This window comes from Melospiza melodia, chromosome 4 (genome assembly GCF_035770615.1).
Source record: "Melospiza melodia melodia isolate bMelMel2 chromosome 4, bMelMel2.pri, whole genome shotgun sequence".
NCBI lineage: Eukaryota > Metazoa > Chordata > Aves > Passeriformes > Passerellidae > Melospiza > Melospiza melodia.
Genome location: NC_086197.1, coordinates 60,492,634 through 60,780,991, shown reverse-complemented (window position 1 = coordinate 60,780,991; position 288,358 = coordinate 60,492,634). Strand labels below are relative to the sequence as shown.

The following is a 288,358-nucleotide window of genomic DNA, read 5'->3' as shown; positions in this document are numbered from 1 at the left end:
TGCACACGGGATCTATTCTATGTTAGTCCCCAGTCTCAGGGGACTCTCATTGACTCTATACACAAGGGAAATGTGCAAAACACCTTAAAAATATAATCGGGAGAGCTCAAACTCACAGCTTTACTGCATACTAAAAATGTTGGTGTGGGTTTTCGAGCACAGTCCCATCCATTTTCCCCCTACTAACTTCTGAGTATTTACATTAATAATCATGAGCTGACCCTCCATTCTCTGGGAAGGGAAGAGCTGCCATCCTGGCCTGGGCTCCTCAGGTGCCAGCCATCCTTTCTTCTCAGTGCTTCTGTGGTACATGTGAGGTATGTCCAGAGCTGCCATTTCTGCTCTGTTCATAGGTTGGAAAGTACTGTGTTCTTTAAACCTTGAATAGCAGATGCTTCTCTCCCCCTTCACAGCAAGGGCCACCATCCTACTGGAAACTGCCACTTACCTTGGGCAAAAGTGATGTTTGAGCATCACAATTACAATAAAATAATTACTTCAAAATACAACAAAATACTTCAAAAAACAGCAAAAAATAATACAATGTGTGCCACCTTTGCCTGGACCTGAGCTTTTTTTATTTGGGCCACTTTCTCATCTCTTCTACATAATTCCATCCAGAATCAAATGCTCAGAAGGAGTTTTAGAAACTCTCAAGTAAGTAAGTGGTCACATATAGTAGCACCCCACAACATTTTAAAAAGGTTTAAAAAGCTGTTCCCACCATAACTGCCACAGACAGCAAGCCTGCTCCAATTTGAATCATCCCCTTTGACTGATGCTTCTAAGAACATCATGTGGCAACATGTACTTCATGTCACACTGAGAGGGGGAGAAATTTAAAATGTCCTTTTTAAACTTTTTTCTATCTTAAAAAAAAAGAAAAAAAATTTCTGTACCATCAAGGAGTTCCTCTCAAATCTCTTGTAAAGTCAATACATTCAGGACTCTTCAGCAATCAGTTTTCATAGCTCCTATTGATTCCAAATAGTAGCAGCATGTGTCAAAGTTTTCTGTGTGGGAAGGGTAAAATGCTGTGCATACAGATCCAGTCCACTGGTAAGGAATGAACTGCCTTGGTGTTCATTGCTTGCAGCCAGCAAGCTGCTCAAGTGTAACTTCAAGGCCAAGGCTTGAGCTGCCTGCCAGGAGGATCTCATCCCTATCCACGGGTGTGAACAAGGTGACTGGAGCTGCTGATGCTGTTTTCCCAGTCCAGGCAAGTCCATTTCCATCTCTGTGCTAGGCAGGACAGCAAAGGAGCTGCTGCCATTTCTGGCCTGTGAAATTCTCCCAAAGATCCTCATCTTTACAGCCTGCAGGCCCTTAATTGATGGGAAGACTTTGGCCTGCGGCTCGTGGCATGAAGCAAAGTCAGCTTTTCTTGACTGGACTGTGATGGAGAGCATCAAGCAGGCTAGCACACCACAGCCTGTTGCTGCTTTGTAGCTTAGCTGTCTGCCAGCTGCCAGCACATTTCACTGATCTATCATGCCACTCTGAACGTTTCCAGTGCTTCCACATTTTGGGATGTACTAAGTGGTTCTTTTTTCTCTGGCCAGCTCCCAGCTGTACTCCTGTCTCTGCAGCTCCAGACCCAGAGGAGGCAGTTTCCCTGCTTAATAGTGCAAGATGCTCGCTGATACATTAATGGCAGGGTGCTGAAGAAGATAAATGTAAACACTTAAGAACTGCTTTATTCAGCCCATCTAATACTTGAAATGAAGCAGAGAGACCCTAGGGAGGAAAAATAAAGAAAAAGGGTATGTGATCATGTAATTAAAGACTGGGTCATAAGGCACATGCACAGAAGGGTTGAATTAAGGTTCTACTGGTATCCCAGCTTCTGATATTTCCTAACTTTTAAGGAATACAATGCAACCTTTACAACATTTCTTTTGTGTTGTTTTGGCAGAATCTGTTTTTTGACACTGGTTTGGAGAGAGCCTGGCCCTTTGTTGAGTTCTGTCATAATGGAAATAAGCAATAGAAATACACTTTTATCTGTGCCACACACACACATACACACCCTACAACTATTGCAACATGCTCTTTTCACAGCTTTTCTGAAGCTGCTGAGTGTTCTTTATGGTAGGTAGAAAGATTCAAGAGTTCAAAGGAGGAGAATTAGAGTTGCTTGATTTTTAAAAAATTTGTTCTAGTCTTAGGGTCTGAATTAGTATACATTTGCTTATGAAAATAAATACACTACATATTCAGCATGGATATTTTTTCCTGTTTGAGAGAGCTACAGGCTTTTTGTGTGGTATCTTATTAAAGCCTTTTAGTGTAGAAAAGTGTTAGGTCTCTTCCTGTTTCACTGTCAAGTCTAGATAATTTTTTGCATTGTTTGGCATTGACCTAATGGAGAAATAACAGTTGAGAAATAATTGGTGTTTGTTTCCAAAAAGGATTATGTATGCCTTAATTTGGCATAAGCTTTCTCTCACCTGTAAGCTGAAGGGTGCTGGTTGCAATACATAAAATACAACAACAATCCATTCTGTGTAGAGTTTAGTTTTAGTGTAGGTTGATGTTACTAAAATGCCTCAGTATTTTTGTCATTTACCAAGTATTTGAAAATGTATAGGAAGAGGTTTCCTCTTTTATCTTTATGCAGCAGAAAGCTTTCCATGGGATGCTTAAAACATTTTTCAATGTTTTAGCCCGTTTCATTCTTTGAATATGCAGTGGCAGCTCTAGTGATATTAAGTTGCTGCTCCAGGAGGCAGACATAACCCAGAGTCTATAACCAACCCTGCATGCCATGCTGCTCCTCAGGAGACCCCATGGCCTGGCTGTGAATTCCCACCTTGTTTTGTAAAGTTTTCAAGCAGACACTCCTCAAGCTACAGTGGCGATATGGGACTCCTCCCTGGAAAAACTTTGGCTCCACGGCTTGGTTGTAGACAGAGATAGCAGTAGCCAGCCCCTCTCACTGCAGGCGAGCGCCCTTACCTGGCCTTCTAAGGGGGATGTTGACACTAAGGCTTTTTTCCCCTGGAGCCTTGAGAGCAGGCTGTCATTCCTGTTCTGATGCTGCTAGAAATGTGTGGACTTGAGCTCAGGCACAGACCTGGGCTCAGAATCGTGGTATGGACCCAGCCCACTGCCAAAGCAGCACTCTGCAATGAGTAGGGGGTAGGGGCTTTTCAGCTCCAAATGTAAGCCTGCCTCTCAACCCAGCATTGCAACCCCGCACCTAACTGCAGCGTTGGAGCAGTGAGTGTTTCATCCTGAAAGTGTGGGGGTGAAGAAGTCAGTCACATATTCTTCCAAAGTGGAGAAGTCTCGCCTCCGAGAAGATAGACTGGTAGGAGTCAGAGAAAGGGCAAAAGTCTGATTTGTGACCCCACTGGGAACTTCCCTTTCTGTTCAACGTGCTCATGCTTACACGCAAACCCACACGCCTGCAGTCTGCATTTCTGAATTAGCCTATCAGACAATGAATTCCTCCAACCACTTCTCACAGAAGCAGAGTCCTGCTTAAGCAAGTGGGACTAGTCCCATAAGCCAGAGTCCCATTCTGTAGTCTGGCAGTTGTTTAACAAACATTTCTGCCACTGCAGGAAGACCAGGAGGGGATGGAAAGACTCAGAGGGGCAAGGGCAGGCTGTCAGCATTGGTCATAACTATGGCATGTTCATTTTAGGAAGTCCATCTCATGACATCCTAAAATGTCATGAGGTGGATTTCCTGAAACTTTGCTGCGCTTACTCCATACAGAAAAAGGTTTGCTCTGTGGGGCAAGGTTTCAAAGGGGCCACTTTGCTTGATTTAAGCTTGATTTCAAAGGGGCCACTCACTGAGAAGATATTCCTTGTGGCATGAGCATCAGGTCTGGCCAGGACAGATTCAACAGAAGGCTTTTCCTATTCTATTTCTTTTACTTCGGCAAACAACATGCACATGTAGCAAATAAAAAGCAAATCCAGAACATAGTATTCTGTTTTGCTTATAAAGTTGATTTTTTTCCCTATGTGGGATAGTTGCAGTATGGCAGCACTTGCAACCCTTGTTTTTAATAAAGCAATCATAGTTTGCATCCAGTAAAAACAAAAATTTAAGAAAACAATAGAAACACATAATTTGAAAGCTTGTCAATTGAAAGAACTCACAACATAGCCATACATAACTATTATTACATAGTCAGGTTTTCATTTTTATGAATTTAGGAATTAAACAGGGTAGAAGAATGTACATGACATAAACAGTCATTCATTGCCATCGTGAATGGAAGTTGTTAACAGTAATATTAAAGTGAAAGTAGCTTGTAAATGAAAAGAATGATTCAACTGTTTGTTGCTGTGCTCTGCAATCAGATGATGTCATCTCAAATTCCAAAATTTTACCTTTCCTGTAGTTTTTCATAGTAAAGCTGGGATGAAAGGGATCATAAAGATTCTGCTTTTCAGGGTTTTCTTTTTTCTGGCCTGCCATATAATTTTAGGAAGACCTGAAATACTTTCAAACACCCTTGCCTGTAGTGGCTGCATTATGGGCTCTTGCACTGCCTGGTGGGCTGCCAGAGCAGCCTGTGTTGGTCAGCACGGGGCTCTCAGTGGTCAGGCAAAGGAAAAACCAGGATTTTTTTATGATACTTTTATAACAGTATTCCCTGACTTTTAGAATTAAAACTGTGACTATCTGCAGATTTTGAGTGCAAATTCCATTAAAATACTTAAAGATTTTAATAAACCAATATGTTGGTCCTGCAAGTATTTTTTTCTTAGTATTTGCACTTTACATACTTTAATTTATGGCGCAGTTTAGAATCAAGACATCATGTTTAAAATCTTTTAGTAAACATCTGAGAAAAACCCCTTTCATTTATTTTCTGATTATGTCATAAAAAGTTCTTAAGCAGCTTTATTAAGATTTGTGATTTGGAAATCAAATACACTTTTAAATAGATGGCGCCTTTGGAGCTGCTATTAAGTAGTAGCCACCAAACCTCGACCAAATCTTCCTGTCTCAAAAATGCATCAAAACAGAAAACATGGAGACATTGTAGTGGTAACACTGGATATTTTAGGGGAGGTCTGCACAGACTACAAAGGATATTACCTAATATGCCCTTACTAAAACAGAAAAAAACAGGTAAACAGTGATTGCAATGTTTAGCTAGACATAAGCACCTGCCTCACTGTACTCCAAACATCTCTCCACCAAAGCTGAACATGTGGATTTTTTGGCTTGTGAATTATCTGTCTGCATGTGTTTCATTTTGTGCAGGGTCTGGCTTTGGAGGTCAAATTATTTCATTTTAGCTGGGGTTTTTTGTCCTTTTATTGTGGTCTGTCTATCTAAATCCAGCATATCAATGCAGTGAATACTTTGCTGCAAGAAGAGGCACTTATCTTTTTCCCCTTATTTTTTTCTAGCCAATACTTGCCACAACTTATTCTTTTTACCACTGTCATTTGTAGTCATGGCACTTCTCCTGTTACAGCTTTTTTTCTCCTTGCAATGGTATTAACTCAGGCATTTTAATCAGTCTCAGACAGAATTCTCAAGACAAAATTAATATAATTAGTTCTCTAGGACAGATTTGGCAGAGTGAAGGAACATCACATAGACAGTCTGTGTTATTACCTTCCTTTGAGTACTGAGAGATTTTCTGGATATTAGCAGGTGGGGACAAAAATTAAAATCACAGCTACATGGTTCTTTCTTGATTGTGTAGCTTTATATACAGTGCTGCTCAACTGCATTTAGGGGTGAACACTTCAGTCTTGCTGGTGTGAACGTGTAGTCACTCATCCCTTTAACGGGATTGTGGTGCATGTCGCATGCCCAACATTAAGCTACTCAGCCACTCCTCATGAGACTGGAATTCTTTCCCCACATGTGATGAAGAATCCTCACTAACTTACTTTCCTGTATTCAGTCATGTGAGTAATGTCCCTGACAACAATGAGATTATCCTTATAATTGCAAATGAACAGGGTTGTGGTTTTAGGGCCCGTAGCACAAGAGACAGAATATCAGAGCTCCCGCTGGTTTTGCTTCTTTCTTAGACATGTGCCATAAACTGGGAAACTTACTTGGTCCTACACTGCCTATAAATTACCTATTCCTAACAAGAAAAACCACAAAAACAAAAAGAGCCACGCCCCCTAAAAAACCAACCAACCAACCAAAAAAAAAAAAAAAAAAGAAAAAGTTCTTGTTTTTTAATGGTACTATTTTACAGGAAACAAGAGCTATCTGATCATTTATATCAGATATAATAAAGTATCTTTTATGAGCATGCTTGATAACACTAGGAAAGCAGAGAGAGGGAGAGAGGGGCCTGAATATAAGCAGAGGCAGTAATCTATAGTTATTTCACCAAAAAAAGAAAGGGTTTTTTTCCTCTTTGTTAAAGGAAATCAGAAAAGATTAACTAAAATAGAAACTGAAATCTTGACAGCAGAAACATACACCTCTATAAAATTAGCCCATCAGTTCTGACTTAGATTAACCAGATGTCTTAAACAGGCATGTGATGAAAAACAAGAAAATCACAGATTTTTAAATAAAAAAAAAAGGAAAAAAATAGAGATCCATACATCTGTGAATCAAAAAAATTCCAGCCTTTTGATCTATGTCTTTTCATTTTCTGCTTTCTACAGCACCTTCAGTGACCATTTCCCCCGCCATGTTTGTCTCTGATGCATTTTCAGAGACAGAGGAACAAAAGCTGCTGGATACCCCTCTTACAATAGCAAGGAGATGTGCCTGGCTGTGTGGGAGGAGCCGCTCAATTCTTCCGTGTATGGCTGGGTACACATGCTTCCAGCAGCATTAAGTGTTCCTGGGAGCACGGAACAGAGTGTTCCAGCAGGATCTAACATACAGGCAAAGATAGAAAGCCATTTTCTTCACAACTATGCACTGCATTAATACATGATCCCAAGCTTGCAAGGGATGAACCTACTGTTTCAGAACTTTTTCTTTCTTTTCTTTTTCACATCTTAATTCCCTTCTAAATTATTTAAGAGGACTCTCTGGGTTGTTGTTTTCGGGTTTTTTTTTTGAAACATGATTTTTTTAAAAATTTACTGCTTTATGAAAGCTTGCTTATAAAAAATTGCATAAGAGACATAGCAGTTGCATAACACATCCCTTGAGGAAGTTCATAAAATGTCTTTACAGCCAGATTTTCCTCCCTTTGGGTTTTTGTGCCCCACAACTCAGCTAGCAGCCAGTGGAGAGAGAACAAGTAGAAATTCATTTGAGATAACAGGGGAGAAGGGAGACCTAAAGTCATGTACATCTACACTATGGAACAAGAACACAGGGCTGAGCTGCAGCAGAAGCAGGTGGAGTCCCAGCAGCTGTCCCAGTCCTCTCTGGTGCCAAGTCACTGCAGCCAGCTCAGGCCCCAAAATGGTGCTACTTCATACCAAGAAACCAACATGTGCAAAGCCAAGGTGGGGAATTTGTGCCGCACATTCCTTTCCTCCGTGTAGACATGTCTTCATTGTTTCCACTCAGTTTTGTTACCCTGGAGCTGTAGGATGTTTCCTGCAGAGTCATCTCCTCCCACCGACTCAGAGCTTCAGTCTCATCTACCAGGCAGCATGGTTTCAGTAGAGCCGTGCCAGGGCTGATGATGCCACCACCCAAACACTTCTGTTTCGCATAAGATTCAAAAAACCAAACCAAACCAAAACAGCAAAATTTCCCAATTGTCCCACTTGTGCTGAAATTTTCGGATCTGTTCAAAGCTACCTCCAAATGTGGGTGCAGGCCCCTGGATTTTTTATGACAGTATAAAGAGAATTATTAGGGTTGTCCTGGAGTGATCGTAAGAAAACTCCTTCAATTGATACAGTCCTAGAGAAAATTACCTGTCCATGAGTTATGCAATTTTCTACTTTGCATCAAAAGTAGATTCAATAGTTTCTATAAGGAAAGCTTAGTAATAGCAGATATTTCCTGACGACTGTTCACATTTTTTTGTTCTTAAGGTAGTAGAATGTACAGTAAGAAACAGAGATTGAAACCTGAGTTTTTCATGTGCCTGTTTTCAATTGCTGGACTAATGCAGTGATTTCTAAACAAAACAGCCTTAGAAGGATGAACTGAGCCATACTTCACTGCTTTGTTGATCTAAACTCAACATTTCACCCAATGGGCAAAAGTACAACAAGGATGAATTTCAGTTGCTCAGGATTTGAAGGGAACAGTAGTTACAACCCTCAGCCTAACACGACACCAATGAGGGTTCAATGCATTGAGAAGTTTTGATGATATGAAGAATCCCACTTTCTTTGGGTACAGGTGGAAATTTCATCTTTTTTCCAAGATGGGTTACATTAGATAACTGTTGCAGTGTGTTGTAATAGCCTGTTTCAGCTATCCCAGTTCTTTTCCCAGGTGTGCCAATACCCTCTCCCTTCCCCTCCCTTGCCCCCTGCTGAGTGCTGTCTGTCTGTCTTGGCATTCCAGCAAGGCCATTGTGTGATTGGCAGAGTTCAGAAGATGCCTCTCAGCCCTGGAGACATTGGGCCATCCAGGTGCCGTTTGTCTCCTCTCCCCCCTTACCTGGTCGGTGGGGTCCCTACCCCTTCCCTCCCCTCTCCCCGGGGTTAAAGGACACGGCAACCACGCGGTTTGTGGTTCTGTGGGAGCTGTTGCTGCATTCAGAGGCCTGTGGGCCAGGAATAAAGCCCTGGATCGAAACCCTCCAGCAGAACCCGACTCCTTTCCTTCACCTCACCTTAAAGCTCCTCTGCCAGAGGTAAACCTGAGCTCCTGCATGCCTGGACTTGTCCCAAGCACCAGCTGCAGCATCCAGCCAGGCAAAGGTGTCTCTGAGGTGAAACCACCACAGCTGCTGCCTCTGGTCGAGCAGCAAGGCCAGACGAGCCCAGGCACGTTCCATTCGGCTATATTGGTATTTCATTCCAATAGATAACTGTGAATCTCATTTCATTATTGATTTAATAATCTCAAGTATTTTTGACCCTGTGTTTATAAATACCCAAAACTTGCTTTAGATTCCTCACTCCAGCCATAAAGCAGTTATAATGACCACAGAAATGACAATTTCATCAGTGGAGGGTTTAGAACAAAGGCAACAGCAGTTTTACTACTCCTGATGAAGGTTAACACCCTTCTTTGTGAAGACAGATAAATAAAAGATTACCTGTAGTAAATAAAGTTATGAATGGTCACATAAAAATGAAGTAATGTTGCTCATTAACTCCAAAGATTGGAGACCAAACAGTTGTTTAATGGAGGGTGGAGGAGAATTTTATGTGCACTCATTTCTGAAGCAAATGAAGCAAATGTAGTGGCATATTTTTGTTTTATAACTGCTGTGAGTTCTCTCCAAGTATTTTTATAGTATGGTTACTGGCTTCTTCATTGATTATGTATCAGTCACGCTAAGTCCTTGAAAAGAAGCTGACCAGCCTATTTATCCACACCTTCCTCTTCTGGAAACATAAGGTCACCATGTTGGTGTGCACAAATATCAGCTGTTCACTGGTACATACGCATCCCAAATCCAACGTGTGTTCTGGCATCAGAGGAGCTTAGCCATGAAATTCTGTAGAAAGACTTTTCACTGTGTTCAATGATGTAGGAATCTTGCCTTTAAAATTTACTGAGTCTATTTTCCTTTCTTTCACTTTGTTGTTTTTAACCTGTTGACTGACTTTCATGCTTGTTTTTGGTTTGTTTGGCTTTTTCCCCCTCGGTTTTAACTGACAAAACATTCAAATTCTGGGAGACAGATGAGTTCCTTCTTGCCAATAGCAGAGTATGAGATCAGGACATGTGGAGAGACAGAGTCCAGAGGATGCTTGTTTGGAACTGTATCTTCTCAGTGTTCCTTTAACCAGTAGCTCTAAGGCCTGTGAATTGAGAACACTTATTACCCTTTGCACATGATGAATGGGTTTAAAGGCTATCAGATATATTGGAATACTGAAGGGTCACTTCAAAGGTACTTAGACACATACATTATTGAAAATGAAATTATTTTTGTTTCTAGGATGGCTGAATGACCTATTTTTACCTTGGAGATCAAGTAACACAAACAGCAATGAATATCATCCCTGTGCTGATTGGAATTACTTGAACCTCGCTACTAATACTAAAAGAACTAAGATCCACTTTTAAAAATTGATCACAGAATAGTTAAAGTTTTTAATGGTCTATTTTGTTACAAAATCCAATAAATTTTAATTTTTAAAAACCTGCAGATTACCATATGGATTACAGCACTCATAAAACACACTACAACAAACGCTTTCTTCAACAGTTCATTTGCAATTTAGATGCAAACAGAGTATTATGTGCTAAAGAAGTTTGGAAATGTTTTCAGTTATCAGAATGTGAAGTTTTTCTGTTAAATTGGGACAATTCTATTAACACAAATAATCCCACTCCTTAAGAGCACTAAATACATTCCTACTTTTCATTTTATACACACAAGTACTACTTTCAAGAGAATCAAGTATATTCCCTGATATGAAAAAATTATTAACCTGCCAAGACCAAAAGCGAGGACAATGTATAACTGCAGATAATGAGCCATTTCAAATTTGTTTACATATGTCATTTGTACATCCCAGAGCTCATAAAACATGGGTAATTGTTTTCACATGCACTAATCGAAGCCCTTTCCAAAAAGAAAAGAAAATAGAAGTCAGCCTCCTTTCAGATTCATGCATGCTCTCCCCTGAACCTTCTGCTTGGCCCCAGTTCTGTCTCCCCTCCAGACATGAGGGGACATTGGGCTGATAACCACATCCCCTGACCCCCTCTGGGAGAGCTGCAGAGGATTTAGATAATGCAAACATCATCCAAGACATGTACAGAGAAAAAAACGGGCCAGGAGAGTGTTTTTGTTCCTGTATGATGCCTGTTTTACTGCTGGGTAACTAACGCTCCTTTAGCCTGTTGTGCATCTCCTCAGCCTGAATGACAACCCGTGGCTCTGTCCACAGGGTTACTGTGTCTGTGTGCTGTGACCCCAGAGAATAAAATCTGCAGAGCAAAATTTCTGCTGCTGAGGGCCCAAAACCCACAAGATACAGTTTCTGGTGCCTGGTGCTGTGGGCTGTGTGTGACCCTTGGGCTCTCTGTGCAGCAGTGGATGGAGCACACTTGGACAGTGCATGGGGCTGCCCTGTGCCTGTGTGTGACCCCTGTATTGTGTCCCTTGGGCTGCCTGTGCAGCAGTGGATGAGCACACTGTGTGCATGGTGCTCGCTTGGACAGTGCATGGGGCTGCCCTATGCCTGTGTGACCCCTGTATTGTGACCGTGACCCCTGTATTGTGACCCTTGGGCTGCCTGTGCAGCCGTGGATGAGCACACTGTGTGCATGGTGCTCGCTTGGACAGTGCATGGGGCTGCCCTATGCCTGTGTGACCCCTGTATTGTGACCGTGACCCCTGTATTGTGACCCTTGGGCTGCCTGTGCAGCAGTGGATGAGCACACTGTGTGTGTGGTGCTCCCTTGGATGGGTGCATAGGGCTGCCCTATACCTGTGTGACCCCTGTATTGTGACCCCTGTATTGTGTCCCTTGGGCTGCCTGTGCAGCAGTGGATGAGCACACTGTGTGCATGGTGCTCCCTTGGATGGGTGCATGGGGCTGCCCTGTGCCTGTGTGACCCCTGTATTGTGACCAGGACCCCTTTATTGTGACCCTTGGGCTGCCTGTGCAGCCGTGGATGAGCACACTGTGTGCGTGGTGCTGCCTTGGATAGGTTCATGGGGCTGCCCTGTGCCTGTGTGAGCACAAAGGCATCCCTGCAGTGCTCCATTGAGGCCAAGCATGGGGAGCACTCTGCAGAGCCCCGTGGCTGACCCCACACAGGGACGTCAGCCCCCTCAGAATGTTTTTGCTGCTTCTTGTGGCAGCTACACCTGCCAGGGCACTGCTGCTGCAGAGGATCTGGGCCCCCAGCAGCAATCAGGTCCCCCTTGCAGCTGATAATGTGGCTGTCTAAATATATCCATGATTAGGGCTACCCTGCACAGATTAAAGTCACAGCTCTGTATCTCCCAGCTGAGGCACAACAGTTGGCCTGATGACAGCACAAACATGAACTTTATGACCTGTTTTTCTCAAACTGTTTTTTAGAGCATGCTTTAAATATACTGGGTCACTGTCTGTAAGAGTGGATCGCAACAAATGTAATCCCTTCTCCAAGGATGGCTTCTTATAATTCTGTAAATTGAATTGGTGTGGAGCAGGCAACATGATTAGGAGGTCATCTCTTTAATGTTTCAGATGCCTTTAAGTGTGCCACCTTGTATTTTTAACAGAAAAAAACAAAATAAAAAAAACAAACCAAAACAAAAAATACAATAAAACTCACCAAAAAAAAACCAAAAAAACCCTACATTTTTGCATAAAGTATCATCAAAAGCTTTAAGCAAAAGCTCACATTCAAGCATTTCATTTTTATCACCACTACAGTAATGATGCATAAGATACCCTGTTTATAATTCCTCTCCTCTTATACAAGGCCCTCTTTTATCTGTCTTACACATTTCAGGGGACAGAAATTGATCTGTGATCCTGAACAAGCCTTTCTAATTGCTTGTCTGTCCAGAGCTGAATTTAAGGCACTGCTGCCTTGATAAACAGGAATCCCTTAGCTCTCCCTCAGAAATCCCCAATATAATTATGGAAGATTCAATTCTTCATTCATTTTTCCCTAGGCAATGACCTGCTTTGCTAGTATGTCAAAATCAACTGCAATTTTTTCATCCAGAGGATAGCAAAGTTGCCTTATCTTTTCCAAATAAATGCAACTGGGAATTGGGAAACAAGAAAAAAAAAGACCTTATTCCTTTAATTGTTCGCTATTTTAGCATGAAGTTGCACACAGGGGAGCCTTGAAACTTCTTCCATGTTCATACCCTTTAATTCAGTTAAGGCCCTAAGCTAAAGCAAAGAGCTAGCAAGAATCAGATACTATTGCTACTGATAATATAACTGCCAAAAATTAATGGCATATAAACAATTTAAGGAGCCCTTTTGTTATGAGATTCCCCTTCTGAAGCAGGTTAGTTTGCCTAGGAGATGACAAAATTATTTATGAATTCCTGACTGACTTTCTTCAGTCCTTGATTTAAAATAGGCCACTGGATTTAGGCACTTGAGGTGCAGAGGAGTACTTGTATTTTCTAAATGGCCTTCTGTAGTCTGAAGAGATCAATGGCATACATTTTACTTGTATTGCCTGCATTTGGAGCCTAGGGGGAAAACAAAAGCAGAAATAATGGATTGATTTAGATGGAATTTGGGATTATAGTCTGAGGATTTCAGACATGTTTGGAGGATGTGTGAGAGGTCATGTAAACATCCAGCGATATGCAGGGTTTCTTGTATGGTTGAAGTATTGGCTGCCAAATGTGGAACTTCAGATAAAATGGAATTTTGGCTTAAAATCATTAGTGTGTTCAAAACGAAGAATTATCATCCTGATCCCAAGACTTAAGGAGTAAATAAAAAATAGACAATAGGACACTAAAACAATATTTTATTGACAAATAAAAGACATGCATGTTACTTTTATACTGATACACATTCATGTACTATTGAATAAAGAACTCTGCAATACCTGTTCTAACCCAGAGGAGGAAAAACTCACTTAAGATGAAAAAATACTGAGAAAAATGTCTAACAAATCCTATCCCCTGAAACCCATGAAAATACCTAAATCTGCTGAAAATATGTGAAGAGGTGGATTTCATGATCAAGAAAGATGTTGAAATATTTGACACAGTGTATTGAAAGACCCCTATTTTTCTCAGGCTTGTTGTTTAGTTAAATAATAACCATTAAAAAATAAAAGGAAACCTTGATAATATTGTCTGGACACATTTTAGATTATTGGACTAAAAAAGGTGCAGATTCTCACCTTTATCAGGGGAAGTCAGGTAGCAGCTGTCACTCATGTATCTACCTACAGATCCTCTCTCTCAACAGGGATTTTAAAAAGCAGATAGCTTTATCTTCTCCCACTTTTTACTCTCCAGCATTGATTAGGATCAAATACAGAACACTCCCAGGGAAGATTTCTGAGTGGACTTGAAAGCAATGACACATCGGCAAGATGGTTTATTCATCATCTTCTCCCAGAAACCGCTGAGTCACAGAATATCTCAAAGTGTGAAGTGGGAAGAACCTTCTCATGCAAATGTCCAACCTCCTTCTTAGGACAGCAGTGAGGGTCCTATAGCTCATACAAGTTTCTTCTGCAGGAGCATTGTATGAAAAGTTATTCACTTCTAGTGAAAAAGCTGGCTCCTGGATTTTACTGCACCTCCTTAGTGTGTCTATGCTGCCTGACCTCATTAATCTTGTTTTTCATGATCACTGTACTGTGCAGTTATTCCATTAACATATTGTAGTGCTGCCTGAGGCTTCTTTAATGTATGTTCTATTTTATATTTCCCTAATTTATTTAGGCATTTGTAGTGCATTGACCACTGTAGGGTTTCCCTTTCCATGGGCAAATGAGGAAAGCATATGGCATGGAACAGCGAGTTATTGACTGTATTCATGGGAAGCCCGGTAAAAGGGCATGGATGCTTCAGCACAGAAATTCAACACATCACCTCAATTAAAAAAAAAAAAAAAGAATTAACGATTTTCCAAATGGGGAGCCCTTTAAATGCATTTAGGCCTATGCATATCCTGTGCTGAAGGAAGGGAAGAGAGAAGGTGCTTACAGCCTATAATAGGTATTTAAACTCCCAACAAATTTGGGATCCAACTCAAGGAGTAGATGTTGCAGAGCTCAGAAGCAGATCATGTTATGTAATGCATGGAGCCATGCACAATTCAATCACTATACATTCTGGTTTCTATTATTTTTACGGGGAACAATAGAACTGGACAGATTCAGCAAACAAGATAAAGGTGCTAACAGACTTTTTCCATGAGATCATCTCTTCTGTATTCTTCTGTATTTTACGTAGATGCATACATTTCCTTCCTTGGAAGTAAAAGTCCTAATTTTTTTATCCTTTTTTGCTGAATAAATGTACATGCTCTCTTTCTTTAGGAACACAAAAAAGCTCAAGATGTCAACTGACAACATAAAAAACAAGACAGCTCTTTCTAAACTACACTTAGGTTTAATACATGTTGGAGAAAGTTGAGAATCACATGTAAATTATTTTGATTTGCAAGGGTACATAATCATAATCTATTATTAAAAATATTTTTAATATTGAATTGTTTCATATCCAGTCCTTAACAGCATCTTAGTTTTATTATTAACTGTACTTAGTTGAACAAAAGGGGAGAGAAAATCTGATGTGTTACTGTTTCAATCTCTCATCATCAGTGTTTAAATTATATTCCATATTTAATAGATAATCATCAAACAGTACCTGTAGTACATTCTGAGTTGTTTTTCCTGTTTGAAGAAAAATATTATGGACTTTTGATGACAATTTTTAAAAAAGGCTGGTGTCTCTGGGTGCCAAATTCAAGACCCTTTCTTTAACAGCTCTTCCCATTGTTACTGTGAGTAGAGTTTATGCACTAAAGAATCAGCAGGACAGTAACACTAAGATCCCTCGCTCTGAGCCTAGGAAAAGTAAAGATCAGGCAGTGCCTTTTGCTTAAGCATTAAAACACCCACTCATCTCCAAAGTAAGCCAGGACAGCACTGCTCAAAACAATGAAAATCCAGGCCAGGCTTGCTCTAAGCTGGACCTGTCACCTCTTTGTTGCTGTCATTACATGTTCAGTTGCTGCAGGCACAGAGAGGACACGATTTCAAACAAGGGAGCAGCTACCCCCTCACAGCCCTGCCTTGACCATTTGTCCCTCATTAATGACATGAGACAGGGCAATTGTGAAAACAGGGCTTCATACTGCTAGAAGGGTAAGAATACCCTGAAAGGCTCAAAAGCTTGTTCAAATTGTTTTACGGTAACAAAGTAGGCTTTGGAAGCATTTGCATTACAAAGAGTGAAGGTTTATTGTAAAACCAGTTATTGTTTCTGAGCCATGGGGGATTTCTGAACAGGGAGAGAAGGGCTGGAGCCAGATGGAGGAGGGAGTTGCTTACTAGCATGTTGCCTTCATGGCATCTTAGGCAACACAAAGATCAGATATTTGCTGGGGAGAGGAGAGGAGAGCCCTCAGTCTTCAAGACTTATTTAGTTACAAGTGCTGCTCAGCCTGGTGCTGAGCACAGGCTGCAAGGGAAAGGGAACGCTATGGAAATATGAGAGGGGGGTGTAGAAGTATTTACTTTCCTCCCCAGATGCATTTTCATCTACAGTATCACACATAACTTCATCCTCCCACGTGATTCTGACTTCAGTTCTAGGTGGAACTTCTGGAGATGAGGAAATACTGAGAAAGTGTTGAAAGACAGAAAGTAGTGTTTACACCACGGTTGTCCTGAGGGAACTGAGTTCATCTTCTCATGGCTGTAAAACCTGGGTGCACGACACTGTGCTGTGAGGCACCTACGTCACAGGATCATATGGACATAGTTTTGCTGGAGAACTCATCCTTTCCACTGATTCAGGTTGAGAGAGAGCACATCTTCTTGGGAAGAAACTCCAGAAAGAATATAAAAACTAGTCTTGTGTAATGCACAGAGAAAGGACGTTTAAAAACTGCTGTAGCTCCCCTAACATGAATGACCTGGTCTCCAGAGCAAATCAGCCAGTCCATCATGCCTTCTGTACTTCCAGTCTGAGAAAGATTCTGAATCATCAGAGAATCCAAATGCAGTCACTTGTCCCACTGATAGGAACAGATCAGCCTTAAGTCCCTGACTATAAGTGTACAAGTGCATTCTTGTAACAGAGGAATGTTATTTATTCAGAAACTGATGTCCAGAAATTACATGAGCAGACTGATCATGTGAAAAACTGCTGTTTGCAAGTAGGAATAATTGCCATACACTTCTGCTGAGAGGACACGTCATGAATAAAATTACTTCTTATTCCAGCAAAATTATGTCTTATTCCTGCTTCCAAACAAGCTGAAAGCACCTTATTAGGGCAACAAGTAACAACAGCAGCTCCAGATAGGATGTAGAGAAACCAACTCTGTGATGAAACACAGGAAAACCTGTATAACTGCAAACACTGCACAAAGTAAATTAAGAATTTACACCTCATTCACATAATGCAGTTGCTCATAGTAGGAAGAAGAGAACAATACTGTATTCACTGAAGCTTTAGGAAGACATTATTTTCACTCTGCTCACAACAGACAGTTGCTATCAATGGCCTAAAGGAAATTGTAGGTGTTAGTAAGCCTCACCATTGTGGATTGAACTGCCAGTTTTGTATCATAATAAGGTTGTACATGCTTGCCTGCACATCTAAATGTCAAACTCCTTGCATGCATTGCTACTCAACTGGGTCATGCTAATGAGATCTTCAGAAGTGTGTCTTTAGGTATTCTCCCAGCCATACCAGCTTTAATCTAAGCCTTTTTTTCAGCTGCATTCTCAGTAACAATACATCTGTACTTTCCTCTTACCCTCAGCGTTGTCAGAGCTCTGGCTTGATGGTCTGAGATAAAATGTGTACACGTACATTCACATGCAAAACAATACCAGCTCTTGCTTCATGAATGTCAGAGCATTTCTTTGGAAATTTGAGTTGCTTATTTCCTGTCTGAGCTTTGTGGAGGTGTTTCACAGTGTGACTTGAGGTGAGTGAGTGATACTGCATGCAACAAATATATGCCCAGGTCATTGGTATATTTGCAGACACCAACATGCCTGTGCCCAAAATGAAAGAACTTAGAACAAGTTCTATCTCTATTTACATGGACTTTTTTTAAATTCTCTTTCACCTGAAGTCAAGAGGTACCAAAGTAAGAGCTGTGTCCACAGTGAAACTTAATTCAGAAACAAAGCGTGACTACTTTCATGACATGCTATTATTTTGATCTTTTGATCTTCAAGTTACTGAATGATTGTGTAAGAATTTAGGCATTCATACAGTATTTGCCAAAATGATTTTCATATTGTTTTCTCTCTCTTACATCCAGTACATAAATAATTTTTGACCTATATAAATGGCATACAAAAATATTCTTTCCTGCCTTTTACAAAGTTTAATCCAACAATCAAAGATGACAACAGCACAGATAAGCACAAATGTCAGCCAGCTGCACACTAGCACAGGCATGTCTCATGGAGAAGATGTAAGTAACACTGTTTTAGGAAGAAAAGCTTATATTGAGTAATATTTGCTTTCGAGCATATGTGTTCATAACAGTTTTGTATTGCTCAGCTTAAAACAAAATAAAACAACTGCTGATAACATGAAGACAAGCTTCAAGTGACCCTTTGTTTTTTTCTAGGTCACAGTTTGCTATCTTGACATAACACATGCACACATATCTTCTCTCACATGCAGAGGTAAACTTTCTAAATACTAGCAGATTTACTTAGTGCTCAAATGCTGTTGCTACAAAGACTGTTTTCCAAGACAGAAGGAATATTTCAAGACAAATGTAATGATTTTTTTTAAACTACACTGAAATCCTTCCCTCAGAGGCCAAGCACAGGGAAAGCATAGAAAGAGAAAAAATAAGGACTGCTCTTTGGGAAGGAGTGGCTGTCTTCCAAGGGCATAAAGGAATACATGTCAGAGCAGCTGCAAATGCTTGAACTGGGATTCAAACACATCAACCACAACCCTCATGGTGATTAAGGAATAAGTTAACTCTGTAGAAAGATCTATTATTTATAATGTGCAGCGCTCAGCACTGTACAACCAAGGAGAGAAGCACCAACTCAGCTCCTTTTCTCCACTCTGACATTTATCAGTAGCTCTTAGATCGTTCCAAGTCACACTGCACTTGAGGCTTAGACACCTGGTTATACCAGCTTTCTTAATCATGCATTTTAAATGTATTCCTCCTCTGATTTTATACTTTCAAACCAGTTCAGCTATCACCTGATTGCAGTTTACACACAACCCTAATCAACATATTACAGCCTGGGAACTGCTGTGCCATGTCATTCCATTTAAAGGAAGTGAGCTGTTCCCGTAATGCATCCGATTGCCTGATCACACAAAAAAGTTAAACTCTTAAAAAAAAAATTAAACACTTTTTGAGCTATGCAGCCATATGAGGTTAAGCCTTTCCCATCCCTTGCATAATGCTGCTCACATTGTGCCTCCCACTACCTGGAATCCCTGGGTTGGTGAGACAGGATCTTGAAGCCACTGACATTGGCTTTCAGTACACTCCTTATTTCCAAGTAAATATTCTGCAAGCGTGTGATTTTTTGGCACTGCCTTAACTATTGTGGCATTGCCCTGAAGGACAGACTAACCCAGTTTATAATAAATGTATTTAATAGTGTAGAGCTCTATAGCTTGTCTAGTAGGACTTGTAAATTATTTCAAAATCAAGTTGCAAACCAAAGGGAATTTATTTGTTGGCTATTTTTTTTAGTAATAATTTGCATGTTGCTTTGCAGGTTGTTTTTTTTCTTCTTGTGAAGTACACAAGTTTATTTAAATGTAAACATATTTGTGAAGGCATCAGATTTAATTTTTGGTTTTGAATCAGAACGTAAGTTCCTGTTTAAATAAAGATTTTTATATTGAGCTTGTTAAAAATATGTATAGCCACGCAGAAACCCCATATACTATGGCAAAATCATAAATGTTGCTTAAGAGGGAGGTAATTTCAACTTCTGTAGTCTATGTCCAGTGCATTTGTTGTATTTTATGTCAATGGCAATACACAACAGAAGGGAGATTCAAATGCTTAATGTCAAATACTTAGTTGTGGTTTTAGTAAAGGACTTCAGTTTCAGTTTGTGTACTAATAATGGAACATGCTTTAAATACATCTGGTACTGTGTCAGTGTTTTAACACAGTAAGATTACTGTCTTCAGGAAGAAACTAGCCCTGAAAATATTCAACATGGACAAAAATTACCCAAACCGTTCAAAGGGTTTCATAACATAACCCAAACCATGCCCACTTTTCTTCTATAATAATTTTTTTTGACTGGGCATGCTGTAAAGTCTATATGCTGCTTTCAAAGATTCCACGCTGGATTTTTGCTGTGTTTCTTGTCAGGCATTGCATAAAAAAATGATGGGAAAACTGTGGTTTACATTTTATGCAAAATCTAGGGACTTTGAAAAAGTAGGAGACCAAGACTCCAAAAATTGGCCCAGGGTCGGTCTCCAAGTGCAGAGTATTAAACACCAGCACACTGCCTTTTGCTGAATACAAATTTCCCTCCCTTCCTATTCCTGCTGAATGACAGATAGTGATTTTGGAATCCAAGTTAAAGCCATTAAATATTATGTTTGTCACAGTAATCTTTTTTTCCAACCATTTTGTTCTGGTGGTAATGCTGTTCTAATTCCCACAATAATCCTCTATTTTTGTGTCACTTCTGGAGCATGGACAATGAGCTAACCCCAAAGAACATGAACAAGTTTTGATATGCACATCACTCTCTACTTTTGGACATTGATATTCTTTAAAACTGTAAAGAATAATTTTTTAGCATATTCATCTACAAAAACAAAAAAATGAAACTTTTATTTAGGTTGCATAAAGTCCAAAAGATATATTAAATTGTCCTAATGTATGCAATTCTGTGTTGTGTATGCAAGACTTTGAATGGGATTTCTAAGGACTATTGGAAAACTGCTGAAAGACACTACAAATCCAGAATGGATGAGGCCAGTAAATCCAGGGAAAATAGATGTTTTCCTCGCAGATTCACCTTTGATGAACTAACATATAACTTTGATGTAATTATATTGGCCCAAGTATGGTCCTAAAAATTGAAAGTGTTCCTCTTGTTAAGTGAGCATGGAGACTTCGCCTCTTTCTGCAAACACAACCATGTGGCAATTGCAGTATCAGAGCTCTGAGGCTCAAAACCTTGGTAACATTATGGAAACAGTAAATTAGATGAGAATTTGTTTACCCAGTATAATTGGATTTTTAAGGAAGAACTAGTGCTCAGGAAACAGGTGTCTGGACCGTGGCAACAGTGCTAAGTGGCCCACCATCTGACAAAGCTGATAACACCAGCATAGCCCTGCTCGGGTCAGCCAGACAAAGCTTCACAAAATCCTCATTTCGCCTCATCAGCAAGATATTATTTATGTCAGGACACAGAGAGAAGAAAGGTGTCACACAGGTGGAAAGTGGGTGAATCAAAGTTGAGGAGATACAAGAGGAAGTGTTTAGTCACTCCTGCTTCTTGAGGTTAAGATTATCTGGAGTAATGAATTTTCAGTTGTTTATAGATGCATATTACTATTTGGTTCAAATATTTACGAGACCCCATCAAATAATCAAGCAAGTAAAAATTGTTGCTGTTGTTTTCAAAGCTGATTACAGAGGACAGATATTGCTTGTTAATCTTTCCCATTCCTTGATTATACATTTAGAATATATACTCCTGTATCTCTTTTCAGAGCAGATGCTGAAACCACAGGATGTCATTTTAATCCTCATTTACTGTCACAGCTATGGATCCAACTGGTTTTATTCCAGGCAAAGCACAGCCAACTGCAGTATGTCTACTTGGGGTAGCTGTCATCTAAGCAAATAATGTTTTACCTGACCCATGCACAAAATAAATCTCTCTCCTCTAGATATTAAGTTGGTTGTCTCTTATTACCTTACACTTTGACCTGGCCAGCAGGGAAACACAGCTATTGCCAGAGTTGCAGATGACTCTAGCGCTTTAACTGTGAACCTAGTATTGAAAAAATAGTAAAAAAGAAAAAAAAAAAAGAAAAATAGAAAGCTCCCGAATTTGACAGAAAGTTTCAGCCCCCAAACTGCAGTAAGATTCAAGTGTGCTGAAACAGCATTTTATGCAGTTGATAGAGAGAAACTTGTATGATGGAAAGTAAGAGTGCAAGCACATTTAAAGTGTTTGCTTCCGTTTGTAAAGGAAACCTAAAAAATTTACTTCTTGGGTTCAAGCCTTTAAATAAAATATTTCTGGCATATGGCTACAAATGGGTAGCATATTTAAAAGTATTTCTTGAAATAACAAGAAGGAAGCAACAGTTCAATTTATTGTTCATTAAGTAACAGGGCCCTGGAAATAAAAAAGTGTTTGCCAACAAGTAATTAAAAACATGTAAGCTAAACTCTTTTTTTGAGCTTCAAGTGTTTCTTCAGTTTAAAACTATCAGATTAAAGAGATGACAAGCTGTATTAGAGCATCCCAGCTAAAATTGAGAGATTCACAGAAAGAAATCTTTACTCTGTTGAGCACTGGAGAATGTCTATCAGCCAGCAGCACGTGTGAGATCTTTCTGTTCCTACAGGTGTTCACAGAGTATGTTTCCCACAACAGCTGGCCCAAAGGGCTGAAAGCACCCCAAACCTCCTGTGAGCCCATATTTCTGCATAAACACGAGCTGCGCTTGGGCAGGTGCACACCTGCCCGCATGCACCGCGCTGTTTGGCCCTTGTGTGGTTTATCATCACAAACCAGCTCAGGGTGGGGGCAGCGAGCTGTGGAAGCACCAGCTGAGCTCCCCAAACAAGGGGCTCCTTTCTGCATAGTCTGCCAGGCAACAGAGCTGGCAGCTGCCACTTCAAGGGCAGTAGCCCAGTGCAAACACCCACTTACCAACACCACATTCCCTGGGCGTTAGTCACAGCGTGCCCTGGGCTAGCATGTGTTCACATAAGCAGCATAAAAGTCAACAAATGCATAAAAACCCTGCCCTTGGTCTCCAGGGAATGCATCCCAACAGGAAGATCCATTTACCACGGGAGAGGAGGGACTGCAGGACAGCTGCCAGGCTCCCTTTGGTCTTCCAGGGTGGCACTGGCTGCCACTGCCAAGCCCTCCCTGCTGCACAGACCTGCAGAAGGGCTGGTTCTGAAGCCACCCATGCCCCCAGCTCCCTGACTCCTTTGGGGTAGAGTCGTGGGCCACAGACAGAGCACTGCCTCAAAAAATTCCCAAGGGCCAAATCAGAGAAGAAAGGGATATTTCTGTTCAATTTTCCCCATACTGTTCATTGTTCAGAGGCAGCATGGTATTACACATGCTCCATGAAATCACCACCTACACCCTGAGCCTTTTTCCTCATCTCATCTCAGTCCCATCAGCATTGCTTTTTTTCCTTTCTATTGTGGACCACTTAACATTTCATGGATCAATCCGTAGCAAAAAAAGAAATGTGAATTTCTTCTAAGATCAATGCAGTCTCCCAGATTTATTTCTTCTATTGTAAATCAATGATAACTGAAGACCCTCAAGCAAAAAATGTCTAAGAGGTACTTTGCAATCTTCCACTGGTGCAGGGTATTTCCTAGATAAGGTTTTTCCTGAGAAAAAAAGATACAAACCAGGAACATAAATTAATTTACAACAGACAATTTATTAAAACAACAATAAGCCATTGGAACCCTTTCATGAGCCTCCATGACTCATGTCTAAACAGGCTGATAAAGTGATTCATCCTATGGGAGAGTTGTGCTCAAATATGCTGCTGCTATCACACTTCCAGAACAGCCACTCCGATGGCTTTTGTCATCCTGGGAGACACCAGTCATCCAGACAAGGAGCAATACCAGTTCCTTTGCACTTGCAAGCTTGACAGTAAGCAGACTGACACTACAAGGCTGATGGATAAAACCCAATCAAAAGGGTTAGGATTGTTTTACTTTACAACTGCTCTAGGTGATGGCAGGGGGGAGGAGGAAGAGGGCAGAGGTAGCTGGGCTCACTCCTGTGCTTGTATTTAGATGAGCCTTCTGTCTTTCAACTTCACGCATCCCTGTGAAATCATTCCACACAAACCTAGGAGAACATCATCCAACAGATTTTATTTAGTCATGGAGACATTTAATAATTAGTAACAATAACACAGTTGAAAACATATATCCAAAACATGAATTTTTTAGACGTATGTATAATTTTCAAGAGTTGGAGAGATTATATCTATTTTATCTCTTTTGATAAAAAAAAAGGAAAAAAGAAAAAGAAAAAGAAAAAGAAAAAGAAAAAGAAAAAGAAAAAGAAAAAGAAAAAGAAAAAGAAAAAGAAAAAGAAAAAGAAAAAGAAAAAGAAAAAGAAAAAGAAAAAGAAAGGTAAAAATACTTAAATTAGTACCAGCACTGATTTAATATATTTTTTAAATATTCCTATGTTTTATTAAGCATCAGCAGAGAGACACAATTCCTGTAACTTTTCTGAGTATATTACTTTAGAGCAGGAGCAGGGAAGAACGACTGCATGCTCAACAGTACCAAAACAATGTTGTTTCAGCATAACATTAATTAATTTTTTGACCCTTCAGTCTCTCTGACCCAGTTCTGAGAAGCTTATTGCTGTTGTCAGGTCAGAACTTGCTTCAAAAAGCCAAGAGTTAACTTCCCACTTATAGATTATGCTGGCAGGAATCTGTCTGCTTACGTAGCACATGTCTTTGTCCTTGGTCTGCATTGCTTTTATAGTTCTCTAGTGCAGAAAATGACAAGAAATTACCTTACAATACAATTTATAGATGACATGATCAGTGGAATACAAATTCATAGCTGATCAGTTCGGCCTTCTTTAGGAATTAAGGAGAAAAAAAACTTTCCCTTCAATGGATTGAGAACAGAAAAAAATGTTTTCTGAGAAATAAATAAAGTGATCTATTGCAAAAACAATATACAGAAGTACAGAATCCATAGAAATTATAAGATTTGGTAAATAGGATGGATAAGCAGAGGCCCCTGGAATTCTAATATATACTGGGTAAGCTTAACCTACACACAAGCTTATTTGTTAAAGAAACTAAAACAGCACTGGAGATGGTAAAATAAACTCTGTTCAGTGTTGTGGTGTGGTGTAGAAATTGAACCTTTAGCCTGTGTGCAATATTATGAAGGAAAAACACATTTGTAGAGTTTGCCTTATAAATGGGAGCATCAACTGTAAATACTTGAAGCTTATCTCAAAAGCCAAGAGAGTGAGTGATGCAGGCACAGGTAAAGGCATAAGCCAAGTAGCTGTATTTTAGAGATAACAGATACAGTTTTGTGTTATATGGAGTAACAACACCCATACCACCACCCCCAAAAACCCACATCTAAGAAGCGTGGTGCCAGTAAACAGTAAAGCCATTGCTTTCCAGAGGGAGATCTCTGCATTCTCAGATACACAAAGCCCTCTTTAGAAATGCCTCAATTTGGATCCCAGAAACTGAGGCACTTATCAAGTTACAACTGTTATTGAAACACAGACTGTGTTTAGCTCCATGTTTTGCATATGCTTTTTTTTTTTACTTGCAGGCCCAAGAGATTTCTGTAGATATGTTGCCATTAAAATAGTTACAGTGTGGTTTGGAAGACTAGATTGTTTAATACAAAACAATTCCCTATTAGAGATTTATCTATCAAAGTCTATATGAATGCTACTGATAAGTAAAATACAACACTACTCAGTTTAGCTTGTAATTCCATATTCAGCTTTACTTTTATCTATTTTCTTTATCAATTCAAGTAAAACAGTGTTGCCTTTAGGAATTTGTACTTTCTTCAAGCCTCAAACTGAAGGAACTGGTTTTTTGCAATTCCTTCAGAGGAAAATCTAAAAATTAAGCTGCTGTACAGGGAGTTGCATAGCAAAATAGAATTTCAGGGAGCACAGACCAGAAAAAAAGGCCAATGAAATTACCTGAGATTCAACAGTACATCCCTCTGTACCATAGTAGTCTTACTAAAGGATTTAATGAGCTCCTTGGACGTAGGAGTGAGATCATGCCAGATACATAGTAAAAGCTGTTATTCTCTTCCAGAATTGCAATCTGTTCTGCCACTATTTTGCTTTCTGCTCCCCTGTGTCCCTTTTCCCTCCTATGTACAGTTTTTTATTGTTAGGCTAAAGTGCAGGTTCTGCTTATCCTGATCTCACTGAGAAAGTTGTGCCAAGCCAGCCCTTTCAGCTTTCATGTCTTTGGCCAAGCTCATGAGCAGATCTGTTTGCCTGTATTTCCCCCCGCCAGGGATTTTGCTTACAATGGAAATCTGAAGATCTCATTTCTGAGGGGCATCCTTGCAAAGACAGTTGCTGCCTGACACAGATGTTACAGGACACCAAGGAAATCACACCATGAAAATAATACTGCCACTTCTGGGTATGTAACATATATATCATCCATGCAGCATTACAGGCATGATGGAATGGCACAGAGGGGTCATTTTAAAGTCCACCTAGGCTGTAAAAACATGCCCTCTCCAGAAAGCAGGGCAGAGCTGCATCTGTGTGTCTTGTGGCAGGGTAGGATGGGAAAGGCAGAAAACAATAAAATGGAAAAAATAATAGCCCTCTTTTAAAAAAATGAAATTTATACCCCATATGGAAGGGGATCATTGCACTGCCCTCACTGGGGCCTCTCTATGCTCTGTTTGTTCTGAAGTCATCTACAGAGAGCAGGGGAAGGACTGGGTTAGCTGTGTGGCATGCTCCACGCCGTCTTGGGAGCATTACTAATCTCATAATACCAACTGCAAGGCATCCCTCAGTGTAAGAGGGCAGAGCTAAAACAGACAAAGGGAAGAAGGATTACTAGCACAAGATTGAGACAACAAAACAAGAAATGCAAGAGGATCAAGAGGCAGAAAAGCCAAAAAAATAGAGAAATAGTAGAAGATGAGAAAGGGTGCAAAAATAGACATGACCAAACAAAATTTTACACCAGATTAAAAAGCTCATGATATGCCAAAGGGCCCCCTGATCTTTTGGCACCTTTTTGGTGACAGTAGGACTAGACCCCAGTTCTTCTGGCACCTTTTGGATGACAGTAGGACTAACTACTGTGTCACATCAGTGCTGAGCTGCAAACAGTCATCTCACACCGACTTTTAATCACTGACACCTCAGATTCAGAATGGCACAGCCAGAGAGCACCAAGAGGTCTGCATATCATACAGTGGCCGTGCTTAATCACCTTGCTCTGGTGGATTTACAGAGCAGCTGCTCTGTAAGGCCCCAGTGCTTCAGTGTGGATAACACGGTTTTAGCAATACTGCTCAGTGTTGAGGAAGATTGCCATGCGTGTCCTTAGCTGTGAACTCTGGGAGGTGAAAGAGCTGTTCTGCTTGACCTTTAATGCAGAGAAGAGAGAATTTTGGAAAGTAAAGTGTGATTATTTGTACATCCCATTTTATAGCCTACACAATGCTTTTCCAGCTCATGCAGCGGTGTTTGACTGTCAGAGAGAGAAGCTCTCAGACTTTGCTCTAGCACTTTTTATACCTAAGGGAATGCAGTGTTGGCCTCCATGTTGCAAATAAATGTCTGAGAAAGAAATTACCAAAGATTGCTTCCTCTTCCTTTGTTTCCTCTGAAGTGAAACATTTAAAAAAATATTAGGCAATATATATACTTTCTCCCTGTTCTGGTTATCATCACTTAGGATCCTGCAGAAATTTTGGCAATTTAGGAAAGAAGAAAAAGTCTAACATGTAAGAACCAGCCTGTAAGGAAATAAACTTTTTCCCACTTATGTGCTGGTCTTTGCATTTACCCAGAAAGATATTGGCACCTCCTTTGGGCAGAAAGAAGTGAGTTTCTGGCCTGGGAGATCATTCCTTTATGGTCTTGTAGATCATTCCTTTAGGTGGCAAGAAATAAACTCTATCTAAATGTTTATGAGCATTGAATTTTGTTGGAAAAACTACAGGAAAGAAACACACTGAGAATTCTTCTCTCAGTTTGTTTTACTGCACTTCATAGCATGAGTTTCATAAATGCCATGTGGGAAAACAAACCAGCAACTTTTTAATTTTGTGCTTAGTGAAAATCCTGCTATGGCCTGCAGAAAACCAGACAAACAGATGAATGGAAGTCTAAAACATAGCATACATCAAAATTATATCCTTTCATGATTTGAGATTTGGAACGCTCAGTACCACCCAAACTCAAACCCCAGAGACAGAGTTCCCAAAATGCTCTAGCAGCTTTAGTAGCAATGTTACTAATTGATAAAACACGGCACTGAGAAACAAGGTCAATTTACCATTTAGAACAGCAGACTAGAAAGGGGGTAAACCATTGGTAATGCCAAATCTTAAATTTCTATAAACCAATGATTTTGAAACTCATTTTATTGACAAATTAATTGAGCCTGCTTTTTAGAAAATGTTGGTCAATGAAAATAAGTCCTTTTGAATGATTCATAATGGAACAATAATTTTAAGAGTTAAAGCTGTCCTTTCTGTGTCTAAACTCTGTAATGCTATAAAGACCTTCATAATTTAGTTTCCAAATAAGCACTGAATCAAGCCTTGCAGTGTCTTAGTCACAAGTTGTCTCCAATTTCCAAAAGAAATTAAGGTAATGAAACTATTTGCAGGGGGACGAGTAGCAGGAGAAGGTTTGAAATTAGAAGAGTCAGAAACATCTTAACAATTTTTATGCTACATTAAGCCAGAAAATTATTTCTATGCCTGTCACACTTAACTTATAGGGAAAGCTTCAATGCATATCTAACATAACTATAGATTTTAAAACAGCCTTAAAAACAGAAGTAAAATGAGAGAGCTCATGACCAGTCATTATTAATAATTTTACTAAATGATAAATATATAATTTTATTTCAAGGCTGATATTTTCCATACTGATCCCAGCACAAATGGGAAATAGGACATATAATATTTTGAAATTGCAAAAAAATTAATATATCTAGATTTTTTACCTATGGATATTGCTCAGGAGAGCCAAGATTTGATCTTCATTTTTGCATGAAGAAAATGAGGAATTATATCTGCGAACAGGCATGCCTCTATATATGCATATATATGAATATTGTCAATTTAATAAATTCATTCTCATGACTAAGAATTTCTGGTTTCAGCATCGTGAGATATACCTGCCATAAACAGCTTATAACAAGAACTGTTTGACCTAGATAGGAGAGAAAAAGAAGATGAGATACCAGACACTGATAATGTGTTTTAAACCTCAAGAGACCTTAGCACATTAGACATGACTTAGTCAGAATGCCTACAACTAACAGTCCTATTCTAAATGAAGATGCCCTGGTGTTTCTAATATCTCCCCTTCTGGGTCATCCAAATGACTTTATCTATAGTGCCACATCGTTGGGTGAAAAGGAAGAGTATTATTTTATTAACTTAGTCATCTACATGATGTGTCAGTTCCCTGTAGAAACTTCCCTGCATAATTTCCCTGACCAATTATTAGTCAGAGCTGAACAAAACATCTTGTAAACAGCTATGGTTCAAGTGAAAACCTGCTTCTGTTGTCAGCTGTCTGGATGAAGTGAAGGCCATAATATCTGCTGTCCTTGCTTGCTTGCTCGCAGAAGAAAGAGGACGGCACTACGTGTGAGCTGGCTTCTGTCAGTGCAGCTGTGTGCCAGAGGGTCATGGCAAACATCACCTCCAGCCTGTTGAAAACACTGTAACTTTGTATTATGGATTAAATATATGACTGGGGCTATCTTGCCATAATTTCACTGATTTCAACAGAGCTATGATGATTTATGCCATGAAAAATCAAACTTTTTGGACTGTCATAGCCAAAATGGTGTGCATGTACACAAAGGAAATAAAAAAAAAAGTTTAAAAAATTTAAAAAAACACATGAAACTTCACATGATTTAATTTGGATTAAATTCAGAAATACTTTTCTCCACTTTGAGGTGCATATGGAGGATATTTTCTTGGTCTCCATGTGTTTTCTGATGAGGAGCAGCCTCATCTCACATTTAAGCTTGCACGGGTGACAGTCTTACCATGATTGATTACCTGGGGGTCAGCTTGAAACACAAGACACAGAGGCATTTGTTCATGCAATGACGCAGATCCATGGGTTTTTTGTTATTATTTTTCAACCCCTTAAGTGGTCTCAGTTCCTTCATTGGGAACCTTTATCTTTCACTTATTTCATAGTGACATTTTTCCCTCTATTATGTTAGTTATCCTTTGTCATCTACTATTACTCAGAAAGTATAAAAATAAAAATCACAGTCCACAAATAATACACAACAAAGAAAAATAACAGACTTCTCACTTAATCACTGAATTATTTGCCTTCCTCAAACTGTCAACAACTTCTTGATGGAAATATTCTGTGATTCATTTCTTCCTTGGTGTCATCTTAGGAAATAATTTATCGGCTCTCATCTTAGGATACAAAGCTGTCTCGTTTGATAAGGGGCTAGTTGTCTGGTTTGGTATTGGACACCATTCCACTGAAATATATTTATAAGCAGATGATGTGATCAGTTCTGTAAGAGAAGAAACATGAAGTTCGATGATTTAAAGTATTCCACTTGGGGTCAGCCAGGGCTTGCAGAGCGTCACGGTGGATTTCAGTGAGCCCCCCTGAGCTGGACCTTGGTGCAAATGCATCCCTGAATTTTCAGTAGTTATGCCAAGCATTCAAGCTTAAAAATCCCTCTTTTTGCATATATGTGTGAACAACTCCAACCATTTCAGTGGAGCTTTATTCACCTTTAATAATGTTTTGAACGATGTGAATTTTAAAATGTTTTATATGCTTCATTTGAAGAACCAGCAAGCACTTGAATTAACTAATTGGCACTGAGCTCTTTGGTGATGACTAGATCATCACATATTTTTACATACTGCCATTTATCTGTGGTTGGTTAGTTTCAATAACACTAAGGATAAATTATTTACCTGTAAATATTCTTATGTCTACTTATATGTAACTCCTGTAGATTGATTGTTCTGAACACATTGCAAATATTTGCTTTGGAATGGAGAAGTCTATGTCTGCCCTTAATAACTCTTATGAGTAGCAATCCCAAAATTTCCCTTAGATATAACCAGACAGATATTTCTCTGTGAAAAAGACTCATTAGAGATTTTTTTGATAAAAGAAGATATACACAAATCCCCTTAATAACAAATAGACTTTTCTGTTATTTTCTACTGAACAAAAAGCCCATTTCCTATTATCAGGTGAAAATGCAATCTAATTTTCCTAAGCGTGACTTCGTTTCTTGTTGATTTTTTCAGTAGAAATGAGGAGAGCAGCAGCGTACAGCAGCACCACACCTAACAAAGGCTGCTGAAGTGCCACGATGCCTCTCCAGCTGCTGCTTTATTGAATCCTCTCTTTACAAGGCCCATTATCCATGCATCATACTACCCCTTTCCTCTCCTTCACCAGCATCTTCCTTACCGCAGGTGGCCACTGCTGGCCCTGAATTGAAATTTTCTTGTGCAATAGACCCTGTAACCTCTCCTTTAAACTGCACAACCTCCATTCAGTTTGCAATATACTGAGAAATACTGCTCCTCCTTTCAATTATTGTGCCTTCAGCATTATATCTGGTCATTATTTCTCTCCTTCTTTCTCTTTGTTACCTCTTTAAAATCAGAAAATAGTTTCTCTGATCATTGCGGACATGTAACCAGGACACTCAAAGGCAGTTCCTATAGGCTGCAAAGATAAATTTTAGAAAATAAGACCACCTAAACATAAAAGTCTAATATAAATAGGCTAATATAAATTTGATAGTTTTAAACATGTTAAGATAGATGGTTCAAAGCATGTATCCTTAAATGGTGTAAGTTTAGATTGCAATACAGCCTTCAGACCATGTGTTTTTAACACAAATTCTAAACCTGGTGGGACAGAAAACATAATATTTGCTTATAATGTCAAGCATTGGCAATGTCAAACATTTCAACCCCTTTGGGTTGAAAATCAGAAAATGTAATGCACATTCAAGAACAGCTTTTGCTACATTTTCATTTCACAAGAACTTACTGTGTTACAAAAATACAACTATCCTACAGCTAGAGAAATAATGTGATCTGGTAGTTGAAAAACATTGGGATTTGAATGAAAATTATGTTTCTTTACAGAGTTTTCTGGACCAGACCCCATTGCCTAAATAATCAGTATTAAAAAATAAGAGCATTTTTGCCTTTTGCAGTTTGCTTCATTTAAATATCTGTTGCATTTTGAAAGGATATAGGTTACAGTCACTAATTTTCTTACTTGAGAAAGAACATGCAGAACATATGTAACAACACATGAGTTGAATTCTTAGTTTAGTTTGAAATATATCGAATCTGATTTGTGAACTGTCCATACTAGGGATGGCTTCTCAACCATTTTTCATATGGGCCCTACCAAATTAAGTCCGGAATTAAAAGATTTTATTTAATACAGACACAAATGAGACAAACTCCTTAAATTTAGGACTTCTCTTGGCAAAGTTTAGAACACAGCTCTTGAGTGATTTTTCCAGCTATGGTCCAACTGTACAATGCTAAACTTGCAGCTTTGCAGGAATCAGACTGTAACTCTTGCAGAACACTCCTGCACTTGCGTTGACCAGACACAGGAATATTTGGATACATCTCTCTGACAGCTTCTTTTTTCCACCTTAACCATCACCAAAGAAAAAATAAAAAATAGAAAGTGGGATGATGGAGTTGCCCACCTGGCTGGAGACAGCAGTTCACAAATCCCTTTTTGCCATATTGTGCACAAATTCCATGCTGCAAGAGTCAGAGCCAAGAAGAATCTATTTCTCTGCCTTTGTTCTTGCCCACCATCGTCCAGTTCAAGATTAGCTAATGCATTTTCCTCAGAAATGTAAAATAAAATCATCTAAACTAAGACCAATAATTTCCAATCAGAAAGAGACAGCATGAATAGTCCAAATGCAAATCCAAGAATATATTCACACACATTCCCTCAGTGTCATGTCTGCTATGTCAACAACACTGTTTATTTAATAAAGATATTTTGACAGAATCTAGAATTCCCAGTTATGGCTCAGATCTCATTTTTCTGTGTTTTGTGCGCAGAAAATATAATTCTTTTATTCAGATGTTGCAAATCTCATACTTACACATAAATCCATGTATGAAATATAATACAAGAAGTGCTATATATGAAGACAGTTTTTGCCAAACTACTGTTTTCCATGATGTATGTGAGATTAATGTGTTAGACTGACACTTGAGCATGCTGAAGATCATAAGACATGTTTTATGGTGCATTAAAATCTCATAATAACAATTTCAGAGAGTTAGCATGATGTATTATTCAGAGTTAAGTACTGTCTTGAATGATAAGGGCTAACATGCCATCAGGCTATAATAAACTACGGCTTTGAAATATCAATTTTCATTTATCAGTAGGGTCATTTACATAGCTAAACCAAGAACATAATGATGTATTTTTTCATTATCTGGGAGCAAAAAAAATGGACTTCTTTTCCAACATCCACAAAATGAAAGAACATTCTGAGAAAGCTGTTATTAAGTCATTTAACCTTTCATACAAAATAAATTGTCATGGATTTGGTTATAAAACTACAAGTACATGCATTCTGGTTTCTGATATTGAATGTAAGTAAACTAATTTAAACTCTTGGGGAAACACTGTATTCAAGCGTAAATGTATTATTCTGACTGGGGGTTTGACAAATTGCATCTATTTATCTGTTATTTTTGTAAGCAACACAGAAAAGCCATGCAACCTTGCAGTATTCCTCTACAACTTGACCCCAAAGAGGAATTCATCAACATGGGTTACTTAATGCTGCATATTGTCCTTAATCCTCATACAAAATACTGTATTTTAAGGCCTTTAAGCTGATAAAAGGGTACGCTCATACAGTTAATGGGGTGGAAAAGAGGGCAGCTGATATAAGAGACGGTGAAAGGGGCACCAGATTAAAAAGCACAATTATCCTCAATCTCATTCTAACCTCCTCCTTCCTCATGTGCTTGAAGAGGCTCAGGAAGCACTGCTGTTCTGCCCGCTACTGGAGAGATTCAGGCTACCTTCAGCTGCTCTGATAGCCAAAATTTCCATGTTCAGTAGCCATTCCTTCAAAAACTCATGGCCAGGCAAGGCCACAGATCACCAGGAATACATCCAGACTGCAACATGCACGTGTGTCTTGGGTAAACCACAGCTTTTTTCACCCCATTTCCCATGCTGCCAATGTCTTTTTATTTGGCAATTAACTTTTGGCATGTAGCAGCTTATGCAATTCCTCCTCTGCCTTCAGCACAGAATCATAGCGAGGACATGGAAACCTCTGGACATGAGCCACAGCTCAGAAATGGCACATGGACTTGCACACAGGCACTGAAGCCATTGCTGTGGGAATGCAGCAGGGCAAAGATCTGTCTGGCACAAGGTGTACCAGACCAGCACCTCCCACACCATGCTGAGAGGAACACGGACCACTAGTCCAGGAACATTATTATCTTGCCCAGAAAAGATCAGAAGTTCTTCTCCACCTGGCTGGTGTGGTCATATGCTTATGTGGTCATAGGGGGCAGCCAGGGCAGAGCTGCTCCTGAAGATTCTGCTACAGAAGCTATGGAGAAACAAACACCTCCTGGGCACACCAGGTCTGCACCCTCAGAGAGAGAGTGATGAGGCTTCCCATCCACAACACCACTTGACCCACATGAAACCAGTCAGCCTGAGCCTCTTGTGCCTGGATGTGAACAAGTACAAACACTCCTTTATCCACCATCTGCAGTGATATCGTTTGTATTAGGACTAAACTGTTATTTACACAATAAACTTCAATTATAACAGCAGGCAGACCAGATCTAAAGCAGTGACCTGGCTCCAAGCTATCAGAGTTCAAGAATACCTGTATGACACTCATACCTCTATAATTTAGTTTTAGGTTGTCCTGCTAGGAATAAGGGTTGGACTTGATCCTTATGGATTTCTTCCAACTCAAGATTTCTGTGATTGTATGATTTAACTTGCTTCCAGGGCTTACTGCTTTTGACTTAAATGTAGGTGTTCACCCACTTAGTCAATCTCTCTGAAGTGTGCACCTGAAAGACAATATTGTGCTATTCTGTTTGTTCCACCATACAAGAAATTCAAGGTCTCTCACAGTCATTGTTGATTTTGTAATGTAATTTTACAAAGCTCTCAACTCCCAGGAAGCAGTCTATTGTGTGTGCACAAAGTCCAGTCATTTAAATAAGTAGGCCACTCCAGAAGCAGTGGGAGCCCAGAATGCAGCAGCTCCTGCATCCTGTTTTTGATAGGATATTAGCTTTAATTCAATGACAAAGATCAGCATATTTTGCACCAAGGAGAATTCTATTCTAGAGCCAGGATAATTTCTTGCCAGCTACTGTGCTTTATCCACAACATCCATTGTTACCACAAAAGTTTCTTCTCTGCTGTGGTTTCCTTGGAATGCCTCCTCTTTCACTCATGAATAAGATCAGTTCTCTGCTCTTTCCTCTTCCCTTTTTTTGTTTTCCTTTCTTTTCCTTTCTTTTTTTTTCCAGCAACTGTGATATAAAAGAGAGAGGAAAGGTAGATTTAATATTTCAGATAAAAGATATTGCTAGGCTTTTTAAATGTATTTTATCTCAAAATGTAATTGCAGGTGCCAGTCACTTTTTACATGCTTCTTTGGAGGTGACAAGCAGGCCTTCAATAATAGAGCAAGTTTAAATAGTATTTGAAAGGTACTTTCTTTCTGTACCTGTAAACCTTTAACCTCTTCTATTTCCCCCTTCCTTCATTCCCCTTATATACATTGACATTGCTGGGGGGGTTATTTTTATTTTTTGTTACTGGTCCTATTAACAATGTAGCAAAATGAGACAGTGATGCAGCTGTATAGAATAAAAGGATGTTGTTAGGCTGGTGTCAGGTCAGACTGGACTTTGAGGAAAGAATCAAATAGTATCCTTTCGAAATGATTGATGCCTTCTTCGGCTTTAGCTTAATAACTTTGTGTATTCTTATCAACAGCTTTGGGTCTGCTGCAGAGAAATTTCCAGCATAGCTCTTGTCATCCCTGCTGAAGTGGATTGTCAACATTTTCATTTGGCTTAGGCAAGTGCAGGGCACGGAGATTAAAACTCCTGTCAGCTCCTGCAAATTCCCTTCAGTGTTTCCAGCCTACAAGTGGAATATGCTGCAAGCAGGCAGAGGTAGTAACATCACCACTCTAAATCTAGTTCTGGGTAAAAATAAATATCCCTGCTTTTAAAATACAAAGTTATGACTCAAATGTACATTTAGTTAAGTGAATGTCCCAATTTTCAATAGGTTTTATAATTAGTGGGTAGGAAGTACACTGATGCAGAAAAGAAAGTAAAGAAGCCAGATGCAGAGATGCAGAATTAGGAGTCAAATTCTTGCCAGCACTGTCAGGTCAGAACTCCACCCCAGCTCCAGGACAACCCTTGATAAGGGTACCAGAAAAGTGACATCATGCTGTAGGGTTTGATTTCATCTCATTTGTTTTCAGACTCATTTGTCAACAACAAAAGACCAAAGTTCAAGCAAAATGCTAGGGTGTCATTTCTTTGGTAAGACTAGTGAGCAAGACTAAAGACACCTCCTGCAGATTAATGACTGGTTGGAACCAGCTAATCACCTCAAACCATTAACCCCAACTGTTATTAAACCAAGTCCTCAATCACTGTGGCTACTATTCTCCCCTCCTACTTACAGACCCATCCCCCAAATTCTTCCCTGAATCCCACTCCAAAAAATCAGCTCAAAATTTCATGTGGGAATTTGTGTTACATGTGTTCAGAGAGATAAAATCCAGCTGCTTAACAAAGTGGTCCATTTTTCACCTGTTTCAGAGTAATTTTGATTTCACATCACATATGTGTCAGCACATGGTACTTGTGGCCATTTAAAACCTGACACGTTAGTTAATCAGGGCTCATTGGTCTTTCCACAGGTAATTTAGTCTATAACATAGCAGGAAACATGAGGAAAAGGACAGAGAAAGGAGGTGAGGGGAAGGGAAGCAGAAAACTGGGGAAAAAATCCTGCAGGAGATAAATCTGACCATTTGGCATTCGGAAGAGGAACCGATTAAACAAGTTCATTCTTGATGTATTCTGATAGACTTTTGTTTTGGTTTATTTTATAACCCTATTGTACAGTAGGCAGCCTGTTGTTTGCTCTAATCATCTGTTTCCATGACCTTCACCTTTATTGATTTAGTTTCCTTCTAAGTTTAATGCAGTCTCTGAGATTAAAGCCATTTTTCTCCAGGATGAGTTAGTTAATAGTAGATTTGTTTTAAACAGCAGAAATCATTTGGATTAGTAAAAAAAAAAATTTTGCACAAAAGGTATGTTTCAAGTAAATAAAACCTCTTTACAAGGATAAGCAATAGAATGGGGGGATTCTAGCACATAAACATAGTATTATTTTTAAAGTTTGAAAAAGACTGAAATAAATTGAAGCAGCATTCTTTATAGTATATTTATTAGTGCTATCAAATACTGCAGGTTTAAAGAATAAGGTACATGGGATTTTATTCTCCATACTCAGATGTTATTTTAATCATGCCTTTAGTTACAGCATATAAAGAATTTTACAAGGTGAAGTAATTTTCCCCAACAAATATAGTAATTTAACTATATCTGTTTATACTTGTTTTGCAAGTATACCTGTAGAAATTATAAATCTAAACCAGAATTTATTGCAAAAGTATAATAAACCCATAATTAATAGTAAATAAATCCTCTACAATTTATGCTTCTGATTTGATTACAGAGCTGATTTTCTCTTCTTTATTACTGAACTAAACTGCCTCCTCCTTGGTGATATTTCATTCTCCAATGTCCACCCTCACCCTTCCATCACACATTTTGATAAGAGAAGCACCCAGCTGCCTCTTGCACACAGCATATTAAACACTGCAAGCTGCCATCCCATAGCCACATATACAGGAATCTGATTCTGCAGCTCCTTTACTTCACTCAAAATCACAATGAATTATCAGAGAAAAGCAGAATGAACCGAACCCACTGCAGTGAATGGAAAATCATCTGCTGACCTTGCAGGGCTTTGAACCATTCCCCCCTCCGACAGCAGACATTCATTTCCTGCTCTCAGCCTATGCCAGGGCAATACTAAATGTATTGCCCAACTCAGCTCTAGCACTTGGTAGCAGAAAAAATCAGAGAGCACATGCAGTACAAATTAATATACCTATATTTATTGTAACATACATAAAATACAGAAGGAAAAAATATTATTTAGAGTTATCCTAATTGAAAAAGAAATTTCAGATAAATCTTCTCTAACAATTTTTCTCAAATACATTTTTGCCATTATTTTTCCATTACCATAGTAAAATTTCTGTTCAAAAAAGAAAAGACTCTCATGAATTAATTATACATTTACCTTATAAATATTTGAACTACATATTGTTTTCTGTTAAAATGGTACAGATTTACTGGAAGAGAAATCAAATGGCAGCTAGAGAAACACTTCCTGTTGATAACAAAACCTGAGCTCTGCATGCTTACAAATTATCATCTGTTGTTTAGAGCTTCCCCTGTATAGCTTCAGCTGTGTCTTCCCCAACTATTGTTTTGTTTTCATCCATGGGAGTTTTCTAGATTCCTCTGAAATGGAACAATTGGGAGGGAAAAATTATTGAATGTTACTATGGTAACAAACAAAAGAAAAATAAAAAGTAATTTAAGCAGACTAGTGAATCAGGGCACAGACCAATGCACTGGTGCTTTGTCCCCAAGTAAAAGTAATCCAGGGCCTATTTAAAATTGTTGAACTCAGAGAATATATTGATAATGTACTCTTTTATTTAGAATTGAGAATTTTTCTCTACTCAGAAGCTGTAATGTATTATGTGTGGCATTAATTAGCACATATATCTTTGTGTAATATATATCCTCCTTGGAGACTATTTTAAGACAACATCAAGGTCACATCATTGCATGCTCAAAAATCAAAGTCAAATCTAAAAGAAATCAACAGAAAAACAATAACAATTGCATACGAACTTTTCCCCTCCTCACACACAAAAATAAAAGACTAATTAGTCAGTCAAATGCCATTTCTTGCACTTGGCAGCAGAAGAGGCCTTCTGAGTTAATGAGACTGATCTTCAGCTATTGCAAGCAACCACACTTGTATAAACAAAGATGTGAAAAAACTGGACTTCTTAAAACACCTATGAATTTTGCAATTATGATCCTGTCAAGAAGCTGTCTCAGAGCTTTAATCCTGTGACGTCTCTAAAACATCTTCCCATCTACATTGTTGCCAGGTCTTATCTACCTTTTTTCACAGAGCACATACTGTCTTTAGTTTGAAAGACTCCTCTCCCTCTTTGGTGCCTGAAGTACCATCACAAACTCATACAGAACCTTATTTTCCCTCTTCAATCTTTGTCCTATGAATCCAAATGGGCTTCTTTATTTCCAACACCTACTCTCCTTTCACTTATAGTCCTGTGGACTACAATCCTGTAGTCCTCTTCAGTTGTTCCCATGTAATTCTATTCTCACTGAGCAGCAACAGATTCCAGGTGTGGCTTACTTCAACCCTGTTTAATAGGATTAATGAGTCTTTGACATCATTAGGAATAATCCTCTGATACATTGTGGAAAACATCATCACACTATCCTTCTCTTAGGCTCTGTACCAAATTGTGTGTGTTTGAAAACGCCATGCTAAACTATGTTAAAAAAGAGTATGACAGCATTATATCTTTTCATGGAAATTAGATTTGAGACTTTTAATTTAAGTGGTTTTCACCTCTTCCCTTTACAGGGCAGTATATTTTATCAAAATATCTCTACCACGTCAAATGATCTTTGTGAAACCCAATGTTTACTAGCTATCAGAAGTCCTTTTTTATCCCACAATCAGAAACACAAAAGAGAAGGCATTTCTTTATTTAACATGATGGTCACAATATGGAATCCTTACAAAGATCAAAACAAATCAAATGAAAATATTTGATTCTAATTTTCAGATGCTTTGTTCAGTATATATTCCATATGTGATACTCGTGTCCATATGTGAATGATGATTTAGTCATTCTCAAACCCTGCTGTCCGTAGGAAACTCCCTGAGAAACAAGGGGACAAGAGAAACAGAAGAGAAAAAAAGGTTCTTTTGATGGTAAGACCTCATTTGAAGAGATAGCGGCAGACATTTGAATAGCTCAACTATTTCCATCATTTTACTTGCAAAGAAAGCAAGCAAATAAAGCCTTGGGAATAATGGTCTATAAACAGCTTGCTTTAAAAGTAATTGACAACCTCTATTGCTATGATACTTCAGTCTCAGGGGAAAGAAGCTGAAATGTTTTCAGCACAGTTTTGGAAGCCCTTTTTCCTTTTTCAGAGCAGGAAAGAGTCATAAGTATTTTATTTTTGTGTTACACATAATTATAAAGCAGGTGAAACACAAGCTACAACAGTGGGGTTTAGAAATGAAGAGTAAATTTGGTAGATTTTTTGCCACAAAAGCAAATTCTTTGAATCAAGTGTACATTTACATCCCTGCAATCATAGACACTTTGATAGGGATTTATTCTATGAATGTGCTCAGCACTTTTGCTGATACATTTCTCTTTCAGAGCTGCAATTTTAGAGTTGTGCTAAAGCTACAGAGTAAAGTATGGCCATTGACCAGGCTTTGGTTTAAAACCACAGAACAGTAGCTCAATGTCACCTTGAAATAACACAGGGCTATGTGGGATAATGGATCTGTATATTTGCAGTTTGGAGTTCCTGTGGGTGTGAAGCTAATGGCATTAGCACAACTGGGCCAGGCATCAGCAAGTGAGTTGTAAGCTTTCCTTGCCTCAGTCAGGGTCTGTTTCACCCCTATTACTGCAGGCCAGGGCAGAGGCTTCCAGATGAGTCACTGCTGTGACAAGAGTTTCTAATGATCAACAAAGAGAAAAAGACGAAGCCAAACCCATTGTCTCATGTTTTCCCAACTAGAATCTGGTTGCAGGTGTCTAGAGAAGAGTCTAAATGAATAATAGCAAAGCATTTCTTGGCTATAGGAAATAAAAGCTCAAAAATACAAACTATTACATCTCTGTATCACCACTATGATATGATTAAACAGATATAATAACTTTTTTTTTAATTAGTGTCCTAACTAAAAAAGAACATTACAAATCAACGAAAGTCACAAATATCAGCTCAAAGATGCACAGATGAGTCCAGTACCAGATCAAATAACACACTGGCACACAGCTGTCAGTAGAGGTGAACATGTTTATCCCAGCAGAAGAATTAATATATGAATACCAGAGCTGGCACAGCTTTGGATGATGAGCAGAAAAGCCAAGGAGCTGCTCTGCCAGCCCAACCTGGGAAAGCCACAGAGACAGCGGAGGAAGAACTGGTGGGGCATTGTGAAGGAGGTGCCCACAGCTCCCAGCAGTTCCCTGGGCCAGAGCGTGCTCCTGGCAGCAGCTCTGAGCACGGAGGAGCAGGGCTGTTGGCATTCTGTGCAGACACCCACCCTTCTGACTAATCAATAACGCCATAAGGATCTATAAAAGTGCGTCTTCAAAGACACCCTTGTGACTTTTCCACCTGTTTCTGAATTTAAGAGCTTGTAGGGCACGTGCTGACTCTCCTGTGCTGCTACTCCAGCCTACAAATAATAAGAAAAACCCTATTGCAATGTTTCATGATGACTTCAATGCTCTATTATTAGGAAGAGATGACTTTCCAAGGCTGAACTTGAAACCTTTTTCAAAAAAGGCAGTTCTTTAATTTGCCATCCAAACTCCTCCTAAAGCTAGGAAAAAAATCTGGCTATTGGGTGATTAGTGTTTTGAATATGCAAAATTTTAAAATTCTTCCACATCTACCAAGGGAGACAATTAAAGGAAGGCTAATTTTATTTTTTTGTTTTCTTTTGTTTTCTTTTGTCATCTGCTAATGAGCCTTGCACAGATTAATACAGAATCATACAGAGTAGTCCTGGGGTTGAATTGATATTACTTTGAAGCTGAATGCAATCTTAGTTACATTTACCCTATACTTGTTTGCATTGCAATATTTACCACAGAAATAGGATTTTAATTCAACTCAGACCTGCTTAATCTGTGTTGCTGATCCATATGTCTGGCAAGTTGAGAGTCTTAAGTGGTAACTAATCTAAACAACATATGTACCACTGATTTACTCATCTAATTTTATATTAATGCAAGTGGAAAATGACCTTAGCACATGTGTCCGATGAAGCAGGATCGATAAGCACTGTGTAAAAATCTAGAGCTAAGTTGTCTTAATTGATCTAATTTGTTGGGTCTTCTCATTGTTTAATACTTGGACTCCATCCATGAAAAAGCCTGGGTTTGTGTATATATATTTTTATATATAAATATATATATATATATATATATATAGAGAGAGAGAGAGAGAGAGAGAGAGAGAGTTCTATAGGAAGATGTAAAAAGCATTAATTAAATTATGGAAGGGATACAACACAACTCTACAGCTTCATAATTTAGTTATAATATTGAAGAAGGCTTTGCTAACATGAAAAAAGAAACCCTTAGTCAATCATTGATGTGTACTGAGCAAGAAAATGTTCTTGATCAGAGGAATGGCACACACTGAGACTTTCCTCCTGTAGCATGGGCAGCTGAATGCTAATCTATTCCCATAGAGATGAAAACTGAGGATGAAGGGCAAAGCTAATCCTGCCTAGATTTTTACTTATAGCTCTAGGAAGAATAGTGACTTTAGACAGGAAGAGCAAATAGTACTATTCAGTACAGGTTTTTTTCTGTGTTTATATGCAAAATCTTTTTTCACCTGGAATAAAATACTTATTCATCTCTTTGCCCCTGAAATTTTCCCCCTTTCCCCACAACTATTCTTTGTACATACTTCAGATAAGTGGTTCTCAGTTTTACCCAGCCTTAGCATGAAACAGTTAAATCCTCTTCCTATTACCCAGTTTTCTTATACCTACTCTATGCTATATCAATCCTATTGTTTTAAGACCAAGGTGTGAACAGAGAGGGGGATTCAATAATTTGTTCCGTCTTTCAGGTTATAAATATAATAATTGGATCATTTAGGTTGCAAAAGAACTCTAAGATCATCAAGTTCAACTCTAACCCCAGCAGCACCATGTTCACCACTAAACCATGTCCCTAAGTGTCACATCAACACTTTCTTTGAAGACCTCCAGAGGTGATGACCATTTCCCTGGGCAGCCTGCTCTAGGGCTTGAGAACTCTTTTGGTGAAGAATATTTCAATATCCAACCTAAAAATCTCCCCAGGCCATTTGAGGCCATTTCCTCTTGTCCTGTAACTTGTTACCTGGGAGAAGAGGTGGACCTCCACCTGTCTGCAATCTCCTTTCAGGTAATTGTAGATGTCTCCCCTCAACTATCTTTCCTCCAGGCTAAACAACCCCATCTCCCTCAGCTGATACAGATCTACAGCTGATTGTTGTGATGCACAGACAGGCACTTTTCTCTACCACTTTCCATACAGTCCTCCCTTCCCTTTTATCCAGTCCTTCTTGATAAAAAACTGACTCCAGAGCTATTTCTCTGTATTTAGAGAGGAATATGGACCTGCTGCTTTCATAAGGCAGGTGTGTGGACCTACTTACATTTAATGAGATGAATCTGTTTACCTGGACACAGAAACATACACTGGAGTGCTAACCTTCACTGCCCAAAATCCATCACTTCCAAGGTCATTTATCAGTAGAGGCAGAAGCAATTGAGCACTTTCACTGCTTCTTCTGCCTTGTTACAAGAATCTGGAAATATGGGTCAGATGGATGTACCACTGTCCTGCAAAATGCCACGCAGGGCAGCTGCCCCTGTTCAGCCTTGCTGAAGCCTGTGCCCAAACCTTAGTGATTTGTTTTTCTGAAGGCTCAGAGGGATGTTTTAAGGAGCTGGTAGCTACCTGCTGGAAAGTGCCCAAGTCATAACACAATATAATCTTATTTCAGTGAGAACCTCAGTTGTCCACAGCTCTGCCTCCCAAATCCTTGTCCTTGTAGTCTGCCAAAGATGTGAGATGCTGCTAAGGCAGAGAATAAATGCAGAGCTGTTCCAGGCAAAGCCACAACAGATTAGAGTGAGTTATGGAAGCGTTTTCTAATGTAAATCCTTCATATTTTTAACCCTACATTCTTGCAAATGCCTCCTTCATTTTGTCTCAAACTTCATGGAAAAAAATAGGATCAGGTCTGTGAAATTCAGACAGTTTTTGTTGGTTAGCTAGAAATGAAGGATGAGCCAAAATCAGGCATGAAATTAAAAACTGTTGTCTCTGTGATAAGGCACACTGTCAGAGGCCTTGGATGAAATACTTGACCTAACAGCCTTTCCATCTCCAATGTCATTGATTAAAGTGACCATTAGCAATTTTCTTAATTATGCATAATATTTCTCGTTATCTGGATATCTTGCTTTGTCCACATCATGTTCTTGCAGATCAATTTCATCTTTTCTTGGTTTATTGCTAGGTTTCAATACAAAAGATTAAATTATAATTACCTTCATTGCATGTCTGTAGAGCACCAGGCTCCAACTTTGCCTTCAATCCACATAAAAATAACTTCAATATTTTACAGTATCCCCAGCTTCACCTCCTTCAATTATTTAATTCAAAAACAACAACATAGCATTTGAAAAGAAACATAAATATAAGTAATAAATTATTGGCAAGTCCAGAGGATGAGAGAAATTATCATGCCAGGTTTTTCTAACCACAATAATCTGAAAGGATTTGACATGTACAGCCCATAAATGTCCCTTATGCACTCTTTGGTCAGGGAAGACAAGGGCTGAGCCAGTGTGGCCACCAAGATAAAGGAAACAGTGTGGTGCAGAGATTCCCAAGCCAACAGCAACCTGAGCCCCTTGGCTCACACACAGTGGCCACTGATATTGCAGGTTATTGCTCTTCCCGCAGACTGCAAGCCTCAAGCCAAAGCTGCACGGCCTCAGTGGCAAGAGTTTCTCCAGCCCCTTGTTTGTGCTGTGTGCTCTCTTCCAAAGTTGCAAGGACAGGTTGGACAGAGAATGGGAAGGAAGGACAACCAACTGGGGCCAAGCATTAAGGAGCAATGTGTCCTAAAGAAAAGATAAAATTAACAGCATTCTTTTTAATAAACTAATAAATTAATAAAATTCATTTATTCATAAACTCATAAACTAACATGTAGTGTGGGAAAGTTTGCTGTACCAAGTTGATAAATATCTGTGGGCTCAACCAACTTTTGCAGTATTGCCACCCTTTGTCAGCCTTGGTATTTGCCTAGAAAAAGTAATGGGATTTTGTCTGACCTACCTGTTCAGATAAACTCAACTTTAGATATGTTTCAGTATTCAATTCTCTATAGTCCTCAAAATCCCCACATGGCATGGATGCCATGTGCTATGCCTGTTTTACCTAGAACAGCTGGTCCCTGCTGGGTGGGGATATTCTCTGTAAGCAGGAGCTGACACTGCGCCACGTTGCTCTCACAATTAAGCAGCAGATACATGTCATCAGCCTGCTGCTCACAGTCCTTGCTGAGCTGTGGTGATTCCTTCAGGGACAGCTATATCCATCGGTGGATACAGTGATGCCTTAAATGGATGTTTCTCAGACATCTCTTTGCTCTTATCTCACTGTTTAGAAACAACACTAGCTGTTAGTCCCGATTTCATCAGCAGATAAACAAGTCATCATCCCAAGATTTTGTCACATGTTGACAAATAGGCATATATAAGTATTTGCCTTCAGTGGGTAGGCTGAGATGATGTACGACCAACTTTTTACTTCCCTTCACTGGCCAGAACCACTTCAGTTTTGTCCAGCTATTTTTCATCAAAATCTTGCATAACCATTTTCATCCTGTCGTTTTACAGATGTGAAGACATTGGTTTTAGCAAAATGCCTTCTCCATTCTCCAGGCAGCTACAATATGACATTGTTTTGTCCTGGATCATAAAAAATGACCATATTTTATCCTATGAGTTTTTCATTTTGATCTGATATTTAGTTGATGCTTTGAGCAACATTGTGAAAATATTAAACACAAAAATGAAGGGTGTGATTTCTGTTTCACGGCGTTACTCCCCTCTGAATATACTGCTACTGTACCTGCAGTGGAAAAGGACTTGTCACATTGTTAGTAAGGAAATAAGTGACGTGAAATTTAAGAAAAAGATTTAAAAGTGTTTTGGGGTAAATAGTAGGTAACTCAGAAAAAAACCCATTTTGGGTTTTTTCTAATTTCACCACACGTCAGGAATTTCAAAATAATTTTCTAAGGAAGGATCTCCTAGCCCCTCTCTTCACACAGTAAAACTGGACATCGTACTGTTCCACCAATACATTAAATTAGCAGAAGAAAATAATACATCTTCCCAGAAAAATCTGTATTTTGAAAGTCTATTTGCAGAGTGGTATTACCTTATCCAGCATATGTGAAACTGAGAAAGATTTTGTCTGAGGATTTCTCTCCCTCCTCTTTTTACAAGTGTAAAAAAGAGCTAAAGAAATTTTGTGCTAAATAAAATACCCTAGAACCTAGAGTTAAAGAAATGTCTGACACTTCTAATGATTGAAGGTCCTAAGGGCTTCAAGACTGGGATCTTAGAAGAAGAACTTTGGGGAATACCTTATTAACTTAATGTATCAGTATTTTATACTTGATCTGCAGGGTTTTGTACTTTCTTGATTTGGGTTGGGTTTTTTATTTTGTTTTCCCATTTTCTGTTACTAATGTTGATGAAAAATGTAGTTGATAATAAGGAGAATGGATGATATTATAATTAAAACTAGAAATGCTGCAAGAGTGATAGCTATAGCAAGCACTGTTTAAATGTACTTGTCATGCTGAAATTTTCTATATGCCTTTCTTTTAAACTGGTATTAAAAAGTACTAAATCATTCCATTCACTCCATCATGAAGCAGGAATTGGATATGACAAAGCAGATGAAAGTGAAAAACTATCTTGTCACTACTGAGTTAACCTCTTATAGAAATAAATGGGTGCATTCTCATGTTCAACAAAAAGGAAGGTAATGGACAAGTGAAAAACATTTCTTTTTCATTGTGCTTCTTGCCATCAAAGCCTAAGTTTCTTGTAAAAGAATAATAAAAGTAGAGATACCTAAGGGAGAAAATGGTAATCTCCCAGCATACTCAGTATGTTTCTACAATAACAGCCTCCCTACAAGCTGCCCTGCACAGACACCACTCTGCTCACAAACAGCCTGGAAGGTGCTGTTCATGCAGAAGTCTAACAAGGTGGAGACAAAGTTTGTGGTTTCCCTTGTCCTGGCCCACACAATCCTAGATGAAGTAAATCAATAGACAAAGATATTTTTTTCCTCACTTCAGAGAAAAAAAAATCAGAATAACATTTTTATCACTAGCTTACTTTATAAGACATCCCTGAAAACCATGACCTGTATTTTTCAATAGTTTATTTGGACCTGAGCCACATCAGTTTTCTGTATTTAAACCTTTTTTGGGTTGTTTGCCACTGAATCAAGCACATTAGTCAACATAGCTATCAGCTCAGATTTCAGAGGGTAATATCTATCAGAAAGTGTCAGCTGTAGAGTCATAGCTATGGTGCAAGAGGCCAGAGTAGCATTGCTCACCTCAACAAATGTGCCACTCACAATGTGTGTGTTAGTCTCATCACAATCATTTAGCCACTGAGTGGCCTTGACAACCAATTGTCTGCCTTTTTTAGGGTGTCTGTCCTTGAGGGAAATAGCAAACAACCAAACTTCTAAGTAAAAAGCTCAGCTCTATAAAACAAGAAAAAAATAAGCCAATTATTAAATGCTACTGTGTTCTACCGAGGCGCTGCTGTCTCCTTCTCAATCTGTTCTGAAATGCACTAATCACAATTATCTCCACAATCTGCCAGGTATTTCCTTAGTGATACTGCATTTTTATTACCATTTATAACTGTAACCTCTGGAAATGTTCCTGAGAACAAACCTAATTCCTCATTAATAGCAGCAAAAAAGGCAGATTACTTTTCAAGGCTTTATTTACGTTTTTTTGGGATTTACTGGTACTTTAAATGCCTATCTGCATTTAACCATCCAGTTTCCACACACATACAGCTGTGCAGTAGAAGAGGGAAGCTTTGACATTGCATCAGCTTGTTTGCTAAGAAGCAAAAATATCCAGGGACTTCAAATGGGAAAGAAACCTGTGACAGCCAGGAGAGACAGCTAGAGCAACAGCTCCCTGCCTCCCTCACTTCAGCAGCACTGCAATAGATTGAGCTGCCTTTGGGTGAGCCTGTGCTTTAAGATTGTCAGGAAAAAAAAAACCTCAGAAACTAAATGTACTCAGCTCTAAAAGAAATTTAGAGACTACTTGGCTATTTCAGAGTGGCACACGCCACCCTCTGCTCAATTTAATGGAGCCCCCCTACAAAAAGACAGGCTGGGAGATCTGCCAAGTGAGGCTTCAAGAAGACAGAGCTATTATTATAAAAGAAACCAAGAAAAGCTCTGTCATAAAAGGAATTCAAATTTTTCTTATCCGTAGTTCACTATTCACATATCACAAGTAAATTCCACAAATTATCTTATATGGAAAACAATCAAAGTCAGGATATTTTCTCAGCTTTTCAGACTAAAGGTTTTATACATTAGAAATGCATATTTTCAGATAATTCAGCACTTCTTTTTCCTTCCTTAGCTGTTTTTCTCTTGATGCTCTGTTCTTCAGGTACATGCAGCCTAATGTGGGCTTTGTCTGCAAGGATACACCGCATCAGAACTGGTCAAATCTGTTATGGAAGAGACAATTCTCCACAAAAGAGCAGGAGCACCAAGACAAGGAAACCTTTCAAAATTTAACAGTTTATTTCCATGAACCCATGAAATCATAATTTAAACAGATGATGAATCAAAATTTAAATTAGTAAAAACACCACATACGGAGTTTCATTGTTAGTGGGTATTGAAGAAATGTAGATGTTTACAATAAGAGTTTAAAAGTGTTTCTGGATCAAGGGGATGCCTGGGAGTGGGTTTAAAAGTAAGTGAAATTGCTGTCTTTTCAAAAACAAGGGGAAAAAAACAAGATTAGGCAGCTACCAAACCTAAACTGTATTAGAAGAAATGCTGTTTACATCTGGTTAATAAACACTTCAGAATTCACTGAAGGAACTGGCTGCAGCCTGTTGCTCTTCATCAATTGTTTTCCATTTACGTATGGATTTGATTGAAGAAATTCCTAATTTCCTGTAATTTTGGAAAAATCTTCTTTTGAAAGGATCATCTTCTTCATGGGAGGATATAATACATTATTTATTTTCCTTCCTACCCCATCACTATGATCTCAGGTCATCTACATAAGCATCTGAGAAGATAGTCTCCAGGCTTCCCTGTATCCAAGTTTTCCAATAATTGGGCTGTCAGTTGTACTATTTCCCAAAAAACAGGATAATTGCTATCCCTTTTACATTCATGTCATCTCAAAAATGCTTCCCTACTTTTGTCACACTGTTCTCCATGTTTTCATGACCCTTGTCCTATTTCAGTAGCAATTTCATACTTCCTGACCCGCCCTCCTTGTTAGTGCAGCCAAGATGCTGCCTTGACCCTGCCTGGCTTCTGTTTCCAGTCTACCCAGGTGACTCACGCAATCCACGATCTTTTCCTTGGAAATCAGCACAATGGCTTAATTCCTGTGGCATCACATACAGAATTGCTGCTTTCAAGGCACCACAGACTTTATGAGACCTACTGACATTCCCATGCTGAGACCCCTAGCTTGCTCATTCCTTTCATAGACCCTTCAGACCGTTCTTCCACCAACCCCGTGCTGACAAAGGTGTGCTTGAAATGAGACCCCAGTTCTGTGGCCAAGTCTGCTCCTTCTGTCCAGGTCTCATCTTAGAACCCATTCCTTTCAACTGTGTCACTATTCCTTCACCTCCATTTCTGCATTGTTTCATATTTATCTCATTAGATATTCAGTAGGTTTCTTTTTAAAAAGAGAGAATGCAAAATAAAAATTAGATTGTTTTGCAGAAGAATCAGATTAATTCATCAGTAAAATTTCTCAAAAAGTCCTGTAGAAGTTCTATCAGTCTTCAGTCAACAGAGGTGATACTCTCTTCAGCACAAAGTCTTGTTCTTTTATTATATTATACTATACTAGTAGAGTATATACAATATATAATATAGATATTATTCTATAGTGTATATATATTTATCTATTTATGTATTATATATACTATTTATTATATAGTATTTCTATATTATTATGTATATTTCTTATTCTATACCAAAAGAGCCTTAGCATCACTATAAATCTAAATTAACAGCATTATAGTACAGATAGGATAGATATTAGAGGAAGCAAAAGATGAAGCCCAAGTAGTGGCCTGAGATTCAGGGGCTTTCAAATTAATTCAGGTTCTACCTGTGTGTAAAACCATGGGTGTGCCCAGATAAGTGATTTATGTTTCTGTGGCTCCCTGTGGTAGAACAATACTGAGTTTCCCTAGCATCCCTGTTCTGCCATCTCTGCCATTAGCACTGTAAACTACTCAGGGCAGAGTGCCCCTCACTGCACATATGATGCCAGCAGCAAAGAAACTCCAAATTCTTCTGGGCTCCTGGGCTTTAACATATTATAAATGCTTCATTAAGAGTTTACTAGTAATATAGCAGTAACTGGTAATGCTGAAAAATGCTTTTCTTTCTTTTTTTCCTTTCTCACAGACATAGGCACACACACCCCATTCACACAGGCTTTCTTTGGCTGCTATCACCACCACACACTGACCTTTGAAATATGGAAATAAAAGTGCTCAGAAATAAAGCTGGCAGCAGCAGCAGCCTGACTGTCGTCATTTAAAATCCAAAACAAGTGGGGCCATAGTTTGCAAGCTGTCTTCATAATTACTTGAAGCAGTTGTCACTCTGGCTCTAGTTTGTTCATTACACCCCAAACAAACAGCTGATATTTGTTAAAGCACATAAGCCACTCTGTTGAGGCAGGGTTCTTTATTGTGAGGAGCCCTGCAGCTGCAAGTCACATGCAGTTCATAGTATTTCCTGATTTCCTTTGCTTTATTTGCTTCGCTGCCTTCCCTTTACAGCAATGTCTTTTTTACCAGAGAGAGAGAGAGTTAAAAAAGAAACACAATAAGGTAAACATTAACTGACATAAAGCTTGATAGGCTTAAGGTTTATGACCCAAATCTGGTTCCCATTAAACAAATACTTTTGCTGTCGTAAAGAATGCTTAGCAATAAGAAAGTCATGGGTGGAATTTGAGACTTCTGCACTCCAATGAAACAAATGCCACTTAGAGTTCAGCACCCTCCCTCTGCAGTTGCCTGAAAGGGAAGCAAATGGATGGCATCAACCTCAGCAGAATTGGGTGATTTTGGTGAACTTCCTTTCATTGCTGCTTTGCATCCTGAAAACTGAGACTGTGGATATTGTTCTCTGATATTGGTTTGCACTCAACTGGCTGATGGTTGTGATCTTCTCTGATGAGCTACTGGGTGAAATATTCCCTTTCAGTCTGCACTTGGCAGGTCACCGTGGCTGCTGGTGGAGATGAAGGAATGGAGAAGGTGTGCAGAAAGCAGAATTGGTTTCCTCTGTGCTGTATGAAGGAAAAAATCCTGTCTGATAAGACTGTTTTTGAGCTTATCCTGGCAACATGAGCTTGAAAGAATAAAAACAGTAAATGTGCTCCCGTAGGCCAAAGAACCTGACAGTGTTGTACAAGACTAAAGTTAAAATAAGCTCTAGATGTGTGAACAGACATCTCAGCCTAGTCATCCTCACAGCAACAGTCACTGGAAGAAATAAAAAAAAATTCTTTTAAAGTAGAGAAGAAAAAACCAAAATAATTAAAGATTTTAAATGTCACATATTTCATTTTGATAGCATCTCTTAATCCCTTTCTCATTAATTTCAGAGATTTTTTTATATGCAAAAGCCCTGTTTGGTGGTCTTTCAGATTATATGAAAGATGTTATTGGTTGTCCTTGTTGGAGGGGCAGAATAACTGAGATGTTGTTACTACAACACTTTAAATGTGCATAAGGCAGTCAAGGTAAGAAAATACGTGTAAAGGGAGAAACTGTGATTTATTTATTTCCTGTTGAGTTGTAGGTCCAAGCTCATTGGTGTGGAAGCACAAGTCCAGCACATGCCTAGTCTGACATCTGTGCATCCAGCACATATGTAGCAATGCTGAGCTATTTGGGATAATGCTTTATCTAGACAGAGAAAGGATACATTACTAGACGGCTGATCAATCTTTCCATTAATCATGAGACAAGGAGAAAGAAAGAAGGAAAGTGAGAGGCAGTTCAGGTGGTCTTGTAGGTAAGGTTGGTAAAGTCTTGTATTATCTAAGAACTTTGAGCAGGCCAGGGAAGGAGGTAAAGGTTCATGTGTTCTTCTCACAGGAAAGGGGTGAAAAAAGTAAAGCTCAATGGAGTAAAACTGGGTAGGAGGTGGAGCACATTACATGAAGTTTTCCATTCAGTCACTTCCAGTCTTCTGCTAAAAATCTATAAATATGCAGTATGTGGAACAAGTTAGCTTTTCATTATTCATGATTTAGGCCTTTAATTTCTCATTATCTTTCCTACATAATGGCATATATAGCTTGCTCTGGACAGAGCTTACTTTGTCCTTCTGCTCTCGTTTGAGTCTGACTTTTATACTTTGCATATAAGGGGTCAAGTTACACCTCTTTATTTTGACAAGCACTGGAAAAATCAAGAGTCTGAAACAAAAAGGGAATGAACAATCCATAATCCCAGCCTAGAGTAATTGCAATACAATTATTATTACTATTATTATTATTATTGTTATCGTTATTGCTATTGTTGTTGTTATTATTATTGTTATTATATACAATAAATACAATAAAGAATTTGGTAAGTGGAGCTATGTCTGCAATACTTCCTTAAGAAGGGGCTGGGAGACCTTCCCATATCATAGCTCTCAGCTCTGGTAGGCATTCTGGCCACTCCCTTACTCCACACTGAGATAAATGCCAAGGTATGGAATCCCATCCTTCCCTGCTTGCACTTTCTGGCAAAAAAAAGGGGAATCATGAGGCAAGAAAGGGAATTTCAAAGTGTACAACCAATTCCCAGTCTACAGTGTTAGGGACAGGACTGCAGGGAGTATCTGTGCCTTCCTGCTCTGCAGGCTGGCCATGAGCACTGTGACCTTGTCTCTGACAGCACCAAGCCAGTGCTGCAGTGGGTTGGTTATCTGCCAGTACAGTAAAATTCCTCATGTCCTGATGGCAATTTTCTGTAATTCTGCTCAACTAAAAGAATTTTTTCCCATTTCTACATAAGTTAAACCATGTCCAACACTAACCACACTGCAAGGACGCAGAAATAGCAAGCACATCATGGGTTAAACTTGCAAAGTTATTTTATTTGTTTAACAATTCCATCCCGAGTAACAGTGAATTGTTTGTGGGAAGGGTGAGGTAGAAACATGATGCTCCAGTAGATAACCCAAGCTGAGTAATTTATTACAAGGCATGAGCTTCCACTTGCATCCATCCTGTGCTTCCTGGTTTCCTTATGTGCATAAATAAAGCAAGTTTCATTGCAGCTTTGGCAAGTCTGCCAAATCTTTCCAGCAGAAGATTTTCAAATTATTTTCCTTAGCAGCTCTGCCAGTAAGTGCAGCCACTGAAAAGACAGCAGAATGTTTGTAAGGAAAGGGTGACAGCAGAGTAACAATTTCCTAATATCCTTCTCCAGACATGCCCTTCAATGACCAGAAAACATTTTATGCTGGGAAATTTTAAAAGCAGGGGATAGAGCTGATGAAGATCAAGGGGGACATGGCTGTGTAAAGGGCTGTCAGCAAAGAGAGGCACTGAGCATAGAACTGATGACCAAGCTGAATCTTCTATGGAAAGTTTAAGATTTATTGATTGAAAGACTGAAGCAGTACTATAATGATATAGAAATACATGTTAAAATATAGTGTTAAGCATTTTAAAAGCTCTATGTCTCAGCTGGGAAGCAATGTTTCTAGAAAAAAAAATCAAATTTATTTCCTTTCAGTAGGTGTTTCTTTTGTCTCACTAATTGAACTGTCTGCTCATACTGAGACAAACTCCATAAACTGTTGCTGCCTCTAGTTGGACTAAGGGCAGTCAAAAGCCAAAAGAAAAAGCATCTTAATAAAGCAGTACTGCAACCAGTCTGTATTGAACCCTTAATATTCATTTTATACTTGTATGAAATATGTTTTAAGAGGTGAAGATTGAAAAGCAAGTATCTAACAGGGAATTTTTTTTGTTTCCCCCTTTTCTCATTTTCTCTCTGTTTCCTGAATATATTGTATTATTTAAATACCTTACAGGACAGACAGTGTTGTCCCTGGCAAAATTTAAATTCTGGCAAAAGAGCATTAGAAAAAGTGACAAGACTATCATTCAAATGAAAGGGTCACACTAGTGGCTTGTTACTTCATTTTCATGAGAAAGATTGCATATGACATTTAATACCCAACATCTTTCAAGAAATATAGTGAAGTACTCCACCATTTTGACCTTTTCTTGGGTCTTTATTTCTGATTGGCTCATCCATCCCCCTCTTTCCCAGGCATTATGGCCCTATCAATCAAGGAAATAGAGATTACAGTCCACTCTGAAACAATGCATATTTAAAGGAGGAACCATTGGGCCCCTCATCTTCTGCAGCCTAAGGTTGTTATAAATAGGTCAATGGAAATTGTTTCCTTTTAATTATTCTTCTCCAGCCTATTGCAACAAATGGTTCAATTATATAAATAATAAAGTCTTCAGGATTGGCAGAGATACTGTGTCCACAGCACCTAACAACATCCCTAGGCAACGGCTCTGCAGGAGGAATGGATTTGGCACCACTAAACCAAGAATGCTCACTGAGGGGCAGCAGCTTTTGTTCATTTCCAGATCAACCTTTGTGCTGCAGCAGATTGCTTTCTCTTTTGTTCTCACTCCCTTTTCTGCCCCCTCTGTGTGTACTTTTGGGGGAGGGCAGGCAAAATTGAAATAACACTTTGAAAATACCCATCTGTAAAAAGTATTAATTAGTAACACCTAGTTCTTTGGTGGCAGCTTTCAACTGGAGATCTCAAAGCACTTCCCCAAAGTGGGAAGGGGTGTTTTTAGGAATTCCTTGTGTTTGATCCACGGCCCACTGTGGAGCCAACAGTGGAATACAATGTTCCCCATTTCCCATGCTGAGAGCTACTCCTAGGAACCAAAATCATGACTGAAATTGCACTGATAAAAACATGCATTTGGGTTTCTAGGAAGGTAACAGGAAACAATGAGGAACGCCAGAGAGGACCACCTGCTTCTCCTTTATTCACCGTTGCTGTATTTCGTCACAAAAGAAACAGTGGGTTGTAAACTGCAATTCACAGCAATGACAAATACATCAAGGGGTTTATGGTCACTAGTGACTGGCATCAGCTCTGAATTGTGCTCTGTGGTGACCAAATTCTCAGCCATGACACTGAAGATATAGTGAAGTACCATTGAGGCTGCCAGCAGACAGTGCTCTGTTCAAGCAGCTCAGCAAACAAACTGAATTACATTCATACAGAGGAGGAAAGGAGCATAAAGATAGGAACTGGACAAATAAGAATTTCAGGGAAAGGATTTTCAGAAATTCACAGACAGCTATAAAGAGAGCCTGACTGAAAAATGTCAATCTGAAATAGGGGAAAAAAAGGAAATGCCAGGTTTTTCATCATTGCCTATGCAGAGTCAGCAGCATGAACACTCCATGGATACAGCCCTGCATTGAGGGCTGCACTTGGTCTTAGGTGTGGTCATGCAGTACATGCTGGACTCAGCACCCAGAGAGGTGTGAGGAAGCACAGTAAGGTGCATGAGCAGAGTCTGGTGCTGCATGGGAGCCAGCCACAGCTACAACGAGGGAGTACCAGGTGAGGGAAGGGAGAGCTCTCTTCTGCTCTCCTCAGTTGCTCAGTCTTTGCCAGCATGAGAGCCATTGGCTCTTCCAAAAAATGCCAACACTGTTTGTTGTGACTTTGCTAGCACAAGAGTCATTGGCTCTTCCAGAAAATGCCAACACTTTATTGTGACTTCTTTCCGGCTGAGCTAGGGTGAAAGTTCTCTAAGAATTACTCTTAAAACTTGAACTTTACTAGAAATCTTGTTCTTCAAAACCAATCTCTTTCTGGGAACTTGTTAGCTTGGATTTCATTTTCAGCAGGAAAAATTTTTAGAGTTAAAATTGCTGAGGGTTCAAGAGTTTCAAGAGTTCAACAGTTAAAATACTCTGCATAGGGCACTCAGCTGAGATTTTGAAGGTTTTAGCTCAAGCATGTTAGCCTTGCTCCAAAAATAGAATCTTTAACTTAAATTATGGGGTACAGGCTAATCCTTGCTGATGTGTTGTCCTCCCCTTACCCTTCTCCACCAAAAAAAATAAACAGCCATAGCCCAAAAAGTCCAACCCAAAAATATTTATTCAAGATAATTATACTCCTTATTCTCCATTTGTTTCAGTGCTACCATGTGGCTGGTTTTGCTGCTGGATTTCCATGGCAGTTAAGGGAACGTTTTTGGGCACATTTCATGCACAGAAAAAAATGTTCTGGTTGCTTGCTCACTTCTCAAGTTGATGGCAAATATCATCTGAAGTTCCAAAAATTATCACAGCCTTCAACACTCAATATTTTTTGTCCTCTCTCTTTCTGATTTACATCCAAGAACTATCTTTTTATTAATATATTGCGTACTGTTCCCCAGGTAATAATATCTTAGCCCCTTCAAAAATGAAAAATTAATCAGAAGAGATGTTAAAACTTTTCTTGACCTTAGAAACAGCCTGTCCTTTTCTTTTTCCATTAAAATACTATTCAAGAAATGATTTAACTTTGTTTCCTGAGGAGTATTCATTTTTTTTTTTTGTTGTTGCTTTTATATTTTCTGTGTTTCTGTTTGGTTTAGTTGTTTACTGTAGGTGGTTTTCAGACTAATTTTTTCAGTGGGTAAACAAAGTAATCAATGTTGTGAGTGACAATCTTGTCATGAAAAGTTTTTTCTCTGAACAGGGTTTATGTGTCCTTCACCAAATAGGGGACTTAGTCTAACAGCGAGATGCAAGCTTAACCAAACTTTAGTTAAAAATTCAGATAACTATTGTGGGAAATCATTCAGTAACTGGACCCCCTCAGCCAAGTGTGTTGGCTACCAGCTCTCCTGTTTTGCACTATGTGCTTTTTGAACCCCAGCTGTAGCAATCTCCTGTATCCTGTGATTCACCCACCAGCAAAGTTCAAGTTCACGATTCAACTTTTTTGAGGCCTCATTCTCCCTGCATCTTGAGTGCCAGAGATCCTGAGAAGTGTCCTGGGCAGGGCAAAGGCTTGGCAGAGCAGCAGCGTGCCTGCCCACCCCTGGAGCAGGGACAGGGGCAGCCTTCCCCAAAACACCACGCACGAATAGATGCTGAACGTCTTCCCTGCAGCTCCAACAGCCAGGGATAGAGGCTGTCTGGGCTCTGGGGTGATGGCCTGTGTAAAGCACAGAACCTTGCAGTGTATTTTCTTTTTCTGAGTTTGGGGTTTGTTTTGGTTTTTTGAGTGTTTTTTGTTGTTTGTTTGCTTTTTTTTAAGTACAGCATAATTTATGTGGAACACTTTGGGACTTGATAGCACTCAGCCTGCAGGCTCATGCCTGAGAATGCACCTAAGCATAACTTATTGCACAATAATTCAAGCCCTGTCTGGTCTTATTGCTTAAAAAAAATAACTCTGTGATATGAACCAAAATGTCTTGAAATGAAAATGTGCTTTTCCAAGAGTTCAACTAAAAGAAAAATAACCCCAACCACTCAACAAAACAAAAAAAAAAAAATAAAAAGGTTTTACGACTGAGGTAAATATAACTCTCTTTCATCTCAAGACTTTCTTTTTCCTTTTTTTAGAAGCCAGCAACTTAGTTGCTTTTGTTCTGCAACTAATGTGAGAAGCCTTTTAATACATACTCTGGTTTCATCATTCAGAAGCAAAGCAAAACCAGAAAGTTGCATGTGTCCCTGGATTTTACCTTCGATGAAAAATACCTTTTCTACAGCATTTTGTAACACCAGCAGTAAAAGGAATAGTATAGTGTTCTGAAGAAAATACCTAGGAGACACTAACTTCTCTGCCATCCTCTTTTTTAAAAGTTCACAGAGTTAAAGCGGTGCAGGAGTTCCTCAGTGCTGTTGTGGTGAAAAACCAGGGGGTCTCTGCTCCTCTTAAATTAAAATGTGTACAAATACACACCAGCACATAAGGAAACTCTAAGATTGTGCTGACAAGGAGTGTGAGGAAGACTGAAGAAGCAGAGCCATACAATATCAGCTAGCTTGACAGGAAGGCTTGAGAATTAAAGGTAGTAAAGCACTTGTGACAAGCAGTTTATTTGCTCTTTTATGTCTGCAGGAATGTGGAAAATCTGGCCTTTAACTGGAGAAGTCAACCTCTCACAGGGTCCAAGTATACAGGCTTCTTCAGCTCAAGAAATTGTACTGGCTGCATGAAGACATAGATCAAGCAAACAGTTTCTCATTTGTATAACTTGAAACTAAAGTTACAGAAATTAATTTCTGTATCACTTCAACAGAAAAGATGCATTCAATTCCTAGGCTAAAGCTCCAAACCCATGTTCATAATTTTGGGTGTTTTTATTTCTTGACTGGAATGATCCTCTCTCTCACCAGATAAACAGTGATTACAGTGTTCATACCAATTCATGTCAAGACAGGAAGATTGTTTAAAACAATCTATGTCATGTTTAATACACTAAGCCTATGAGTGGTGCCACGGAGTTTATTTTGCAAATGCACAAAATCTGCTTACAATAAAAAGTCTGAGTCTCAAAGCAGATATTTATTAAGGTAGCCCTAAGGAACACAACATAGTAACTACTGAGAAACACAACACAAAATATAAATGGATGTCTAGAAATGCTACTGAATGAAACAAAAATAAAAAAAGCAAGGGTGTCCTTTTGTCAACCTCCTCTATGTGCTGGAATGAAAAAAGTGCATTTGAGTCAGAATCAAAGACAGGGAAACTGCTGGGTCTGCTCTCAACATGCCTTTGAACCAGCCTAAGCATGCCTCAGTCTAGCCGGGAGACGTGCACATACTAGCTTGAGGATTTCACAACTGGGAAAACGAAGGAGCCTTCAGTTTGTGTATTTTGTTTAGTTAAATATAACACCATACATAACTTCTGAAAAAGGATTTTGAACAAATCTTCATGTAGCTTTCAAAAGCAAGATAGACAAACACTGCCTGGTTCATCTTTCCAGTCAAGAGACTAGGAAAGCAAACAACTTTCTCTTAGGTGCTACTTTTTAAATCGCTTTTTTTCAAGGTAAATTCTATAAAATCTTCCTGTGGGGTTGCAATAATTCCCTAGTGGACAAGAACTATATCCACTAGGATGTCCTGGTCACCATTTTTGGGAGGTGCCATGATACAATTATTAGTATCCACCTTCAGGTCAGGAGACAGAGGAGCAATGGGGCAGTCAGTGCAACTACACAATGCAAAATAGAATTAATATGCTAATACAAAACAGAAATAAAGATACAGTTTCCACAGTGGAGAAGAGTCCAATGTGAGTAGCTTGGAAAAAATCAAAAACCTTGAACAGAATGAAGAAAAGAATTAGGTCACTGAGTCTGAGCCAGGAAAAAATACACACAAGAGGAAATTAGTACAGCAGAAGTATTTCATATTAGCTCATCCAAAGATTTAACATGCATGGGCAGCATTATGTTCTGTCTTCTGGAAAGCTATTATGGGCAGGAAAGATTGTTAGGAATTTTTATGCCATCTCCACAATGCAACCAGTCCTACCCAACAAATTACATATGTGGCAGTATACATATGATATGAGATAGCCTTTAAGCCTGAAAGCTGGATGCTGAATTCGCCCTAATGAGAAACAGCACAAAGCCTGCTTGTTAACCCTTTTAATACTGTACATTACACACAACCATCAAGACTGAAAATAAATACCCACTATTGTTATTCTCCTCATTGCACATGTGGAAATTTAATTACATTAAACTTTTAACGCAATAAAATCACCGCCTCTGATGCTGGAAACAAGTTGCTGTTGTTTCCAAGGAAGTTTGTTTGGGTTTTTTTTGCAGAAGGTGGATGTATGATAAGTAACAGCTTGTAGAAGCCTTTCCCTGGTGCATGAAGGGTAATAAATGATTGGAAACAATCTGCACAGAATTACCAAAGGAAAATTGTGTTTGTTCAGCCTGATTGCCACCTGTGATGAAAGACTTGATAAGGGGAGAACAGTAAATTTACCTTGATTTCCATAAGGCTTTGGACATATTCTTTCACAGTGTCCTCAGAGCTGAGAGATGTGAGGAGATGAATGGACACAGGGTTGGTGGGAAGAACTGCTGCACTGTTGTGCTTGGAGGGTTGTACTCAATGGTAAAACAAGTGCAGCTGTGGGCCAGTGATGAGTGGGTTCTGTGATTCAGCTCTGGGGCAGTTATCTAACAGCCACCTGAGGGGTGTGAAGAAAGGCATCCTTAGCTTCCATCACACCAAAGGGGAGGAAGCTGCTGACATGCTGGAAGGCAGGGTTATCATTCAAAAGGAACCAAAATCTGGAGAAAAGAACTGGGCAGAAGGTCATGATGCTGAGTAAAGGCAAGCAAAAAGTGCACCTGAGATGGAATAACCATGTTTATTTCCTTTTACTTATCACTCATGAGCTCGTATCTGGAATATTCTGTATGGTTTGGGACCCTTTCATACAAGGCAAACCAGAGAGAGTTCTCTGGAGGGCCAAAGAGACAATAATGGCTCAATGGCTCTAAAATGTAGAGGAGAGAAACTAAAGGAACAGGAATTATTTAGCTGGAGAAAAAGGCATAAAGAGAACTGTCCTCCACTGCCTAAAAGGGATCGTAGGGGGCATTTCTCAGAGGTGTACAATATAAGGACAAAATGCAGTGAATAATCACACACTTCAGAAAGGGACATTTCAATATGTGTAGTGAAGCACTGGATGAGGGGCCCTGAGAGTAGTAGGTTTTCCTTTCTTTGAGATCCAAAGTACTCACCTGTACAAGGCCCTGAGCAAGCTGACCTACCTTAGGAAGTTGGCCCTGCCCTAGTGGGGAGATGGACTAGGGGATTACCTTCTCACCTAAATTTTTCTGTGGTTCTACGACACAAAATACTATGTGCCTCAAAAGCCTAAAGCCTGTATCGCACACAACCTCAGCTTTGCTACCCTGGTGTATATTTTATGGCCCAGCAGAAAAACTCTTCTCACAACCAGTATCTGGTGATTATGGGAATGCCTGTGCTTTTGGAAAAAGCAACACCTATGAAATAGTTGTAGCACTTCAAAGGCACTTTGAATTCACAAATCTTATCTTGCAGGAAATATTATAACCCCTGAGCAACTCACCTCAGTTCAAAAGACAACTGCTCTGCAATTCGTTTTCTGAAGCCTCTGTTGAAATAAGCCAACATACAAGAAAAAATGTAAGAATTGTACAGGCAAGAGAACAAGCAAGTAGGGACTGACTCTATAGTCAATTGATTAAGGCACTGAAGTAAGTGAAAAAAGAACTGGTGACAATTAGAAAAGGGTAAGATGAGAAGGTCTCTGCTCCCCTGCACTTTCACGTGTTTTATTTGTGAGAATCATCAGTTAAATTATCCAGGGAGAACAGAAAAACACCTATGTCTGCTCTTCCAGCTGAGATAATTTTTGCATCTTCTCACCAGTCAATAATAAGGGAAAGAAATAGAAAGAAAGTGAGAATTTACACTGAAGAGGCGGGAGAGTTGAATTCAGTCCCTCTTTCAGCCATAGATTATCGATGTGATACAAGGTCTGTCCCTCAAACCAACATTTCACAGGCAGTGAGCCTTAACAGGACTCCTGTGCTTTCCACCCTGAGATCTAATGGAGAGAGCACTGGTCCATTTCCAAGCATAACTGGAGCCAGTTACAGTGAGCTGTGCTGTGAATACAGGCTACAGCTATTTAGTGCTCCCAGGACCCCTCGCTGACCAACTGCTCGGAGTGCATCTGTCCATTCTCAGCTTCCAAAAGAGCATGGACTTCTCCACGGCTTCTGCTGGGACTAGTTCCTGGCCTAGCTTGACTCCTGTGCTCAGGAATTGCCAGAGGAATTGGTATGAGCCAAAACCACGTCAGGAACTGTTTTAAGAATTCAGAACAGTGTTTGAGTGATCACCAGAGCATAAGGCTTACGGCTACACATGGAACAATAAGAAAAAAGTAAAATATTGAATAAAGGTTGTGACGCAAATGCTGTCCTCCTCAGTCAGTAAATATGCTTTTCCTCTGCTACCCTTCCAAGTTAGGCCTTCAAATCTTCCCTTTTTCCTTTCTTTTCTGAGCTGTTTAGTAGGTGTGTGAGATAAGATCTCTGTGCGTTACTGATCAAAATCAGTGAGACACCCCATTAATCCTCCTGCCTGTCTTTATCTGGTGCAGCATTTTAAACTTCTATTCCAAAGTCTTTGTGTAAGGACTCACTTATCTCATATTTTATAGCATAAAATCCAGTCAGGACCCAACCCAGGCTAGAACTGCTTTATACTGAAGATTGTCAAAAGTGATAACATTTTTGAACAACTGTGTGTGTTTTTAAGACAGATGTTTTGCTTTAAGTTATCCCATTCCTTAATTTACACTTGGCTTTGTTTCTCTGTTCATGGAGTCTGTCCTATACATTTTTAATGCTGATTTAGGTCATCAAAAGTGAAAAAAAATCTTGCAGTTCTCTAATTCAGGGGATCTGGGACTAGATAGTGATTGAAGTATTTCTGAGATGTCTCTAATTTGTACCATTTTAGTAACAATTCTTATGAAGTAAAAGGAGACATCCAGAAACACCAGCTGCTCAGCATCAGACTAACAGACCTCAAGCCTTTGTGCTGCTCCCTGGTTTTCCCAGACTGTATTTTTCTTGGGGCTGGCATTGGCGTGGTACAATGGACTGCTTCACGGTTGTGTCACGGCTCCTTTGTGCTAACCTGCAGTGAGAAAACTGATAGGGCACACACATGTTGAATAAAGGGCTATCATTTATTTCTCTGTAAAAGCCATATTTGACTGTAACTGTAGACCTGTCAAAACTCAGACACTGAGAATCCTTGCTTCAGCTCCACACTTACACATAGCAGCTAGGGGGCCTGAGAGACCCAGCACATGCTCCCAGTGCCCCATCCACCAAAATGGCAACCCATTCTTCCCTTAGCCAAAAATACCCCATTCTGAAAGAAGAAACTTGCATGTGGATGGCATAGTGGAAAACCCTTTTGTCATTAAAAAAATGCCAAATTTTTGACAAAAGGAATTTTCAAAAAATGGTTTGGGGAAAAAATCTCAATCATCCAGACTGCTAGCTGCTGTGAAATCAACAGAGGTGTGAGCCAAGTAGATGGGGAGCCATCAGTTCAGAGATCGGGCATGTGTCAGCCTCAGAAGTTGGGCATATCACGGAGCTTTGAGAAGTCAAAGCCAGGCAGCTCAGGAGACCTAGCTGGCAGAAAGCATAGGCTTCTTTATTTTCAACATTTTTTTAAGTAAAAAATACCTTACAGCATGTTTTTGACGCAATCTAATCCTCATAAACCCACTAGAGACACGAATAAGTCACCCCAACTGTGCCAGATGTGAACATCAGTTGGAAGATGGTGGGAGAGAGGAAGGCTGTGTCTCAAGGAAAGCAAAATATTGCCAATAGGTCTTGGGTGCTTTTTGCTATTTACAGTATTGCAGAGAAATCACTTCTCAGTAGCAGATCTTTTTTTCCCCAGGGACTAAAAGGACCACAGCAGAACAAAGTAGGATGACTTTCCATTTGGCAGCCCAGGCTAGATACAACTACACTGATATGGGAGGTGGCAGTTCAAGGCATTCACAGCTCAGGGCAGAGGTGAGTGAACGGATGTATAACAGCTGAGCATTTGTAATTCTGCTCCAGTTAATAAGCTTGTGAGTTTTTATGTCCATCTTTCTTCCACAGAAGTTCCCTTGCTCTGCATATTGACCCAGAGCTGCTACAAGGCCAAAGCACCCTTTAACCCCATGAACAGTGCGTGCCTGAAAAGTCTGACTGCAGGAGGATATTTTTTTCTAAGGCTGGACAGAAGCCAAACTGCTTTTGTTGGACTCTAAGAGTCTAAACTTTGTTGTTACTGTAAACTGGCAAGAAGGCAGATTGCTCATGGCACTGCTTCAGTGGGATAGGACACAGGCTTGCCATGTAAGGCCACAGCTTGAGCAAGTCCTTTAAGGCTTGGGCTCACATTCCTTCCTTCCTTCCTGCTTTCTCTTTTCTTCCTGGCCCCCAGTTCTCTCTTGACATCATCATCTCGACATACCCCAAGAACAGGTCTTCATCTCAGGCTGTCTTAGTTCTTTCTATGGTTGCAGACTCTATGAATTCACATTATCTCCCATTTTAAGCCAAGGGAAGGCCTGAAGCTCAAAAATCAATAGGGAAGTGCAAGAAAAGTAGCACAATCCAGACCTAGCCACAGGCAGCTCCTTTTATCTTGCTGAGATGAAATGTTATTTCTGTAGAGAGTACCTTTTCATTTGGAATCCATCTTTTCAGTGATGAAATAACACTTCTAAAAGCACTGCATCAGAGAGGATGGGTCTTTGGGGATACAGTGATAATAAGCAGCAAGTGACAGAGAATAATCTCAGCAAGCATTTAGTAAGGGAGGAAGCTCAATACCTATTCAGCCTTTGATTGGGAAGAAAACTCCTAACTGGGATTAAGCCGAATCTAGCATCCATGACATCTCTAAAAAAGGAAACCAGCTGCTGGGCCATAAAAGAGCTACCATTGCAAATTCAGAGACTCCAAAAGGCTCTGCACATTTTTCCTCCAGAAATACTAATCTTAGACAAAATATTAGCATGGAGTTAATTGTAGTTATTTTCCTCAGAGTTAGCAGTTTTCCATTTCCACGTCCAAAGCAAGAAGATGTATATTCTCTGAATCAATGAGCTCTCTCTCTTGGCCTTTCATACTTCTGAAAGATTCCACAACAATAGTGAGATCCACAGACTTAAATTCTCAGAATTCAAGTGGCTTCACCCCAAAGTGTGTGCAATCCCCCAGTTGTCATTAACATGATGAATCATAGTTAGAACCTAAAATTTTGGAATCCCAAAATTCCACCTTTTCCTCTTTCCTAAATAAATAAGAGGAGCACAGCTAAAATAAAAGGAATTTTAAAATGTTTTACCATAAATGAGCAGTTCTGCCATCAGCTGCCATCAAGCATTATGCTTCACTTTCAGAGTTGCAGCACACCTGGGTGACTTATATTTCCTTTTAATTTCCTTACAATTCCTGGAAAATAACATGTCTCATTATGTTCTGCAAAACAGAAGCATTTCTGTAAGATGACCCAAAGTCTCTAATCATCATAATACTTTCCTTTATTTTTTTCTTCACTAAAAGGAACAGACAGGCACAGAATATATTTAGCTTTTAAAAGAACAGTTGGCATTCAAAATTTAAAGTGCTTCTATTATTTCAGCTAAGATGATTAATAGAAAACAACAGTTGTCTGGCATATTACGTTTAAAACTGCACTATGGAACACATCCTCAATTACTGTGAAACAAACTGTAGACAAGGAATGGACCATTAAATACATTTCAGTCAGGGAAAAAGCTGGTAAAATTTAAGACAGGTAGTCATGTAAATTTCAGATAATACTGGCATCATGGGGGCATGCTGTGGGGCTGTGCTGTACATTATTATGTAAGAGAGGCCTTCAGCTTCAAATGCACAGCAAATTGGGTACATTTAAATGAGAAACTGATGAGAATTAGTTGCAGAAAATTAATGCCAGTTAAGCCCATTCTAAACACAACACGGCCAAATGCCTTTTCTGAAAAACAATAAAGCTGGGAGTAGATATTCATTCATAATGTTAAATTACATGGTTACATGTGTGATGTCTGCTCTCAGCCACCACACACAGCCCTACATGCACTCACACACGCACACACAAAGCCATGTAATTCAAATGCATGTGTACAAACATGCCCCTCACTTCTCCCTCACCACTCCTGGTAAATAGGTCAAAATAAGGAAAGCACAAACAGGAGAAAGTCCATGAACAGCTGTGCATGCCAGATATTGAACAAGCACAAGGATGTGGAGATAAAACACTAGTCTGCACTACCACAAAATCAAATGAAAAGGCAAAGAAATTACACTTAGGATTTCACAACTTATCATTTGCTATTCCAGTCTCATAAAGTCATTTGTGTGTATATGTGTGTGTATGGTTAGAGACATTTCTAGATACCCCAGATCATATTATCCCCATACATACCATATCTTTTACTCATCTGTATTTCAATTTATAGCAATACTCCTTTAACAAGAAAAACAATGTACACCCCTGCTAGCATTAGTAAAGTATCTGTGAAAAATCTAATAATAGCCTGTACATGAAAAAAAAAAATCTAACTAAAAAAGTTTCTGTTATTGTATTGCAAGGAAGATGAAAAATAATGCACTATCAGAGATATAAGAGTTACAACCAGAATCACTTGGTATGGAGACAGATTGATGAGAGAAGGCTAAGAAAAGCTGTGTATTGCATGGATTTATAGGGATTTTAAGGACTGGAATTTCAGTGTAGAAAATGGAAATTCTTAATTGCAGCAATTTGTGACAATTTTATGATCTCATATGTAATATTATAACATTAGAACTGATGGAGAAATAATCACCATATTCAGAAATAGTTGAATTTTCTTAGCTTTTCATGCTTGCATATCAGTTGTGAGTACACCTTCCTAGCTACTCAGCATCCAAATATATTGGAAATATACTATGGGAACACAAAGGGCAGATGCTGTGACTTAACACAGTATTGCATGTGGGGAAATAGGCTCCAAGTCTGAAGATGATTTCAAGGATTTTTGTGGGTAGAATACATGTACATGTATACCTCTTGATGTTAAAGTTCAGTATCTGCCATTAATGAGACAGAACGTGTGTTAAGTACACACTTTGATCAAACTGTGAAGACAGTTTCAGGGTTTTTAACACACTTTATTAAAAGACATGTGAAAGTACAAATAAACTAATGCTTTAAAATTTAAAAATAGCAATTTAATTTCAGGGGGTTTGCCATTTTGGCATGGGACAGAAGGAGAGGGTGAGATAGCATTTAATGACAGAATTATTAGACAGATCTACAGTTAAGATACATAAATAATTCATCCCCACACCAGAAATATCTTTCTGAAAATCTCCTGCATGTCTTCCCTCTGTGAGGAACATGTCCCACGCCTTATTTCAATGTTAATGGCAGTGGAGCCCAGAGTGAGGAGCTCAGAGTGCCACTGTGCAAGGGAAAAGTGCTTGCCCTATTCAAAATCGTTAGTGCTTGACGTGGTAAAGGCTTAATACCATGAAGAACAGTGAATGGCTTTCAGCCTTTAGTGCTGATAAACAAGTCCATTGTTTACTTTTGGAATTAAAGCTAACCCATTCCTGTTAATCCCAGATATGTGTCAATCCATTGCTATATATAAAGGAAGATGCTATGTCACTTAGGCCAACAGGAGAAAAAGACCAAAGAGCATTAAATCCATTTGGCCCTCAAAAGAAGTTCTTCACTGGATAAGAAAATTAGTGAGCCTGCGTAAGGAGCATTTCTGAGTTTTGTTGATTTTTTTTTCTCTGAGACAAAGAACGGATCTGAAATTATTTATTACACCAGAGGTTTGTTTGGGATTGCTCAAAGCAAAGTGGTGAGTAAGTGCTGGAGAGACAGGCCTCTTTTCATCCAGGTACAGATGAGACCTGGAGAGCAGCACTTCATGCTTCAGGTCAGCTGTGTAAGACAACAAACCAGGTCTGCAGGCTGGCTGAAATGAAAAGTTACAGTCTTTGGTTTGCCACAACCCAGGGCTGGAGATTTACACATAGCACAGCATCCACAGTGAATGAGAGTGGTGATCAGATGATGCACCTGCCTCTCTGAAGGAAACACATTACTCTAATGCCTAAGAACTGAGCAAGAAAAAAAAATTATCATCTAGATCTATCTGCTGTAGTCCAGTTAAAAAATTGAGTGGACATGAAATTTGTATAGCCTTGTTGGAAAGACACAAGAGAGATTTGAGATGTATAAAGCTAAATGAGTTCACCACTTGAAGATCAGAACTGCTGTTTAGCAAAACAATTCATTTTTAATCAACCCTTGCATTTTCCTGTGCCAGTGTCTCTGCCCCAGCTTCACCAATTCTTAAAGGAGTCCTAGAGCCTTTCCCTGTCCTTGCCCCTCTGCTCCTGATTTATGCTCTAGAACACTCAGGTCAATACACATGCACAGACATTCTCCTTTTCCAAATACTACTGAATAAAATCTAGTTCTTTCTGGTCACCCTAACAGACTACTAAGTACCGTTCCCCCCCCCACAAAAACTTTCCCTGTTTGTTTTCTGTGTGACAGCCTAATCAGCTCCATCACATGATCCAAGTCTTTTGTTCAGGAGCTCCTGTTGCTGGGGAGGCTGGTTAGGATGCTGCTCTGTATCCAGGTTGCCATCTCTGTACACATGGGCTGCCACGTGAGCTGGTGATCATCCCCCCTTTGAATTTCTGTCCCCTCTTACCATGTAATGCAGAGGAGGCAAATGATACTCAGGGCTGAAAGGGGGGGCTGCAGCTTGCAGCAGCTGCACACAATAGAGATCCTAATAGAAAATAGAAATGATAGAAAAACACCACCATCTCTTCATTGCTACAGTACAACAACAGAGAGCAATTCAGTTTGGGGTGCATTAACAGAATGTGAATAGCACTGCTACCGCACTCTGATGCACATGGTTCCTGCCTCAGCTACATCAGGGAAACGTTGTCATGCTTATGGAGCCCCTGCGAGGTGTTAGCTAATTTTATCAGTGCAAAGGAAGAGCTAATTGATACCAAGAGATGTATTTCAGGGTTATTATCCCCAGAAAAAATATATTAGAGGAAGAAGGTAATTTTTCAGTGTATTCATCAGGCATTATGAATCTGAAGACAAAACTAACCAACCTAACTGGATCCAGAACACAAAATCTGGATTTCAGAGGAACTGAAACTTTTACGTTCTAAAAATCTGGGAAATTCTGAATTCTGGGCAAGTTTCTTTTCAGTTCTTAGATATGGGGTTTTTACAGTAGCAGTAAAAAATTACCAGTTCTGTTATTTATGTCTACAGTTCACTCTGAGCTGGCTTGCTTCCTTCAATTTCATATTCTGGGGATTTTCCTAAATCACCACCAGCATGTGTATTCATAGGTGACTCCCACAAAGTCATTGCTTACTTTTAAATTACTTGCTGTGCTCAAGACTGCAATTGGAACATCATACTCCTTCCATTCCTCTCTTACAAGTCATTAAGAAGGTCTTTCACTCAGCCCCATACACTAGCTCCTGTGTTATAAATCTCATATTCTGCTACCTCTTACATACTAGATTTCAAATTCAAAAGGCCCCTTTAATACACAGTTTCTATTCCATAACATTACAGAAAATGTTACTTTTATTTTCCATCTGGAGAGTATTTTTCTATAGGATTGTTTGCAATTTTGTTTTCAGTTTGCGCATAACAAGACATCATGTCTGCCCTTCATAGTTCTCAGCAAGTGTTTTGATGGAAGTAAACATGATATCCTACAAAAAAAAAGTCCTAGGAAAATGAGAAAACAAAGGACAGCTGTGGCCTGGATTAAAAACTTCTTGTGAGAGAATTCCTCTTGCAGCTTTATGTCTCCCTTAATAGTCTTTGGACTGCTGTCCACAACTGGACTCCCATGCTTTGTCTCTCTGCTGCCTCAACTCTAATCCTAGGGGTGGATGGGGTATTACTGAAGGATCTCCAGCTCTGGCCAAGTGAACAAGGGGTCAGTGGAAAATTCTTTTCATAGCCCAAATCTCATCTCTGCAGGCCCTTTACAGCCCCACCACAACTGGATGCCTTGGCTTTGCATCCCTCTTAACCCTGTTGATAAATCTACCCCAAGGAGTGATCAGATTTCTCAGGGAAGTATACCTTTGGTGCACAAACTCTCTCTTGGAAGCCCCTTTTCAGTACTTCTTAACTGGATTAAGAGGCTTTGTTATTCCCCTAACTCCAAAACTTTGAGTATGGCTGCAAAAGGGGGGCCTAGAGAAATTGGTTTTTTTTGCTTGCTTTGGCTGCAGCTGGGTTTGTCTGCTGTTAGTTTTGTGATATAGCTGATGTGGAGTTGCAAGAAGCTGCTACGGGTAAGTCTGGGCATCACAAATAATTTTCCCCTTTTCATTCTGTTGATGGGATGAGAGATTTTGAGTAATGGATTCAGTCACTTTCAGGGTTACAGCTAAGGCAAGTTGTGAGACAAAGCCTAAGAATCCAGTTTGGGCAGGGATCTACAAAAGACATGTCTATGGAAATTTTGAGCAGAGAAAGGGCCAAGGCTGGAGGTCCTTATGTAAATCTCGGGTATTGGCTGCAGTTGGCATTAGGGTTAAGTTTAAGGTAAGGGGAAATACAAAGAATCAGGTCCCACTGTGGTCCCAAAGAGGTTGCCAATGTGAGAGCTGAGCAACAGGAAGAATTTCTGGGCCAGTCTTGAAGATCTTGTGGTAGATCTCATCCAACAGCAAGTTTTAGCTTTTATATTATACATTTAAAAGTGAGAAGGTTTAAAATATGAAAATATTACTAGAAGACTTAGTGGATCTTAACAAAAATACATGAAACAAAGTATCTATCTTCAGGAGAAATATAAACCATGTAACAACTTCCCTATGGTTATAAAACAAAAGCTAGGTGTAGAACATTCTACTGGATTGAACTGGCTTGCATGCAGTGAAACAAGAGATGAAGCTGAGGAGCAGAGTATTTGGTGATGTAGCTGTGATAGCAGGGAGGAAAGAGAAAGAAGGACACAGAGAAGGGCAGCATGGAAGAGCAGAGCTGTTGCCTTAGGATGCACCAAATAATTCCAGACACATTGTCTCTGATGGCATGTCAGGGGTGCCAGTCCAAGAACATCTCCCTGCTCCTCTTGACTCCAGTCCCCCTTGCCATGCCTCTCTCATTTCTGGGCCATTGCAGCCTCCTAACCCAACAAAGAGGGAGAGTTGTTCTCTACAGGTTACAGAGTGAGACAGTGCAAGGGCAGAGTGAAACCAGCATGTCCCATGGAGGAGGGGGCACAGTGAGGCCCAGGGTGCAGGAGGATGACTGCAGGCCAAGCTGCTCAGCACAGCAGCGTGTGGGACCCGGGCTCTCAATCCAGCAAACTGCCTGCTACTCTCACCATTTCTATCTCTCCAGTCTGTCAGCTGGAGAGATCACTGAATACTGGGTCTTTTTGGAGCTCTCTAGCACTGAGCTCTTCTTGGGCTGCACAGTGACTTCATAAGCCTCCATCTGATAGAACAGCCCAGAGCCTCAGCCAGAAGTAGCTGGAGCTATGGATGGAAAGAAGATGGCTGGAAAATGTGATTTCAATCTCCTGGCAAGGTCACGTTTGAGGAACATGACCGTCTGTCATCTCTATTTTCCTGGAGGAGAATAAGGTTTGCTCTTTCCCTTGAGGAAGCTGCCCCTTTCCCTTTTGCAGGGAGGGCAGCTCCTGTGGGTGAATGCTGCTGCAGGGGCCGTGCTGTGTCTGCCCTCAGTGGGGCCACCGTGGTGCACAGCTGTCCCTGGCCATGCCCTGCTGCTCTGCACCTGCTGCCCAGCCCTGGCTCCCTCTCTGCAGGGAGCAGATTGTGTAGGAGGAAATGGGAGAAGAGGGGAATGAGGAGAAGTATGAAAGCATGCCTGCCTCAGTTTTAACCTGGTACAGAAGGTTAAACACGGGGGTAGAAAGTTGTTTTGGATCCAGCTGTACAGACCTAGGCCAAAAGTGATGGTGAGATTCCCACATTGATAGACAGGGTGCCTCTTGAACTGTTCTCTGCCTCTCTTCACAGCTTCAGCACCTGATGATGTCAGCCTTGGCCCCTTTCATTTGAAATTGTTTACAGGTAGAAATGATATTTGGACAGTATTTATACTTCCGTAAACTACCTCAGCAACTGGCAATAGTGGCCATAGGATGTGACCAACGAACCCACAAATAAATACTCCCTTGGGCAAATGTTACAAAACTCTGGCTTATGGCACTGTAGAGGCAACCTTATTGAATACAAAAAATGTTAAAGGTGACTTAGAAAGCTTGCAGTTCTGGAACATCTGAGCTTGTAGTTATTTGTCACATAAACTATGAATAGGGACAAATGAACTTAAAGTCCTTTTGTTTCCTTTTCTTTTATATATAGCTTTCTTCACTGGAAGAATACACTTTGGGCTCCTAATCACTTCTCCAATATCACAGAGTGTCAGTTTTATTTAGCAAAGTGATACATATTTCAGCAACAAGACTTTGTGGACATATTTACATTTTATTTTTCTGTTTAGCTAGGTGGGTTTTTAATTCCCAAGGGTTTCTTGATGGATGAAGATATTTTTATTTGGAGACTAGTACTGATTGTTTGGATAAAAACCAACTAGCTCTGCTGGAATGCATTTTTAGACTTATCTCTTTGTTTTATTTGTTAACAGCTCGTATGCATCGTACTGATTCTGCTGTGCACTGAATCCTGTAGACAAAGACCACACTGCTATGCCACTGAAGAACTGTATCATAACACGAACATGCAAGGAAGGGATTGATTACAGCTTCAGAGGAAGTGATTGTTTTGACATTTCCTAGGTTCTCATTTCCTCTGTTTGCAATCTTGAATAAGTTCCCTGTTAACAGAACTGGCTTAATACAATTTCATAAATTTTTCTTTTCTGATCAGTTAAAAGAAGGAATAAACTGTACTGTATACAATAATCTCTTCTCAATGCATACAGCCTTCAGAGATACACTCATATTTTTCAACCCTAAAAACAGAGTCCTCCATCACTTCATCTATAGGACTAAGAGTGTCACTGGGTATCCCGGCCTCAGGGTGAACTCTGCCTTTCCCTTCCTTCTGTGCACATCCTTGAGAGATGACAGGCAGAGCTTCCTTCACATCTTTAACTGTGGCAACCAGTGCTTTAGACTGGATCTCTGGGTGAATATATTACAACCTCTGATGAAATCTTCCCCTTTTTTTCTGCCTGACTGATGTGGCAGGGCCAGCTGTGCTTGCCACAAATCACAAATTTTCCTTTCGCCATTCCAGACAGCAGCAGACTAGCACATGGAGAAAATATGGGAATTGGAGCCACTCCTCTGCCACACCAAAAACTCCCCAGACTCACAGACCCTCCTCCCTGGTCTCCACATGCACCACTGACTTGCTGGGACCTGCCCTGCTCACAAGCCAGATGGGATGGGCTCAGTCTCTCAACAGAAATCCCACCAACTAATCAAACCCTGCTTCCACCAGTGACCTGGGAATCTGCTGCACCTCCCCACATCACAGACCCTTTGCCCCTTTCAGAAAACACTGCCCATAGATGTGACCACAGGCTGCAGATTTAAACTCAGTTTCTTACAGGGAAACTCATTAATAATTCTGACTCAGGCCATAGTGAGCAGAAACAAAAAATTGTGCAGGCTTAACACTCCTCTTCATTTTGTAATTTCTCACTCCCCTTGGGGCAGCACAGTTGTGGACACACTGCTGTGTTTTGATCACCTGTACTGTATGAAGCTGCTGCTTCGCAAGCTCTACCTTTGTCTCACTTTATTTCAGACTTTCTAAACTACCGTGATAAATGCTTCAGTTTGATCCTTAGCCTTAGCAAATAGCCTATGCAGCTCTGCTTGGCACCCAGAATTAACATTCTCCCAGTCAATTGCTTGACCATTGTTTAACTTTTTGACGTTAAACCCAAAGATGCCTTATCTCTGTGCCATTGTCTCACTTCCTCCTTGACAGTACTTGCAGTTCCCTTTGGTTCAAGATAATCTTGGTAGGCACAATTACATCCCAAAAGTGAAATGAAGCATACCATCCAAGCCACCTTCAGGAAACTGGATCAAGTTCCATGTTCAGTCAGCAAAGAGGGCCTGCTGAAGGGTATTTGGTCCATCTTATTGAGGCATGTCTGAAGGCCAGCATTCACCAAATCATATGTGCCCTGGTAGGAAAGTGGCAAATACCTTATTTAGCTGCCTACTTCACTTCTGCAGAGGGACACTGAAAGTGCAGAGAAGGATGTGCTACTTACCCCTTACACCCGTGCCAGTGTTTAGTTTCATGAACACCATGATAAGGCAATTTTTCCACACCTCTGTGTAAAGAGATTTTCATTTCTTCTTTTCATCTGAGCCACCATGAAGCCAGACAGGCAGGAGTCCTGCAGGCAGCTGAAAAATACACAAAAGTTATCTTAGTTTTATGCCAGTAACTATTCATCACACAAAGACGTGGCCTGCCACCACTTCCTAAGGTGAGGTTTGTTATGCTGCTGAGCACACCTCGTCTCATTCAGGCTTCCTCTGGCGTCTGAGGAAGGCTTTGTGTGCCCATCCATATTTATAGAATCGTAGAATCACAGAATCACAGAATGAGGTTGGAAGAGACCTCTAAGATCATCGAGTCCAACCTATGCCCTAACACCTCAACTAGACTATAGCACCAAGTGCATATCCAGCCTTTTTTTAAACACATGCAGAGATGGTGATTCTACCACCTCCTTGGGAAGAGCCTTCCAGTACTTTATTATTCTTTCGGTGAAAAACTTTTTCCTAATATCCAACCTATACCTTCCCTGACGTAGCTTGAGATGGTGTTCTCTGGTTCTGTCACTTGCTGCCCGGTGGAAGAGACCCCACCTGTCTACAACCTCCCTTCAGGGAGCTGTAGAGAGCAATAAGGCCACCTCTAAGCCTCCTCTTCTCCAGGCTAAACAACCCCAGCTCCTTCAAAAGTTCCTCATAGGGCTTGTGTTCCCAGCCCCTCCTCTGGACACCAGGATCACAGCAGAGCACATGCAGGAAGGTGACTTCATTTCACAGCACGTGGGGACGGGCACAGTGAAGTACCAAAGGAAAGAGGCAGACACCTGGCAGTGGGCTGCCTACAGGGATAGGCAGTCCAGTGGAGCAGGCAAGCTGGATTACTGTCTAGACCCTGGCTGGGCTGCAGGTCACCATGAATACAAAATTCAGACAGACAGCATCACACCAGTGTAATCCATAAAACATTGCAGATATCTTCATTGTCCTATGCATTTGGCAAAAAAAGGGAAGTTATTGTCTCAAACTATAGGAACAGACTGTTATAGCCAATGCTGAATCATTTCAGCTGGGTTTCTGAGGGGCAGAAAAATTATTTTCATAAGCTGGTCTGTTTCTAGTTATCTTCCTGGAGCTGTCAGCTTTTGGCTTCCAGGCAGCTGTTGCTTCTGCTGCTTTTCCTTTGGTGGTATTTTTTAATCCAGCTACTTAAAATGTTTATGTGCACTTCTTTTGTGCAGGATACTAACATTTCTCTGAAGAACATAAGTGTGAGACAAGCAACAGTGATTTCTAGCAGCTCATAGCTCTGCTAAACTTCTCTGGAATTGCATGGGAGCAAGAAAAGACACATCTCTAGCCCAAGACCCTCTCCCTTCTGAATTCAAAGCCTGTCATAAACAATAAAAACATTAAAACTTTTTCTAATGAAAAGGTGAGTCTTCATAACTTAGAGTATAAGGCAATATGTGTATATATATATATATATATTACCACATATGCTCAGAGGTTGTCAATGTTCCCTATGAAGCTTCAGATTTATAAAATTTATTACCTAAGTGAATTCAACAAAGGTTTAGCAGGAAAGCAAGGAGTTACTAATTGGTCAGTAGTATTTTAGGAGCTAAATGGACTCCAAGAACAGTCAGAGATCAGTACAGTAGTGCAAGCAGACCTAAAAATAAACCATTAGGTCACAAATACAAAATTGCTGAGAGCCAATAGCCTGAGGTAGGCAGCAGGATGCAGAACACCAACCACTGCACATGAAGCACACTAAGACCTGCAGAGAAGCTGTCCAATAAAATAGACCAGTGACTCAGGGTCCAGCAGATTTAATCTGACACCATTCCAGGGATATCAGCATATGACTTCAAACACTGCATTAAGAGATAGAAAGCTTAATGGCTGCTTTCTAGTTTAGTACAATGCCTGGTGATAATATTCCTGAATTTAGAACTCATAAAATATCTGTCGCCTCCAGCGGCAATATCTCAGTGCTTTACAGAGATCAAATCCTTTACTGAAGTGTGTCAAATAGGTCAGAAGCAGATGACAGTACATGAGAAGGGGCACTGCCTCCGTGAAAGCATTTATAAGAAACAGAATATATAAGGTCCGAAGAGATATATGGGAGCACAGATATTCATGACTCTAAAAGACATTTTCAAGCCTCCTAAACCTCTGGTCATATATTCTATCCAATACTTTCAGAAACTAAAGTGAAAACCAGACTAGCAAACATAGGTAGATGAGGAAAGCTGAATAAAGCTACCAAGCATATCTGAGGAAATGGAATGCCACTGATTTGGACCTACTGCCTTTGTTCACTGAAATGGTCAGGCAGTGAAGAGGCCCTCACTGGCCAGCTCCTGGGAACTGACTCTTTTGAAGAGGACATTGTCCTAGTAGAGTAAGCAATCTCATTGCACATCCAGATCTCTTTTACCTTCAGGTGATGGTGCTATGCAGCAGCAAACAAGCAATTCAAGCAACACTACTCCTTAACCTTGGACACCAAACCTTTCTGTAAAAAAAGGTTGAGACTATTAACCTTTGGAGCCTGAGCTCCAGCTAGAAATTAATTTTCCTTTACTGCCCATCTTTGTATGAAAACTACTTAGGATTTGAATATTTACAACAGTAATGTCCTTTGAAGTTCAGTACTTAAAGGCATTAAGTTATGAAAAATGGTTACCCTGAAAACATGAGAACAATGGACCTTACTTATTCATTATGTATGTTTTGTCTAATAACTGTGGGATAAACCTCACCCAGCTGTGTTTGACTGAGATCAAATGTAATAAAAAACTGATCATAAATACTGAATTGCTATAGAAGAATCCGAGCTGAAGTTTTGCTTGCATGAATAAACTGAAATCAAGACTACACTTTACACTACACTTGTAGAATTTGGAAGTAGAAAGTTGAGAGATCCATGAAGATTAATCTGTTATAATTCAACAATCTTTTATACTTTTAAACAAGGCTCTACAAAACAAGGTCACAAAGGACATTCCTCATTGTTCATTAAAGCTGCTATTTCCTTGTATATGGCACTGCAGGGTGGAGTCCAACTGTTTTCTACAAACCAACTGAGCAAGCTATCACAGTACAATAAAATTCAAATGTGTATTCTTATCAGATCCTTCCCTAAGAGCAAAATATTTTTCATTTTTACTTCACTATGTCAGATAATTTAATTCCAAGGAAAAAGTTTTACTACTCAGTATTCACTATGGATTTTGTCTCTCAGTAGTCTGCTATTCTGCCATTTTTATACTGTATTCCATATTGAAGTGCTGGCATATGCAGCCAGTTTTTGTTCCACCCTGAGCTACATGTGACATGATGCCAGCTCACCTCTAGGTGAGCAGGCCATTCTAGATTTAGGACTATGTTATGGCCACAGCAGCAATAGGTTTAGGCCAAAGGAAAACAGAAGATTTCTTAGGGTAGCAAGCTTCCTTCTTTTGCCTCTCCAGCCAGAAGGCTGCTCTGAAAACTCTCACTGGCACTCTCCAGCCTGCTGCTCCTGAGGGACAGACAGAAGCAGAGTTCACTTTCCCCAGATCATTGGTTTCCTTTTCCTCCCTGGACACATCCCAAGCCCAGACTACTGGAAATATGTACACACTTTCCAGCTATTTTCAGGTCTCTTACCTTGCTGTAGCTTCCCTAGAGCAGCTCCCTTGGCCTCTGCTGGTTCTCCCAGTTCTTGTTCCACTAACTGCCCTCTCAGCCTGAGCTGGTCACCCCAGGCACAGGAAGAAGGAGAGAGCAAAATTCATTCCAAGCTGCTGAGAAAATTTAGGATAGCCTTGGCTAGACTGACCCCAGGTGATATGGTCTGTAAATGCAATCTGGACATTTTCTACCCCAACAGTCACCTGAATTCTGTAAACACAGAAAATTCTGAATGCAATTATTTAAACTTACACCTATCATATAATATAAACTGAATTAATTAAATTATCATGCTCTTCAGTACAGACATGTTTCAGCATATATTTCCCACTTCAACAAGCTGGCAGCACAGAAGCAGCAGTTAGTGGGTTATAACCTTACTCATTAGGGTCTGTGGGCCAGGGCATGCTCCTGGAAGCATGGAGTGAGGTATGTCTTATTTGAAAGAATGCATGGAAAATAATTACATAGATTCATGAAACTTCCAAGAAACCAATTTAATCCTCTTCTGTATTATTTTTATGAAAAATTTAGTGATAGAAAGATTTAAGGCATTCTTCAGTCCCTTTGTCTAAATTTTTCCTACAGTTTAACATTTAGTAACTTGTCCTGCTTCATTCTACATCTTCTTGCATCTTAAGCAATGAAGTTGCTACCACTTCCCTTAGAGAAATATTCCATAACTTGCAATTTCACACTTGTCAGGAAATTTTCTCACACCAGCTTGCATGCTTCCCGTATTAATTTTTTCTAGTTCTGCTATCAATATCCTCATCTACTACTTTTAGCAAGACCAGCAATGAAAATTGTTGTTACTACCCTTGTACTATTCCAATAGCTATGGGATGCCCCAGTACTGGTGCAATCTAACAAAGATCCCTGCCCTAAAGAAGTAAAACACATGAATAAAACACATTATGGCAATCTCATGAGAATTCATTACGCATGAAACATTTCCTCTCTTTTCAGTGACACATAGATGCAGCCAATGTTTGCATTTTGAAGTGCAGAAGAAGTGGGCCTTTTGGGTTTGACTAGAACTAGTGGGCCTACAGGTTTGTGTAAAGTGTGAAAACTTAACTGAGAAAATCACTTTACCAAAACACAACACGGCTGTTAATTGTAAGGCAATAGTTGCAGCTGGACTTGGGGGAATACAGCACCATCCACAACATCCATAAAAGGTAAGGTATTTCAAATGGTCAAAACGGAGCAATAGATTTCCATGAGGTTTACTGTGTTTCAGTTCTGAATTTTTAAAAATGAGAATTTTGAATTTTCTTTAAGGATAATGTTATAGAAAACTTGTCACATGTAATTGGAACATTTGCTAAAGCTATAACCTTTTGTTCTGTCATTATATCTGCTTTTTTCCTTGCTGTAATGTTATGATTCATAATGTGATGTACTGGTTTTAAAGTGTTATTTTAATTTAAAAAAAAATCTAAATTACTCCATTTTTTATTCTGCTTTGTACAAGTATGGACATGTCTTGATCCAAGATTTTGCTGTCATTATAACATCATTTCCCTACAGGAGAATATTCTATTGGAAAATTTTCAAATATCATTTTTTAATGCATAAGCCATTCTTCTTTATGCAATTAACATATCAAGATTAACAAGAGTAGAGAATTTTGTTGCTTTCCTGAAGTAGAAATTTTGCTTAAATTGCTCATTGCTCAGGTGTATGATTAAGTGCCTAGAACTGAATCAGGTAAGTTTTTACATAATTTGCACAGTTTGCCAATAACTTGGGTGTGAACAACTAAAGAAATCCATTAACTCCCTGTAAGTGCTGGACTCATTAATTCTTATGGGTGTGTACTCATCAAATATATGAGATGAAAAATCTTGATTCCTTAAGTAATATTTTTTAGATAGCTTGCTTTTGACCATACCTTCCATTGTGTCATTTAATCTTAAACGTTTGTACAATGTGATGTGGTTCAGAACTCAGAAAATAAATTCTTAAACAAAATATTGAGTGGTGCTGCCTTATCTGCTGCTCTTAATTGTTCAAAGCAAAACAATTGAACAGTGTGGGACAGAATCCAGAAGCTGGTCACAGAAATGTTCTATATGGAGATCCTCAAAGAATCTTCACTATAGTTTTGCATTAAACATTTACAAGGTTAGGTTTGGGGAATTTGCTAATCAAGCTTATACTGATCATCTGATATATATTTTTTTTCTGGTCCACATATATATGGTGTTTTGAAAGAGGGCTGTGGAACTACACCAAAGGGTAACTACTTATGTAACCTGCATCTAGAGGAGTGGCAGAGGCAAATGTCGAAGTGGAACCATTAGGGCTCAACAAAGGGACACGGTTGTCACAAGGATGTGATACTATCCTCACGTTAAACATTCCCAGCCATGGGAAAAAATCCTGTCAGTTCAGTGCAGCTTTGATCACTGCCTTTCTACCGAGGGCCTGCCCCAGCCCTGCACGCCGAGGACAAGCCTGACTGGGCTCCTTCAAAGAGATCCTAGTGTAGGATGTGCCTTCCTATGCTGGGTTAAAATCACCTTCTGAATTACCTTACTCTGAGAGCATTCATTGGAAATGGTATGATTACAGGAAAAGTTGCTTCAGGAATACTGGCTTGCCTGGGGTTTCCTAAGGGCAGATTTTTAAGATGAAACTGTAAAACAGTAAAAGGTTATTGAGCAGTAAAAGATTATGGAAATCTACACCCTCAAAAATAAACCAGTTTCAAAATACCTTACTAGTTCTTTTATTCAAAGACATAGTAGATAGGAGTCCTTTTATAGATCTTTTTCTCTGGGCAGCACATGCTTTGTAAACTTTCAGCTGGACTAGATTAATGGGAATAGAAATGAAGAACAAATCCTTGTCTCTGAGTCAGCAGAATCATCACATATATTTAATTCCAAACACCTGATTCCCTCTAATTCAAACCTTAAAGCATGAAGGATCAATAGTCCATTCATTACTGATTTTTGCTAGTAATACTGCAAAACAGACAGCTTTCATGTTGTTTAATATATCATATCAATATACATCTCTGAGATATACCAGAGATTTTAAGTGAAGATTTTGGAATTTTTTTATGCCCTTCTACTTCATGACACTAAAATGTGAGAGCATGGTATCCACAGAGTGTCCACAAGAAATAGAACTGCAGTATCAAATAGACACCGGCAGGTTTGCAGCCAAAAATTACAATGAAAAGACAGAATGTTACATTTCAAAATATTGTGGAAAACACAAATCAATAACTGTAACGTAAAAAAAAGGAGGGTGGATACACTGAAATCAGGGGAAAACCAGAGCCCTAAGTAAGAAGGTAAGAGGAAATAATTAAATTGTATAAGTGTATTTTTGCTAGAATTGTGTGTGTTTTAAATTATGTAAGTGTGTTTTTGCTAGAATATGTTAGAAAGTAAACTGTGGGTACTGGAGAAAATGTTGAGCCCGGTATTAATTGAACAATTTGAAATGAAAGAAGTTTGGAACATTCATGGGAAATGAAATGTATCAAAGAGGTAAAAAGAAAACTGTAAACACCTCCAAGAAATCAATAAGAGAGATCAAAATCTCACAAGGAAATATGGGAGCAATAACACTTCAGGCTAGGAGAAGGTGACGTGGTATAAAGATGACCTGGGAAGGAGACACTAACAGAAAACACCAAGTCCCATTATCCCACACCCATGAAGGCTCTAATGCACTGAGTCCAAGACCTCTCTAGACATATGACACAGAGCCAGACTGAATTGCTGGCACACCACACTCACAAAGCTGACGAAAACTTTGCCCCAATGCAGAAATCTGTCTTTGAGGTTAAAGTTCTCCTTAGCTCTGTATCCAGAAAAATACAAGATTGCTCCAGTTCCAGTCTTTAATTTCTTTGTGGATGTCCAGAACAACATCAGAAGTGGTGGCTGACTCAGACAAACTCTCAGTTGAGTGTGATATTCTAATTTTAAACATTCTATTATTCATTCCGTGATTACCTCATGAGATCACACATGAAATCTTGTTTATCACAATTTTATTACACTGAGAATTTTGGATCTGTGGCTTCATAGTGTGAAATTCATTCATCTGTATCAGATTGCCTGAAATGTTCTGTGTATGAAATGCTCTATAGAGTCCTCCTCGACCAGGGAGTAAAATAAGCAGTCCTAAAGAATCATTCATTTTATCTACTTCAGACATCTCTAGAAGAGACAAAACACATCCCACATGTGTCAGCAATGCTCCATTAACTGCAAACAGGGATACAGGTGAGTACCTCAGAGGGAGATTTCTGTGATGCAGGTGTCTCTCTCTTTGAATGGAAGTGTCAGCACTATATGAATTAAGTGAATTTTCTAACAAACAATTCATTACAAGAAAAGTAAATGTGAATTGCCTGTAGGTAACCTGGGGGTCAATCAGATTTCATTCCAATTGAAAGGGGAGCACAATTTAATTGAACTTATTGACTAACAGAGAGCTGAAAAGGCTGTTGCTAAGTCCATCTGTTAGGGATTGTTTATCAAGTTGAAACAAGTATGGAAATATTTTTCTTCAGATATTATTACTCTTTTTCACAGAGATAAGAAACAATTTGAATTGGAAAAAGGAGGTAAAACTGCTGGGACAGAAATTCTGGCCCAAGCAGTACCCCACAGACAACCAGGGTATGCAGCCAAATCCAGGCAGGTGGTAAGAGGTCTCCTTAGCCAGAAACTAACCAGAATCCATCATAAATATCATGATCATTTCCAATTTAATATTCAGTTTGCATTAATCTGTGTGTCTTCCCGGAGATGTTATTTCACTCTCCTGAATGCCTTCCCCCTGCTTGCCAGGCATCAAAATCCAGAATAGGAGATTTGCAGGACTGAACCTGATCCTTTCCAGAGTAGAGTAACTGTCAGAGAGTCTGCACAGTTACTGTTTCTGCAGCTACTGCTGTATTTGCCAAAATTAATAAAATTACTAGTCTGGATGTCTAACAAAAGGTACATCACAATTTGGTGCAATGGTACATCATACTGGAAGTTTCAGATCCCTGCAGGAGGTAGTGGTACCTAACAACAAGACAATTTCTAACCCACATGCCATGACCTGTGGGATGAGCTTCATCTAAAATAATAAAAAGGTTTAGAAGCATGCTTCAAAGAAATTTGGAAAGCAGCAGCGAAATATTTTGTATGATCACATCTGTGATGAGCAAGGTCCATGTTTTAATCCACTCCTCCCTCTCTCCACTCTCCTGCTAAAATGGAAAAAAAAAAAAGGACCTAATGCCAGAAAATCTTTTTGAAGTATTTCTTCTCTTGATTAAGAGTTCTCAGTTTGGCAAGACCTAAATCAAGATACATCAAAGAGGGTTCAAAATAAAGAGCAGCTGAATGAAAATGTATGAGATGACAGAAAGAATAAACAATAATAAGTGTGCATATGTTTAAGTCATCTGAAAGTGATTGCAACAATGTGTTAAATGTCCAGAAATACATATTAAAATAGCATCATAATTCCTTAAGGGGAAAAAATCTGCTTAAATCTTAAATAAATCTTGTTTAGACTAAACTGCATCCATTCTTCCCTTTGTGTTATGACTTCAGGAGTTTTCCCATCCTCTCTGTTTGGTTATGTATAATGGGAAAACCACTACTGTTCTTGCTCAGATTTTCTGTGGTGTCAGTGGGTTTCTGGAGGTAAATATACTGGCAACATAGCCAAAACAGGAAACTCTTCACCAGTTGTAACTCATATGGAGGAGATGAAGAAGCAAGGGATTATACATGCCTTCTGTATGCTGGCATTTGTTTTCCTCCAGTTGAAAAGCAGGCTTTTTTTAAAAAAAGTTTGGAGAATGTGATTAAATGTTTGAGGGAAATTATTCACAATTCACTGCATGATGCTTGGGGGTTGAAGGGAAGACCAAAGGAAATAGATGTAAAAGGGAAATACAGGACACAACTCAGGAAGTTAATAGGCAGAAGAAAGCACTATGAGAATAACAACATGATGGCATCAGTTTTGGTGTCCATTTTCAAATTCTCCACATTCTGATACCTATGGAAATAATCTAACAACGAGACCTCGCTAACAAAGTTACCACATATTTTAACTAGGAATATCTCACCTTCAAAATAACCATGTGTCCTATGTTCCACTTACTTTCTTTCAGATGAAAAACCTTGAAAATTAATTTTAAAACAATGCAACTCTTATAAAACTATTCTTGAAGGATGTTATTAAGATAGATGGCTCTCTTTAGTACTATGACTTTGCACTACTTGTGCTTCCATTGTGGCACTGTAACTTTTGAATAGCACCACCATAGCTGTATTTTAGCAAGGTGACAGAATAATGGCTTTCTCTCTGTTGAATTTTTTCAAGCATTCAAACTCTAGGAACTGTTGCAGTAAATGGTTAGCAGGTAGCTAAGCTGAGATTAGTTTTTGGCTCTGGTATTATCTAACAGGCTATCATTATCAGTCACTAATGCCTTTCATGAAATGGATAAAAGGTCCAGGATATCACTCATGTGGCTCTTCTAAAATGCCCTGAGGTTTTCTGTTTTGGTTTGGTCTTGTTTTATCTCTGAGTGTGACAAAATGTGGCAGACAGGAGGGCACCACAGAATACTTCTTAATCATTTCACATATGTTGAACACAGGGTGTTTAAAAGATAAGGTTGTGGAAATCAATGCATGTATAGATGCTTTTGTCTTACCCTGTGCCAGAAAGTGTAGCACACTTTCTAATGCTGCAACTCTACACAGGCAGCCAAGTGCAAGTTATTTGAATTCACACTGCTACAGTTTATAAGGAAGTATACTGGATATATTTGAAAACATGAAGTGCGAATTTTGAAATGAGTGCCAATTTTGCTTTCTGAACCCAAGCAAGCAACAGGGAGTTCCAAGTGTGGAATACAGCACTGTCTGTCGTGGTGCATGATGCTTCACAATGTACCCAGCTAAAAGGTACCCTCCTTGTTTACTCTCAAGCAATGAGAAGTCCACAAAGCAATGGAGGGGGTTCTGTAGGCTGGGTGAAATGAGATCATATCTCATGTTCTCTCTCCTCTTACTTTCTGATTCTTCTTACCTAGCAATTTTTATAAAATAGAGGTGGGATCAGGCATCTGTTGTCTCCAGTTATAAGCCATCTCTTCTGCTTACCTTGTACTGCTAGATGACCTTTAGTCATCTCCAGTCTAAAGCAAAAACATCAGTGGCCTGAGATCAGCTGAAGTAAGGAGTCCTAATTAAGTAACCACCTAATCCCTTCTCTCATCTTTCTGCACACCCACTGGAGACAAACCTAATGATATTGTAGGATAATGGGATCTGCTTTTAATTGTCTATTGTTAGTACAGCTTAGGCTGCCTACCATAATGTGAAGGTGCTCCTGTTGAGTAGCCCTGTAGACAGCCAAGCACATATCTCAGCAAACCAGGAATGCAGCCAAATGAAGAAGCATCCTCCCAGAGCAGGCAAATAACCTAATAGCCAAATAACTGCAACTCAGAGCTGCAAAAGCTCCAATCTGTGAGTCTACCCAACCCTAACTGGAACACATTGGCACTTATTTTTTTCTTAGTCTGCTACTCATCTGCCAATTCTGCAATGTCCTAATTCTACTTGCCATGTTCACAGGTGTGCTCTTGGCCCTTCTCAGCTTTACAAAGCTCCTTTTGCAGCTTCTCCTCCATTCTGCCTTTCCTTTCTCCCTGCCCTGCAATGAAGCCAGAAACTCCCAGTAGTGTCCCAAGACCTCTTGGATCAGTGTTCCAATAATTTTTGTCCTTCCTGGTACTGCCAACAATGGGGATGTATCTTTCTCTACCTGGTCAGTTCGAAGCTTATCTGAGAGAAAATACTTAGAAAATGTAGTTTCTTGTTTAAAAAACTCATCACAATATTTAGGAAAAGAAGATCCTGCTGCCTCTTTTCTGCCAGAACCTGATGTTTACTGATTTTCTGCCAGAGCCTGATGTTTACCCAAGGCACATTTGACTTATGGCTGCATTCTCTTCAGTTACATCCTTCATTGCTCTTCTCATTGCCTTCTCCCCACCCAGTGCCATCTCTGGTCCTCAGCGTCTTCAGGAGTTGCTTCTCACTAATTTATCAACCTTCTCAACCAAACCTCAACTTCTCTGATACTGATGAATCCAAACCTAAAAGTCTGTCCAACCCCACTGCAGCACAGAGATCCCATCCTCCTTTTGTGGTCATTCTGGTGTTACATCCCAGTCTTGCTCCACCAGCCAGCTCTGTCCCCATGATGGGCATGGCTGCAGAGGACCATGGCTCTGAGGACCATGGCTCAGAGGAACATGGCTCAGATGAACACTCCTCTGAGACAGGGCAGTCATGTATCCCCAGTTGAGCCACTCCAAGGACAGCAGCACAACCAACCTATTGTAGCTGTGCTGGGAATTTCACCATCTCCAGCAAACCCTTATCTGGTTAGACCTTCAGGGCACAGACTGCCTGCTCTGTTTGTCCTCTGCACAGAGGAGGCCCCAGGCCTTGTAGCATCAAAAGTAATTGGTATGGGTCACTCCTTTAGATGCACCAGTACAGGGCATTAAAAACACCTTTCAAGGTCTCTGAAAGCCTAAAGGGAGACAATTATCTAACAAAAGCCCTTCTCCTCTGGCTCAGCCTGTAAACACAGTAACTTCCCTATTATTCTGTTAAAGAAAAAGACCTCTACTCGTACATTTGTGAGTAGTTTTCTGCCTTCTGTGGGACTAATCACATTCATAAAGCTAAAATAGGTCTCTGAATGTCTCTTCGGAGTCAATATCCATGACTTCTGATACATTAACGTTTAAAGACTATATTAATATTCTCAGCACTGCTGGAAAATGCTAGGTCCTTCATATTTATATTAAATATTTGTTTTTATTGGCTGAGTTCTAATGAACGAGTTAAAATACCAGGAGATAAATGGATAATTTTTTTTTTCTTTAAATCTGGAAAAGTATTTTAGAAACATTCTCATATCATTATATTAATCCCAAAATGTATCTAGCAGGACATCAAAGGTGAACAATATTAATGAATATAAAGAAATCGTGAAGAAGGTTAGGTGTGTATAGCTGAGAATAGTTTTGGAAGAAAAACTAACTATCCAAGTTTGCATTCTGTCAGAAATAATTTTTTTTCAAAATAAATTGTGCTTCTCACTGCCAAGAGACCAACATTATGTGTGAAGAGGAATCCATCAAGTACAGTGCTCACAGCTGTGAATACTGATGCTGCATGAATGACCGTACACACAGCTGTAGGTCTCACTGGACCCATCACGTTGTTCCCTATTTGTAATAGTAAATCAAATTCTCTGTCCAAAAAGAGTCACCACTCACTGCTAAATGGAGTCATATGATTGTTTCTTAGCCACATGGTATTGACTTCTGTTCACTAAATGGCTGACCTACATTCAGGAGACACGCCTGAGAAAATCACTGTGCTTCCAATTCCACAATGAAAATCAACAAGAAAGCTTTTTAAGAACAGAATGTGAAAGAGCAAGCTTATTCATGAGAGAAATGCAAGACACTTGAGATATTTTTGTCCAAGTGCTACAACAACACTGTCATACATTTCATTAAATTGTTTTAGATGTCAATTTTTTAAGCTGTTGCCATCTTCTCCCTGTCTACAGAAACAGAGGGAGGGAATTGTCAGTTCTTCAATATTTTACATTCAGTTTTCTCTTATTGTGTAAGCAACTCACCAGTCTTCTTTTCCTGGGACTTCATGGATTCCTTTTCTTCCCTTTCTTATAATTGACCCACGGGACAAATACTTCTATTTCCTAGGCTTTTCCCCATGGCATCCTATTTATGTACCACAAGACTGTCTTCACATCACCAGCTCTGTACAGATTAGTTACAAGAGTGTGGTGGTCTTGGACTTGAAATATTTTTAAAACAATTCCAGATAAAAAGCAATTTCTTAACTGAAACATACTTTGTGCAATATGGTTCTCTGTAGGATTTACCACAAGGAAACCAAAATACTATTCAGCAATACATTATTGCAAGCATGCTTCACCTGGGAAAGATTTTCAGCTTTAATACTCTCCATAGTCTACAAATTATTATTTTCATACTCCTTTTTTAGTTCCCTGAATCTGTCAGCTCCCCAGAAAACAAAGGCCTTCCAAGCACCCATTCAGCCTCCCTTTTCAGCAGTGGCTTTAGTGGCTCACTGAGAATCTCTTCCTGCTAAATTTGCAGCCAATATTTTCTGAGGTCTTACTTTATCATTCCTGGAATAGAAAAATGGTAAGTAGGATGCACAGCTTCAAAACAGACCAAAAATCATCTTTTTTTTTCTGCAAGATTAACTGCTAAGAAAATAATCTATAACCTCTCACTTCTTGAGAGCTCCCAGCTGTAACAAATCAGATGAGCTCATTAGGTTAATATCAGAAATATTATTTTGCTTTAAAATATTTTTGAATATATGAGGATGATAGAAGTGAAGTGATCATTTAATGTTTTCTGACCAAGGAGGTTTTAAGAAGTTGTAATATCAATGTAAAACTGAAGTCTGTACCCTGGAATACCAGTTACAATGCAGCTCAAAGCCTGTATTTGTTATACAGAGAAAACCAGGAGCCAGGAAATGTCAGGATGGGAGCTTGTTAAACACACACATCTAGGAAAATACATCTTTGGATAGTGTCATAAATTGAAAGTGAAATGTATTTTTTTAGTAAACATAGCATTCAGCTAGAATTTGAAATTGTCATTCTCAAAATGTTGGTTTAAAATGCACCAAAAAATAACAATCAGAGTGCCAACCCATGTGTGGGAAACAGTTTGGGTACTCTGACATCAATAGTTTTCCTGAACTACAAAAGATCTCTGGAATTGTGAAAAACACCAACCCAAACAAAGCAAAACAAACAAAAGCATTCTTGTGGAGTTGCCTACAGAAGGAGGAAAACTGGGACTCTTGGAGAACACTCAAATAAATGGTGCTAAAATTCTTTAGGGGTTTGCTAATGGCTGATGGACAGAGAGATGGATAGAAAAGACCTGCCTGAGGCACCAGACCCATTTTGCTACCCTTCTGCATAATACTGTAAATCAGTTTTTCTGGTGCCCCCAGATTTAAATCTCAGACTGCCATGATATATGTTTACTGAAATAACTGAAATAATTATTAAAATACAAACCAGAGCAGCTTAGAAATTCAGGAGGGCTATAGCAGCTGTGAACATGCAACACTCTTTTGTAAACCCATCATTTGGTATTTGCCATTGTATGCAACGGCTTCCCTCTGCCTTCTATTATTGTAGTGCTCCCTGTATGATTAACTCCCACTTTTTCTGATTAATATATTATTTCCTGAAAGAGAATTTTTTTTTTTTTTTTTTTTTTGCTTTCCAAACATCTTTTTCAGTCAAAGTGCTTCCTGCATCTGCTCCCCAGCTCTGGCATTATAAAGGTGTCCCCTTGAAAGGCTGCATTTACTTCAATAATCCACTCCTTCTTCCCCTGAGGTGCTTCTACCCCTCTTGAAATATCCTCCAAAGTGATGTGCTATAAAACGAAACATTCCCAAAGAGATTTCAAAACCATTGTCAATCTATCCAAATATAATGCTTTTTTTCTGGTCTTTTGAGTTTGCGGTTTTTTTTTGGTATTGAGGTCTGCATTCAAACTTGGAGTGTAAGCAGAAAAAAAAAAGTTTGAAAACCACCTCCACCTCTTAGTTGTTTATAAGAGTAGTTTGTTTCCAAGAAGAAGATAAATGTGAATCTGTTCACTGTTCCACCTCTATTCACCAACCCAAGGCTCTGTCCCAGTTGTGTCCACAATTTAAGAAAGGCAAACTATATTGAACTGAAATTTAAATTCGCTTTCATATATATTTGTATATTTATTTTTATGCATTAAAGTAGAATGAGAAGGAAATATAACAAGTAAATTAATCTGTATCTTGTTTCTGATAGTCTTAGAGAGTACTATGGGTGGGGTACAATTTTAAATGCCTTGAATACTGAACTTTCAAGTCTTTTTCCTAAATTTCCATTCACAGTTCCACATTTTGAAGAACTCTGTCCCTTTCAAAAGCTTTCTTCTCCTAGGGTATTTCCTAGGAGAATTTGCATAATTAATTACACAGAAGTCCTGCAAAAAAGAAAAAAAATCCCTGGGCATTTCAGAAGGGTAAATGAATTTCAGAGAACTAAGACGAGGGAGTTTCAGCTTAACATCTTGCAGATCACTGTACTGAAAGGTGTAAATTTATAAGAAATTACAAGTGATTAATCTTCTTGTATATACTAATTTGCCTTAACTTTAGGAGAAATATTAAAATCATTTATTTATACATACACAATAGGTACTTGCTGTATATTTTACATTTGGATATAGTAGGAGGTAAAGCTGTAGCAGTGTGTGGACTGTTGGATGGGGATTTCAGTAACATGGTAGTGGAAGGTGTCCCTGACCACAGCAGGGGATTAGAACTAGATGACTTTTTGTGTCCCTTGCAACCCAAACCATTCTGTGATTCTATAATGTGTATTATATGTATACATAGAAACACTGAAAAATGTATTGTGCACTCTATTCAAAACATCTTCATACAGATTAGAGCTGCTGTTGCCATAATCTCAAAACCAAAATTTTTCATGATGTTTCATTTCCTTGAAATTTTATAAGCAGAAAAGCTTATAAGCAGGAAAGCTTATAAGCAAAAATGTGATAGATAATAGAAAATGAAAGTTAGTTTGGTTTTCACTGTAAGATAGTTCCTGTCATAAAATCTGTGTTAACCACCTTAAACACTACTAAAAATTTTAAATAGTCTTTATTGTAGACCATATGCTGGAAAAAGACTATAGACACATAAGAAATTCACTTCTTAATTGTACATCATCCTAATTCACCCATTTTCTGATAATTAGCAGCTGTTATCTGACAGACACCATTTCCTACACATGCTTTAGCTCAGGGTTAGTATGAGAAAAGTTTGCTGAAGGCAGGACTATTTTTGGCCCAGCAACACTTGTGTTGCTATGTGCTCTCAGATTACTGGGCAGATAGGCACACAATGAAGTCAAACAGCTGATCTGTAACACTGAGAACACTGTGTGGTTTCCTCCCCTGGTGCTTGTTTGTGTATAAATATGCACAAACTATGGGTAAGGAAAGGTTATTTTTCTCTAGATAGGCTTGTCAGAGAAAAGACCCACATCCTGCATCCTGTTGAAACCCTCTGTTAAAGTGCAGAACCCCTCAGCAAGTTCTGTGAAATCACTCCATAGAGTTGTGCCTGTAACAGTTTGTACCTTCTGCCACACTGAGTAATTTAAAGTTGATCTTGGTTAAGATAGGAGGAGCATGTGTCAGTGCTTTGATCCTTGCCGTCACAGCAAAGCTGTGGCTGCAAGTGCAGTATCACTTTCAGTTCAGGTCAGATGGGGGATTCTTCTAAAGCCTTTGCTAAAAACTAGACACTAGCTTCTGTGTAAGACTGGACTCAGTACTTTTCACCTGCCTTTTTCTTCTCTTGACCCAATGGACTGGTCACCCGCTGAAATACAAGCCAAGCTGTCTCTGCAGGTTTAACTAATGCAGTTAATAAAATTGGAAAATTGGTGTAGTTCACCCCTAAGGCAGTGAAACACACCAATGAGCCTGATGGGCTCTTGCAGGGAAGCTGTGATACTTAGGTGAGTTGGCCTACTCCATCAATATGGAGAACTGCAGCTTTTAGCACAGTAGGCAATATAAGAACCTTGATAAACAGCACACACAGAAAAGACAAAAGGAGGCCCTGTATTAAATATTGAGATAGGTTCATTTTCTCAACCATATGCTTGCCTTATGATGCATTTCCTGGCTTGGTTATGCACCACTAATGCAGATAAAAGTTCTACATCCTGTCTCAGTTACAGCTACACTTACAGAAATAAATATTTGTGTCATTACCTAACACAGGGATCCTATGGAAGCAGGTGCCTCTGGTCTCCATGCTGCACTCCCCAAGGACACTTCTGCAGAGAAGGCAGGAAAGCCATGCATGTGGGGGACACAGCCTACGGTGCTCTTGCACTAGAAGCAGAGCTGGAGGAGGCAGTCAGCTCTGGATTTCCTTGTTTGCCTTTTCCTGTTCTGCTGGGATTTTTGGGCACAAATAAGATGATTTTACAGTCCACTAGGTAGCTTTTTATAGTGTGCAAGTGAAGTTGTATGAAGACATGTCAGAAGGGCATCCAAGGTACACAAGACTGCAAGCCCAGCAGTCCTGTCTGTCCTAATGTACATGAGGGGGTGACCCTTTAGTGTCCACCTTTCTCCCATAGACACCCTCCAGCAGGAGCCTGCAGGGCACTAACATTGTCACTGAGCAACAGCTTTGTTGCTCAGTGCTTGGCTCCCCATCCACCATGCCACAGCCTCATGTGACAATAGAGGTGTCCTCTCCAGTCACAAGGAGGGGGAAGCATGGAAATCCACTCCACTCCTCTGGTAATGGCAGATTCTTCAGTCTGTAACACATATTCTGTCATTTACAAAACTCCATTAGATGAATGGAAAGAGCTGTGACCCCACTTTCTACATAACTCCTTTAGGATATGCAGTTTGATCATGTATGCATTCCTCCTCTGGATTAGACCACCCTATTTTGTAAATGCTGTAATTTGCTTCGTGATGGAATTTAAGACCTTTTTTTCAAAAATCTGACTAAAAAATTGATATGTGATGATAAACTTTGGTCCTGCTGCAATAAAGTGTTTCACTGTTTCTTCCTGCAGATAAATGAGGGCAAATAAAATCAGGGAAAGACCACAAGTTTCAGGTTCTTTCTCCCAAAGAATCTAATCCAAGCCATGATATATGACTTAATTCAGTGAAGCCCTTCATGTTATAACTGGATTGACCCTAGCAGGAGGGTCCCCCACAGATATCTTTTGCTGAAGATAAATAGATGTTGCTGAGGGAAGAAGGTATTGATCTTCATTTCAGAGGCATATTCCTTGGGTTTTGGTGGTGTTGAGATGTATTAGTTCTCTGAATGGGACATACCTTGTATGCCAGTTAAAAGAAGATTGGTAATGTTAAAATTTTATTGAGGGTGTGAAAGGGAAAATCCCAGCTTTTAAATTCTTCATTATTCAAACATATCTCTTGGGCATATTATAAAAACAAGCTTAGTTCAGACTTGAAACAGGAGGGGAAACCCCTGAGAAGACAGAAAAGGAGAACTTGACATTTACTTAGGACTCTGCAACTGGGTTATTTCTCAGGAAAATGGTACTCAAGCTGGAGAACCACACGGTTCAGTACCAGTTGCAGAAGACTATCAAGGACAGTTGTGTGGTCTATATCTGTCGGCAGGTGTCCCTAACTTCAGGAATCTTTTGGAAATTTGCTGATTAACCCTTGAAGCATACTCTTTTCCTCTCCCCATCCTTTCGAGACTTTTAAATCCTTTCTAGTGCTATTTGTAGAAACTAACAACTGAAAACAGCAAATCCACTCCAGAAAGCCACCTTTCCTTTCTACAATGTTAAACAAGACCAGTGGGAGAAAGCAATTATCAGGGACCTGCTCCTGCAGTACAAAAATATCAGTCAATAGAGAAAATGAAAATATTATACAATAAAAAGCAGATCACCAAAAGCAGATGAGCCTAAGGGAGAAAAATACCACTTTGATCTAAAATAGTTTTTAATGTCAGTCATATCCAATGTGATGGAAGAGTTTAATCTCTCACCATCACTTTATTATGTTTCAGTTAAAAGTATGCAAATAAAAGTTTATTCAAGTCCATGCTAAACAAGGATCTCACCTACATTAAAAAAGAAAAAATCCTAAAGAAAAGGAGAGCTGTATATTTCATTTTAATGATTACACTTTATGTACACTTTTTGATTGTTTGGTGTCAGGGAAACTAGTGATGGGCTAGAAAAATTGCCCTGATAATGTGAACCTCAGAAGTGCTGGAAATGTAGAAAGAATTTTGATATTATGCATGAAATTCTGGATAATTTTGGGGACTTACCTAGTAAAAAAAAAGAGAGATTCTTAGCAGTAGAATCTGTGTACAGCACAGTCAGCAGCTAGCCATAAACCAGCACTATCTGTTGACCATAATGAGGCAAATGAAGCTGCAAAAAGCAGTAGGGAAATTATGTTAGTTAGAACAGCATGGGGGAAATCAACCCACCTGGCTTTGAGAAGAGTTAGATTGTATGAAATGGATTACATGACATGATTGCCTGGAAGAGCAGGGGCTTGTGTTCCAAGAAACCTGGATCTGCTTTTGGGTATCAAAGTAAAAAAAGATTGAGAAGACAAGGGCTATTTAACTTATTGAAAATATACCTTGGAGCAAGATGTGAATTATTATGTTTGCAGTAGCCTGAAAGCTATTATTTATTGAGCTTTTTTGTGGAATCGAGAAGCAAGGACTCAGACAGTCCTTTGTCTTTACACAGCAGCTTTGCTTCGTTTTTAGTAATCACTGAGAATCTTTACTGACACTGAATTAAAAGGTTCAGGAACAGGGAGGAAAAAAAAATACTTGTGAGACAGGGTGGTAAAATGATGACCTCCAGGCCTGAAATTATTCAGGATCAGTGGGCATGGGCAAGGCAAATGCCACTCATTTATTGCAAAGCTGTGCACTTCCAAGCAGGATCTGGTGCTAAGCCCGTGCTGTCACAGCAGGTCTGTGTGTTATCTGCTGCAGTAGGGTGCTCCACTCTCCAGCCTAAGTGCTGCCTGGCAATACACAATGAAGTCTTGTGACAAATACTAGAAAAGGATATACCAATTGCCTTAATGGAAAGAAAACTGTTTCCATACATGATTGAGCTTTCATGCTATTTGTATACAGGGCCTGGGCAGTGTGAAATGAGTCATGGCTAGCTTCTTTTTTAGAAAACTATTGAATAAGTTATTAGACAGGCAGCTACTCTCAAGCCAGTGTATTGGCCTGAAGGAATAGGTAAACACAAAAAGAAAGAATGAAAGGATGAAGAGAGAGAGAGAGAAAGAGTTGCTCACACAATCCTGTCCTGCTTCCAGGCAAATAGACTTTCTAGCGTCTTAAATTTCTTCCTCTAGTAACAGGCTGAGGGCTGTACTGAACTTTGAAGGCCCTCATTAGTTGCTAAGTTATGCTGAGACCAACCACAGTGCAGCTATTCAATAGAGATATTTCATTATTTTGTTGCTAGACTGCTTAACATCTCAGTACCAGAAACAAAAAGCCCCAAAGACCAAGCACAAATTAGAGCTGTTAATCTTTAGGACAGCTGATCTTTCTAAATATTCTGGGGCAGACATCTTTCTTCCTGCTACTAGTAGAGATTGGTTCTTAGAGTCCCTCTTGTATCAATGAGAACTGTATGATTGTTTCCTTTCAATAAGCTTTTTTTTCATAACTGTATCAACCTCAGCCACATGGAATTAGCTGGCACTTGTTCATTCTTGAGGATTTGCCTCTCTTAGCAAAGATATTCTTGCCCAGGATTACTGACTAGCCAGCAATGCAGCCATTCAGAAGCATGTAGGAGTCTGTGCAGGGAAAGGGGAGATTTGGGTACATTGAAGTGCCTGTGGGCACCTGGGAGGTTACATCCATTTAAAAGGATGACATCTGCAGCAAGAGGAGATCTTTTCTTCAGTAGTTTTGTTCAAGCTGCCAAACAAAGTTATTTTAAATTAAATAGCATGACTCATGCTTGCACCATATCAAAACTGGTTTGATTTTAATGCAGTCTGTCTCCCAATCCGTGTATGCCTACTCCAGGAAAAGAAGCAGCAAACATAAGGGAGGTGATTATTTCTCTGTTCCACCATTTCCTGTCAGTCTTAATCAACATGAAAATTAAATTGTAACACTGCATAAATAAGGGAATATCAAAATATGGTCTTTACCACTGAAAGTGGTAAATTTTTGTTTTCAAGCTTATTTGTGGCAAGAGAAGGGACAGAGTATGAAATTGACTTCTGATTGAATTTCACCATGAGGAAGTATGCAAGGCTATAAAATAATGAAAAATGCCACATGCAATTCCCTCTGCACAATGAGTCTCAGCACTCCAACATGGAACGTGGCCACACAACTATTTCCCTGGGTAGATACTAGCTAAATATATCTATCCACCAGCCTCACAATCAGTGTTTTCTGGTCCAAAGCTGAGTGATCTGGTCTTCATCTCACTTTTTGGCAAGAAACGAGAATCAGGGAAGTAAGAGAGACTGGAAAGTAATATGAAATAATGAAATAGAGTGTACCTCATTGAAAATATCAATTTGTAATAATTATATCCAGTAGTTGCTTCTATTTTCTCTACAGGGTCTGTATTGGGACCAATCCTATTTAATATCTTTATCAACAACATAGACAGTGGGATTGAACCTTCAGCAAGTTTGAAGATGACACCAAAGCTGAGTGGTGCAGTCGATTCCCTGGAGGACAAGCATGCCACCCAGAAGACTTGGGAAAAGGACCCATGCAAAACTCCTGAACTCCAACAAAGCCAGTACAAGGTCCTGCATGTGGGCTGAGGCAATCCCCAGTTTCAGTGCAGACTGGTAGCTGATGGATTGAGAGCATCTCTACAGAGAAGGACTTGGGGGATGAAATATCCAACATGAGATGCTGATGCGCTCTCACAGCCCAGAAAGCCAAGCGTGGTGGCCTGGGCTGCATCCAAAGTAATGTGGCTACCAGGCTGAGAGAGGGGATTCTGCCCCTCTACTCTGGTCCCATAAAATCCTATCTGTAGTACTGTATCCAGCTCTGGCGGTCCCCAGGGTCAGAAAGATGTAGATCTCTTAGAAAGGGTCCAGAGAAGGGTCATGCAAGTTTTCAGTGGGAAACACCTCTCCTATAAAGTAAAGCAGAGAGAGGTGGGGTTGTTGATCCTAGAGAAGGGAAGGCTCTGAGGAGACCTTTTAGCAGCCTTCAACACACAAACCCTTATAGGAAAGATGGAGACATTTACCAAGGCCTGTAATGATAGCAAAAGGGAAAAGTTTTAAACAAAATGAGGGTAGATTTAGTTTGCATATAAGAAAGAAATTCTTTCACAATAACAGTGGTGAGACATTGGAACAGATTGCCCACAGACCTTGTGGATGCCCTTGTTCAAGGGCCAGTTCAAATGGGGCTTTGAGAAACCTGCTCTGGTAAAAGATAACCATGCCTATGGGGTTAGGCTAGATGAACTCTAAAGGTCTCTTCCAACCCAAACCATTCTCTGATTCTACAATCTTGTGATTCAATTGGTACAAATTGTTCCAGGATCTCAATTCCTGGTGTGACACTGACAGGCTACTATAGCTGATCAATTGTTCCACAAGAAGGAATTCTTAACCAAATAACACACTAGAAATTTGTCAAATATTACTAGTAAAATTCAGTTCATCTCTGCACCCAGTCATGCCTGACAAGACCTGCAGGGATTTTATTTCATTTATTATATTTATTCATTTTCCTATATCTATGTTAGAAATTCAAATAATGTCAGCCTGAGATGAAGAGTTCTTAAAAAAAGGACCACCTTTATTCACTATCTTACTCTACTCCATATTTCTACTGAAACATTTCTTTCTTCAAACATCAAAATTTATTTCTTTCTTATTCTTTCAGCACCTCCAATTTTATCAATAATTTCACTGGAAAAATTATTGCTGCAGAACTTCCTGTTGAGATCATAGTAGGAAGCAAAGGGAGTGTCACAGAGGAATAGGCTCTCATATTTTTGGTATCACCTTTCTCCTTTTAATTTCCTCTCTGTTTGTATAGGAGGAAGGGGAGAGTCCAGAATCCAGTGTCTGAAACACTTGCTAGATTATCTTCCTGTCATTCTCTGCTAATACAAGATTCTTCCCTTTGTGCCATCAGCTAGTGTTTTGACAAGCTATCAAAGACCCAAACAGGCAAACATTCTTCTCAGGAAGACTCATATCTCACTATTGCAAAGGCTTGTTTCATGCTTAGCCAAAACATTCCTTTTCAAGGCCTTCCATGCGGTTCTATCAAACACTAACACCCAAACTACTTTCCTTCCTTGAACTTTAGCAGCCTTCAGCCACACACAGATTTTTGTGAGAAAGTTTGTTCTGTGAGCATCATGTACAGTTGTTGCATTGTTTGGCCAGGTTGCAATAGTTTGTCCTGAAGCAGACTAAAGTTTTAGCACCAAAATGCCAAATCTTTGTAGCCAGCTAAAAAAGCCTTTAACAAAAATACCCAGACGGCCTCAGCTGCTGGCTTTGTTCTAAACTCCAGCTCCACAGGAGTAAATGGTTGTGAGAGCTTGTATTTGTGCAGACCTTTGAAGATAAAAGTGTTGAAAGTTATTTTCTGTAAAGATATGAGATGGCTAGGTAGATGAACACTGGGCAGGAGCCTCTAGAGCTGAACTGTCTGAACTTACAGTGCAACAGCTGTTTGCTGCCCAAGAGAGGATTTCAGAACATCCACTGGGCATTTTTGTTTGTGTTCCAATGCAAGTCTGTGTATGACATGTTTAAAAGCTCACAAACAAACGTGTATGCATGAATGGGCATTTCCTACTGTTATTTTCCAAATATATCTTTCCAAACAAAAGCAAGGGGAATAATATTGGGAGTCTATGGCATTTAGTAACTCAGATTGAACCATTTTCAAACAAGTTTTTAATTACTTTAAAACATTTCTTTTTAAATTAATAAATTCAAACTCAAATTCTACTCATAACATGGCAAGTAATGGAAATACACAATTACATTTTATAAAATGCATACTTCTAACCCTTTCTCACATAACTATAGGGAAGGTGAAAGTTTTTCAAAATCAGTATAGTTATATTTACTGTCACTAATTCCATAGTTCTTCATCATTAGTCTAATAAATATAATAATAATAATAATAATAATAATCATCATCATCATCATCATCATCATCATCATCATCATCATCATCATCATCATAACAATCTAGTCCTTGAAGTGTAACTTTCCAGCTTGTTTTCTAGGAACTTTATAGTAACCATGCTAAATATTTTGTGCAAAAAAACCCCATGTAGTGATTTTTCTTTTAGAGTTATGCTATTTTAATTCCTGTTAATATCATCTTTAGAAGATAAGAGCCAGTTCCTCATTGGAAGGTCTAGTGTTTCAGAAGTTAACTTCTAGCAAGGCTACTTCCCTTCTTCTCAGCTACCACATGGCCCAAAAAATTCCTTAATACATTTCTCATTTTATTTTCAAATCAACAAGTAGGTCTAATGTGGTTTTTCCAGTAAAAGGAATGGTTTTCTAATATTGTGAAATTTAATGTATGAGAGAAGAGTAAAAGCTCCTGGTTTGCATCCCTCCTACACATCTGATAGAAAATTCCCATCCATGAGTCACATGTGGTACCACACAGGCAATCAGCCCACATGATTATTGTGAATCCTAACGTGCAGCACCAAAGGAAGTATGGGGCTTTCCACATCCCTGCTGCAATGCAAGCAGCATTTTAGAGTGAGGAACCATTATTTCTGTCAATTCAGACAGCACAGAGATTGCAAACAGAAACCTCCTAAGGAACAAAATCTTCTGGTGGCTGACACAAAGCAATGCAATGCGCAGACAGGCTGAGCAAATAGAAAAGGTGTAAATATGTTAGGCCAAGGATAGGATAGATTGCAGAGAGTGAGTTTACAACTCCTTCAGTCCCCTGTCCACAATTCATTGATATATTTGAAACCATCACAGCTAAGTTTGTGTCCTCTTACACTTTCCCTGTTGTAACATTCGTCCCCTTAGAATTGTCCTCATCACTGTTCGGGTGAATTTTCACCCACATTTGTTTGTGAAAGTTAGAACAGATATTCAGTGAAATACCATCAGTGGTATCACAAATCTGGATGAAAATTTTATGATGAATTAATTTCATGGGAAAATGCCAATCCCCCAAAAGCAGAAGGTGTAGTGCAAGGCTGTTAGCCTGCCAGCCTCCTGGCAAGCTCTGTGTCACGATGACACCAGACTGGACTTTGAGCATCTGGGAGCCCAATGTTAGACCGGCCTCAGGGACCCGAGGACTTTCAGAGGTTGCCATGTGTGGCTTTCCAGACCTCTCTACCCTTTCCAATGGCAACAAATTCCTGGATATCAAACCCTCCTGAACCTTTTGCTTCTCCTGCTTGTGCAGGGGGGCTGGCAACCTTGAAAACCCTAGCTAATTCCAATGCTCAGAGGCCTGTCTCTCATGCTCATTGATCTTGGTTCTTACATGATGCGAGGACTCATAATCTCCTGGTTGTCTTATTGACTTTGTTTTTACAGCCAAGCCAAGAGTTTCACTGCTTGGCTTTCCGCTCTCACTGTCACTATAAACTTGCTAAGCCAGATTCTAGTTTTCCACATATAGGCATTTTCATTTTGTGTTTCAAAATGGATCACTCTTGGTCAACAGGTCTGCACTGCTGGAGTGAGGACAGCTTAGCTTTATCTTCAGATGTAAATGTCCAAGCTTCCAAGAGCAAAATCAGCTGCTCTGCTCACCTAATCAAACCATCTCCTTCTGTGTTCAAGGATCTGCTAGAAAAAGATGCTTTTGACAGAAAATACTACATCTATATTTTTTGCCAAGAGAACTTACAGCAATTATTTATCCTTGATTTCTCTGTCAGCCTTGCATTCTGATTTAATATGGTTTTCTCTTTGTACTGATATTTTAGTGTTGGAGGGCTTTTAGGTCTTAATGATGCTCTGCCAGCTCATCTTGGAATGCCACCTAATCTCAGTAGATACACGCTTTCTACACAGTGGTAAGACTTGAGTTACCCCTATCTTCCATTTCAATTTTGTGGGAAGAAAACCTCAATCTATGATGATTAACCAACCAAATAAAATGCCAGCTTTAGGCTTCACCACCAAGAAGTTCATATGACATGAATATCCCACACCTCATTCTCCCTGGCCCAAAGTTAACTTGCATCTGGAGCAAAGACTGCATCAGGGAAACAAAGGAGCAGCTGTATCCCAGTTATGTGACTGGGAGCACATGCTGCAGCAGGTAGTCATAAGAGCAATGTTGTATTTCATAATTCCAGTAAATTCACCTGTGAATAGATTACTACTGGTATATTTCCTTATCCCTGCTGGTACAGGGGAGACTGTGAGAGAAAAACATATAATTAGTAATCCTTTAAGATTAAAGTTTGCTGTTTCTCAATTGAAACTCGAACCAAAAGAGCTCTGAAAACTCCAGGAACCTGCACATCCCCAGCAACCTCATCTAGAACAAACCTCACAGCTCTGTTGCAAGGTAGCTGGGAGAATTCACCGTTACAACACTACTGCAGATCACTAAACAAAACCAGTTAGCTCCAAATTTCCCCCCTTTTTTTTTTGAGTGATTCTCTTTCAGTGCTTAAAATGACCTGGTCAGACATCGAAAGATTAGGAACTGAATTCAAAATAACTCTGAGAGAAGTCAATTTGATTATTGCTAAGGTTGGTTGCAGGTGCTAGTTCTGCATCAGCTCCCCTACTTATTGTGTTTATTAACTTTAAAATCTTACTTTCTATTTTTTTTTTTGTGTCTTCCCTTTTACTTAGTGAAGATCAAGTCAAAAAAGGAAGAACTGTATAAACTGTGGGCATGCAAATCACACTACCTTAAAACAGTTACAAAATTTCTTGCTGACAGAGATAAGACTTTATGCAAATTATATATTACACTAAACCGATTGTGTTTGCATGCAGATGATAAGCTGAAACACACCATTGAAATCTGTGCCTGCTTGCACACTCACAGCAAGGTCATTTTGATACCTGGGTACCTGCTGTGTCTTATGTGGACACACTGCACTTATTTGAATGAGCACAACATTTTCCTCTGACAGAGGAATGTCCCCTGGGTAGCATTCCCTGACTTCTGACAGTTTCCTTCTAATACTTGGTGTTATCATTGCAGAGAAAGCTCATGTGCACTCTAATATTATATCCAACACAAGTTCAGCTCTTTCTAGAATTGCAGCTTGCCTGGTCAGGACTGGACGCTTGTCCTCATTGAGGACGCTTGTCCTCAATTACAGCTTTGCCCAGACCTTGACTGGAACAATAACATCAGGGAAAGCACCACCCATGGGCTGTAACCCATGTTACATGATGGTTTAAGAATAATTGCAGACAATAAGAAGGTCCAGACAGTCCAATATGAACAGTAGCACTGTTAGCATCGGTAGTGTCAAGCAGCAGACAGGCCAAGTAGAGTGAGAGAGAACCAGGTCAACGCAGAAGTGCACGTCCCAAATTTCACCCTCATTTCCAGCAGTCAGAGGCTGAGTACCTCTTACAGCATGAGATGTATTACTCACTACTTTTGTTTGATAATTATAATAATTCTGAAAGATTGCATGGTCCAGCTTGCCGCTAAGAGCCTGGACTGCAGTCCTTAGGGCACTCCCATCCAACCTGCTTCTTCATCCCAGGGAGCAAGGGACAGGTTGCTCATGCAGCAAACTTGCCTCCTCCTGCTGTGCCTGTGACATCCCAGCACAGACCACCAAATTCTTCCAACTACCAGCCTGCTAGGAAAGAGAAAAGGTGAAGGGCAGTGGTTCCTGCTGACGGGGAAAGGAGTGGAAAAGGGAAAGGAAATGCTGATCTGACCTATAGGATTTAATCCACGCTAGAAAGTGTGAAGTTTGGAAAATAAGTATGGAACACATCACTAAGACAGAACACACAGTAATTAGTTCATCCAAACTAAAGCAAAATTCCCCATCTTCTCAGAGGGATCTTGCTTGAGACAGTCCTGACCTAACAAAAAGGTCACTTGTGAGACACATTCCTTACGCGGTAAAAATTTCAAGGTTCCTCATGCTGTCCAAATATAATCAAAAGAGATCAATATTGCAAATGCTGTTTTCCAAATCATTGCTTACACATAATTCTAGTATACTCTTGGGAATATAACAAGTTGAAAGAATATCTTTTTGATGCTAATGATTTCCCAGTTTGATATGAGATGTTATGCTGACACAAGTATCTGTCTTCCTGTTATGTACTAGTCAGAGAATCTTGGAAGAAAGGACACTGCAGCAGTGACAGTAGTTAATAATTCTTTTGGTTTATCAAAATCTATTAATTTCAAATTTCCAATAAGCAATACTTGGCACTTATGTCAGCTTTTGGTTAGCCATTTCAACTAACAGAGAGAATCCCTTAGATTTTAAAGATGTTATGAAACTCCTGCTGAATACACACATGCATTTTATAAGGCAAAATTGTTAGAGATGGTTAACCACAAAATACTGGTGCTTTTGAAAGCAATAATTTAATAACTGATCTGCTACTAAATTCCTTGACTTCTCCCAGTTGAATACTTCAGGTTGCAGTTGTTTTTGATGGGCTTTGGCACTATTTTTCATTTCCTATTTGTGGAAATATAAATACATTGTTTTCAATTTTATATACATGTGAACAATCTGATATAATTAAATGCTCTTGCATAGAATCCAATACAAGAAAAAAAATTATCAAACAAACATTGAGTTCTGCCTTGAGTTTTAACTATAACTAGATTATGCTTCCTACTGAGATGCATGTGATCTACTACTACTATACTTAGTCTTAAGCACACAGCTGCATACTTGACAGCGTGAGGATTTTGTTGCTAGTATGTTTTACCATTAGGACAGGAAAAGAATGGCTGATGCTCTCTGCTGAGCCCCAGAGTCTAAGGGAGGACATGGCTGAAGGAGCTACAAGATTACCTACAGGATGACCACCCATATTCAGAGATATGGACTGGATCCTGGCAGCAGAGGACAGAGGGTTTCTGCAGAAGCTTTGTAAGACAAAGATAATCTTTCTGTAGCAAGAGATCTAAAACTTTTTTATTGTGAAGTTGCTCTGTGCACATTGAAGACAAAAAAGACAAAAATGTTTTTTAGTGGTATGAGTCAAAGGCAAAGTATTTCCACAGCAAATGGGCAGAGGTAGAAAACATCACTTGGCATTTTCCAGCTCCATTTCTCCTGCACCATGAGCCTTAAATGAAGAAAATTCAGGGAAGGAATGGGTTACTGCACTCCCAGCTGTTCACACAAAAGGACACTTTGCACCTGTTCCCAGTGAATGAAAGTTTGCTTTGTGTGAAAGCAGTTCATCACCCCCGCCTTGGAGTCTGGGGGACTGGTGGAGCAGCAAAGCCCAGGCCTGTTCTGGCTGGAATCAGCCTTGCTACCGAGGAAGAGGAGGGCTGAGGGGCAGCTCTGCTGCAATCAAGATCCATTAGCTTTAACGTGTAAACATTCTGCCACCTGAGTTTGATGTCATAGCAAATGCAAACAGCAGGGATAGTCTGCTAAACGTAAGCAAGAGAATGTGTATTTTCCACTTTAATCCCAGCTCTATTTACTTTATTGTATTTGCTTAAGGCTGGAGTAATTTTCCTATCTTCCACTGAGGTACTATTCAGAAAAACCTGCACTACACTAACTGACCCTATATAATTATAAAGCAGTGTACTCCATGCTCCTTTGATGTTCTCTTAGATCTAGATCTTCTAAACTGTGATTTGTTTCAGACATTGCCATTAGGTTTGTGCCAGGGCAAATGAGTGTGGGTCTGTGAGATCTCAGGTGAGCCCCAGAAGTTCAGGCCAGTGGAGAGTATCTGGGCTGCCTTGGAAAAGTCAATTCTCAGGTGACGCAGGTGTGACAAAGGCATGGACTGTGGCTAGAGCTGAGAAAACATGAGGCTAGGCTAGTGTTTCTATATTAAAAATAAAGAAAAAAATAGAATTTAAACCAAAGTAATGTAATTAAAATAGCAGCCTCTCCTCATGTCAGCTGGTGACCCAGCAGTTTGACCACCTCTCCTCCACACAGGGGTCACAAACAGGGCACATGGGCCGTGCGTCTGGGCCAGCACACAGCAGCAGGATAGCTCTGGATTTCCTCTGCATCCTCACCCCTCTGACCTTCAGAATATCACCTCCCACCCCTCTTTAATCCTCGAGTCTTTACTTTAGAGCTTATAATAAATCAATAGACAGTAGAAGAAAATCCCTGTGGGAGCAGCAATTGTGGCCCTGTAATAAAAGCTTAAATTCCCCACCTGCCACTTGACCAACAAAAAGCTTGGATTCCCCACTCCAGCCCAGATTATGTAAAACTATTCAAATCCTGAGTGACAGTAGTTATGAAGACAGCTGTTGGATTCTCCAACTGGGGCAGGCCAGAACAAATGCTGTGTAGTCCAGTAAGAGCTGTCTTTCTATTCACCCTTCCTGCCAGAGATCCTTACAATGCCTTTGTTTTGTTTTTCTTTTTTTTATTTTCCTTTTTTTTTTTTTTTTTTTTGTTCCAGTAGGGGGAAACAAATAATCAGTCAAAGAAGTAAAAATACCCAGCCCCAAAGCCCTCAGAAATGTCATTTAAAAACAGACACTGAATCAGAGACAGTTCTCCTCACACTCACACTCACACACACCCTCCACCCCCAGCCTACCAATCCTCTTCCTCTCCCCACCATTTCTGAGTGGTGTTATTTGTCACAGAAAGTGGCAGAGGATGGTGGGGTGAGATGCCATGTGAACCAGTCATTTGTCAAAACCACACAGTTTCTGGGAGGAAGATTACACTAGAATGATGCTACCACGTTTTCAGTCAGTCAGATGCAGAGGCTCACTAAAACTTCAGCTCACTAAAACTCTGCCACTGCCAGTATTACCATTCCTGGTGGTGTTTCAAACTACTCTTTACCAGGGGGTTGAAATTCAGAAATGCAAGGCAGTTTCCCATGACAGTGCATTGGGGAAAGCTAGAGCAAGAATCCAGCCACTCAAAACCACAGTGAATTGTGAAAGCGCTTTTAACTTCCCTGTGTTCATTGGGTTCTGAATGCCCATACAATACTCCTGCCCATGCAGGAGTAGTTGGAGATGCCTCTCTGTTTACACCTCTTTCTTACAAAGCCTGGGCTTCTACAGAAGTCAATAAAGAATGTTTTATTACTGGGAGGTGGATCAGCCCGATGAAGCTTTGCTGAATGTGCAATGTTCATGTGACCTACATTGCATCTGAGATCTAACAATATGATGGATCAGCATTTGATAAAGCCTCCAAGAAGCATAACAAAAGCATACACCAAACACGCCTGTTGCACTATGACCACAACCTTTTAAACTTCCCTTTAGCTCTGATCAAGAGCTTGTTTCTTATCTTTGTTGCATTGGTACAGTTATATTTTTTCATGTGCAAATCCTGGCCTTTAATTCTTTTTGTTTGGCAGCACAGAATGCCATGAGATTGTATCGACAGGAAAACTGGAGATCCCCTTGCTGTCCTGCTGCAGTCAGATCAAGCTCAGACCCTTTCTTCCTTGCACCTTTCAGGCTGATGGGTAGCGCAGGCCTTTGCCATGGCCTTCATACCCCCACTCCTCCTAAACCAGGGTGAGGTTTGATTGTTGTAACACTTTTGTTATCATAAAAGAAGTGTCTAACCTGTCTTCTGACAGAGCTGGGATGAACTGCTCACTCCACTGCCCCATGCACAGGCTGCTAGCTGAGCCCAGCTGGCTTTTACATGGCTGAGAGTAAATAAAGCCACTACAGCCTAGAGGGGTCATAAACCTCCAAAGCTCACGCCAGAATTTCAATCTGCCACAGAACTCAAAAAAAAAGGAGAATTGATTTCCTTTAGTGTCTTTAATTTAGTCTTTTTTAGTCTTTAATTTAGTCTTTAGTCTCCTTTGGTGCCTTTAATTCTGCTAGCATCCAGAACATTAGCCAATGTGTTCTCAGTTGCAAATGTCTCTATCAAAAAGTTATATTTCTGAATGAAAATTTCACAGAAGAGCAAGAAAAAAAAAAAAAAAACAGTGGCAAACATGAGTTCTGAGGTAAAGAAGATTGCTCTGCAAAGTCTTTCATTTAATGAAATAAAGTTATATCATTAATTTTTAAACACCAGAATTTGTGCCACTGTATTATAATTTACATCACAATAAATACTTCTTTCTGACTGAATTTTGAGGTTGTGGTTGGACAAGCAGAACCCATATACCCCCTAAAATGAACAGAACACTCCTAATTTAGAGAGACAGTCAATTTCCTTTGCAGGAGTGAGGAGCATCCAGTGCAAGTTAAGTCAAAATGAGAATAGAAGACACATAATCCTTCACAGAAATAGTTTTGCTATACTGCATTTGGAGCTAATTATTTGGCCATGCAAACAGCTGTAGATGCAGGTTTCAATTGGAAATATTTATGCACATGGCAAGAAAAAAAGCACATTCAGAAAATTTTTATCCTTCCCTGATTTGCCTTGTGGAAACATATACTTCCATTTTTTCTGGGTTTTTTCCTGAGAAACATTACAGTAATGTATTTAAAAGCTTCATAGCAGAAAGAGCATGGGAGTCACTATCAGGTTCCAGCTCTGCACCCCTATTTTCCACCAAAGAATGTATTCTAAAAAGTCTGGGACAATGAGAGAGGAAAGGTGAAGTTTAATTTGAGAAAGGGATCTTTGAATGGGTAATTCCCTTATGAGTTCAAAGTACCCAGGTTTTTCTCTGCCTCAGAGAGAATTGGTAGCAGTTTCTGAGTGGTGCTGCCAATGGGTGGTGCCAATGGATAAACATTACAGTTTTCTTCCCACACACATTTGGGACACGGTGCCCCCCTGCCACTGGCATCAGGAGACTATCCCAGGCAACTGGCACGTCCTGGGATAGTGCTCAAACCACGTTTAACACAGCAGGTATGTTAAATGGAGTGAATTTGGCAGGTTAAGGTCAGTCTCCAGAGATAACATTATCATAATAGCCATTTGTCACCAGTGGGAGCAAACACAGGCATGTATGAACTCCTTCTTTCCACAGCTTTTGCCAGAACCCGATAGGGGATAAAAATACCAGAACCTAAGGAATCAGGGTTCTTGCTACCCTTATTTATTGACAGTGTTATGTTTGATTCCTCAGTATGTCCTGTTGTCTGGCCTGTAGCCCTAGCAAGGTAGCAACAGCTTTAACAAGAGGAACCTCAGGAAAGAAACAAATTCCTTTTGGTAAATTTTCCCATTCGTGCTACAATAGCATTCAGACCTGGCTGTGTGCATTACCCAGAACATGAAGCTATACAGTTTTAGTCTTTATCAAGTCTTTCGTTCTTTCCTCTTGAACTATTCCAGACTTCAACACACTGAGTTCAGAGAAAGTTCAAACTCACTACTTACATCAGGAGGGATGAAATCTTTGGTTTCCATTTCACAGGGATCATTGCAGGTTCACAGAGTGGGTAAAAGGCAACAACTAATATTTGTGTCAGCCTGGCACTCAATCCCTGCTGCTCAGCCTCCTTGCTGCACTCCTTGCAGAGTTGGGATGGAAATCATTTGCAGCTAGAAATGTTTGGCACATCAAAGCTATGCTGCCAAGCTGGTACGCCTAAAATGTTATCTGTCCTCTCTTGTCTACATTTATTTGCAAAATCCACATTATCTTTTCAATATAGAAGTGTTTTCTTTCCAGGTACAGATTGGAGTGAATACTTTACTAGGTCAGTATCAATGTCAAATTGTTACCAGTCCTAGTCCAGAGAGTATGCAAAGGGAAAACAAAACAAAATGCCAACAGACAAAAAAGGGGGAAAGGGTGAATATATCTTAGGGAAGGAATAATTCTGTTTGGACTTGCAGAACATTATCAGAAATTACAATGAGAAAAACAGATTTTTGAAAGTTAGGGAAATTATATAACATGTACATTCTCACATCGAAGCTTCATTTAAAAAAGGCTTAATATATTGACTTACTTTATTGATTTGTTTGTGGCCTGTGATAAACAATGCATTGAATAAAAGCCATCATCCATTATACTATGGAGTAAACAGGGGAGGGGAATAAAGAAGAAAATTCTGCGTATCTTCAGATGGAAATGTTCATAATAAGTGTAAGATGAGAGAATTTTCGTTGAGTAGTGTGTTCCCAATGTTAAAAAGTGCAACATTTTTGTGTTTAGTCTTCAAGTCCTGATGAGACATTTGCTTCAAAAAGAAACTGGCAGTAGCAACAACACCAAAGTACTTCTGCTGAATTAACACAATATTTAATGTGATGATTTAAAATATCTTGTACAATTGAAGGTTATGCCTTTGACTTTAGCAGATTAGGTGGAGAATTTTTATCCCACCAGTATAAATAGAAGCATGTCCCCTTCTGTTTGCTCAGAGAGAAGTTTCCAGCAGGGGCATGCAGAAGTGACGGCTGTTTGTGAGAGGGCTGGAGTGGCTTTCTCCCCTTGGATGGTGCAGCCCTTGTGCCTGGACCTGCAGGTGCTCCCAGCCCGACAGGGAGAAGGCCTGGCCCTTGCTGGGCACAGACAGTGCTGCAGGAGGGCAGCCAGCTGTACCTTCCGCTCACTCTCGTGGCCTCTAACCTGTGCAACAGCTTGCTTGCTCCATGCCATGGTACAAAGAGCAGTCAAAATCTGCCCTGAAATTCCTTCACCTCATCCCTCCCCTGCAAATCACCCTTCAAATCACATAGGTCTTGTAAATACATTAGGGTAGCAGGTTTGCAAAATATAGGCTCCCTAAGGCACAGCCAGTGGGATCTGATTTGCCTGTACAGGACCCAGCAGAATGAGGGCCTAAACCTAATTTGCAGCCTCTAGGTACTACAGTAATATCACTAATTTAATACAAATAACAATGAGAGGAAGGGACATGCTATTCACAAGAGTGACTTCCCATCCACAGATGCTTGGCAGGACTTCAGGTTTACATTTAGGGAGTGCATAGGCTGTGCTGAAATGGCCATTCTTTGTACAAATATGCCCCCAGGCAGCAATAAAAAGAAACAGATGCAGATTAACACTAACAACTCACATACCCATTGCACTGTACATGTAACCTAATGCATGAGAATAGTCCTACTGGGTTTACATCTGTTACAGACTCACAGCTTTGTCGAAGGCACGTGTAATCTCTCTCACAGCACCAGCTCTCCCCAAAAGCAAGGAGTCTGGCAGCAAAGGGAACAGTGCCCCCACAGAAACTGGGGGACACCAAAGAAAGACAAAGTAGAGTAGAGCCACCTTCACTTTACCTAACAAGCTCTCAGGATTGAGACATCCTGTGAAAAGTTGCTATCTCAGCTCCCTCTGCCTCCCATGGAGGGATTGAGGGGATGGGATGATTCATTCATCCCAATACCTAAGAGACCCGCCATAAATCAAGGGTGGCTGGAGCAGAGTAGGAGCCTGGATGACCTGCTTACACTGATCTACAAATTTTTAGATGACTGCAGTTGGGTAAAATAAATCTCCCTTCGGTGGCTGATTTATACCACCACAGCAGTGGTCCAAAGTGATGGTGGAGATGAGTAAGTACATCCCCCTGCTCCCTAGGGCAGCCAGAGCTCAGTCACAACAGGAGTTGTGACCTGTAGGTGAGCAGATCCCTACAGCAGGCATCTGCTCTTGGGGTCCTGTCTCTTCCCTCCACTGATGAAACAGACACACACTGCCAACTTCAGCTACATGAGGCTGCAAGCACTTATTGCTCTCATGATCTTAGACACTATCAGAGGTGTGACAACATAATCATTCACCCAGATGGGATGACCCAGGATCTCCAACAGTCCTCATAAGAGTTATGGACTAAGATGGCCCTATGTATTTTGGAGAAGGGATTCAAAATTGGAGAGAAAGCCAGCCAAAGGGTCTGCAAAACATAGCCCATAAATTTATTTTAGCTCCAAATTGATCAAATTTTATTTTTAAAAATGCTGTAAATAAATCTTTCCTTAAAAAATAAAAAGAGAGAGAGAAAGAGCAAAAATGAAAAGAAAACTGTTGTAGGTAGAGTGTGTTTGTTTGTCTGTATACCTATGGCTTTCAGTAGGAAGCGTCAGAATCTTGCTGCTTCCTCCTGTTTTTAAGCTGCCCTCTTGTGTCTTGTTATCAGGTGTCTTTGACTTGCATGAATTCACACCACCATTTGCCTGCATCCTCTTGGCATGTACAGAAACTGAGTCAATGACCTTCCACACCACCTCCACTGCTTCTCTCAAAGGATCTATTATGTGGCTCACTGGAAGAGAACAAGCACGGTTCTGTTTCAGTCAGCATGACTCTTACAGTATAAACACTGAAAAAAAACCCCACTCCACATAGCTAGCCTCATTTTGCATTAGTCAGGAAAGGTCAAGGCAAAATTGGAGTCAGGAAAAAATTGGTCAGTGTTTGGAATCAGTCTCACTTGAGCTTGACTTCCTGTTTCTGAAAAAAACCCAACCACAGTGCCTCACATTATCTGAATATGAAGTTTAGTGAATGTTGCTATGCATGCCACACAAACACACATTTTACACACAGGAATTCTTTGAGTGCCTTAAGAAACTCCAAGCATAAGTACAGAGACTCAGCAGTTACCAAGAACCAGAAGAAATGCAAAGTCTGGGGTTTCTATTCTTTCCATCTCTATTTATAATATAGACTTGATTTAGTAAGAAATTTACCTCTAAAATCAGTGTCAATTCCTTCTAGACATACATCCAGGACAACAGAAGAAACAAAACTTGCAGCTTCTCACTTAGGCTCACTGTTGTGCATTCAAGAGCAATTCAGACAGCCTGAATTTCAAACTGGGAAAAGGCAAACAAAGATGGTTTGATCTTTTGTTGTTTTGCTAAACAGGCTAGAAAAATGAAAATACAATGTACCTACTTTATTTAAACTAAAATAATTAAAATATCAGTCTTTCAAGATAATAAGTAGATGCATTATTGATTAAATAATGAAGAAGATGACAGTTTTTTAGCTGTCTGTTTTTAATAAAATATCTGTCAAAGTTAGGAATTTGATCTCCCCATTCATTTCAGCCATCTTCTTCCATCTGGCTGCAAATCCTCATGAGCAGACCAAATAACAACAGGAAAAAATGAAATAACAGCTAAGCTTTATGGATTTGAGGGTCCAGGGGGCATGAGAAGGCACTGCACATTAATGGTCCAGCACTGTGGGTGTTTAATGGGCACCCAGTAGGATCCTGTTGTCAGTGTCCCAGGGAAGAGACCTTCAGTAGCATTAACTGGCAATGATTTTCTTGCTCGTGTTATTCCAGTCTTGGTACTTTCTGTAAGCTCTCTGCATTCCCACCCTGACTACCCCAAACATAGTGTTTTCTGAAAGAAAAGAGAGAGGACAATTTAGGGTTTGGGATTTAGGTGGCTTTTTTCCTTTCCACAGCAACTGTACTCTCTTTTCTCTGAGATAATTAGTGAAGTGGAAAAAAATAATCTCTGCTCACCTACATAGATATGACCTTCTCAAGTTTCTTCTGAATACAAATTCTTCAGTGCACATTTAAAGGCAGTTTGCTGCCACAGCAACCTGCTTTTCTCTGTCTGAAATGAAGGGTCATCATGACTCACATCTCTTCAGTGATGCTGAAGGTGTGAAATGTGTCAAAAATAGAATGCATTACGAGCTCTACGCATCAGCCATTGACCTCTTCATCAGTGCCCTGTAAAAAGTGTTGTCTTCCTCTTCATAAGAGAACAGATGATGCAGGCAGCAAGAAGACTCAGAAAAATGAGCCATTTTATTCCAGCAAGTACCTTTGATACTCCCTGATTCACAGCCATATAACTTTTTGTCTTCAAATTCCTCAGTTCCCCACCGTCATTCTTGAATTCCTATTCCCAGATACCCAAATTATGATTCTAGATCTATTTCCCCCAACAACTCTGCACATATGTCAGTACAACTGATGTCTCTCCCACTCTCTACCATATGCTTTCTACTCCTTGTTGTCAGCCTCCTAAAGCTGTTCATCTTGTTTTCTCACCAGCCCTTTCTCTGGCACAGCTCGGTCACTGCTCAGAGCTTTGCGATCCCCAGCAGGGCAGACACAGCTTGTGTAGTAACACATTGCTGCATACAAGTGTGTCATTGCCTGTCAATGAGTTCTTACTCTAGAGCACCTGGGAAGGAGCTGGGGACAGAGCTAACAAGTCCAGAAGCCAATGTCTGTCTCAGGAGAGAAAAAACAATGCCTTTCCAGTCAATCCATTTCCAGGTCTTTGCTCCCAGCCTGAGCCGTTCTGCCCCTCCATGACTGTGCATGGTGCTCTCACAGCCTGGCTCAGCCCCAAGAATCATACAGCCATAGAATAGTTTGGGCTGGAAGGGGACCTCTAAAGTCATCTAATGCAACCCTCCTGCAATGAGCAAGGACATCTTCAACTAGACCAGATTGCTCCAAGCCCCATCCAGCTTGGCCTTGAACACTTCCAGGGATGAGACAGCCTCAACTTCTCTGAGCAATTCCAGTGTTTCACCCAGATAAGAAATTCTTTCTGTGTCCACTCTTGTACCTGCTTTTAGTTTAAAACCATTAGTCCATTGCCCTATCCCTACAGGCTCTGCTAAAATTTCTGTCTCCATCAACAAGGAGGGAATGACACTCAGCATGACAGAGGCCTTGAAGGGGAAACATGTCTGACAACTCACCCTTCTGCCTTGCTCAACCTTAACGTCTGGTGTTCTGAGTCATAGATTAAATGAAAGAGCAAACTCTGGGACTTCCTAGCAGAACTGCTGCCTCAGTTCCTGTATATCACTTACAACATCTAGCACAGACTGTTTGCACTTCGCAAACGAAGAGATCATTCCGAGGGAGGGCAGCTCACAGAGTGAAGCCAGCAAAAGTCTTACAATCGGTTTATTTGCTCTGGGCACTGCATATAGAGTGACAAAGCTGATGGTGTTCCTATGCTGCAATATCAGTGATGAGTATGAGAGCAGCTAGACAACCAACAGTGGTGCTCTGCTCCTCCTCAGGGCTGGTAATCCTTCCCAGCTCTGTAGAGTCCTCAGGGAAGCCAGTGCTGATCTCTGCCATGGGGTGTGAGAATAAGAGGCAAAGAATGTTCATTGTAGTCTTATACTTTTGACCTAGAATCAGCTTGCCAGCCTTTAATAATTAGACCATTATAAACCAAGGAGACAACTGAGGGATGGAGCAGCTCTCCTGTGAAAACAGGCTGAGAGAATCATGACTGCTCAATCTATAGAAGAGAAGGCACCAGGAAGACTTTATAGCCACCTTACAGTACCTAAAAGGGGCCTACAAATGTGCTGGAAAGGAACTTTTCCCAAGGGCATATAGGGATAGGACAAGGGGAAATGGCTTCTGACTGAAAAAGGGCAGGTTTAGATCAGATATAGAGAAAAAATTCTCTACTGTGAAAAAATGGAACAGGTTTCCCAGGGAAGTTGTGTGTCTCTGGATGTGCTCAAGGCCAGGTTGGATGGGGCTTTGAACAACCAGGTCTAGTGGAAGGTGTCCCTGTCCATGGCAGGGGAGTTGGAATGACATAATCTTTAAGGGAAATAACTCCAGCTCCAGGAGGATAACTTTCTGACCTCTGAACAAGAGTTCATTACTCAATAGGTGAGAAAAAGGGGAGAAAAACCACAACCACAAAACCTGTTGTAGGTAGAGTGTGTCTCAGCAAGCAATTAAATGCTACTTCTAAGAAGAGCTACACCATTTTTAGAAATTAAAAATAAGTAGGACAAACCAAATATTTCTGCCTATTTTATCAGGGATTTGTAAATATATCTTAGAGCACTCTAACACAGACTACTAAATATATGCCAAAACTATGGCTTTTTACAGAGAAAAGCTAATTCATTAAATTCCTTGCAGTGCATAACAGAATACTTTCTAGCAGTTTATTACCAGGAGCTTTGCTTTTATTGCTTCTTTTAATACAAGTTGCTGAGCTGTTTTAACAATCTATCTCACAATTTTTAAGGAGTTTAGCTCACAAACTCACGTAAAATTGTCCCACTAATGTAACATTTGACTTTAGAACACAACCTAAACTCATTAACTCTTCACTTTCTCTTTTTATTCTTTTTCTACATACATACAAGCAGTACTGTGTTCTTCCTAACAAGAAGTTCTACCTAGCAACCATTTTTAAAATCTTTTTTCATCATGTCCACATTAGCATATTATAATTACTTTGGACTATCTTGTTTGACAGCAGAAGATACTGTATTGTACTCCTAATACACACATATATAACAGCAATTTCATTGGCCAGAACAATGTTTTTAAAATGTAAATTCTTTCTCAGTACAGAGAAGAAACATGATGATAAGGACATGGCAGAGAGAATTTGGGTCAGGGAATCCAGATTTACCTCTAAACCATAAATACATATATATAAAAGTCAGTAGAGTCTAGTGGATAAATAAGACAGTCAAGTAGTATTTCCTTGTAAAGGCTACTTTAGCTCATAAATCTGTGTGCTTTAAAACACACAAAATCTTGCAGCATATTTAAAAGAAGATTTAAGACATTGTTGGTCTTGTTCTTTAGAGTTTGGATGCAAAAATACATATATACAATTCTGTTTCCAAATACTGCTGAGAAATGCCATACAAGGAATTTTAAAAGGTTAAGTAGAATAAACTTAATCCAAGGTACTGTACACTAAGGAGAGTAGATACACTGTGACTTTGCCATTTAGTTGGGTTCAAGGATTGCAAACCTGTTGTTTATGATGCAAAGAGTTAGGCTGATTTGTCGAGCACAAATAAAAACTGCAAGTTCAGCGAAGTTCTTCTGCAGCAAAGAGGAAGGAACATGAGAAATGAAGAAAGCACCCCAGTCATACATAATGGAGTCTGCACTGAAATCACTGTTATTCTCTTGTGCACAGGCAGTGTTTGAAGTTTCAGCAATATTCAGTTATAAACTCCTCTAAGTCTGGGTATCAATGACACAAGATAGTGTGATAAATTAATGAGTCTGGTAAGCACAGTCGGGCATTTAGACCCCAATATTTGAGTCTGCTGGCATTTGCTGATCCTCTAGGAGAATCATATTAGCCAAGGCAGGTGCTCATTTCCGTGGCTCACACATGACCTAGGACAGCCAAGGCATCCCCAGGAGGTGTGGGAGATGTGCCGATGTGGCACAGATCCTGCAGGAGGTGTGCCTCTGGCTGAGGCCCCATGGGTTATCCCAGGGCACCTCCAATGGTTGAGATGCTTGTGAGTGCAGGTAACTTGATTGAGTTTGAGGCAGCAGAGCCACCAAAGCTAAAGAGCTGCTCAGGACACAGCCAAGGGGGGCTCAGTTCTGCTCTGTGACACCATAACACAGGTCTGCAGCTGGAGGCTGTATGGGTTCCCTGCTCCGTTTCCAAAAACTCCAAAATTATGGTCAGGCATCCCAAATGAGCCTTATATCTATATCAGGCTGTGAACAATCACTTTCTAGACTTTTCTACCTACATTAAGGCAATTTCCATTGACTGTAGAGGAAGACCATACACCTACTATGCATGCAGACCTTTCCTCTCAGACAGCAAATTTTTCATTCTGAGCTGAATTTCATTTCTTAAAACTGGCAAGGAAGAGATACAGCAATCAAACTCTTTCATTGTCAACAACTCACTATTGTTAATACCTGGGAAAACACAGACTATTAAAATATCATTGAGAGAGAGAAAACAAATGTAAGGTATGAAGCTGGAAGTAATATATCCAGAATTTTGGATTAGATATAAGTGTGAGACAGTTACAAGGCTGAGGAGTAGAACATTTCCTGACACCCAGGCAAAACACTTATATTCCATCCTCTCATCTGTTGCAGAGGATGTGAACCTATATTTTTTACTACTGGAATACAACCCTAAGAATCAAGCTATCATATGTGCTGCTCTTCTTCCTTCCTCCCATGGTCACTGCTCTTTGTAGGGATGTGTTAAATGTTCACTCATCCTAGAAGTAAGAGAAGGATTACATTTAGCAGTGCCTGGGGCACTCAGCAAATGGAAGAACTCTGCTCCGGTTCCTGAGCTGTACCAAGTGGAAAACAACTTTGAACTAAACTCAGAAGACAGAGAGCAGACACTTTTGTTTTGATTTTTTTTAAAGTATAACAAATTTCTCGATAACACAAATCAGTATGACTGAAACTGCAGACAAGGGATTATATGGCCCATTTATCCTTACTTTGACTTGTTGTTTTTTTCAACTGCATTTGGTCTAACTCAGTTACCATGGAAAATTAAATTAGAAGAAAACTCAAATAAAATTCTCTGCTGCTGCTGAAAGCCAGGAATTCTATATCCTAGAGAGAATTCCCATACAAAGGCTCAATTCACATAAGTATAAAATATATTTTTAAAAGTTCCTTTTAAGCCAGCAGGAAAGTAGCTTCACCAATCTGGGCTTTTCTGAGAAAACAGTGGAAGCATCTATTTTCCAGGAAAACCATCAGATTTATTTATGATTAATCTGGCAACTGTGTTTCTTCTAAAGATAAGATCCTATTCGAGTTAGTGGGAATGTTTATCTGCAAGACTTATCAATACAATACCTGAAGGTAGTGACTTCTTTATATATATATATATATATATATATTTAGAGCAGCAAAGCCTTAGTAAATAATTTGTAAACCAAGGGAAATATATGGCTTTTGTGTGGAAGACCAGTATCTAATTTAAGACTTCACACACTAAATTATATGTTGTCCACAAAAATGAGATATTCTCAGGCAGGCAAGAGCCTTCCACCAGGAAACCATCCTTACCACTTCTATATTCAGCACATGCCAAGAGGAGCACACCTGTCCTTCTGAAGGAACTACTGAAACATACTGCACAGCTGCTGAAAAACTTTAGAAGGAGCTTTTGGAAAGCACTGCAAAAAAGATGTTTGCAGCATCACCAAAAACTTAGTTCTCATCTTTTTGTTCTACTGGCTGAACTATGAGTATTCAGCACAGACGTGTAATTTGCAGGGGAAAAGAGTAAAGGTGCAGATCAGGTGCTGGGTAGAAATCCAAGGAACAAATCTAAAATAAACATCTCCTGATGTTACAGTAATATTGACAAAGATACCCTCTCCAATATTTGTAATAAACATTTCCAGCACTTGTTTTGTCAGATACTGAAAAGAAATTAAAAAGCAAATACTTGCAGACTACTTGACAGCAGATAGGAATTTCATGGTTTTTTGGTTGGATGATGGGTGGATCTTTAGGAAAAAGTATGACTGGTCACGTTTCCCAAAAATGAACAAGGAACATTTGCTAAAATCCAGGGTTCTGTGCTAAAAAACCCTGAGGTCTCTCACTGAGTCCCATTAAGAGTTAGGTGTAATTTTCCTGAACACCATTGGATTGTTCTTGGACTTCATCAGTTCCTGATGAACATTTATATTTTGATGTATGAGAAGATGTCAAGAGTCTTTTTTTTTGCACAGCATCCTTGTAGATGAAATTGCTCATTACCTTGACTTGTTGATGAAGGCTTGCAGCACTGTTTGTGAGGGCTTTGTTCCCAATTTTACCAGACTACTATACAAGTAATTTCTCTAATTAGAATCCTGTCTCTTTAATTGAACTAAAGTGTGATGAAGGTTGCTGCCATGATCCACAGAGTTGTGCAAAGTTTAGAATACTGACTACAGTTTTGACTTTTCACCACAGAGTCCAGATGAAGTGGGGTGGTTTTACAGCAGAAAAGGAAGAAAAATGAAGAAATTCAGCCTTTGAAATAAGAAAGAAACATTCAGCATTTCAAGGTCAAGGCATACAATGTAAGCCAATGAAGGTTCTGCTTTTCATGCCTGTGGGCCCCTGCTAGGAAATTACTGCTTTGCATTTGCCTTCTCCTTTTGCTGTCTTCCCCTCCATGGTTTGGTTGAAAGCAGGAAGTAGAGCAGTGGGTGGAAGCTCACATATACACAGAATAAAAAAGTTAAAATATTTTCCATGGTCAGAAGGGGCTGGGTTTTTCACAGAGGACAGAAAAATGTTTGATTTAAAATGTGGTGAATCCAAAACTGGTGGTGCCCACCTTTAAGCATAACCAAAACACGGCAGGCACATTAAGTTCAGTTTCTCTGAAAACACAGAACAAGCAGAAAATGGAAAAGGTCAACACAGGATGGTGAGGGCCTCAAGTGATGCAGAGAGAAAATTCCCCAGGAAAGTATTATTGTGAACATAAGTCAGCTGTGTTATTTAATGATGGGAGGCAGACTCTCTGTGGCTCAACTTTTTATGTTTTCTTGTAATATCTGAGCATTCCACTATGGCAATATTCACAGTTTGCAGAATCACTCATAAGCCTGCAGGTTTTTAGTGCAAAGCCATTAAAACAACATGGTTCTCACTTTGCAATAAGCATGCCTGTTCTTCGTTTCTTGTTTGCTTGCACTGTACATCTCTGTTGCAGTTTCATGTTTTTAATTTTGATAGATTCTGATTAATTACAAAATTTAAGAAATACAGCTGGAACTGAGATTTAACTCTTTTTGATACCTCAAATCCCCTTGATGCTCAACAGGCATTCAGAAACTTCTAAAAGTCATCTTCTGAGTAAAAATACTGCCCAGCAGCCCACAGATACTGTCCAGACTGCTTCCTCCTCTCTCTTCCATTTACAACATTTAGCATGTACAAAGACCAGAAACTGGGCAAATCCCCCAGCTAGGATTGCCCTCTCCACAGAGAAATTGCTGGTTCTGATGACAGTGCCTTCAGCTGGCCTTCCACTTTCCTTTCCCTGCCTCATGATGAAGAGGTTCAGCTGTAGCCTGATAAACATGTGAGAACATGGAGAAATCCTGTAAATTGGGGATGTTGGGCCTTCAACTGCAGTGAATTAGTGCACGTGCTTGCTTCAGTCATGATCTGTCTGCTCACCAGCCGAGAGCCTGTGGTCCTACAGCTCACTTTGTGCTGTTCATGCAGGCAGAAAGAGGGTGACCTGTCCTAGTTTAGCTCAGCTGTGAACAGGACACTGTGTTTCCACACCAGGTGGATATCATGGTAATCATAGCTTGTGTAGGAAAAAACCAAACTCTGTGAGGCTGCAAACCTGCTTTCTTTTACAGTCTCTTGTTTTCAAGTGCTTGTATCTATAACAAACAGCAGTACAACAGGAGGCTGAGTTTTTCTAGACAAAGTCACTGTTCTAAAGGTAAGCAATTATTTTCAAAAGTAGGCACAAAAGCATCGCAGAACTATTATCTGAGAGGTGAGAGGAGTTGCAAACACCTCTTTCTCACAATAAAAAATTATCTGCTTTCCCATTGACTTATTGTATATCTGAGCTGACTGATTTTTGGCACTCAGCATGTTTAGCTTATACATACTTAACCTCCTAAAATGTACCACAGGAAGGCCAAGGTACATTTTGTAAAGAAGTATTTATGGGCTGTGTTCAGGCAACAGCAAGATCATAGATACCAAGGGAAGAGCTCTGATAAAGCAGCAGGCAGGGTACCTGATAAAAGTTGAGCTTGAGCTGTGGGGTATTGAACTGGCTGGGATGGATTTAACTTTCCCCATGGCAGCAGTGCTGTGCTGTGTGTCCATGCTGCAGACAGGCTGGTAAATCAGTGGCACAGCACCAAGGCTGTACCTCCAACATTCCCCTCCCACCAGTAGGCCAGGGGTGGTCAAGATTTCGGGAGTAAATGCAGCCAGGACAGGTGACCCAAGCTGAGTGAAGGGATATTCCATAAGGCAGCTGCTCAGCAATAACAGCTAAGGGAAAGGCAGGAGGTGAGGGAGAGGCCATTCATTATCCCTACGTGTACTGAAGCCCTGCTTCACAAAAAATGGGAAGTAGAGAATAAATCATTTTCTTTGCTTCCATTTGTGACTTTTGCCTTTGGTTTATTAAATTTCCTTTTAGTGGGGAGAACATCTCAAATATTTCCATCTTATTTCCTTATCCCAGTTATACTGCTCAGGAGGAAAGAGATACAGTGGCTTTGTGAGCACCTAATTATCTACAATACCACTCCAGTCCCTCCCTGCTCCTATTTTATTTCTTTCCCAAGGAGACACCACCTAGGGGAAAAGTACTCTGATCAGTAAGTTGTCCCAACTTCAGAGATACAGAGATTGTGTTTCCAGCTGAAAGCCTGAGTTACTAGGGAGGCTGGAATTGAAACGTGTTTCAGCCTGTAAATCAGAGGACTCTGTGCCATGGGCCAAGCTCTGTTTTGACTTGGTACAGCTTAAAGAGATTCCTATCAGAGTGCCCCACATAAACATCCAAAAAAAGATCACATTTCTAACCCCACAGCAAGAACCAGATGTTATTTTCCACGATTCACTTGCGGGTTAAAAAAGTCAACAGAAGCGTTACAAAATGTTCAGTTCTGTTCAAAAATACCTACCAGCTATACATTAAGCAATCCTCCAAATACATGATAACTTCTGGGAATGTCAACCAAAGGGTGTACAGGAGTGGTTGGTAAATTGCCTTTGAGTCAAAAATAGCCAGTGTGTTTGTAGAGCAAGGCCATTGCAGGAGCGCAGAGCTCGTGGTCGGCACCGCTGCATGCTGCTGAGTCTGCAGCTTCACAGCCATACAAATATCAACAGGCTGGCCAGGCAGCACACAGCCCACTTTTTGTAACTCAGCACTGCAGGACATATTCAAGACTGATTTATTAGAAACTCCAGCAGCAGCGGAGTTAGGATTTCCCCACTACAGCCTTTTGAAGTGCAAATGTGAACAAAATTACACCATATTGCAAAACCAATATGATTTATCCAAAGCTTTGCATATGATTTTGATTTTTAAATGCACAAGTCTGAACACATTCTTTGGAATGCTTGTTTGTTGGGGTTTTTTTCCAGCTGGAGATACACTCAGATCTAAGTACATCAAAAGATAAAGTAGCTTCACTAAAGTTTCTCCAGGAAAAAGACATAGCAATCTCAACTATTGAGAGAAACTGGCAATTTACATGAGATGAGGTGGATTTGGCAGCAGCAAAGTTTCTGACCCTCTGTCATATCTCTCTATCTCTATATCTCACAGTCATTGCTGAACTTTATTATTACATAGATCTTATGAAGAATGGCTTTATTTTTCTAGCACAGTGTGTATTTTATGTGTATAGGAACTGATAAAAAGATCTCAAAATTAGTTTTGAGGGTGATGAAGGAAATCAGCATCTTTCTTTGGTTAATTCCATGAACAGAAAAGAACAGAAACTGCTCAACTACTTATTGGAAGTATTCCCAACTGTAGCTAGATAGCTGTAAAGACCAAAAGCCTTACATCTAGTCAGGAATCACCCAAGGATCATCTTTTTACCATCCCCACCCTTTGCTTTCTTGATCCTCTGGAAATATCCCGAAGATTTTTTAACAAGATATAAAGTCAAAATGGTTTTTTTTCTGTAGTCTAGCTATAGCTATCTATAAAATTATTTTAAATGAAACAATGTACTATAGGTATATGTCATTTCTATTGTAGTCTTATGTTATTTCTATTGTAATCTTTCGAACTTTCTGTAGGATCCTATTATGATTCCCTTCTCTTTTTATATTACCACAGAAGCCCAAATACCAAACACTGCCATTTCCATAAAATGTACATTCCTGACACTCATTACCACAACATCATTGTCTCGTCCCAACAGCAGTCAAGTGACTAATATCTTTCCTTTCAGTTCCTCACTCCACTGCTGCCTGTTCCAGATTTCTTTACCACCTAGGCTTATTTTATTAGGTTCTCAAATTAACAGGTACCCTGTAAAGTGTTTTCTGCAAGTGAAAATCCAAGTGCAGTATGCCTTCCCATGTGCTCTTAAACATGAGCTTCTGAAGGCTTGAGGGGTGGCAGGGAAAGGATCAAAGAGTAGAGGGAGGCTCTGGGTGCTGGTGCTAGAGCTGGTGGGGCTCTCAGTCCTGCTGGTGGGATCTCCAAGCACAGCAGCCATGTACCATTCATTGTCTATCCAGCTCCTGTGATTCAGCTTACTAAGTAAAACGGCCAGACAAGATTTGCTGGGGGGGGAGGTCCTGCCAGCATTTAGAGGATAGCTCTGTCCTCACTGAACCACAAATTGTACCATCCAAGGACGATGCTGAGGAAATATGATATCCAGGAAATAAAAAACAGAATGCTTCAAGGATTTTAATTTGAGGCTGAGACAAGTTTCAGGAGTATGAATTGACATTTAGTTAAGAAGGCAGCAGGAAGCAAAAAGAAAGCAGTGGTTAAAACAAAAATGCCAATCAAAAATTTTTGTAAGTTGATGTTTTTAAGGTGTTGGGGCTGTTAGTTTTTTCCATTTTTAAAAGCTAAACATGAAAGTTCTTCTTCAAACAGCCAGCCATCTGGCTCTTCCTGGATTTTAATGCAGCTCCTGAAATCTGATCTGAATTAATCTAGGCAATAGTGTTCTTTGAAGTTAGCAAGCACATAAACACAAAAGCTTTATCAGTAGGGCCATTCATACAGCAGTAAGTGATTGTAGAGTAAATTTATCCAGCCACAGCCTGTCCCAGCACAAAAACCATTCCCAACAAAGCATCTAATTTTGAGGATGGGCTCCCACTCTCTGAGCACACACAGTCTCCAGTTACACATGTGATGTGGGGGGCACTAAATAGGAACAAGAGTGGAATTGACCCTGTGACCCCTAGGACAAGCTGCAGGGCTGTTCCGCAGGCATCTGCAGCGCCGCGATTGTACGGCAACAACAGCAGCATGCTGAAGCTTTAGAAAGAGCTGGAAACAAAGTTCTTCTTGTGTTCCTCAATAGCTACGCAGTGTCAAAGAGCCTGTCAGGGTCTCCTTCACAGGATGGCACAGGACAAACTGATCTGGGGTCTTTAATTTTGTCCCTCTGCCCAGCACAACATAGCAACAGACTCTCCTCGCTCTCGCTTGTGAGACACGTCCTACCCACAACTTCCTTCCTGCAGTCCAGATTAGCAACAATTTCTGTCAACATCAAAATAGCTCAGAAGGCGTGTTTAATAATATAGAGTAATGCTGAGGAACACAGAGCAGTATAGAATTTTATGAAGTGCCTGATTAATCCCTGGGGTATACTGCACCATCAGAAAACCCTGCAGGTTTCCCCAGAATCAGCAGGACATTGTTAGGCAGTAAGACCTCCACTTTCCTCATCTTCAGTTCCCATTTAGCCTGTCAGGATTGCTACCTGATAGAGACATTCTCAGATGAAGTAATGAGCTCAGCATCCTTATTTCCATCCCATTTCTCCTTTCTTCCAGCTATACCTCCACCTCTGGAGATGTCACAGTGTGAAGAACAATCACAACTTCATTAAACCACAAAGCTGGTTAGAGACCCCCCCATCTGAGAGCAATATTTTCTATCATGGCCAGGCAGGGCCCAATTTACATGAAACTGTGGCAGCTTCAGGACCACATGTTGGATTTTCATACAACTTTTTCTGTATAATTGCATTTTCCCAGCAATCTCAATATAAGTTTCTAATATGGCAGGCATTCTTCCCTTTAGCTTTGTCCTAAAATATTGTCATCAGGTAATATTTCATGATTTATTTCTATTGTTCTCCAGTTTTGCTGCTCCCATCCCAGATCACAATTGAATTCAGGAATCTTTTTCTATAAGGCACTTTATTATTTTGATATATTTCAACTGCTTGATGGCTGGAATAGATACTAGTAGTTAGAGATATAAATGTGTATTTTCCTCCAAATTACCTAAACTCAATCTCACATAATACATGCAGTTTTCCTGAAAATTCTGTCAAGCTACTTGAGTTTGAATATGCATGGTAAAGACTCCCCTAACTGAGCAACTGGTAACAGTTTAGAGCAACTCCAACACTCATTTTACCTCTAGCTAACCAATAAATTGGTAAGATTTTTATTTTAATAGATCAATGTTCCTCGGCCAAAAAAAAGGCTCCTAGAATTGTATGAACTATATTTCTGTCATAGAAAGCATACAAATAGTTTCCAGGCTCTTGCTGTAATTTTGAAACTGATATAAAATATTCCCAACCCTGCACATGGCTTTTTCCTATTATATTATTTTCATATGACATGTCAGCATATTTTTCTGTCGCATGTTTTCTTCTGTGGAAGATTGTTCCACTTTCAGCCCGGGCAGAGTTGGATTTTGCTGTAGACAGGAAGGGACATGGATAGCCCCTGGATGTTATTCTATACCACTTCACATCTTTTCTAGGGGTGGGCAAAGGGGTCTCTTCCAGGTGTGGCAGGGTGGAAGGAGCAGCTGGGTTTTGTCTTCCATTGAGGGAGCTCCATGTGAATTGCTTCCCTCTTTCTTGTACCCTCTGTCGTTAGCATTCTTGTTCTCATTGTTTATTTTCATATCTCATTGCTGTTTCTAGCAAGTTGTGCTTATCTCAATCCATGATCTTCACTTTTTCTGCTTGCAATTCCCCTCTCCATCCCACTCCACGGAAAAGGGGAGCAGGTGAGCGGCACATGGTTTGGAGATCTCTGTGGGAGCACTAAACTGGGGAATACCATTCCTAAACCGTAACAAAGACGAGCAGAATGAAAGTCACAACTAAGACCAGTGTGTCTGCCCCTAGCAACGTGACTCCACAGAGCTCCCGTGCCAGCCTCGGGCTGCAGTGAGTGGGGCAGGAGGGAGAGCTGCCTGCCAGCCCCACAGCTCATAGCCCAGTGGCAGCAGCTCTCACCCACTTTATTCACAAAAACTCCTGTGACATGGTAAACTTCTACCCAGGACCCGGCTCCTGGCTCCTTTCTTGCATTCACTAACACTGCAGGGAGCCAGACCCCAAGCTGTGGATTTGCACTGAGATAGAATCCTCTGTCTGAAGTTGCAAGATTGTTTACAGTATTTCTGAATCTGACAGCTCAAATGTTGTACAAATGCAGCCAATATTTCTCAGATGTTGGCCCTCTGGGTCATGCAATGTATCCTGAACCATGTTTGTGGCGCATTCAGCATGAGAAGGGTCTCTATGCATGAGAATTCAGGAAAGTACCATAAGAAATACAGAAACAGATAGTGAACAAGGTAGATTAAAGTGTTTTCCTCACCATTAAGAAATAGTAATGGTAAAAATCAATTTTATAATATTAGAAAAAGTAGAGTTGCCCATGGAGCTGGCTGAGATGTCAAGATGCAAGGGGTGAGCAGGAAGGAGCAATTGTCACTTCTTTTCCCAGTTAGGCAAAGGACTTTACATCCAGTCTGCCCCCGGTCATTTATAAATTATTAAATTAATGTTTTGTGTAAACAGAAGAACCAACAGATTTGTGGTTAATATCCACAAAATATTATTTCTTCCTTCTCCTCAATTGTTGTAAAGATGTATGCGTTCCCCTCAGCAATTCATGTAATTAAGAAATAAAAGCTCTTTATTTGATATGTAAAACTTTCCAAAGAATACCCATCAGGCCCAGGCACAGTCCTAGCCACTAGTATATGATGAATTTATCTCTTCTTCCATGAAAACCTTTCACAAGTGTGTGAATTTCCAAAGGCACGGCCAATGCTCACTCACTCCAGTGGCTCCCCCGAGAATGCCATACAAAAAGCACTTGCAGGACACAGCCCACAATGTTGGCAAACAATCAGAAATGAAACCAGACACCAGACACCACTATTTCATCTGCTTTGTCTTTTCTTCCAGTGAGTGCTTGAGGGGAGTGTGCACACATGCACATTTGCATGTGTGGGCATTTAGGGGATCCTGTGAGCAGGGGGACACAGGCAGCTGCTTTTGTGTGGGCTGATGGGATGTCCATGCCAGGAGCATCTCTCAGAGCAAGAGGGAGGAGAAGTTAGAGAGCCCCAACTTGGGCACTCCTATCCTGGGACCGGACCAGAGTGTGCCTCAAATGGGGCTAGGTTTGTGGGGAGGTTTCCTGTTTTGTAAACTCTGGCTTTTGTTTCCTGTGGTTCACAGGCCAGCAGTGCCCAGGACTGCCTTGGAGAAGGCAAGCCCGTGTGTAATCCACCAGCAATTAGTTCAGGGGGGGATTGACATCAGATACAAACACCACCATTTCTTAGCATGTATTATTATGGACTTAACAGCCTCAGTTCTTATGCCTGTGAGCAAAGCAGGGCTCAGCAGTCTAGCCTGGAACTGCTTTCTAAGGAGATTGCCTCAGTATTGCATTTGGAGAGTGTATTTGAGGATTTATGGTGGCCCTTGCTCTGGCACCAGACCCACTGGCACAGACCACCCAGGCCAGGCGGGAGGTTTGGGGGCAGCAGTGCAGCAAAGCAGAATCCAACACACCTTTCTTACTCAAAAGAATCAATATTAGACCCACACCAAAACGGCTGGGGATCTGCTTGGGCCCTTGCAGTCCTGCTCCTCTTGCAGACACTGTTTTCTTCGTAAGGGGAATCCACTAAGTCAATCATGCAACAAACAACAACTAATGGCAGAGACCTCATCATGTCTTCCTGAATAACTGATGGGAAGGTCCCAGTCACAATCCCTTTCACTAGGACTCAGAGGTGAGGGCTAAGGGAGGGCAGAGGCAGTCATGCCACAAAGCAGTGCAAATCTGTCAGGTGGTAGAGAAGACCATGAGGAAAATTTGGCCAGACCTTCCAACCTGAAGTCAAAACAAAAATATATACACTAATCTCAAAATGGAAATGCTTCAGATACTTATGTAGATGTTCTTATAGCTGCTACAGACATAAGGTCATAAGATTTTGATTGACATATTTAGGGATTGATCATGCCTTGTAAACAACCTACAATAGTGTCTTGAAATTCAGTCATCTGCAGGCCCATGAAGCTGTTTATAGTTTTTAAATGGCCCTCTGAAAAATCAGTGTTAATGAATGCTGTGATTCTTGTGACTGAAACAAAAGCAAAGCATTTCAAAGATTTTAGGAATGCCCTAATGTTGCCAGTATGTCATGTAGCTTCATTTTCTGAGACAATATTGATCTTTCAGTCTGTACTTATGGCACTAGAAATGGAATTTATATACAATAGAAAGGCTTTGCTGTTGATTTCACCTCTGGCTAAAAATCTAGTCAGCAGTACTTCAGGAAAATCCTGAACAAATGACAGAAAGAGTCTGCTTGATACTTATTGCCACTATTAATCAAGACTGAATTCTAGCTAAGTAGTACAAATGGGATGAGAGCAGACATGGCAGGGTAGAGGTATCTGTAAAAACTGTGTCTGATTGCAAAAGCAGGATAACTCCAAGCAATCTCTGTTCCCATCATACCTCCCAGAGTTAATCCAGCTTTGGACTCCAGTACCCAGGAATAACACACTCATTTTGGTCCTCTGATTGCACTTTTTCCCCCAGTGGCTGTGCTAGCCTATAATAGCTTCCTTTTCCTGTTTTAAAGGATATGTTTTCAGACTCCATTGTGAATTTATCAGTAGGAGTTCCTCATTTTCAATACTGCTTAAGGTGAACAGCTCTCCCTTCTCATGTCCTTTTAGCACAATTGTGCTTTTTTTCCAAACGAAGCACACCTATGATCCCATTTATATCCTGAGGCAGTTTTTGTGGCATTAGCAGCACTCTTCCAAGAGCACGTAGGTTCCTAAGTTTATAAGATACGTGTTTCCTAACATTAGCATGCAACTGTGTTGCTATAAAAACATCATTTCTGCACTTATTTTTTGTGCCTTCATGTTTACACTGGAGATGGTTCAAATTTCTCTGGCAAGGAGGTGTTTTCATCCTTCCTCCCCAGTCGTTCACTGACTGTACAGAGCTGTGAATGGAGCACGTCCAGTTGTGTAGGCTAATGTTGGATTTTTCAAAGTAGGTGCACTGTGACAAGAATGCTTCAGTATGTGATTTCAGACTAACAATATCTGTGGTGTATGTGTGGATGGCCTGGGTTTGAGTCTGTTCAATGAGAGTGTTAGCAGGTCATCATGTATTTTAAAGTCTGGTAAGCTGGACATGTGCAATAAGCAAACACAAATACTTACATTTTCTATTCTAAGGCATTTAGAATGGGTCAACATCTTTGATTCAGCCCAGTGCCCATTTCCTTGCATGGGCTGGTGTTTGTATCCCAAGGAAACTGTATTACAAGAGTCATAACTACTCCACTTTACATAAGGCCATTTACTGAACATGAAGTTCTAGAATGAGATGTGTTTGGGGTTCGTTGTGGGCTTTTTGCAATTCTTTTGTGATCCATCTTTTATTTAATAATGATGGAAGCCAGAGAACAGTGATCAAATCTAAACAACCAAAATGCTGGTTGAGGATATTGAAGCCCACAGGACCAGCAACTTAAAAATATATTCCCTCAAATGCCTATGTAAATCTTCATTAAACTGTGTCTTTTCCCATTCCTATACCACAGGAAAAATAAAATCAAGTATTGTCACACTGCTCTAATTCTGTTAGCTGTAAGAAGCTACTGCATGTTGGGTGCCTTCACAGGCCTGCTCTGAAAGATGCCTAACAGGTGAATTGATGATGCCTATTGCTCATATTGAAAGCTTAACTCTTGCTTTGCTTTGCCATGTGTTTATACCAACTCATCACAAAGTTGTAATTTACTTCTTTTGTTATTATCTTTTGCTATTATCTATTTGCTAGATTAGAGAATGATTTTGTCAGACAATCTAAATCTGATCCTTTCTAACCCAAGGACTTATATTAAGATGAAAAGATGCAGAATAGGGATCATTAGAGCTTCTCTTCACATCTTCAGCTCCTCACAAGTTGCCAAAAAGATGAGCCTTGTTTGGATTTCAGAAACCCAGCAAACTAACTGCCAGATATTTATGATCTATATGGATACAAATCTTTATGAATTATAGTCTGAGTTTGGAAGTTGCTCCTTTCATGGTTGATTTACAGTGCATAGTTAATGCCTAATTATTTCATTGTGCCTTTTGCCAGGGTATGAATAATTCATGATCCTTCTTAAACAAAACAAAGAACAGGTTGATGCATGATCTTGATCCAAAGCCAGAATTTAAAAAAACATATGAATATTGGAACAGTTCAGGACTTGGAAAGATGAGAGGAAGACCAGTTTTCACATTTTATCTAGATTATCCACATTAGCATCCAGAGGTTACGTGGTAAGGACTGTGCTTTGTAAGAGATAGAAAGAATATACAATTTATTACTTGCAAAACTCTGCTGAAACTTGGCCATTTAGTTATTCCATCAGCCTCACGAGCTGGCCATGAAATATCTTCATGGAGCCATTGCTCAGGTGTTGACTGTGGACTCATTTTTGTCGGTGAGCCAGAAAGCTGGCTGTGAGCAAAGGAGAGACAATGTCTGGAAGATAAATTTTTTGCTCACATTGCACCCTCTACTGTCTAACTCCTGTAACAGCTGTGGGCAAAGTCTGACTCCTTGTTGGTCTGTACTACAGGGGACAGAGAAGTAATTTAAGGGAAAAATGCCAAAGTAAAGGAAAAGGCCACATAGGTAACAAGTAAATCTGCAACATAGGTAACAAGTAAATCTGCATGAGATCAGAAATGAATGATTATATTTTTTGTCAAATGGCTGACTACTGAATTGTTGAGGCCAAACCCTTAATCCTGATTGCATTACTAGTCTGAGTTCAATGGGAGATCCTCTTTAATGAGGTCAGCAGGACATTGCCAGTAGAATGTGAGCCACAGGATTAGAAAGCACATCTGCCTTCCTAGACCATCGGATACATTTGAGGTTCAGACACTAAAAGTCCCTCAAGGTGTCTAAGCAGGTCTGTGGAGTACAAGGGCCTTTATTAGACATCACATCTCACTGACAATCACAGGCAAAACTCATCAAGGTGCCAGGTTAGGAGGATGGGTAAAAGCACTGAAATAGGTTGGAGAATGGGCAGTTTTTTACCTTAGGTTACACCCCAACCAGAAGCACCTTTTATCAGAGTATGTCATTGCCCACACTGTTCCATTAATCACCCTGATCCACCACTGCATGCCAACAGAACACAGCATCCAACATTAAAAGCTCAGTCTGTTACTAAATTCCTACCCAAAATAAGTTGCTGATGACTCAAGAACCAGAGGAGCTCCCACTTGCTCAGAGCTAGCTTACCTGGTAGAGCACAAATAGGGATCTAGAGAGTGACACTAGAATTTGGAGCCTGTTCTCAAACATATGAAAATGTGCTATGCAATGCAGAGAGAAACCCATCTCTAGAGAGGTGAGTCTGCCCACCCCCAGTGAGATGTGTAAAACAGCTGGGATGGCACATCTGTGCTGGTATCTGTCATTTCTCACTGTCTACAGAGGGAATCTAGGTAAAGAATGGAAGAACATATTTGTATACTTACAGATGTGGCTGATTGATAGGGAAAAAACAGATAAAATATGGGTATTCAGTCCACCGTAATTACTCATTATCACAAGAGAAAGAGGCATTTTCATTACTTCTATTAAAAGAATTAAAACTTTACCAAAGGTTCTTCTGATCTCACTTTGGTTAGTATAAATATGGCACTGCTCTGTACATGCCAAAAGAGACAAAGAGTCATTACTGGAGTGGGAGAACAGGGTTTCAAGTTCAGTCTCAGGACAGCATCACAGAGGACTCAGCACTCCCAGCACTTGCAGGGCAGTATGGAGGAGATTATCAGAAGACAGTGGGTGGCAGCCTACATAATCATGTTTGTGGCTGTGCCCTCAGATTCAGCTTTTCTCAGGGTAAGGTTTAAAAGAGGAGCTGATGCAGGCTTTCTTTTATTGCAGCCAGACATAGTAAAAAAAACCCAAAGCGTGGTCCTCTCAGAAACCAAGCAAATGAGCAGTTCTGCTGCAATTATTTCAGAAGTGTATCTCAGGAGACCTGTTACTTTTGCATCATGCTCTGCTGCTGCTCAGGGATACTGTGGTCATAGGAATCAGCAAAGCAAAAATTTACTCGAGTTGCACTGCAAGGGAGGAGACATAAAATTCCATTAAATACCAGGTCTTCAATAAAAGTTGCAACAATGGTGCCTGTTACTCTGTCAGGATCATTTTATCCCACTTTATTCTTAAACCTTCAACGTGATGAGCTTTCCCTCCAAGCATTTACAGCAGAAGAGAGGGGAAGTATTATAACAGCTGAGCAAGGAGTCATACTTCAGGAGGGTTGTCAGCTGAGGTCTTTAAAGCAAAGATTTGTCTCTCAAGAGACTTAGCAAGAGCCAGAGGCTTTAAAAAGCAGACAGCACAAAGCACCAGGCAGCATGGAGGGGGAGAGAACTCTGCAGTGTTTGGACTTGACAAGCAACCTTTTCCCTCTTTGACTTCTGTTATTTTAGGACAGTAATCTGCTGCTCTCAGACTGCTGTCCTTGGCAAAGACTGAAGCTCAGCTAGCACATGGATATCTTCCTTTATAGCTGAAACACAGGGCTGGAAACTCAGAGCCTAGATTAGGAGGAGCTCACCACAAAAAATATCCCCTGCACTCATTATCACCTCTGCTTCATAGCATTTGACATCAGCCTCAGCCTTTCTGGATTGTTTGTTAGAACTGAACACGTTAAAGATAAGGGAGAGCTCTTAGCTAGCTAATGCTTGGGAAAAGGTTAAACTTTGAATTAGAATGAGCTATGCAGAGTTCTTATCTTGGAAGAATATCTAAAGGTGGCTACAAATGGACCTTCTTTAGCATGTTTCATGCCAGTGGAAAGGTAGCACAAATAAACCCTTGACAGGAAAATCATGGACTGCAAATGTTGGGGAAATTAAATCCAAGTGTGGTAATTAATTAATTAATTACAAGTAATCTGTTCGCCTGGTTACCATGTCTAATGCAAACTAACATTGAATAAGAAGGAAAGCATTCACTCCACATGAATGGAAACTTTTTAGAAGTTGCTTCATGATAGGCACAAAATCAAATTTGCCAGCTGTTCCACTAGGAATGGACTTGATTCAAGGCATGGGGTTTCTGCAAATTTGTAATGACATCTCCTGTCTGAGCTTGTGCAGATTATATTTTCCAGGAGTCTAATTTCCACTACCCAAATGCCACAGGATCAAAAATTATTTGTACATAGCTTGAATCCATAAGGAAACAAAGATATTTGGGGCTGGTTTCAGGAACACATTTGCCATGCAAGGCAAATACAGGAAAGGCAATATCAAAAATCAGATTTAAACCGTGGCCATGTCACTGCATGCAAAGGACATGCTGATTTTACCAAGGTTGGCAATATAACTCTGTGTTAGGAAGGGTTCTGTATCAGGACATAAGTTGGTTTTTTATATAGGGAAAATTCAACTAGTAAGTAAGCAAAGCATAATAACAAAAAAGCATTAAAATAAACTAAAATTATCCTAAAACTGCATCTAGTAAATCAGGCCAGCAGAGCCCAGAAACAAAATGAGTGTTGTTTCAGTAGAGCAAAGTGACAGGGCCAACAGCAGATGCACTTCTTGGCACTGAGTTCTGCAAATTTTGTAAGCAGCAGGGATGAACCTGTTTCACCAAAGATTAAGTCTACACAAAAGCTTCACATTCAGCATTGGGAAAGAGGCTCCTCTATTGTGCTGGCAAGCAGCACCAAAGATAGAGTACCCAGGAGACAGAATGTGAGGCTACTTAGAAACACACTTGCCAGCCTGAAAAGAGAGACAGCACAATGGCAACTGGTGAAGAAACAGCTGGGCATGGTGGCACCAGGCTGTGTCTTTCAACCCACACTACAACACTTGTTCCTACAGCCAGTGTGTTGTGCAGAAGAATCCCTTTCCATTTGGTCCCAGAGACATGAAAGGGTCCAGTGTCAAAGGAGGCAGGTTAGGGGCTTGGGCTTGCTTTGCTCTAACTCACAACAAATTTGGCAAGGCTATAGTTACATGATAAGACTGGCCATGTGCAAATTTAGATGACAGTTGTGACTTGTTGTTGATATTAGAGAAGCACCAGGAAGACTTGAGGAGATTTTGGAAAAATACAGGCCATCATAAACACAGCTGGTAAGAAACACACTTCTAGCACTTTGCAATCATGCCAAATTCAACAGCAGAAAAGTGTGACTGTTGGCCAGTTCTAATGTAAGCATCCATAACATGGGTAGTAGACAATCCCATCCAGTTCAGTATTTTAACCTCTGGAAAAGCATCTATTCTGTCACCCACTTAAATGTCCTTCTCAGTTTTTATGTAAGAAGGTCACTTCTGCAGCTGTATTGAGAAAAACAAATCAGCTGTAAAAATTCCATTGTATGAACTATGTGCAGGTTTCAAGGTAAAAGAAAATGGAATACTTTTGTGTAAAATGTGTGTGCCTCTGCTCCAAGCTATTTGATTAAAAAATGCTCCTTCCTATTTGAATTCCCCTCAAAAAGAATCTAAGAAAGTCCTTTTAACAGCACTGGATGAAAAGTCATTTCAACAGGCAGTGGCTTTTAAAAACTTGTATTATTTGGTGTATAAAGTGTTCCAAAGCACATAGTACTTAATGACCACAGCAAATTTTAAGCTTTTTTAAATGCTTACTTGGACCTTTTCCTAGAAATAAATCAGGCACTGCTGCAAATGATCTGAGGATGATAATTCATTTGAGCAGAGCTGGCTGGTGGTATGGGTAGATGCATATCAATATTTTTGTTTCCCAAAGCTGAAATAAAGCCATGTCCCTGGAGCACATCAGCACTCTGGGATCAGTATCCTCAAACAGCAAATGCTGTGAGGTGGAATTTCTGACCAGCAGTGATCTTGGTTCATCATTTCAGATGAGGTGTATTCAAGAGTCACCAAAGATCTAACCCTCAAGAAAAGCACTTTCTACAACCTTTACTCAGGGAAACTGCTGCACTCTTCTTGAGCCACACTTCAGAGAAAACATGATGAGAGCAAACCACAGTAACTCTGTGCCAGTAACTCGTGAGCATGTATGGAGTTGGTCTATTCATACACAGATCTGACACAGCAACACTCAAGTACAACAGCCTCTTCTCCAGCCCAGAGGAGGCTGTGAAGGCAGAGAAAGCTTGCTCATACATAGAAGACAGTTAACTTTTTATTAGGCCTAAGCAGTTTTATCCTTACTATGCTGAACCAAAATAGTTGATTTCAGGGTATGCTGCAAGATTCAGTCCTTTTCCTAAAGTGTCAGAAGTTTTGAAATGAACAAATATTATTAGAGAAATTATGTAATTAGAATTCAGTTTACCTGTTTTGAAGCCACTGGAGAATAATGCTGCACATTCTCTGTTTTCTTATTTCTGAGACAATATTTTATCATGACCCACAAAAGCTACTGCAAGGCCATATCTCCTTTCTTACCCTTTGCTGTGGAAATGCACATTACTGAAATCTCCCAAGGCTAGAAGTAAATGACTCTAACTCACAAGACTGAAATGCCTCTGTCCAAACTTACATCTTATGAAAAACAAAGCAAGCCCACTTAAAAAATCCCCGTTCATCCTGAAGATAGATCTATACATAAACCTCTGAAAATTTTCTTGTCTGGTCTAAGAGGGAATTTTTTTCAGTGCCTATTCAGGGTAGTATCAGCAACTAGTTCTATTAAAATTAAAGTCAGCAAATGTTTCCAATATGGTCATTTTTCAGTGGTTTCAAGTCAGCCTTCACATATAGAGATAAATGCCTTTAAAACTCTTGCTTTTTACAGTAAGCCCATGAGATCATTGGTAGAAAGAGAGAAAAAAGTTTCTTCTTAAAATAAAAACAGAAAAGAAAAGAAAATTGAGAGAAGCCCTTAATGATGAGTTTTTAAATGAAAACTTTAGGTAAAAGAAAAGTTTCTTATGACATTTCTTCTGAATATAATGAAACTTGGCCCATAGTTTCAGAAAGAAGATTCCACATATATATTGCTTTCTCTTTAAACATCAAAAATACCTATGACAAGTAGATAAGGTAGGTTTCCTAACTATCTGACCCAACTACAAAATATTTGAGGGGTGTAAGAACCACAGCCCCTTCCAGCTGACTTTCTCCTGAATCAGGATCCAGCCTAGCCCTGATTTGTGGGTGCCAAGCCCTGAGCTGTGCCTCCAGCCAGAGGCCATCCCCAGAGATGCTGTGAGCTGGGAGCTGTGCCTTTAGCCAGGCTGTGCAGGGCCTCTGGCAGCTGCTCCCTGCACAACAGCCGGGGGCTCATGGGCCTGGCCCAGCTGAGGGAGCACACCCCGGCTCTCACACCTGCTCACTTTATTTCCTCTGCACTCTGCAGACGCCTGAGCAGTGCCACACATGACCAGCAAGCCTGCTGGAATCTCTGTGGCTGGGACACAAAGTGTGTGTCTGGTAAGTGAAGTGAATCTGCCAAGTGGAGACTTGCCTGCAGTCTGTGAGATGTCAGCACCCTGCAGCACAGTGGGCACACTGCCACAGCCCACCTCAGGAGCAGCTTCTGCTGCCCACTCCTGCTTCCAAGTGCTTCCAGAAAGTTTAACTAGTCTAAACAGTTGATCAATAGATGGCCACTTCACACTTCTGCCAAACTCAGTGTTGCACCCATAGCTTCATGTTCCTATGTGCTATCAATATGTATTTGCCACAGGTAGACTAAAACTTGTCCCATCTCCCAGCCCAGTGCTTGACAGGACCCCAGCTCATGGACAGTGCAATCCCAATGCTCCTTCATCTAAGATGTGTTCACTGTATTAAATACAGCAAGGTTGGTTAAAGACACTTTCTTTGGTGTCTCAGTGTCTGTGTCACACACCAGACAGCAGGAAAGTGAAGGAGCCACTTCATTCCCCAATGCATTGACATGCAATCCTCATCACAGAGTCCTCCTAGAATCCTGTGGGTGAGTTATCTACAGGCTTAAATGTAGGAAAACACTTGGAAATTTATTCTGCTGGCCTTTTATGGCAAAATGCTAGAATTATTGTTTTGTTAGTTCATAATATACTTTAGGTTAGAGTTAATTTCTAAGCACACATGATGCTGGTGTAAGACTAAGAGTTAGGGCATTAGACACACAAGAATAGCTACACTCACCCTCAGATATTTTTTACTCAGCCTCAGGAAGTCCTCCAATACAATGCCCACATCCTCCCCCACCCAGGGTGTCAGAGGTTGCACCTTTACCTTTCACTTGACTGACAGATACACATCAGACTTAGGAACAAACAGCAAAGAGAGTGGATTTTTAGTTTGCAATAAAGATTTCAACTTGGATACTGTTATTGTACTGAGACAGAAATTTTTCAGCCTAACTCACCAGACAAAATCTTCCTGTATGAAAGGCTCTCTAAGCTAATCCTTTTATAGGTGAAATACACCCATGTATCAAAGGCACACAGAGACCCAAGAAGGAAGAGATTGTACTTTGTGTTTCTTTACAAAAATTGGTTTCATTTATTTCTCTCTAATGCTTTTATTTTGAAGAATACTCTTTTCAATGTCATATTCATTTGAAGTGACTGATAACCAAATCTAATTGAAAAATTTTCTCACAGTCATTATTGGAAGGTTTTTATTTCCTCCTGAAGTATTGCCTATTTCTTTCATTTACTCAAATTTTTTCACACTGATAAATAGCAGGAAACTTCATCAGGAAAAAAAAAAAGGAAATATCTTACTATCTTAAGGCAAAGATGGAGATATTCTACTTCTTAATATCTTACAACAGATCAGACAAATAGCAAAAATTTTACTCAGTGTTATAAGTATTTCAGCCACACTTAAAGAAACAGTATATGAGATTTCATCAAGTAAAAATATTATCATTCATCTTCTTAATATTTTGTTTTTCTTGTTGAGGTTAGCAACTATGAATTAATACCAGCACTTGCTACTAATCAGCCTCTTATTCCTCAGTGATCCATATCCAATATTAAAAGTTATATATTTTGAGGCAAAGTGCTTAAAGGATTTCATAAAAGCAATAAAAATCTTTATCCTTGTTTTGCAGACAGTGCCACAGAGGTGATCTGATGGTGCAAAATAATTCCATAAATCTGTTGCAGAGTTAAGAGCAGAACCCACATCTCTCTGATCTCATTTCCCTCTCCCAGTCAGTTTTTGCATCTTGTAACAGGAGGAACAGAGATGATGTGCAAAGCTTCACTAAACAAACCCAAGATCACCTCAGCCACATTCTATGCATAACATTCTTGTCTTACCTAGAATGACAAAATCAAATGAGTTCACTTTATTAAAGACTAGAAAAGATGCCTCTGAGCATCACAGTGCTGAGGTTTTTGTACAGTTGCATATGCAAGGGCTGATCTTGGAGCTTACTGCCCAAGGCTGATCAGAACTGGAAGCCTTTATAATTATAGCATTCCCTAATTATAGAAAGGATAACACTTCCACTTATGAACAAATGTATGGTTAATTGTTCAGTGACAATGGGAAGAAAAATTAAGTACTGGGACTATTTAAAGAAGATTTTTAAAACATAATTAATAATTAAAAGCATTTTTAAGTACAAGTAAGTCTTCCTAAATTGCCACTCTTCCCTGCACTTTTCACACTAGTGAAGCCTCTGGCCTTGGGCTGAGGGCTGGCTGTGCTGGTGGTGGGCTTATCTCTTTGCCCAGAGGGAGGCCAGGGATGGGAAGTGCTAAATTGATGTCTTTAGGAAAGGCTCAATGCTTATGGATGTATCATAATATCTAATCCAGCCAGGAATGAACAGGAGGTGTGCCTGCAGTTGTAGTTCCGAGTACCAGCAGAATTTTGTTTCTCCTACATTACGTTTCTCTAATGCAAAGGCTCTCCCTGAGGAGGTGACCAGCAAGAGATGCCAGATGCCTTGGGGATATGAGACAGCCATTCCTGAGAGAGCTGCTGTGCCTGGCAGCAAATGCAGGAGAGCTGTGGTTCAGGAGGCTTGGTCATGTCAGCAGGGACACTGTTCATCAGAAATACACACCCACACCTTGGCCTTGGCGCTCTCCCCCAGCCAGCACGGCAGGGGCTTTGCTGCTTCTGCACAGCCTGATGTTAACTGAGGGCTCAGCTGTCTACCTGCACACACAGGCTGCCATCAAAGCTGTGAGCCTGCTGTCATTCAGAGCAGCTCAGCATTGGTCCCCAAGTCTTTTCTTCTAGAAAAAATAATTGCTTTTGCTCGCACCCACTGCCAAAAGCATGCTTTGAAACCAGCAGCAGCCCTTGCAGGGACAGAGACTGGATCAAGATCTGAGAGTGACAGGGAGGTGGAAAGGAGCCAGCTGCCAGGAGCTTAAGCAGCACAGCTCCCAAGGGGCAATCACATCAGAAAGGCACAGAGCTCTGCTGAACCACTTCTAGCTGTGGAGCTGGGGCCCAGCTGCTCTCTCAACAACTCACTCTGCTGAACCAGACCTCAGCAACCTCAGCACAGCCCTCCCCATCTCTCCCTTGTGCTTCAGAAATGCACAATTGCTGAAAGCTGGTTTCCCTAAGCCTTTTCCTCTGGCAGGATATCAGTGAACAGGCATCTCATCTAGACATTTACACCCTGAGTGGGCAGTCATGAGGAAAGAGAGCCACCATGTTGCTGTTAGGGAACAATTATTCCATGTAACACATATAGGCCAGGAAGGTTCTGTGACAGTGAGTATTATCACAACTGATCCCTAATCATCCTTCTCTAGAACATTCTTTCCAGCTGTATCTTAATGCTCTTGTGTTTGCAGGAATATGAAACTCCAGGCCCAGCCTTCCCTCATTAAAACAATTTGTTTAAAAAATGTACATGCAAGCAGAGGAACATCTACCAACACCTTAGGATGGAAAATACAGAAATATAAAATCTGGTTTACATTTTTTCAGATTGAGTTAATGGAAAAAGTTATCACTTTTGACTGTTTACAGTCATCAGGATAAATGCTGACAGGTTTTATATAGGCTATAATATCCATCTGGAAGATGTTTGGACATTTCCAAGTTTCAGGAACAGTCATTTTATTTGCAAGACAAAGGAAAAGGCTAAGGATTGAACTGACTGTCCCATCCCAGAAGGAAAACAATTTTTTTTTTAATGCCACAAATATGTTAAGCTCCTGTGTAGAAAAGTTTCATATGTTAGCATTAGACTTAGATCTTTTGAGGGGTTTTTTAAAGTATCCCTGAACATGTGGTTTGATATGCTTTATTTAAAAGAATTTTCTTTAAAAGATCCATCCAGATACCAAATTCCTTCAGGCATCTGAAATGCTGATCATGAGGACTGCTTGACTGCTTGAGACAAGGCACTTGTTTGGAGGCAAATCTGATGTCTGACTCTTGTGAAATGAGGGCATTAAGATATCTTGCACAGGATAAGCTGCAAGGCATTTCTAAAAGAAACAGCTGGTTCCTTCCAACCTGGGCAGGAGGCAGTCAGAATTTCCTTTGTTTTTAGTAGATTTTAAACTAACTCTATTGTTTAGGGAAGGATTGTAAGCTACCAAATGCCTAAGAAATATTGTGTCTTGTCTGTGCTACACCATCTGTCTTTGCAAAGCTACTGCAATATCAGAAGTCTTCCTGTTTGGCATTTCATGTTTTATGTATGCTGTGATATCTTTTCATAGTATTAACTTAAATATTGCAAGACTGTCTGCAGGTTTAGAGAAAAAATTTCCTTCTCCCTCCCCTTCCTATCAATAGATATTTATATTCACTGGAATTCAGTAATTCTAGCAGGGGGTAGGGGCTTCCTGTAGTCCATCTGTAGGAATTTCTTCTCACATTGTATATAGGATATAGCTTTACATTTTAGACAGACCAATGGACATAACCTTATTTTGACAGTGCCTTGCTGGCTGACAGGTGCCAGGACAGACTTTCTCCCTCATGAGGCATCTCCCATGGGACTCATGGGGTGCCGGAGAAATGGACAGGAATAAAATATTTTTCATTAAAAAAATATATTCTTGTAAATCAACAGAAAGGACAGAGATTTGAAGGCACATAAAACTCTACAAGGGTGACAAAGTTAGATTATCTAGGTAAACTCCCCAAAATGTTCCAGTTCACTGGATTTTACTGGCTCAAGAATATAGGGACTGGAATTCTAAATGTATCCATAATGAACTCAGCATCAGAAGTCTTCATGAAATATGGTCCTAGGTACAGCTTGCCTCTACCAAAGCCCAGAGTACACATCTAGGTCAACATCTAGAAATATGGTCTGACTGAGAGAGGGGAAATCACTTTCTTTCCTCCTTCTTACAAAATAAAAGAGAAACTCAGCAATTTTAAGCTGTAATGGAATGAATGGAGATTTAAATGCTTAGCAATGGCTCAAGAAAAATTGTGATTTCACTTGTGTCAGTTTTTGACAGCGCATAAAGGGAAACTGATCTGTATACACTTCAAACACCTAAGAGCCAGGTTTCAGGAAAAGCCAGTGCCTTCATTTCCAAAGTAAACGGGCCTTCCTGATGAGCTCCTCTACTTGCTCATCAAGAGTCCTGAAAACTTCTATTAAAGAGGAGCCTTGACCAGAAGGAGACTGCCCCCCATCAAAAGGCATCATCCAAATAAATTGGAAACACACAACTGCTTCTCCCCGAGAGGATTCCTCTGGACATACAGAAGCCTTGGAAGCATCAGGGTTAGTGCTGAATTCTCCCTTATTTTTGCTACCAAGGACTGCATCAAGCTTCTGAAACACCTCTCTCAGGAAAACAAAAAAGAGACTGAATTCTTTCTCTTTGGCTTTTCATCCTTAAGTATTACAGGTGGCAGACAGGCTTGGCAATGCTTTTAGGGCCTGATGGACACAGAATGACAGACGTGAGAAACCATAAAAACTATAAACAAATCAATGTAATCTCAATATGCCATCAAATTCAACGTTGAATATGCAGTAAAAATCAGACTCTTCAGAAATCTGTAGGACTACTTAGAGTGATGCATTAGGTAACTTCCTGACAAATCACATATTTCATTATTTATTACTTGGCATGACCATTTAAAATGAATAAAATTGCCTGGTTTGGTGAAGGTAAAATGTAAGTCATTGACTTCAGTAACTGTTACAGCATTTGCCCCAATACTGAGACCAACAGGAAAAAAAATATTTTAAGTAAATAAAACAAAAATGTATATTTTTATAGCTTGCAATTGAACATTTTAATATCATTTGTATTACTCTTGATATTGGCCTGGCATTCCAGAGGCAAATATGAGGGTTGTTTTTTCCATTTCTTAAGGCAGGAATGCAATTCTACATAAGATGTAATTACCTACAGCAAAGGAATGTAGATTATTACACATGAGCAATCAGTGTGAAAGTATGGCTAGTCCAGCAGGATTCTTTTTTTATTTGAGAAGTTATAGAGGTCATGGCACTGCAATCAGATGCAGACCTGCTTTCTTTTGTAGGTTTGCCTTCACATTTGCCTTTTGAACATGAAAAAGGCTATTTTTTTTTCCATGGAGAGGAAAGGTAGGTGTTCTGCACACTTTTCCATCAATAGGGAGCTGCTCTGTGTGAACAATTAAACCAAAAATAAATAAAGCTTATTCCTATCTGGGAGCACAATCGAGTCAAACACCAAACAAATAGTCAAAACAATGGTCTTTGAAGGCTGGCATAGCTCCAGAAAAAAATTACAAAGCAAAGGATATTCAGTTTTGAAATGTGTTGAACAAAGTGGAAAATAAAATCCTCTTGAATTCACATAACAAATATATTTGTTTTGATCTAAACCTTTTCAATCTCAACTCACAATTCAAGCTTTGTTGAAAATGGAGTGATGGCACAAGGGAGTTACAAAGAAGCAACTGAGAGGTTTAATTCATATTGTTCAGGAAAAAAAAAATGTTCCACTTATCAGAAGTAACCAGAGTGGAAAAAATAAATATGATCATCTGAAATCGCTCAAGCTTCCATGTTTATCATTCATGATAAATATTGGAAAAAAAATTCTATTACTGCACAATAACCAGTATAAAAACTAGAAACTTAGAAAAGAAGAGAAAAATAAGAAAAACTTTTTTTTCTAGCAAAGAAAGTGTGTAAAAATAGCTATTAATTCATTTAAATCCAAGAATCACAAAATTCAGGAAGAATGGGTTCCTGTATATCTGAAAAGCAACTTCAGAATTTGCCAAGCTCTGTTTATGGAATTCCTCTCCCAGTAAATCTTCCAAGACTTATGTGAATGCCAGCTGCAAAACAGCAGCTCACAAACAGCTGAGTGACCAGCCATGGCTGGTTTTAGATGCTCTGTTTGGTTCTTTCTTCATTAAGGTGGAAAAAGGAAGTTCTAGGACACAGCTAAGGCTATGGGTACCGTGCAGCTCAACAGATTCCACACTAGGGTTTAACAGTTACCCCAATATACAGGTTGAGCTTTTCTTTTTTCCTTTCATTTTTTTTCTTTTTATTTTGATTTTCTTTAAGGATAATTACAGGTCTTTGTGAGAAGAAGGGTTTAACTTCTGAGACGACCAAGGTAATTCCTAGCCTGAAGAATTTACCAGGGACAACCTCTCTCAGGTCACCAGCACTTCAATGCTAATATTATAAAGGTCTCTGTTGAGATACCACACACAACATGGTGTTGCAGTTAATGTCCAAACATTGACTGACATATAAATGATCTGCAAAGCCATAACAGTTTTCAGTCACATTAGTACCACCACCAAATTTTACTTGAATTCTGACAAAGTTTGAGAAACACTGTCACTCTGGAATGTTACTGTCTAAGGGAGGATGTATGCTACAATGTATTGCAATGAAATAAATAAGTTCCTGGTTGTCAATTTTAATAGTTGCTCTAACAGGCACTCGAAAGGTGATGACTGAAATTTATTACAAATAAATAATTACATATGCAAATTCGTGGGATATTTGAAAATAATTTATAACTCTTTTTGAGATTACGTGTGGCTGAAAACCTAAAAACTGATATTTGTATTAGGTTATATGTAAAAAAGCCCAAACAGAAACTAGGGTGAGAAGCTGTAATAATTTCGTAAATAGAATTGTATATTAGATTTCGATTTCTGAACATCCAACTGTTCACTACCTTATTTAAGCTTTCCCTAATCAATTTCTCTTTTCTCCAGTTACCAATATCTCCATATTTTCACAATGCTGACTTCCTTGCAAACTTCTTCAGCAGTATTGCATGAACACAGAAATAGGACTCAAGAGGACACTGAACAATTAACAGATACAAATGTCACTGAGAGAGCTTCCTTGTAAAGGGGACACTGTGCTTGGCCACTGCCCACCTCTCCCTGCATAATAAGTCATATTTTCTCCCACGAGTTCAGTTGTTTCTTCTGGTAGGTTTATGAGTATGCTGAGGATTTGAAGAAAAAGCTTTATCAGCCAAAAATTAACCACCAGCTCTCTGTCCAAGTGTCCAAGACTTACAAATTGACCAAGCCTCATTCTAACTGTTACAGCCTCTGCATAATCGTCTATTCTCCACTCCTTTAGACTGTAAACTGCTCTGAGCAAGGAATTTCTCTTAGCAAAAATATAATGGGGGCTTTGGTTTCAATCAGAAGCTCTCAGGATTAAAGCCATAAGGCTGTGTAAGTTACAGAGTCACCCTCTATACAAGGACACACGTGCTCATGAAGCTTGCATAACTGTTCATAAAGATATCTGTCCATTCACAGACAGATCTGTAAATAAACATACAATGCATATTTTAGACATGTTATATGTACAGAATAAAAACAATTTACTTAGATTTAGACATCTAAATATATATGTATTGTATCTGACTCCCTTCATGAGCAAAGAGGAGAAATAAAAAATACTTCAAATAAAACCCCATCCAGCAGCATGACACTGTGGAGTGATTCTGATAAAACCATCTTTCAAAAACTGAGGTAGTCTAGAGAGAGAAGAGTCAGACTGCAATGAATCATATACAATTTGTAACAAAAAACTGAAACAGTCCCAAGTCCTTCAGGATGGTGTTACAGCTTTACTGAATTTCCTCAATTTCAAAATTCATCACAGGAGACTGTCACTATCAATGTATAAGGCTGTCAGTTCAGTATTCCCTTGAGAGGCAATAATTTTCCACATGCTAGAGATATTAATGTAAAAAATACCTTCTACATAAGAATTTCCTGTGAGCATTTGGCTTCAGAGAGTGAAAGGAGCCAGAAGATCAGCTCTTGTCTTAGGTTCTTTATCAGTATGTATGCCTCATTAATGGAGCATTCCTTAGCTGCAACAAGGGATGTTTCTAAGAAGCCTTGAACTAGAGAATTTCACTACAAGGAGTTCAGAGCTTGGTAAAGTGCCCTCAGATGTAAAGAAGCTCTGAGGAAATTAGATTTGCAAGTGAGGATGGAAGGGAGATAAGAGGCAGAAATAACTTTGGGAATAAGGGAAAAGGTTCTTTTAGCTAATATGACTGCCAAAAACGACTTTCTGTTCCACTTGCTAACATTCCCTTTAATGAAAAGGACCCTGGCACTTTCCCTTAAAATCTAAAGCAAGCAAGGTTCACACCAGAAAGATGTATACGTACAGAAAATGTAAATTTCATTCCCTGAAACAAGTAAGAATCTGGACATTCCCTTCCTGGTATTACAGTGCTTTCTTTGGTTATTAATTACTTTCAAACTAATATAAAATGCCCTGAAGAACAGAAAGTGCTCTTGTTCTAAGTGCAGAGGATTACCACATCAGCAGTCTCCAGCTCTCTGCTCTGTCTCTTCATCTGAGATAAATGCACAGCAGGTAAGACAAAAAGCAAGGCCTGGTTTGTACCAGCTCTCAGCACAGTGGTTTTGTGGCAATTATTGACACCAGCTCATGAAAAGAGGGAGCCAAGGCTGTAAAAGGAATGGCAACACCCTAAAGCACTGCCCTGTTAGTGTGGTGAGGACAGGCTCTTGGCTCAGAGCAGGTACACGCTGGATCATCCCAGCATGGCGTGTCCTGTGTGGCTCTGCTTCAGAGCTTGTCTCGTGTCCTGGGTGCTCTGCTGGGCTCGATGCTCTCAGACATCCATCCCTCTGCTCCTAGGAACTGAGTCACTTCACCCAGGGAAATGCCTCCTATGGCCACCTAGGAAAGAGATCTGAAAGTACCTCAAAGAGGAGGAATAGCCTTGAATCAGGGGAAACTTCCATGTCCTGGTGGGTTACCTTCATGGTGTAGCTTTCCTAACTTTCTTCTGAAAGTAGAGATTATGGCACACAGGTGCCACAAACAGCAAGGAGTAGTAATTGGTACGATCGGAAGAAATGGTGTGGACTGAGATGTTCTGAATCAAAATGCAACCACGTTGCAAACACAGAGAGCCTTGTGAGTCCTCAGGGCTAACAGTGAAATGTTCATCCCCTTGCTATAGGAAATGATCCAAAGTAGATCAAACTTGCCAGACACAGCAGTTTGAAACCCACCACAAGATGAATTCCAGACTCTTAATTCTGCTTGAAAATCCTGACCATCTAAAATGAAGGATGAGGGTGAAAAGGGGTTCTTTAGGAGCTTCCATCGTTCTGGGCAGAATGAAGAGGCAATGACCCCTGGAGCCAAGCCCTGAAGGGCAGGTTGCAGTGTCACTGGGAGCCAGGGCTGAGCTGGGGCAAAATCCACAGTCTGCTCACTGCTGAGAGCAGTGACAATGTCACAGACCAGCTGGGGCTTTTGGTCACTTCAGAGTCTTAAGTTACTGTGAGGGCATAAATGAGGGCATACTTATAATATTCATAAATAATAACAAAGGTGAAGGGAGCAATGTGAAGAGCAGAGAGGAACACCAATATCCAGGAATCTAAGTTTGAGACAGAAGACCGTTCAGCCCTGGGGATCATATGTTTCATCATCAACCAAAATGTCAAGTACTTTCGTCAGAAAAACATAATATTTCCCTTGGGAAAGCAATTCTAAATGAGTTTTGAATCATCTCATGACAACAAGAAACCACAGAGAAATTTTGGACTCTAATCCTTTCTAGATTCTTTTACCATGCATCCCTACTTGAAATTAATTTTAGCATTAATACAGCTGATTACTGCTTTACAAGTATATAATTCACAGCTTTGGCAGCTGGAACTACAACACCTAATACAGAGATCAGCTCATTTCTTAACTTTGTCCTTCCTATTCTCTCCATCCGCTCCCAAATCAATGAATAGGGTTTTCCAAGTTAGTTTATAAAATACACCCAGTAAACATTGAAATTACTTCTAATCCAGCTGTTCCACATTTGTGGCAATTTTTTCTAAGCATTGGGCAATGATATTATAAAATAATACTGAATCCAATGATTAATGTTGAAGAAACTACTGTTGAGAATGTGGGTGTTTCCTGACTCAAGAAGCCCTTCCACAGAGCCCAGTAAATCTCAGTTAACAGTTTTCTAGTACAAGTAAGAAAACAAAGTCACTTCCCATTCGTTTTCACTGTGAGTGAAGCTCAAGGTAGCACTGGGTGGGTGGGCTCACTTTCTGCCTCGCACACAAGGAAGGCAAAGAAAGAAGCAAGTAAAATTGAAGCCCTCTTTCTTCCGCTCTCCTTCCTCCCCTCAAGCTGGTTTCTCCAGCACAGGTAAGCATGGAGGGCAGAGTAAAATAGTCTTAGGTCTGTCTTTTTTACAGCTGAGCTGTCTGTTTTACAGCTGAGGCTGTAAGGACTTGGTTGTAAAGGCACTTTGCTAGGCTGCTACGGCCTCTTGTCAGTGAGTGAAGGCTGAGCCCTGGAGCAGGAGGGCATGGAATATGCCCAGCCCTGAGCTAGCCTCTGCAAAGAGCTGCTGTACCTACAGACACTTCCACAGCTGCCTTCACACTCACAGAGGAGCCTGCCTGGGCTGGCACCACAGTGGTTTGACTCTATACTGCTGTCACACAGATGCAGTTTCATCCTGGGTCTCTTGTTCTAAGCTACATCTCTAAAAGAAGCAATAGGGAACCTCATCTCAAAAGGACAGAGAAGAAAGGAAAATGGAACTGAAATAGAAGTTCAATACACTTGTGACATCTACCAGACACTCAGTTTTGCCGGTCTCAGTTAGAATATATAATGGCATGGATTCCACACTTGTCAAAAGAGAGAAAGAAAAGCAGCCTGTTTTTCTAGGTAGAATTAGCCTTGAGCTTAAATTACACAATAGAAGAATTTGAAACACAGGCTATGGTTGTGAATCAAAAAAACAGATATGCTGGAGAAGTTTGCAAAACCTCACATCACCAGGTTCACCCATCTCTAATTTAATCCTTCTCCCTTGCTCCCAGGGGAAAAAGCTGTGTGTCCTAGAAGTGCCTTCCCTCTCACTGCTTGGTAAGTGGATTGCCTTCCTGCCTCGGGCGCTTCTTGGCTTAGATCCACAGTCAAACAAAGACACAGTCTGGCACTCGAGCTTCACCATTTGTATTCTTCAAGTGCTCCAAAGATTTTCTCATCTGGAGTTTTTCCATTCTGCTCTGTAGCATCTGAAGATGGCTTTTCTTTCCCTCCCAACCATATGTCACACTGGAATCAAGATGCCAATGTAACAAAGATATTTTGACCGATGTTACATAGATACCAACATGGGGAATTTCTAGTTTAGCTGCACCAGACAGATCATGATGGGCAGATTGATTTCACTGGAACTTAATGGATGAAGTCAGGAACAAAATCCTCTCCCTTCATGGTAAGGACAAGAGCTTCCTTTAAAAAAATATTTTCAATTCCTTAAACAATTCCAGGCTTAGACAAAAACTCTTTGAATTAACCAAAGTCATTCTGGAAATATAAAACATGAGCTCTGAAAAATAAACTAACTAAAAGGCTCTCTCAGGGAAAGAAAACATCCTAATTTTCCTCGTTACAAGAACCAGCTATATTTATTTAAAATTTTTAATTAAATACACTTACTGAATACATTCAATATGGTTTAATTCTCCTGTTCCATTCAAGGCTTGGTACAACATACGCACTCCTCTCATAACTATTTCTGTAAGCATTACCACAAGAGAATTAATGCCACAAATAAAACTACAATTTGTAGTTTAGTCCATAGCTTTCCATTCAGATGAAAGATACTTTGTGAAAATGAACAAAGATAGGAAGTAAGCAGGATATTATGAGAGAAGGCAAATGAAAAAGATTCAGCGTGTTCCTCACAATAGGATCCTGCAGCTGTGGCAATAAGGAGGGACAGAGGAACTGAAGTTTGAAGGCAGGAAGACTTGTAAAAACCTCAAAGCAGTGGGTTTGGATACTCATGTGCAATGTTTCACAACTTTGGGAGCATGTCTGTAAACAGCTGCCTAAGAGAAAGCCAGCTTATCGTTTGTTATGAACAACATCCTTCCTTGTTACTGCCTGTCAGTCCATAAAACAGTGGTTGGGTCATTTTATGTTACGTTATTTTTTGGTTTTGTTTCTAAAACTTCATCCATTTCTGCTTTCAGCTTTATTGAGCCTACTTCTGCCACCTTCACCTTGACATGCACGCTTTCACTGCCATCAGCTTCAAATGGATAGAAGCCATGCTGTGCAATGCACAGACACAAATCCAGCGCCCACCACGTGAGCTGGGAGGAAATGCAGCTCCTGCAGCCCTCTGCCAGTCAGAGATCCTGCAAGGGCTGAGCCTGCTCCTAGCCACTATGGAGTGCTGATTTGCAGCTGGAGATTTACAGCTGCCTCAAACTCCGACCCGCAATGCACACATCAGCCTCCATCCCTGCAGCGCCTGTCCAAGAGGGTCCAGGTGCACACGTGGCATCTCTAGGCATGCACAGAGCTGGGAGTGCATCCTGCCTCCTTTCCCTGGCCACAACCCAGAAAGGAGGAATCTGTCTCCAGGGTGGAGCTGAGTTCCTGGGAGAGTGCTGGAAGCAGACTTCCCAGAGAAGGAAGGTGCTCCAGACATTATTCCTTCAGCCAGCCAGGCAGAGCAGCAAGAATGATCTTGCCTCACCCACGAGGCATGAGCCAAGAACACTGCACCAGCAAGGAGTCCCATGGGCAGGGAGACAGACACCACTGTGCAGGGCCACAGTCAATACCTGAGTTCTCTTCACCAGGCAGTGGAAAAACACTACAAAGGCTTGGCAGTGAAAAGAGGTGAAAGCTAGAAGTGGGTGAGGTAAATGCACTTTTGCTGCTAATGGATCAGCAGGGGATCTGCAGCAAGATTTTTTTACCCTCTGCTTTGCCTCTGATGAAATCACAACTGGGGAAGCAATACTCTCACTGAATCATAAGCTGCAGATAATGTGGAAATACAGATTTACTCCCATCACTCAAGTATTTATTAAGTTAATAAGTTTTTGAAGGCAATATAATAACAATGAGAGTTTATCTTTCTGAGGTAGCTCTCTTCCTTTTAATTTCCAACAAAGGAGTGCCTTTTCTGTTTATCTTCATTCCAGCTCCAAACACTCTCTTTAGTGAAAAAGAAAAATTTCCTTACTAAGCCTGCAGGAACCCAGGAATGTCTGCACAAGTATTTGTAATGAACTCTATTATTTTGGCTATTGGTAAGTTGGATACTGACAGTATAAGCTCAATCAGCCCAAACTCAAATGATGCCAGAGCAGTCTGGACTACTTAAAAGTACACAAGGAAGGAACAAAGTAATTTTTCTGCTCTTTTCTGACATCTTACTTCTGGAAAATGTGATCTTCAGATTTTCCTATGTTTATCATAGACAGGGGTCTATGCACAGTTAAAACATAAATTCAATAATTTCACCTAGATACATTAGATTTACTATGCATATTGAGCTAATGTTATAAAATTTCCTTGATTTTTTTGACAAGTTTACTTTATTTCATTTGGTCCTTAATTTGGAAAATAAGAATTTATTTCACTGCTGAACTGAAGATCTTAGGAGGTGTGAGCTCCCGGTAGTTGAAAGGAGATCAACATTTCCTCCAGACTTCTGAAATCAGGGCTCTAGGTTCAGAGTAATAATTTATTCCTTGAATATAACCCAATTTCAATTCACAGTCCATATAATTTTTCTCTTTTTTCAATGTTTCTTGCTACTGTGCTGCACAACATGTAATCCAGTTTTAAGTCCTCTTTTCCCATGAATGTGGTGGGTTTCAAACTCCTGTTTCAATACATCCCTCTATCACTAGAATGCATTGCTGGTTTTGCCCTATTTTCATTTTCTCGTTCTACCAGTAAAATAACTGTTAATTTATAATGAACACATGTTCAAATTACATTATTAATAGTAATTATTTATTAATACCAGTGTTAAGTGGCTGACATTTGTCACAGCTCAAAGAACAAATATAGGTTATCCAGATACACTACTAAAAAAGGGAAAAGGAGGGAAAAGTGCCATCAAAATCAAAAAAGATTATGTGAACTTCATATGTAGATGCAGTTGCCTGTGCCAATATTTACCTCCATTATTGTTTATAATGGAATTACTAGGTTCAAGTGAATGAACAGTATTTCAAGATAAAACAATGAAATAGTACAGTTAAGGGGAAGATGAAAAGTATTTCAGGACTTATCTTGAAATCTGATGCTTAAAAATGCTGCATAAAGCTCTGGAAATTCTGCTGTAGGCAGTAACAGGAGCAGAGGACTGGATAGTGTTCTACATTTCCTCCTGTGAGAGTATTGTATGGATTCATGCAAGGAGTGGGAGACAATCATTGCCCCCCATCACCATATTTATAAACCTCCCCAAATAGTCCAGGATTTGTGAGTGACTTCAGGTGAACACAGCAAGTCAAATCATGAGGTCATATACATATGGTTCAGGATCACAGCCATGACTTTTACTTTGTTAATCCATTTTTTGGATTTGCTTCATAGGGCTACTTGTTAGATTTATGAGGACTATTTGATTACAGCCTCTGGACCCTGCCATGCTGAGCATGATTTTATCAAGTAGAAGAAAAATCAGGTGCGCTAAGGAAATCAGATGATAGATAGAAAATTATTTCTGATTTATACTGTTGTTTCTCATTTGTGAGAGTTTTCCTAGTCTGGAAAAATAGATAAGCAGTGAGGGAATTTTCAGTAGTCTGGGATACATAAAAGCATTTTAAACTTCATGCCACCTTTCCCAAAATTTCTGAAACAAAGAGTGCCCACGCTCTCCCAGATTTTTGGTTCATCTTTTTCTGACTCAGATGCCTTCCTGTGAGCCTCCTTTTGTCCCTGTGCTCCCCCTGAGCTGGCAGGAGCTCAGTTCCCTCAGGTCAGCAGAGGAAGAACAGTCTGCCATTACTGGATGTGAGCATAAGCATTCATTTCCTCACCCAGCAAAGCACCACACTGCTGCCAACCATCTCTATACCTGCCAGTATTTTGTGATCTCCTGTCAATCTTTCAGGGGCTTCCTCCAAACCTTTTCAAGACTCCTTACCCATGGTAACCAGACTTGGGAAAAGGTGGCTGTGAGGGGAGTGTGAGAAGAAAGGTGCACAGATACAATGCAGAAGGATGTCTGTGACTTGGCAGAAGGGACCAAGTGCCAGGGCACAGGTGGCAGCACGAGTGACAGGGTTCTCAGGTGCCAGCAGCTCCCCACGAGGAGATCCGGGCACACGCGGCACCGCCAGGACTGAATAGAGTCACTGATTTCACAGAAAGGCTGTGCTTCAGAGAAAGGTTTAGCAATCAGGAGGTCTAGAGAAAGTTTATAAAAAGATCAGATTTTTTGAAACTAACACCTGGGAAAATGTGTTAAAACCACTCCTCAGTACACTGGAAAACTGGACATCTTACTCATCAACCTTATTCTCTTTCATTCTTTGGTCTTCTGCCTCTGAGACAGTACTTACCATGGGATCTCCTTAGCAATAACTAAAATAAAATATTAAACATATATTGCCTTTCTCATGTGGTAAGACTTCTACAAGGTCGTAATAACATATTATTGCCAGGCAGTTTTCACAAGACCTATTAAACGGATCAGTCTATGAGTTGAAAACAAGCTATTTATTTGAGGTTTTCTGTTTGCACTGAGTGCCTTTTCACCTCATTATATGGCTGTGTTTCTGACCCTGGTTTGGAGTTTTATAGAGAACAGCATGGGCTCAAAGGCAAATAAAACAGTGACTGCTTTGGTACACTCCCATGTAAAGAGTTCTTTTGTTAGGAGGCAGCTACTAAAACTTGACAATCTTTATCATATGAAGGTAAGCATATGGAAGCACAGAAAAATGTATAAGCTAAGGAAAAGTTACTCTTATGCCCAATGTTTTTCCTACTCACACATTTTTACGGGAGAAAAAGAAGGAAGGGGCAGTCTCAGACAACTCGAATCAGGCTTTTGGACAGATGTGTTTCATAAACTGAAAGAAATGGTGCAACATTTTCCTAGTGCTGGACCAAGGGCTCTGATCCAACAGACACAGGGCTTTTTCCATTCAGCAGGTAGGGAGGGAGGGAGGGAGTGCTTATTACACACGTCATCTTTTTACCATGAAAAAATATGTATTCTGAGTTAGTAGGTAAGAGAGAACTTTCAGAGTATCTTTGAAGAGACATACCTGAAGTTTGAGCATATTTGCCAAGACACTTTCTAATGTATGGAGCTGAAACTTTAGACATAGTAAAGATACTCTTAAATTGGCATCTTTTCTGCTCATTTCCTCTGCTTTGCAACTGAAGTACTTTTCTCTTGTAGTGGTGCTGTGACATCACTTCTGCTTCTGACATGTTCTTGAATTGTGAAATTAGTCAGAGTATCTGATTGCTGAATCCATGTTTTTGCTTTGGTTATTGTTGCTCTTTTTAATGCTGGGAGGACTGTTACAGGAAAAATTAACTCTCTAGGAGGTTTTACATCTGGAGAAAGCAAATTTCCAAAACTACACATTAAAAGAAGAGAGAATTTCCCCAAAAGTCAGTGACTACAGCAATAGGTCACACGAACAAGTGTTGTACTTTAAGGTTTTAAATTGAGCCATTGGAAATCGCAGCTTTTAGTGATGACTGTGCTGTAATGTGAAGAATGCTTTGTAATCCTTGAGAGGAAAAGCAATATAATGTCATTTCATATATTTTTCATCTCTTAATCATCAGCCTATTTTCACTGGGTCTAAGGGTTATTGTCTCTGTTTATGATGTGATGAGGTCAGATGAAAGGCTGGGTGCCTCACTGAAGGGCACAGAGCAGTGGGAAAGTCACAGCTACTGAGCACTGGGTACTTGTGCTGTACCTCCTATGGCACATGTTTGCTGCCACTGACCAGCTTTTGGTCTTCACCAGAGATTCTGCATTTGAGGAGGCATCCTATACAGAAGAATATCTGTCAGCTTGAACACTGCTCACTTTTCTGTGCAGGATGAATAAAAACATATGTGTGTGATATGAACAGGAAGAGATATGTCAATACATAGACTAAACTTAAAAGGGTAATTGCAAATTTAGTTCTGTTGGCTCATCCTCTTCTGTGAAATCGATGTAAACTGCCAGAGCTGAAATCATTACTTACTTCTTATTTATTTTGAATTCTTACAAATAGCCTAGAATAGGGAACTTTGGCCCTGAAGCTTCAGCCCCAGTGAGCTAATTGCCAAATCACTGCAGCCTTTGTGTCAAAACAGCTGACCCAGAGGAAGTCAAAGTGGTGACACTTTTAATAGCATTCCCCTGGGGAGGAACAGGCCACACCTGCAATTATCCTGTGGCCTTGACACAGGACACTGCACCAGCACAAGGAATTTGAATGCTGCGTTCCACATAACCACAACTACTGAAACCCACATCTTTCAGGAGAAAGAGGTCTTTGGCAATCAGGAGATCTAAAGTGATGCAGCACAGCAATGGTCAGGAAAGGTTATTCAGGCCACTGTAGATCACAGCAGAGAAATATCTTTGAGTTATTGGAAGAATGGGAATGTTCTTGCCAAATCCACCTGCTATTTTTCATTATTTCTTCTGAAGCTGAAGCTAGACTATCCTCAGCTGAAGATACCATGTTTTTGAGTTGGCATGTATGGGCCACAGGAACTGGCAGAGAGGAGGAGATGGTAAGGAAACATGACTGGAGACAGATGAGGAGTCAAAAGGCAAATTGAGATGAGACAGAGTGTGCTACAACAGGGAAGGAAGCGACCCGGTAGGTGACAAAGCAGAGAGTCAAAAATGAAAGATAGCTGCCAGACTAACAGCCTGCTGCTGTCAAAGGTGTGGCTCTGCCTCCCAGATCTCCACTTTGAGTAGCACTTCTTCTTTCCAGCGTGCTCTGGCACTCAGCACTGTCCCAGCAAGGCAGTTCAGCTCACTGAACCATGATACAACCAGCCTTTCTTCTTTCACAGTTGTTTCCCTTATTGTCCTTCCTCCCCCAGAGAAGTTCCCAGCTGTACCACCAGGCTCAGACAGGGCAAGAAGATTTCACAGGAGCTGTGGCTCACAGTAGTGGATGCAGAGCAGTTGTCTTCCCTGAGCACATGGATGCATTCAGTCCCCTCCTGAAGCTTCACACGGAGCACAGCAATCCCACCCTCAGGCAGCTGCAGATGGGTTTGCCTGCACCTTGAATCTGAATTGAATTCCCGTCCAAACTGAAGGAAGAAAGGTAGATGCTTCCTGACCTGAAGTCTCCAGGAAAGCCTTAGGAAGGCAGTATTGCATTTAATAGATATTTCTTTATTAATCTCACTATTCCAAGAGTCTGAAGCAGTCTGTTTGATGCTGCCATTGCTGCAACTTAGAGATGCCTAAAGAAAATTCAGTCACAGACTCTGAGATTATACTTAATCCTTTCAATCAGATCATGCTGGAGAGCATCATGTTATTTAACAGAAGAAAGCTGTTTAGTAGAAAGTGCTATTGTTAAATTATATGTGGATACATTCCTCAGAGCTGTTAGTACAAGGCTCTCTGACCTCACAAGCATTTTAAACTCATCCTCCAAACATTAACCAGCTTTTGCAACTACAGACCTGTGGCAGAGTTGACACATACAAGTATCTTCCAGGTGCTATTAGATCACAACAAGTTCTGGTGTTGTGAGGATTCACACACCCAAATCAAAACCACAAAATCAGAATTAAATTTATTCTTATCTGCCTTGTCCTTTAGATATTTTTAAGATGTTGAATCCAAAAGAGGGTTACAAAAAGAGCCTGGTCCTAAGAAAAAATCTTCTTGCAGATAGACTGGTAAGAAAATCACATTGAAATTCTTCAAAGGAGAAATTAGAGGTGATCTTGCCATAATGCACGAGTAACCATATGGAGAAGAGATTCCCAATAGTCAGTCCTTTGTGCCTGCAGCTGCAGAGCAAGATTTAGTGCCTGAATGTTTGAATCTTTAGCCTGGAAGCTGAAGCTAGAGAATGGCTGTCACTCCCTTCTCCTGCCACAGCACCCCATGAGGCCTGTGTTTGCAGGAGTCCCCATGTGCCATGCTCAGAGCACCAAAGGGTGGGGAAACACAGGGAAACTCGGGAGCAGAAACCCCTTTTCCTATTCTGTCAACACAGATGGACAAGCTAGAGACTACAACAGCTACATTATCTAAAACCTGTGGGTCTCCTCTGTGGGTCTGGAACCCACAGTTTATTACCAGTGTAAGGTAAGGGGAGATGTGCTGGTTACAGGTCCAGAAGGCTCCACTTCTGCATAGTGAAAGATGTAGGCAACTGGGAATCATATACCCCTGAAATCACATTCCTTACTACTTTGAAACTTGCACTTTAAATCTGGCACAGATACACTTTCTGTTTGTTTTTAATGTATCAAATAAGATAAGTAAGTATTTTAACTGAGTAGCATCACTTCCCTAGGGAAGGCTTTTGACATTCCTTCCAGCCAAGAAAGTGTGAACTTTTGAACCAGGACATCAAATTATTCAGAGGATTGTCAACAAAACTACTCATTCATGTTGCCTGATGAAGCCTACTACAGGCAAGTTTTGTTGCAGTGACCCATTATGAGTAATCCCAAGGACTCATAGGGTGTTTCTGTGGTCTCTCTAGCACCAGTAATAACTGCAAAATTCTGTGTGCTACCACTACTGAAGCCTCAATAATATAAAAAGATCTTTGAAGCTTTAGAAAACTTAAAATTTCTGCTTTGGCCAGCTTTTTAATTTCTGTTTTAATCACTGTAAAAGAGCCAGAATTAAAGGTAGAGTTTTGGAGCAGCAGTAGCAGGGGATACAAGGACCCACACTACTTTGTTCTCTAGTATGGATGTACAATCCACGTGTACCTGGAAAATTACCAGCTTGAGTGGGTGTGGGTTTTGAGGATGCCTTAGTCCTTTCCCTCTGTTTTCTTGGTTTATTTAAAACCACAACTTGCAACTTATGGGTATGACCTTTATGCAAAGCCAACTAAAACTCTTTAACAACACTGCATTACAAAAGAGCAAACTTCATGACTTCTGCCTAGTAAAAAAAAAAGAGAACCAAAAAATTGTATGGGGCCGCTAGCACATGGACAAAAAATAAATCTATGGCAGTCCATAATTTCTGGTGAAGGGTCCAAATATGGAGAAGTGCTGTCCTGAACAAGCAATGAGCTGCTTAATGAAGTAGATCATAGATTGATTTGTTTGTTAGAACAGAAATTTTAGCCTGAGATTTGGGCATCTCATATAAAATATTGGTCCCCATATAAAATATCAGTTGTGATCACAGTCCAGTCTACTATTAAATATTCTCCCTGGCACAAACAAACTCTTCTCCTCATATACCTGATTTACTACCAAAGAATCAAAGGCAGAAAAAGCTGAGGAAGCTTTAGCCCAGCCCCAAACCAAATTTCTTCTGCTCTCTGCATCATGCCAACTTTTCATGCAACTCTTGATTGTTACATGAAATCAAATGCAAAGTCTCACTTTGTCTCAAACAAACAACATCTCAAACAGTTGGGCATATCTGAATCTCCGCTTTTGTGTAGAGCAATTACTGACTTCTAAGCTAGAGCTGCTGGTGCCAAACAAGGGACAGAGAAGGTGGAAGTGTCACCATTTCACATTCCACACTTGTGACTCTCTGAGAGCCTGTTCTGTGGTTCTGAACTGGGTATTTCCTAGACAGCACTACCAACACACTTGTACAAAAATAATTCTGCACTTAGGAATAAAAACAAAGATTTCATAGGATAAGACACAATCTAACCTTAAAACTGTTTATTTTTTAAATCAAAGAAACAGGAGTCTGAGCATACTTTATGCCCAGAGTCAAGCTGGCTCTCAATGCCAAGGTACAAATGGCACTCAATGCTGATCTCAGATTTCTCTACTATGAAATCATTTACTTTGCTGCTCACAAAATACTTAGGAGAAAGACCACAGGGAAAATTAGTCCAGCCTTCAGGGATGGGTAATGAGCTGATGATATAAGAGGAGCCTGCAGCTCATAGTATGCTAAATTTTTACAATTCACTTTACAAAGTCTCTTTTGTAATCCTGGATTGATTAAATACCAGGATCTGAACTGCTCCAAAATCTGTCTTTCTCCACTTCCTTAGGCTATATTTGGCTTCTTGACCTACTGTAAGAAGAAAAACTCATCACAACCTCTTCAATTTTCATTTAGGATACACTCAAAAATTTTGTTCTTTTCTCTGCGTGAAGGCATGGATAACCTCTGACTAAAGTTTGAATCTGCAACACCTGGATCCTTTTTGTAATACAGAATTATAAATCAGAGTAGTAACTGTTTCCCAAAATGCACCACCATCCCACTATTCAGCTGCTTGTTGTTCACAATTCTGCCTTCTGAAAGAGAAGTCTTGCCTCTGTGTACAAGAGAATGTCACAGTAAATATAACAGACATACTCTAGTCCAGACTTTGTACCACATAAGCTATTTAATTGGATACTCAGAAAAGAAAGAGGTATCATTTTTATATGGTCCCCAAAATTACTAGTATTTAAGACATAAAGCTTTTCAGAGTGGTTTGCCTTGAAACTGCACAAGTCTTAACTACAGATGCTCGAGTCCTGACCCAGCTCAAACCACTGCTTGTTGTACCAGTTTTAATAGGATTGGGAAAAGAGCTGGAAATCACTTGTTTGTATGAAAAAATATGGGACTGTGTGTATCAATTAAAAGCAGAAAGTAAAAAACACTTCACTGACAGGATGTCCTTGTTTATCAGACAACCTTACTTGCTTTCAAATTCATCAAAGTGTCTTCAACCCTGAACTTATACTGCTTCTCAGCAGAGAATGAGAATGCATGTTGTCTGTCATGTGCATCCAAAGCATGGTTCATTTCATGCCAGAGAACTGCCCAGTGTGTGGAGAAGGCCAAAGGCAGAGATCCTGGCTGCTGTCTGTGTGAACGTGGCCAGCAAGGCACGAACAGCACAGCAAGTCCCTTCAGACAGCCTGTCCCAGCCTCTCACCCCTGCTCTTGTACAAAAAGCCTTCAAGGAAAGGGTCACTCCTGAGTGCTGTCCACACCCACAAACAGATGTAGAAAAGGAAAGCTAATACAGCAATTGGCCACAATAAACTCTCAGGAGATATTTTGGAACCCACAATTAGCCAGGATAATCCCAGCCACGTAGTTTGCCTCCCATGCAAACTCTTTGACCTCAGATTTCTTTCTTGGAGCATGCTACTAATTTTTTTTTTCCATGTCTCTTCCTTGGGCATTCAGTGTAATAGCTCTGTTTACTAGAGCTTCAGCCATTCCAATGTAATATGAGGGTGTCAAAAATGCGCTGTTATTTCAGGTTTACAAACTCAAATCAATGGTATGGTTGGTGGCATATGATCAAAATAAAGGTAATATAAAAACTTCAAAGGAATGTTACCAGATACTAAAACTCTCTTAGAAGGACCTCACGAGTAGCCAGAGATTTTCAGAGAAGATTCCTTTACAGTGGAGTCCCTGTTTTATGTTTAGAAGAGTCACTTTTTGAGCAGTATCAGATTTTTTGGACTTCCATACAAGCAAACCACAGATATATATTGAAGTAGAAGCCCCTATTCTCTGCAAATAGTTATAACTTAGCAGCATAGTATTACAGCATTTTTATCTTTAGTCCTATAAAAGGACACCCAACTACCAGCACAGCACATCATAACAATATTTCAACACTTCTTTGATGCAGTCATGAAAGTCACACAAAACATTTAGCTAACAGTCCTTGGACAATAGCTGAATCATAAGAAGACTCCCAAAAGAGTCCCTGTGACCCTCTATTTTATTATCTCAAGTAGTCATACATAGCCAAATAATATGAGAAATTTTAAAGCGTATCATTTTATTACACCAAACCCTGTGGTCATGCATAAATCACACATTGAGAATACTGCAAACACCACTTTAAAGGTACTCTGTAGGGGTTATTCTTCATTATGAGATCCATTAGCATAAAATCAAGATTATACAGTAGGGAATTTTCTTCCTGAAAACTGCATTATTTTGTGTAGTCTCAAAGTCCATAATTCATCTCCAGATGGCAAACATTCAAGGGCAAAACTGGAAGGGGTAAGCAGGAGAAAAAGTAGGCCTACATTGCTATTTAACAGTATTTATATTAATATTTATAATAATATTCATTATTTCATAACATCAGAAAGCTAATAGATTTTGGATAGATACTAAAGGATGCATATTCCAAGTTGTGTGTGAGTGATTCGCGTGCACAGGAGTTCACAGTATCAACATGGGACTGGGTTTTAGAAGCTATAAGTGAATCATTCTGATGGAAAACAAAATAATATGATCTCTGCCAGCCAGTTCTTGGAAAATAAACCACACGTGCATAGCTTGTGAAACAAGGAGGCAGAGTTTCCATTCCATCAGCTTGTCTGAAACATCTATGATTTCTGTTTTGTTCTCAGCAATGTGCTGCTGTGTACAGAGGATCTATGATTTCTGTTTTGCTCCCAACAATGTGCTCTGTGTACAGAGGCCACAGACAAACCCAGTGGCCCTGGGACGTTGGGGTCATGCTGCCAGAACTCCATCTCAGGCAAACATCTAGTCAGAAACATGATGCACAAGTGCTTCAGAGCATTCTGGGAAGCTGGTAGTAATATGGACCTAAAATACCAAAGCTTATCCCACAAGGATGAATTTAAATCATATCAGCAAATCCAGTCTCCCAGCCATGCTTTGAATCTGCTTTGAGCCTGCTGGAATACGAGTACCAGTAAGAAAAGAAACAGTAGCCACATTTGCCACTTGCTGCTCTGCACTCAGGATTGTCAGCATACGACCTATACCCAACCAAAGCAAGGAAAAAGCCTCTCTTAATATTGCCAGTGGAATACTCTGGCACGGTGCTCTTTTCTTCTCCCTCTCGCTTCATTTTGTAAAGGAGTCCATCACTGCAGCTACAACTCAACACATCAACACTGGAGTGTTTTCCAGACAACCAAGAACTGAGGTAGAAAGCTTTATCCCTTCCAACATGTAGAATCTCAACCAATACTGGGTTACTTTTAAGTGACAACTCGAAAAACACATGAATTTCTACCTTTGCAGTAGCAGCCTTTATTTAATGCGTAAATTTTAAGAAAACAATAACAACAGAGGGGAAAAAAGAGAGCAGTATAGCACTTTGTGAAACTGTCCACAGTATGATAAAATACAGCTTACTATAATGCAACAAATCAGTTGGGATCTTATCTGGAGCATTCGCTTTATCTGTGCACCTTTTAAATCGTTGTTCTTACACCCTCTTTTGCTTTCAATGCTCATTCATCAGGAGGGCTTTTGTTATCTGAAGGCCAAGTAAACAGGAGGGAAAGCAAGCCACCCAAGCCACTGTATGACACCGGACAATGTCTTACTGCCACCTTGTGTTGAACAAAAATCATGAGTAGCTCATATCTCACAGATTTCAACAACAACAACAACAAAAATAAAACATTGTACAGAAAATAAGCAAGGACAAAAACCTTCAGGAAGATGTGTGTGAATATGTGAATAAATATGTAATATTTTACAAACGGTTTAAGAGTTTACAAGGAGAAGAAAATTAGTATTTTATTTGAAATTTGTCCTCACCAGCTAGCAGCAAATTTTACAGTTACACCATGAAAAATGGGATTTCTTGAGAAGCCAGAGAGATTCTTATCCTACTCTTGGGCTACTAATCAAATATTGCAAATGCCTTTTATACACATTCAAGCAATGAAAAAATTCCTACAGTGCTCTACCTTCTTAGAGTTTGGAATAAATCCACCTGCTGCAGACAACTTTCCTATCCACTGAATAAATCAGATGCAATGTCAGGATTGGTCTTGCTCTTGAACAATGTACAAAATCAGTGCTGGAGAAAATCTGTCCTCTGGCAGCTCCACAGACATTACCTTTCCCTGTGAAGAAATCACTGCACAGCAGCACACACACAAGCCAAGAAAAGAGATGGCAAACTCTTCTGCAGTAAATATTTGACCTTGCAGAATGATGTTAAAAGAAAATAGTTAATTAGGATATATTAGAGTAGCTACCATTATAAGAAGTTTGCTCTCTATTCCTCATTACTAGATAATGTTGTCCCTTCTGTGATGGCTCACTGATCAACATTCTTTATGTTTTAAACCTGTAGCTCTGGACTTTCAGCTTCTGGTCTGCAGATTTCTCAAAGTCCTGCGAACTATTTCCAAGGTACCCACAAAACCAGATTTTTTAAAGAGCATATTTTAAAGAAAGCATATCTCTTTTGTAATTAACTGTATATTTGAAGTTTTCAAAAGGTTTTATTTCTCCATGGGCCAAAATTTAAAGGTCCATAAACTGAAGGAGGTAGGAAAGCACTGAATTAAGGCTCAGACTTGATCTCAAAACTTTGGCCACCACTCAAATCACAACATTTCTTTTAGGACAACACATACTTTTACCTTCAGACCTGTTGAAATCAGTAAAATGTTACTATCAACTTAACTACTTAGTATGGTGCCAAGTTAGTTATAAATTTCTTGAGGATTTTCAAGGTTGCCATGCCATGCCATTGCCATGGACTTCTTTAATATAATAGATAATGTGATCATCAGACAAGTCTTCAGTAAATTAGAAATTATCCTGGGGTGGTAATATGGATTGGTGAGAAGAGGTTCCATTAATTCCATCACCATCAAAGAGTTCATATGAGCATTATGAAATGGTGGTGGATTAAAGGTGGTGGATTAACAGGGTCTGCAGTCCCTCTATTCCCAGCACAAAGGAATGGAAGCTGTAGAGCTTCATCGAGTATGAGAAATGGATGAAGTAGTTACTTCACTCCCTGAGCATGATAAAGACTCTCTTCGGACATTTATGATGTTGCTACCCAAAGTAATCAAAATGAGCTAGATTAATGTGCTTGACAGAGGACAATGCTTCTCTCAAGGCTCCACTGACTTCAGTCACTGCAGCCTGTCCTCAAGGCATTATGTGCAAGGTTCGTCACAGTGCTGCTGTAGCAATTTAAAAAAAAGGTTAAATCAAATAATATGAATTAAATATGCATACTCTGAATTACCACTTTGATTTTGAGGTCTGTAACAATTTCCCACTAACATAATACTAGAAGAAAGAAGTTTCTTATAATGAGCAAAGAGTTAATATATCTAACAAGAAAAATCTGTGCTTTAGGCAGTCAGGGGAACATGTTAAGATTTCTGCTGGACAAGGAGAGGTTGGAAGACAGCTCCCCTCTTACTCCTGCTGTATTTGTTACCAGCCTTTCCTTCCTTCATTTTGTTTAATTTCCTTTCTTTATTGTTCCCCTCTGCTCTTTGTCCTCCCCTTTTGTTACAAAGGCAAAAGGCAAGACATATGCCTTTTTAAACCTAAAAAGGGCTAGGATCACCTAAGTCTGATACCCCTCTTGTATATAAGCAAGAAAGATAACAGTCATAGAGAGATTATCAGACTTTGTTTCCCAGGACATCTTCCATTCTGTCACTCTTTAGGTCTCAGTTGATTCTGGGACTCTTAAATTTGTAATAAGGAAATATGTTTGTTTGAATCTCTCCTGGTCTGAAGAACCCCATGTATACATTCACAGAAATGCTCAATGGCCTCATTCTAGAGCCTGAAAAAAACTACTATGATATCAAATACCAGGATGACATTAGAGGTGGATTAATTTAAGCATCCTTAAGGGTAAAGGAGAAGTAATTGAGGTGTTCTCCTCAGTGGCAGCACTATCAAGCTAGCAGGGCTCATCCAAACGCCATGCAGAACATGGGCATAATAAAACCTACTAAAACAGTTGTTAAAACTGAAGATGTCCCTTTCACACTGCAGAGAGAAAATTCACACACACTCACGGGTAAAATACCCATCAATATCACAATATCAAGGTGGTGCAGTATGGATTTGGACTATAAATCCATGAGAAATCCAACTGCTGTCATCTGATCCCAGCAAGCCTTTGACTGTGCCACAGCCATGAAGGTGTTCAATTGGAAAAGCCTGTCTGGAAGGGCTGGCATAGGTGCTATGCCTTAGGAGGTCTGTGAATCAGACTTTTTAGATGATAGCCATCAGCAAAACTTCTAGAAGACCAGTATTTTATCCTATTTCTGTCTGTAAATCTAGAAAGTTAGAAGTCTATAGGACAAGGGGGAACGGTTTAAAACTGAAAGACAGTAGGGTTAGATTGGATACTAAGGAGAAATTTTTAGTGTGAGGGTGGTGAGGTACTGGAACAGGTTGCCCAGAGAAGCTGTGAATGCCCCATTTCTGGGAGGGTTCAAGGCCAGGCTGGATGGGACCCTGAGCAGCCTGGTCTAGTGGAAGGTGTCCCTGCCCATAGCAGGGGATTGGAGTAGATGATCTTTAAAATCCCTGCCAATTCAGGCCATAGCATTATTCTATGACCAGTCATTCACTTAATTACAGGAAAGACATTCAGCTGCTTTCCCTTACAATAGTTAGAAGTATTTATTTGTTAAATTCTTAATCCTTTATTTAGTGTTTGGGACTGATACAGCTCTATATTGTTTAAACTTAAAAGAAAACACAAGAGAAAATGTATGGTCCCAGACCAGCCCATTGTGCCTGTTTAGATTCACCCACACCAGCATGGACAATGGCTGCTCAGCTGCCAGTATTTAACAATAAACAAACATCAACAAACAAAAATGTTTGACAATATGTTTAACTACTATTGGGTCAGCAGTTGGTTCCTTGTCTTACATAACACTTGTTCAGGAAGGACAGTCAGTATTTCAAGCAGAGGGGCTATGAAAGTACATCATTCATGAAAAGAGTCCTGCATCTGGGACAGAAGATGAAAGGGAGCTAAACAGCCAGCAGGATGCAAAATGACAGCTGTTTAAACCACATTTCTAACCGCTGTGGTCAAGGTTTGATATCTCTGGGGAACAAGCAGGCAGTCACAGAAGGGTGGGACACAGAAAAACAGAAAAGATCAGCATATTATTATTTCTATTGTGATCAGACTGACTGTTCTTGTCCTATAACAGCTAATTACTGACTGCCAGAGTTTACCCTGTTTACCCAGTCCAAACATCTGGTTATCCAGACTCTGTTTTTCTCACTAAAGCTTTAGTGAATTTTAACATGTTTGAAAGAGCATTTCCCCCTGGCTTACCAAGATAAACCAAGGTATAAACAGTTCCCTTGGGCCTGGTACATCCTCTGCTGAGTAGTGTGCCAAATTCCCCTATCCTTCCAGGCAACTTTGTTGCCCCCAGACCCCCTAACCACTGATTTGCTGGAAAAAGTATCTGGTGAAGTAAATGCCCTATGTCCTTTGAGAAGAAGCACTCCCTCTTCTGTCCAGGAACAAGAATAAAGCTGCTGGAGAGCATCTGACCACCAAAGAGTGTGGGGAGGATTTGCAGCAATGAAGGATGGTACTTCTGGCTCTGACACTCCTCTGCACGCTGCCTCCATCCATGACAAAGCAAATCTCTCATCTGCACCTTCCCATCTGTGAATGCTCCCAGCCCTTGACTGCATTTTTATACTGCTTGCATCAACCAGACCTCCACAATTCTCTCTAGTGAGAGTAACTACAACCCACTCTCTCTAAATCTGTCTCTGTGACAGGAGGAAAATGGAAATACAGCTGGCAAGCCAAGTAACTGAGACCAAAACTAGTTTTCTAGGAAAATGTAGAGTCCTATGTGGCAGTGGGAAAGGATGACAAGAAGGGATGTAGGTCATACTGACCCACCTCCAAATTCCTGGAATTACTCCTAACATTCTTTACAAGTTCCCCATTGAACCAAACACATGCCTTCACATGAAACATTGATTTTTTTTTTCCTCATCCAATTTTTTATTCTGAGCACACAGAATCTCACAAATGGGCAAAATTTTCAATCTAGCACTTTGTACTGTCAGGAGCTGGAAGGCAGAAAGAATTGTGCCAATGCAAGTTTTCATCCAAACTTCAGTAAGGTACTTCTACACTGCCTCAAAAAGTTTCATTCAGCTGTTTATTCCTGTTAGTTTACACTGAAACCAGTTACAAAAATGTAAAATCTGGCTGCAGTACCACATGCAGAAATTTATGCAATATATAAGTCTGACAAGGTGTTTGGTGAGAAGTCACAGGTACAGGATGAAGCTATCCAGTTTTTTTGCAGCTTACACAGAACTACCATATCAGAGGAAAAGTGAGTGTTTCTTTCCTCAGCCCTGTAAGCCTGCTCCTATGCCCCCCCCTCCAGCCGTTGCCCCATCAAACACACTCTGACAATAAGAAAATTCAGAAAAAAAGGGAGAATGAGTACATGGCTGAAGGACAGATTTTCCTGCAGGCAGTTTTTTCAGAACAGGGATGATTACCACAGCTACTGCTGCTAGGAGTTCCTGTTTCCCTTAGTTCCCAGTCTGTCTGTAAGTGTTCTCTCCCTGCCTTCCCACTGCAGCTGCCCTACAAAACAGCTCAGCTACCTCCCCCTACCCTCTCCCAGGTGCTGTTGCATACATGAGTCCTCTCAGCTCCTCAAGCATGCTTCATGCAGACCCAGCTATGAGGAACAAGGCTAAGGAGAGCAGAAACTTGGACTGCCACCACTATACCTTAGAAAGCCCCTGCCCCATACCAGGACTTATAACACACCATGAACCTCACACAAATCCTGGAAAATCCCACCCACTCTGATCTGCCTAGAACAAGAGGAGAGGGAAACAGCACAATGGGATGGTGCTATGGACAGTTTCTAGGCTCCAAAAAGAATTTAGATTGCATAGATAGAAAGCAGAGCTAGAAATCACATCACATACTGGGACACTACAACTGCTGATTAACACAAAGCAGCTGTTCTGCTTCATTCTTTAGTCAGGAGACAGTATAGGGCTGCAAGCAAAGCAGAACTTTGTGTCTGGATCCAAAACTCATTTTAGAAATGAGGCATACCTGTCCCTTCACCTGTAAATCCATAGGAAGAAGACAGTTATCCCTTCTGTCTCTGGAAGTTAACGGATTTAATTTTCATCTTCCCCTTTTGTATCTCTGAGATGATCCTTTGGTTGCCCAGAGGGCTGTCCTTTTCTGGAATTTTCCCTTCTCTTTTTTTTCCCTTCCATACATAGGCACATATACACTCAGCATGTTTCTGCTATAGTTACTTGAGTCTTGGAGCTCAGGCTATGGCAGGGCTTATCAGAGAAACAGGAAAGATAAGAGATTCACCTATGGGGACCTTGTGCAGCCTGCCAAAAATGAATGTAACAGCAACAGACCAGCATGGCAGGAGGTGTCAGCAGTGGCTGCAAGACTTGAGAGACAGGTGAATATTACCTGTAAATCTCAAGTGGTCCCAGCTGGAGGCCAGCTCTGAAATCTCAACTACTGGTCTCCAATAGAGACAGGACTTCATGCTTCCATTTCACATTCCACTTGGATTTCATATTTCTAGGAAAAGATGTGTTAATTTGCTGTGTCCAGACATATTTTTTTATACTCCTCCACATGAGCATTCAGTCTCTATTCCAGATCTGAGATCCCCTTACAGAGTTCTTTGTGGCTCTTGAGATGATGGAGATACGACTTTTATTTTACCAGTCCTCTCAGTCATCATTTGAATGCATTCTTATATCCACCTGATAACCACAAATTTGTCACTGGCTACAGACATATTGGTGAGAAATAGTGAACACATACCTAGGTTTATATCTGTGTGAGGTAATTACATCTGATAGATTCTGCTTGAGGGACTTCAGGCATCTCACTTCAGCCTGTGAGATAATGCACAGGAAAAAGCAGCAGCTCAATGACACAGCCAGGCTGAACTGTGGCATTTCCCGGTGTTTAGCAGTTAATGTCAGCCTTTGTGTTTGATTTCCCTTGGATTTATTGTTTGTTTGTGATTTTCTGTTGAGGATAACCTTTCAAAAGCCTAATTCCTTCTGCTTTGAAGCTCTGCTGCTCAGACAATAATTACACAGACACCATGAAATGTTGTTGGTGTTTGACTCTACATTAGTCCAATTCTATCACTTTATTCTACTCCCCTGTAACAAAGTTGCCTTTAAAGTAATATATAAGTGAATTGTGAATAACATCTTTCATCACTCCCTGGAATAGCTTTTTTTAAAATTAAATGCTATCCAGTTTGCAATTGGTTTTGGGTTCAGGGAGCTTTGTTTATACTATGCAAGCATAGACTATTTCTTTCAAAATAGCAGCTTTTTTCCCCCTTAATAAGATGCTTTCCAAATGCTCATATTTGTACCCACTAAAATCAATTTGCAAAACAATACAGTGCCCTGCAGTTCAGGAAGGGCAATTTCTGTATCAATCCCAATCTTTAATTTTTAGCTTTTTTTTTTCTTCAAAATGAGGCACCTTTTCTATTGTAAATTTGTGGCCTTTGCTCCATCCAGTATCACTGGCTGAGCAAATGTTCCTAAATCCTTTCAAAGGCAATTATCTTTCAATGGGAAACTTCATAGCATTTTAAAAATATTTTCTTTTAATAGCAATTATTAAGGAGTGGTTTTGGCTTCAATTTGTTTTTCTTGTATAGATCATATTTTCATGTGATCTACAGAAGAAAAACAAATTGAAGCCAAAAATCTTAGTTTGTTTTCTCACTTTTTCTCTCAGAATAATCCTCCCTCAATCCACAGTCACATCCAGTGCTATGTAAAATCAAAGGCACTTACACCAGTTTAGGGATATCTTGATTTGGTTTATGGATGAGTTTTGACAAAAAAACCTTTACAGAAATTGAAAGCATTGTACTGCAACGGTTTCTACATTTCAAGCAAACATTTCAAGTTCACTAAGCCCTCTTAAAATGTGCCTTAATTACACAAGAGAGTTAAACATTTGTTGACGTTAGTGCTTCCTCACAATTTATCTATCAAATAAATCATCTTTTCCCAGGTTTCACTTTCAATTCATATAACCAAAAAATGCCTTAATCAATTCTGGTATTTTTCAATCAGTTCTACAATACAACAAAACAATGAATTATCAATGTTTGGATGAATTCTCAAATATTCTGGTACTAAAGTCCGTGTTCAAAATTACTTAACTATTTAGCACACTTGTTAAAATTAAAAACTAATCATAAATAATATAAACAAGGGATAGACAACTATTATACTTCCATGAAAGATGAGCAATGCATATGAGCAATAGTTAGATCCAGCTGAATGAATGAATGAATGAATGAATGAATGAATGAATGAATGAATGAATGAATGAATGAATGAATGAATGAAGACAAGAGGGAGGAAAAAAAGATTGTTGGAGGAGTGGGTGCATTTTATCTGCTCTTGCAAATTATTATATGCTTGCATGAGATCTGTCTTCCCAAATTTTTGCAACGTGAAAAGTCCAGAAATATAAAAGGCAGGACATTTAATCCAATGGATCATGTTACCTTTGTTTAGGGGCATTGGTCCTGAAGCCACTTCCTCATAAACAAATCCCCTGGAAATAAATCTACAAGAAAAAGCATGTTCCCTATACCAGCATTCAGTAAGGAGGCTTTAAGAGACAAAATGCTACTGTTAAGACTGTCTATCAATTAATCAAGGACTTGTTGGAAATTTGATTCAAAAGGATGTGACATATTCAATTGGCTATCTTGGTAAGTTTGATCATATATTTTTTCTGCATGTACATGGTGCATTTCTGCACTTTTTTAAATGATGCATTTATTGTCTTTGCAAATATTTTACTGCAGAGAAATTCTATTCACAAAAGGAACATAGAAATATCCAAAAATAAATATGTAAATTTTTACTTCTTTAAAATAAAGCTTGCAAAACTGAAAAGCAAAAAATGGTCCTATTTTTAAGACTTCCACAAAAAGACGTCTTTAAACTTTTCTGCTTGTGGAACAGATAACTATTCACATAAATATCTGGAAACTGCATGCCAGCTTGCAAAATTCTGCCTGGAGAAGAGAGGATTACCAAGAAAAAATAATAAAAAAAATTTTTAAAAAACAGTGAGAATGATTGCCAAACAACAATCAGTGAGACGTGATTACACATCACAAAATAAATGTCTTGAAATATTAAAAAGCAATAACAGCAAATCTCAGAGCAATGGTATGCAATATCTTCTTTTAAAAGAGGAAAATAGTAACAGTTTTTCTTTATCATTCTGCAGCATATTAAAAGAGATTTTTAATAAGCATATGTGTTAATTAGTTCTTATCCACTAGAGAGAAATTAATAGATGCGAATATATTTGTGGCTGTTCTCTAGAGTTGTGAAAGAAGCCATTTCTATCATGTAGATATGCTTTTCTCTCTGTTAGAATCTGAATGATCATCTTCTGAAGGTTTGGGAAAAGCAATACTTTGGCAGACTTGATAAATTAACTTTTTCTAATCACTTTGTAAATCAATCTGATGGAACGATATAATTAGATTTTAAAAAGGATATTCAATGTGTGATATTCAATAATTCAAGAAATTCAACATAGGTTTGAATAAACTAATTCTAATAAATGACAGTTCCCAAAATAAGCTAGCAATCATGAACATATTTAAGATTCCACTTAGCAAAGAAGTTAAAGAGGTTGAATTCATAATCTTATTACTTGAAATGTCAGTCCAGTTTTAGTAAGACTAAACATGAAAATATGTTAAAGCTTCATAAATCAAAGAACATAAGACTTTTTACTGATGAATCAACAGATAAGTTACTAAGATAAATAATTTTTTTCATTATTTGATTACAACATATACATCATGTGTACTACAAAGTCCTTTTAGGCTGAAAAGAAAGCAAGAGTGATGAGACATACCTTACTTAAGTATTAAATTTGTATTTGCTTAAGAATTCATCAAGAAATTAGTACTTATACACAAAGAATTTTGCAGCAAGTGTGAGAGCAAGTCACTTCATTCTTATCCCACCTACAGCAGCGCTACAATTCCATTTATCGATGGGGGAGTGGCAGCCGGAAATCAGGCGGCGGCAGTGCCAGAGGAGCAGAGCTGCTGAACTCAGTTACTCTTCACCATCTAGTTAGTTCTACTGACTGGTGCTCACTCTGCTGGCACGCTCCAAGTTAGCAGCTGTTTAATCAGCTTGCCAAAATTGGGTCCTGAACCTCTCAAAACCTGCATTTGAGCAGGATACAATGCAAAGGTAATCATTTCTGTGCTAGCGCACATATCTGCCTTGTTTTGTTTGGATATTTTTTCCATTTGCATATTTTCCCATTTAAAAATTCATATAGAAAGTTTGTAAGGACTGTTTCTGATCATGTTTCCTAGGTACACATAGGTATAAATCTTCATGCTGCAAATTAAGAATGCAACAACCAAGCTCTGATTATTCCCCAGACCTGGTCAAAGAAACCTGCACCAGCGTGGAACCTCTAGACAGGGAAGCTGATCTCCATAAGGAAAATGCTGCTTGGTCTGAAAGCAGCAGCCCTGAAGATGTCTTCAGCTCCTCTGAGGTGCAGACAGTACCAGTTTTTATGGACACCACCTCGCCTCCTGGGGACTACATTCTCCAACAAGGTTACACAGAGTCTTCACTTCTGAGGCTTCCTGCAGAGGAGCGCAATGGGATCCACCATGCACCTTTCCAGTTCGACCGCCACGCTCGGGCCAGAATTTCCACTTCTCCAACTTTAAGGCGCCTCAGGATGGCCTCTGCCTCACAAGCACTGTCATTTCAGGACTGTTCTTACACAGCTCAGCTGGGAAATCAAAAGGAATACACTGGCTCTCTCCACCACATTTGTAAGAGTCCGCCTCGGTGCGTTACAATTTCTTCATTATCGCTGCCTTCTTGTGTCCATGCAAAATTATTGTCATCCAAAGCCAAGTCTGAGAGAACTACAGCAGTTCCAGAGTCTGACCTACTCAGATCAAAGCTTCCCAGCAAAGAGAATCCTCTCAGCAATGACAGTCCCAATGAGCCACCCAGAAACTCTTGGAGAGCCAACTCTGCTACGCTTCCTACGAGACTCCCCCGCTCGAGCCCTACCCTTTGGGCAGGCACCCAGGTAAGAGGAACAGGAGGATGCAACCTCTTTTTTAGTCTTTCATATTCACTGTCAGTCCATCATGAACCAATGCACAAACAAAACCCCAGTTCTTAACCTGGACTGCACGTTGGGTCGTGATCCTCTAATACAGCAGTCCAGCTTCTACCCTTGACAGGAAGGGAGATTTTTCTTTCCAGATCAGTAAGAGACAGCAGCTCCAGCCTTTCCTCATGGTGACCAGGCTAGCTTAGTCCACTCCTGTACAGGGCCACTCTTTCCCATCTCTGCCCATTCACTCTGGTGGGCCAGGGTGGTGGATATGGAAGAATAAGACTAAGTAATTGATCCTGTTTAGGATTGGTTTTTAGAAGGCTATTTTCTTTCAGCCCTTTACTTTATCTCTTTAACCCTTCAGCAGGATTATTCCTAAGACAGGGAAATTTCCTGTCTGTTTTACTGAATAGCATTACTAACCCTAATAAAACCAAGAATTAAGTTGGTTGAGTCAAATTTAAGGCCTGCTGCTACCAAAGGAAGAGGCACAATTCCCTTTATTTATTTCAGCTTACCTAGCTCTGCCACTCAGTGGACCCCCTCCCTTTTTATGTCCAGCTCCATAAACAAAGAAGCAATTGTGCAATGTCCTCTGAAAAAAAAGAAACCCTGGCCCAGTGAGTGTCAGAATCAGTAAAGAGAAATAAGCAAGGGAGGAGCCAGCTCTGCGTCTTTCAAGGGCAGGAAACTACAATTCAATTCTCCACAAGGACAAAAGGAGAGGCTTTCTGTACAAGCTAGGTGTACTATGGATCTGCTCTCAAAGACCTTCCCCTGTGTGCAGAGGCACACATGCTCAGCTCTGTCCTTATGCAAAGCACCTACACACACATTTTCCTGAGGGTGGATGGTGTCAAATAGGTGTAGAGTTCTTCACTAGCCATTAGCTTTGCACTATAAACCAAAAGCTATTTTCCTCCTCCCCCCACCCCCTTCAAATATAGAAAACATTCTGGATATCAAATCAGTTCTCCTTGCTCCACAACAGTGAAATTAATTAGCCTACGCCCAAGCCTATTACACTATTATTAGTACATTTCCCTTTACAAATGAGCTCCTTTTTCACAAAAAGTCAGGTTGTTTGCTTGCTTTCTCACCAACTAACTAAGAATATTCACTTTCTTTCAGGAGAGTGGACTGCCCATGCAAAGGTATGCACATATTTATTTTATCTGATTCTAAGCTTGACTCTCCTACATTTTTAATGAATTTGCTTCACTCTAGGACAAAACTGAACATTGAGTCATGTATACATACCTCAACCTTAATTTGTAGATTTGCTATGTGAAATGCTTGTCACCAGCTCACTAAACTTTCTAATGAGATTTTCTTTCAAAGGTGGCTCTCTCCCTAGCATGTTTAGCTACATTTCACACAATATTTCATCCGGATCATCGGGGAGCTTTGCACCTGGAACCAACTGCCAAAAGGTCTGGTCGCTTGGCTTAGCAGGGTCAAACTTCAGCTTGAGGAATGTGAAATATCTCATAATCTTGAGTGACATTCTTCAAAAGTTTGTAGAAGGGAAAAGGGAGCAAAGGAGGTAGGAGAACAGCTCAATATTGTTCTTATACATAAGCAAAGAAGATCTAGGACTGCTACTGGAGAGGGGGATTATTAATCCTACAAACTAAGAAGAGTACATAGAATACGTGGATTTTACAAGTTAGGGCATTGTATACCATATACCTGTGCAGTGCATTGTGTCAAGGTCTTCTAAACAATTATCATAAAGTAAAAGTGCTATTAGAAATTATTTTTATTAAGATATGTTTCCTTAAGATGTTCAAATGTTTACAGAAGGGTAGGAAAGTTTTATTTTCTCCCCACACAACAAGGAAGCAGTAGATAGTTCCTCTATTAATACTGACCCCTCTCTCATTAATGGAGTAGTGCTCTCTTTACTGCATGGTCCCCTCAAGGATGTTTGAGACTGGGCAGTTTGGAGCAGACTGATAAAGTCTAGGAGTCCTTACACAGTGCAGCTCACTAGAGGAGATTCAAGAGATGTGTGCATGCCTTTGAAATTACATGTTCACTGAAGAAGAGACCACCTGGATATTGTGAACTGGTGCAATTTCCAACCCACCCTTTAGCATTTTGAATTTACAATGGAGATGGAGAGAGAAGGGGAGGGAAACACCTTTTTTATCTGGATGTGAAAACAAGTTAATCTACACTTTTTGTGGGAAAAGTCTGGTCTGATCCAACTCAAAGAAGGAATACATAAACATATCTCACTGTCAGCATGAAGATTTTTGTGATATGTAACCAACTTCAGGGGGGAAATTGAAGATACTGAAACCATCTACCAATGGTTTAATAGGAGAACACTGAACATTTAGTGTACACACCTTCTCTTAGTGTTGTTTGCCTACAGTGGTTTCAGGAAGGAAGTAAATATATGCCAGCTAGGGTATTGGCTTTGGACTTTTATCCAGACACCTTTTAAAATCAAGAAACCACAACCCAAGGAAACAAACCAAGATTTTTCCATAGGAACCAGCTGGAAAAACTGTCAAAAGGTGGTTGGGATAATGTATTATGAATTCGATCTGGATAAATATTAGAATGTGCAAAAATGTATTTTAAAATTCACCAGTTTCTGCTTTAAGCATTTTTTGTCAAATCTAATTTGGTCCAAGGTCTGAGTTAAGCCTGTGCTCAGCTCCTCCTTCATTAAGATCATTAGTCTAACTTCTTAACAGCTAATCCCTTCTTATCACAGTCAGCAAAAACTGTTCACATGTCAGATTATTTTCTCCATCTAGAAGCACATTAGGGCAGTTGGCACCTCTTCTCCAAGACTGACTTGCATATTGTCCTGGGTAAAATCATGCCTTTGTCTTTCAGTTTAATGAACATCTCTTCTCCACACTGCCAAGCTGTACTCTCAAAAAACATCTTTAATGCACTCATTTTGAACAGACTTCTCCCACACAGTCCTCAGTCAAGAATGCCAGCACATCCCTGTCAGCATGGCAACTTGCTGAGCTGATGCTGTTTATAAAGAATCATCCAAAATAAATAAACAGAAGGGGCAAGAGAGGCAGCACAGATAGAGATACATGTGGTGGAGAGAAGGTGAGATGCCAAACCAACACTGCCATGAAAGAAAACATTGATAAAACAAAACCTCAAGTTTACTCTGATCTCCTTTTCTCCTTGCACTATTCAGCATTATCAGAGGCTGGGTGGAAAACTGCGCTGCACTATTTCCTACAGCAAATCAGCTAATGAAGAGCCTTCACACTAACTGCCAAGACAGCTCATATTCAATGCCTTGAAGGAGCTGGGCTCATCTATCTTGAAATACTCCCATTCCTCTTTTAATGGCTCACACAGCTGTAGTGTGTCACAGCATCACAGAATCACAGAGTGGGTAAGGTTGGGAAGGACCACAGTGGCTTCTCTGTTACAGCCTCTCTGCTCAAGCAGGGTCGTCCTGGAGCACATTGCCCAGGATGGCATCAATTACACTAAACCTAACTTCTCATGCAATCACAGAAATAGTTTACTTTTGGCAATAGGTCATGTTCCATGCTAACTTTTTGAATCAGGGAGTCCAAACACCCTCCCTGAGCAGCTTGGGAAAGAGTGTCACTGCCTGGCAATTTTCTCAGTACTGTGAGCACCCTACAATATTTACCTCAGTAAATATTATCTATAAATTATATTATAAAATTGTAAATTATAAATTATATTATAAAATATATCCTCTGTTGCTTTTATTCACATCTAGTGGATAGTCCTTTAAGTAATATATCTGCTGTTTAAGTGAGGTGATCTGTATAGATGTCTGTTCCCTGGGATGGCTAGTCAGGCTAAGATTAGGGACATATAAACACACTTCCTGTGCCTTAGAAATAAATACATACTCAGGATATTTATTTTGCCAGACCATGATCTGCTTCAATGTCTTTAATAATTTTCTATAACTTTCCCATCTAAATCTATGACATAATCATGTTTTTAAAAAAAAAGTGGATTTTAAGAATGGGGAGATATCATCTGTAATAATTCAAATGCCTGAGTTTGTCCCTAAAGCACCAGCATTTCTTTCGTTCCATGACTGCAGTCCTCCGTCTCCAATAAGTGAAACAAACAAAAAATAAAGAAAAAGGCAAAGCCACAGAGTCTGAATGCATGAGAAGGTGCTAAGATATTTCAGACTTAAAACCTAGTACATTTAACTATGCAGTAATTTAATTTCTCCAGGAAAAAAAACAAACAAACAAACAAAAAAAATCCAAAACAAAACAAAACAAAACAAAAAAAAAAAAAAAAAAAAAAAAAAAAAGGAAAACCAGCAGAAGCATAGACCAGGAAACCACAGATACCTGTCCTTCCATCTCTGAAGCATGCTGAAGCATGACTATGTAGTTTAGACTTGTAAGCCATTAAGCAGCCCAGGCTCATGGGATTGCAAAGGAAAATTTTAGACAGACACCTGAGTGGTCCTGCCATGCCCCCACATTTCACAGGCTCATGCACCTGTGCAAAGAGCTTGTTTAGCCATGTGTGTGCCTGAAGTTCAAGGCCTTTTTGATCTGGATAAATACTGTCATTTAATTCAGTTATAGTGACTCTGTGCTTCCATTATTAGTCTTCATAAGCCACTAGCCTGCAGCTTCAAATACATTGTGAAAATAGAAGTAGGCTAGATGCTTTAAAAATCAATAATACACTGGCAAAATTTTACTGTGAAGCCAACCTGAAGTAAACCTCCTGAATTTCCTGGTACACCTTTGAGGATTATCCTTGTACTATGTTGCAGCACCTGACTTGTATAATAGCTACCTGCCCAAAAGATTGCACCATGGAATCACTAGAGGGTTCAGTGGCATCTTAATACAATCATTAGCAACACTGAAAAGTTGCACTGGGTAGCACTCAGTGCACGTCTCAGGAAGGCACTCCTGAGAGGAGCACTCCTCTCTCTCCCTTGCAGTGGCATGGGCTTGCAGACAGCCAGGGAACAGACCCCCCACCCATTAAAGCTCTCAACCACATACTGAGGGTCCAATTTCATGAGAAACCACAGAGTTTCATTGTAAACTGTAAAGCCAAATAAATAAATTCCATGTTCTCCATTCAGTAGGACTAGCAGAGAAACTTCCAAAGAACTCCTGCATTTCACACTGTAACCTCCTCAAGATGTACTTTTTAAGCCCTTATATGTCCATGGCTCAAGTGTTAAAGTCCTATGCCTGGCCCATCTGATAGACTGCAGACCTCTCTCGCTAGGAGCAGCTCTCATCTTGACCACTCAATTGCTTAGTTAAGGCAATTGCAAGCAGTGTCACTGTCAGGTCATAAAAAAGGCACAGTCTCCTTGTCTTACCATACATATCAAATCCCAGTGCTCCACCTCAGAGCTCATCTGTCAGCTGATAAGCTGTCAAGTAACTATTCATGGACTTCAAGGAAAAAATATACCTGCCAGGTTTCACACCAAGTGTGGCAAGTGGCTAGAAATTCACAGTAAGATAACTGCCTAGACAAAAAAAGATCTCAGTAAGAATCATGCTTAACTGACCAAAAATAACATTCACAATAAGTGGTGACTGAAAAACAGAATCTTTATAAATGTGCATGTACTTTGTGCCTCCTCCCTCAGCTACTGAATTACTGACCCTTTGAGCCCTAATGCAGCATTCATGTACTGGAGGCAGCACAGCAGCAGCTGCAGACAGCAGTCCCTCTGCAGCACATGCTAACACAATTCATTAGATATCAGTGTGATATTAGCAAAATAGAAAAGGTTTTTAACATGCACCAACCAGTTTCTGTATGTGAATGCAAACAGCCTGTGGCACAAACATGCTGCTGGATACAGAATGCCTGTGCCACTTTTCTTCATGGATCTGGATTCTGGACAATGCTCTCCATTAGGAACAACAATAGTTGGAAAGATACATTTTTCGATCAGTAGGACCACTGAGTCATGTTACATTCAAAATATTTTAAATAGCAAGAAAAAAATGCCAGAAATACTCAGAAAGAAAATAGTACAAACTAGCCAAAAGGTTAAATAATTTTTTAAAACCCAACATTTTAACTGTTTCACTAGTGTGCTGTCTTTTCTTGAAATCACCTGAGCTACAGGAAGGTTAAAAATAACAAGACACATGTCAGCTAAAAACAGTATTTAATTGCTCCATTAAATTCCACTGCCAAAACATAGATTTTAAAATCCTCACTCACTTTTTGTCTAACCTCAGGAGAAACCAGGAATTTTCAATATTTAAATGCTCTAACTGCTTATTATCTGAGGCAAGCCATGACCATAAGAACTTTGATCTCAGCAACAATGTGGAGTTTGAAACTCAAGTAGGTATTTGCTGTCACTGAAATTCTCTGCTCATTGTTCTTTCAGCACATGATGTCATAGCTGCTGTGCTTTGGTTTTTTAGCTGATTCCCCCCGGCTCAGCAGGAGTTCCCTGCAGCCTCCATGGACAGAGATGACATTTGCTGTTGTTGTTGTGTCCCACAGACCAGCCGAGCGCAGGCGCAGCTCCCTGGTGGTGAGCCTGCCGGGCCTTGAGGTGTTCCCTGGAGACCTGCTGGTGTCAGACAGTGCCATGGACTACCTGCCCTGCTCATCCCTCCTGCTCACTGCAGGTCAGACACAGCGGGGATTGCTCCTCTGAGCCCAGCAAAGCGGGACTGGAACATGTGTGCATGTGGCGTGGGAGGGAGGATGATGTATGCAATATGCAATGAGAACATGAGGTGGTGCAGCCCCTGTGGGGGATCGTGTTACCCCACACCAAACTGACTTCATTGCCAGTTTTAAAATTCCTCTTTTCTTTTTTTTTCCCTGCATTTTACTGTTGAATGCAAAAATCAAGTAGATGAGAAGGTAGGACACAGATCACATTGCTCCTCCAAGGCTAGAAGCTACCAGAGCTCAGGCCAGGATCTCCATCTGGAAGCAGCTGAGGTACGATTTCCTACCTCCACAGCTTCAAGCAGAGAGAAGAGCAGCCCATGCTGCCCTTTGCAGTGTTGTTCTGATCACAAGGGCAGCAAATCCAATTCATGGCCAGAGGTTGCTCACAAGACATTCCAAAACTGAAATGCAGACCTGCTAGCAATTTCCACAAATAGCTATTGCAGAATATAGTATGGTGTGATTGACAGAGATCCTGGTGGCCAGAGATCAAAAGTTTCTCAACAAGCAAGTCAGCCAAGGTCACAACCAGCATTTCCATGACGGCAAAGCCAGCCATTCTTAAACCTTCAAAATACAGAAACACAAAGTTTGGACTGTGATTCGCTGACACACCTGAAGATGGGTGCCACATAAAGAAAACCTTTGCAGATTTCTAGCTGGACACAGTAGGTCCTCACAAGTCACCAGTGCGCTCCTAAATCTAGATCCCCAGCTTTCCCTGTGCCTCACCAAGGACCACAAATTACACTTTGCCTCCCTGTGCCAGCCCCATGACAGATCTGAGAATTAGGGCTCATAGGATGGTTTGTTTACTGGAGATTTAAATACCTGCATAACTCCAACTTATCATGATGAGAAGGCATAGACTAATTCTTGCTTTAAACATCTTCAAATTTGCCTTGAGTTATGATGGTTTTCCCAGGTAAAGAATCACATAGTGATCACAGTGATCACCTGCAACAAGTAGGAGCATTCAGCACCATCCAGGATCCCACCACAGTCAGTCATAGTTCTTGCTGGGAGGAACCCAACAAGCTTATTGGGTTTTAAGTCTGGTGCACAAACTGCCTAAACTCAAGTATTAAATACGAGCCAAGTAGAGTATAGTCTATCAAGCTGCATATATAAAAATAGGGGTTTTTTTTATCTACTTGTTTCCTTACTGATAACACTTGTTTTGCCCATCAGAGTCCAAAAAATCAAGGTGGCCATTTGCCAAAAGAGGAGTCGTGAGTATTTTTTACCATTTTGTTTTTCCTTGCTCTGACTTGCCTTTTCCCACAACTAACCTGGGTACAAGTAGCTTCTTTACTTTCTTGCCCTTGGAGAAAGGCAGCCAGCAGGTGAGCTGAGCTCAGAGGTGTCTCAGCCCTCCCTGGGACTGCCTGCACATTAACCTGCAATGAAGACTGGGTGGCTCCAGTGCAGCCATTGCATGTGATGCACATGAAAACACAGTCAGAGCCACTGCTTCCCTTCCCAGTGGGTGGTGGCAGGAGAGGTGTCCTTGGCACAAGCACAACTCAGTGAATTTTTCCTTGTCTAACACAATTCCTTGTCTTTTCCATTTATGAAAACTTTTACTTACTGATATATCTGAATTTCCTTTCTGTGTACTGTTCAGCATTCAAAAAATTATATACAAGTGTCTTGACAACTTTTTCTCCCTAACCATGTAATTAAGAACAGCCCCTTCTCAGTACTTTTTGAATTTTATCAAAGCATAGTTTGTGCATACAGAACCAATGCAAGTACTCAGGTTTATATGTACAAGAACTCCCTCTCATTGGAGAGTAGTTTCATAGCATTTGAAGGAGCATGACCTAAACCCGAGCATTCTTAAATTCCACAAAATATTTTAAATCTGCAATAAAAAACATCTGATATTTAGACAAAAGTGATTTCTAAGACTATTAAATGCCATAAAATTTAATTCATGAAAATTCATTTGCTGTTACACTGGGTTCAGTGTGCATATATGTTAACTGCATTATTTTTTCTGCCTCATTTCAATCTATCTTTCAAAATTAGGAGCTGAACTTAAACTCTAAGTTTCAAATATTATAATCAAACTCATATTTCAAAATTGGCCTGAGTTCAGTGCCTAAAGTTCAGACAATGGAAATCCATGAAGTGGGAATATACTTCCAGAGAACACATAAAACTTAAGCAAACACCTTATAAGTCTCTGGCACAGCACTAAATTAGAGTTGATAAAGAATGCTTAAATTTTTTACAAGGCCTGAATAAACAAAGCATAAACAAAAGCTTTTTTTTTATATATATCATGGTCCTTCACACTAACTCCTGCTGTTCTTTTAACTTTCTGAAATCTCATTTTACAGACACTACTCTGAAGGTGACCAAGGGACCTTTTTCCATATATAGCTCAAAAAATTAAAAATAAATATAAACATGTATTTGTATACCTATGACAGGATTGCAACTATGAATCTGTTGTCCCCTATCTCTGACAGTTCTAAGGGAAGCAAAACATTTCATTTGTTCCACCTTCCAAGGGTAGCCCTTTGCCTGTTACCAATGTCTTACACATCCAAACCTGAGGCATTTGCACACCCCATCCACAGCTACAAAGAAACCTGCCATCACTGCCTTGTCTCTGTGTAGAAGAGCCCGGAAATACAGAGAAATCACTCATTTAAGGGCAATCCTTAAGGATTAGGGCAAGAGGGGTAAACTTCTTAACAGTCTTTAAAACACTGTATGAATCAGGAGGTTTCTTGTCATTCCACAGGGTAAAGACAAACAGAAGCAAGCATCTGATCTGGAAAGTTGTCTTTCTACTGTTAAGATCACAGACTGCTGCACAGATGAGTTTTTCTGCTTTAAGGTATCAAAATGCTCAGTATACTGTATCAAGGATACTCAAGGATGGAAGGAGCAATTCTGTGTTCTTTATAAGCTAACATTTTTCAGTTCATTAATCTGGATATGAGACCTTTCTGTCAAATTAATGAAGAAGCATATGGTATATTTTTGTCAAAATGACAAATGGAGGGGCAAGTGGGAAACTGAGGGTCAGTGTAGATTAGCAAGGGACCTCAAAATCACCTGGATTTTGCCAAGGATCCAGACTGCCCTAGATCAGGGAGGTATCCTCTTCAGAAAAATGTCTCAAGGCAACTCTCTCAGCAGCACCTACAGGTGCTAGAAAAGCAGAGGAAAGAATCCACAGCATCAGAGAGATGCCAAATGGGACACAGCCACCCCATTGCTGTGTTCAGAGGCAGCCACATGCAGGTCAGTGCCAACACCAAGGTTTGGCTCCAGAAAAGGCACCAAAGCCTGTCTGCCAGACAAACAAGGCTTCTGGCCCCTAACCACATAACACCATCCCCTCTCTGACCAAACCTTTTGCTTCTCTCAGTAGGCTGTTCCCTGCAGGTCCCCATACAGAGCTGCTGAGTGCTTCTGCCAGTGCCTAATTTATATATGGACATCTGACTTTGGAGCAGGCCCATAATGTGATCATGGCCACCACAATTTCCAAGTGACTAGAAAGACCAAGTCTTTTGGTACCTTGATTTTATCATCCAGAAAATAAGAAGATATCATCCACCCAAGAGCAGCACAACAGATCACATTCCTTAGCATTTGCAAGCTGCCCACTAATTGATACAACATACCTAAACATAAAGTATCACATTGTGTTGCTTTCAAATTCAGAGTTTATATTGTAAGTATTTTAGAGGAGAATGGTGGGGTTTAAAATATTTTAATGGAACTTTTATGCCTTCAGAAGAAAAATAGCTAATACTGGTAGATGAAATTTACACAGTCAATAGGACATAGGTTCCTTTCATAATGCCTGAAGCAACAATTTTTTCTTTCTTCTTCAATCCATAGAGTAAATCTTGGCATGAATTTCTAAATGAGCCACAGACTGAGCAGAAAAATGTCAAGAGCCAGTTAGAAGTGAAAAAAGAAGCAGCAGTGTGGGAACTTTTCACAAGTGAATGCACTTACTTTCTGGATCATTTGCTGGTTCTCAAGATGGTAATGTCAGATTTCACTTTGCAAAAATAATGAAACATTATTTGTTCTGCTGTGATGGGCACAAAGCCTCCTCAAACTTCTCATTAGAGGTCTGGGGGGGAATGACTTGAGCACCTGCTTTTCCTCCCACCTTGCCTGCTCATCCAGTTTCCATAGCTCCCTTTTCTGACTTTATGATGGTATCTCTTTTAACATGACTTTTGAGTGATGCAATCCAATGCTTTGCAATTACCATCTGACTGCAGAGCCTTCCAGGATATTCAACTGATATTCCATTCTCTAGCAAACACTGCACTGAAGCCATGCTGCAAACACTTATTTCTGTACTGGACCATTCCAATTGCTAATGTTTTTTATTGCTAATAATACTATTGCTAATGTTATTGCAACATTATATTTGTCATTTAACTTCATATAGATCTGGGGTTAAATTATCCTGACTGGAGCATGAAAACCTCCGAATTCAGCAGACCTGTATTTTTAATATTACATGAAAACAAGTATACTGAAAACAATTCCACTCCCAAAAACTCTGTATTACCTCCAATCCAGTGAATTTCAAGAGCTTGAAATATGGACAGCAATATTACAGAGTGTTACAAGAATAGCTGCACTATTTATATTCATCACACACCAAAAGTTAATGTATCCATTCAAAAGAAGAGAAGCTTCCACAAACATTTTCTTTTAATGTTCCTTGCACTTGGCACAGACAATTCCTGATTTCTTATTAAGTCGAAGAAAAAAGATTTGTAAAACATTTTCCATGTTACTGGAAAGTTATTCTGAACAGTACAAGAACTACTGCAAAGTAAAGGAAATAAATAGAGGAGTGGGCTGAATTCCTCTTTGGTGAGGCAGAACAGGAAGGGACAGAAAACGGGATAGCAGGACCAGCTGTTGGTTCAAGGCAGGAGAAGAGCATCCTTCTTTCTATACACTTTGTTTAGAAACCTGAAAAGTTTAAAATGTGGTGAATACTGGGAAGAATGATGGTAACAGCAGGCATGCAGGCTCCTTGTGAGTCTGATGCAGGGGCCCACAGAGAAGCCTCAGCCAGCCCTGCATGGCCCATGAATGATGAACTGTTCAGTCCATGCCACCTTCCCAAACTCTCCTGCTAAACAAAGAACCCATTGCATTTGGGTAACCAGTTTCAAAGATACCTGGTTACCCCCAAGTACAGAAATATTCCTTTGATTTTAATGAATCTCCACAGGGAGCTTTTAGACCACCATAAATCCACTTTAAGCTCTCAGGACAACCAGGTCATGGTAACTGAAGAATTACACAAGGCTAAACAAACACTCTCACTGGTTATTCAGTCTTGGCACCTGGCTGACAGGTTTTCACATTAGGCTTTATACACATAAACAAAAAAAAATCTACTCGTTAACCTATAAATTTTAAGACTTTTTCAGATTTAGGTCAGATTCAGTACAGCTCAATCAGCTTAAAAAATGTAAAATCTTAAACAGCCGATAAATATACACGCAGTTTTCACTGAATACAGGCTAATAAAACAATCCAAAGAGATTAAAAATCTCCACAGGACTGCTACTTACCTTAATCCAAAAATATCTTTTTTCCTCATAGTAACTCTAAACAATTTAGATAGCAGCAGTTGCATGGGGTAGGAAGGAGAGCATTGAGAAAGGTCAGAGAAATCTGTAACTGTGACTCTGATGTCACTGAGTCCTTCACACAGGGATCTGCAGGGGGCTCATTTGCCCCTCTGCTGCCCAAGGGCACAGCAGGGACACAGTTGCCTCCATGGTAACCACAGAGAAACCCCAGAGACATCATTCATACCCTCTTCTGCACAAAACCCAATATTTAACCTTCAGCCAGATCAGGAAACTTTTCTCACAATGCCATCTTCTGCCCTCCCTAAATCAAATAATCCTTTCATTAATTTGAGTTAAAATATTATTTTCAGAGTGGAATAAATAATTATTGAATTGGCAAAAACAGTAATTAACATGGATTTGTTTTGATTTTAAAGATATTTATGAACACTCTAAAATACCTCCAGAGTAATGAATTTCTCTTGGATGTGGATTTGTGGAGACTTTTTGCAAACTTAGAGGAGTTAAACAAGGTGAGTAGAAACTTAGATCAGAAATAAATCAGCCCAGTAAAAGAATACAACAAACCAAAAGCTTCTATTTAGTTTCAATGCTCACATTTGGAACTTTGTTCAAACAATCCACCTTTTCCTCTTTTCTATGTGGTATATCAGTGAGAGTCAAATACCACAAGTGCAAATCATCCTCTTGTATCTCCAGCCAAAGATACATGGCATTTTAAACATGGGGGAGAGCTCATTTGGCAGTTGTTCCTGAAGCAAACACAAGTTTGAGACTAATTCTCATAAGCAGCGACCTTTTAAAAGAGATGAAGAGAAACTACCCAACCCCTACACCAAAACATAAAGCATGGCAAAATAACTACATAACAAGGCCTCTTTTGCAAGCTGATGGGCACAAAGACTTTGCTGTCTATTATGCCACTCCAAAAGAGCAAGTTAAAATGCTGATCCCCTCTCTCCAGCTGAGGTTTCCCTTGGCACGTGTGTAAGGATCTCTCCCGTGTTCATGTGCTACTTACTCTGCACTGTCCAGGAGGAGGGAGGCCACAGGGCTTGGCTGTGATGTGCTCCAGCTCTTTGCTGCTTTTGGCCAGTTGCTGGGAGACCATTTTCAGCTCCTGAAAGTTAAGAACCCCTAAGTCAAACATAGCTTTTACATTACTTTGGAAACAAAACAATTTTTCTTAGCTTGAGGGCCCTTTTACAGGACACCTCACCCTTCACTGGAAAGAGAACTTTGGAAAGAACTCTGCCGCTGCCTTAATTGAAAAACTACTCACAATCAAATCACATGCCCTAAATCAGCTGCTAGGTTCCATTTATTTCACTTAATGTAATTCCCTTGCCTTAGTACTGAATCTCTCCCTTTTTAGCCAAAACAAGAAAACTGGGAAAGGTCTTCAAAGCAGGGACAATTAGCCAGAACTCAAACACATGAGCAAGGTACTGCTCAGTCACAGACCTCACACCTGGTGAGCTGCTGAATGACCAATCAGTAGGTTTGGAGATACAAGGAAAAAGATTTTTAGCTGACAGGTTTCACCTTTGGCTCACTGTGATTAAGACTGTTCATGTAGATAACTGCTAGAGTTCAGCAGATGTGTGGCTGTTGATTGCCTTGTTCTTGTTCAAGGAAGAGAGTGGGATATATCACTGTGTTTCACTTAGCTTTGAGCTTGGCTGGAGCTTGGCCATGTCTTGAGAGAATTATCTTAAAGAAATGACCTGCTTTAATTTCTAATTTTGTTTTCCTTATTGATGAGGATAATAAATGACCATCTGTTATGCATACTTTAAATAAATGATTAAACATAGGAGAATGAAGCTGCTCTCAATGCCTTTGGTGCCTTTTTTTTTTACAGCATGCATATCCTCTTGACAGCAGGCTGAATCCATGAAAAAATGCATGCTGTAAAATTGTAAAGGTCAAAATTAAAGAATGAGCATCATCCTATAAGCATCCTTGTCCCCATAAATCACCAAACAAAGCAGTCTGCAGCTGCTACAGTCTTTAGCAGTATCCCAGCAGATTGAGGTCCCTGTCTGGCCCAACATTTGGCCAACAGCTTAGCCCAGTCATGAATTTGTGTGAGAACTGTGTGAATAGTGAAACTTGTGTGTTCAGGATGAAGGTGTGGGCTTAGGAGCAGGCTTGCAGCCCCATCTGACTGATAAGGTAGGCACTTTGAAATCCGTATAAACATGTAAAATTAACTTATGGGGAATATGAGTTTATTTCATTCAATTGAAGGTGAAGGAAGTATCTATAAAATACTACAAAAACTCACATATTTGAAATCATGATGGTGTCTTCCTCATGGACTGTGAAGGCTTCCTTAACTGTCACAGCTCTGTCACACACACCATCACTGTTTTCCAGCAGATGCCATTCACCCACTGTCATTTTTATGTCAATCCATGTTAAATACAGCTGCTACCCTAAAACAAATTTAATGGACTAATATTGTTTCAAAGCTTCTGTCATCAGGCATTTTCACAAAATAAGTGGGTCTTTATATAGATTTTTCTTAGCTTCTGACTAGTTCAAGCATTCTGGGCATAATTCTGAAGACAATTTTGGCAATGGTAGAGATAGGTATTGGTACCCATTAGGCTTGGAGCATTTAGAGAGACCAGGGATGGAAAAGAAAGCTGCTTAATCTTAACTTCAGATCACTGATGCTAATTTATCTTTATTTTCTTCCCCTTACTTAGATAAGTCTCAGTTTTCTGAAAACATTTTTTGAAACTATGAAGAAGCACATCAGCAAGTCAGACTCTCCTATGGATTTCAGCTCCGTACTCAGAATGGTAACATAATTAGAAGTATTCTTGCTTTTAATACAAGCAACAGACCATTTATCAGGGCATACATGTCACATACATGTCACAGCTCCAGAGCAATCAGGTCTGTCCAGCCCAGGCCATCTGTCACCAGCAGTTTGGTCTCAGCCTCAGGTTGTTCCTATTAGAAGGATGTTTATATTTCTATTCATTGGCATATTTGAAGCAGTCATGGAAAGGTGCTCTGTATGTGGAATCAAGTGTGGAAAGATTTTCCCTTCCTGGAGAACAGCAGCCCAGACTCTGAGGAGATTTTTCCACTGTCAGAGGCAAGTTTCCCACCCTGTGGAAGATGTTTCCCTGAAACCAGACCCCAGCCCCATCACTGCCTCCTTCCACTCCTTCCCACCAATCCTCCTTTACTCCACTGACCAGACCCACAAGTGTTCATAATTGCTTAATTAAGAGCTCATTGACACTGAAATTACACTTTGGCCTGTGTCTGTTAAGCAAGAGAGAGATGCAGCCACAGCTGTCCTGCCACTGCCAAGCCCTGCCTACCCTGCAACCCTCTTGGTCAGTCTGTGTGGGAAACAAGGCATTTGTCTGAACAGCAGTCTGCAGGAGTTCTAATTCCTGCTCAACTTCCCAATGCCTGTAAAGCTGGAAATATTAGTCAAGATGGAAAATCAATCGATTGACAGAACCTTCCCTAGCAGTAGAGGCCATTAGAAAACTTCTGGGAAATACCAGAAGACCCTGCCTCAGTGTTAAGATTTTTAATGGAGTCATTCAGGCTAGAGCTTGGTTTCCTGCCCCTGTGAGCTCTTACTCCAGGTGCTCTTATTGATAATGTTTGTGTAGACAGACAAAATCCCAGACAAAGCTGCATTTCATCATGCATAACATTCAACATCTCCAATGTAAATGAGGCTATCCTGTTATTTAGAAATAACATGCTCAGATATGATGCCATGCTACATGAAGTCATCAAAGCTGTTTCAGAAATAATGGGTTTCATTTTCAACTTCCATATGAATTTCACATCATTTATTTCTAATGAGAACAAAGTCTAAGATTGTGTCACACCTCTGTAGATCTGTTAAAACTGTACTCCTATACATTACTAAAGCATTGTTGTGGCATTTTTACTACTTTACAGTTTTATTGCTGCTTAAACTGCCCTTTACTTTTTTAATTCCCTCTTTTCCCATTTTCCTAGGTACAGGGAAATCTCATATAAAATGCACATTACAACCCCAAAACTCCTGTTTCTCCCTTTGTCAATTTTCTTTCTTGATAAATTTCCAAACCTTTTCTGCAGTTTTTTCAGGGTGACCTCTGTGAGACACACCAGATTTATTGCCTTAATTACACCTCTGCTGTCTTCTACTTGGAAAAGCTGAGACAGAGAGAAGATTTTGGCATCTACCTGAAGGTAAAGTGATGGTTTTATTGTTACTGCTGTTCGTGTTGTTGTTGTCTTCAGCCTTCCTACCTTATGACAGGATTTTAACAGCAAACTAGGAACGTTTATTAGAATCAAAACTGTGTAGACAGCATTTCACATGGATTTTTTTGAACTGCAGAGCCTATCACTGATTGGAAGTCACCCTTCTGAGTGTATGTTCACCTGCATGTGTGAAAGTCCCTACCTGTAGTTTAGAACAGATAAGGGGGGAAGAGCTGGGCTGCCTTTTTGCAGGCAGAAGATACAAACTACTAGCCTCTTCCATGTGTTTTGCACGTAATCTCTTGACTCAATCACCTCCACCTTAACAAAGTGAAATGGTTACAAGAAAAAAAACTAACACAAAAATCAATTTCAAATGTCTTACTTTGGCAAAAGATCTGTAAGGGAGAATTTACCTCCCTCTTAGGTTGGAAAGAGCAATCACTGGACTCTTTATCAGTTGCAGCACTACAACAGGTTTTGTCTTCGCTGACACCAGCAGTGCAGGGGTGGGGATCTCAGGCTCTGCTCTTTCTGGCATCACTAGCAGACCAGTGTGTCTTGTAAATACTTAAGATTAATCTTCAATATTACAGGTTTAGAAAGAGAAACCTCAAGTAGTGGGCTTTTGTCACAGGCAGCCCAAAACTGGGAGGACATCTTTTTATGGCAGGCAAGTTCTGCAGCTTGGGCCTTGAGGTTTCACATTGCATACATTCACATACAGGAAAAATGTTCCCCACTGGCAAGTAGCAGTGACCCCAAAATATAAGGTGGCTTTCAAACCTAACTCAGGTTAATTTTGTCAGGAAGACCTGAGAAAATTAGAACAGCAGATAAATAAGAGCCTTACTGGATATGACAGCATAGCCACAGCATCTGGAATGGTAAGCAGCAATGCAGAAACTGAATCTGGAGGGGCAATGCAACTTCCCCTGTGGAGAGCTGTCCTTGGCTTGGCTGGGATACTGTTAATTTTGTTCCTAGTAGCTGGTGTAATGTTGTGGTTTGCATTTAAGATGAGAGTAATCCTGATAACACACTGATGTTTACTTGTTGCTAGGCAGTTTGCATTAAATCAAGGACTTTTCTGTCTCTCACCACCACCAGCAAGGACTCTGGTGGGCACAAGAAGTTGGGAGGGGACACAGCCACAGCAGGTGACCCCAAGAGACCCAAGGGGTATTCCATGCCATAGGGTGTCATGCTCAGTACATAAACTAGAGGGAAAGCTGGCTGGAGGGGCCTCTGCCCTGGGACTGGCTGGGCATGGACCAGTGGGTAGTGAGCATTGTGCACCACCTGATTTGTATATTCTGTTATTTTTTTCCCCTTCTGTTTCCATTCTATTAAACTGCCTTTATCTCAAACAAAAACTTTATTTTTTATTTCCCATTTCTCTTCCCCATCCCACAGGAAGGAGTGAAGAGTGAATGAGTGGCTGTGTGGTTTAGATACTTGCTGGGTTAAACTATGACAAGAAATTCATAGTGCCCTTGTTCTCACTGAGAAACTCATCTTTCATTAGTCCCTGTCTCGTTACAATCAGCTAATGCTGCAGAAAACTGTTTGCTACCTCCTAGCCAGAAGGAAGCTGAAGCCTAAGGCACATTTTCCTTGTCTTCAGCAGTGGTGTGAACAAAATGAACAGTGCAAGAGGTTGCATCTGCCAGAGCTGCTGGTTGCTCCTCTGCATCGACTGACGCGGTATCCCCTTCTCCTCAACAACATCTGGAAGAGGACCACTGATGAAACAGAGAAAAGTTTTATCCAGTCACTTAAAGAGAAGGTGGAAAAGTCTATAAGTAAGTAACAAAGGTTAGAAGTCAAGTATGCAGTTAGAAATTAGGAAGTTACATGGCTTTTTTGTGCCTGTCCTTTGAAGCGTGAATTGGTAAAGTGTCTCTGCAGAAAAGCAGCAAGGATGTGTGTACCTTCCTACAATCCTGACCCTCATTCTGTAGGGAATGATTTGGGCCACCTTGTGCTGTCAAAGCCTCTCTGAGCAATGTCACAGGACTCCCAAATCAGTGAGTCACCTCTATTTTCTTAGAATCATCTGCAGTGACAGGCAAAAAATTAAAAGCAGATCTCAAATTGGACCATATGAAGAAAGATCCCAAACAAAGAAGTCTTTCAGTTGGATTTATGTCTAAGGAGGATTTTTTTAGGGCTGATCCTTAATAGGATAAATTTTCTCTCACAAGGGGAATATTATGTCCATGACCTTTCACTATTGACAGGTCCGACTATGTAAAGTTGTCTCAGCTACAGATTATTATTTATTGCATAAAACAAGAGGCTGGTTCAGATATTAATTTTTTTCCTGAATTTTTAAAAATATATAATATTTCTATATTTAACATATATAAGGACAGCAGTTTTAGGTGTGGCCCCAAAAGACCATGAGATGTGTGGAGAGTATTACTGGCAGAATGAAGAGGTCCTTCCAGAAATTAGACGCCTCTGGATGAAGGAAACCAAAGATAGAAGGGTGACCCATCTTTACTCACAGACACCTGACAAGTTTTGTTCAGTGAACCAGTAACATAATAAACAGTTGTAGTCTAAGCACTCCCCTTCTGGTGGGGAGGTATGTGAAAACCATTATCTGAAACCATTATCTGCAATATCACTCCACCCAAAGACTTGAAATTTCAGTTGCAGGTCCATTAAAGCTTTGCCCATAATGGCTTTGAATCAGCAAAGACACAGTCCCCATTTTTCACATTTTGAGGGACCCCCACGTCAGTCACTTCTGGCAACACTTCCTCTGAAATTAATTCTCATTAATTTCAACAGTCTTTTTATCAGGCTCTATATAATGAAAAATATTTTTCTCTCACTATACCAGACAGTTTAGGATGACAGAACTTTTTTTGTAGACATTTTTAAGATTACAGTTTAATTGAGTTTTATATGATTTCCTGTTCCCCAGACAGATTAGTAAACACAATTTTTTCATTTAGCAGTGAATTTTAGCATCTTTGAATGCATGAATTTAAATTCTGTCCTTGCTGATCTAAGTAGAGTTTAGCCATTTTTTACAATGAGATCAAGATTTCACCTGGGGCCTCACATGTGAGGTACTTCAGCTTTCACAGGAGAAAATTGGTATTCAGCATCTTCTAGAAACAGGACTGCTTTTGCCAGCCCTGGGAGTAACTGGTGTTTCACACATTTCAGGGGATCTGGAAGGAAAAGTCAAGTGGTTGGATAACTTTCAGAAGTTCAGGCAGCTGCAAGAGGTCATAATTTGGCCTCAGGTCTGGGATCGTGACAAAAGGTTCTTTGTTCCAGAGGTAAGCAGATTTTAAAAGAGGTTTTTTTCTTGAGGAGGGTTTAGTTTCCTGTCTGTCTTCCTAGTGTGGTCTAAAGCTGGCTGGTTGTCTGTATTCTAGCTAGTGGAGATGGCTCTGCTCTAACAGGGGCAGCTGCAGCCTGGGCACTGAGTGCTGTAGCTGAACACACACAGTGCCTTGGATGGCAGCATGGGTTGCTCTCCACATCCAGGAGAGGGCAATGATACAGTCCAGGGGGACTCTACCATATTTGCTTTTAGGGGACAGAAGGAAATGGGATAGATGTAAGTATTACCAGCATTCAATAAAGTAGAAATGATTTGCCTCTTTCACTTCTCAAGCTGAGCCAAAGAACTTCCCATTTACACTTAAAATGCATTGCAAAAAATCACACAGCATACCTGGGTGTGCACGTTTTTGCCGTACCTACCCAGACAGATTTTAAGCAGCACTATCGTAACATCATCAAGTGGGCCCCACCTCAAGGATTATGTCTGTTCACATACAGGGCTGCAAACACCATTAAACTCAATTTGGAAAAGTAAAACCCAGCTTAACATTTCAAAAGCATAAAGACATTTAAGCAATAGCACTGCTGAAGAAACACAGGCATGCTCAGTTATCAGCTGTGTGATGTACTTAGCCTGAGGTAAGAACACAAAAATGCTCATTTTGTTTAGCTGCTGGTTGCTTCCCTGTTCATCATCCATTATGCATGATTCCCCCATTCTCTTTCTCTCTTTTTTTGGGTCAAGTGTTTGAAGCAAAACTTAAGAGAAAACAGCAGTGAAAACATTTTGTCTTCAGCGAACAGACTTCTCCTTCATGAAGGGAAGCTGATGCTAGCAGGTAAAGTCCCTGATCTCCTGGTGTCCAGAGATAGCTTAACAGAATTATACATTGTTATGGCAGATCTAGAATGAACCTCTGCAACAGCATTTGGGCAGGTGCAAGAAGGTAAAAGCAACCCCATAGTTTATCAGAGAGAAACTGAGATACATCCAAGCTGCCAATAGGATGATAGTCTGTATGATTGTTTATTGTCCTTTTTCCTGGCAAGCAAGGAATTGTTATATCAGAATGAGGTAGCCGCTACAAGGTACAAATTTAGTAGCCAAAATGACTGAGACGTATGATTTAGTGCATTTGAGAATGCACACTGGAGGACAAGTAGTTGTGAACTATACTGGAGACAAGGCTTCTTTGTTAAAAGCATTCTGTAAGGTGCAGTGATTCATAGATGTGCCTCATCTTAGAAGTAGCAATTCCTTAAATAATCACACCATAAAACTGATTTTTTGTTTTTCTTCTCAGAAAGCACAAGGCTCCTTGATGTCTACCTCTTTTTATTTGATGATTTCCTACTAATTACCAAAATTAAACGTAACAAAAAGGTAATAATGTCTAGAGATATACATGGTTGCAGTTGTTACATTTTTTTAACTTTTGGATGGCTTTTGAATGTACTTTGCAAGATTGATCTAATTATAAAAATACGAGATGACTAATCAGCATGAAGAACAGCTGATACTTCCTCATGTGACTAGCAAACCATAACACTGATTCAAAAGCCTGCTTCTAGGCTCAGCATGGTACAGGAACACTATTACTGGCAGAATTTACATTACAAGACCTTAATATCTTCCTGATGTTGTTCTGATGAGTTGGATTCCTAAAGCACAGAAAAATTTCAGGAATGTAAGACTTTTTATAATGGTCCCTGAAACCTGAGAATTTTTTATCCCAGAGATATCAGAACTGTTGGAAAGAAGAAAAAAAAAACTTAAAGGAAAAAACAGGGAAAAGCAAAAATTATATAAGATTGGCTGTACTGCTTGTTGTCCTCTCTTTGCCTTGATTTCCCCAAGTTTGAAATTGAAATATAATTACTCATTTTAAGAAAATGTTTCTTGATGAATGATTATGTCATAGAGTTCTATAGATGATAAATATCTCTATTTAGACACCAACAGAAGAACTGGACAACCTGAAATTCCTAAAGCTCCAGCAGGAGTGCATTTAGCTAATTAAGTTAATGACTGATGTAAACTGAGTCTAAATGAACCTTGATAATCTCCCAGGTTTTTTGGTTTGTTTTTTTAAAGAAGCAGGTGTTCTGCTTTAGAGAGAAAGGAGATAAAGAAAGCATGCAGTGAGACGTTTTAGACTCGCAGCACCATCCCTTAGCAACAAGGCTGGTGAGGGAAGCAGAAATTCAAGGGACCTGGTACCCTTAGGCAAATCTCTTTGAGGGCTGTCCCAGGGACATGTGTTGGAGAACCTTCTGTGAAGGGCTGCAACTCATCTGGAGCTCCAGGGAATCTGTCCTGTGCATATGCATGAGGAGAGATAAGGAAACTTACCCCCAAGAGAAGGAGAAAAAAAAACTGCTATTAAAATAAAGAGGGAAAGGGGGAAAATACTTTTGGAATGCCTATGACTGTCTTCTGCTTGTGGACTTGTATTGTGTTTCTTTTTAGCTTTTTCATGCAAAGTGTGACCTTGCAGGAGAGTTCCAGGTACCACTCAGTTTTTCCAAGGTTCCTCAGGCAAATAAGATCTCTGTGTATCCTTGATAAGAGAAAGCACATAATTTAGAGTTGTTTAGTGCCTATACCTCATGAGCAGATGGCGGACAACCTGCTAACCAACTTCATTTCTATTCCCAGAAATATGGAGGTTCAGACACCAGCTTAATCCCCATCTGTCCTTCCCTCACTCCTGAGCTACAGTCCTTCATAAGAGAGGGGGGATTTTGCACAGTCCTAGACCAGCCCATCCCACTAGACAGACTCATACTGAAAAATGTTGAACCCATCCAAGTTACAGGTAAGTGCCTGCATGCACACCATGCCTGTTATGAACGCCTTCATAAACACCATGTCAATGCACTGTGTGTGTGGCAGCGTAAGGACAAGCTGCTGTTTGCCCACAAACCACCCCCAGACGCCTGGAGTGCAAACACTGGTGCCTCAGCCCTGCCTGGCTTCACAGCTCTGCTCCTGCTGGGAGGCATGAGCTGCTGCCTCAGACTCCACAGCCTGCAGCCCCTGCTGCCAGCAGTGACTCACACACGCCAGTGACTGTCACATACTATCCATTCACCCCAGAGGAGGCAGCAAGACTCCAATGACTTCTTTCTCGCAAGCCAAGTGTTCCCTTTCCTAACTGTCCTAACATGGTCTCTCAAACCAAGGGTATCTCAAACCCCAAATCTTTCAGTTCACCCCAAGAACATTTTCAGTCCCCTACTAGCTTTGCAACATTTTTTCAGCTGCACCACTACATTGTTCTTCCAGATATCCTCCCACATAACACAGCAGCCATTCTCAAGGAGGCTGGAGAGGAGATTTACCTCCTGCTACTGCTCCTACTCACATCTCCACCAGCTCCTGAGAGAATGGAATTCACCCAGCACACATCAATGCTTCCTCGCTCTCAGACATCCAAATGCATCACTGGGGAATACTTCTCCTATCCCTGCTGCTGTGCAGTTGGGTGTGAAGAAGGGCTGACTGCCACAGAGAGTGACCAGCCTTACCCTGCCAAAACAAGGTTCCTGAAGTCACCAAAATCAGATTTTGGGTCAGGGAGCAGGCATGCACCATCAGGACTCCCCTTGGTCTGAACCTGTGACGCAGCAGGCTCCCACACACCTCACCCTGGTGGCGAATGGTGCCACATCCCCTTGGTGGCCAGTCACTAGTGATGCTCCCCAGGGCTCAGTATTGGTGCTGGTTCTGTTTAACACCTTCATAAAAGACGTGGATGAGGGGAGAGAGGGAAGCTTTAAGCCACACATGGCATTAATTTGGGTGGGAGTGTTGATCCAGTGGGAGGTAGGAAGGCTCTGCAGAGGGATCTAGACAGGCTGCATCAATGGGCTGAGGCCAAGTGCAAGAGATTCAGTAAGGTGAAGTGCTGTGTGCTGCACTTCAGTCACAACACCATCAGGCAGCATTATGAGCCTGGGCTGGAAAGCAGCCCAGAGAAAAAGGACCTGGGGTGCTGGCTGACAGCCAGCTGAACACGAGCCAGTGTGTGCCCAGGTGGCCAAGCAGCCCAATGGCATCCTGGCCAGCATGAACAATAATGTGACCAGCAGGACCAGGGAAGAGATCTGTACTTGGCACTGGTGAGACCACAGCTCAAATTCTGTGTCCAGTTCCAGGCCACTCTCTACAAAAATACATTGAAAATCCAGAGTGTGCCCAGAGGGGAGCAGTGAAGCTTGGGAAGGGTCTCAAGAGTAAGTCCTAAAAGGAGTGGCTGAGGAATCTGGGGATGTTTAGCCTGGAGAAAAGGGGTGATATCATCACTCCCTACAACCACCTGAAAAGAGGCTGTAGCCAGGTGGGAGATGGCCTCTACTCCCAGGCAAGCAGCAATGGCACAAAAGGAAATGGCCTTAACCTGCACCAGGAGAGGTTCAGGATGGACACCAGAATATTTTCACAGAATGGGTGGTTAAGGATTGGAACAGGCTGCCCAGGGAGGTGGTGGAGTCAGCACCCCTGGAAGTGTTCAAGAAATGACTGGAGGTGGCACTTAGGGCTGTGTTCTAGCTGACACGGTGGTTCAGTCAAAGGTTGGACTCAATGATTTTGGAGGTCTTTTCCAGCCTTAAGGATTCATTGATTCAGTCTAACACTGCCAAGATCACAGGAGACTCCTATATCAAAGAGAATGAAAAGAAATACAAATCTCTGGGCTCCAGGGTCGTCCTATCTTAAAGATTGAAAAGAAAAGCTTAGGGAGCTACAGTGCTCTGTGAGAAAGCAATAGATAAGGAAAATCAACCTAGAGTCTGTAAAATTTATGATAACTTTGAAATACATTCACCCAGACTATTTAGCATTCAGCATCAATGCTGAGAGGATATAAAGGTAGGCAATAAAAGGCAAATTACTAAAGACAAGATAAGGGGATGAACACAAAGAATAATAACCTTTTTTTAAAACATGTTCCAGGCACTGTCTGCCTGTCTAATTAGCTCCCCTACCAAACCAGTAGAAATGGAGCAAAAGTACCAGCCACCTCTTGCCTGCAGGTTGGAGGGGAGGGCAGCCCCACATCCCACGGAAGCCCAAGCTGAATGCAAATGCAGGGCCAACAGCTCCTTGGGTGCTGGAGAAGGCAGTGCAGTCACCCTCCAGTTTGCACCTAATAGATTGGCCATAAAAACCGTAATGGAGATGGAAATAACATTTCTGGATTTTTTTTTTCCCAAGCCAGCATTTCCCATAGAGATTCCTAACCAGGGTCTTTCTATCTCTGTGATCCAGCTGCAATCATCAGAATAGAAAAAGCTGCCTTTGGCATTCCAGCCTAGGCTCTGTCCACTGGCTATGACCCTTCCCTGCACCCTTGGCCTCATTACTTGACTTCTCTCCCATATATTCTTACCAGCTTTACTAGAGCTGTAGCCATGGCAAGTGTTACTCACTTGTAGTCTCACAAGACCTTGGAAGCCCCATCCTAAGACAGGACCCCTTGGGGTGAGGTACAATAAAAACAGTGAGAAAAATTACTGTAGGGAGATTGCAGTTCGGATTCCCACCATTCTTTGTAAAACAACAAGCAAACATTCCAGTGTCAACAGAAAATATCCCATTGCAGGAGAAAGAAAAATATTTAATATTGTCTGGAATGTGTGACCTTGGGGAACATTGCCAATTTATCTCCACTCTCAAAGAGACTTTTATTACTGGTGGCACTAAAAGATTAGTTAGCATGTTCTCAGAAAGGTCATATGATCCATCACATTAATCAAAACTGAAATCCTGATTTTTGATCTAGCAAGTACTTTTGCTTCTGTTAGTTTGCTGAAGGCTGACATCACTTTGAAAATAAACAAAGCTCAATGCAAGTACTAGAAAAAAAATATATGTTGCAATATCCTACAAATATCCTACAAATATCCTTTTGGCAGCAGGCTGATAATTCTTTTCCAAAGCCTTCTATGCATTAGTGAAGGAATAGAAGATAAAATGATGAGTTCATAACACCAGGAAGGTACCCTAAAAGGAGAACTACCTGCAAACACCATGACAAGAGATATAACTTTACATGTAAATACAATAGTAGGAACCCAGCTCTGAAGGTTGTAAGCAGCCGCATTCTTTCTGATTAACCTCCCCCTTTATTCCAGATGTGTGACATTGGTGTCACTTTGTCCCCTTGCAGAGAAATGCACTACATGATGCTCACAGTCACCCTCATGAACAAAAGTGTGGCAGGGAACAGAGGCACTATGCCTGGGCATCCCCAGGAGCACCAGCTCAGGCACACACCCAAGAAGAACCCAAAGACAGCACCAGCCACTTCCCCATGTGCCAGCCATCATACAGACTTAAATAAAATAGGACTTCTCTTTTTGATTTTTGATATTTGTTTTTCTTTAACTTCAGTTAATATTTAGGCCACTTTGAAGGGAAATATTTCTTAATGATCCTGAGGTAGACTCAAAAGCATCTTAGCTGCACAATGATGAAGCAACTAAAATTTTAAAAATGCAAGTAGAATTTACATTTTGAAATAAGAAAGCTTCCTACACAACAAAATTAACTCACCCTATGAGGGTGCAATTGCCCTTTTAGAAATAAAAAAAGATGCTTACATATATCATTTCTTTGATCATAAACAATGAAAAAATTGGATATAAAACTGGACTGACAGTTGTACAAGGTGCATTTATATCACTTCTTTACATTTTTCCACAGTCTTCAGCCTGCGAAATGCTTTTCTAATTCAGCATGAGAACAGGTATCGGCAGTGCATAGCACTCTTCTTGCTACAAGCTCAGACAGAGACTGCCAAGGTAGGTAACATCTTTTTTTCTTCTCTAATTACCCAACTATGCTTTCCCTAAAGGAGGGTGGCAGCCTAAAAGTGGTCATGCTGTGATAAGAATCTCTTACAGTTGTGACACTTGACCAAAACTAAAACAAAACAAAATAACACCCCAGTGCTCTGGCTCACATATTTGTTACAGAATTTTTGCTGCTGAACATGTTCCATTTTTCTATCAGGGTGGTTAGCAGGGCATATCCTTGTTGAAAAACATTATCAATTCTGATTGCAAAAAGAAATAAATATCCATTTCTTGTGTCACAGTAGATGCTCAGGCCCTCCAGAGCAGTCAACACCAAAACAATCCCCCCCTACACCCAACTCACATGCAGTAGTACTCAGATCAGAAAACTGTCTCATGCTCATCTATTCAAAACATGCATTTTGCCATTTCAGACTGAACAGATGGTATGATTAATTCCACTGTTACATAAATTTACCCCTCATTTTCACACCATGTCACATTACTAGTAACAGCAGTGTGTATAACACCTGAAAGTGTGTTGGGCACTTCACAGTATTTTGCTTTCTCATGTAAGTTGAATTTCCTTCTCTAATACCTAATGCACAGACATTTGATAACCACAAATACTAATTCTTACAAGTAAATGGTGGTAGACTTGTTCGAAAAGAAACACTGAGTGAATTCTTTCCATTTTCTAGTCACTGGCTGGTACTTGGAATAGCTATCCACTCAAGAAGTCATTACTTTCTCCTGTTACTGAAATACGACCTTCCTTTTCCAAAACTGCCTTCATACCAGGGCTACCATCTTCTCAATGTCATAGAATCACAGAATAGTTTGGGTTGAAAGGGCCCTTTAAAGGTTTTAGTCCAAAGGATAAATCCTCTTAGGGTTAGTCCAATGTCTAATCATAGCAATTCAGAGACAACTCAACTTCTGTCACCAGACTATCTGGAGAGAAGGAAGTTACATATTTGAAATTATCTCTACATCACTCCCTGTCCTCATACCTGGATGACAGCAAACATAGACCTGAATGCTGTCAGCATGATATAGAAACTGAAATTCAGTTGGCAGCACATGGCAGATCTTGGAGGGGACAGAATTTGTGATGCTGATAGAACGGAAGCTGTCGTAATCAAAAAAATGAGGAACCCAACTGCAGGGACAGCGTTAAGCTGATGAATAAACATCACAAGAAAGGGGTGAAATAGCCTGTAACAAACTTCACCATTACAAACAGAGCATTAAAATCCTACCTTCCAACCAAAAATAGAAGCATTTGCTGGAAATCCCTGGCCTCAGACACAGATTCCAGCAGCATGTAGTGGCCTGAACAACTGGGAGAGTCTCAGTTGTGGGATAATTCAAGTTTCCTTCAGCAATTATGAGCACAAGCCTGAAGAGAGGCTAAATAAAACTAAAGGCTCTGGATGTTTATGCATCTAACTTACTGGAAAATTTTTAGGTTGTCTTGGTTTACAAGTATTTTTTCTTGTTACAGAAAGCATGGATGTCACAGATAGAAACAGCAATCTCCAATTACACCACACAACATGAAACCAAGAAAAGAACTGCTTTCTGCTTCCCTGTTGAATCCTCTGAAATTTAATAATGTCAGCATTGCACTGATAGAGCCAGTGGAAGATTATTGTGGTGATAATATAGTTATTTTATAATAAAAATACAATGCCTTAGGTCTCTGAAGCTAACAAATTTCTGACTTGACGAAAGTATGGTGCATAGACCACACCATGTAGGAATAAATTGGAGGAGAGGAATGAGCCATGCAACAAATATGTCACTCCTAAATGCTCCTTGCTTCACCTAGCGAAGGTTCTTGCCACCCAAGGAAGTTTTAATAGAGCTTGTCATTTCCTAGAAAGCATAACAGGGAAAAAAACCCTATGTTGGTAAGGACAATTCATTCACCAGAGAAGTTTAGAAGGGTTATTGCATCATTCAAACTGTTTTAATAAATTTCATTAAATTAGAATTGTGTAGCCATAGCTTCTGATATTTATGTGTCTCTACCCAGTAACCTGTAATATCCCAAGATGGTTTTTGCATTAATACTGAGTGTGTGGATATATGTATACATATGTATGCACTTACCTGGTCCAGTGCTCTCCAGATACAGCCTGGCCACTGTGATACACAAATTCCTGCTCTTCCCCTGTGTCTATCATGGGCAAGTTTTTCCTTCCTGGCAAAGGAACAGCCATCAGGTTCCATGCCAAGGGGGGGATGTGTGAAGCAGGAGGGCAGAGCAGAGTGCAGACAGATCTGCACCAGGGCATTACACAAGCTGCCAATGCCTTGCCACAACTTGGCTGACACAGCTGTGCTCCATCTCCTGATCCCATGCTCAGCTGCACACTGCATCACACCAAAGGCTTACCAGAACCTCAGAGCATCCTGAAACCAGTGCTGACAGGACAAAGGTATTTCAAGCCCAGAGGAGCCACACCTGACAGATTAAGGTGTGTGCTTTATGTGCTTGGCAGAAGGGAGAGGGTATTTCACTTTGGATACTTTTTATCAAAACAACCTTTAGCCAGGTCTACTCAGTTTAGCAGACAAGCAGTCATTCCTGGCCAGCATGTCTCCAAGGAGGAGAGCCCAGGGGAAGGCAGTATTTACACACAGGCTTGTCTTCCTGGAGATGCAAGCTCAACAGGCTCTTCTGTGGTGTCAAGGGAAACATACCTCAGGAAGGAGCTGAGGGAGAAATTGACTTCCCAATTCAAACCCAATTTCAGAGGAAACCTCTCTTGTCCATCTTTCTCCACATCCACACAGAGCCCCTGCTTCAATAGCCAAACATGGTTTGTTTGGTTGTGCCTCCATAATTCATTAGTGGCTCAGGACTGATCTCCCACATTAACCATCTGGCTTCTCTCTGCAACACAGTTCCACCCTGAAAGAGCTTTCCATTTCACAAGTGAGACCTTTATTGGTCTAAAAAATAAAACAAGTGCTACTTTTTGAGTTTTCCAGTTATGCCAATTGTCCAGCTGCATCGACTGTGATGTCAGAACACAGCCAGCGACAGAAGGACTTCCACCAAATGTGGGATACTCAGCAGCCTTGCACAGCTATTGGGAATGAAAAGACTACTCTGAATTTAACCTGTGAAAAGAACAGATTTGAAAAACAGTCATTATTACTGTGTTCTCAGGAATGTCAAAGCCTTTGCTGCAGCTCCCTGCAACTCTAAGAAACTGGAACATTTAGCTTGCTCTTACATGTGTGTAAGAACAGTTCATCTACAAGAACAGTACATCTATAGTTGTAAAACTATATATCCACCATTTCAATGTATCTTTGCTGTCTGAAACAGAGCAAGGTAGTTTTGAATGATATAACCTGGTCTATTAGAAAGGTCTAATTTTTTTATTATTATTAATAGTCATTCCTTTAACATATTAGAAAAGAAAAATGACATTTCAGCAACAATTCATCATAGTTTATACAGAACCCGTTGATGCATGGTGTCACCTTCCCATTCAAATCCACAGCCACCTTCCAGATCACAGAGTTTAAGAATTACAGTGCACACTGGACTAAATTCTTTCACAATATAAGGCACAACTACATGATCACAAGTAGTAAACACAAACACTGAAAGCAGAACTTAGAGAATAAAACTTCAATTAAAAAGAAATAAAACCAAAACAGACTCATGCAAAAAATCTATCTACACCTACCAAGATGGTATGATCCAGTTTAGAAGTACAGTACTCTGTAAGTAAAACTGCAACATAAGTCTTTTATAATACATTACTTCTAAATATCAAGTAAAAACTTATATTTTTTTCCATTTATATTTTATACAATTATACAGAAATTAAGCTGTATGAACAATATTCACATCTGCAATAATAAACTGATCATTAAAAGTCAGAAAAGAGGCAAATGAGACCATGTAATTTGTGGCACGCATCCATTACAGAACACCATTCATCAAGTTCACATCTCGAGTACTGCAGGAAAAAACCACGGCCGAGTGAATGGTACATTTGGTGACTGAGGCTATCTGTAACCAAACAACAAATCTCCACACAAAATTGGTTTTACCCAGCAGACCTTAATTATGAAAGCTTGTGGATGTGATTTATTTCCTGTCCAGCAGCTAGAGTTTGCAAGGTTGAAACTACAGAAGTTAAAAGAATTTAAGAGAATTCACAATAACTTGAAACTGTTGGATTATTTCAAATACACATTAAAAAAAAAAAAGTTAACTATTTTCCTTTTTGGTGATAAACTTTTGCAATTTTGGCATTCACTATAACTTTTACATAACATGACCGTGAGAAAACCTTATTAAACTTACCTAATGTTTGAATTTCACATTGAGAGGTAGCTTAAATTAAATCTTATATGATGGCATCAAATGGGGGGGGGGGGGTGTGGTGTGACTTTTTTTGTGTTTTTTTTTTCTTTTCTTACAAAAGTGACTATTTCTATACAAGCAGCATTTTGGACATATTACTATAAAAAGTTCTGGTATTTGCTAACCCAGCGAGATGCTCTTTCAAACATCCTTTTTGTGCCAGGAATCAAGCTCCAGCGTGGTGCAACGGAGGACTTTGCCATGAAGCCAACAGCAGTGGCCTGGACCTGCCAGCACTGACCTGTTGACATTTAACAATGAACATCCTTTCCCAGCCCTCTTTACCCAAAAAAAAAAGCACAAAATACAGACAAATTTGGTTTTAGTTTTAAGTTTCCGTCACAGGGGGAGGGAAAATTGGAAAATGTGCCTTCCAGGCTCCTGCTTTCATACAACATTGATCCAAAGGGGTAGCAGGGCTTCATCAGTCTTTAAATCCATAGACACTTCTCTATCCACTGCATAGTGAGTGTGTAGTATGTGGGGAGCTACAGACAATATGCAGAGTTTATTACATAACCTACTACCTACACGCTTCATTATTGGGAACTTAAGTGGTATCTAATATTCTCTCTAAACATGCAAACTTTTTATTCAGTGTCCATTTAAAAAGAGACAGAAAAAATACCACAAAACCAAATTTCAATGGCAGGACTTACATGCAATTATAGCTGGTTTTGAAAAGTACATCAATTAGTCCTTTTGGAGTGCCTATGTTGGACAATAGTTTTAAACTCATTCTAAAATGGATGCTGAGGTCAAGACTTCAAAACCAAAGAGACAACTGGCAAGATCCTTGCAAATATGTAAAATTCTTTTTTTTCACTTTATAATCTTAAAATTAAGTTCTACAAAGACACGTGTGACTAACAAGGTTTTTGTTATATGTGCTCTCAGATGATGTGTTTTTGGTAAAAGGAACTGTGAGTGCAGTTCTCCTTAGGGCCAAATGTATACAGTGAAAAATCCAGCTGATTATAAACCTGCTGTCCAATGACTACAGCTAACACATGCCATGCACATGATGCCATTCCACTTACTATAGATTCTCTTAGACAGCAAAAAGTGCACAGTGCAAATGACAGTGTTGTTTCCTAGGTCTCTGACAATATGAGAGCAGGAGAGGTGGCACCTGGAAGAGTAATTTATCAGTTTCTACATACTCAAATCATGATATCATTCTTCTTGGCATAGTTTAGAATCTATTTGAACTTTAGGTCCAATATTTTTCTGTCCATCACTGAGTACTGGCCATAAAATTTTTAAGTTTTGCAACAAGCATTTGTTTCCACTCCATGGTGAACTGACAATAATCCAGAAAAGCAGTTGAGTTTTTTAGGTTCCTTTATGAATGTCACTTCTCTTACATCTAGCATGAGAAGCTCAATTGTTCTGGCTCATGTAATACAAACACAGAGAGGTTACTCCATGCTTCTGCTCCCAAATCCCTTCTTGCTTCACTAATAGGAAAGCTTTTCCAGTGAGGGTTCACAAACAAGCCTAATGGTCCCAAAGCCAACAATAGTTACTCATTGTTCTTGTGTACCTTGTGCTCCACACTCCATGGCAACTTGGTTATTTGACACCTTCCAAAAACAGAGGCAAAAACCCACATTTCACCCTACAGTCGTGGACATTTGTGCCAGAGAGTGAAGCCAGCTGAAAACTGAGATCCCTCTAAACCTCTTGCCTCTGTTGGAAGCTGCAGCAGAAAATTCCTTTTGTCTCTTCATCTCCAGACAGCAACTTTTCCTACTGTGACTCATTACTTTTATCCTCTTCATTCAACATTTGCAGAAGGGGGAAGATTACATGAAGGAGTACGTGGGGAGAAGAAATAAATAACAGTGAAGGAGAGCCAGCTAAGATCAAAAGTCTGCCACTGACCTCTGCAACGCTACCTGTCTCCAGTATGATGTACTGCTGACATGAGGCCAGAGTGGAACAGCAGGATTTGGCATTTGTGGGGCAAAAATCCAAGGGACTGTGAGTCTTTGACTGGGAAGAGAGGTGTTGTCTCCAGGAAGTTAAAAGAACCTCTCCCCACCCTTAGTGAGACCATCCTTTACACATTTACAAAAGCTTCTGTAGCTTATCTCTGCCCATGAAGCAGCTGGTCTCTCACATTCTTCCCCTGCAGCAATTCTGAATGTGGATGGAGTATCCTGCAGATGGCACAGTTTCAAGAACAAAGCCCACACTTCACTGTCCCATTCCTGATGCCACAGTAATGAGTAGCAATCAAAAGCTGCTTGAGGATCCCACAAACCTACTGGTTTGAGTGCTGGTTTTGCCATCATTTTCACCTCTTCCTGTAAAATGGCCGCTCCTCCGGGAATCAGAGCATTCTGCCTATTGCTAGAAGCTGTAAAAACACATAACTATGCATTCTCCAGTTCCAAGAGTCCGTCTCTTCTGCCATTTTATTATTTTTCCCCTCTGTTTCTGTGTCTGCAGTCTGAAAAATCAGTGAATTAAACTGTTTTGCCTGGAATCCTTTTTTTACTGTGGTAATAGTCACCAGGCTTTTTACTTTTTACTTGGTTTTCCAGTTACTTAGAAGGCAGTGGAACAAAAAGCCCACATTCCTACTGAAACATGCCCATCAAAACAGTCAGATTCTGCAAGCATATTTGTAAATACACAGCTTTTCACCTTCCAGTTTCCCTTATTATGGGATATTTTCTTGAGCTTGAACACAGATTCCAACCTGGCAGTGAAGCCAAGTATTATACAGTCAGTCTACCATCAACTTGTCAACAAATACAGACCAGCACTAAGAGTTACAAGTACAAAACAAGGAGCATGATACTCAGCCATGGAGTCATAAATTCACTTTTCGCAGTGAAAAGCTGTAGAAATCATGATCTATTGCTGCAGAATCAAAGCTCAAACATGAAAGTTTCTACCCCACTGCTCCTCCAGATTTTAACAATACTTCTTTCTACAAATGTGCATTCAAAAAGCATTTCCATCCCCTCTAAAAGCTGCTTATATAAACTAGGCAGCAAAAAGCAACTTTCAAAAATCAAGCTGGTTTTGCCCCTGAAGCTGAAGAGCTCCACTTCAAGGTGTGATCTGCAGTCAACCAACCGCACTGCTTCAGCAGCCTGCTGAGAAAGGCGACTCTGCTTGTCTTTATACAATGACATCCCAAAAGGCTGAATTAAGAGAGCTTCTAGAGCTTCCTTCCAGAGCTTCTACCATTGCAGAAGTCACTCCTGAGTTTTCATATGTTCCCAATCAAAAGCAAAATGCCTAAACACAACTGAATCTTCTAACCACTTTCCAAGTTCCACTCAAAGATCCCCATTTTCCTCTGCCTCATGTGTTTTAATCTCAGGCAGCTGTGGGAAGTTTCTCCCTTCCTGCTCAAAATCCCTCCTGTTCTGTGTGGCTGTCCTTCACCCAAAGAACAGCACAAGGCTCTTGTGTGTTATACAAAAGGGCAGAATGCATCTAGGCTGGAGCACAACCGTCACATCTCTACTTTTCCCACATTTCTGAAGCCAGAAAGACTATAAAGCAATTTTTTTTGTTTCTCTCAGTAAACAAATAAATAGAAAAAAAATTCCCAGAGGCAGAGATTCTGTTCATATTTTCTATTCAAAAGATTCTTATGCCTAACAGTTATACTGATGAGGAGAAACAGGGAGTCCAGAGGCTCTATTCATATGGAATTGTTGCAGCAGTTTGTTTTTCTTTTTTGAGCAAGCAACTCAAGTCAAACCAGAAAAGCAGGTCAGTGTTTTGAATGAACCACAGTTGCAACCCAAACCCTTTTACTATGACAAGAACAAGTCACATCATTCAGCTGGCTTCTGGGAAATAAGAACTGAATTTTAACAAAACTCCTTGACAGTGCAAATGTAGAACTTGCTGGGTAAGTTGAAAGAGGATATGAAACATATAGATCACTATTTCTGGAGTAGAAGGACGAAGTTTCCTCACTTGACAGTTAATCAAGACATTTTTTATAAAAAAGACACTTCTTCATTCACATATAGACTGTAACTAGATAAAAGCAAACAAATCTTCCTAATGATGACTAAGCTACCATCATTGTGACAGAATTCAATTCCTTGCCTCAGAAAAGAAGTAGAGGAATTCAGGACACAACTTTTTTCTCTGAACAGCTGGCAAAAATTGGTAAGATACTGAAGCATTTGAGGGGTAGAGAATTTATTAGGGTATTTAAGACAAAAAAAAAAAATTCCTAAATATTGGAAGGCATAACCCCTGCTTAGAAAATATAATCTTAAGGGTTTTGAAATACCAGACACAAAGGGAGGAAAAATCAGAGACAGGCAAACAAAAATGAAGAGGTGCAAACAAAATCACAACAAAAAAGAAGTATGGAGCCTGCACGAACTGTACAAGAAACTTCTGTTCCCAGTACAGAAAGCATGAATAAATATTTATTGTCATACATATTGGCCTCTTTGTTAGAACTATTTGGCTCATAACAAAGCCAGTTTTCCATTCTAAGCAGACTAAATCACCCAACTAACATAACACTTCAGAGCCCCTGGTAATGGGGGTCAGATGGAGTAATGGAAAAGTGACGCTTGTTAGGTGTTACAAGAGTTCAACTTCTTCCACCAAAAGCTGAGGAAGGGACAGAAGAAAAGGCCAGAAAAACTACAGCTGTCTCAAAAAATACTTTTTCTCAGTTGGATGCCTGGCTTGGAAGGTCTGGATGTCCCTTAGAACAGCAGTGATCTCTCAATGCTTCCAGGGTATGGGCAGGGGCAAAGATGTGCTACAGGCTTCTACCAGCATTGTTTGTTTGCTTTTTAATGCAAAAAAACATGATGTAAGAGTTTCTTGAATATTAAAATGTGTCAACCAAATTTGTAAAAGTGAAATCAATCACTATGGGATGAAATATTGTAATGCATAATATAATATTGCTACAATGCCAGATAAACTTTGTCTCATCACTTGTTCACACATAACTCTCTCAGAAAGACAGATGCACTCACGCACCAACTATGCAATAGAGCACATGTAAAGGTGTTCCAGCACCCAAGTGCTGTATTAGATAAGGACTTGGGTGCTAATAATACAAGTGGGCAAATAAACTGAGTTGAAGTTGAGTCCAGCAATTACCCTCATTGTGGAGTTCAAACTTCAGAAAGAAAAACAAGAACCAGAGAGAGAAAAAAAAAACAAATCACAGGGGGTTGTAAAGACCATCAGATACACAATCAAATGCAACAATTAGTTATGTTTTTACAGCAACATTTGATACATAAAATCCTCACAAGTTTTTGCATCTTCCTTTTTCTTTGAAGGAAACAAGAATAAATTCCAATATCACATAAATGCTGTTTCTCTTGAACAAAAAAATAAAAGATAAAAAAATACATTGTTACTCCTCTGTTTAAACTTTATTTACAAATAACTGGATATTTCTAATCTAGACATAAAAGCTCTTTCCATGATGAATGTCAGTAAGCTATGAATGATCTGAGCCCATGTCTCACGAAAAAATACAATAGTTTTGCTTGGTATCAATAAACATTTTAAAATATACTAGATTTTGCCAAGTGTTACAATCATTGTCCAAACTGAATAGTAGTCTGAGTGCTGAATGAAGTGCATCAACAGAAATAGTAAATTTTAGTGTAACATTTCTTTGTCACTCACGATAGCCAGTTATCCTTGCAAGTCATTAAAGCAAGTGTCGCAGACTCGGACAGGCTTCTTGGAAGAAGGAGTTAAGGCATTCTTTGCTGAGCACTCAGCACAAAAGATATTTCCACACTGTCTACAGTGATGCTGCAAAAGAGAAGAAACATACATGCTGAATATCAGTGGCAGTGATCACTAACAGAGACCACTATCATGTCAAGTCAACTCCCATGTTTCAAAAATTACTCTTAATTTTTAATTGGCAGTCACATAGCAGAGAGAAGGTAATTTCAGTAAATCCTTTCTAAAGGGTATATGATTAAAACATTCAGAAGTGCTTCACTGAGTCAAGAGAATATCTCAGTTTCAGAAAATAGAAAATAGTTCTATCTCCTCTTGAATTTGTTCTCTTGAGCTTGTTCTGGTCACATGAAATACCATCTTCTTATATGTAATTACCTGCTTTCACATTGAGAAGTATCCTTGAATCAAAGGATCCAGCAGTCTCTGTTCAAAGACTACCCAAAGAACATCACCAAAATAGTGCAGGCCAGGGGGAGTCACCTAGGACTATATCAGAAAGCTCTGCAAAAATGAACCTCACAAGTATCCCTCATCTACTTCATTGCCAAGCCACTTGTTGGAGGGGTGCTCATCTCTGGATGAATGGCAGACCCTGCCAATTGATGATAACATCTTAGCTGACCACAGCAGTTTTTCAAGCAAGGTCTGACTCCAGACCTAAAACACATCCAGTTGTTTCTTCTGCTCCATGTTTACAAATGTATAGTCACAAAGCACCAGATCATAGTGATGCCTCATATTTTCACACATATCTAATTTCAACCAAATTACATTCTTTTTATACCCATAAATCTATATATCCATATGGATATATGGACATATATATATATATCCATATATCCATAAATCTAGTTCAGATCAGTTATAAATATATTTTCTGTAAATATGCTTACAACAGTAATTTTGCCTGCTTGCTTTGGGAATTGAAGCATTTTAACTCTGTTTATAAACTGATGCTGCTAAAATGGAAAAAGAATCATGAATAAAGCAAGCTCCACAGCCATTATTTTTAATATGTTAAGGCACTTCAAACAATAACTGTATTATGAGATGTCTTGAGAATCACAGTACGATTCAGGCCATTTTCTGAAGGCTGTATCCAATCCAAGAGTTTGGAAACAATGCAAATAGAAAAACACCATAGCCACAGAGTAGAACACACCTACCCTTCTTACTGTCACCGAAAAGCCTTTTCCACAGGCCATACAATTCTGTACCTCATTGTCTTCTGCCCACTTCCTGTTGAGAGCTTGCGTGTGTTTGATCTATACAGAAGATGTAAAAAAAACATCAGGCTTTTTTAAAAATTGCATGTCTATTCTCTCTAATACCCTCTATTTCCACAGCATGCACTACCTATTGCAAAATAAAAGCACCAATTATGTCACAATACTCAGGGCTTATGGCCATTCAGAGAGGAAACCTTCTAAGCTTCAAAACTATAAGCAGATTTAATAACACACAGACAGACCCTCACACACCACAAACATAACACCTTAATTCACTTTAGAAAGGCAACCCATCACCAAACTGACACAAATTTGAAATTCTCCTAAGGTCCCAAACAGAGAATCAACAGGTTTTATAGCTTCAAATCAAATTATACCTGCAATGACTGGTTTTCTCGGCCAAGTTCCTGCATTGCAGCCGTTGTATTGTCCAACTTTTTCTTCATTTCTACAAGTTTGGCCTGAAGCTTTTCAATTTCTCCCTCACTTTTTATACACCTGAGGCAAAATAATAAACAGTCAGCTGAAAGCATTTAAGACAATGCACACTGTCCTTTGAGCCAGTTGTCAGTCTGAGAACTTACCCGCATAAAATCCAGCCAAAAAAATCCTTACTCTGAAAAGTTCTTGGATGCCTTAACTAGGAAAACATTCTGTTGTAACAATCAGTTAAAGATTATACTGGCATTGCTCCTAAGTATCTGCAGCTTATCAATACCTGGAGTTACACCCCAAGGCAGGGACAGTGCTGAAGGCAGTCCCTCAACAGTAAGCCCTGATAAACACCCCTGTGCAATGGGACACTCTCCCAAACCAGCTGCTGCAGATCAGGTCAGGCAACAGGGCAGAAAAGAAACCTTTTTCTTCTACCAAGGCCACCTCCCATCAGCTGAAACTCAGTTAGCTGCTCAAAGCCAAATTTCAAAGGGTATTTTTCTGCCAAGCTGTAAACAGCTACAGGATGAGTTCAACACAGTACAGCAAGGAATTGCCAAAGAAAGAGGATCTCACTTGAATTGATCTCATCCTTTTCCAAGGTCTACTGCTCAAAAGTCAAACCACCAAGACTGAAAGTACTGACAAAGTTTTCCCCTCTGCCTTCACCAAACATGTCAGGAAAAAAGGACAAAGAAAGCTGCCTGTCTCACAGGTGTTTCTTCTACCCTGGAAATCACTGCATTCAAGTAGCTCCTGCTGCCTTGCAAGGCCTCCTGCTGTCTGAAGGAAAAGCACCCTGCTTACCTTAGACTCAAATATGTTGTAGAGACAACAGCAGGATGGGAGAAAATAAAACTGCAGCTTTTCAGGAGGAAGAAAATGCCTCCTTTGTGAACTTTAGCCTATCTAATCCAATTACACTCAGTCTCCTAACACAGAGTAGTGGGCACACCTGGGAGTTCCTATGCAAATTCTGTGTTACTTAAGGGGTCTCTTCCAGGCTTCTGAGTGACTTGTGCATGTATCCAAACTGAATCAAGGCATGGGAACCTCACAGTGATGCAGAAGGACAGTTAGCTCAGGTAAGAGAAGTTCTCTCTGCCAGGCCCCACAAGGTTGACACAACAGATGAGAAGCTACAGCCTATACACCTGAAATCTCAGAGAAGCCCAGTGGATTTAGAAGGGTCTTACAGATGGACATAAATCTTTGAGAGCAAGCACAGAGCTGTAGCTTTGGTAATTAGTAAAGATCCTGATAAGCCTGCCCTGTTTTCTACAGAATGATCACAAAGAGCACAGCTGGTTCCCAAAACCTCTTGCTGTGCTTTGGCAGAGATGACAGAGAGTTGCACTCTCGAAACTGCACCCACAGCCCAGGCACTAAGAGCAAATACAGACTTAAATAAAGCATGAATACAGAATCCCAAATCAACTCAAACAAGTTTTCACCCTCAGTTCATTTAATTTCTCAAACTACACTTCCTTAGTCATGACCACAGCTTACCTCTCCAGCAATGCTCTTCTCTCATCCTGATTATTCTGGACTGTTGCTTCCAGGACAGCATTGTCCCCACGTAAATCATCTGTCTGCTTCTCCAGCTCACTCACTCGTCTTTGACTGCTTTGCCACTCTTTCTTCATGGTAGCCAGGTTTTCATTCAGGGCTGTCACCTGCATGGTGAGCTTGGTCTCTTTTTCCTCATGTTTCCGTTTTTCTTCTTCTTTGTCTTTTTTCTCTGTGTGCTATAAAAAAAATGGTAAAATTAAAAACAAGCTTCCAAGCATTCTTTCCCTACTCCCTACATTTAATTGAGCCAAAGAATCTTACTGTAATAGAATCACTACTTTTAATCAAGATACTCTACTAGACAAGGCTGTCACCTCACTGAATTTTCCTACACCAATAAATGCCTCACAGATTTTTTTATCTTGTCATTTAAAAGCTCCCGTAAAGTGAAATTAAAGTCAACCCATTGCATCCTTTCTGTCTCTGGAAAAATCCAAAGGCATGTTCATAAAACAGCAGTCTCATTCTCTCTAACATACTAACCAGTTTGGCTTCAATTTCAGCACATTCTTTCTTCAGCTCCTCTTCTCTCTTTTTCAGCTGATCTTTGACAGCTTGATGTTTTTGTTTCTCCTGTTCCAGAGCTGAATTTACATTATCTATTTTGCCCTGCAGTTCTAATTTCTGTTGAATCAATAGCTGGTTTCCATCCTTGAGATTTGTCACCTCCTGTTAGGATACAGAATTCAAAGTTAAAGTAGCAACTCTGAAAGTGTAAATCAATTTAAATTAAAATTACTGTAATTCTTTCCTAGGAGAGGACAGTGATAATTTTTAGTTTTATCACTACAAGAAAGGATGATTTTATAGAGTAAAGTATCAGTGATTTTCATGATCAAAGATTTTTAACTTATATTATGATCAACATTCAATTCTAAAAATAATTTTAATATATGTTTATACTAAAGTAGAGAGGAAATCTGTTGAATTGTTTTCTACCACTCCTTGAAAAGATGCATCCATTGTCATTTTTTAGGTACAGCTCTAAAATTTACTTCACATTGTTCTCTGTTTGCAATAATGAGGTTAAAACTTTAAAATGACAATGTAAAACTGAATGCTGATGGAAGAAAGTTAGTTTCTATTAGTCCTCAGTGTATAAAAAAATTACTCTGTTTTAAGCAAATGGGATGATGTAAATAATTGCTTTACTTGTTCTTCTGTAATCGAACTCAAGTAGAACAGTTCATTTAATTAACAGAAATAATTTTCCTTAAATTTACACAGTCAAAGATACAGGTTCTGACAGACTAATAGGGGTGGACCATTTTCCATAAATCAAAATTCACAATATGAGTTAATACCAAACCAAGGACAGTGAAAAGAACATATCCTCAGAACAAGTGGATGCCCTACAGATACATATAAATCTATTCCTTGCTAGGAGATGGGAAACAGAATTTAAGTCTTTAGGAGACTTAAATTAAGTCTAACTAAGTCTGATTGCTTGTAGGGAAATGAAGACATTACTATTAAGCTGATACTGGTGTGCACACCTTTTACATCTTCATAAATTTTATTCTTTAGAATAGAGATTGTAGGAACAACAAGAATTAGAATACCTTTCCCCAAGCACAGAGTGCTCAAGAGAAACAAAGTACAGACTTATACCTAAAAATTACAGACCATTTTCTAAACAATGGAGAACAAAAGAACATCTGAAGGCTGTAAGCAATCATGTTATTTTCTTTTAGTTTTATTAATGTATAGGGAATTGTACCTGTATTTATAATTGTGCAATAATTTAAACTGTGTGCTTAACAGATGCAAATATAACTGCTTATGGAAAACACAAACTGCAGCCTTTTAGGAATTTTAGCTTTTATAGGGACTAAAAAACCAGAATATGTAGAGTGTGGCATGAAACAGTTAGTTTCACTGAAGACTAAAAATTATTTCATTAAATCTTCTCAACCTTTAACCTTTAGAGAGCTCAACTGATTGTTATGATTTTGGAAGAGAGTTAGACTTTTATGAAGCTCCTGACATTTGCCTTTTTTGAGGCTTCCCCAACTGTAACTTTTTAAGACATTTTAAGAAACAACAGTAAGAGAATTTCATCTCTACCATGCATCCTTGAGAAGGCCCAGATGTGCCTAGAATATGTGGAAAACTTCACCCTTGTGATTCTTCTGGACCACTTTTCATTTCAGAATAGTCAAGCAGGGGTATGCAGAGTGAATTTACAGTGGAACTGAAGAAAAGCCAGGACATACAACCCATCCTGAAGCTAAGACAAGTTATGCAGCCCACCTGGCTCACTAGGCCCTGGGGCTCAAGAATCATCACCAACCAAGACATCATTGCTGAGGGAGCTCAATAAAATCTGCGCTTTGGTTCCCATACCTGTACTACCAATATTTACAGTAACCATCTTTGCAAAGCCATTCCAGAAAACATCTACTGAGTAGACACATATTTCTCATCACATAACCAAACATATGAAGAAGACTTAGCTTGTCTCAAGGTACCTTCTCAAATTCTTGCTTGCAGGCTTTAAGCTCTTCACCCAGCTTGGCACTTTCTTTTTCGAGTCTGTTCCTTATTTCCTGGAGCTCTGCCGTTTTACATTTTTCATTAGCCAAATCTTTTTCTTTCAAAATCTTGAAGAGAAATAGAAGTGCAAAAAAAGTTACCTCTTCCAAACTCACAAAATAAAAAACCCAACCAAACAAAAAACATTCAGGGCCCAAAAACTATTTGGCGACTTTGTAACTATGGAGAAACAACTGCCACATATCTATCCATAGTTTGTAATGCAATTAGCAGCATGATTCCAGTTTTAGATTTAAAACTAATAATGTTTTCCCACCTGTCTAGACACAAACCTGTCTAGAAAAATGAAAGCATATTCTGAACCGAATTCAGTACAACTGTCTCTTTTCACCAGAGGTTCAGTAAAACTGTTATTGCTATGCACTACAACAGTGTTATGCTCTCAAATCAGAAAATAATAAAGGGTGCCTGCATGGAGTGGATGTGATATCTCCTGTGAGGAGATTTCAAAAGGCAGAGGCATTTACCCTGTCATTCTGAAGATCTTGCAGCATTTTGGTCTTCTCACCCAGCTGCTGTTCTTTCTTTGATGCATCCTGCTCCAGTGCAGACTGAGCTTTCTTCAGCTCCTGAATTTGTTGATTACTGCTAGCAATTCGATTCCTGCTGGAAACTAATTCTTCTTGAGCTAGAGCAAGTTTTTCTTCTGTGGACTAATCACAAAGAGAGTTCTGCAAGTTATGCATCAGTATAAAAATTACAGATACTAAACAGCCACTTAAACATTTTCCAAGTAGAAAAACTGCTACCTGGTGTGCAACATTTAGCTTCAAATGTCGACAGAGCATAATTACAGAAACTTCCAGTTTACAAGGTTACCCAAAGTAAAAAGAAACTATGCCAGCTGAATTTACAGGAACAAAAACTTACTGTACGTATTCCAGCCTGCATCCTTGCACAGACAAAAGGTGATAACATGCAGAAGGGTAAAGAACAAAAAGTGACTGCCAAAAAGAGAATACACATGAATTTGCTCACATAAATTAATTTTATTATCTAGGCAAATCAACTGTTCTATAACTCTAGATAGCTGTTACTTAAGAAGCAGTGAAGCTATACTTTGAAGATTTCAAAAATTATTCAATGCTATTTGCCACCAATGACTTAATAAAGTTAGTACTAGGTCAACTGTAAAATTTTTAAAAATTCTGGAGTAAAATGTATAGGATAAAAATGCTAATATCCGGATAAAATGTTTCACAGTTTCTGCTGCATAAGCATTGTAAACAATAAGTTTAAACTTTCATTCAAAATCCAGAGATGATACTTTATTTGCTTCTAATTCTCACCATTACCTAGAAAAAGAACTTGGATTTATCTCTCTGAAGCAGGTCACAAAATCCCAAGAAACAATACAAAACTTGGACCCAAAGCCAAGCTCATTCTGTTTGCCCACAACAAAGTCTAACTTTGGGAGGTCTTTTTCAGTTTTTAAACCTTCTAGCTTAGCTAAAGACTAGTTCCACTTGAAACCAACAGGGAAAAAAAACAACTAAACAAACTCATCCTCCACTTCTCCAAAATATTGGCATTTTATGGAAACTTTTGATGCTATGATACAGAAAATGAGCCGAGATTTATTATTACTAATAAGTTTATTGCCTTCAGTGCAACAGTAAGGATTTAAATTCTTCCCAAAAAAACTCAATTCTTTTTGAAGTTCTTGCTTAAATATTAATCAAACCTCTTGTTGAAGGTTAGTGGTTTTAAGAGGAACTATAAGCAGAATTTTCACTTAATTCAATTATGCATATGCTTTAGTCACTCCCATATTGATTTAAAAGCTAATTCATTTCTGATGCCTCATGACCCTCCTTTGTAATATCTAAAGTATTTTGCTTGTAGAGTCAGATTTAATTTGAAACAGCAGTGATGGAACACTGCTGATTCAACAGCATTTTCAAGAATCCCCAAGACTCTTAAAAAGCTCACACCAGCTTTAAAATCAACTTTCAGGCAAATTACTTCACTTGTTTTCTGAGCTATTAGAATTTACTACTTAATACTTTGAAAGGTGTTGACTCAGAATTTTTTTGTAAAAAAAATACGAGATGATTCTGCAGTTTCAAGGTATCAGGGTTGGTATTTCAGAAAGCAAAATTATCTCACCCTGTGTACAGTGGAATACCATTGTCTTCCTAACACTGAGGGAGGATAGGAATTCTAGCATCATCATATAACATCTTCAACAGTATCTGAAGTTTTAGAAAGAAACATAGCAAAGCCACAACTTTCATTCAATTCTGTTTCTAGTAGAAAAAATGTGGTTACATCAAATTTGCTAACACCAGATGATTAAATTTGATGAAGTGGACAGTGACTTCTCTCTCAACCCACGCCTCAAAGTGTCTGCACTGTACAGATCATCTCAGTGTGTCTACACCGAGGCTGAGACAAGGAACAGGTACTGAACAAAAGAGGTCAATCAGTACTTATTTGTGTAAATAAAGAGAAGTGCTAAGCTGACTGGTACACACTTTAAATAAATACAAATATTTTAAAATTACCGTTTGATTCACAAATGGTCCTAGCAGGGGGGTGGATTCGATTCATTCTACCTACATGAAGTGCACAAAAAAGCATCTGAGTCTGTGTGCTCCCCGATCCCAGTCCACAAGGATCAACATTAAATTATTCATTAAATTAGATGCTAACCTGATCTCTCTTCATTCCCTAAGAAAAGAGTTAGACTGACTGTATGCAACTTAGGCTCCTGACTTACACAACCAAGCTCTGGCAAGTATGAATTTCGTTCCAGAACATTGACTGAATACATGCTGACAGCAATGCCAACACTGGAGACAAAGAAACATTCTTTTGAAAACACAGAAGAAACCAGGACTGACTACAAAAAGCACAAATGCCAAAACTCAAGAATATTTGGCAGAGCTCAGGAGATCAGATTCATAGAAAATATTCTTGCACTAAGTCAAAATCAAGGCAAAAATAACAGTTTGTACATTTTTATTAACTCTTCTATACAAAAAAAGCCTTTTTTTGCACACACACACAAAAAAAGTGTGAATATACACACCCTGATACTTATATAAATATGTGTGTGTATATACAAAAATTATTTAGTGATATTCTTTTTCAATTATATATATTCTTTTTTATCAAAAACTATGGCTTTAACAAACACTCAAATCTATTTCTTTTTCCAGCCCCAAAGACGAAAGCATGTGTGAAAGTTACTGTTAGAGACATTTTTAATCCAAAGTAAATTTGCAGCAAATAGTATCATAAAATTATAACTACATTCCCACTCCAGTTTTGGGGTTTTTTTGGTTTGGTTTTTTTTTGTTGTTGTTTTTTTTTAATGATAACACTTGTCCCTGTCCTGTGCAGGACTCAGAGCTGCACGGCTGCACCTGGCCACAGCTCCATGGCTCGGCGCTGTGCTGGGGACGCGGCGCGCAGGGGCGAACCTGCCGGGAGCGCTCATCCCCTTGCCGGGCTCACTCCGCCCGCAGCCGGAGCGGGCGCCAGCAGCGCCTTTCCCGACACATGCCGGCAGATGGTGCTCCGTGCCCAGCACCCAGAGCCTCTCGCCGCCCTCGGCCCCGCCACCAGCATGGTGCCACACCACGTCAGCGCGGCTCGGTTTTCCATTTAAACCCAGCATCGCTAGGAGGTCATGATCTGGCCATGCCTCTTCTGGACAATGCTGGGCTCCTGACAGTGCTGACTCAACAGCTCTGCGGGGAGGTCGTAACTCTGCTAAAAATCCTGCACTGAAAGACACCCAAGTTTTAGAAACTTCTACCACTGCCTACTGAGAAGATTAAGGCCAATCTAAAGCTCGGTCTGCCCATCAGCTTTGGTTCCAAACTTCACACAAAACACACAGCTCTGGGTCAAATGAGCTACTTTCAATAAGTAACTTGCCCAAGGCAAAACATCATGCAGACAACTGATTTTGAATAGGCTGTGAAATTCTACTACAAAGTTCTTCAGTGGCATTTTGATATTCATCTCTCAAGATTAACATTTTCACTCTGAGGCTGTCTGAATGTGCATTTGCTTTTGAGGCCTTCTAAGACAAGTTATTGTCAGGATCTCTAGCTTGTCAGAGTGACCCCGAGAAGAGTCAGAAAGTCTCTTTTCCCAGCCCGACGGTTGAAGAAGGAGTCAGAGCTCTTCATTTCTCGGTCTCAAGGTTATTGTATCTTATCTATAAAATTCTTTCTCCTGCCCTGCCGAGGTCCACTCAGCAGGACAGTCTGAGGCACTCTGCCTGCTCCCAGGGTGGTGTTATGTCTTTATACTAAAAACCACGTGTACAATGTTTACAATTACTTTCCAATACCCGTCACCTATGTTAGACAGTGAGCTTCTACTGTAAACCAATCGGTAAATGCCAACATCACAGCAGAAGGTGGAGGCCAACAAGAAGGAGAAAGACTGGACACGCCCAGATCCCTCCATCTTGTCCCCCTTAATCTCCATTCTAGGAACCCCAAAACCTACTTTTTCACTATCATTCTACTTAATTTGTCATGGCTTGCAGATCTTCATCTAAGGTTGATAATTTGCTCCATGGGTCATAATCAAAACCACAGGCATTCTGGGGCTCTGTGCCAGGGTCTCTGAGAGTCCTGGCAGGGGTCTTGGCTGCTCAGGACAGCCAGAGGGATGTCCTGGCTCCTGACAAGTAATCACTGCTTCTTTAGTTGAATGTTTTACTGAGGCAGCACAACCATGATTAAAGTTCAGTTCCCCACCTTTTCCCCCTTCCAGAAAAAAAAAAAAAAAGAAGAAAAAAAAAAAGTGGCATCAATCAGACCTCAGTAATCCTAATTAATATATTGTTTTTTACAAAATTTTTAAATCAAGCAAACAGCCTCCAAATTGGTACACCACTTCAGTACTTAGGAACCCAAATCTTCTTCAGCCTCTCTAGGCTCCACAGAAACTTACATTATAAATCAAGTTACCTGATTGCTCACCTTAAAAATCTTCTTTCCCCATTGTCATCACCTTATTTCCTTATTTTACCTTTTAGCATAGAGCTCTCCCTCTCTCTTGCTACCACCCCCATCCGGTCTAAATACATGTGAGACACTTACTGTCCTATTTTGTATTTGACAGAACTAGAGGTCATCAAACTGCTTTAATAACAATACTTATTCACAGCTATTTTCCAACAAGTGATATACCTTAATGAAAACTACACCAAACCCCCCACTCTGTTACTGTGGCCTGCTTCTACAGGCCACTCCATTACCAAAAGGTGATTTAAATGCATTGCAGGAAATAAACTCACAGATGCATATGTGCAATAGTAACAAACTGAAAGAAAGAATATGCTTAAACCACCACTGCTTGTTAATCATGCAGAAGTTTCCCCCAATTTAACATAGCAATTCAGCCATGGTGCACTGAATGTGAAGCTTCAATAAGCTGCAGGGAAACATGGCAGGTAATTTATCACTACAGAGGAGTAAGTCTAATAAAACTGCAGTGGCCTATATGTAAAGGAGGTATTTCTCTGTTTCTTAAAATAACATGAACCTGGCGTTCAGCCTCTGGGGCACAGGATGTCCTTGGGACGAACTGAAGCATTGCCTTAGTACTGACACTAAGCAGAAGGCCAGAAAAAAGGGCCAAAAAACACCTTTGCTGACTGGCTCAACTCTCAGCAATACCTCTTTGAAGGCACTGCACACTAATACAAAACCAGGTAACTTCAGGAATACCAAAAACTTCAAGAAGTAAATTTTGGCACTTGTATTCCAGGTAGGTCCATAAGCCTACTGTTTCTATAAGTTTGACATCTCCTAACATCTACCATCAGCCAGGAATATTCTAGTTAAATCATCTGGAAGATAGCAGTTACTCACATGCTGGCAGACCTTGCCCTAATTAGCTATGCTATTTAAATTAGTTGAAAGCTACATAACAAGTAGTTATATACTTTCCATTAGTTGAAAGTATATAACAAGAAAAAGCAACATTAAAAAAATCACCCTAATGACCATGAAACCAAATCACTCTTCACTTTGCTGCTGCAGAAATGCAAGGGTATTTCAGGTAAACTGGCAAATCTTTAAAGTTTGCCTTTAAATTAGTTTCAGAATTTCTTTTGTCTCAGGAGAAGGGATTAAATAGCACTAAATACTATATATAGCAGAAGATTTTTTTTCACTTATATAGTTCTTGCATTGTTTCTTGGTCTTCAAAATGGATATTAACACCTGCTAATTTACACATGACATTAAAATGACTGCAAGTACCTTAAGGTCTTGCCTGGTTGCCAGCAGCTCAGACTCTTTGCCATAAAGATCCAGCTGCAGCTTCTCCATGTTTTCTTTATGTTTATCATAGGCCTTCTGTAAATCTGCCAGCTTGCCTTTCTCTGCTTTAAGCTCCTGTGCTGACAAAATGGACTGCTGTTGTAGTTTATTCTCCAGCTCTGCCTGAAACATAAGCATAGAAAGTTTTAGTTAAAGTTACAGACAGTAATGTTAGCTTAAGCATTTCAATAAAATGTATTTCTACTGCAAGAAGAGAATTTTGTTCTTATGGAATAACAGTTCAGTAACTTGATATTTGTGATTTTACAGTAATGTTTTATACCTAATTTAACAACAAAGTTTAATTCACTACAAAAGACAAAGTGAAACACATTAAGACTAAACAATAAAAATAGGAATAATGTTTCCAAGTGTGCTGGTTTTGGCTGAGGTAGAGTTTTCCTCATAGTAGTTAGTATGGGGGCTGTGTTTTGGATTTGTGGTGGGAACAGTGTTGTTGTGACAGGAATGATTTAGCCACTGCTTAGCAGCAGTTACACAGAGCCAAGGCCTTTCCTGCTTCTCACACCACCCTATGAGCAAGAAATCTGGAGGTGCACAAGAGATTGGAGAGGGCACAGCCAGGACAGCTGAACCCGCTGACCAAAGGGAAATTCCATACCATAGGACATCATGCCCAGCTTATGGAGCTGGCAGAAGAAGGGAGGAGGGAGTGTGGAGTGATGGTGTTTGTCTTCCCAAGCACCAGCAGCTGAGTTGATGGCTGGGTTAAACCACAACACCAAGACCAAATGTTTCCACAGGCTGTCTAAAGCACAAATATGAACATGGAGCATTAGGCAGCCAAAGCTGGAGCCACATTTAACAGTGCATGGCACACAGCACAACATTCTCTAATGTTCTAAGACATTTGAACTCTTCCCATTATGGTTTATGAGTTTTACACTGCCACTCAGATAATTTTGGTATAATATGAGAAGACTGGGTTTAAAACTGGCATGGACATTTTAAAACACTGCAGAGTTTGTCTAAAAATACTCTCACGAAATTCTACTGCTTTATAAGAAAATGGCAGCTTTTGCTTTGCTCCTGATGCAAAAAACCCACATTCAATCTACGTTATTTTATCCCTTTACTAAAATTCAGTTCCTATGGAATTGATATTTCAGCACTGGTTCTTTTCATTATTGCTGTTGATGTTGCTGTTTTTATCTCCAACAGCATCTGAAGACCTCACTTCCATATCCTGACCTTACCATTTCCAACAAGACTACAGCAAACAGAGTTTATCACAAAGTTATTGACATAAAAGCTTCAATATTTATCAGAGGAATTTACATTCATTTTCTTGTAAGAGTAAGAAAGGACAGTCTTACCTTTTCTAAAAGGGCACTTTTTAATTCAGCTTGCAATGTTTCACTATGTTTTTTCTTCTGCTCAAAAGATTCTTTTAACTCTCTCAGCTTTCCCTGGAGATGTTGCTCACTTTTTTCTTTTTCCTTCAGAAGACCCTGGATTTCCAGCACTTGTGCTCTTGCTGAATCAAGGTCTACAGACAACTGCTTAGAAATCTATATTCAAAAATATTAAGTAACTGTATATAATTTAAATTTAAATCACTTTTTGTACATGCTGTTCACAGAACCAGACCATCCCACAGTGCCACTGCTGTTTCATAGCTATGTGGTTGAACACTGGCAAGCAGATTTTAAGAACTGCCACAACACATTAAAATAATCTGTTATTCCAAATTTACTACCCAGAGATCAACAGCAGTCTTTTTTATCCACTCTAAATTAAGATCAGGCAAGTTTTCTTACACCAGCAGTGGTTTGGGCTCTCCTGCTGCCAACTGTAGCACACACCAAGCTCATCCTTCTGCACTTTCCACTGAGCACCACAGCACTTCAGCTGAACGAGTGAGGAGCCAGGGAAGGAGCAGCAATAGTCACAGAGCAATTACCATCACACCTGCACACCCTCAAACCTCTTTCAGACAGTAAGTGTCCATCACACTCTATCAAACTATGTCCATTGATCAAATCTTTTCTGATTCCTTTAGGGAACAGAAGATGCCTTAGGTAAAGAAATCCATGAAAGCAGATGTGTCCTTCAGGCTGCCAGCTGCACTGCATGGTCTGAATGCTATCTTTGAAAAAGAAGTACATTTGGTCCTTATGTAGTCACAAGCGACTTACACAAGTTTGAAAAAGCAATTCAATCCTTGAAGGATATCTGAAAATGTCCTGCCAACTACACTGAGAACATACTGAATAAGCCTGAGAATAAAGTAGATCTAAGGATATGAAATAACAACTTTTATTGAAAGGAATTAAAAAAAAAAAAAAAAAAAAAACCAAGGACACAGTAATACCACATAACCATTTCACTAATGAAAAAACCTGAAGGGCTAAAATCCCCTGCTATGGTATGTGAAGCACTGAAAACTATGACTAAAACCTGTATTTTAAAGCTTCACATTACCCTCTAGGAAAGTTTTAGTATCACCTTATTTCAGTGCCAAAGATAGTATACAATTTGAGAATTGAAACATCTTTATCTCTTATCAGTCCCAGTAGGTGAGAATGAAAATCAATCTTTTAAACATTTATTATTATTGGTTTTTAGATTTCTGAAACTAAGCAGACAACTTACCACCTCTTTTTTCTCCAGGGAGTTTTTCAATTCATTCCTCTCTTTAGCTACAGACTCTGTTTGTATCTGAAGTTGGTGTTTTAACTCTTGGCAAGATTTTTCCTAAAAAACATAAGGCAAGGAAATATTCCTGTTAGCTTCTACGACTTTGTATGGAGCATTTTTGCAGGAGTTCCACATTCTGAAAAATACCGCTTTCATTTCCAATGAAAAATCTTGCCTCTCAACTGCAGACACTTTCAGCTCAAAACCTGTCAAAACTTTAAGGGGCAAATCTAAGCCACACATTAGATGCCCCATACTAATAAACTCAGCCAGGTGCCAGAGTTTCTCTGATTAACGATAGCCTCCCTGTTTGAAGCTTCTCCTTCTTGATGAAGTAGAGGGCTTACTGGTCTCACTCAGGGTCTAAAACTCCTTCATGTTCTAAAACTCACAAGCAAGTAAATTTGCAGACCTCCACGCATATGCAACCATATGTTAAGTCCAAATACTACATATTTAAGACAGTGGAGAGCCTCTAAAAGACTCCAGAACTAGAAGCAGAATCTGGACTACTGCCTTTAAGTCTAAACTGGGGAGAAAATCCTTCAAGTTTTTAGGAGAAACAAATCGTTAAACAGCAGTAACTAAGAAAAGCAAACAAAAGAGCTTTCCTTCAAAAGCTGAATGAATAAGAGAAAAATGTTCTTTTTAACTAGGAGCAGATCAGAATAAAAGCAGCTCTGAATGGCTCTGGAAAATGGACATGTAAGATGGGAAGAGTATGAGGAAGACAGCCCTTGCCACATCTGAGACAACACTGTCAGAACAACTGTATTCATACAGTGCCCATTCATATCACCAAGGCAGAAGAGGTAAGAAAAGCCCTAGTAATAATTTACTTTCTTTACCATAATAGGTTGCTCTGGTGGTCAAGTACTTGTTATACTGTTACTTTTAAGACCTTTCTGAAATTCAAATAGTTCTAGTACTCCAATAATACCTTAAGCTAGGCATTCCCCAAATGACAGATGATGTTACTCTCTGCCTGCAGCTTTCCAACATGTCCAGACAAACACACAGGAAGTTCTATATACGAAGACTTCAGAAAGGGAATTAAAATGGCCTCAGAAAAATAACTTCTTCAATACAACAGCATTTTGCAAAGGTTCTAAAACTTTGTGCTGTTATTACACAGCTGATGCATTTTTTAAAAGGGGACGTTTGCCATCAAACTGTTTCACCACCATTTGTCATCTCCATTTAGTTTCTTCATTATGTCAAAGGTGTGCAGGAAGAGGAAAGGATTCTGTTATGTGATATGACTGATGCTTACTACTGTAAATATCTAGGCAAAAATTTAAGGTGGGAAACATGTATGAACTACTAAAAATCACAATTTGGTTTTCCTCACAGTACTAAATATTCATGCATTTTCATCATATGTACACTGTTTTCAAACAGAAAGCAAAGTCATTTTATCAGAATGTATATACACCAAACTTAATGCCTAACTAAAGAATCTACTAACCATTTCTGCCATAGCTGCTTTTCCTTTTTTAATTTCGTTTTCTAATTCCTCCTTTCTTTTTTTGAAGGATTCAGAGCTTTTTGAGAGCTTATCTTTGGTATCTGTAAGGTCCTTTAATAGAGTGTCCTTCTCTAACTTCACTTGTTGCAGCTCTGATGTGGCTGCTTGCATTTTACAATCAAGTTCCTTGAGCTGTTTACTTGTATCTTGATTTGATTTCTCAAGGTTTTGTTTGAGACTGGCCTTTTCTGCCTCCTGCTTTTTAATTTGTTGATTTGCTTGGTCAAGGGCCTCAGATTTCTTCTGCAAATCCAGCTGAGCATTAGACATCCTGCAAATACAAAAGGATAAAACATATTTTTTTAAAGTTCTTTTTCACAGGTTCTTTTGTATCCTTAAATGTCTCTACCTTCACCCATGGCCATTACATCTCTCCAGTTAAGACAAAACAGCAATTTCAGAAACTAGTTTTGAGATGGTTCCTTCTTCCTCAACTATCATGAACAGAAACTACCCCTTTGCTGCTTATGCAAAAATCGCAAATTTGTATTTGAAAAAGGTTACAGAGGTATAGATATTTCAAGATGGACCTCACTACATCAGACTATTCAGCCATTTAGGTGACAACAAGCACAGTGAATAAAATGAAGAAGAGTAGTGAATCACAGCAGTCAGTGACTCCTGTGAGACAACATGGCAGATGGAGTGAAAGACAACAGGTGGGATACAACACAGTTCTTGTAGCAGAGGGGACACAGCACTTATTTACGACTTTTTGAAATCACAGGAGAGAAGCAGAAAATTTCAACTCTAGTCCAAACTGCCTCGGTTTTACGTCTGACTTTGAAAAGTACTATAACACAGGAAATGCATACGCTTCTCTTGCTGCTTCAAGTTGTTTACTCAGTTCTGCTGTCCGGAGATCTAATTCTTTGTTCTGATGTTGCTGTTGTTGTAACTCCTGAAGAGCTTGGTCTTTACTTGCTCTAGCATCAAGAATGTCACCTTCAAGTTTCTGAGAGAGAAAAATAAAAAGATAGAGCCATCAGAACACGACCAACAAAATAAAAATAGCAATAAAAAGCAAAGTCATCTAGTCTGTGAGTGCATTAACTGTAGAAAGCAGTGACAACTCTCACATATCATCTGTTTCATTACTTTGCAATTTATCTTTCATTGTTTAGTTCCTGCTAATCACCTGCTCCTCCAGAACTGAATTATTGTGTAAAACACTCTTAAAAGCATCTCTAAATAAAAGGCCGAGCAGGCATTTTATTGCAAAGTAATAGATAAAAAGCTTTACAGCAGAAGCAAATACACAAACTAAAGTGGTGAAGAAATTCTGTGCTTGCCTGGAAGAGGTTTTTCTTCTGTTTTTTTCCAAAGCTACTTTTTCACTCACATAGAATATAAAGAACACAGAAGCCTTCAGTAAATGGGCACTTTTAGACTCTTCAACATACTGACTGTTTTACAGGCACTTCTGCTTTCACACAGAGGCCACAAAACAAAGTGGCCAAGTTTCTCCATAAAATTTCCTGAGGGCTTTTTGTTTTCAAATTTTTTTTAAATGCCACATATTCAACTGGAATAATCTCAAAGAATGGTGATGATGCCAAGATTTTACATAGAATTGCATTCCTGTTGACAGCATCAACAACCCTGCTCAGTTTCACATTTTAGCTACCAGGAACCCCATAAAATCTTACACAAGCACGCTCTGTATTTCTCCCAAACATTTGTGTCCATTGGCTACTTGTGAAACTTCAGCAAAAGAATGAAAACTAAAAACAAAAATCAAAGTAGGCAAGAAAAATCCCAGTGTCCAAAAGAAGAGATGCAAGAACAAAATAATTATGCTGACAATTAAATGCATGACAGCTTTTAATAGCATTGGATTTAAAATTTCATACAGGTAAAAAAGCTTTTGTTCTCTTCTACAGAACACAAAAGCTAGGAAAAACACCCAACTCAGTCTTGAGCAAAAAGACTACCAACCTCCCTCAGAAGAGACAGACAACACTACAAAAACAGTTCTGCATGGCTCCCATGATCCCTGAATCATATGCTTTTGTGTGTTATGAATTTTGACTACCAAGATTTTTTTTTTAAATAGTGAACAAAAGTCAAAGCTCTCTCCTAAATTTTAAAGCTCTCAAGCATCAAGACTAATTCATATCCTTAACTGAAAATACTAGTATATCAAAACACCATGAAGTTCTGCAAACCTTCTGCCAGAATTATGTGGACTTTAAAATAAAAACTGATTTCAGAAGTGGAATGCAAAACTCCAGATCAAGTTAAGAGATGAAAGAGTGAGAAATAAATCTTGCTTAAAAGCCTACTGAAAGGCTTCAGAAATAAATTAAACCAGACAGGCAGTGTTAAGCAAGGCTAGCCAATGTAATACGTATTCCCTGCTAGTACTTTTAAAGTGTGCAAGTTTGACTTGAAAACTCAAATTTTGGGATATATTCATGTTCCTTAACATAAAGATTTCCAGGTAGCAGAAAGGCTGGTAGAAGCACACAGACAGGAAAATGACACAATAGTGGCAGTGTCATAGACCTATCTTCTTAATGTGATATACTAGTATGGAAGAAGAGAACAGGATTAAATGGTGAATCAGGAAACATTAGTGAGAAAGAAAACCCACAACAGTGATATTGAAATAATCCTTCCCCCCTAATTTGAGCACAGCTTTACCACATGCTGCCTAACAGCAGAGATCAGTTTCTGTAGGTACAGATATTGTGTTCAATACAAACCTTAAGCTGTGCCTCTAGTTCTTCAGTTTTCTGTTCTAAAGAAAGGCATTTTTCTTTGTACTCTTTAAGACTGGCTTCCAGCTGAGTACAGTACTCCTGCTTGTCATTCAGCTTAGCTGTAACCTGATCCAACTGAGCACTGACCTTATTTAACTCCTGGGTAAAACAAAATACAAAGGTTGTTACTTTTTAAGTAACTTCAAAAATTACTAATGTCATATATACTTCAAATTATCTAATGTGTTCAAAACAAAAAGGAAAATAATGTTTATTTTTTATTCTGAGGGGCAGGATATTGAAAGGAGAAACACATACACATGCACAAATTCCCTCTGTTTCACTGAAAAAAATAATTTTAAAGCCTCAATATTCTCTCAAACCTTACAGGCTCTGGCCTAAATGTTAACAAAGGTGTTTGAAGTTGTAAATGAAAAGGAATTGTAGATAATAAAGGTGCTAGATCCTCAAATTAGTACAGCAGTAACTAGCAAATGACATTAAAAAACTGAGATAAAATTTTTGATGTCTTTCTTTCTCATGAAATCAACCACCAAAGAGGAAAGCCAATAATATGGAAATGCTCAGTTCCCCACATACCAGGGATGATTTCAAAACATTTTGTCCAACAGAAAACAAATAAATGCTGCAAGAGACACAAACACATTCACCTAGTAACCACTATGACAACAGGTACATCGAAGTTCACTGTTCTCCAACCAAGCTGATGTATTTAGTTATTAATTAATTCTTTAATGGTTGCAAAAAGTTGTCTCCTGTTTACAGTAACTAATTACATTCCCATGCTACAAAATGGTGCCATATTAACATCTGCTGGTAATGTTTCCATGAAGACCACAGCAGCACTGATTTTAACTATGCAAATATTTGATTCAACATATGCTTCCCTAGGATTAAAACACATTAAAAAACATGTCCTTTTATCACCAGCCTTTTGGCCTACAGGGAATTATTTTTGAGTACCAGCAGCTGATAGGAAATTTATCTGAGTCAGCAGTAAGAGTTAGGAGTTTTTGCTTCTAGTAAGTGCATTCTACAATCTTTTCTTCATAGCATACACACATGAATTGAATAATACCTCCGGAATGCCTAAAGAAAGCTTAGATTCTGAAGAATAACCCTACAGCAAGGAGCAGACTCCCAAGTAAATTCCTTGCACTGCAAAATATATCTGCTCCAGAGCAGCAAAAGCAATTGAATGCATGCCACATGGTTAAAATATCCTAAATTATCATTTCCCAATGCTTATTCACATGTTCATTGAGTTTGTAAATAGATTATTTTTAGGTTTTTAAGCAGTTTTTAGGTAACACAGAAAATTTATGTGTCGCTTAATACCTGTTGTTTATCTTGCAGAGCATTCTGGGCAGTGTCCAGATGGTTCTGTAGATCTGCTCTCTGAGCAGCTTTTGATGCTTCTGCTGAAAGTAGCAATTCAGTCTTTGCTTTTACCTGAAAGATAAATTGTACTTCACTAAAACATCTGTTTTACCATAGCTCATTCTAGTTTTTTGATAGCTATCAGTAAGTTTAATAGTAAAATCAGCAGTATTCATGTGTTAGTGCATATATTTCCTTGTAGAAAAATTCACCTTTTCCCAAATAGGAAATCACAACCAGAATTTTTCATCACCATAAAATACAGAGATCCATTACCTGCACATCAAGTTGTGACACTTTCTCTTTACTTTCATTTAACTGACTGGTTAGTTCAGTGATGTTTGTTTCTAGGGAAAGCACACGATCTTGAGCAGCTCTTAGGTGTGCCTTTTGTTCTTGCACTTGTTCATGCAAATTCTCTTGGGCTTGTTTATGACTTTCTGATTGATTTTTCAGCTTTTCTGTCAACTGAGTTACCTGCAGTGGAAAAGAAAACAACATGAGAAGGCTGGAACAGCATGTCCAAGGAAGTAAAAACTTAATTTTAGTGTGTCTTATTATGGCTCTGGAGACTCAATGCTATCACATTTCTTTTCCTGAACCATTACAGTAAAGCTATATTGTTCACAACACCAGAGTTTAAATAGGTTACCAGCTGAAAATAGAAGCAAAAGAGAATTGTCAATTTGGCCTTACTGTAACAGAAACAAAATTCTAAGGAGACAGCAGATGCAGGCTAAACTGAATTTTGGTCTTGAAAGCCAGAATCAAACCTCTTTTTAAAATGAGTGAAACAAATGTATCTATTATTTTTATTTACATATAGTTATAAATATATTTATGGTTTTTTACAAGCATACACACATACAAATAAATATATAAAGTTATGTGTATGACTATTTGTAAGTACATATTACTAGCATATGTACAAATGAAATATCTAGGAATTCCTTTCCCTCTGCTGATAGCATGGAAGTCCCCAAAACACATGTCATGTGAAAATTACAGTAAGATCATTAAAGCAAGTTTAAAGAAATGAAATAGTATAGAAAGGATTAGTGTCATATCTGATGAGATAGAAAAAAAAAGGAAATAAATTCCAAAATGAGAAAGAACCAGATCTTGACATTCTTACCTGTATTTGTAATGCATGGTTTTTCTCTTGTAGCTGGTTAAGAACTGCAGTTTCTCCTTCACCAGCTTGAATTTTTGCATATAAGTCCTCTCTTTCCTTTTCTAGCAGAGAGATGTTGTCCTTACTTTTTTGAAGCAAAGCCTCAAGATTTTGAATTTTTTGGTCCTTATCTCCAATTTGTCGTAGTACTTGCTCCAGATCATTCTAGACAAGAAGATAATAGTGTTTATTTATAAGGACCTTAAAAATTGGTCCTAATGCATAAAATATTGGATAAATTTATCAAACACCTTCCCTATATTCTAGTCCAGATTTAGAAGTTAATTTCTTGAAACTAATATAATTCCTGCAAGTCACTTTTAGGAAGAAGAAGTATTTAGCATAATGAAACCCTGGAACCCATTTTCACATGAGGATACATAACTACATTACCTGGGCTTCTCGTAGTTTTGCTGTTGTATTTTGCTGAAGGGTCTGCTGCTCCTGGTGCTGCTGCTTTGCCTTTTCTAATTGATGTTGCAATTCTGTGGAATTTGCCGCTTTTTCCTTTAGCTGAAAAAAAAGCCCAAAACCAAATACCAAACAAACCAGACTAATAAGTGGAAAAAAAGCACCACTCAGTATGCCAGTTGTACTCAATGTTTACTCTAACTATAAACTATTTTAGAGTAAACATGGATTTTTAAAAACTTGTATAAAAACAAAAATCTGTAACACTAGATCAAAATCTAATCAAAGCATTCATTACAATTAATTGGTGAGATTCTATATCACAAGCAATAACTATAAAAGAATTATCAGATGCATGTAATTTAGCTCTCAAATAATCTAAAACATAAGAAATTTTTAGTATTTTTTTGCAATAGTTGTTAAGATGTAACACGACTGATAATAAAGATACCTGTAAAACAACATTATTATTACTTTTTTTGGCAACTTCAGTAGCAACTGTCAGTCATTATTTTAGTAGCAACTTCAGTTTAGCAGTCTCTCCTATACTAGTCAAGGCTTTGCAAATTAGCTACAGAAAAGTTTAAAGCTTTGACAACATACCACTCAGATATTTGGCCAATCCCCCTACAGCCAGCAGAAAATCAGCAACATATACAAGATATTCATTAAAACAAATAAAAATTAATAAAACAAGTGTTTTCTGCCCATCCAACCCACACTGATTATTAACCATCAATGACCTGCTGCACCATGCTTACTTTTTCTTCATGTAGGGCTTTATCTTAATATCTACATACAAAACTACCTATATCGGCCTTTGTGCACCTAAGTTATTTTTTCACAAGACCCTTAGACAAAGCTCCTAAGTGCAAAATGCACAATTTTTATTTGTTAAGCACCACAAACACACATACATCTGTTGAAGACAAACAGTGTCTAAGCAGATTTTGATAATTTTACTGTAAGTCCTTGACAGTATTAGTCAAAAGAAATTCCCATGAAAACAAACTTCATAAACTGCACTATCACCACAAGTGTGTGTAGAGACATATCATATTCATAGAGAACAAACTATAGAATCTGCATAAAAAGCCCTACCTGCTCTTCAGCACGAGAAAGCTTTAGCTGTAGGTCAGCCACCTGCTGCTCTCTGTCCATCAGTTTCTCACTGGACAGCTGCCTCTGTTCCTTGAGCCGCCCGTGTGCTTCCCCCAGCTGCCGCTCTGTCTCTAGGAGTTTACTGTGCAACTGCAAAAAAGAGTCACCCACGTTTGCAGTCATTCCTTAGCCAGCAGTGACACAGACTCATTTTGTGCAATGTTCATGTGAAGTTTTCATAACCCAGACCAAAACAAGTCCATGGCCTCCTCAGAAACACAAATCATGTTAAAAAACAGCATCAACGGCATAGGCAAGAAGAAATATTTTAAAAAGTGGGTTGGAAGGACCCAGAAACATCCTCATTTATCTACAGGAGCCCTTCAAAACAAGTCACAGAGATTTAACAGAAAGAGGGTGGTCCTTCAAAAGCATAAGGACTGTTGTGTAAAATAATGATGCTTTGAGCCACCTTGGCTTATCCAGTTCACCAGTTGACTCCTGCAGATCCAGTGGCTGAAGCACCCTGCCTTTACCTGCTCCACTGCCTCCCACAATACACTGTTCTGCTAGAATATTAAGAGTGCAATTTTTAGCTTGAGCTGGCTACATCAATGGCATTCATTCTCCACAGAGAAGAGATACATGAACAGTCACTGTAGGGTACACGGCAGCTTTGGTGGCTTATAGTCCAGCACTTTCCAGCAGCAAAGAGTAAGCAGGTGGATGTGCTCTTCCAGCTGGACACAAACCTGCTTCATGATTTTATCAGTCATCAAAAGCAGTACTGCACCATCTTCAAAGTGCAAGGATGACCTTTTACAATTCACTGTTCTAAAAAGCTCTTTTCATAAAATCAGCTGACTCCACATGAAACTGCTGCTATAGGTCCTGGGTTGCCTCCTGCCTACTTCTACATGAACATGTTCAAGGACACAATGACATGTTAACTCAGTGCAAAACCAGAGAAAGGATCAGACCTTGCAGCACAGCAAGAACTTTCCATAGGTTGTGGGAAAGCTATGAATGAAGCTTGATCCTCCTATGCATTTATGTCCAAGGCCCTTGAACCATTCACCTTTTAACTCCAGGTCCTCCCTTCAATACCCCTAAACCTTCCTCATGCTTCCCTTAAATCCCTACTAATATCTATGCAAAAGGCAGCCCAATTTTACTGTTCACTGCAAGCAATCACTGTTTGACCAACTGGCTGCCCAGCGGAGCAGAAAAAGGAACAGTAATTGTGATACCATTACACTTTCCACCCAGGTGTTAAGTTGGAGTGAAGCCTCTCTCCTGCTGCCTGTTTCCCAAAGAATTTTACACTGAAGTCCTTTGGACCATGTGTCAAAATTTAGCTCAACTTATCAAAAAATTGCAAAAGTTTAAAAGGTTTAGAGACAGAGAAATAAATGTATCTATGACTTACCTTCTTAAAAAATCAAACTAAATTATCTCCACACAACCACAAAAATCATGAGTGAAAAGCTGTTTGGCATATGGCCAAGATGGCGACTGCTAACAGTGACTGTACAGTTAAAAAAGAGATAGGAGAAGAGGGAGGATAGGATGAGGAAAGAGACCATATCTCTCTTACAGTAACTAAGAATCTCTCTTACAGTAACTAAGAACATTTGTCTTTTCTTGCAGGATCACCAAAAATACAAACAAGAACTGTAGGAAAAAATCTATTGAAGAAAGGGTGCAACAAGATAACTATTCATTGCTATGCTGATACTAGGAGAAAATGTTTGGAAAAAGGGAAATCAGTAACAATATTTTACACTAGTTACTTTTATTACAGACGTGGTGAAGTATTTTTGAAGAACTTTAAGATGACATTTAAGTAAAAGGGACCATAAAATCCAGGATTAACCTGGATGCAAGAATGCAGAATGCATTCTTGCATACAGAATGCAAAAAAAAAAAAAATCATGAGAAAATATCTAGACTTTTAAAGATACAATCAAGTAGATTCAAATTTTCTGCACAAAATTTAGTAGCAATTAACACTTCTTCAAAACTGAAGGAGTCCATACTCTCTCGTCCACACCCTCCTCCTACTGCTGGGCTAGAACCAACATTATAACTGAAGTTTCTTCCATTAATATCACTTCTTCCACATCACCCAAATTCTAACATGTACAAATTTAAGCAGATATGCACTCATTCAAATGAATTTTGAGAAGATGACAAGGATTCTTAAAAAATGTGATTTGACTAAACAACTCTACATATACCTCCATAAACAGAATTCATAATGCTAAATGTAAGCTAATGGGCTACATGCATAAAAAGGTAACTCCAGTGAAGTACCAAGTGAATAAATATGAGGAATTTAGTCTTTTCATTGCAATAGTAAATGAACTCTCCTTTGCAGGAAGAAAAAAGAGAATATGTTTATGCTTAGCTTTTCTTTTCTTTTATACCACGTACAAAGGATTTTTTTTCCTGCACTATTCTTTTACCATACAACACATCCTGAATTCAGCGGCTTGTTAGGTTGTCTTCCTTCCCAATGGTATCACCAGAGAATGTGTCATGCCTCCATTTCCTATCATAGGAATTCATTCAGCAATGCTTTACTCACCATCCTCCTCCTTAATTTTCCCACCCCAAAAATCACCTTGAAAATGTCCTCTGAGGCTGAAGACAGATTTCAGCTCAACCTCTTGGCTATGATTCTGTTGCCCAGGCAGTTTCACCAAATGCAGATAACTAACATAATTATCTCCTCTCATCCTGACAGAACACTGATGGGAGAAGGAAGACCATTCTGGGGATGTAATACACACATAAATGTGGTTCAGCCAAGTCACAGTTCTTCCAAGATAAACTACACATAGGGAGCTTGCAACTTGATATGTTTCAGATTTTACAAAGGGTTGAACTCAGAAACACTCACTTTAACACCAATAAGCTTTAGCAAGATTAAAATGAAGTATGTCATACTAACAAATAAGATATAATTTTTTACATCTCAAGTCTGGACATGATTACTGATACACACATATTTCTCCTAACACATTACTCTCCAAAAAAAGATAAACTGAATTCAACCAACCTCAAGTTTCAAAATGCTCAATGTTACATGAAAGTCCTACTTCTCTAAGTCTTTGACTCAGCAGAATAATAGGTTCTGATGGGGGGGATGTATACTCTGGATGCTTTCCCAGCTATCAGCAACATAAAGAGAAATTGTTTGGGGAGAAACACTAAGGAAGCAATATCAACATTTCACATTACCCTGGCTTTTCCCACTAGGTATTCCCTACTACATTCACTACTCAGACTTAAATCAAGCACTGTTCAGTTCAAATGAAAAACCAAGACTTGCTTCTCTCAGACTTCCTACAGAGTAGTAAAACACAAGTGCTGGTTAATTACTCTCCTTCAAATAAGGAAATGTAAGTGCGTGTTCATAAGAAATATGCATTCACATTTAAATATGCAGTTTTTTTAACTCATGAGAAGGTTTTAAGGAACCATTCCTAGACCATCAAGGAGGCTTAAGGAAACTTACCTGACTGAGCTCACTTTGGAGCTGCAGGCCATGCTGCTCTTTTTCCTCCCTCTGCTGCTGGAGCTGTTTACATTCTGCCTTGAGATGCTGGTACTTTGTTTCTACTTCAGATAACTCCTCTTTAAGCTTCTGGCTTGCTTCTGCCTTCTCACCTAGCTCTGTCTGCAGTCTCTGTATCGAGGCTTCAGAAGCAGACAGCTTTGCCTGAAGCTGTTGGCAGTCCAGGTCCTTCTGGTGAAAACTTGCCTGCACATTCTTCTTACTCACAGATACTTCATTGTGTTTTTCTTCCAGCTGGGTGTAGTCCTGTTCTTTCTTCAGCAGCTTCTCAGTTAGACTCTGTGAAGAGAGTTACTCAGCAATTCAAGTACAATTCTGCTTGCAGCTGTTCAATATATTGTTCGAATTTCTTTTTAAGTTTTGATGCTGAACAGTGAAGTGCTTGTTAAAAAACAGCATTAAAGAAAATATTAACCTGTATCTTGTATCACACACATTGGTTCTAAAGCCCATAGAGCACACAGTTTCAACTGGAAATACTGTTTTTCATATTCTCACATAAATTCACTTCCTCTTACTGAGAACACGACACAAACTCTATTTCTGTATCCTGAAAACTAATTTGTTTTCCCTGAATGTTCAAACCAACTTAATTACAACTGCAATTGCTTAGGGAAAAGTTGAAAAGTTTTCCATGCTAGCTATCTTCTGGGCTACAGGCCCTTACTGGCCTCTGCAAGGCAAGCCAAGCCCCATAATTATTGTGCTTTAAAAATGACAGAGAGAGCTCCAGCTGAGCTCAGAAAACTGATCCTATATACTTATACATATACTTATATATACCTCTGTTTTTCTCAGTATAGCTCCTGAAAATATAAGAAACAGCTTTCTTGCTTGAGGTTGTACATGAGCTTGAAAAACTTCACATCAATGCACAGAAATATCTTCTCACACTGCAACTGGATTATAAACCAATGCTCACATCAAATGTATTATATTCTACATATTCTCCATATAATGTGCTCTATCATGAATTAATGGCTCCTCCCTGATAGATTTTTCAAGGATGACACATCGTTCAAAGTGGAAGCAATTTCTGCTACTGTAAGCTAGTCTTACCTTTTCCAATTCTAGGTCCAACTCCTCCAGGGCCAAAATTCCATAGCTAGCACATAATTCTTATGGATACCACCTTACAAAAAGCTGCATTAAAAGATGGCTGCAAACTGCTTTAAGTCACTAAAACTGCAAGAGGAAAAGCAGCTCACTGCCACTTCTCCTCTTCCAATTCCTCAAGTGGTGTTTGGCATTAACCTGACATAACAGAGGACTCTCTCTTAATGTGTGGTTATCTTATGCATCAATCTGTTTCACTCCTCATTGTTAATGAAATACCAACAGATTCAGAATAGGGCTCTATATGTTGTACAGCAACACTTCTGCCAAAAGCTTGATTCATTGTTGCTGGTCTATGGAAAATTACATCATGACAACTCTTACTTTTCAGTTCTACACTTGATTTAGTGAGCCAAACAGACTCATCCTGCTAAAGGTAGTTTCATGACAACTCTTACTTTTCAGTTCTATACTTGATTTAGTGAGCCAAACAGACTCATCCTGCTAAAGGTAGTTTCATTTACCAAATTTTTATTTCACCTTCTTATATTTTTTGCAAATGTTTTAGTATTAGATTACATTAAATAGACTCTGTTTTGTCCTTGCCCTTTCCTTTTTCCAAGGCTGACAAGGTTCCTAGTAAATGCATGTATGTTATATCCAGTTCATATCCAGTGTTACATGCAACATGAAGCAGTACACATCTTTGTCCTTGCTTCCTGCCCCCCTTTAGTTCCATTTTTACCCCCACCATACATGACTTCTAAACACAAATACAAAATGCAGCAAGCTCAAAAGCTCTGGTAACAGCTCTCAAAGAATGTAAGTTGAGAAATTTCTGGAATTAATTTCCATTTTCTTCCATTCATTATGCCAGTAAATGGCCTGGAAAATATGATGAAAGTATAATCTAAAAGCTAAGAAAATAGAAAACCAACAAAGAGAACTGAGAATATCTTTCAAATTATGATTTTTAGGCAAATGTATTATTTCCAGGGGTACTACTTTTAATGTGTGAGATGGCAATTCTGCTTAATGATAGGTAAGCATGAACTACAGCTATTAAAAATTTGCAATCATAGCAACCTAAAGAATTTCAGTTGTAGGGTATGACGATCATTAAAATATGGTGTTTGCTTGCACATTATAGTAATCCAATTGTTAAACAAAATGGCAAATGAATTCTCAACTTCTGCAAGAAGATAGTCTTCAGTGTTTCCAAAGGCATTGTGTGATGTGGTTCCATTTTAATGTGAGCTGACAAGCATAGGAAATAATAACATTCTCACCTGATTCTTCTGTTCTAGTTCTTTGACTGAACTTTGAAGTTTTTGCAGCTCCTGAACATACACAGCTACTTCCTGAGGTCCTTTGGCAAGTTCAGCTCTTAATTGGTTAATAGTAGCCTGAAAAGACAAACAGAAAAATCCACATTTAAAACAAAGCTTTCCATGCATAATCCAACAAAAGCAAGATGTCTGGTAGTAAAATAAAAAATACATTTTCTATATAAATAAAATGCCTAGGGAAAAAAATCACCAGTAAACTAAGCTCAAAGCACCATCAGAAGTATCACTGAGTGTAATTTCCCAGCTGAGACTCATTTATATCCTGTTCTGGAAGACGAAAATCTGACTCAATCCAAAATGCCAGCAAATGCCAGCTTGAACCCAAAATTGATGAAAATAATAACAGATTATCCATTGATAATTATCACAGTTCTAGCCAAAGGTGAAACCTTTCCATATCATTGCAGTTACATGGCCAAAATCTTGGCCCCTCTAGGAAGGGAAATGTGCTGGAAAAGGCTCTAAAAGCAAGAGCATCTGGCATTTGATGCAAACTTGCTGTGTGACTTTTGGACACATCAAACTTGCTGTGTGACTTTTGGACACATCAACCCTGCAGGTCAGCATAATCAGAGGAACAATACTACCCCATTAAACAGGATCAGTACAGAACAAAGTATATCAGTGACTGCACAGTATTTGAATACAGTAATGGAAAAAAGAAAAGCACTTTAGGGCATAGCTACCCTAAATCATGTTGTGTATTAATGCACTCATTTCAAATATACTATATAGCAGTGACCTTTTATGAAGAAGCTTTCTTTCCTATTGTTCCCATAAGCAGAGATTTCAGCACAAATGCATAAATACTGAATCCAGAAGTGAACTAAAGCAGAACAGAAGCAATAGACAATGACCATCCAATTTACAACCTTCCTAGAGAAAAAGGAACACCAAAGAGAACATAAGAACAATTTGCATATAGTGCATATAGTTTACTGACTTTCTGTAACTCTGTGCCTCACCATGCTGTCTCATAACAGAGCTGTTAGCTAAAACGTATCCTTGGACTGGTCTTTTTTGGCCAAACATTCCAGGGTGTTATCAGAAAACAGTATGGTTATTTCATACCGAGAGAATATAATGCAGAAAATGTGCAGGTAGCTTACAAAGGACACCACTGCAGCCTTTCCAACTAGAATCATAATTTAAATGCATAAAGATCCATTTCTTGTTCACAATTCAGTAAGACAATCTCACATTTCTTTCTTAACAGGGAAATATATCCTGGGTAAATATTCAGCCCTGGTATTTTCTTGCTGGTGAGTCTGTATGAATAATGAACCATTAAAAAACCAGGAATGCATCTGTTTAATAACATCTTGAAATTGTCTTGATATGACAGAAATTTGCTATGAAAATTAAATGCCTCAAAAAAAAATTACCTCAAATTTAAGTGTCTCTATTAGAAAGCAGAAGGATAAAATTGATGGATGAAAGACAGAAAGAAGCAGTTGCAAAAGCTGCACACTTCCTCAAATTTGTTTTATAAATATTCCAGTGTTTCTAATGCCTTTGCTTAGTGGGAGGGGAAAAAAAAAAACCTCAAACAATAAAAACACTAGTCCTGGCTTTATTAAATTTACCCTCAATTTAGGCTACTAATTTTGTTTACTTCTTTGGGCACTCAAGTTAACAATCAAGCCTAGCTGCTTCATTTATTGAAGATTTATAAGATAGTGAAACAAATCCCAATAAGCAGAGAGATTCAATAGCAATGCTTAGCTCCAAAGCAGTGCAGCTGTTTTCATTACACATTCAAAATGCAGGAGCAACTATAGTGAAAAACTAAAGATGAAAGGAACCGCTCAGTATGAATATTCATGTGAAAGACGCAGATGCTAGTTTCAGGAACAGCTCTGAAAAAGATATAAACACCCAGCAGATTTAGGTGACAATTGTAGACTACACTGTTCTTCACATGCCTCTCCTGCAGTATTTGAAGATGCTCATATAGGGCTAATATGATTTTTGTTATTTTCACCCATACTGAGAATTTACCTTATTTTAAAGATATTTACTTTGAAACCAATATTAATATGTATATTCTCAGCCAGCCTGTACAACCAGCCAAGAATGGTGTATAAACCACTTTGAACTTTCAGTCCTTGATGTGTTCTTGAGGAGCAAAGCTGAGATGAAACATGGCCAAACATTCATGTCAAGTACTGCAGCCAATGTGGCCATGAAGGACTTCCAGTTCTTATTTTCTTATGAGTAACACTTAGCAAAATTGTGTTTTAGCCAGCAGCTGTTTGAGACAGTTTGAGGAGTGAAGATATCCTTAAAGATCCAAATCTGAGATGCTGCCTCCCTTTTCTTCTGCTTGTTATGGAAGTGGAAGTTGTAACTGATGGAAGAGCAGAATAACCAAAACTTTTGAAGAAGTGAGAAGATTCAATTAAATGCTTTTCCATTATGATTAATAATCATAATGAAATAATCATAATGAAATATGCTTTTTCATTATGATTGGTTATTATTTTCCATTTTCACATGATAATCGCAGCAAAGCTAGAACACACATCTTTATGTAAGATTATGACTATTATAATACATGATTATTGTACCTCAGAGTTAGCCTGCTCAGCCTGCAAGTGCTTGCACTCATCTTTCAGCTTTTCAGATTCTCTTTCACGTTCCAGGGTCATTTTATCCATCAGTGTTTGAACTTGGACCAGCTCCTTTTTCAGGACAGCCACATCTTCCACACCAGGCCTTTGTAGCTGAAAAGTTGGGAACAGTGAGCAACAAACATCACAATGGCAGACATGCTTCCAGAGTCAATCGCATTTCTAAAAATCTATCAAATAATCCACTTACAGACAAGGTGACATATACAGTATTACAGCTAGGCTTAATAAATAAAAAAGAGATAAAAAGCCTCTCCCAAAAAACTAGCAAAAAAACAGAAAAGTGCTTATAATTCCCAAAGAAAACAGGATTTAAGGGCTAGTTTTTAGGCTTTGTCTGCTAAATTTTGAACTTGCTGATTGATTTCAACCAAATCTGACAAAACAAAAATTGTCTCAAAGATTTAATTTTTGTAATTTTTATGTAGGTAGATGGCTAGATACAGGATACTGCCCCTGTCTTCCAGAATTATTTCAGAAAATCACCACAGACAAAACAAAAGGGCAGCTGAAGGCAGCGTCTTGAAGGTGCTATCAGATGGGGCTCATACCAAACCCACAGGCAAAATCTGTTGGTAATTGCATCTCAAGCACCATAAAATCCCTCAGCATGAAACAGTATGGAGGGAAAGGAGAGGGGTGGCAACTAGGAGCACTAAAGAAAGCAGCGAAAAGGAGTGTTGGCATCTTTAAAATAGAAAAGGAACAGAATAAATGATAAGGAAAAGGCAAAACAAGAAGCAACTGATCAGGGAGGAATGGATAGGTCCAGCATTTGGGCAAGGCCAATAGGCCCTTGAGGGCAGTCAGCTACAGGGAAGAAGGGAGATAAACAAGTCCTACTTTCCTCCAGAGTCTAAGCAGTAGCTGAGTGTGAGAAACTAGGAAATTCCTTGCATTACTGCTTTAGAAGTGGCCCAACTTGCTGAGCCACTGGGATTGCTCCCTGGAGCCACGGCTGAATATAAAAGTCATCAGGAGCCCAAATCCTGGAATACACACACATTGGTATTATCAGCCAAGCACAAGAGGGACAAGATTAACATAGGCATGATGATGACAGCTGCCAGATTTTCAGCCACCATGTCACAAAACACCTCTCTGAGCACTTCTTAAAAATCCAGCTGCCCAAGGACAGTCAGAGCATAACACCTCATGGAAAAAGGGACCTAAAGATAGATTTTGAAGTCAGCAATGGCATGCTCCAAGTTCAGGTCTGTGCAGCACATCTATATGTGTAATATACTGCAGAAATGCTGAATGGTAGAGCATCAAATTAGAAGACTACAACATAATGCAAGCTGGATTTTAATACATGTCAGAAACAACATATAATTTCTCACTGGAAAAACACTGAAAATGCAGATCAAAAACAATGGTACTCTGAATTTTTTCAGCCCACAAGCAGACATCTTCAAGTTCGACAGAGTTTGCCTACTTTAAAACTGTGTTTGCAAGCATTTGAATAAACGCCTCCCTTGACTTGAAAACAACAAAAACATTAATGTGATGTGAATACCAGCTCTGTCTTTAAGTCTTCTACTGTACTTCTCTCTTTCTGCAGTTCTTGTCTCAGGTTTGTCACCTTCTGTTCTGCACCTTCCCGAAGGCTGATTTCTTCATCATACTTTGATTTAAGATCTAGTAAGAAAGAAGTTGAATAAATGATCCCTTTCACAAATTGCACAAGAAGAGAATCAGATCGCATGCTAATACACTTACCCACAATTTCAGTGGCCAGTTGTGCTGCTTTTTGTTCAAATAAGTCTTTCATTTGCTTAATGTTAAAATTTTCTACTTGGATCTCTTCTAGTTGCCGTTCTAATGATTCTATTTCCATAAAAAGAACAGTATTATTTTCTAGAAGAATTAGGACAATACAGTTCCTCATGCCCATAACTAACCATGAGAGGTGAATATGTAAACCAAAATCCCTTAACATCCAATCATCTTAGCAAAGTGAACAACTTTACTGAAGTTAAATATCTGCAAGCATGATGTCACTGTCACTAGCTGAGTACTCTGCAGGACTAAGTACATATTGGTTTTCATTGGTCACAAATAGCCCTGCAGATCACTGTGACATGATGTTAAACTCCAAGCCCTGAACTGTAATTAAAACCTTTAATCAATATCAGTCAGATAGTTTATGTACAAATAGGGAAAATTTTATTCTGTGAGAGCCTCATGGAGAAAAACGGACCAAAAATTACGGGTCATCAAAACAAACAAAAATTCACTGTTTTCTTTGCTAGCAATGAGCACAGAAAAACACTCCATAAGACCATCACTGAAAAATGCTAGAGTTGATATAGTATAGTGCTGTAGCAGTGCTCACTGCTTCAATATAATAATTCTTCAATTATTAAAGAAGTGCTCCAGATGCCTCATGAGAACTGCTTTCAGATTCAGAACTCCTGTTTTGCTTCTAAAAATTTCAAATCCTGAGCCCTTGGAACATTTCCCCAGACCACTGCTTAACATAAATAGCTCTTAATAGATCTTAAAATAAACTTTTTGCCAGTAACTATAACATTCCAGCTTTCTAGCTCTTTAATTTACCAAAAGTGCTAATTTACCTAAAAGCTAAACCAAACTAAATTCCAAAGCAGTGCAGAAATTATTATAATAAAATGTTAGCCACCTGTAGACGTAGCTGTTGTCAATCCATCAGATTTAGATTCCTTAAGAAAACAGAATAAATGCACCATTAGACAGTAGGAATAAAAACTACTACTTCCAAAGTTCATCCATTTTTTGGAAAAGATGGAAACAAGGACTTCTGTGCTCAAATACTGCACAGCAGTATAAAAATACCTGAATTCAAACACTTATATTTGGAAGACTGGAAAAGGCCAAGATGACTTTTCATTTCATGTATCACTACACTATTAAGGTTTCCACTCATAAGGCTCCAGAAAGAATACCCTCCCCCTCCCTTTCCTCTATATAGAAATCTGTCCTAAAAACAGAGGTTACAGACATCAAGAACATCCTGAGAGGGAGCTTTGACAGAAAGCAATTTCTGAGGTTTGTAACTATCCCACATCTAAGCAGCTCATAGTAATAAAAAAGCAAGCTTCTTTTAGGGCACAACACACCACAATTTGCCTTGCATTATTTTTTGAGCTCAGCTGGATACCTATGAAACACCACTGCTGTTTTCCAAAAGTTCTTTACAAGGACTCCATAGCCTTTTTTCATAAAAGATGAAACACTACATTCAATTTACTTTCTTTAATAAACAGAGTTCTGAATAAGCTCAACAGAAGTAAAAGTCTGAACTGAACTGAACTTGGAGCGAGTAGTATGGAAGAATCATTATCTATTCTGACTTTGTTCTTTACATTTCCATATACACATTTATATACACAGTTACATTGTGTAGAGATAACTAGCTTTGCTTGCAAGAACACGTCAATATTTAAATTACAGAACTAACTAAATCAGGCCACGTGCCTTACAAAAAAGGTTTTAATCTTCAATGTCAATGCTGACGATAAACCTGCTTCAAGTATTTTAAAGCAATTACTTGCTGCCGCTGCCCCTGCAATTTCTCTAGTTCTTTCTTCAGCTCTTCTGAATACCATCTCTCCTCCTAAGGGGGAAAATGATAAAAAAAAAAAAAAAAAAAAAAAAGAAGATGGGGAGAGAGACTATAAATTTGGTTGCTCAAGACAGTGGAACACTTCAATTTGAAACAAAGAACCAAGTGCAAGTAAAATACATTTCCAACCTTCAGTGAAGCTTGCAAGTCCTGGACTTCTTGTCGGAGCAGTGATACTTCATCTCTGAATAAATATATCCACAGAGTGGAGAAAATGAATACACGGTGGTTACATTTTGTCAATTACATACAAGTTGTAATGCATGTTAAATAATCAGACTGATAGCCATGTACTACATAAATGTAACTTATATAATTATAAATATTTATTTTTAGTTTTTTTTTTAACTTAGAACAAACAAGATTAATATCACTTTGCACATCTGAGAAATGCTAAACATATTAAATGGATAAGTAAAGAAATAGATAAGAATAAAAAGTCTCATGAGAACAGAATGTAAATCTAAATCATAAATCAGTGCATCAGCTCAGCCACATGAGTTCAGAATGACAAAGCTATGCATTGGAACATTTAACGGGTTTGCATGCCTTTGTTAAAAAAAGGACAGGTTTCTTCTCCTTCACTTTCCATATCATGGACTACTGGTAAGCAACAGCATACTATCTTACTCCTGAAATATGCAGTTACATAATTTTTCATCCACACAGCAATTTGGTATGCCCCACAGACATATTCACTTAATGATCTGAATATTTAAAGCCTTAGAATTTTAAATTCTCAAATTTCATGCTCAAGCCTCCAGCCATACAAGAACACACAATCCAAGGCTATAACTGTTAGTAATTGATTCACACAGAATCCTTCAAAATCACAGGTCTCCTTACAGAGTTGCACAACTATACACACAAGAATATTGTTGCATTACTGAGATAGACACTCCAAATCAAGAGCACAAGGGTCATTAAAATAATGTAAAAATATTTTTTCTTACTGTTTGTACAGTGGCAACACTAAGGGTTACACAGAATATATATGTCAGGGTACCAGTGCCAAAAAATCCTCTCACTTTTATACCATATAATTTTATTGCTGCTGGTGTGCATTATCCCCTCCTCCACAGATGTTCTTTCAAATTATCTCATACTTAGTAGAAAATAAACCACCGAAACAAGTTATTCCTTAGCTGAACTGGTAAGGAATAAATTCAATCTACATTAGCATATTAACTGATGTTAATATGTTAGTGTAGATTGAATTTATTCCTCACCAGTCAGGGTCAGGGTCATCAAGTAGCAAGTGAAACATGCATTTGAACCAGTGGAGCAAGAACTCCAAGGTGGACCAATTTTAATGACAAAACAAACATGGGATATTGGGAGATTTACTTTTTTCAGAGGAAAATTTTGTTATGTACACATTATTCTGCCTGTGTGACAGATTTACTGGAGGTTTGCAAATACAACTTTACTGAGGCAGGTGTAGCTGCATTCCGAAACCTGGCTGTGGGTGGAGAAGAGGGAGCCACTTTCTCATCAGTACAAGTCAATGAGCTAAGACTCAGATCTAAGATTATAAATAAAAAAGCAGGTGGAACTGTCAGCTGTATTGAAGTTGGACTGAACATATACCACACCTGCAATACCAAAGCATTTAATATGCCCTGGTCTTCACAATGCATCAAAGGGTTTGAGTTGTATAAAGCTAGTTTGTAGTAGAGATAAGGTAGTAGAGATAAGGGAGGAGAAAGGAATGAGTTTGCAATGTAAGGGGCCTTCTACAGTAGTTGCCTTCATATCCCCAATAAAATTTTGCTAAACCATTCTAAAATGAAACCTGAATTTAGTTTAACCAGTGGAAAGTGCATGGTTGGAGGGGGTGGGGGGATGGTTTGAGGGGATTTAGTGTAAGTGATTGCTACAGGCACTGTAACTTTGCTTTTCTTCCCATCATCCAAATCCTCACCAAATCTCCTTTTCTGCTAGCACTGTGACAATCCCTTCCTCCTCTCAGCACATCTGAGACTACCAACTAGAAAATCCTTAGTGCCTTTTCATTATGGTCCACTCAGTTTTCCACTTGTAAAGCCACTGCCTCCACCCTAGTATTGAGTTCTGATGGCCTTGCTGAATCACACTGGGGGAGTTACATGATTTACTCTTGAAACTTATTCATCATCCTTTACTGGGGAGTGGCAGGAAGAGAAAACTGTGCAATTCCCAGTACTTAACTTTTCCTATTGACTACATATGGAATTTCACCTCCCATTCTTGGTCCTAAGAATTGCACATAAGATTCACGCATGGAGAACAAGTGGGGTGGCTCCCTGCTGCAGGCTACAATATTTCTTTAATATGGAATTCCAAGGCATGGAAAAACATATTTATGTTGAATGAGAGTTTTCTCAAGGAAACAAGCAAATGAGTAGCTTAAAGAATGCCACACTAATAGGAAAATGTAACTCATGTGTTACACAATGGCTCTCACCAGACTCCCTTTATTCCATTTTAACTCCCAGACCTCATCCACTTTTTCAATTACATGAGAGAAAACAAAACTACTTGTCCTTAAACTGTCAGGAGCCAGGGAAAAATAACTAAATTTCACCAGCCAACATTTGGCTGACTTTGGAAATTTGCAGGCATAAAAATAAGAATTTCATAAACTATATAAACAATATAGTTATGACCAATAATTCTCCCATGTGAATGCTATTATCCTACAAAAGTATCACTTCAGGTCTAAGTTGAATTACTCCAAAAAGACTTAAATTAGGCATAAAAAGAATAGTCATTATTGAATATATGTGCACATCAGAAGCCCAATATGACTGCATTAGTACCCTATCACTTTATCCTGTATAAAGCCTCAATTTTGATTTCTTTTGATGCAGCAACTGAGAGAAAAGGCAGCTACCCACAAGGAAAGAGTCATCCAAGACCTCTGCTAATGCTGGCTCCTACTGGCTTGCCAGCTTTGCTCAGTACTGGCTTGCCAGCTTTGGTCAGATCAAATACAGATATGCATTTGGGTAACAACTGAAATATGTCATCTTCCACACTCTTTTTTCACCAAAGAGTGACCCTCTCTTGAGTTAGTTACACAAATATATGTATTTCTTTCAATGCAATTATTTGTCATTTTGGCCTATATTTCTGCTTGTGAGAAAACATTTGAACTGTTTGCTCCCCAGGATCAGCAGAAGGCACAGGGTCATGCTCTATGTACCTCCATGCTGCTCACTCTGAATCTCCTGTGTACAAACCGGGGGAATGTGACAAAACAGCAGCATGGACTGCTCTTTACAGCAGCACAAAACAAGCACTGAACAGAAAAGGAATTAGCAGGAAGCAAGAGGAAACCTATAAAAATGTTACACCCAAGAAAAACCTTCCCAAAGCAACTGAGACTACTCAGTTAATATTTCTAGAGAAAGTTTCACATTATCAATTCCTGCTACATACCACTGCTCTCAAAAAAGAAACAACCTGATATTCTTCCTAGGGATGCATTTAATAATACAGTTTTGACCAAAAAAAGAATCAATAAACTAGTTAAGATTTCTGAAAATCAGCATGGATTTTCTGAAACACAGAAGGAGACGTACTGGCACACATAGAAACTTCTCAGATTTGCAAATAACTAGGTAATTAGGGAAGCTATTTAGGCAAATACTGATATTGTAATTCCCCAGTAAGTACCCTAATTAACTAGGGACAAAACTGGGTTTCTTCCCTGTCTTTAGGGTTGTCCTCTTCACTCTCCCATGATGATATTTCAGCTCTATGTTAGAAATTAGGAGAAACCCATATTTTTTTCTGCCACACTTGTAAAAATCATTCTGGTCTATAATGCTAATTGTCTGCAGGATCAGAAACAGGTGGCTTAATACCATAAATATATGTATCTGATTTTCACCTACTGTCAGATCAGTATCAGACAATGTAAGCTACAAAATGTCTTTTAATTCTAGTTGGAAATGGGACATGAACATTTAAACACTTGACTGCATAAGTTCAAGTTAATAAAACCTTCAGTGTAACTAGAAGCAGCTCAACACCAGCACAAAGGCACATGCACAAATGAGTACTGTTTCACCTTTCTGGTGAGAGATGACCTTCCCCTCCGTGACTTGAATCAATGCCAGAATTATGAACTGCTTCATAGTGCTTGAACAGCTCCTCTGCCGATCCATGAGACTTCATACAGAGAGGACAAATAAAGCCCTATTACAAAAAGGAAAAACAAACAAACAAAAATATGAAATACATTTCTTTTCCTTCTTATTTTTATACAGAACCGTAAATTTTGTTTGTGTGTTTAAGTAGTAAATGCAATTTCGAAGATTCATACTAATTCTTTCATGCTCTAATAAGAGTTTTTGTAATTAAAATGTTAGAAAATGCCTGCAAAAGGCACATTCCATTATTCAGTGAGTTTTTTCCCCCAACAGTATTACATACCAGCAACAAAATTTTACTTAGCAAAACAAAAAGAACTGTTCTGCAATTCCTTCCCCCTCCTCCAACAAAACAATTTTCCACACAACTTTTCATAAAATCACATTCTTATTCCAAACAGAAGGTAGCATCTGGAGTTTGGTCTTTAAAAAGGAGATATAACGATCCACTCTAAAGCACAGTTATTAATAAACCAACTATCTCCATATTGAAACTACTGATTTTAATATGGGCCAGACAATTAAGAATCACCTTTTACCTTTCATATAATTAATTGGTAAATGCCATTCAAATAAATACCACATCAAAAAAATCAGATCTCTACAGCCTTAAGAATCATAAATCCTCAATTTTCTTTCCAGCATACATACTACAAGCTTACCAGAGTGGAAATTTAGCAGATCAATGCCCTCATTCTACCCATTAGCCCACAAATGAAAACAGTGTTATGTTCCTCTTTATGCATCTCTAAACATTCATGGAGTGTTCAAGCTGCCACTTATCAGAAGTACCATCCGCCTAATTTTTCACCATTTATTACATCTGGTGTTGAGTGCTGGACTACACACTGACTCCTCACTCATGTGGTTATCATGCCAACTCTGAGCCCAATTCCCATCCACACTTCAGCCCATCACAGCAGCGACACTGAGACATTCCCAGAGTAAGAGCTAAAAACCTCGTCTCACATTAAAGACTCCCTGTAATTCCAAGCAGTGCAGAAGGGACCTCATGTAAGTGGGGTGCCTGTCTTTAACTTTTTTAAGGCCCCCTGTCCCTTTAACTAATTTCAAATATGTATTTTTACATTTATATGTTATCCTTAAGTTTCTTATGCCGCTACAAACTGTAGTGTATGCCGACATTAAACCAAGGCTCTCCAGCATCCAAGATGAGAGCACTCCTCTAAATGGGATTATCACACTTCATGTACCACAGGCTCACGTATGAGTTATGGAGTACACATGAAGACTTTTGGCACTTTACTGCTCTTAACTTTGCATCTGGATGCTAACAGATTTAAATATTAGGACAAAGTGAACATAATGAATGCGTATGTCAATAACCACAAACAGCATTCATTTATTAATTTGGCATTCATAGTATTTTTTTTCACAAGTCACTAAGAATTCAACAACATTTACATGGTTTTAACCCAAGAAAACTACCATGATCAGCTACTCAAATGTAACCCCAGCTCTAAACAGAGCCTTCATAACCCCAGCTCTAAACAGAGCATTCATAACTTCTACTATTTATTCGTGCTTCAGAAATTAATTACTAAATACAGTTGCTTGTCAAGTCCACCACATATCATATGGAAAACTAGTTTTGTCACAACTAGACCAAACAAAACAGAGTACTCTTTCCTAAGCAGGAAACAGGCATCAAACCTTAACAACCATTTATTTATTGGCAGAGTTGATCAGCACAGTTTCACTCAAGATTAAACCAAGTTAACTAATATATAAGTATAGGTACAGAATTTGTTCAGCTACTATGTTCCCAGTAATGTTTATCTAATGCAATTAGCATAGGATGCCAGTGAGAGTCACTCTGAGTGCAAGAACCAGAGGGATTTGCTTGGCACACAGCCAATCCCCTGTGGTTACAGGGACTCACAAAATATAGGATTGGGTTTTCTCCTAGTAAGCTTTATACAGAAAGAAGTCAATTTCACACAGTGCAACGACAGCATCCTTTCAGGATGAAACTCTACTAAGCAGTTCTCAGTGTTGTGTTTAGTTTCCCCGTGATGGGAAGGTCCGCTGTTCATAGAGAAAAGCTGTTCATAGAGAAAAGCATGTGTTCCTCACAGTTCCAGTAAGTGCATCTAGAAAGAATGAGTGCAGAAAATTGCTCTGGCCTCTCCTTCCTTTTGCCCTTTATCTCTTTTCATTTGAACAGCAAAATCTGGTTTTTTGCTTGGGTTTCTTTTTTGTGGTTTTCTTGTGCTTGGGGTTTATTCTATGCAAATAGGAGCCCTAGAGAAGAGGAAAGAATAGATTACATGTGCAATTAGCCCAGGGGGACAGCAATCGTTCATCTCAATTACTGGGCAAAGCCAGCCAAGATTTCCAGGCAGGCAGGGAGGCAGATTTGAAGGCAAGGTCCACAAGGACAAGGAGCCAGAGGCAGAGCAGAGCTGCTGAGCAAAGGGAATGTGCTGCAGTTGTGAGCCTGCAGGGTGGAGGGAGGCAGGCATATTGTCACTGGTAGATGGGAAACATGGACAAAACCTCCTCCTCTTCTTTTTAGAAACTGCCTTCCTCCCATACAAGCAGAGATAAAGCAAGCATCACCCACCAGCCACAGGCTCTCCACCAGCACTGTCATGATTGTGGCTGGCCTCAGTTTTGGGGGACCTGGCACTGTCGGGGTCAGCTCTCAGATGCACCCTCACTCTAACGCAGCTTTTGCTGGAGGTCTGACACACAGGCTCTAACAGAATGAGCCGTCACCCTTCAGCAACAAGGTGCCCTTGCCATGGGAAATGTCATCTTTCCTGTACAGCGGTGGACAGGAACACCAGCTCCTACAAACACAGGCAACTAGCACTCATACATCAGAGCCTCAAACTGCACAAACCCAGGAATCAGCTGCACCTCACAGACTGATAATATCCAATGTCAACTCTGATGTCAGCAGCACCAATTCAGTTGCCTTTACAGTAGGAAAATCAGAATCATCAGGATCCTTCAGGCAGCAGTCAGTAACAGGTAGAAGTCAGTAACAGGGAGAAGCATGTAAGTTTCCTGGATCTGTAACTATCAGCCCCAGTGACAATTTTGTTTGGGAAACTGGGTTGGTGGATCACTAACTTTATCTCTTAAAAAAAATTAAAATTAAATACAGCCAAATAGAAACATCTCTCAGTATCATCTTGAGATGAACTCTAAATATGTTCAAAAGTGTATTTTATTATTCTAAAGACAAATATGTAAGAAGAAGGGAAGAAATCTGATAGTCTGAGATGCTTAAATTCAGTAAACATTTCTGTCAGCTTGCAGGAATTTACATCAGGTCCAACATATTCCTACATCAGGACCACACCTGTCTTGGATAAAGAGGAGATGGAGCAGCTACAACCAAGAGGCGTCATCAGAGCCTAGGGGAGGAGCTGAGGCATCCTTGCCAGTAAGCCTGCACCTGGATTGATACCTTAACTAACAGACTCCTTTACAGAAGAAGCAAGTTGAAAGTATCTTGAATTTTGGTTTCCTTTTAACATGTACTTAGGGATTACTTTGCATAAAGCACAGCCACAGAGAAGCAAAAGGTATTTCACATTCTTCATTTAATAATAGCAAAGATATCACTTACAGCCCCTTTGGTGCTGCACCATTGACTTGTTGCATATCTCGTAAGCTTAGTTGTTAATTGCAGCCCCAAGATGTGCAGGATGTCTCTGTTTCGGCCTGTGCATCCGAAGAACGAGTCAGAGCTCTTCAGTTTTTGGTCTTGAAGTTGTTTATTAAATCTTGTCTATAAAATTTTCTTTCTGCCCAGCCGAGATCTGCTCAGCAGGGCAGCCAGTGGCACTCTGACCGCCCTTGGGGCAGAGTTGTCTTTTTATACTACAAACAATGTATATCATATTTACAATCACTTTCCAATGCCTATCACCTATGTTAGACAGTGAACTTCTATTCTAAACCAATCCCAAAGTGCCAGCATGACAGCAGAAGATGGAGACCAAGAAGAAAAAACGCTAGACACGCCAAAGTTGCTCCATCTTGTCCCCAAACCCCCATTCTAAAAATCCCAAAATCTACCTTTTCACCCAGTGATAATTTTATTATTACACTATTTAAACTTCTGTGACTTTCAGGTCCTCATACAAAGCTGGTAATTTGCTCCACAGGTCAAAATCAAATCCACAGGTGTTCTGGGCTGTGCACAGGCTGTCCGAGCCCCCCGGCAGGGGCCTCGGCAACTCTGGACACCCAGAGGGATGTACTGAGTTCCAAGACACCATAACTCATGATTCCCTAGTTCAAGTTTCTGGTTGGGTTTATCTTTCACTTTACACAGAAAGAAAAGAGCCTAAAAGAAGTTAAATGATGATTACTTGGGTTTGTTTTTATATCTTCTCACCAAGAAATGACAATTTATTGAATTCAAGGACTTTTGCAGATGCCTGACAGTTTCACAGAAAACAAGACATAATCCACAACTACATGCACTAGTTTTTTATCGGCAAGAAGTTATTGAGATCACCACAGAATTTCTGAAGCCATGCACAGAAAGAACAATTTTTTTAAAAGGCATTCAAACCAAACTCCAATATACATGTACAAACAAACAACTAGGAGACAGCACACAATTTACAGCTCAAAACAGACCCTGACCCAATAGTCCAGGCATTCCAATGAGAATGAGTGAGATGCTAAACTTCAAATCCCAATTTTCTGATCCCACAGGAAACATTTTTCTTTCAGGAGGTCCATGCCAAGCATCGAGCACCACCACAGTACCATGCTGTTTGTAGTGGGACAGGCCTTCCTCAGTGCAAAGACTCTAAAACACATGGGTTTCACTCAGAGCAGAACAGAAACTGCTACACAGAAGTTTTATAGGAAGCATCTTGCCTCAGCTTGAGTTACAATGCCAAATTTCACTAAAGATCTCAGACTCCATGAAAGCACCAGATTTTTTTCACCTACCTTTCTCAAGATAGACTTACAAATAAGCCCAAAGAACAAAAAACTACTTATCTCCTCTAATAGTTGAGATTTATTTTCAAGCTTGATAATGTTAAGCTTCTCAGTGCTCTATCTCCTTAAAGCCATTCAAGGTAAATTATTTCTTTCTGGTAACATTAATAGTTGTATGAATCATTAAGATAGCATTCTTTGGGAAGTATGCCAGGATACTAAAAGCAACACTAGAAGGAAAATCGCACTACAAAAACTAGCGTGGGATTTGGGGTTTTTTTTGTACTAAAATAATTTACAGAGCTATTAACTATTGGAAGAACTTTGACCTACAACATTGAAACACAGTGCCCAGCAAAAGCAGGGCACAGACCCACAGGCAGACAAGTGCACAACCAGACCAACTGCAGGCTACCACAGAGTCCTCCTAATCCTCACATAAACTATTCCCAGTTTAAAATCATGTAACAGGAAAATGAATGTGTAGGACTGAAAGGTTTCTGGGTTTCTGTCTTCTTAAATTGCTCTGTAGAACTAGGGGTGATGGGGTTGGCTGTGTAAAGAAGTATTTCAAAAATGTCAGCTTTTTCAGAATAATGTCTTACTTTTAATGATGTTTTTTTCATTAACTGAAGGCTCCCAACTGAGGTTTAAAAAACCCCCAACATTTACATGTAGATGTCTACTCCCCAATCACTACCAATGCAGAGCTATTCAACACAGTTAATGGAGCAAGAAAGCAGTCACCTGACTGAACAGATGTACCTTAGGTAGGGTCAGCATAACACCTCCCAGGGCCCCATCACCAGTAACTGTAACTCAGACACCTCCATACAGATTCTTTCAATCTCTCTTCTTCTGCCAACTGCTCTCCTTTTGCCCTAAGCTTTAATGAAATGGTCTTTTAGAGCCAATATGAAATCTTGCCTTAATTAGTTAATGAGTGAGAGCACAGTTTACTTTACTCAAAGTCCCTCTTTCACAAATTAAAACTGGAGGACGGTTGAAGGACAGCCCCATGGGCAAAACAGTTTTTACAGGATGGAATTCAGCTGTGCTCAGGTCCTTAGAATCCAAGAAATAAGGCACCTTATTTAAGTTTTAAAGTCACAGCCATAGCAACTCAGCTTCCTTAGCACCTTCTAGCAATATCTAGAAGATGATCTAGAGGATAGTGAAGTCAATCCCATTTTAAAACTGCATAGAATTGAATAAGTACTCCTATTTAGGATGCTACGATTGCTGCTGATCTACATCTGTGTGTGGTAGAGAGCCATATAGCACAAATAGCTTCATATAGCACAGAGCTGCATTTACTAATACAAACAAAGCTCCTGCAACATCTTGTATTTTTATTCCAGCACTTACAACATGGGTCAAGCTTAGGGAACCATGGAACTTCACTGCTTCACTGTTTTGCATTCTTGGAAAATATTTAAGAACTATGGTAAACAAAACAAAACAGAACAAAACAAAACAAAAAACACCAAACCAAAAAAGGCCACACCTTGACCTCACAACCTCAGAGAACCATTTCAGGATAACTGACACTTTACCATATGGAAAACATTCATTACTATTTTACTATATACATGCTATAGGACAGCTTAGCCCAAACCAAAACCCAGGATGCACTTTAACATGCCTGGCATTCACATGACTAGGCTTTAAGTTTAAATAGATTTGAGTATCTAAGTTTCACTATTGGCCTTCCAGAAATACCAGGCCAGCATTCCTAGCTACAGCCTCTTTCCAGTGAGCTGCATGACCAAAAAGCAAACAGCAGTGATTGAAGCCCAGGGCTGCAACACCTTCTGGCCACGACCTATGTCTGTCCATCTCTCAGAATACAGACCTACTCTCACACAGCTGTACTGTACAATAAGCTGTATGCTGTGAATAAAGTCCAGCATGTTTAGAAAACTGAAAGTAAGCTCACCATTCATGTTTCTTCCACTGCAGATGAACCTCCACAATTTTCCTCAATATAAGATACACATCTTCACCAGCACTCAAACAGTAAATCCAAGCTAAAACCCAGATATTCCCCAGTTACACAGTGATTTAAAGGCTGAAACATTTTACATGATGGAAGATCAGAAACTATATATTTAGGGCCAGCGGAGAGAAACATAAGTGATATTTCAGAGCTGAAAGATGTATCAAGTAGCTTCTAGATTGTATTTTCCAAATATATATCAAAGCAATTAACTGAATCCTCAGGAAGTTCTCAGAAGCAGCTTAAACAGTCTGCCTAGACAGCAAGGGCAAGACTACATTTCATAATTTATTTCAGAAGGCCTACATATTGATTTAAAAAATCATGACATATTTTAAGTTAAAGAATAAAAAAATTAGGTCGCTCCTTTTATATATTGCTAAAAAGAAAATACAGTTGACATTTTTCATGTCTTTCACCAGATAAAACCCTTCCCTCTGTGTTTATGTAAACAGTAAGATGACAGTGGCTTTCTCAGATAACATCTCTATTTAATCACTAGAAAAGTAGGTAAAAAGGTCATGTTGAGTATAATTAAGACCTGCAGTCCATTTCAATTTTACAAGTATTTAAACTTCTGGACAAAGAGAGCAAAGATGTATTTATGTAGTATTTTATACCACAATGTAGAATTGATTTCTTCCTAGGAAAGAAGCTGGATTCTTCCTGAGAAGAATAGAATCAACATAATTTCTAGTTCAGTTGTCTTATGTTTTTACTGCTGTTGATGAGTAAGACTAAAATTGTGTCACAACCTGCAAGACTACAATTTTGTCATCAGTTAGAAATTCTAATCCAGTGGGATCCCTATTTCTTAAAGAAAAGTCATATTCCATGGCCAAGTCAAATCAAATCAGTATCTCTAATTCTTCATTCTCTTAATACTGTTCAGATGTTGAAGGAAGTTAATATACTAATATAACTCAATCAATAATTTTTGTTTGTGTGCAAAGCAGGCGAGTACTGTTGAGGTGAAAACAGGCACCACAACCTAATTTGAGAAGCAACTGAAAGAGAATAAAATACCAGCTTTAAAGCATTGACATTATGTTCTGTGCAATAACAGTCTGCAACACTACAAGGGCATGCATAGAAACAGCAGATTCAATCAATTGCATCCACAATAAGAGACAATCAGGGGGAAAAAACATAAAGAATGTGATCTTTTAAAAGACTGACTTAAAAACCACACATTTTTGCACAACTACTATGCCAATTTACATTCTCTGTAATTCTGCTATGAAAAGCCTATTCAGAAAACATCAAGGTCATATCTTGCTTGTACTAGCCAAGAAATACATTCCTACCAAAAGTCTGGAAATTTATGAAGACTACCCAAAAGAAGTGTCTGGAAATTGCCTTAGATTTAGCCCACTGGTGGATAAGACAACAGATATTAACAGCCACTATATTCTAAATGCTGCAGGGGTACCATTCAGTGGTTGCTTTGGATGCCTCAGACAAAAACAGCACAGGAGGTCTCAAACTATGCCTCTGTACTGACTTACTGTTTAGATCATCTGAACATCGAACAGAGACTGTCAGGAAATGCAGGACACAGTTTAGAAATGTATCATTCCTTTCAAAGAAAAGAAAACAAAACAGAAGCCACCACACAGCTTTTGTTAGTGACACCACTGTATACATGGAAGTTGGGAAACAATGTTTGGGAACTTGGCAATGTGTGGGACTTTCATACATCATTTGTTTGGCTAAGTTGGCTACACATGGACAGACATTTGCCAACATTTTGGTGGTTATTCCTGCAGCTGAATAGGCCACTGTATTTCAAAGGAAGGCTTCATCACATCTTGGGGGCAGGGGAAGTATTACACTGACATTTTCACCAGTTATCATAGGTTTCAACCCCTACTTTGCAAAAGAGGGCTGCAGAGAGCTGCTCAAGAAGATGGCCATAAATCAGGCTACAGGTGAGTGGCAAGAAACCTTTCCCACAACAGGACACTGCAGGTGAGAATGCTTGTTACTGAAAAACAAAGACAATTCTCACTGCATGGAGGACAGAAAGGAAGGAAAAGCAAGGAAAACACAGGGGCACTTGCTAAAATTTTCATCAGCTGATAGGTGTACCAATGGAAGGAGAGCTAGCAAAGAAACTACATGTGAAATCTAAAGCAAGGTATAAAGGCTTTTGTTAATCGTGTAACAGTTTTTCAGGTCTCACAAAGTGTATCTAAACACTGCAACACATCCTATCTCCTTGCTTAAGGAGAGTTCACTAGCAAAAATCCTGAACTCACAAGCTTCTTCAGCACTCTTTCCAACAAAAGGTATTTGAACTGTTCCCAGTACTATGTACTATCCACAGTACTAATCACAAGCAATACTACTAAATATTAACAGTTTAAATAAGGCAAACTGAGCAATGTTTCATATGTCTGCTACATAAGATGACACTGATAACATTTTATCATTGTTATAACGCTGTCCCAGAAAGGGCAGGGATTCAGTGAGGTGTGACAGCCTGGCTGTGTTGCTTTTTCTATGTGTTTGCTACAAATGCAAACTATTCTTTTCCAGCAGCAAACAATCAGCTTGCTTGCTGACTTCTCAGCAGTCAAACATGTTAAATTTTTCATACTAGTATTGACTATAGTTATTAACAGAATTCCCCACTTTTTCAATGCTTCTAGGCATTCTCACATAATAAAAGAACAAACTGAAAAAAAAACCCCACATATATTTTCTTTCTTTGTTTCTCACCTCTTACAGATATTTACTGAACGACAGTACAAAGAAACACAGCTTTAGCAACAGGAAAGAGCAACAGCTAGAAACAAGTGAATTTGTATTTCAAGTGCTACACTCAATACATAGGTTTATCAAGTTAAAAGATGTAATCAGCTCTTCAAGGGAAAAGTACTGACCAAGGAACTGACAAAAAGTCAGTGGAAAAACAAAAACTCAAAGTGGGCAAAAACCCAGCAGTCAATTCCATAAAATATGCTAAGCACAAGCATCTTAAATAAAACAGTAACTTCTTCAGGTAATCAAACCACCTCTGATGGCTCACATGCCACAACCTACTGACACCATCACATCAGGAATGCCACAGCTTATTCAAGTACAGCACTTGCATCCTGACCAGATAATAAAGAAAAGAAGAAGTTGACTTGACCACAACAGAGCACTACTGACAGCCTTTGCTTCAACAAGAGGCAGTGAGGAGTCCATCAAAAGCCATACTCAAGTTGCCTTGGCTCTGAGAGGTCCCACACCACTCCAAGAGAGAAGCACAGGTCAGTCTTACCACAGATCTTCCTCACTTTATCAGCTGACACTTCACACTTGATATCTCAAGCTATCTCTAGAATAATCAATGTATTGACTCCTTCCATCATTTTTGGGAATAACATCCAACAATTTTAAGTTTTCCCTTCAAAAAGACAATGTAAATACACATCAAGTATAAGGAAGGAAAAAGGCACTACCTAGCAAATATAACACCAAACCCAATAAAATCACATCACACACACATCCTAGAATAAACACTTAGATTTCAAAACTCAGCAAAAGTAACACTGGCAGAAGCAATGGAAAACTTCCCCTCTATATAAACCCATTCAGTGCACAGCAAGCTGCCTACCCCAAGAAGTCCAATCTACTCTCTCAAGGTTTGCAGCAAAAAGAATCAGATAGCCTTGTGCAGCTGGAGGCTAGTGTGAGTTTTACACTGCACAATTGGAAGAATTCAGAAATGCACTACAATTTACATCTATTAACTGAAACAGCATTTACATTTTCTTGAGGGCATAAAAAATCCAGTAAGATTATCTATTAATTTTTTTCCTATTTTTATAATTTTGCTGCAATACATAAGCTCTTAAACAGGTTCAAAAAGAGAAGTTTCTGAGTTTTTTTATATTACCACCTTCTGTTCCCTTTACCAAATGTACCTATCTTGCACTAAAAATCCACTTTTAAAAAAAGTTAGCTAATAAGAACTCAAAACACTTTTTTTTCACAAAGGATGTGCCTGATCCAACACCATGTTTTATCATGATACTGAGTTTGATGTGAAGACAATCAAATAAGGAAACAGTCTTTTTAATAAGAAAATCAAGCAAAAGTAGTTTAAAAAGAGAAGTGTATATATCAGTAATGCAAGTCTTCCAATACTGCAAATATTTCACGTGACAGACAACTGCAAACCACAAAACTAGACATGAATTAATTCTTCAGGTGAATGTATACTTTGGAATCATGCACATGAGATCAAATTTTGTTTAAGCAAGGAATCAAAAGAAACAATTTAAAAGGCTGACACCAGGAAAATATGTCGTTCATTTAAAGCAGCCCATCACCAAAGCTATTTAAACAAAATAAACAAGACCCACACTAGTAGCTGGGAGGTCACGAAGCTCCTGTCTTCCTTCTGTCCCAGTGTGCTCACTCTGGTAATGTTCAGACAGATCAGTGGGAGTTACACACACTTTCATACACAATGGACAGATGAAGCCCTGTGAAATGCATATTTGTTTATAAGAAACTAATAAAGACAAAAAATGCAGATCTGGAATCAAAAGTTTGAATTCTTATGTTGAAAGCTCTCTACAATCACCAAAAGCAAAGTATGTTTTCCTTTTGGAGAGAGAATTTTTAAAAACCATAGCAATACCATAGAGAAAGCAAGAAGGAAGAGTTATTAAGGACATGAAAATAAATAAATCTAAAACATGCCCTAGAAACTAGGACCATGCTGCATACCACTATGTGTTTTCCTTACACTCTTGGTGCCCCTTCATGTGACAGAGGAACAAGCTGCATAAAATATCGTGAATGAAGCATTACAAGGCATTAAGCCACCTCATCACAAGGTTTCCCATAAGGGTGCTCAGATGTTTCAGACAAAAAGGGAGGAGTGGTGCAGTGAGACTGCAGAAATGCCTCTATAAATTAATAAGCAAGTTTGCAACAGCAGCAGCAGAGGCTGAGGCAAACCTGTCTAGTTAACACAGTTACATTATACTAAGGAAAGCACCATCTCACTGGCAGACTCACTGCAAGCATGGAATATTTAGCAACCCTGTACTGTTGACAGTTGCACTGGGACCTAAGCTGCAAAGGTAAGAGAAATTGAAATGTTTCCTCCCTGGGCATATTGCACAGTGAACTTCATTATATGTCTGCCTGGGACCTGAAGTGCCAATATGGTCACAGACAGGACATGAATTCAGACTTTCCCACTCCTTCTGTTTCATACTACAATTCTCAAAAATCAGGATTTATTTCAACCAGGCTTGAGGAGAAAGGAAACATACAAATCTGCACAGATTTCACAATTATTCTCCATTTGAATCTTGCAGCAATACAAATTAGAAAATCTAGCCAAGAAACTGGAGTGAAAACAAGTTAATGGACTTCTGACTGCAGAATAATGTGGAATATCATGATAAAACAAACAGCAAACATTCTGCACAGACCAACTATAGTGCTCCTGAAGAGAAGCTCCAGGAGAGACAAGACCTCAGGGAAGCAGTGAGGGTAAAGGAAGGCTAACAGATTCGAGTAGCGTTACATGTGAATTTAAAAACCCATCACCAGGTTCGGAGCTCAGTTTCAAACAGACTACGGAATTCAATGCTAAGGATAATACCCAATGCAAGTAATGATGGAATTTACTTTTTTTTAATGTAACAAATGCATGTCAAGAGTGACAAGGCAGCCTTTGGTCTGACCCAGTTTCAACTCAGTAGAAAGAACAGCCAATGGGGCAATAGTGCAGGCACATCATCACACATGCCAAGAAAACACCGCTCCATTAGTAGTGAGGTACCCTATGGCACCCACAAGCTGTACAGTCAGCGATGCTGCACTCATATTAACAGATCTGTATCATTTTAACCAAACTTTAGAAAGGAGAAATCATCCCATTGCATGTTTTTATGCCTTAATCAACTACGAAAGTAGTAAGATTTTTAGTCGTCAATTTAAGAATATTTATTTGCTTCAGGGACTGTTAAATATGCACACAAAATAGACTAGGACTCAAAAATGTGTGACATGTAGAACATGCAGCAAAATATTATGGAATGTCTGATTACATTGACTGCAATAAGGCATTAAGAAAGTAGAAATAAGCAGATGCACAGATAGGATTTTAAACAGCACAGTGAAAGTTTCTCTTATCTTGTATCAGACACTGGAGTATTTGAATCATCACACATTTTACTCAGTGTAATAAAGGGCACTTTGCTCCATTTAATGTTGCAATAGGGGCAATTAACCCTGCACTGTGTATGTATGTTAAGCTCAAAACATTTCCCAGATAGGTAATCAGGCTACATTAGCACAAATGAGCTTCAACAGCCAGTGAAGTCAGTTTGCATTTTTCAGAGTTAATGACAGACAACACTGTAAATACAAAGACATTAAAATATGGGATTGCAGCAAGAATAACAACTTATTCTGATGATTAAATATGGCATGCAGCACATGAAACACATGAAACACTGATAGGATTTATACTCCAAATACATTTATCTACCAAATAAAATTCAATATATTTAATACTTCACATGAAGGAAGAGGTTTCCAATATACATTATAGCTTAGCAGAAGCAAGGTGAAACTGAAGTACAAGCATGATAAAATGTCAATCCTTGTTTTTTGCAGCTCTCATGAAAGATTTATTCACAAGGAGTCTTAAGCTTACATCTCATTGCTTTTAATTTTAATAATTCATCTCTAGAATTACAGCAAGAATTGCTTGTGATTACTTGGATAGATAAGCCTAATTAATAGTTACATATAAACATGGCCTCGTCATTATTTTTATTTAAATAACAAACAATTTTTAGAATATGACATTTGCAACCTGATATTTAAGAAGGGCATCAAAAGTTACTCCAACTGCTCCATGGAAGCAGCATCCAAGATTTAAGACACCAGCCCCGTGAAAGTGCACAGTACCTCTGAGGAGCCGTCGTTGTTCACGTCCACAGCATTTCCAGGAGTGGCAGATGAATCCGAATCCGAGCTCTGAGACCCACCTCTACCTGGAGTCTGAAACAGATGGGCAAGACAAAAGTGAAAGTCTACATTTTAATACTTAATAAATATTTAATAAAGCACAGTACATATCCTATGCAAAGGCCCCTCTTCTACTTGTTGGAATACAGAGGTATTTTCCCTCCACAAGAAGTGAACAGGTTGACAAGCAATTATATAACTTTCAGCACAACACTTCAAAAAGAGCTTCTATCCAACACTCTCCATTCATAAAAATCCAAGCAGATACCAGAAGCAAAGGCCAGGATTTTAAACCACTTCCTCTCATGAATGTTCACAACAAAACGAAAACTTTGGCTAAACTCTGCCCTTGTATTACTCTTGGTGATGTTAAATTAGGTCACTGTATCCTACAGGAAAACAGTAGAAATTACCATCTAGAAACTTTCATTAGTAGTAAATTAGTATTATCCTACTTTCTTGATAACTTGTCTACATTATGGACAAGCCCTTAAATATATGAAAGACAGAAAACTGAAGTTTGAGAACCCTGTTGATTCAACAAGCACACAAGCAGGTACGCTGTCTTGATTGAAAAAAATAAAAGTAATAATCAAGCCTGTGGTAAAGTTAAAACATGCTAATCAGTAAGACAACCTATAAAGACATATTATATGAATAGGCTAAAAATCAAAACTACAGTATTGATTTAAAATTACAGACAGATAAAATCAATGAATAAACTTTAAATACTACATGATTCAAAATCTGAGTAGATGGATTGTATCTTATAATCCTTACTTAAGTATAGCTTTGATTTAAATTTGTTTTAACTTCTCTTACTCATCTCCAGAATGTCACTGCTTAACTGATGCAGAAGAGTAAGCATTCTCAAAGGAAACATCATTAAAAAATTATCTCAATATGTATATGCAATCCTAGTTTCAACAAAGAACAAAAAGTTCATTCTCTAGCACCAGTATGACAATCTCAAATGGGATAAAGTAATGCTACAGCTGTATTTTGGCCCATCTTGAAATACTTGTAATGCTATAAAGGATTTTATATTTTAATATAAGAGGATAAAGAATTTAAATATATAGATTGAAATCTACAGAGAGAGGGACAGAATTTTAGTTTCTTGATCTTGGTGCCTCCAAAATCTTATCTGGAAAAGAATTCTCTTGCTCAAATAGTTCCTTTTTTTTGAAGACAAATCAGTTATATAACGTATTATAAGAAATCTGAAGCACACATTATTCACATTCTTTGAATATTAAGTATATTTTCCTGCTTTGTTTTAAAAAGGTGTTTTATTTTCAACTTTCATAGATAATAAAGATAACAAAGCCTTTTACTTTTTATCAAATCTAAAAAATATGTTATAAACAGATCAAGTTTACTGATTAAGGACCTAATTCCCAGTGATATACACCTCAGTTTAGGAAAGGCTCTGAAGACTGGCCAAAGGGAAGCAAGGAGTGAAGCACTAAGCTATGGGGCCTGGTGACAGTAAGAGAATACAACCATCTCTCCTTACTCCAGCCTTCTCTGAAGTTATCAGTTATGTGATCAACATACTCTGGTTTTCCTACTCCATGGCTTTTTCACTCTAGCTGTATTGTATTTCTAAAGAAAGTATGAACACCACTTCCTTCTAGCACAGCATACAAAAGGAATAGGCAAGGCAATGCAAGCTCTGCAAGGTAATAATAGGAGAGGCAAAAAGGGGGTAAGCAGACATACCATACACATACAAAATATGTCAAAGTGAAGGCATTGGTACTTCCTCCCAGGGTTACTGATACAGACACTAAACAAGGTGCATCCCAGCATGGACCACAGGTGCACACACCTCAGGCTTCCACGTGACATCAAACGGAGAGGGCCAGCTGATACACTCAAGGGCAGGGCTGCCACTCAGAGGGACCTAGAAATGCCAGAAGAAACAGCCCAAGGGGAACCCTATGCAATTCAACAGGGACAAATGCAGAATCCTGTGCCAGGGAAGGAGAACTCCTGGCAGTAACAGAGGTCTCTGCTGAAAAGGACTGAGGCCTTGTGTCAGCCAGCACGCCAAACAGGAGCCTGCAGCATGCCCTGTCTGCAGAGATGGCTGCCAGGAGCCTGGACTGTGCTAACAAGGAGCACAGCCAGCTGATCAAAGGAAGTGATCACTCCCCACTGGCCAGCAGCCAGTGGAGCACATCAGATACTGCTCTCCCAGTCCAGGGAGAACACTGATAAACATGAGTTTAGCAAAAGGCCACCAACACATCCGGGGATGAAGCATCTGACCCATGTGAGAAGCTGAGGCAACAGAGCCAGCCCAACCTGGAAGTAGAGACAGCTTTGGGAGTGCCAAACAGCAGTCACATCACCACCCATGAAGAGGCCATCAAACAGAGGAAGCCAAGCTGGTCTAAGCTTGGGAAGACCACAGTGGGAAGTCCAGACACAAAAACTGTAATGAGAGATTCCTACTGGATGTAAAGAACAGCTTTTCCAGTATGAGACAGGCCTGAGCAACTTGCTCTTGACCTCCAAGCTGATCCTGCTAACTGCTCAGACCAGGGAGCTTCCCTTTCTGCCCCAACTGTTCAGTAGCATTAAGAAGTGCTGCCCACAGAAACACACACCCTGCAGGAAAGCTTTGAAATGCAAGGTAAGTAACTCCATGAATGAACATGTGGGTTTTGTTCCATTGACAGTCAGAAGAATAATATCTAAAACAAATGGTAAGTTGAAGCCAGGTCTCCCAGGAAGACAGGTAAGTTAGAATACTGCATCTAATGTTTCAGTGGCACTAAGAGATGGTCCAACTGTGTCTTTAGACAGGCAGCATCTACCTCCACTTTTGCAATATCTGAACAAACACTTTCAGCATGGCTAATGAATCATTTTGTCCCAAAACCAAGAATCTTCTGTAACAATTAACATAAAATTTTCTTCACCTCATATCGTAACTCCTTATCCAACACTACTGCACATTTTTAATTGTCCATCCCATTTTACCCCAGAGTTGACTCCATTTTGCAATGAGATTTGCATATTAAGTTTTGCTAGTTCTAGCACTACAAATTTGAGATTATTACAACCTCCAGGTTGCAAGCTCTTCTGTTATTACTCCACTTTACACTGCTATTACTCCATGGTTGCTCAAAGTACTTGCTTTATGAAACACTTCAGGACTTGCTATAATCACACTAATAAGCAGTGGATGGCATGTCTTATTGCATACATTGTATGACAGAAGTTTTTACACAGTACCTGGTAAAATCCTTTAACCTTTCAAAAATCAATGTGTGCTCTTGAAAAGAGAAAGCATAATTCCAGGCTAGATTTAGAAAGCTTAGTACAAATGGTGACATTTACTGGTGAGTGCCATGCATGGGAAAGAAGAGTGAGAAGGAAAGAGGTCATTAAGTAACTTTCAAGTTATAGTTCATAGTATCCATTTGCAAAATGGATACAAAAAATTAAATAAAAAATTGGAAGAATGTTAAGGAAGCCAAGATCAAAAACAAAATTAATTTATCTTTCAAGGTTGTAATGTAATTTAAATATCTTTCACCTACCATATAAAGAATGGGACATTGCAAAGGTGTTTTTTTTAATTGATCATTGCATCATCAAATGGGTTCACACACACAGTCATGCTATGCTCCCATACCACTGTGGTATCACATTCCATTAAATAAAAAAGGAATCACAACACATTGAACAATTTGGACTTTGTGATCTGTGAAAGGACTCAGAATAATGTTCTTTGTTTTCAGATGGGCTATACAGGGGAGCAAATAAATGACTTACTAATCCCAGAGAAAAAGGAAATGTCCACACAGGCTTCTATGTATGTATAGTTATAAAAGTAGCATTTGACATCTGAAGGCATACCCAGAGTTGAAAGACTAATGCAAAGTTAGTCTTTGATCCAGCATAGTTCTCTCCTAGCTGTCAATTACATTTGTTTACTCTGCAGAGAAACCTGTGTTTCCACTGCTAGCCCTAGAGTTGTAGAAGTAATATGCTAAACTTCATCATGCTGTTCTCTATGTTTTCTCAAAACTGCAAGCTAATATAAAGAAACATCATTAACAACAAAAATTATGACAATGATTACAGCTTGTTTTCTGAAAAGGAATAGAAAATTATATAATGAGTGAGTTGAGTTAATGCTTTAATATGAGGGAGTATAAATATGGACCATTACTGTGTCATTTTTGCATAGTCTTTTATCTGTCTATAGCTACATTCCTTTCAGTCAGAAGACTCTTTTCAGCAATTTTAAATTCAGAATAAATTAAAACCTTTGAAAAAATATGTAAAGCCTTGAGAAAATGTGAAAAAATACAGATTTAACAGTTTTTCCAGGACAGATTTAAATATGACTACTAAGGGTACTACTACAACCATAAAAAGGCCCTGAAGCAACAAACAAGGCACAAAAATGAGAAGGTAAGAGGGCCAAAGCCCTTTTTGCCGAAGAACTCTCGGTGCTCAGAACAGTGTATCTTGCCACACAGAACAGTATCACCATTTACTTCTAAAGCAGTGTGATGCTGCTTTATGTAAAATTAAATTACTCCTGACTTCAGAGGGCATAAAACTTTTCTTTCTCATCATGCCATCAGTTTCACACAAGCACACTTTGTGCCCAGGAAGAGGCACACGTGCTCCCTTTGAGGAGAAGGCAGAGGCACAGCTGCAGTTCAGCATCTATCCAAGTAAATATGCTATCTAGTGAGCCCTGCACTTATAAATGTGAAAATTATAAGTCAGGCATGAGATGCAATGATTTCAGACAAGTAAATACCTCTGTGCCTGAGCTTGGAGTAAGAGAAAAGGTGACTGTACTACCCGAGCTACAGAAATGCTTGAAAAGCCCTGTTCTCCCCCAGACACCAAGATCTCAAGACCAAGAACTCGAGCATTAGTTAGAAACAGAAAGCAATAGAAGAGCAGAGAGCACCCAACAGAGCAGAGTAGCCAACAGTTGTAAAGACAAATAATGGAGACAAAAACTAATGCAAAAGTAGTCACACTGCTCCAATAGATGAGTCGCCCAGTAAAAAATCATGAGCAATGGGAAGAAGACTCAGAAGGAGGTCAAAGTAATCAGTTTTCTAGCAGCTGAAAATAAATGCCTCCTCCTAGCCAATACAAGAAATGAGCTCTGCTTTAACAGGCCAGAGGCAACTGCCACCGTCCCATAGTAGATTAACAGAGAGATGACACAATGCCCAAGAGGGCATCAAAGCTGAACACAATAAAGAAAAGACTACTACTCAAATTATTTGGGCAGGAAAGGTGCATCTCAGACATTCCATGCAGATGCCTTTGGGAAAAACTACCTTTTCCTAGATCAGTATGATGAACAATGAAACCAGGAAGTGACAACAACATACCAAAGGGGGTGTTATGGTGCAAACATACAACACAGGTGGATCTCTGAGATGCCATGTTGAAAACACACATAAAATTTAGAAGCTTGTAAAAAAATTTAGAAGCTTGTAGGGAAAAGATGTAAAATGAGAAGCTAGTTGAAGACAGCATGGAGATGCTAACCTCAAAAGCCAAATAAGTAATATTTAGTATATAATACTTTCTACTTTGAAAATATGTCATTCAAAGTCACAGTGAAGATGCTTTTAAAAACAGAAATTACAACTGGGGATGAAACAGAAAGGTGATCAAGGTAGAGAAGTAGTATAAAAAATAAACATTTGAGGTTTAGAAACTTCAGGAATCAGAAACTATAAACCCTATCTTTGTTGTCTTCCTCCTTTGCAGCTTGTCAGCCAGCTGAGTTACAACAAAAAGGAATGTAATAAAGAATTCCTTTTTTCAAAAAACATGCTTTTGTAACTCAAGATGACCAGCTCTCTGGCTAGAGTGACATCACCTATAAGCATATAACAAACCAAACAGATATGCAAGAAACTATGTTTCAGTGACAGAAAGGCAGGAGTTTTTGCCAGCTATACAAATGATGGACAATCAAATGGTCAAGTGGAGGTTCCTTGTCCTTCAAATTACTGCACAACACACATGAAAGATATTAATAATTATGTTCTTTATTAAAATATCTGACATATACCTAAGGTTCATTTTTAATATCAAAGTACAGCAGAAGTATTTTTCACAGTTTGCCAACCAGAGTGCAAGTCAAAATGGTACGTATGTACAAGGTTGTGCATGCAATCACCATTTTTACAAAGTGCCTAAAGCCCCTTTTAGTATGAGGTGAATTTTTAAAAACCTAGTTATTTTCCGCAATTAAAGGTTAACACCTTCAAAAATCTTGGCATTTCTCTGTTTAATTTTTAGGCAGAAAGAAGTCTGTTTCACCTTTCCTGACAATAATCTCATAATTTTCAGGAGCAACTGGAGAACTATTTGTTCAATCTTTTAGGAAAAGATGTCTGTTTCTCACACAGAAACTTTTGCTTTGACTTTAGATGTTAATAAGATGTGTTTAGCAGAATTCCTACTTAGGGGCAAATATCCTTTGGCACTGTATGAAGCTTTCTCCTCTTTTACAGAAGCCTTCCCTGATGGCCTGGTGTTTCTCAGAATCAATAAACACCCAGTTAACTGCTGCCAATATTTAATTAGGTCCGTACTAAGTTTCCCTGTTCGTTAGCAAGGCTTCCCATTAAGCTTCAGGAAGGAAGTTCTTCCTTGTAAACACGAAGCTCCAAATAGACCAAGATCTTCACCTGCTCAGGGTCTACGACTGAAAAATAACCAGAGAAATGTTTTACACTGAAAAAGTTGGTGGTATGCTTACTTTATTTCCTCTAACTCTCATTCTTGTAACAAGGCTTCTTTGTAAGGCAGATAAGGAGAGCAAGCCAGCGTTTCCAACGAAACACTCTTTCGCAGAGGTGTTACACAGACAGCACGCTTTGGAAGCAACAGCGGATAAAACGGGGAGAGCAGCTGGTTTTCGCTCTAGCCGTGAGCGCCTCCTGCGTGTCACGGACCCGGTTCCCTGGCGGTGCGGGATCTGGAGCGCTGCCTGCCCCCCGCCGCCGTGACTCACCCCTTTTGGGCGCATTCCCCGCCGAGCCCGCGGCCGCACCGAGCCGGCACCGCGCCGGCACCTGCCCCGCAACAGCGCCTCCCGGAGCGCCCCCCGAGCCGCAGGCCAACTGCAAGGGGACCAGCACCGGCGCGGGGATCTGGGCAAGCCACAAGGGTTTCAAAAACGAGAGGCACAACTTGGCCCGGCAGAGCTGCCGGAAAAGCCGGCTCCTAAAACACGGGAGGCGGCCGAACGGCGTTAAGAGCCTGCTGCCTGCCAGCCCCCGAGGAAATCACCGCAGGTCCCGGCGGCGGCTCTCCCCAGGCCGGGCTTCCCTTTATCCTGCCCTATGAGCGGGCGGCCGCAGCCGCGGCAACGGGCGCAGGCGGCGGGCGGAGACGCCGCCGCGCTACGGAAAGGAGCCACGCCGGCCAGGGCCGCCCCTCGCCCCTCCGGCAGGCCGGGCCGCGGGAACCGCCCGCCGCCAGCACCTCCGCCCAGCCCGGGGCGCGACGCCGCCCCCAGCCGGGACGGCGGGCCCGGCCCGTCCTGTCCCGTCGGGGCTCGGGCCGTCCCCCAGCGAGAGGACGGGGGCGGACAAACTCACGGCCTCCGGGGCCGCGACGGCCCTAACCCGCACCCTGCGCCGCAGGACGGGCCGGACAGGGCCGGTGGCTCCGGCTCTGCCGCGGGGAGCGCGGCTCCGAGCCCGGCCGCCACCAGGAAGCGACACCGGCGCGGCACCGGCACGGCACACCGCCCTCGCCGCTGGGGCGGGCCTCGCTGCCTTACCCGCTGCAGAATCCGCCTGAGCATGGTGGTAGAGCGCGGATGCCGCCGGGCAGCCGCGGCCAGGCCGAAGGGAAGCCGCGGGGCCCCGCAGGAGCCCGGTGCGGCCCGCTCGCCCCGTGACAGCCGCCGCGGCCGGGGAGGCGGGGCAGCCGCCGCGCTCCGCCCCGGGGAGGGGCGGGTCCCGCGGGGAAGGGGCAGCCGCCGCCCGGCCGCGAGGAGCGGGGGAGGCAAAGCGGGATAGAGGTGCGGGATGTGCCGGGGGCTGCTCCCGGGACGGGATGGGGTCTGCGCCCTGATCGCTCCGCGGGGCCCGGGCCCCGCTCCTTCCCCCCGTACCGGGCCCAGTGCCGCAGCTCTCGGTCTGTCCCGGCGCCGTGCCCGGGGTCTCCGCTGCCCTGTCATGGCTGCTGAGGGCAGGGCGGGGGCTGCCGTGTCTCTGCCCCCTGCCCTCGCCCGTTCTCCCCTCGGGGGCCGCCCCAGGCTCCCGACAGCTGCGGGCCCCTTGCTACTGGCATCAATCTGGCATCGGCCGAGAGAAGGACAAGGGCTGTAGTTTGAGGTTGCGGCTAAGGGCTCACTGGAGGAGGCAGAGCGCAAATGCAGCCCTGTGTTACTTTATCACTCGTGCGGCACGGAAAGTACTGACAAATGAGCGTTCAGGGAGGATTGTTGGAGTGAACTTGTTTGGGTAATTAACCTCAAATTTAATTCTGATGAAGCAGCTCCTTGTTTCAAGCCCTCAGCTGAAAAGACGACCTTGTGGTATGACCCATTAGGTGTTTTTTAAATATTAGAAAAGAACATTTTACTCACACAAACACACACCTATTAAAAAAAAAAAAAAAGAAAAAAAGAAAAAAAAAGGGTACAAAAAAGCATCAGGTTAAAAGGAGTTAGAAAGAAGTAGCTTTACAAACAAACTGTGAGCCTGATGGTAGGGGGACCATAAATTCCGTACACATTCCATTAATTGACACAGACTGTTACTCACTTAAGACTGCTAAATCTATAGATTTGAAGAAAAAAAAAAGACACAAGGAAAAAGAAAAACAGGAGGGTGGTATACATTAGAAGGGGGCCTTAGGTAGTCGGCATCTTAGGTATTCAGTGTCTTAAGGAGTCTGTACCTCTCAAGTACCTCAGCCAATGGAGAAAGACAGAGAGAAAATGCAGCCAGGAAATTAGGATAAAAAGGAGGAGCTGTGTCCCCTAAAAATTTTGAGAGACACCGTGAGTAATGCCCCATGATCTCTCCCTTTACTTGAATAAAGTTACAGGACTCCTCTGTCTCCTTTTTGCACATAAACCTCTGGTGTTTATGGATTAATTTTCCTGACAAGTTTAACTGAGAAAGAATCAGTATCCGTAGGTGCTGAGACGAAATCCCACATCAGACGTGGCAGGAGAGTTACTGGAATACCTGCACCCTCTAGAATATGTAATTCAACAAGTTACAATTCTCCTTTCTGTCCAAAAGCTGCAATTTTCACATGTTGGATGCCAGGCAAAGGGTCATGAGTAAATAATAAACTTGGTCAATGACTAATTGTGCCGGCTAGAACAAATATCACAGCAGAGCACCAGTTGTGCTGTAAAGATCAAAAACATTTTTCCACCCAGAGGCTGACATTTCTAAGTACTCTAAAATCCTCACACATGGCGTGAGTTGTGAGCACATGACCAGAAGAATTTGGCTGCCACAGCTGGAGGCTTCAAGCATAGCAGTGTTATGTGACTGCACTCAGTTTGCTCCAGCTACAGGTTCCAGTGTGTTTCATGTTCATGTCATTGGATCCACAACTGAGGCACATTAAGAGCACACACACTTGGTAATGGCTTCAGCTGAGTGGTGAGTTTGGTCACACCCATGACATCATTTTTATGTGTCCATAGTACAAAATGGCTTTGAAATTTGGCAGGTAGGGTCTTTGGAGTTTTGTACTTGGGATTAATAATGGGAATAAGATTGGTTTTGTACAGCTGTACAGATCTTTAAATAATTAGGCAGACCATAGATACTTACTCTGAATCTAAACAGAAATGACTGCAAGTTTTATAGATATTTCAACAAGAGTGACAGCCTACACAACAAACTGCCAGACTGCTTGATTTGCCAGGACTGAGTAACTTGACCAACCCATCTTTGTAGAATGTATTTTCTAGGTTAGCAATTCCTGAGTGCTCAGAGGAAGATGATAGTGATTTGAGGACACTAGTCATCAGTCTTATATCAGAGGAGGCTTTTCTCAGCAAGACTTGAAAGGAAATACATGATCCTTTCCTTGTCTGGATGCTAGAACACATGCACATGTCTCCCTGTCCAAATATCACTCCCTCAGTAACTTGTTAATCTGTGGGCCAATTTCAAATACAACAGAGTCAGATAAGGCTCAAAGATACAAAGTGCCTACAAATTTAAATAGTTAGCCCGGGAGAAGAGAGATCCTATTGAATCCTGGCCACAAGGAAAGACTGCAGTGTGGCTGCTTTTACATACCAGAGAATGCACATAAAAACTCATCCTTGGGGCAGGGATCTAGGGGGAAAAAATTAAATCTGTCCCACTTATAGTGGAAGTCCTTGTTTTTAACTATTGTGTGTATGGTAATATCTATGAATTCATATCATGCACTCTCCTAAAATTCAATAGAATCTTTGGCTGTTGGTAAATAGGCTGTGTCCTCAGGCATGGGAGCTGTAAACTTTCATTTCATCCAAGCTCTGTTAAGGGTTTGGTGACAAGAGGGTTAGAAGATGCCTTCCTAAAAAGTCAATTGTTAGTAGAAAGTCTCAGAACACAATCACATCAAAGATTTTCCAAAACCAGCTGGAAACAGGTACCTTTTCCTTTAAACACAAGCTGAAGGCTGAGTCCGAACTACAACTCCTGTGTATCTGTCAAAGCCAGCTTTTTTTTTTCAGTACAGAACTGAAATCAGTCGACTGTACAAGCAGCTTTCAGGATGGCCCAGTGTGCACCAGCACTTCTCAGATCTTCCAAGAGATAGCTTCAGGGTTTTATTGGGACTTCAGGGAGTTGTTGTTTGTTTTTAATGGCTGTGCATATAGTCAAATAAAAAGCAATTATGTCTGGACCATGGTTCACAAAAATTGGTGTTCACACAATCTTCTACCCCAACTGAGGGCTACAAGGAACCACTGTAATTTGGTAGAAAATGTCAAGGAACACATGTGGTATATGCACAGTACATATGCTTCCTTATACTTACAGCCTACAAGTTTCTGGGCTATTTATTGCCCTACATGTTTTTAGTGTTCATACAGATGACTATTTTCAGTCATATAAAATTCCCGACCTCAAAATGGCATGGTCACAAGCTCCTTTGGTTCAAGATGTGCTGCACTGGAAAAGTATCCCATTTTTTTCAAGATGTTATTTCTAAGTATCCTGATATCAGCCTCTGGTTTGTTTTCTTTTTCCTAGCTCTTCAACTGTACACTTTTGACTGTCACTGTGTGCTGTTCTATATATTTTCAGTAAGGAGCTTTCAAATTTACCCATATCTTTTGCTGAAGCTCTCTCCTTTCAAGTTGAACAGTTTGTTAAAAGAATATCATTTAGTTTACATGGTGATATTTGGTCAAAGGTTGGACTTGATGATCTTGCAGGTCTTTACAAACCTCAATGACTCTATGAAAGGTGTACAACAAAATTTGGCACATTTATCAAGAGCAGATTTGAGCAAAAATGTATTTTCAGCTGAGGGCAGGGCTATTTAGCAGCACATAGGGTAGTTTCAGTCTATGCTTGAACTAATCACCAATAGTTCCTGACCCATTCCCTTCTCACTACAGTTTAAAATAACAGCTCTCCAATTCTTCACTCATGGTACTGAGGAGGTTGGCCAGAGCACCAGTACTTCCCTCTGCATGTATTATAGAGAGTGTGTTTGCTCAGCTGCTTCAGAACCTGGCTGACTCTGTGGTGATGTCTCTAACAAAGAGCTGGTGACTCGAGGCTGGTTCCTGTGCTACAGAGAGCCTCTTTCAAGTCAGTGCAATGGCTTGCATGAGTAATGAGTGTGTGTGCTAATAAAGGTTGCATGGCTAGCATCAATAACAAATCCAAGAGCTCCAAGTCATGACTTCATTCTAGTATTACAGAATGTTGGAAAATTTGCACAGCTCTCCCTTAAGAAACACTAATTAAGGACAGAATACCAAAATTATCTCTTTTATCAATGAAAAAATTGCTTCAGTCACTGATTCCTTTTCCATCCACCACAATACTGAACCCCTGTGTAGCATGTCATGTGGCTTTGCTGGAGTAGCTGGAGAGGCAGGCACTGGAACTAGAGAAAGCCCAGCAGCATGCAAGGGAGCTTAAATCATAAATATGTATAAGTTCACGTAAAAAAATAAACCTCATATTAATATAACCAAAATCTGAGATGGAGAAGATCTGCTGCTGAGTCATGCAGAGCACTCTTAGCCAAATGCCTCAGCTAAGAAATTATTCTGCATAAAGTTGAAAGCCTGCCACAAAAGAAACATTTTCTAATTCCACCATAAAAAGCTGTGGTGATACCATGGCCATTCTGATCCCATTACTCCAGAGACATTAGGAATTGTTGGCAATTTGCCTGGGTACTTTCCAGTAAATGGCACAGAAAATGGGTCAAAGGGAACAAGAAAGGGCCTTTGTGGAATTCCACTGCAGAGTAAAATTAAAATATTTTGAATAACAGATTCTTTGGAGTTATCTGTTCACCTTGGGATGTGCTAATATACATATGTCGCTTCTCGTTCCCTCCTCTTAGAAGCAAACTTATTCATTTCAATCAGTCTAGGCACGTTTGAGACTATTTCAAAGATTTTTAAGCGAAATAGATTAAAGGCCAAATGAAAGAAGTAGGGGAAATAGTGATCGTTTGCACGTCAGTATTAATGGTTATTAAAATTAACTTTAGTAGTGCTTTCCCAGTTACAGCAGAAACTAGGAAATCAGAAATTAGATAACTTTTCAGTGTATGAAGATTTAATGATAATAGTTAAGGACATCATTTTGGTCACCCTTCTGCATAACTGCAAAAACTGCTGAAGGTCTGACATGGGTTGGTTTATTTCAAACATAAATCTAACCAAGTGCAACAACAAGCTTCTGCTTGGGTTATTTTGTTTGGTTGGTTGTTTTTTTTTTTAATAGAAAGGTCCATGGAGCACTGCTTCAAACACTGTCCTCCCTCTCTCTGAACATTAATGCACTATTTGTTCATGGCCTTCTATGTAAGTAAATGCAATAAATGTTGGCTTTATTGAGAGTCACTGTGTACATGTGTTGCATCAGCAATTCAGTTAAACATTTTTAAATTGTCAGAATACAGGCTGCTAAATAAAGAGGCTGAATTTTAACTATACAAGGATGTTAACAGGCTTTCTTAAAACAGTAAACAAATAGACCCACAGCATTACACTAATCCCATAATGCTTAATGATATCTGTTATTATAAAGATAACCTCTCAAAGCCATCCAGATTTGTATTTTAATGTGTACTGCATCTAGGAACTAAAATGCTATTTTTAAGGTGTACAACTAAGTGCACACTGCAAAATGCTGGCTGGCCAGCCCTTGATTTTCTTGCAGTACTAGCCAAACCTGTCCATGAAGCAATTGTAGTAAATGACTTAAACACAAGGAAGGATCTTGGGTATAAACAAAGGAGGATTAAAAATCTTTCTCAGTTAAGCTTCTTTTTTTTTTTTTTTTTTTTTTTTTTTTTGTTAGCTAAAATGTTTGTACTAAAAAAGTAAAGAGCAGGACCTTTCACTCATCTTCTTCTGGCATAGAGCAGGTACAATCTGCAATTTCACAAAATACTGAAGCAAAAAGGAAAACCCAAACCATCTAATTTATTAATGGAAAATAAAATGCATGTACCAAAGCCTAGGGCAAAGAGGCACTGGGTATCAGTGAAGGAAAAAGTAACAAATGCACTTCCTGTGACATGATGAAATGCCACATGGTTACACAGTTATCAAGGATCAGCCATTCAACAGCTGATGCTCCTTTCAATTAATGCCAGCTAGATGCATTACTGGGTCAACTAACAATACAGATTTAATCTGGAACAAATACACATGCACCACTGAATTTCTGTATCATCTAAGCTGAGTGTGGGTTATAGTGTTAAAGCAGTTTTATACTTTCTGTTGACTGCAAGTTGATTGCAGGCAAAAAATCTTCCACATCAAATTCATTATAAAGCTGGCCAGAAGACATTAACTGCTTTAAAACAATGTTAATACATTTTGTTAGGTGGAATAAATTTGCAAAACACCTGAATTGTGCTGTTTGTGCCTGGTAGCTTTTCTGATCTACAGCTAAGTACTCTGACGTCCTATTTGCCAAGCCATGTAACCCCAGCCTGGCCTCTATACCTCTCTTCTCTTAGATGAGTAAGAGCAATGCCACTGATGTATCTGCTCCAAAAATAAATATTCATTCCTAACTTCCAGTTTGGCACTGAAATGGCTCGCCCAAAACTGGATATGTATTGTAGAAGGTTTTAGCATGGACCATATCTGCCCCAAAAAGTTTTAAAACCAAAGAAGCAAGAAAAGCATCATATAAAGATTTTTTTTAAGATTTAATATTACAAAACGAAATAAAATCATTCAACCTAAAAAATGTCTCAGTGGTGGTTTAACTACCTGACTAGAAAATGTGTTTAGGGCACCAAAACCTCTTGATGAGTTTGCCAGGTGATTTGAATGATCAAGAAATGGAAAATCAAGTGTACTCTTTGAAGTTAGGGCATTTTATTCAAATTAGACATTTCTGATCAAGTATAGAGATTTCCCATAGGGAATAATAAAGCCCTTTTTTTGGTAGGCAATTGGACAATACTGATTAGTGTGAAAATCTTAAATTTTTAAGCTTGTGTAATGTATTCCCAGATTCTGGCAGTATAGTTGCAAAAATACAAAGGTTAAAATGTCATTTGTCTTTAAGCAGGAGGTAAGGATCATCTACTTCTACATCATTTCCCAGCTGCCCAGAAATATTATGGTCACAATAATTTGTACAGAACATCCATGTTGTGGCATGGCCCAAGGCAGAAAAAGAAATGAGGAGGCATTCAGTGTTTCAAGACATTCAAAGAAATCTCCCAATATTGAACGCTGGAGTCTTGGCTCTCTTGCACACAGTGGGACCTGATCCCAGTATGGTTTTGAAATCAATATTCCAGTCTACACTAAAGGAAGAGAAAACCCACTACGCATGGTTCGTGACTGAGCAGGGCTTTTTTGGTCATCCTGACTTTTGATTCCCATTAAGGATGGGTGCTCCTGTTAGGGAGAAACACAGCTTGAGGCTCTGTTGACAGGGAAAGGTGGATAGCATGAGGGTGTTCCTGTCAGAGAGGTGTATGAGACCATAACCATAGACATGGTTGAGTATGGGAACCAGTGGGAATCCTCCAGATGCACAATACAATGGCCTGGCTCTGAAGTTTCACAAGCAGACCTGAGACTTAGAAGTACATGGGAAAAGGAAGGGAAAAAAATGAATTGAGGGTCACAATCTTATACTTTAAATATTGAGATACCAGATATGGAGTTATTTCAGGCTCACCGGAGCTTTGCAAGGAAGAGCCATGAAACAGAAAGGGATTTTATGAAGTGGTGGGCAATTAGTAGCAATAAGCAATTTACTGAAGTGATCCAAACAGCTTATTTTTTTATGCTTCCTTTGATGTTTAAGTACTATTCTTATAAACGTAAGAAATAGCAGATAATAAAAGGTGCTCTCCAATCCAAGCAAAAATTGATGCTGAATGAGGTTATTAAACTGAAATATATTTTAAGAGTATTAAAGAGACTTCAAACTGAAGTCACAGTCAGAAATTCAAATTGCTATTTCTTATTAAAGATATTGGTTTCCTGATGTCTGCTGCTCACAAAGAACAAGAACAAGAACTACTATAACTATCTTTGCAAAAATTGTTACAGATTATTATATCAGGTCTGTCCCCTTTCACCTGTCAAGGCCCAGGCTATTTCCTCCCAAGACAAAACTATGTAAAAGCCAGAATTTTGTACAGTTATTATTTGCTTCTCCCTGAATTTTTAGGATCTTTTATATCCTGTACAGAGGATGGTTGGGATTTGAGCTCTACAAGTTACACTTCTCTGCATCTGTAGGGTCATCACACAAAATGTGAACTCCCCCCAACAGCCTGTGATGGCTGGGGAGGCCTCTGGAGCTTCTCAGCTTTACTCCAGGGCTGTCCCCCAGCAAGGCTTACGCTAAATCTCTGCTCTCACTGAATCCTCCCTTGAAGATGCCAAATGAAGTTTTGCTATGGTCTTTATTATGCCCTCCTTCTCAAATGTCTTCTTGTCTGCTCTTTCTTTGTGATACCACTGGGAACATCTGCTTCCTCCACAAGGATTTCTGAAATTCTCTGAGAGCTGAGCTGACACAGGGACACATCCCAAGAGCTGTTCCCCCACGGCAGCATGCTTCCATCAAGTGACCACATTCATCAACCAATGCACCAGGGGAGCAAAATTCTGTCTCAAAATAAATCCCATTTCCTTTCCATATATCAAAGGATATTTTTAAGACCTACATCTGATGGCAATACTTTTTCCAACAATGGCAGCCCAAGAAACAAAAAGCTACTTATCCAGTGCTAGGCAAAGATGCTGAAAGAAAACTATTATCATACATTATTTTATATCACCTTTGCTCCCAGCTAGAGTAAAACATGAAGTCTTGTAATGCATGGGTTTTAGAATCATTACACAATCAATTACTAGCTGGGTGCCTTTTTACCCCTCTTACCCCTGCCTCTCGAGTGTCTGCTCACAGCAGAGGTTGGTTCCACTTTCCAGAAGCTAAGGAAGGCACTGGTGGGAGAGCAGAGGACCTGCTGTCCAGCAATATGTCATGTAGTGTCATGGAGGGGCATGTAGGAAAGCTCTCTGTTCAGAATGAATGAGAAAGATTATTTAGGAGAAATAACAGAAAAAAATTTATAACAACAGCCATGCTTCAATCACTCACCACTAGAAATGTCCCCACATGTCTTACTCCTCATCCTCCATGGAGGCCCTGTAGCTTCTTTTGCTTTTGTGGAGGAATGAACAAATGCCTAGTTCAATTAAATAAGTTGGATGCAGTAATAGAATACAGCTGTATTATCCTCATATAATAGACATACAAACATGGAAAGACTGATTAAAGAGGGTATGGACTGTCTTAACTACGGCATCCTGCACCAGTTGAAAACTTTATCATTTGGCATTGATAATAATCTTTCACGCTAGTATTTTTAATGCAGTTAATACACAAATCTGTCAATCAGTATATCTGTCGACATTTAAAATAGCTACAGATACATTTTTTCCCACATCACATTGAAAACATTTTACTTATTCACTTTTCTCTGCCTTTGGCAATTCCAAGTAAACAAGACAATTTATTTCTTACCTCAGATCCATTCATTCTCTTTCCAGGAATCTGTCAAGAACCTTCCAATTTACTCTTACTACTTTTTTTTCCTTATTTCACTGTTCTGTTGACATAGTCCTATGCTCATAAACCAGGGTGAAGTGCTGTATGCACAACATGTCCAACACCACTACAGAGCTAAAGACAAATTGGGGGGGTGGGCTTCCTCCAGCCCAGAAGCTGTTTTGCTCTATCCCCTGCCACAAGTCAGTTGCCTGCCACAAATCTTTCTCTTAGTTGAATTTTGAGTAAAGTTCAGGCCAAAACCATGTGCAAAACAGTGATTTTTAGAATAATATAAAACGAAGAAATCTACCATTTTTCCAAATTATAGCTATACTAGGAAGATGTGAGGAATAAGATGCAGAGGGCTCCTACCATTATCTAAAAATCTACTAAAGTCTTTCTGGTCTTGCCACATCACATGGGCTGTGAGTCACAACTCCCAAGGCTTCCACTTAACAACAAAAAGGGAGAAATGATCAATAACATTTTTCTCAGTGAGTGATTAAGACTGCTTTTAACAATGCAGTCATGCATGCTATGTACTAAAAGGGATGATTCATTAGTTACTTGGAAGAGGAGCATCTTCTTTTCTCAGTTCAGAAGCCAGAGAGATGAGCTAGTGCCCCATGAACTGACTGGCTGACTAGCATGTACAAAGAGTGGAAATACTGGCTGCTTTTGTCCCTGTCTCCACATCTGCAGAGCTCTTCTCACTAGGGCAAGAAAGAAATGGGGGAATTTTGTATTCAGAAGTGGCATTGTTTTAGTCATGCTTTGCATGAGTCTGACACCAGAACTGCTGGCAGCTACTGGCATCTCCCTCCTCTGTCCTTCAGTCACAGGTGCCTGTCCCCAGCCCAAAGCATGATCTTCATGGCCCCACTGAGCAGCCCAAACAGACATACCAACTGATGTTGCTTTGGCACATACATGAGAAATTAATTTGTCCTGATTTTTGTGGCAATTGTCTCTGCTGAAATAAAATGAACACTTACATGCAGAACTGGGAAAGAGGATAATGACAATAATGAATTTTTATTCAACCCTATTGTTGCTGAAATGAATTTTAAACCAACTCCTCCCTTTCCATCATACTAAGTTAGCTAATGCTAATCTTCCTTTGAAGATGAGGTCATGCATACAGTAACAAATACATGACTCCCAAGCCTTGTTAGGTTTGGGTAGCTCTGCATTGTAAGGCATTCTTTGCAACACCCTGGTGGTGCAATACTGTAGTGTGATGGCATCTAAAAAGTAATGCTGGGTTGTCTTACAGTCTTCTTCCTGTGAGGAGAAATGATGTTGCCAAAGACTGTATGCAAAACATTTCTAACAAGCAGAAATTGACGTTGTTGTATTTTAATCACAACAGCTGTTTATTTTATGGGCAAGTACAAAGCTATATTTTTCCCCTGATAAGACTGATCAAAATTGTCACATAAAAGACCTACATTTCTTTGCCCTTTTCTTGGGGTCTGAATATCAGATACAAGCATAATTTGCATGCCTCTTACTGCAGACTTGTAATAATCATCTGGACACACTGTACTCAGAAAACTGGCAGGGATTCCAAATTGGTGTATGTGACAGACCTCTGGCACCAGCCTAGAGATGGTCAGTATCTGCAATGCTAGTACACATACAGTGCCCTTGCATCCAAACAACAATCACACTATTCCTAAGCACACTTGTATCCTGCATTTTATCAATCCCATTGAAACTCTGCTTCACTCATCCCTAGGCTAAGTCTTTACCTAAATGGTTCTCTCTCTGGTTTGGCTTAGCCTTTCTTTTGACCTAATCCTGATTACCCTTTTTTGCCTTTCACTGCTCTTCTCCACTGTCACAGGCTGCCTCCTTGGCAGCCAGCACCAGCTATTTAACCAAAATCATTCATCTCCCTTACTCATGCCTCTGTTTTCTTCAAGAGGTCAGGGTGGGATGAAAGGAGATGCAGCCTCCACATGCCAGGGCAACCCTGACCCACATGAAGAGGTCAGCACATCTGAGGGGTGGAGAGGAAATCCCTGTCAGTACTTCCCTTCCCAAACACACTTGAGCAATATCCTGCCCTGAACATGGCCTACCCTCAACTCTCCTGTGTGCATTAGTATTTAATACCATCCTTTTGTTATCTGAATTCCTTTTTACTTCACCTTGTCAAGTGCAGAGTATACTTCCCATAGTACTGGGAATAGAAAAAGGGTCTCTCTAAGTGCCTGTCTAGCTGAGTTCCTGATAAAAAGACTTCAGGGATTTTGGTTAAAGTATTCATTGTGTGAGTGTGCTTAAAGCCTTGACTACATAAATTCCATGCAATTCAATTCCAAACATACAACTTTAAAGAAATATTTTACTCCTGAAATAAGAAGAGGTTTGGGGAAAAAAGGGGGGTTGGCTGGTTTTTGGTTTTTTTGTTTTTTTGGTTTTTTTTTTTTTAATTCAAAAAGATGGCATTTTGATCTAAAGCAAGGATCATTTTTGTGGTTTTGAAAGCCAAAAAATCTCTTGAAAACCAAACAATTGACTTGAAACATGGACGGGGTTCTTTTCATTAAATAGTGGAATACATTGACCAAAAGTAGGATCTTCTATAAAAAAATTCTCATCTTCAGTCAAAAAGTTTAAATCTCCTGAATAAATGCACAGCACATATTAGAACACCAAATGGAATCATCTTCATTAGACAGATATATATATATATATATGTATATAACCACTGAAGAGCAATGTGTTTCACATAAAACCAGAGCATTATTAATTCCATATGTGAGGTGTTATGTAACTTAAATTATTTTCTCTTTCACCATTATGTTTCAGCTTTCACCAGAAACTTCAAAGACAAATAAAACATTAGTCATTTAACTGGTGATATATAATACTCCCATTTGTCATCTCTGGCAAGGTTCTGCTTTTAAACTTAAGTTAAAGCAATTAATTTGTGTCCTATGAGACATAAGAACCTAAACTTCATTGCAGTAGATCTCTGATAATGCTGAACATAGAGCAAGGTCAGACCTTGGGAAGGAAAACTGAGCACAGTGTTGAATGACTGGTACAATTATTTTTTTTTCTGTAACTCCTGAAATCTTGTATGCTACTCTGCTGACACTTCCTTGGAAATAGCTGCATCATTTTAGCTAAAACATTTCCTGTCTTCTCCCCTCAGCAACCCACAAGAAACAGCCAGAGGCGTTTATTTAGCATTGAAAACATCTGAACAATATATTCACATTTCAGAAAGTATGGAAGAATTGAAAACAGTATCATTTAGTGGAAAGAGCTGGGTCATTTTTTCCTAGGAGCTATTACCCATGCTCTGCATAATGGAAATGTTGCTATTTTTTTTATCAGTAACTCACTGCCTTGTCACGCTGCCACTCTCTAGAATGGTTAATATATAACTCACCAATGTGTCAGTTTTTCCCTAAAGTCTTACTTCAGGCAGTGCAGGGGAATTCCCTTTGATATCTGTGCCAGAGCAAAGGTACCGTGGCAGCTGTAGTTATACACAAGGGGGACTCAGTTGCAAGGACAGCTTGGGAACGTCTGTCTCCCATCCCTGCCTTGCCTCCGGCTGCTTCTTCACACTCCTGCTTCTCTGCAACTCTTTTTGGGTTTGTGCTGTAAATCACTGAGCTGATCCAAATTACAAGTAGGCTTTTTGTTTACAGAGCTGTTCTTGAAACAGGTTGCTTTTCTTACCAGAACAATGCCAGAAATGGCAGTGCTGGTGCAGCTGAGGAGGCAAAGTCCTGGGACAGAGAGGAGAGAAAGGCAGTTGGGATAGAGGGCACTGGGGAGGGAGCGTGCCTGAGTTCATGGAACTGCTGGCTCAGATGGTGTCTCTCCAATTAATAAGGGTAAGATGCAGTCAGGAGGTTGTTGTCATAAACCATTAACAAACAGCAAGTTCACACAAAAGGATCATGCACCTGCTCTAAAAAAAAGACTAAAATTAAACAGTAAAACAGCTCCATATGTGACTTTTGCAGCAAAAGTAGCTATATACATGGGTGTTAGAGAATGTGTGGGGGCATATGTACATATACATGCACCTGCATACACACACAGATGCATATTCACACCCATTTACACACAAAAAAACCATCTCTAAATTTAAAATAAATGCAAAATACATCTCACTTCAGCGTTTTTGACAGTCTTCAAAAGCATGTAGCTCTGTTCCCCTGGATGGCTGGTTCATGAGAGCAACAACCAGAGAAGCCTATAGAGGGAGCAGGCCGCCTTCTTTTCCTCAGCAAGAGTTTACAACCTTAACTGATGACTCTGAGAGAAAGGAAATAGAAAGGTAGAGGAGGAAAATGTCTTAAGAAGCAGAGCCCTACGCAAGGGCCAGAGCAGTTGCCCTGCAAACAGGGGTAGCAGCACCAGAGCTGCCTCTCAGGGCTTGGGCAGGAGAGCTGCAGGTTCACACCTACCATCTTCCTCCTCCTTCTTCTTTGTGTGCACACTTTGTGCCCTACAGGGAGTCAGGAATTTCTTAGTGTTTCCCCCGGTCTCTGTCCCAGCATTTCAGCAGCATCCCTGCACATTGCAGGATGGAGATTTGTTTGCCTGGAAGCTGAGTAGAATTTCATCTTCCAACACCTATAGCCGAAGTAACAGAGTAGTGCCCAGAAGAAAAGGAAAGATGCCATCAGAAAAGCCTGGCATTTCCTGTTGAACAAAAAGAAAAACTGAAAAAAGGCTAACCATGTCACAGACAACATAAGAGAAGCAGTATTAAGCAGAGCCAATTCAGAAGATAGAATATACAGAACTGTTAGTTAGTTATTGTCAGTAGAGGCTATGTGACTGAACTGAACATTATGTGTATTTGAATTCACATGTGCATACACAAAAATGTTTAAGTCTTTAAGCCATGTATAGCTGTACTGAAGGTCCAGAAAGCTGGTAGTTATTTGTATGGCTGTAAAGCCCAGAAGGCCTGTGCTAGACAGGTTTGTGTTTGCTGAGCATGACACAAATCTATACCAAAATCCTCTACCTTACTGTGTTTATTATAGTCCAAAAAAAAAACAGAGGATAAGAGCTTTTTCTTTTTTTAACAGATAGAGAGCTGTGATGAAAAAGAAAGTTTAACAGAAACTGGGTGTTATTAAACCAACCCAGTTTCAGTCTTAGAGACCAAAGGACTAGCAGCTAAAAACACCTGTTCAGAGCTTGATCAATCAGTACATGCATTCCTAAATTAAAAATAACAATCAGAAATAAAAAACAGAGCACAATACATGCCAAACACGCATGCATTATTCACCATGTTGCACCGGTGAGTTCTTGTAGAAAGACTGACCACCAGAGTGTATCAGATAACTTATCTTTTGGTAAAAGTCTAAGGATGGGTATAAAGTGTGCAATATTTATACATAAAAAATTGTACTAAAAGCTTTCCCTGCCATGCACTTAGGTCTAATCATGCTTTAGCGTGCTTCTCCCAGGGAGCAAGAGCAGGTCTTAGCACTGCAACATAAATAGTTAAGCACAAGCCATGCAGCAGTAAAAGAGAAAAGGAATACACTATGCCCTTCAACTCCAAGGCAATGCAGCATGAGAAATATAATAAAATAAAATAAAATGATACTATTACTTTTTCTCATAATATGGTTCATCATTTGGCTTTTATTATAGGTTTGCTGCTGCTTTCTTTTTAGTTTTTTTTTTTTTTTTTCTTTCCATCATTAGAGAAAGGCCATTTGAGGAATATACTCTGCACAGTGATGTGATTCAGCAACTTTCTGGAAAACAACAACACAGCTCTCTTTTTGGTGCACTAATGAAACACAACTGGCACTAATTTTCATTGAATTGAGCCTAACTGAAAGCAGGCAATGTACCATGTTAGCTAAAGCTCAGTAGTCTTAGATCACAATATTATTTTTCATGGGTTTTTATTCATTATGTGCTGAACATAACCTGCTGCTAAATCAGGCCAATGATAACAAATAGATTACCGTGCAAGCTGTTATGTTACCAAGAATGGCTCAGTAAATACATTTGCCTTTTTATCCAAATTCGTGATAGCTTCTGTCCATACCAGCATGTGAGACCACTGTTTCTGAACATCTCCTAAGGGCATGTCCACAGAAAGGCTGTCCAGCAGTTCCACAAAGGCAGAGTGCCCTGTCACGAGCTTGCCATGTCAACATTTTTTCCATGAGGACACTAAATGCTACTCAGACACACAATATAATTTTACATATTTGGTATTCTTTACCAGTAGTGCTCCAAGTCTGGGAAATTAAATCAGGATCAAAAAGAGCTAGAAAATCCCCCACAGTCACACACAGAGTGGTGAAAAGGATTTAGGAAGCCTTATGTTTCATGGGTGTGTTTCCATTAAAAATATCTGAATAAAGATATTTTCACCTATCTAGTCTGATAGAGAAGTCCTGTCTCCAGGCAGGCATGATGTGGTAGCAGCCCTGAACAGCAGTGAGTGCCTGAGCTGGGCTGTGCTGCATGCCCTGCCTTAGGGCACGTGCTGCTTTTTCTCCAAGCAACATGTGAAGCGACAGGCAGCATGTGTCCCATGTACCGCCAGGATCATTCCTGCCTAGAGCCACAGAGGAGCTGCCACTGGAGCTTTGCAGCCCACAGTGAGTGCAGCTGGGTCCCACACCCTCTGTGAACTCACCTGAAGATGGAAAGTGCTGCCTGAACACCCACCCTTATTGTTCCTGGCAGAGCTGCATGGGGACATTGGCACCCAGGAGCTGTGGGCTTGGCTAACCACCAACCTGCACAGAGCCCCTACTCTTAGAAGCACCAAACAGTGTTGCCCAAACATATTGTCATTTGCAAAAGAAAGAGTCATCTTGACAACAAAGTCCCCCAGTGACTAAGTGGTGCTGCTGGCACTAAAGAGCTGGCAGAATTTCTAGCATAAGTATTTCTATCAGGCTATTGTATATCAGCTCTAAAAACTTGCTCTGGGCTGATATTTGGAAAACAAGACCCAGCAAGATAATCCTTTTTTAACACATTATCCTATTTGAGTAATCTACAGGTATGTCAATGAAGAAATCTGCAAGTGTAGACCACACTGACACCTTTGCTGATTCTTCTTTGCTGATGCTATGGCCATCAGGAAAAGTGAGCATTGGCCATCCCAAAGTTCTTGGTCTGGGACTTTCCTTTTACCTCCAGATGGCCTCAATGGTTCAGATAAAAATGCTGGGGAGACAGGGTAGAGCAGACAAGCTGCTGTCAAGAAGGAAGCATGGGGAGGAGCTCCCCCAGGAGAAAAATCCATCTTCTGAGAAGGCAAAATATATAGCAAGATATGGATCACCTTTGCACACAGCCACTGTTGGAAAGTTCCTGAATCCTGCCTAGCCATACATGCCTCCTTCCAGATCTGGAGTAAACCAACTTTTCCAGGTAAATGAAAGAAAAATTGCACTTATTTCTATCTCAAATGAGATTTCTGCTTCTTCTATGAGCTTCTTGGTCATAAAGCCATAACACTGTACTGGCCACACAGCCTTCTTGTTTTAAAAGGTTTCCTGTGGATTTCAGCACATCTGACATACACATTGGTGGAAAACATGTCAACTGGCCCTTCTGAATGAAGATTTCCAGATGTGCACAGAATATGCCCAGGAGAATTAAGTGGTTACATGCACCAGAAATTAAAAACTTAGTACCCAACAAACAGTAGCAACTTTTCATGTATTAATGATAAAGTATTCAGGATTTCTAGTTAGAAATACTCTTTTCATTGATTTCGTTATTAGAAGTCTTTTACATCTAAGCATTTTTTTAAATGCTGAATCTCATTACCAAATACCCTTAGGGAACAACAGCCACAACAACAAAATTAGAAACACATTACTGAAGACAAAATTAGAATAACTAAGCTCAATACTCTACAAGGAAAATGCAGTGTTAAAATATATGAGGTAAAATTATTTTCTATCATTTTGTTAAACATCATTTTGTCCTTGGAATGAGCAAGGACAGAAATTTGTGACATGCTCTTAGAATATTAAACACAACTTGCACAACAAGTTATGTGCTAGATCAGTATATTTTCTCAGTATAGCTAAGGCTAAAGAAGTTTAATAAGATATTTTTAATTCATTTTTAATTAGCAAGTCTTTTTTAAAAAATGCTTTTAACCCTCTCTTCCTTTGGGACCATGATTCCAGGAAGTCCTGAGAAAATAGTTTATTTTTCAGTACTGCTTACACAGGAAACCTGGAGGGATATCTCAAGTGAAAGAGATTCCTCAGTAAGCATGGAAAAGGTGACAAATATCCACCAATCTGTACTGGGGCAACCCCTCAGATACTTGGTAGTATCTGCAGGTTTCCGAGATTGGTAGGACAAGTGTTTCAGAGCACACATACCACCATGGCCTGGGTTAGAGATGGGCTTCCCTTATCACTCCTGAACAAGGTCTTCATAAAACAGACATTCTCACACCACCTGTGCACAGTGCATGCACATGTGCACACTGGACAATGACAGTTTCTTATCACAATGTTGTTGGAAAATATATTCCTTTCCTTTTTTTTCAGGATCAAAAATAGAAACCACATATTTCCAAAACCAGAACTGTGTCATAATAGCCAACACAGGACAAGAAGGAAAGGGGGTTGTTGTGGTCTGCAGTATCTTCTCACATTAGTAACCTTCCCTTCCTCCCCCTCTTCCAGCCCCAAACATGTGGCTGTCATAAACTCTTCAAGGCAACATTGTCAAATACATTCACCAAATATTCTGATAAACAAAGAATCATTCAAATAAAAAAAAATATGGTGATGAAAATACTCTGTTTATAACATTACTTCATATTGGTAAATAGCTCATTTGCTATTCCTGGGTATTAGAGCTCAGTGCTTTTGTAGTAGATATTTTTAAATAAAGGTTAAAGAATGTGTTTGTCCTATGTTACATAGTTGAAATGCCTGTGGAAATAAACAAGTACCCTTCTTAGGGCACTACCTACACTAGGGTTTGTAGGTCTTGAAACAAGCAGACAGGCCAAATACACATGGGCTTCACAGATCATTCTCCAGCAAAAATCTGCACTTATGAGCTGACTCCTTATCTCCACTTCAATCAAATGAGCTTATTGTTAAAGTTTTACAAAGCAACCCAGCAGCAAGGTGAAAGATGAAGAGATTATTGAATAATAGATAAGAATATTTTTAGTCAGCTCAGATGTATTCATGTATCTGACAAAGCACCAGGAAAAAAGCCCTCAGAAAGG

At 39.7% G+C, this 288,358-nt stretch overlaps 2 protein-coding genes and 2 long non-coding RNA genes across 7 annotated transcripts; 1 reads left to right on the top strand and 3 right to left on the bottom strand.

Annotated features, from left to right (window-relative positions):
- Positions 1-51,223: 51,223 nt before the first annotated feature.
- On the bottom strand, positions 51,224-51,954 carry LOC134417563 (uncharacterized). Its single transcript, XR_010027590.1, has 2 exons — positions 51,837-51,954; positions 51,224-51,368 (listed from the first exon to the last, which is right to left on the bottom strand). It is a non-coding gene; the product is annotated as an uncharacterized LOC134417563 (long non-coding RNA).
- Positions 51,955-59,286: 7,332 nt separating this feature from the next.
- On the bottom strand, positions 59,287-73,882 carry LOC134417562 (uncharacterized). The gene is made up of 5 exons (XR_010027589.1): positions 73,825-73,882; positions 65,062-65,168; positions 62,717-62,843; positions 61,226-61,270; positions 59,287-60,310 (listed from the first exon to the last, which is right to left on the bottom strand). It is a non-coding gene; the product is annotated as an uncharacterized LOC134417562 (long non-coding RNA).
- Positions 73,880-269,746, bottom strand: EEA1 (early endosome antigen 1). 4 transcript variants are annotated; one of them, XR_010027587.1, is made up of 33 exons: positions 269,631-269,746; positions 261,770-261,862; positions 259,195-259,317; positions 247,818-247,945; positions 243,890-243,944; positions 243,686-243,751; positions 242,798-242,837; positions 241,876-241,983; positions 241,673-241,794; positions 240,091-240,246; positions 237,461-237,577; positions 235,056-235,394; positions 231,533-231,682; positions 230,414-230,533; positions 229,982-230,185; positions 229,123-229,323; positions 228,805-228,918; positions 227,449-227,604; positions 225,556-225,695; positions 224,681-225,011; positions 223,168-223,269; positions 221,889-222,083; positions 220,492-220,674; positions 214,723-214,908; positions 214,171-214,302; positions 212,183-212,368; positions 211,637-211,875; positions 210,070-210,190; positions 209,630-209,728; positions 208,395-208,526; positions 185,010-185,108; positions 74,044-74,182; positions 73,880-73,953 (listed from the first exon to the last, which is right to left on the bottom strand). XR_010027587.1 is itself a non-coding variant. In XM_063154909.1 (30 exons), the coding sequence occupies exons 1-30, from the start codon at positions 269,652-269,654 to the stop codon at positions 208,404-208,406; spliced, it is 4,353 nt and encodes a 1,450-aa protein (XP_063010979.1). In that variant the 5' UTR covers positions 269,655-269,746; the 3' UTR covers positions 201,722-208,403. The 4 variants fall into 4 exon arrangements, 3 of the variants coding, with proteins under 3 accessions (XP_063010979.1, XP_063010980.1, XP_063010981.1); XM_063154909.1 differs by lacking the exons at positions 73,880-73,953; positions 74,044-74,182; positions 185,010-185,108 and having other exon boundaries at positions 201,722-208,526; XM_063154910.1 differs by lacking the exons at positions 73,880-73,953; positions 74,044-74,182; positions 185,010-185,108; positions 259,195-259,317 and having other exon boundaries at positions 201,722-208,526.
- PLEKHG7 (pleckstrin homology and RhoGEF domain containing G7) lies at positions 170,961-199,958 on the top strand. The gene is made up of 15 exons (XM_063155868.1): positions 170,961-171,415; positions 178,200-178,327; positions 179,571-179,611; positions 181,138-181,233; positions 182,250-182,399; positions 184,405-184,500; positions 186,706-186,801; positions 188,099-188,212; positions 189,858-190,032; positions 191,414-191,529; positions 192,285-192,378; positions 192,844-192,923; positions 194,199-194,358; positions 198,252-198,349; positions 199,851-199,958. Exons 1-15 carry the CDS (start codon positions 170,961-170,963, stop codon positions 199,956-199,958), a joined length of 2,007 nt encoding a protein of 668 aa, XP_063011938.1.
- Positions 269,747-288,358: the final 18,612 nt, after the last annotated feature.

Excerpts from the sequence above, each read along its gene's own strand:
- PLEKHG7 (XM_063155868.1), top strand. The coding sequence starts at position 170,961 with ATGCAACAACCAAGCTCTGATTATTCCCCAGACCTGGTCAAAGAAACC. Across the intron at positions 182,400-184,404 it reads ATTTGCTGGTTCTCAAGATG|ATATTTATGAACACTCTAAA; the intron begins GTAATGTCAGAT and ends TTGATTTTAAAG. Across the intron at positions 184,501-186,705 it reads ACTTAGAGGAGTTAAACAAG|ATAAGTCTCAGTTTTCTGAA; the intron begins GTGAGTAGAAAC and ends CCCCTTACTTAG.
- EEA1 (XM_063154909.1), bottom strand. The coding sequence starts at position 269,654 with ATGCTCAGGCGGATTCTGCAGCGG. Across the intron at positions 243,752-243,889 it reads ACTTGCAAGCTTCACTGAAG|GAGGAGAGATGGTATTCAGA; the intron begins GTTGGAAATGTA and ends TTTCCCCCTTAG. Across the intron at positions 225,696-227,448 it reads AACTAGAGGCACAGCTTAAG|AAACTTGAAGGTGACATTCT; the intron begins GTTTGTATTGAA and ends TTTCTCTCTCAG.